This window comes from Galleria mellonella, unplaced genomic scaffold (assembly GCF_026898425.1).
Source record: "Galleria mellonella isolate WM207_F2 unplaced genomic scaffold, CSIRO_AGI_GalMel_v1 utg40, whole genome shotgun sequence".
NCBI classification, from domain to species: Eukaryota; Metazoa; Arthropoda; class Insecta; order Lepidoptera; family Pyralidae; genus Galleria; species Galleria mellonella.
In genome coordinates, this window is record NW_026442094.1 from 7,555,438 (window position 1) to 7,843,795 (window position 288,358).

At 34.4% G+C, this 288,358-nt stretch overlaps 2 protein-coding genes across 2 annotated transcripts; one reads left to right on the forward strand and one right to left on the reverse strand.

Annotated features, from left to right (window-relative positions):
- Positions 1–291: 291 nt before the first annotated feature.
- Positions 292–167,345, reverse strand: LOC113515123 (uncharacterized). The gene is made up of 3 exons (XM_052898030.1): positions 166,220–167,345; positions 42,898–43,226; positions 292–3,251 (listed from the first exon to the last, which is right to left on the reverse strand). The coding sequence occupies exons 1-3, from the start codon at positions 166,368–166,370 to the stop codon at positions 3,111–3,113; spliced, it is 621 nt and encodes a 206-aa protein (XP_052753990.1). The 5' UTR covers positions 166,371–167,345; the 3' UTR covers positions 292–3,110.
- Positions 167,346–224,920: 57,575 nt separating this feature from the next.
- On the forward strand, positions 224,921–227,461 carry LOC113517684 (uncharacterized). The gene is made up of 2 exons (XM_031914682.2): positions 224,921–225,120; positions 226,079–227,461. The coding sequence occupies exon 2, from the start codon at positions 226,089–226,091 to the stop codon at positions 227,382–227,384; it is 1,296 nt and encodes a 431-aa protein (XP_031770542.2). The 5' UTR covers positions 224,921–225,120; positions 226,079–226,088; the 3' UTR covers positions 227,385–227,461.
- Positions 227,462–288,358: the final 60,897 nt, after the last annotated feature.

Below are 288,358 nucleotides of genomic sequence, written 5' to 3' on the forward strand. Positions count from 1 at the left end.
ATAATTATACGTTAATAATATTACTGTGTTACAAGCAGTAAGCTTTATTTATATTTGTATAGAAGACACAACTTTTTTAATAAAAAATATTTAGCGGTTTCGATATATTTAATATTCTAAGTAATCGTCTTTCTTTAGAAGAATATTATCACGAGGATCTTTATTTGGCAAAACAGAAAAATGTTATAAATAAAAATATATTTATTAACTAGTACGTGTAAGGTAGTGTTAAAGACAAGTTCGAGAGAATCTTTTTCGTTTAGTATCAATGGAATGTTGATGTTAATATTGTTTTTTTTTTTTTTAATTTCATTTATTGACTATATATAAATATTTTATTAAATATTTTAAATAACTTTAATATACAAAATAATAAACATATTTGTGTTTAAGGTGAATTAAATAACCAGGAAGTATATAAAATTGTGTCTTATATAACAAATACATGTCATTTCATGTAAAGCGTTAATTATGGAAATTTAGAAAATTTTCTCTACATGTTTACATTCTTAAGTGCGTTAAGCATACCAATTTTAATTTTATGTACAAAACTCTTAAATGCATTATTTTATGTTTATTTTGCATTTTACTTTGTTCTACCAAATATTTTGCTATCAGGCGACAGTTTATTCTCGTAGTTTAAGATTATATTTTTTTTTTCTATTCGAGGTGCTAGATTTTTGTGTATCTAATAATGGGCAAGTCAATATTATATTTGTAATATATCTATTGGATACAAACAAAATATATAATATAATAAGCATAAAATTAAGTAATCAGAGAGACCAAAGATTTTAGTTACGAATAAGTTTCAAATTGGAAAAAAATTACACCAACATAAAACTAACTAATTAAGCCGAATAATAATAACCTTTTAAACATATATATCTTTTAACTTGGTAGCACAAAGTAGCAAAATTCATCCGGCAAATAAGAGTTTCCAAGAGATCATTAGGAAAACTTCTTTTTTTTTTTATTTAATCATCTTCTTAAATAAATACAATATCACATTTGAACACATGCTTCTATATAGTTCGTAATTCTAAAACAAAATACTAAAAATACTAAACACAAAAATGGTATCTAAAAAGCAACACAGTTTTGTTCCCAAAATACTTGTTCCCGTCGAAATAACTTTTATGTGTACAAAACCCATTATAGTTTTGTTATCATCACAATTATCTATCAAAACTTTTTGACTAATTTGTGTAACAAATTTCGCTAAAAATTAAATTTCATGAATTTTATATAAAAAGAAAAAAAATAATACAAGAATTAAACAGTTCTCTAGAATTGATGATAATAACCAATAACGGGACTTTTGATAACATTATCAGTAATTAATGAGACAAGAGTAAATCGAAGCCTCAAAACTTAAATTTACGAGTAATCAACTAGCATCGAACTAATGGAGTATTATATTAAACAATATTATATTTTATATTTAATATGTTTTTGAGTCCAAACAACTAGTCGAAATATATCGGACTGTTTACGTTTGGTAGTAATGTAGATACACATCACCAAAAGCCTTGTTATATCTGTCCTCACTCACCGACAAAATACTTTATAAGAAAGTCACAAAGTCCCGACTGTTTTTGTATAGTAAATTTTTATTATTAATTCTTTTTGTTTAAGTTTATGGCACTATACTTATTATACTGTCGTCCATCATTCTTACATAGCACCCCCTCAATAAAATTAGGGAGACCCTCATTAATTATCGAGTCAGTTAGTTTACACATAGTACATACACTTGAAAAAATACTACTCTCCATCCCATGGCAGTCAGGTAAAATCTTTCTTACTCTCTAAAATACTTCTTTCATGATTCTTTGAGAATACAGAATAAAATATTAATATAAATATTTTTTTAAAAATTGGACATTAAAAAACAGATATAACGAGGCATTTGATTTTTTTCTTATATATACTTATTTACACAGTTAAAGTTATTTATAATATTAAAATAGTCCATCTCTGATAAAATCTCCACCATAAACAACTTGGCACGAACCCTACCCAACTGGCTTATGCTTAAACATTAAGGTATTCTAAATTAACATTTCCATTATTACAAAAAAAATAATAAAATGAGATCAATGATATATTTTAGGTTTGCTCTCTTTGGAACAATTTGTGAAAAAAAAAAACGGACATTTTATTACATTTTTCTTTAAATAAAATCTATCTATCTTTATGACACTCATACATTATACAATCTCAAATAGCTGGTCCATTTTACAAAATAGTTTAATTTTATAATTATTATATAACTACGTAATAATATTTCTTGTATTTATGTACGCGTTTTATATAACTATGGATATATTTCAACACCAAAAGCGGAATGTTAAATTGACGTTTTAATTATTTTATAATTATTTTAATAACAATAGAATCGCAAATATCAAATTGGACTGCGTTTATGGAATTTTCCATAGTTTATCAGTTAATGGCCATAATGTTACAGTATAGAGAGATAATTAATTTCATTTACATAATAATAATAACAATACAAATATTTCATTATAAAAACTACTCGGCGCTTTCTTTTGATTCGTTCGCAAAATGTATAAAACTTTATACAATACCAAAATGACACTTCAGATTTCAATTTGATATTTATACACAATATTTATTATTAATTTATAATTTCAAATTAATAATTTCTTTAACTTAAATATTATAATTTCAGAGATAATTATATAATCGCTGTCATTAAAATAATAATTGTTTCAATTCGTTCGTAATAAATTAACAAAATATACGTAAAAAGTCGTAATTTTTTATACCTTCACAATTATATTTTGATCTGAATACATCATCATATAATTATATTTATATATTAAAAAGTGTTATACATTTCAAAAATAGTAATTTACAACATTATGTGCGTTCGATTAGACGCATTTACAATCACACAACTTTAGCCAAAGTCGTGCGTTATTACGTCACATAATATAAAATGGTTAAATATGTATAAAAAATGTACTTACAATAATATTATATATATATAAAAAAGCGTGTTGTATAGAATAACACGATATTATTCGTAACACGCTATACATTGCTGCGTAATGCCATGAATGTAGGTTGGCGATTTTAATTCATCGTTTGTTGGAGAACAACTTCCAACCTAGCATTAACAATACCGCAGTACATATAGACCCAGACAGCTTGCTGGGTAAAATGGATGACAGGAGAGACCCTTTAGACCCTTCGTCGTCTTGAGTTGATGCTGCGTCGATCTGGAAAAGAGAGAAAGATACTAATTGAGTTTTTGTTACTTTATTAGAGAATACTTGATCGTTCTAATTCGATCAAGCAACCGCGGGTTACGGTTAGTTTATCTTAATATATAAAAATCTACATGTCACGATGTTTGTGTACTCTAATCTCTGTAACAGCTAAACCTATTTTAATGAAATTTCGTAAACGTATTTACTCCAATCTGAAAGATAAGGTAGTTTTTATTCGATATGTAATATGATGGTGATACAGCCGTTAACTGTTCCCGGCTAAACATAAGCCTTCCCCTTGGGGTATTTTGCTTTTAATTGCTACGTTTGGCAGGTGGTTTGGCAACTACAGGCTTTGGTGATGTTTTAAGAGGGACGCTGCTGTCTATCCCTCAACCATTATGGTCCCTTAGTCGTCTCTTACGACACCCAAAAGGAAGGAGTAGCCTATTTTATGCCGAAGCTACAAAGCCAAATGATCAGTGATATATAACTAAAAAATACCAACTAATAAGCTTCAAATACTAGTTTATTTAATAGTCTAATAGATATCTAAGTTTTTTTAAATGTATTATATATTAAATGCATCACTTTAAAAGTCCGCCGTCGTAATGCGCACATAAATAGGGCGATCGTAAATTCTATTATCCGACAAAATTAAATTGCCGAATATAAACGTGTATTAAGTATTCACATGTTATTGCACATGCTATATAAACCGACTAAATTGTATTGACCGGGCATCGAAGTGCGCCTATAACACGAACTTGCACCCCAATAATAAAAATACCATTTAAATTATCCTTACAATAAAACAGTGGAGTGTATCACTCACTTGAATTGCTGAATAGAATATCTTTACAACTCACGACTAGATTGCAACTTGTACAAAATATGTGACACAGAAAGACTTCTCTGATATACATTTTAGTGGGATTGTAACTTTTTAATAAAATTAATTAAATCCACGTGGCGACAGAGTAGGGTTACTGTCCGTACTATATTATATAGTACAGTACTATATTTTGACTCGCCGCACTATAATTTTTTTTACACCACTGAGGTGGCATATAAGCATACGGCCCACCTTAAGGTAAGCGGTTACCGTAGCCTATGAACGTCTGCAATATCAGGAGCATTACGCGCGCATTGTTGACCTTGAAACTTGTTTATCCCTTTTTTGAAGAACCCCCTACTGTAGTTTCTTGGAAAAATCTCGACAGGAAGCTCATTCCAAAACCATACCATACATATGTATAAGTTTATCATAATATAGGCTGTAAACTTGTTTACCACTTACTCGTATGTGGTATAATAAATACACAAATTTGAAGTGGTGACAAGAAAAAATACATAGAATCTCTAATAAAAAAAAAAACAAAAACAATAAAAATGATCTAAATAATATATAAATTTCAAATTTGAATGTAACAAAACATTTGATACATTTTTTTAATTAAAAATTGTAAATGATGCTCCTGCATCCTCTAAGTTTTTTGGTGTATCTATCTCACAATTTAGAGTTAAGACGATTCGAAGAATCAACGTTAACTTGTACGGCGATAGGTCTGCCAACCCTCCTATAGAGAGTAGTATGTGGGGGTCTCGGGGCGGGACACCTTTACCCCGTCTTCAACTGCGGGGGCGAGTACCCCCGGATCACTGGATAAAAGCCGAGTTATTTCGGCGTGTCTTTTTCTTATCTGTTATTTCTTGTTACGATAACTGGGTTCTGGGGCCTATTCTCTCTTCTTCTTGATATATATATTGACTGACCTATTGAAATCGTGTCGTGGTCGTATCGCACCCACTAAAGGCCTGCGCACACGAGTCCCGTACTAAACTTTACGAGTGCATTGTTTTATTAATATCTATAAAAAGTGATTCCGAGTACGCGAGTGTTTGCTAGAAATGTTCTTACAGCGCTCACTGTTTACAGTCTTTATGGATTCGCTAACTTTATTGTTCTTGTGACTTGGTACGGAATGGTTACATTTTAAAGTTTGCTCATAATGAAATAAATATGTTTATTATAATTGAATCTCTCTTTAAACATCACTAAAATCTAATCGAGGTTGCCAATTCACCTGCCAAATATGGCAACTACTGGCAAAATTTGTCTTTATGGAAGAGCCCTTCAGTTGTGGGCAGGTAACGACTGATACGATACGATATGATTGTGATTATTTCATTATCATCATCATTTCAGCCATTATCCGTCCACTGCTGGACATAAGCCTCCCCCATTTTTTAATTTTATTTGATATTTCTATCATTTTATTATTTATAATAGCTTTATTGACTGTTTGTAATGCATGACCACAGTGTGCACTTGGTACTAGTAGTGATTTATTGTATAATGTAGTAAATTAAATATATAATGTACCTGTATTAGATGGCCTATCTGTAAATAAATAGAATAATGAATATTTGCATGCCATTTGATGTGGCGAAACATAATGGACATCTTATGCAACACTAATCACAAATGCAACACCTTTTCTACAATGTTTCTAGCAAATAAATTTCATTTCATTTCATTTCATTTCCCATTGACAGCCATAAGAAACGGTCCTGAGCCACCTGCATCCACTGATGATGAATGATTTAATATTTTACCCAAAATAGTTACTATCTGTACCCACGATTTATTCCCTGATCCCTTCTCTATCGCAGGCAGTAAGAGTTGCTGTGAAACCAAGCGCCATATTCTCTCTGAAGATTTTCGGTTGAAGTCGAAACAATTTTCGGGAACGACACACTCATCATCAGATAATACGATTATCAGCTGTTAACTCTTTACTGTTGAACATAATTCCCCCCCCCCCCTATTGGGGGGGTTTATTTCACTCACTAATATAATAAATTTATTTTAATTTTAATTAACATAATAGCGGCATGTGTGCCGTACTTAATTCAACAAGATTAGCGACCACAGGTACATAATCTCCCCTTGGCAAATTAAAATCCTCCCATTGTATCTTTGTACTCGGTTTGTACGAAATCTGTATAATTTTATTATACCCTAATTTTGGCTACAAATTGAATTCCCGGTCGCCAAATCGCTTTCATTATTAACAATGCGGAAAGAGATAGCGGTATACGAAGTTTAATACGACAGACAAAGATGGATAGGTACATCCACCTGGTAATCTCGAAATAGCATCAATCGTAACATTTACATACACTTTAAGAAGTAAATAAAAAAAAAAATTGTGTAATACGAAATTGGAAGTTTATTGTACGCCATAGAAAATAATGAATGAATGAATGAGTTTTTTTATACAACTTAGAATGGCAAACAAGCTGACGGCCTACCTGATGGAAAGTGGTAACCGTTGCTTATAGACATAAGCAGTATGAGCAGTACCATGGACATAACAGAGATTTTTTTTTTGATGGGTGAAAATGTTATAGTAACCCCGCCTGCGCTAACGGGATACACTGGCGGAGCACCAGTGAAGCGTGATAGATGAGAATGAAAACAGGCCAGTTAGCCCATCATGATGAGTTGATCAGGAATTAACCATGATAGTTTCCAGGGGGAACCGCGAGGAGGTCGACCTGGTTGGGTATATTGCTAGCAATGGTATTCTCAGTCTCCATTATTAACAATCCCTTTCCCCCGACAATAGAGTATACTGTTTTACCCATGATACCCCTCGGCTATAAACTGGATATTTTAGGCATATTAAATTATTTTACACAAAAAAAATATATGGAACAAATGCATTAGAATAAAAGCCTCTTTTTTTGCAAACGGTTAAATAAAATAAGTTCCAAAAACTATTTGCGATTTGTTTACAACACAAATATTATGATTAGCGAAATGTATGAAGACGTAAAGGGTTCCGCAGGGATCCGCATGTCAATATTGGAGAACTCTATCGATATGCCCTTTGATGTCCCTTTAAAAGATAAGAGAATGTTAGTTTTCAATCAAATATGTATTATTTTGCTTGAATGTCAAACATAGATAAATAAACAATTTGTTTACAATGCAAAGAGAATTATAAATTACTATTTTCCATAAGGTGGACTTTTTTTTCAATGGGTGATAAGGGAATGGTAATCTGCGTATGCTAACGGTATACGCCGGCGGGGCACCAGTGAGAGATGATAGGTGAGAATGAAAAGGCAGGTCAGTTAGCCCATCGTGATAAATACACCTGTAATTCAACAGAATGGAGTCCAGGAGGAACAACGTGGAGATCGAGCTGACTGTAAGAGATCCCTTTATGAGATAAGTCCGCCATTAGGGGGAAAGGGATTGTTAGCAATGGAGTTTGACAGCCCCATTGTTAGCAATATTAGGTTGACCTCCACGTGGTTCCCCCTGGAAACCATCATGAACAATTCTTGTTGAATTCGTTACGATGGGCTAACTGACCTACTTCATTCTCACCTATCATCCTTCACTGGCGCCCCGCCGGTGTATACCGATAGCGCGGGGATACAATTCCATTTTCATTCATGAAAAAAAAAAATGTCCGCCATTGTATATTAAATTAGTTAGTGTTCAGTATGAATTATGTTCAATAAAGATTTTACAATACAATACAATACAGGGTATATTGCTAGCATTGGGACTGGTAGTCTACATTACTAATAATCCCTTCCCCCCGCCAGGAGAGTTGGCAACTTATCGAGCAGTAGTTAACACCAGCGTGAATGTACTGGGTACAGAGGAATAACACCTGAATCCTCAGGAATGGCAACGCATGGGGGGTATCATGGGCGAAACAGTATACTCTGTTATGTCCACAGTACTGTTTTTGTCTATAGGCGACGGTTACCACTTTCCATCAGGTGGGCCGTCAGCTTGTTTGCCATTCTAAGTTGTATAAAAAAAAATAAAAAAAACTATTAAACTTTATTCATGCCATCTGCAACAGTGTTGTATCGAATTGTCACAACAATAACCTTTTATCGATATATTGTGATGAAAATAAAAATTCATATGAACGTAATGAAGCGTCGATAAACTATCGATACGGCCTCGATGTGAAATGTTTATTACATCGAATGGTATACTGGAATGACTCGTAATAGAATATTATAAATAAATTCTCAATGTTGACTGGAAGAAATACCTTTAAGGGATATGTCTTGCCTGTTTACATTTTTGTTATAACCTAATATCTATATTTATATTTTAAAATATGATACGTGTGTTACGGGTGCAAACCCCTTCCAAACCATACTACAACATACCAATACATATTGCACAATAGCTGTTCCCACACACAAATTCCCAGAAAGAATGAAGACACACTTTACAAAGGAAATTGATAAAAGGGAATACCACACTGCGGTGAGAGGCCAGTATGTTTTAAGTCGCGGACGTACGGTGTACATTTTAGGAATCAATCACGATTCATAGATATAACTAATATTATATAATTACTAATTTAAAATAAAGACTCTGTGTTAAATTATATTAAACGACATTGTGAACTTAAATAGTATTAAGTTTTTTTAAAAAACCTATCACCGACCGTCAGAACGTAATTCGTGCTTTCTAAATGCTAATATAATATATTTTCTGTAATTCTGTATTTTTGTAATAATAAATAAATAAAAAATAAATAAATAAAAATACATTTCTAATCTGTAGTATAAATATATTATCGTCATCGTCATCATATCAGCCATTAACCGACCACTTTTGAATATAAGCCTTCCCTATAGATTGAGCTATTGTAGTAGTTGCCATGCGTGTTAGGCGGATTGGCAATCGTTGTTAGACTTTGGAGATGTTTTAAGAGGGACGCTGCTGCCCATCCCTCTTTATTCCTTAGTCGGCTCCTACGACACCCACGGGAAAGGAAGAGGTGGCCCGTTCTATGACGGGACCACACGTTTATACTTTGTTTTATACTATGTAGTGAAGTGATTACGTATAAAAATGTCACATACCAATTGGATGAATGTGCCAATGGGCAATATGGCAATATGTGTGTGCAATTGTGTTTGTAAAAGTGGTAACCGTCGCCTATAGACATGAGCAGTACCATGGACATAACAGAGTATACTGTTTCGCCTATAATACCCCCCATGCGTTGCCATTCCTGAGGACTCAGGTGTTATTCCTCTGTACCCAGTAAATTCACGCCATATCCCACCCTTCAAACCGAACACAGCCATGCAAACACAACTGCTTCACGGTTGAAACACGAATGGGACAGAGGTACACAAGCAATCGACTTTTGTACAAAGTCTCCCTCTGTCTATTATATAGTATTTGGTTATTTTGATTACACGCAAACTTATAACACCCAACATTTTTACGGCCCTGACTCCGTTCGCGTTCTAGAACTTTTATTCTAAGCTTAAATGTGTGTAATAAACCAACATGCCGACAATGTCTGATGGCCATAAGTCGCTTTACTTTGACGTTTTAAATCTTCAATAAAATGAACTGCCAACGTCTTACGTCTAGATTTTATCTAGATCATTGGAATGTTTTATTGCGCAACTATGAATGCAATTTTCTTTACTTATGTATAAAATATAGTTTTGCCATTAAGTTACTATGTGCTATCGATAAAACATATTTGTCTTTTTTTTTATATAACTTAGAATGATAAACGAGCAGACGGCCCACCTGATGGAAAGTGGTAACCGTCGCCTATAGATATGAGCAGTACCATGGATATAACAGAGTATACTGTTTCGCCCATGATACTCCCCATGCGTTGCCATTCCTGAGGACTCGGGTGTTATTCCTCTGTACCCAGTAAATTCACGTCATATCCCTTCAAACCGAAAAACGGCCATACAAACACAACTCCTGCACGGTTGAAACACGAATGGGACAGAGGTACCCAAGCAATCGACTTTTGTACAAAGTTTTTGTAAAAATTTGATGTAAGTATTGTTCAGAGCATTATGCATGCTCCTATTGCCAAAATTGCTTTAAGTGAATTAGTAAGTAGTATTGTTTAGTTATAATTATAATAGTAGATAACCTGTTTAGATGTTATGGGATTGACATGTTAAAAAATAAAAATCCCAAATTAAACGTAGATTACAAAAAAAAAAAGTAAGGAATAATATATAAATTAATATTTTTTACAAAGGTAAAATAAAACTCTTTAATAACAAAGGGTTATCTTTTTACAGCATAATCTAAAAAGAATTGTGTTTTATACATTCTTAAATAGTAAATGAGCAGACGGACTTTCAATGAAATTAGTAACTCATATAAATTACTATTAAGTAATTTATATCGGTTTTAATTACTACTAGCGGCCCGTTCCGGCGTCGCACGGGTGGACATTTTTACATTTTAAAAAGCGGCCATTAAGTCTGCACACGCGACGGAAGCTTAAAAATAGGGTAACTTCTCCCGTTTTCCCAACATTTCCCTTCACTGCTCTGCTCCTATTGATGCGTAGCGTGATGAAAATTATACTATAACCTGCCTAGACATATGAAGAATAATTATACTAAGTTTCGTTAAAATCCGTCGAGTAGTTTTTGTTTCTATAACGAAAATACAGACAGACAGAGAGACAAAAATGTTACTGATTGCATTTTTGGCATCAGTATCGCTCACTAATCATCCCCTGATAGTTATTTTGGAAATATATTTCATGTACAGAATTGACTTCTCTACAGATTTATTATAAGTATAGATCAAGTCTTGGTATAGAACAGGCCACCCCTTCCTTTCCCGTGGGTGTCGTAAGAGTCGTCTAAAGGAGGGCGAGGGATGGGCAGCAGCGTCCCTCTTAAAACATATCCAAAACCTAACTGCTGTTGCCAATCTGTCTGCCAAGCGTGACAACTACTGGCAAACCTTCGCAATTGGGAAGGCGTATATTTAGCAGTGGACAGATTCAGCAATGGCTGTTATCATGATGATGGTGATGAAATTTTTTTCCAAAAAAGGAAGTTTAATAAATAAATACATTTTCTGTATATTAATCTTATGAATTAATTTATACGTCTATCGTTTGTTTTTATGGTTTTTAGAGCAAAGGAAATCGTCACAATTTTTTTTTTATGGGTGAAAATGGTATGGTAACCCGCCTGCGCTAACGGGATGCACTGCCGGAGGACCAGTGAAGGGTGATAGATGAGAATGAAAACAGACCAGTTAGCCCATCATGATGAATTCATCAGGAATTAACCATGATAGTTTCCAGGGGGAACCGCGAGGAGGTCAACCTGGTACCCAACCAGGTTGACCTCCACGCGGTATATTGCTAGCAATGGGATTTTCAGTCTCCATTACTAACAATCCCTTTTCCCCCTAATCGTCACAATTGCAACGTAGCAATCTTGTAAGCGCACCGTTACCAGCCACATTGGCAACAAATAATAATTTCGAAATACACCGATACGACGCATTGACATTTATGACGAAACAAATAAATTAAACACGAACATAAAGGACGCACTACATCGAAGCGTATCGACGACTGTGTCGCATCACTATAAAATTTAAAAAGTGTACCGCGCGCGAGTCGAGCACTTTCATTTGTAGTGTTCCGTATGATTGGAAAGTTAATCTTGTTAATATAATAAATAACACCTGAGTACTCAGGAATGGTAACGCATGGGGAGTATCATGATAAGAGATATCACAATAGTAAACTAATTGTTAAACAATTATAAGAAAATATTACACTGAGAAAACAATGACAAAACAGAAAATAATAAACGATATTAATCATGGTCATATTTAATTAAATTAGTCATAAATTTATGTGAATTAGATTGCAGAGAAAACAAAGCGTAGACTGCCTATAATCTTTTAACCGAAGTGTAAACATTATTTCCCCTGCTTTTATAAATTGTTCAGTAAATAACATTTCAAAATGATAAACTTTCATATATTAATATGAATTTAAAAAGTTTATTTATAAAAAAAAAAACCATAAAAACATATTTTTTTCTGCAGTTTATCTTGCGGTGGTAATATGTATCTGTGATTTATAACAATTACCTTAGTTTTAATTAGAAATATAATTCGGCTATAATTTTGAAAAAAAAAAAAGCTTTTATCTTTAGAAAACAGATGAGAATTAATAAAACAGCGCGAATTTACTCAATAATTTCAAAAAAATATATATTCAAAATACGAAGTATTATTTTTCCACTATGTTGGCTGAGTTACAATGTTGTGTGTATATATATATATATATTATACTATTAGTAATATCGTAATAATATCGTGCGTATAAGTATCGTATTTATTTACAAATTCTAATAAAAGCGGCCTGATCATCAAATATGATTATTTTTTTACTTATTGGGAACCCTACTTAAAGAACCCTAAATATCTGGCCGCATAAATGCGTCACAATAAAAAAGTTGAGTTATTCTCTTTTTTTTTACCGAGTATATTTTTATATGTAATATTTACGGTCAAGTCGTAAGGATTTTGGCTAATCGCTATCTCGTAATAAACTTGGATCTCTTTCATCGTAAACTATGTAATGTTTGAAAGCAATATTGAACCTTATGCGCTTAACAATAAGGATTTGCGGCTAGTGTCAGACACGTGAATGGTCTTAGGGCTGTCATAAATTATTTATAGATTGAAATATATGATTTTTTTGTTAAGTACATTTATTTTTGTTACTGTTTTGATATTGCCACAGATAATATAATACTATAAATTGTGTAGGCGTAACTGTTTGAAAGAGTAGTCGGTTTTTTAAAAAAATAGTTTGTATTTCTTATTATAATATCAAAGTACAGAAATAAATATTTATTTAAAAACACAAATAATTTTATTGCATTAAAAATATTAGATTTTTATGAGGACTATCAAGGTTTATTAAAATGGTCTTCAGGAAAAGCAACGCATTAGGGTATCATAGCTATCAGATATGGCAAAACACATAGGCGTCACAGTGTTGTATGCCCATGTAAAATATTAAGGTCGTAAGGACATTTTAAACAAAAGATAATATTTTTTATTTTTATTTTTATTTTTTATACAACTTAGAATGGCAAACAAGCTGACGGCCCACTTGATGGAGAGTGGTAACCGTCGCCTATAGACATGAGCAGTACCATGGACATAACAGAGTATACTGTTTCGCTCATGATACTCCCCATGCGTTGCCATTCCTGAGGACTCAGGTGTTATTCCTCTATACTCTGTAAATTCACGCCATATCCCACCATTCAAACCAAAACACATGCAAACACAACTGCTTTACGGTCGAAACACGAATGGAACAGAGGTACCCAAGTAAACGACTTTTGTACAAAGTCTCCCTCTGGTAATAATGCGTATAATTAGGTTTATTGGAAGGAAGAAGTACAAAAAATATTGTTTCTTAGCTGTACTTGCTGTTTTTTATGACGAAAATGGATGGTAACCCCGCCTACGCGAATGGTATACGCTGGCGGAGCACCAGTGAAGGGTGATAGATGAGAATGAAAAGAGGCCAGTTAGCCCATCATGATGAATTCATCAGGAATTATGATAGTTACCAAGGGGAACCGCATGAAGGTCGACCTAGTTGGGTATATTGATAGCAATGGGATTCTAAGTCTCCATTACTAGCAATCCCTTTCCCCCTGTATTTGCTGTTGGCCGCAGATGGCTTTTAGAGCTTCACCAGCCGCCTTTGCAGGGACGAATGCGAATGGCACTCCAAGCCGGGGGGAAGGGATTGTTAATAATAGTCTAACAGCCTCATTTCTAGCTATCAGGTCGACCTCCACGCGGTTCTTTCTGGAAATCATTGTGTTTAAAAATTAAAACATTTGCATTTAGCGCCAACTGGTGGCGAAACCGAATTTAAATTCTAACGGCCATGATGCTGTTTATATCTTCAATCGACAATTACTACATTCCATCAGGTGGGCTGTTAGCTTATTTGCCATTTTGAGTAACATAAAAACTAAAATACTAGCAATTGGGCCTCGAATACTGACTGTATTTAAAAGAATAGATATTTTATTGTTTGCTATTCTAAATTGGCAACCGCAGTTAGGCTTTTAGAGATGTTTTAAGAAGAACACTGCTACCCATCCCTCGCCCTCCCTTAGTCGCCTCTTACGACACCCACGGGAAAGGTAGTGGTGGCACATTCTATGCCGGGACACCCGCTTGCTAAGCGTGGTAACCACTAGCGAAACTTCCCTTATGGGGAAGGCTTATGTCCAGCAGTGGACAGTCAGGCTAAAATAATAATAATATTCTAATATAATTAATTAATTAAGTTATTTTAAAAAGTCCTATACTTCTAAATGTTGATATTACATAAATGTTAAAACTTACGGCTACAGATTTAGGTACTTACCTTAATAAGTATGTACTATCTATTATTTGCATGTTCGTATATAATATAGTATGTCTTATATGTGTAAGTATATATATATATATATATATAAATATATAAATATATAAATATATATATATAAATTTTAGTATGTATGTATATCAATTATTACTTTCTTTCATTTTTTACAACACAGCGGGCGAACGAGCACGCGGCTCACCTGATGATCACCCACAACACCAACGGCATTGCAGGTGTGCTACCGGCCTTTTAAAAAGAAATATGCTCTTTTCTTGGAAATTATGATATATTAAAAATGTGTCCGAATGTAATTCAGTCATCATTCCCTTTCACCTTAAAGTTTTTATAAGAGCCAAACATATTTACGATATATTATATTTAACATATTTAATAAAATAAAAAAAAAATAAAAAAATAACAAATTAAAAGATTTTGTACAACTACTGTTTAAAATGTGTATTTTTTTGCGGGTACAGCAAATTTTATAATATAATATCGATGTTTTGTCGATATAAAACTCTCATTAACAGCAACGCACAATTTGGTCCAGTAATGACAATAAAAGACGGCAATTAACACTAAACATCCGATAATGGACGGAACCCTTTATCGCAGTTCAGTCGTAAAATTACATGCAGCACAATAAACCACATTACATACCTTATTTTTACCAGTGCATCTCAAAGTTCAACGGTTGTGTCCGCTTTTTAAGATATTTAAACGAGGAGATTCGAAATTCGAACTTAAATTTTTTTTTGTGTATTTTCATTCCCCCCAAGTTCCTCAACGGTTGTGTCCGCTTTTTAAGAGGTTTAAACGAGGAGATTCGAAATTCGAACAAATTTTTTTTTACGAATTAAATTTATTTTTCTTAATCGATAAGGTTTAGGTATGTGTAAAATTATCTCTTTGTCTTATATAACTTATATAGATCGTAACGCCATCTCTGAAATGACGTAAAGAACAAAAAGACAAAAAATATTCTCACGCAACAAATTTAAATGTCAACTTTATAATTTTTATTTTTATAATCATTTCGAGAAATTTAAATGTAAAACATGAATATCTCTAGTAATTTATAGTATTACATGCATAAACACTTAGTTTCTAAATATCTATTTTTATTAGTCTTATATCATACCATTTCAAATTAAAAAGTATAAGACAAAGCGATCCAAAATATAAAACGTGAGCTTTCTGGGTTGTTTCTTCACATATCTGTTGTCCGGTTCCTCATAACAAAGGACATCCTAGCTTGAAAATCAGGTGATTAAAAGATCAAACTGCTTATGTGGCATTTATTATTTTTCCTCATCTCCAGAAGTGATCACGTGTGAATATTTATTTAAATGAACATAATATTTATTGTTTACACGTATAAACGTAAACGAATAATGGCTGAGATTACGATGATGATGATATATGTGAATTATTACTATCTATCCAATGAATGACTCAAATCAATTTAAGAGGGAAACTTTGTACAAAAGTCGATTGCTTGGGTACCTCTATCCCATTCGTGTTTCTACCGTAAAGCAGTTTTGTTTGCATGGCTGTGTTTCGGTTTTAAGGGTGGGATATGGCGTGAATTTACTGGGTACAGAGGAATAACACCTGAGTCCTCAGGAATGGCAACGCATGGGAGGTATCATGGGCGAAACAGTATACTCTGTTATGTCCATGGTACTGCTCATGTCTATACCTATACGCGACAGTTACCACTTTCCATCAGGAGGGCCGTCAGTTTGTTTGCCATTCTAAGTTGTATAAAAAAAAATTAGTATATATAAAATAACATAAATTGCTTAATTATCAAATTTATTAGACTACAGTTTGGAAACCACAGCCATGCATAAAACCGCGCCGTTTCGATCGCCGCCATGCGCACGCGTCTCTCACATAAAAATCTCAAATAAAACCCTCCACGTATATATTCTCCGACAATGTCTGTCAAGTTGACGGCGTGATTTTTTTTTTTTTTAATTTCGTCTCGTCTCGTTAAAGTTTATAGACAGTTAATACCATAATAACTTATAAATTTTTGACGAGATATGCCTATGTGGGAGTTAATTTTTACGAGTCGTTTTTAAGCGACGACGAATGGATTTGTGACGGTGTTATTAGTGTTTGTTGGAATTCTTTGTTGTTGTTGTTTTTTTTTTTTTATTCGTAGTTACATCAACAGACGCGTACGTTTACACATACACTGTAATAATACATAGTATTTTACTAATATAATGAAATTGTAACTTGACGATTACTGTACATAGAAGATATTTAAAAGAGATTTATATGAGGGGTCTTAATAAGGAGAATAAAAGCTAAAACAATAATTTTTAAAAATTTTATATATCACGTAAATAGTGCTATATTAAATTTTTAAATATTAATTTTTAATATATCACGTAAAATATGCATGAAATTGGGTGCAGTTTTACAATTATATTCCTGAAGAGCTAATTAAAAAAAACTGATGTATGTTTTATATTTATACGTTATCTAGTAATGGTTAATTAATTTATTTAAGTCATTAAATTGTAAACTCTCATCCATCACAGAAATTTTAACATAATAATTATAAGCAAATTAATGAATATTAAAATTACAATTTTAATATTGTAATATGTATGTATGATTAATTCATTGATGTAATACAATATAACATCAATGAATTATAATTGTATTTCTTAATTTTTTTTTTATATTATTTCTCTCTTTTCATTTAAGAGTTTCCCCTTGTCGGTGCAACTAATTCATGCATCTATTTATATATTTAATTAAAATAAAATAAAGATCGCGATATACTTCCCTATAATGGATATATATAACAAATTATATTTATTTAAAATAATAAATTACTGACATAAAAAATGCTAAATTTTAATATTCAATTAATTTGTTTATAATTATTATATTAAAATTTCTGTGATAAATGAGAGTTTACAGTTTAATGACGTAAGTAAATTATATTACATATTATACTAATATTATTATATTAATATTGTAAACATAAAATTTATAACAATTGCAAGATAGTAATTTTTTCAATATTTAATATAATACATATAAGCATAATTGTAATCATTCATTGCCTATATTTTATTACTTACGAGTGCATGAAAAAGTTAGTTTAATATTTGTATTTATTTAAATAAAAATAATATACATCAAATATAAAACAAAAATACTCTTATTTAATATAAAATTTATACGCCTTTTTCTAATTTCATATTATTTCCCATCCCTTCGTTTTAGCAATAAAAAAAGTAACAAAGAATATTTTATTCCGCACGTTTTAAAATTCGAACGCCAAAAAATGGCGGCAGGGAGATAAGGCCATTTTTAGAACAATAATAAAAATTACGTTAAAGGGGATTTTTCTTAAGAGTTTAATTTTTACAACAAATCTTTTATTCCGCCCCCGGTTTATACCGCCATAGTAAAGGAGATACGGCAAATAAAAAGGGAAACATAAAAATTGTTAACATCAGGATGGTATAATAGGAATTGCCTGTTAGGGGAATGATATTTGCGAATGTGGCAAGTCTTTGATTGTATTATTTTAAGTATTCATTTCTAAAATTCTTGTTATTTTACTTAGTAGTAGTCCAATAACGTAGAAGTAATGGTAGACAAATTCTCTGACTACCCCATTAAGGATATTTACTATTTAAATTATAAAACATATAGGATACTAGTAAGAATATAATTTTATATATTGAAACTTCTTTGCGGCCATAATGTCAATTTAAGTCTGGCCACATATATCAACATATTATGTTTCTATACGGAGAGGAGGGAGACTTTGTACAAAAGTCGATTGCTTGGGCACCTCTGTCCCATTCGTGTTTCAACCGTGAAGCAGTTGTGTTTGCATGGCAGTGTTTCGGTTTGAAGGGTGGGATATGGCGTGAATTTACATGGTACAGAGGAATAACACCTGAGTCCTCAGGAATTGCAACGCATGGGGGTATCATGGGCGAAACAGTATACTCTGTTATGTCCATGGTACTGCTCATGTCTATAGGCGATGGTTACCACTTTCCATCAGGTGGGCCGTCAGCTTGTTTGCTATTTTAAATTGTATAAAAAAATACAATTATTAATATATTATCTCTCAGTCCCCTTTAAGGTTAGTTTAAGTCCCCTTCAGGGTTAACGGACTGCTTCACAGTCAGCAATATGGTTTCACCGCCGGCAAGTCTACCACTGACGCAGGTGTTGCGCTAATGACACATATTTTCGAATCTTGGGAGAGGTCACAGGATGCACTCGGAGTTTTTTGTGACCTATCAAAGGCATTTGATTGTGTGGATCATAAAACGCTTTTGTACAAGCTCGAACATTATGGTATAAGAGATAATGATCTAAAATTAATGAGAACTTATTTAGAGGATAGGGTTCAAACTGTAGATATTGACGGTGTAAAATCTAAGGGAGCTAATATTAAGATGGGCGTTCCACAAGGGTCAATCTTAGGCCCCTTTCTCTTTTTAATCTACATAAATGACCTTCCCTTTATGGTAGAGAAAATTGCAGATATAGTGCTGTTTGCGGATGATACTTCGTTAGTGTTTAAAATTGGACGTCAAAGTAATCAATTAGACGATGTAAATTGTGCTATGTCTGCAATATTAAATTGGTTTACATGTAATAACCTATTATTAAATTCCAGCAAAACAAAGTGTATAAAATTTACACTTCCTAATGTAAGACTAATAAATACACAGTTATTGCTTAATGACGAAATAGTAAATTTTGTTAATGATACAGTTTTTTTAGGTATAACAGTGGACTCGAAATTACAATGGGGGCCCCATATTTCAAAATTGGCCAGTAGACTCAGTTCTGCTGCATATGCAATTAGAAGAATTAGGCAATTAACAGACGTGGCGACGGCTAAACTTGTATATTTTAGTTATTTCCATAGCATAATGTCTTATGGCATACTGCTGTGGGGTAAAGCAGCCGATATAAATACTATATTTGTTTTACAAAAGAGAGCCATACGTTCTATTTATGGTATGGGTTCAAGAGAGTCATTACGTCAGTGCTTTAAAGACTCAAATATCCTCACAGTTACTTCACAATACATTTATGAAAATATTATGTATACACGGAAGAACTTAGCGAGTTTTAAAAAACTCAAAGACTGTACAAGTAGAAACTTACGCAATATAAATAAGCTTATTTTACCTAAATGCCGTCTGCACAAAATCAGTAATTCATTCTATGGTAATTGCATAAGATTTTATAATAAACTGCCGGAATCTGCATTAAATCTGACAGAGAGGCAATTAAAATCTTATATTAAACAATTTTTATGTAAGAAAGCCTATTACGGGATAGACGAATTCATAGATGACAACATATCAAGTAAATAATTAGTTTATTAGCATACAACGTTATAATTTTATTTTCTCATTGCTTTCTTGATTTAATTGATTAATTTTAGAAATATGAAAGCGTAGCGGTTTTTTGTATTAATTGCCGCATGCATTCTTATGTAAAATGTGAATACTATAACTATCAGATGGCAATTGTGAGTAGCTTTGACGTGGTCTAGTGTTTTGAGTAGTCATGCTCACTAAAATGTCCAGACTTGTGGCGGCGTGGTGGGCCGGGTCATTGGGCTCCCTAAAATATGGTCGAGCGCAGTGATGGCTGGCTCATCCGTCATACTCGTGAACGGGTGCTGCTTGTAGGGACTGGTCTGCTCTAATCACTATGACTGATTTCCTCTTATTAATTGTTTAACCAGTTGGTTATGTATTCAATTTTTTTTTTCTTTTTGAGTATTTAATTGAATTAGTGCTAATTGGTGGTTTGTATTCACACAATTAAACTTAAAAATGTAAAATAATAATAAAATTATTTAAAAGAGCATCACGCAAGTTTCTTGCTCGTTCTTCTTGTGATGAGACAGCTTTCCGAACGAGCGGTAAATTAAAAAAAATGTAATGACTTTTCAAAAGTGCTTCAATGTAAGTTTATTTGAATAAATGATTTCTATTCTATTCTATTCTTTAATATCACTGTTTGTACCCTACATTTAAAGCAGGGAATCAGTGGATGCATGTGACTCAGGACCGACCGTTTCATGGCAATCTATGGGAGAGGCCTATGTCCAGCTGTGGACAAATAATGGCTGAGATAATGGTGAAGATTGCCAGTTGAGAGTCAGTTGAGAGTCAGTTGAAATTTATGTCCTTAGAGACGTTGTCGTCTGAATTCAACCTGCAACAACTAACAACCTCCTCTCCCCTATTGGGGGGAAAGGTTTTGTTAGTAATGAAGACTAAAAATCCCATTGCTAGCAATATACCCAACCAGGTCGACCTCCTCGCGGTTTCCCCTGGAAACTATCATGGTTAATTCCTGATGAATTCATCATGATAGGCTAACTGGCCTGTTTTCGTTCTCATCTATCACCCTTCACTGGTGCTCCGCCAGCGTATGCCGTTAGCGCAGGCGGGGTTACCATACCATTTTCACCCATCAAAAAAAAACCTCCTCTCCCCCTCCCCCTGGTAAGAGATATGGTCCCAACCCCATTTTACCGACCAAGTTATAACTATTAAATTCGAAATCTTTTATTCTTCGATACACACGTGTCGGCCATCGCCTAAATCCATCGTTTACTTTACAGCCGATATGAAATTCACATTTTCCATGTAACGTTATAAAAAAGTAAAAGATCTTAAATTTAATATCGTTTTTATTGTCGAGATTACAATAATGTGGGGCCGCACCGTTGCATTTTAAGGTGTTTGCGATAGGGATAGGTTTTTAGGGTACCGTACCTCCAAAAGAAAAAACGGAACCCTTATAGGTCTTTTTTTTATAGGTGAAAATAGAATGGTAACCCCGCCTGCGCTAACAGTATACGCTGACGGAGCATCAGTGAAGGGTGATAGATGAAAATGAAAACAGATCAGTTAGCCCATCATAATGAATTCATCAGGAATTAACCATGATAGTTTCCAGGGGGAACCGCGTGGTTACTTCGTTGTCCGTCCGTCCGTCTGCCAAGGCCCTTTTTCTTAGCGTGGAGGTATCAAGTTGATTAATATCATATACTCAGATCTGCAATCTCTCAAAACAGCGAAAAAATCCAACTTCTAAATCGACGCAGTAAAAAAATACGGCCGTTTAGTTCAATTTATATCGCATATTTTGACATTCGCAAAGGGAATCAAAACCTATTACTTCCCGTTGACCTAGAATCATGAAATTTGTCATGAAGCAATATCATGTAGCACAAGTAAAGGAAGAAATCCGAAAATCGTAAATTTGTAGTTATTTCACAAAAAAAAAATTGTTAATTCTGTACGGAACCCTCGTTGTGCGAATTCGACACGCACTTGACCGGCGTTTTTTCTTTATTCATTTAACTTTATTCGTTTATAGTTTTAGTATAACAAACAGGCTAAAAGACAGATTTTTATAAGTATTCTAATTGACATAATGTTTTCAGAGAGAGCAAGACTTTCGGACTTATTTTTACAGTTTATATCAGTACCTATCAGTAGTCAAATGGGCATGTCTAAGAAAAAGCAACGTGTCCCAAATTGCCATATAATAGTTCGGGACACAACAAAGGTGATCCATACATTATCGTACCAGATCATAGCATAATTCTAGTTTTTTTATACAACTTAGAATGGCAAACAAGCTGACGGCCCACCTGATGGAAAGTGGTAACCGTCGCCTATACACATGAGCAGTACCATGGACAGGGGGGAAAGGGATTGTTACTAATGGAGACTGAGAATGCCATTGCTAGCAATATACCCAACCAGGTCGACCTCGTCGCGGTTCCCCCTGGAAACTATCATGGTTAATTCCTGATGAATTCATCATGATGGGCTAACTGGCTTGTTTTCATTCTCATCTATCACCCTTCACTGGTACTCCGCCAGCGTATCCCGTTAGCGCAGGCGGGGTTACCATACCATTTTCACCCATCAAAAAAAAAGTACCATGGACATAACATTACTATTTGCTCTTCTATTGCAGTTGTTTTATTTAATTGTTTTATATAGTAATATTTTATGTATTAATGTATGTATGTATGTATTTATTGTATGTATATATTTATTTATTTAATATATTATGTGTATGTTTATATTATATGAATTTATCAAATATTGGTTTATTTTTCCTCTATTTAAAAATGCACCGCCTACGTATTTCTCGGTTTGCTCAACGGTTGACTGGTAGAGAACACCGTCCGGTGTTAAGTCCGCCAAATGTACATAGAATTTTACTGTGCATTAAAGTTTAATAAATAAATAAAATAAATATCTCTATAGAATCTTAAAAATGGAAAAAACACACTACAGTTATATATATATATATATATATATATATATATATATATATATATATATATATATATATATATATATATATATATATATATATATATATATATATATATATAAGGTTAACATGTTTCATTATTATAGAATCAACTTTGTACAAAAGTCGTTTGCTTGGGTACCTCTGTCCCATTCGTGTTTCAACCGTAAAGCAGTTGTGTTTGCATGGCTGTGTTTCGGTTTGAAGGATGGGATATGGCGTGAATTTACAGGGTAAAGAGGAATAACACCTGAGTCCTCAGGAATGGCAACGCATGGGGTGTATCATGGGCGAAACAGTATACTCTGTTATGTCCATGGTACTGCTCCTGTCTATAGGCGACGGTTACCACTTTCCATCGGGTGGGCCGTCAGATTGTTTGTCATTCTAAGTTGTATAAAATAAAAACAATCACCTTCCTTTCTTCGAAGTTTCTTAAAAGTCTGAATTCTTATTTTTATAGAAAATCAAAAGATTTTAATGAAAATATATATATCTATTCCTCAGCATATTTTCTTTAATACGATCGACAGTAAACGCAGGCGACGCGTTGATTCGCATATGACGCGATTTTACGATTTATTGTTAATAATATCCACGTTTTTACGCGTTGCGCATTTGTTATGAAAATATTTTACGCAGTCGGTAGGTAGCTTTAAACATTTTATAAGGGAATAAATGCTCGAGCAATAATTTACGCAATAAACGTACAGTGTTGCGACGGCGTAATGTGGAGATAGGATACGTGTATGTGTGACTTTATAATGCGGGTAGTGAAATTGATTATTTTTTCGAGATTCCGAGTAGACGGCATTAATACACGAAAGGTACAATGGACATAATGCACAAATACCTTTTTGATTTCTTTTTTAATTATATTAAAAAAAAATTTGTGCCATGCAGTAATCGTCATATTTTGTATATTCACTTCTTTTTCTCTTTTTTTGCTTTGTATGTGTATTTTTATAATTATATTACCTTCGTAAAGACGCAGTTTTTTTATACCAGCTTACAGACCTTTCGCCTGCAGGTATGACAGTGTATACTGTGCTGCCTGTTCATGTCTACAGGCTACGGTTACTTACATCACCACTTTCCATCAGACGGGATGTTTGTCTGTTTGTTTGTCATTCTATGTTTCATATATATATAAGAAATACCGAGCAAAGCCTACCTGCTTATTTGTTTTGCTTAACTGAGTTAAATAACTTTTAAATTTAAGATGATTATATTTATTTCGTAAAAATGAGGGTACATTTCTATCTATGATTTTTATAAATATATTAATACCTATCTGTATATATTAATATCATTAGAACATTTAAAATAAAAAAAAAATCGTCTAAAAATAATCATAAAAAATAATAAAAATAAATATTAACTTATTAAATGAAAATACTTCGAGTGATTGTGTTCATATTTATCTCGAAACACTCGTAACCTGTTAGAACACTTGTAGTCATGGGAATAGATGGGCACAAAAGACTTCGTTTTAATCCTGAGAAAAGTTTAGAAACAAAAGCAACTTTAAACTAAATAGATTAAGGTCTATTTTATATTTTTAAATTTGTGTGTAATATATAGTGGTTTCTGCCCTAACCGCACGTTCCGTTTCCATGCATCTTTTGAATAAGTGTTAGAAATTTTACATGCGTGTGAAAATTAAGACTAGGCAGGTAAGGACTAGGTGAACTGTACATAATCCGAATAAGTAATACGGCTTGGAGGAGGCAATGAGGCTTAGACTATAGCCTCATTGCCTCCTCCAAGACTAGAGACCCGTCCCTGCTTCGCACGGGTAGATAGAAAGATAATTAGTATTTTGTAATGGTTTTAATGGGTATTTTTTTTTATATTTTGTATTATATTATTGTAATTTTGATAGAGATCACCATTTTGTATGAAATATAATATATAGCCTACGTTACTTGGTGATAATGTAATTTTGTACAGGTGAAAGAATTTTTAGAATCAGTCGAGTAGTTTTTGAGTTTATCCATTACAAACAAACAAACATACAAAAAATTAAACCTTATAATATTAACATACATTAATATACATATATCAACCGCTTCCCTCACCATCAAGTGTGATTCCCTTAAATATATTCCATGGAATATGAATACAATAATTGCAAATACAATTTCTGCCCCATAAAGAGAAAATCCTATCTTTACCATAATAAAAATCCGGTAAATTAACAGAAGTGAATTCGACGCACCGTTTTATCCCTTATTCTTAGAAACCAAATTAAAAAACATCAAAGTATTAAAAAAAATATATATGTATTTATAAATCGAACCCCTTATTTCAAAGGAGATCATATTTTTATTAAAAATCGTTCCAATATCAAACAAAAAAAAAAAAGAAAAATAAATAGGCACAGGACGCAACGATACTGATATAATCTAATATTACAATGAGGTATACGTACGCGAGATACACGACAAACAACTCAAAGGGAATAACATAATAAGCTTGCAAATATAAATCACGCCATTCTTTGTTGATATCGTAATGAAATCGGCCGAATGAATACGACTAGTTAAGGGGAAGACTCTCTCGAGTTGTGTAATTCATTTACAATTTACAATTACTGAAGTAATGTAATAACTAAGTCGGATATAATGAATTATAACCGACTTAGTTATAAGAGAGAAGGGATTGTTACCAATGGAAATTAGCTTTCCCATTGCTGGCAATATATCCTGTCTGATCGAGTCCCATGCGGTTGTCCCTAGAAACCATCGTGATTAATTCTATTTGAATTTATCACGATGGGATAACTGACCTGCTTCATCATCACCTATCATCACTGGTGTCCTGTCAGTGTATACCGATAGCGCAGGTTAGACGCTACCATTCCATTTTTTTTAACCCCGCCTGCGCTAACAGGATACGCTGGCGGAGCACCAGTGAAGGGTGATTAGATGAGAATGAAAACAGGCCAGTTAGCCCATCATGATGAATTCATGAGGAATTAACCATGATAATTTCCAGGGGGAACCGCGAGGAGGTCGACCTGGTTGGGTATATTGCTAGCAATAGGATTCTTAGTCTCCATTATTAATAATCCCTTCCCCCCCCTACCATTCCATTATCATCTATTAAAAAAAAGACAAGGAATTTTATACGAAAACAAACTTCGCTGTATTATTACTTGATAGTAAGCGATTGGTCAATATAGACAGAGGCATAATGAACGGATTCTACTATTACCACACTAGTAATGTGCCTCGTCGTCGCACGGTTTCGTTTGAACATTGTGCCTCACAAAAAATGCGACTTATTGTAGCTACTGAATAGATTTTGATAAAATTTCTACAATATATATATATTAGATAAAAAAAAAGTTTTCCAAATCAAAAATTCCAAACGGACGAAATTATGAGGTAAATCTGTTTAGTAGTTTTTTCATGAAAGAGTAACAAACATATATCTATCCATCCATCAAACTGTCACATTTATAAGTATTTATTTAACATTAGTTTTTTTTAACAACAATATTTTGATACTATTTAAAATTATTAATACGTATGTTAAAATATTATCTTTCAAATAATATAATATAAAACTAGAAACACGTCGCCTTAACACAGTGCACCTCAACGAAACCTCCTCCGAGTATCCGAACGCACAATATAGGTAAGTCTGAAATGTCATAATTTGGAATCCAAAAGTATAAAGATAAAAAAAGGCATCAGTATAAAGATTTCCCCTGCGTTTTCCGTTTTTATTACTTAGACCACTTTTGTGATAAGTGAGAGATTGGGGATTTTTGTATGAATTTTAAATATCGTGAACATTAATTTTTGACGTTCTTTATAGAGAAAAAGAAGTATTTATTCAATGCAACATGAAATTGCGGTCGCCAGTTTGATTCTGACCAGGTCAATTTTTTATCCTTACTAATATTATAAATGTGAAAGTGTGTTTGTTTGTTACCTTATAGAGACAGAACGGCTTAATCAATTACTATGAAATTTGGTATATAAACATTTAATGGGATAAATAAGGATATAGTTAACTTTTATCTCAGTAAACATATCCCTGTCACGCTGACGGCTCACCTGATGGAAAGTGGTAACTGTCGATTATGGGCATGAACAGCATCACGGGCATCAGCAACTAAATACTCTATGCTGTAGGAAGGAAGGGATTGTTAGTAATGGGGAGGTTAGTCGCCATTGCTAACAATATGCCATAACACCAGAGGGAGACTTTGTACAAAAGTCGATTGCTTAGGTACCTCTGTCCCATTCGTGTTTCAACCGTGAAGCAGTTGTATTTGCATGGCTGTGTTTCGGTTTGAAGGATGGGATATGGCATGAATTTATTGGATACAGAGGAATAACACCCGAGTCCTCAGGAATGGCAACGCATGGGGGGTATCAAGTGGCGAAACAGTATACTCTGTTATGTCCATGGTACTGCTCATGTCTATAGGCGACGGTTACCACTTTCCATCAGGTGGGCCGTCAGCTTGTTTGCCATTCTAAGTTGTATAAAAAAAAATAACAGGTCGACCTCCACGCGGTTCCCTCTGGAAATTATCGTGACTAATTTATCGTTAAATTCATCACGACAGGCTAACAGACCTGTCTTTTCATTGGCACCAATAATTCCTTACTGGTGCCCAGTCAGCGTATACCAATAGTGCAGGCGGAATTATCCATTATGGTATCTTTCATATTATCCCATTCCAGAAGATTATGGTGTTCTTTTATGAGTGGAAATGGAACGGTAGCTCTGCTTACGTTATCGGTATATATTGGCGGAGCACCAGTAATAGATGATGGTGGGAGACTTTGTACAAAAGTCGATTGCTTGGGTACCTCTGTCCCATTCGTATTTCTACCGTGAAGCAGTTGTGTTTGCATGGCTGTGTTTCAGTTTGAAGGGTGGGATATGACAGTGACTTTACAGGGTACAGAGGAATAACATCTGAGTCCTGAGGAATGCCAACGCATGGTGGAGTATCATGGACGAAACAGTATACTCTGTTATGTCCATGGTACTGCTCATGTCTATAGGCGACGGTTACCACTTTCCATCAGGTGGGTGTTAGTGTTATCTAAGTGTTAAATAAAACAAATTTTCTTTCAAATAATAAGGATTAACACATTGCAAGAGGCAAATATTAGAATTGAGAGGTTAATCTCTCTCTAGTTTCTCTCGAGTTTCAGTAATGAATCTCGTCAAATCAGCGACTGTTGAGTGCTCCGACGCTCTTAAATCTCTTAGATCAGTGACACCACTAGAAATTTCATAAATAAAAAAAAAGTATTAAAGTTAAAAAGTGCAAAAAGTCAGCCACCTACCACTCCGAGTTAATGATACGGCACGCCGAGTGCTGGAAAACAAAGGATCGGCCCACCGTCACACCGTCATGTAAGAGAGATTGTGTTTGAGAGAATTTTTAACATATTTAGAACTAACAGAATTTTTAATCATGCCTCCCACAGAAATTGTCTATAATTACTCCTTTCCATCCAAAGGTTGCTGGCAAGAGATCGCTCTTAGCGATAAGGTCGCCCATTGTTTTCTCATTGTGATTATTTCTTGTAATTGTTTATATTTATAATAAGTTTACTATTGTAATCTTTTGGAGGAAACAATAAAGAGTATCTATCTATGAATTATATATTTTTTTTATTGTTAGGTAAGCAAACAAGCAGATGGTCCACCTGATGGTGAGCGGCTACTGTCGCCCAAGAACATCTGCAACACGAGAGGAGTCGCTTGCGCGTTGCCAGCCTTTTAAATGTTTGTAGGAAAGTTTTTTGTTGTTGTGTTTCTAGTTTTTTGTGCAACTTTTTTTATTTATATATAGAATAATTGTATAGAATAATGTATAGTTTAGAAGATATTTGGCACTGCTCATGTCTATAGGCGACGGTTACCACTTTCCTTCAGGTGGGCCGTCTGCTTGTTTGCCATTCTAAGTTGTATGAAAAAAAAAAATTATGAAGAGGTAAGATCTTATTGATTGTATGTAATGAATAAATGGAATAACTACTCAACCGAATTTGAAAATTCTTTCACCTATATAAAGCTACATTATCATTGATATGATATTGAGTAAAATACGTTAAATAATATTTCCAAATTCAAATTTTATATACCCGTGTAAAGTCGGGCCGGATTACTAGTTATTTAATAAAATTCTACTTTGTTTTAGTACAAGTTAATGAAAATCTAAACAATAATTGTTCCATATCATACCGTAATTAGCAATTTTATTGTTAAAGGTTTACTAAACACATATTATATTTTAGTCACAGCCGCTTAAGATATGATATGGATAAGATATGATTAAGGATCACGAATTGATCCCCAGCATCTATAATTATTCTAGTCCTATGTAACAGTATGCCTCCAAAACTCAAGGTTGAAGGCTTGAGACCCGTCGCTTCTGGAGATGTCTCGATTTTTTTCTACTATTTTCGATCCGTTTCCCGCATATTCTCTACAAAACGTCTGGCGCAGCTTCCTGGCACTTCATAGCTTAGCATCAGCTCTGCAATGTTCGTTTTTTACCTCCACCGAAAGGTACTCGAAGGTTTGTAAAGAATATTCTTTACAATAAAAACGAGGGAGCAAAGAGGTTTGGGGTGAGAATGTTATTTTGATTGTAAAATTTGTAAAATGTAAACTTTAGTGTTTTCTTTGAGTTGCTCGTGTCGGATCATTTTGTGGTGTAAAAGTGTATCGAAATTGAATAATAATCATGTAGACACAGTAAAAGTAAAAATGCTCTTCAGCAACATGTTTTTTTTTATACTACTTAGAATGGCAAACAATCTGACGGCCCACCTGATGGAAAGTGGTAACCGTCGCCTATAAACATGAGCAGTACCATGGACATAACAGAGTATACTGTATCGCCCACGATACCCCCCATGCGTTGCCATTGCTGAGGACTCAGGTGTTATTTCTCTGTACCCAGTAAATTCACGCCATATACCACCCTTCAAACCGAAACACAGCCATGCAAACAACTGCTTCACGGTAGAAACACGTACGGAACAGAGGTACCCAAGCAATCGACTTTTGTACAAAGTGTCCCTCTGGTAGATAGATAGTAGATAGATATCAACTTTTCTTGTGATCTCGATTTAGAATAAGAGTAGATCAACTCTTCCTTTTCGTGGGTGCCATAAGAGGCGATTAAGAGAACTTAATGGTCGAAGGATGGGCAGCAGCGTCCCTCTTAAAATATCGTCAGATACTAACTGCGTTTGTCAATACGCTGCCCAATGTGGCAACTACTAACAAAACGCTTTTTTTTAGCTTATGTTCAACAGTGGGCAGTTAACGGCTGCAATGACGATGACGATGATCAACTATGACTCCATGCCTTTTTTATCTTCTTAATATTTCTTTAGAACAAGCTCAACATAATCTTTTTTTGTTTTTTTTATTTTTGCTTTTGCATTTTTTAATTATACAGCACTATCATACCTACTTGTACAACAATTAGTCCATTACCTTAAGGTTGTCTTGTAAAGATTGCTCTCAGCAATAAGACCGCCTTACTGTACTTATACAATTGTATCGTTGTGTTTGTAAATTGTCTTGCTTATTTCCTATATTGTGTTAGCATCTTTACATTTAGTATACCAATATTTTATTATATTTGTATCATAACTGTTGTCAAGTGCCACTGTTGCTGATTTGATTTAACTACAAAATGGTGATTTGTCATTTCCGGAATAATTATTTACCCGCCAAAACAGTCGACATAAAAACTAGAAGTAACGACGAACAGTTGACAGTTGTTGATTGAACATTGACCAGTAAAGACGTATAATTTGGTAAGTCGCTTTAATACAAATGTATTTTAATTGCAAAGAGTTGGATTCCCCTATAATGACCCGAGTTTTATTTCATAACCACCGACCTCTTAAAATTGTATTGCATTATACAATAAAGTATACTCATTCATTCATTCATTCATTCATTCATAAACTTAACAATGTTACATGTTTATAGCCTTACTTCTTATAACATCATCATTTTTATCACCAACAACTCATCAACATCACAAATAACGCTTAAAGACTACCATAATAAATTAGTTAGCAATTTTCTTTTTTCTAAATTTATTTATTATGATTAATATTAACATTTTCTGTCATTAAATGTTAAGTATCAACAAGAATACATAAAAATTCACAAACCCTTGACCAAAATTCAACGTTTTATCCACACAAGTATCTATCCTCAAACATAATCACATACACAATTATAATGATCCACGTTCTTACAGCGTCATTTTCCACGTCTCCGAACCTTTCAAGATGTCCCCTTAGCTGTAACTTGTTTTACTTTTTCCGTAATACCTTCCTTTTCGTTTCCTTTTTACATCGCGAATGTCTCGGATGATTGCTTCACGAGTACGAGTCTACAATACCGTGGCATTTTCTTTTTAATCCCTTATCTGCTTTGTATGAGGGTTGCGGAGGAATATTTAAATGAGTCAGGTGTTTTGGGCGCGCTCGCTGCTTCAACTGTGTTTTGGTTCACTAAATATTTATGAGATCGTGATGTTTTTGGTTTTTTTTTTCTTTTTTTTCTTCTCTGTTTCATCGTATTTTATGGACCATTTTGTTAAATTGCTTTATGTTAATGTTAATAAAAATCTTTGATAGGACGACAGGACAGTTGTATTTGTGCTATTGTTTTTTTAATGAGGAAACGTATTTCCAAAACGAGCTTTCCAGTATTTTTTTTTAACTAATTATAAGCTTTAATCATTTTTGTTTATTAATTGTCTTAACGTTTGTGATAATTTTGTTTATTTCGACTACAATTATTATATTAGATCTAGATTATACTGATACAATGATTATATTTTAGCAAGCTATGTAGTTATGTATTAATTTATGTACATTAACGCAAAATTAAAAACCGAGTATGATATTTCAGCTTACAACAATTTCGTTTTTATTTTAAATATTAGTGTAATGTTTGTTCGAATCATTTTCTGTGCAAACTAAACAGTCTAAGCTACATTCTATATTTTTCCTAAATTTATAAATATTAAGGGCATTAAAGGCTTTTTTTTTTTTAATTTTGTTATTATTTATTATCGTAACATATGGAAACATAACTTGCCCAGATTGGTTAGATGGAAGATTGTTTATTACCTTCTTTACTAAATATTCACAGTTATAAAATATATATTTTTTTATACAACTTAGAATGGCAAACAAGGTGACGGCCCACCTGATAGAAAGTGGTAACCGTCGCCTATAGACATGAGCAGTACTATGGACATAACAGAGTATACTGTTTCGCCCATGATACGCCCTATACGTTGCCATTCCTGAGGACTCAGGTGTTATTCCTCTGTACCCTGTAAATTCACGCCATATCCCACCCTTCAAACCGAAACACAGCCATGCAAACACAGCTGCTTCACGATTGAAACACGAATGGGACAGAGGTACTCAAGCAATCGACTTGTACAAAGTCTCCCTTTGGTAAAATATATTATTTAGACAAGTCAACTGCTTGCAAAATTGCATAATAACAATCGGCAATCAACAGTTAATGGCTGATATGATAATGATGATGTAAATCATACCCGAATTATGAAATCGGTTAAGTATGAAGAAATACAACCGCTACCTTTGTAATATTTTTTTTTTTTTACATACATATAAAAAAATATTTTACACAATTGTGCACCGCATGACATTTTCAATCGAACTAAACGCATATCCAACGGCGTCCCTTCACCGGATACTTGAGAAAACCTCTCCGAATCCCCAACAAAAAGCCTATCCATTTCGGATCAGAGCAATTTACTTATGAATATTAATGGCGACGAAGCGTATAAGATGCAGAAAAGAAATGAACTGAGGAGACACTCCCACCCTCCGGTCGTGCGGACAAATGCTAAAATACATTTTGACGGATGACAAAACATGAAAGATTATAAAGAGGAATCCCTTATTTCGCGCACATTTAATATTTGAGAGTGTTTACTATGTGATGATATAGCATTGTATTGACTTTACCTCGCATTAAGCTGTATTATCCTTTATTGTATTTCCTTTCATGAAGCAGATATTTATTTATCAACCGACTTTAAAAAGAATGAGGTTCGAAGTACGGTTTTTTTTTGGTTTGTAACCTTATAACTCGGTTGGTTCTAAACCGATTTGGAATATTCTTTTTTTTTCTGAAAGGATATACATACAGATTGATTCCGTAGAAATTTTATCAAAATCGTGACAGTAATTTAGTTTTTAGATTAAAATAACTCGTTTTGCTACAATTGAAGTTCAGTTTTGTTGTCGGATACAATGTTTAATTGTTTTTCATTAGTTTTTGCCTGAAACTTCATACACATACATCTAGCATTGATAAGGACTTTTAGATTACATTTCAAGATAAAAAAAATGCATTAGAATTAACGCTAGCCTTTCAGAAACATAACTGTGAAAGCTGCATTCAATATGGTATAATAGTTTTCGGGTGATGTGGAATATACATGCAGACAGACAGACAAAAATAAATTTTTCTGAGTACCTTACCGCCCCCCTTTAGGCCTGCAGCGCCCACAAGGGGGTGTTATAGCCCACTTTGGAAAAGGTCCGCTTTAATGAGATACCTAATATATTTTTTTTCAAATTCATAAAGTAATAACCACGATGCTTAAACAGTATTAAGAGGACATTGACTTGTCAGGGTATATAGTAAGCTATGGGGCTGCTTGTCCCCGTTACTAGTAACCTCTTCCTCAAATGAAAATAAAGTCAGCATAATTAGTCCGTCCTGGTCGTAGAAGTGAATAATTAGTATATTTGTACGTATCTATTTATTTATATTAAATCTGTAATAAGAAACTTAAATATCAGATGAAGCTCGACTGTAAACAGAAAAGAAAATGTAATACTTCCTTTTGAGATACATCAAATAAACTTATGAACAGTCTGACATATAAAAATAAACTTAATTACAAACGTACCAAGTATAAATTTACATCAGCTCGATCCGAGCGAACGATTCTAAGAGATATCGTATTTCATACTGTAATTGTGTCGCTGCAATTTCGAAATGGCTAATAAAAGACATGGGACCATGTCGCAGTTAATATTATACAATCGCACCTACGCTTAGTACGCGACAACGGTAGCCGTTTAATTAGACAAGGGTTCTATGTGATATTGCGCGTTACACCACCATATTATACGAGGTCTCCCGCTGTGAATCAGTTGCCGAGAATAGTGCATGATACAACATGTGTATTTGTTTACGCTTTATAATAGATACGTGCATATTTTGCATGTGTGCAGTGTCCGGTTGTGTTGCAATTTTAGTCTTTATGTATATTAAAATTAGGTATAAACGATAGTTTGAGAAATTAATCAATCCATGTGAAGCATGCGCTTAGGTTAGCAGAAAACATGCCGTACCAAAGGAATCAATTTTTACAAAATATTTATCCACTTTTTTTGACTCGTCTCCAGTTCACAAGTCGATTCGGAAAACTAATTTTTTTTTTAATTATTATTAGTTTTTTTTTTTTTAAATAGACGATAATGGAATGGTAACCCCGGCTGCGCTATCGGTATACGCCGGCAGAGCACTGAGAATGAAAGCATGAGAGAGTAAAGGCGGGTCAGTAGGCTCATCGTGAAGAATTCAACAAGAATTAAGCACGATGACTTCCAGAGGGAACCGCGTGGAGGTCGACCTGATACATGGGCATATTGCTAGTACATGGGAGATGTTTAAGAAAACATTGATATAAGAAGGCAAACAATTTTTTTTAGAAATGTTGTCTGTCTATATGTTTGTTCTGTTACCATAGGGAGACTTTGTACAAAAGTCGATTGCTTGGGTACGTCTGTCCCATTCATGTTTTAACCGTGAAGCAGTTGTGTTTGCATGGCTGTGTTTCGGTTGGAAGGGTGGAATATAGCGTGAATTTACTGGGTCCAGAGGGATAACACCTGAGTCCTCAGGAATGGCAACGCATGGGGGGTATCATGGGCGAAACAGTATACTCTGTTATGTCCATGGTACTGCTCACGTCTATAGGCGACGGTTACCACTTTCCATCAGGTGGGCCCTCAGCTTGTTTGCCATTCTATGTTGTATAAAAAAAACTACGTATTCAATTATTTTACAAATGAATAATTGGAACGTCATAGACAGTGTTGTAAACAGATGGTACTGGTAGGCATTAAAGTTCACTCACAATCAGTTACGATGTTGTTCCAGTTGTGGACAACTTGGTTTATTGCTGTCTAAACAGTGGCGGTGCAAGGTCAGGTTATAAATGTCATATATAGACATACGGTATTTAATAGCAGCCGTATGTTTTTGAAAAACTTTATTTATAAACGACGCATCTTTAAAATTTGTTTTGTAAAATAATATTCATATATTTTTTTTTCTATAACACAGGGGTCAAACGAGCATGCGACTTACCTGATGGTAAGTGACTACCGCCGCCCATGATCACCCACAACACCAACAGCATTGCAGGTGTGCTGCCGGCCTTTTAAAAAGGAAAGTGGAGGACCGCCACTCGTCCAGGTGGTTGGGATGAAACTTTAGTTTATAGCGGGTTGTGCTCTTTTCTTGAAGGTTATGTTGTCGTATCGGTTCGCTAATACTGCTGCTAGAAGTTGATACCAAAGAGTGGTTGTGCGTGGAAGAAAGTGCCTTGAAAAACGCACGGTGGAAGACCGCCACTCGTCCAGATGGTTGGGTTGAAACTTTAGTTTATGGCGGGTTGTACGGTGGTGAAAATTAGCAGCGGGTATCGATTCGAATAATTCCTCAGAACACTCTCCATGATAAATTCGGTAGAAGATGCACAGAGATGCAACATCTCTACGCAGTTTTAGCGGGTCAAGTCGGACAGTAAGGCGCTGATCATTAATAATTCGAGCTGCCCGACTTTGAATGGTATAATAATATATAATAAATATAATATCTATCTAGAAATAAATTAAAGCTTTTTCTATAAAAAAAAAAAAAAAAAGTTTTATAATTATACATCACTACCATACCATACTATTTTTTTTTGATGGGTGAAAATGGTATGGTAACCCCGCCTGCGCTAACGGGATACGCTGGCGGAGCACCAGTGAAGGATGATAGATGAGAATGAAAACAGGCCAGTTAGCCCATCATGATGAATTCATCAGGAATTAATCATGATAGTTTCCAGGGGGAACTGCGACGAGGTCGACCTGGTTGGGTATATTGCTAGCAATGGAATTCTCAGTCTCTATTACTAACAATCCCTTTCCCCCCATACCATACTATTTGTATCAGCAGTTAACTGTCCACTGCTGAATATAAGCCTATTGGGACATTTTGTCAATAGTTGCTACGTTTGGCAGGCGGGTTAGCAACTGCAGTTAGGTTTTGGCGACTTTTTCTATGCAACTTAGAATGGCAAACAAGTTGACGGCCCACCTTACTGAAAGTGGTAACCGTCGCCTATACACATGAGCAGTATCATAGACATAACGGAGTATACTGTTTCAACCATGATGTTTTAAGAGGGACGCTGCTACCCATTCCTCTGCCAACTTTCCACCAGATATACCGTCAGCATGTTTACCATTTAAAGTTATATCTACAATAAAACAAAAGTAATTTATTCTCTTATTGGAATTCCTCGAATGATTACCAATTTCCCCGTTGTGATCACACAAACTTAGATGGCGTCTTCCATCGCATTTCATTGTACTTATAAAATGTTCAACTAACAATTGGTCGAGAGTGTTAACTCTAACTGTAATGAGTCATTTCAAACGCCAAGAGCCGACTACATCGTAACGTAAATCTGGAAATCGTCAGCACCAAAGATCACTATGCAGTGGAAGAGATAATCAGTTTATGGCCATCTTTACTTCTGGCTATAAAAAACGAATAGCTATAAGTGCACGAACGCACTGTCAAGTGATACTTAAATTCTTACTTAATCCCCGTCTTTACTGATATTAAAAAGGTGAAAGTGAGTTTGTTACATTTTAACGGCTCAACAAATCGACGTATGTACACATCGAGGCAGGCTGGCAACCGCAGTTAGGCTTTGGTGATGTTTTAAGAGGGACGCTGCTGTCTATCCCTCGACCGTCAAGTTCTCTTAGTCGCCTCTTACGACAACCATGGGAAAGGATGGGGGGCTCCATTCTATGACGTGTCCACACGGCAAGATTCCCTTCTAGAATATACCATAGTTGAATGCTTCGCTGGTCGATCTGGCATTATTAACAGTGCGGTCGCTAGTCCCTATTACTAATAATCCCCTCCTCTACCGTATTTTGTACAATGGAGAAGAACAAAGTAATGCCATATGTTAAGCTAGAATTTTATCCAGATCGACAATGCGCGCGTAATGTCCCTGGTATTGCAGGCGTTTATAGGCTACAGTAACTGCTTACCATCAAATGTACCATATGATTGTTTGCTACCTTAGTGGTATAAAAAAAATCTTACATTGCGTTGTTTCAATTTGAAGGGAGGGATATAGCAGTGAATTAACAGGATACAAAGGAATAACACCTGAGTCCTCAGGAATGGCAACGCATGGGGGTATCATGGGCGAAACAGTATACTCAGTTATGTCCATGGTACTGCTCATGTCTATAGGCGACGGTTACCACTTTCTATCAGATGGGCCGTTAGCTTGTTTGCCATTCTAAGTTGCATAAAAACATCCGGTAAATTAATATATTATGGGTAACAAAACATAATGCGCCGACCTCATAAAATAGAACAAAGTAATGGTAAGATACATTTACAATTTCTTTACAACACGTTTCAGTTCTTGAAATCCATCCAACTAGAAACCGCGTTAGTGATTCACTGTTCACCCCAAAGGTTGACTGGTAGAGAATGCTCCTAGCATTAAGTCCGCCTTTTGTACTTTATTTTATTTCAATCATTAAAAGTTATTTAAATAAATAAATAATTAACATCTGCATTCACAAAAAATAAAAGATTAAGAAAAAAATTACAGCTGAGTTGCTATTCTAGATTTTTTAATTCATTGGCCAATAGATGTCGGACCCCAATGTTGTGGGGCTATTAATTTAACACTAAATACTAAAATAAGGTTTTATTTTACGCGCAACGTGAAGAGCGAAATCGGATGTCATGAAAAAGGTCAATAGAATATAGAAATAGCATTAGTAACAAAAATAAATTTAATTTGTAATATGCTAAATTTTGTTCCACAAAATAAAAAATACAGCACAAAATAAAAAATAAAAAATACAGCGACTTCAATTATAGCAAATGCAGTTATTTTAATATAAAAAATCAAACTATTGAACCGATTTAGACGGTTTTATTATGGAATTAATCTGAAAGTTTTTAGATAAAAAAAAAATATTTTGTCAAATCGGTTATAAATAAAGTTATGAGCCTGTTTATAAATCTCTCTCGTTTTTTTATTGATAGGTTGAAAATTAATAATGACGAGTAATTAGGCTATTATTATTTAAAAAAAATTAATTATTATTATTTCAAAATAGTCACAGATTGACAATTTGTAGACGTATCTGATTCAAAATTTAAATTTAGAATGTGGATTCGGAAGCCACAAAGAAAAATGGTATCTATCGCCACAAAATTAAAACTAAAACGTGTGTGAACGTTATCGACTTTGAAAAGAATCATCGAAATCGGTTTACAATTTACAAAAATGTAGTATAACATACAAAAACTTTCTACATAATTTGACTAAGTATATATTTAACAATAAAATAAATAATAACCGTTGGGATACAAAATAACTTCGAAGTAATAAATTATCTCGCCGAGACATATGAAGTCACAACTCAAGTGGGTACCTAATTCATTATAAATTATGGAAGTTTGACAACTGACCTATTTACATCGACGCTACAAAAATAAACAATCGGTGTAGGTAATTCTGAAAATAGCGTTTGTAATAGATTGAATTGCGCAATATTTTTTTGAATGGTTGACCTCCATGCGGGTTCCCCTGGAAACCATGGTGCTGAATTCCAGATGTATTCATCACAATGGGCTAACTGACCTGCTTTCATCCTCACCTTTTACCCCTCACTGGTGCCCCGCCAGTGTATACGGATAGCGCGGGCGGGTTTACCATACCATTATCATCCATTAAAATTTTTTTATTTATTTTTAAAAATAAGCCTATTCCACATTTCGTGATCTTCAATACTAACAAATATAGAATTGGTACAATTTTATTTAGCACGTAAACTTGTGTCTTTCGGTATAATAGGTATGTTTAATTTCCCTTCCGTCAGCACTTTTTATTTTATTGTACAGCATTAACTTTTACTTTATACTTTAGGGCGGATTCAGAATTTGGGGGGAAATCAATAAATCGTCGATGACGATGACGCGTCTAATTTTATTATTTACTAGATGATGACATACTATAAGAAAAAAAAAATTAATTCGATCCGAAAACGAACAAAATCCGATTATAAAATCGTTTGTGTTATGAAAATAAAAAAAAATAATTGTATATAAATTATAATATGATTAAACACAATTAAATACAAAAGTTTTGTAATTTTATCCTATTTTAATATAATATTATTATTTCCATTGATACTTAAGGCTTAGTAGCTAAAAATAGGTAAAATGTTATATGGATACGCAATTGAAAACGCCTGATGGAATACAATAGCAATATGTTGAGGGAGTGAAGCATTTGACGCGAGCTATAAGATGCAGGCGTTTTTATGTTTAGTACAATAAATTTTGTTATTAAGATAATAATAATAACATTTATTTGCGTGAATTATTTACTGAATAAATATTTTCCTTGGAAATATATTCAAGTTTTTATTTGACATATACATTGAAAATCTCTTTTATAAGAATAAAATTGTGTACAAATACCGTAATATAGGGGGAAAGAGATTGTAAGTAATAGGGTTAAATAGCCCCATTACTAGCAATATACCCTGTCAGGTCGACCTATACGTGGTTCCCCCTGGAAATCATAGTGGCTAATTCTAGTTGAATTCGTCACGATGGGCTAACTGACATACTGTCATCCTCATCAGTCATCTATCACTGGTGCCTCGCCAGTATACTGATAGCGCAGACGGGGTTACCATACCATTATCACCTATTAAAAAAAATACCGTCATATATACCATAAAACTATCAAGTTCTATAAACCCATTTTTTATTTATTTATTTATCTTACTTATTAATAAGTAATCTGCTTTTCATATTACATCATATTATAAGGTGAGTTTGTCTGTCTGTTTATCATTCCGAAACAATTAGCATTAACCAAACCCACAATATTTGCTATCAATCAAACAAACAAATCACTACGTATGACAGTAGGTATTTAATTTCCGTTCCATAGATAACCTAACCGCATTATTACATAAAACGTAGTAAAACACATTGTTTTTCTAAAATGCACGTGTTTCGAAGCCTTTGTTAGACAGTGAGTCACACAGTGTCGGATGTCGACGAACTATGGATAAGCGTGTTAATGAATATGCGTATTTAATCTGTCCATATATATATATATATATATATATATATATATATATATATATATATATATATATATATATATATATATAGGTATTTAATATTTACTAATAATTATATATATACATTGGCTAGGGTGGGATTATCTCTAAAAGAGATCTCTTTCAGCTACCTCTCACATTCTTATTTGACAAAAAAACCAATTTAATATAAATAAATAATAAAAATATAATAAATAACCGGAGGGAGATTTTGTACAAAAGTCGTCTGCTTGGGTACCTCTGTCTGATTCGTGTTTCTACCGTGAAGCAGTTGTGTTTCGGTTTGAAGGGTGGGATATGGCGTGAATTTACAGGGTACTGAAGAATAATACCAGATGTATATACCAATAACATTCTATCAGGTGAGCCGTCCGCGCCTTATATATATATATATATATATATATATATATATATATATATATATATATATATATATATATATATATATATATATATATATATATATATATATATATTCTATATATATTATTATTTTGAATTTCAATCAAAAAGGTACTTACCTACACTGTAACCGCAAAATAAACCGCATTCAATTAATTATTTTGCGTATTACTTACTAGTTTAATTAATTAACCAAGTTACTTTGTTGCAAATTATTTACTATTCACTTAAAATATGATACAGTATTAGTTTATTTTGTATTGTTTATTTATATACCTACTTCTCTGAAGGGAATTCAAGGAACTTAGAATTTCGGATGACATATTTAAATTAATTAGAATTTGGTTTAATTTAGTTTTATATAGTTCAGTTATTATTTTGAATTATGTATTTGTTATAGCATTTATTTATTCATTAGTACAAATATGTGTACATGGTGGACTTAATGCTAAAAGCATTCTCTCCGTCAACCATAGGAAAAAGTCAGAATACTCGAATGCGGTACTACTAATTATTGATATACATATATAATAAAATTTACATATATAAACAAATAAATATATAAAAACAACAAATTATTACCACAGGGAGACTTTGTACAAAAGTCGATTGCTTGGGTACCTCTGTCCCATTCGTGTTTCTACCGTGAAGCAGTTGTGTTTGCATGGCTGTGTTTCAGTTTGAAGGGTGGGATATGGCGTGAATTTATTGTGTACAGAGGAATAACACCTGAGTCCTCAGGAATGGTAACGCATGGGGGGTATCATGGGCGAAACAGTATACTCTGTATGTCTATAGGTGACGGTTACCACTTTCCATCAGCCGTGGTGGCAGGTGGGCCGTCAGCTTGTTTGTCATTCTAAGTCGTATAAAAAAAAATACTAACACGTATATAGGATATACTACGAGTATATTATACAAAAAGATGAGAATAGTATATAATGTTATTTTTCTATATTTCTTTTTTTGATGGGTGAAAATGGTACGATAACCCCGCCTGCGCTAACGGGACACGCTGACGGAGCACCAGTGATGGGTGATAGATGAGAATGAAAACAGGCCAGTTAGCCCATCATGATGAATTCATCAGGAATTAACCATGATAGTTTCCAGGGAGAACAGCGAGGAGGTCGACCCGGTTGGGTGTATTGCTAGCAGTGGGGTTCTCAGTCTCCATTACTAACAGTCCCTTTCCCCTATTTTTCTATATTACAGTTTTGTTGCATTTGTAGATATTGAATTTGATTTGATTTGGTTCTTATTTTCATATTTGCTTTTGTTTTGTATGTTTATGTCTATATTGGCAGTGCCAACTTAATAATAATCACAATTATTCCTTTCGATATTTGAGCCGGGTCGCTGGCTGGTCTTCACCTCGCCTTTCGTAATTTGAAAAATAGGATAGGTACTCACCTGCGAACAATTCCAGCAGCTCTCTACAGTGATCCGGTGTTCTGATGGTCAGAAATATGACACGAAACACGGCAGAAATATGTTTTTTTGTAAATTAATTTGTAGGAGAGCGGCCAGTCGCGGTTACTCATACGATGTTCGAAACAGAAGGGCGATCGGCGCGAGAGGGCAGCACCGACAAAGATCGGACACAATCAGCCCACAGATTAGTACTAAAATTGCGAGCATGCAAAGTACCTATCCCTTATATATAACGAAAAGCGAGAAGGCACAAATATTAATGTAAATTGTGTCCTTAATTTTAAACTGGCGTCACCAAGCAGATAAACTTAATTATTTTTTTTTTTTCGGTTTAAATATCTTAAACTGTTGAAATGATATATCTATATTCATAAAGGGATGTACGTAAGAAGTTGGGGGAAAGGGATTGTTAGTAATGTGGACTACTAGTTCGATTGCTAGCAATATACCCCGTCAGGTCGACCTCCACGTGGTCCCCCCTGGAAACCATCGTGCTGAATTCCAGGTGTATTCATCACGATGGGCTAACCGACCTGCCTTTTCATTCTCACCTATCATCCCTCACTGGTGCCCCGCCCCTGTTAGCATTCATTAAAAAAAATTAAGAGGTTTATTTAGTCATTAAAAAAAAATGCTTACCTCATCCGTATCGTTTGTGATGCCATCAGCCACATCCGTTCCCCCCTTGTCTCTCCAGTGTTTTTCGCTCGACACGGAGAATGTAAATTTTCTATCACGTCTTGGACTGAGTAAAACTCCCGCTGGAGTTCTGGGACTTCCGTAGCTGAAGATCTCCAGGTTTGTGGTCGAGAAGGGATCGTTGCCGTTGTCAGTTCTGGGACAAACGAATACGTCATCGTCGAAGTCCGTGTCGAAGGTCAGCGTGAGTGGAGGGGACGACGCTGAGCGTCTTGTTTGTGGTAGTGAGGTGGTGGGCCGCTCGATATCCGACTCGGAGTATGGACGGTCTGGGAAAAAGAAATGAAAAATGATGATTATCAAACTATTTCAGAATACCATGCAAAATAGTGTATTTCTTTTTATACAGCTTAGAATGGCGAACAAGCTAACGGCCCACCTGATGGAAAGTGGTAACCGTCGCCTATAGACATGAGCAGTACCATGGACATAACAGAGTATACTGTTTCGCCCATGATACCCCCCATGCATTGCCATTCCTGAGGACACAGGTGTTATTCCTCTGTACCCAGTAAATTCACGCCATATCCCACCCTTCAAACCGAAACACAGCCATGCAAACACAACTGCTTCACGGTTGAAACACGAATGGGACAGAAGTACCCAAGCAATCGACTTTTGTACAAAGTCTCTCTCTGGTTAAAACTATTTGTATATAAAAAATGAAACTTGCTAAAACCATGTGATCTTTTCCACCCACTGCCCATATACAACTTGTTGGACGTAGGCGAAATGGTTAATAAACCATGATTTATTACACAAGGTTTAACTTTATCTGCTGTACGACATCTTTAATTGCCTCGTTCAAAAGTTGTAATTTCGTCTTATTCTGTTCAACTTTGACATTTCTTTTAACCGACCCCAAAAAGTAGACTCTCAATTTGCAATATTTTACCAGAGGGAGACTTTATACAAAAGTCGTTTGCTTGGTCATCTCTGTTCCATTCGTGTTTCTATAGTGAAGCAGTTGTGTTTGTATGGCTGTGTTTCGCTTTGAAGGGTCGGATATGACAGTGAATTTACAGGGTACAAAGGAATAACATCTGAGTCCTCAGGAATGGCAACGCATGGGGGTGTATCATGAGCGGAACAGTATACATTGTTATGCTCATGTCTGTAGGCGACGGTTACCACTTTCCATCAGGTGGGCCGTCAGCTTATTTGCCATTCTAAGTTGTATAAAAAAAAATATTTTCGCAAATTCTGAATCCATTTTCAAATATTATCCAACTGTATTAATACTAATACAAGTCTATACTTCTTTTGCGTGTTACAATATTTTGAATTACGAAATTTATAAATTATAAATATACTAGCTTTTACCCGTGACTTCGTCCGTGTGACCGCAATATGTTTACTGACTGAGATAAATGTTACCCTATATACTTCTCCGTCCCATATTGCACGTGTATACTAAATTTCATAGCGATTGGTTAAGCATTAAGACGCTATAGGGTAACAAACAAATTCATTCCAAATTTAAGAAATTACATACATACATACATATCTGTCACGCCTGTCTCCCATTAGGGTAGGCAGAAACAATGGAACGCCAAATGCTTCGATTCAAACAAACCTCTTTCGCTTCTTCCACATTCATCAATCTTGTCATACACGCTCGTCGGTTACGGGTACTTTTAATTTGGCCCTTCTTCAGCACGTCGCCTATTTGGTCGACATACGTCCGTCTAGGGCGGCCCCTACCGACATCTCCATTCATTCTTGCTCGATAAATCTCTTTCGTAATTCTTCTTTCATCCATCCTCTCCAAATGACCAAACCAACGCAACATTCCTTTTTCGATTTTTTAAGAAATTATTTTAACTTAATATAAAAAGCATTATTATATTTCTGTTGAGTACAATTTTTTTATTGAAATAGCCGCATTGCTAACAATGGAAGTCGACCTGATAGGGTATATCAGGTCGACCTCCACGCGGTTCTCCTAGAAACCATCTTGGTTAATTATTATGGAATTCGTTACGATTTGTTAACTGTCGCTCATATTATATGACTGAGGTAGCAAATAAGCATACAGCCTACCTGATGGTAAGCGGTTACAGTATCTATATTGTCTACATACCTATCTATATTATCTGTAATACTAGGAGTACAACGAACTGAAGAGATTTCTTTGTATCATTTTAAAACGAGTTCAGAATAAATTAGATTCTCAGTTCGTTTGTATTTTTTATTTATGCTTGTTACCTCACAACTCTGTCAATTGTAAACCGATTCGGATTTTTTTTTGTTTGAAAGGGTATACTTACAGTTTAGTTCTGTAAAAATTTAATCAAAATCGATTCAATAGTTTTAGTTTTTAGTTCAAAATGAATGGTTTTGACAAATTTAAAGTCGGTATTTCTTTTGTGAAACGAAATCTTTAATTATTCAAGAACTACACGAATATATATGTCTTAAGTAAAAAAAAATTCTGAAGATTAAAAATAAAAAAGTACAAAAAAAAATTATCGTTATTAAGTGTGAAATTAAGCACTGAATAAATATTTCTTTCTTTCTTTCATATGTGTGTATCAAAATAACTGTAATAGGGATTGCCAAGCTTATTGCTAGCAATATATAGCTCATAATATATGTATATATATATATATCCATTTTTTATTTCTAAAAATTATGTAGATTATAACATCTTCCCAGAAATCAGTCAACCCATTTATCTGACTGATTTAATAATATTAATTTTTTCATTTTAATACTTTATTGTACACACCAATTGTACATAAAAATATGACAGAGGTAATCAAATGTACAAAGGCGAGCTTAACTTTAAAAGAGTGGGGGGAAAGGGATTGTTAGCAATGGAGTTTGACAGCCCCATTACAAACAATATGCCCTATTAGGTCGATATCCACGTGGTTCCCCCTGGAAATCATCGTGAACAATTCTTGTTGAATTCGTCACGATGGGCCAACTGACCTGCTTCATACTCACCTATCATTCTTCACTGGTCCCCCGCCAGCGTATCCCGATAGCGCAGGTGGGGTTACCATTCCATTATCACCCATTAAAAAAAAAAAAAAAAAAACTCTAAAAGAGTTCTCTTCCAGCAACACCCAAAGTGAAAAGGAGCGTTAATGTCGGCGGGTGGAGCGGTGAACAATATTGTGCATACTCGTATTTTCAAACAAAGGAACAAGACAAACTTAAATTTATAAATAATTACACTATATTTAATCGTATAAATACACATGTACATATACATAAATATGTACTTACACCTATGCATATACTTACACATACATATACATATCCTTTTCAATACAAGTATCAATAATCCTTTGTTTATTAACCGACTTCAAAAAAAGGGCATTTGATTGTATATTTTTTTGTGGGACACCATCTTAATTATGGCAAGTCGAATTTAGAATTCTATTTAATATCGAGACAAAATTTTGCTAAAAACAATTTGATATACACTTCAAGAAAAGCAGAGATTCTTAACGGGACTGTATTATTGAATCTATAATTTCCCAATAGCGCAATAAAATGTCAAATTTGCAAAGACAAAATGTTCAGAGAGGAAAAAAATAAGGGGCCTGACAGAACAAAGAAAAAGCAATTTGTTATCAAGCGAATCGATGGAACGAGTACCAGGCTAGTAGCAGCCATGAAGAGTTGGAAATACAAAATGTATAAGAAACACAAATTAATAAAATCTTGGACCGTCCGAGGAGCGAAACCCGTTCCATGACACACGTGCACCGACCGGCCGCCAGCCGAGTGGGATGCACTCTGATGTTGTCTCTTTCTAAATGCAACGTGTAGTAAAGTATGGATATTACATCAGGAATCTATTATTTTATTTCTCTTTTTTAATATAACAATAATATTAAATGGGTGCCATACAATCAGAAAAATTTTAATTAATCGCTGTATAAATATTCATTTTTTTTCATGCAACTTAGAATGGCAAACAAGCTAACGGCCCACCTGATGGAAAGTGGAAATTTTATTATTTGCCACATAAGAAAAAGTAACTGATAAATATTTGCGTATGAACTTGATTATAAACTAAATTAAATAATAAAAATTTGTGAAATGTATTTTGTTATTATTATATTTTTATATTATTTGATCTAATTTTTATATATATAGAGTTTGCGCTAAATATCAGAGGACAATAAATAATAGGAATCGAATAATAAAAAAAAGGGCTGGAACAACTACATTCTTAAAAAAAAATTGTTGAATCTAGACATAATTAGCCAACAAAAGGTCACATTTTACAGCTGTCGCTTAAATTTTACTTATACAACAAATATTTTCAATGAAAACTTTTGTTCATTTTAAGACATAATTGTTTACTATCCTATTTCAAAAATGCTTTGTAACAATATAAAAATTATAAAAAAAAAAAAAATATAATAACAAAATTTCAATAGATGCATCACAAGGATGTTCTCTGTTGTACGAGTATGCAAAAGTAATAAAATACGTTCTGATTTGGCAAAGGTACCACGTAAAAAAATAATTTTCTTATTTTTTAAGTTGCTTGAAAAAAAATATCAATTGATAAAAAAGTTTTTTGGTAGATAAAAATGGAATGGTAACTCCGTCTGGGCTATCAGCAAACGCTAAAGGGATACCAATGAGAGATGATGGGTGAGGATGAAAACAGGGCAACTAGTCCATCGTGACGAGTTTAGTAAGAATTAACCACGATGGCTTCCAAAGGGAACCGCGTGGTTGTCGACCTGATGAGATATATTGTTAACAATGGAACCGCTAAACCTCATTACTAACATTCCCTTTCCCCCATCGATACTTAAATTTAACTTCGCAAAAGTGACCTATTATTTCGTCTCAAATGCATTTTACTAGGTCTTGTGTCGTATCCATACAATTCTTGCCCACTGCACGTTGATACGCGAGCTTGATGTTTTTTTTCTTTTTTTTTTTTATCGACACTGGATGCGTAACACAGGTGTTCCGAGCTTACGCCTATTTACAATAACTCTAGGTTTTATTATTGTTTATTTAAACGTATTGTGTCGGCCACAATGTAGTTCTATTACTAGGTTTATACAAAATTCGAATTGAAAGTACATAATTTTGGAAAAAACAATCTGATAAATAAGCGTATCAAAGTTTTTGTAGCAGTTTAAATAGATTTTGCTTTACGAAAAAGAATCATCGACTTAAATTGTGTCAAAACCACTTATTTTGATTTTAAATATCAAACAACTAAATCAGGTTTGATGACTTTTTTATGGGACCAGTCGGAAAGTATATCCTTTCAAATCCTAGTGTTATAATTTTCCAAATCGGTTTATAAATAACAGAGTTCAAAGGAAACAAACAAAAAAATACCACCGTATTTTCATCGTCATCATCATATCAGACTTTAACTGTCCACTTCTGAACAAAAGCCTCCACCTTGGGGAGTTTTGCCAGTAGTTGCCACGCTTGGCAGGCGAATTGGTAACTGCAGTTAGGCTTTGGAGATGTTTTAAGAGGGACACTGGGTTCCACTTAGAGATAGACCTGATAGGGTACATTACAATGGAACTGTTAGATCTTATTATTAGTAATCCTTCCCCCCCCCCTCCTCCATTTAATGGTTTTTTAATGGGTGACAATGGAATGGTAACCCCGCCCACGCTATCGGTATATACCGGCGGGGTACCAGTGAGAGATGATAGGTGAGTATGAAGCAGGTCAGTTAGCCCATCGTGACGAATTCAACAAGAATTGTTCACGATGATTTCCAGGGGGAACCACGTGGAGGTCGACCTAATTGAGTATGTTGCTAGCAATGGGGCTGTCAAACTCCATTACTAACAATCCTTCCCCCCCCCCCCCCCTAGGTTAGTCGGAGATAGGACGAATAAGTGGTAATCAAACGGGTTCCATACAAAGTTCGCGAGCGAACGTGTGGCGCGACTTTAAATATTGTATTTACTAAAATCACTGTTTACTAGAGAACCGATTTCATCAGTCTCGTCTTGCGGTACATTAATTTGCTAATTCGTATGTAATTCTAACGCTAATGACCGTCAACCGTTCACTGGAAACGCATAATGTTAGGTTTGCGTAAGCACAAGTGGATAGCGAAATTATTTTGTGGCAGTTTCCATTGTTGCGACTGTGACGACAAACGGAGGATCGACTTATAATTATTATTAAAATTGGGTAAAAAAGTTCAATACAATTCTGAATCATTTACAGAAATCGTTAGTGGTATGTAAATCTATGCCGAGTCGTCCCGGCATAAAACAGGTCACCCCTTCCTTTCCTGTGGATGTTATAAGAGAAGATTAAGGGAGTTTAATGGTTAAACAATGGGCAGCAGTGGTTCTTTTAAAACATTATCAAAGTCTAACTGCGGTTGCCGACTAATTTGCCAAGCGTGGCAATTACTGGGAAAACCCCCCAATAGGTCTATGTACAACTGTGGACAGTGGACAGCTAATATGTAAATCTAAAAATCTGTCCATGTTATAGAACATAGGTTTTAGAACTGAAATCGTGTGAATTAAAAATTTTTAAATGGCTAAAAAATATTGCGTTCCCCATAACATATCAATTGAACAGCTGAACGTACTATATTAGTACGGTAAATTCAAAATTTTTAACATTTTTCAAACGATATTTGCTTGGTTACAAAAAAAAAAGAACTACAATATCAGCTTCATTAAATATCAGAGAAATTAATGGCATCCCACGAATCGACCGATAAAAATTGTGTCCAAAAAACCCACTTCAATTGGGGCAAAACCGGTTTTTTTTTATTAAAAATTAAACCACTGAACAGATTTTGATAAAATTTGTATGGGACTAATCTGTAAGTATGTCATTTCAGATTAAAAAAAAAATTCTAAATCGATTTACAACTGACGGAGTTACGAGGTAACAAACATAAAAAAACACAACCGAATTGAGAACCTCCTTTTTGAAGTCGGTTGAAAATGCTTAGTTAAAATGGTAGAATACTCCCTTAATAGGATGCTAATTTGATACTAAAATAGTAACACTAACCTATTGTAACTTCATAATGAATAAAATTACAAATTTTTTTTTTCTGTAACAAAATTATTTGCAATATATTATTATTATATTTCTAAATATGAATGTATATCTAAAGTGTAACTTTTTACACTTGCATTCTGTAGATTTGCGTGACTATACGATCAAATTTTAATTGTTATAACTCCCTGCACTTCACATTGTCATCTGGCCTTTCAGCTTGTCTCCTTACTTAAAATTAAAAGTTAAAAGCAAATAAAAACTTTCATTATATATTATATTACATATCGTTCTATTATTTCATAATATTTAAACACACTTAATGACTACCAAATAGGGAGTGAAACTAACACAATGGCCGATAAAACAAAACTTTTATAACAATATAAACACTTTTGTACTTTGTTTTAAAGTAAACATTGAGGTATATATAAGTAGCACATCAAACTCTTGGATGCAATAAAACGGTCAGTTTTATGACAGACGTAAATCAAGCATCGACTGGATCTCGATCGTGAAACGACAAAGTCGGCGCAGTGAAAACGCTGCTTAAGTATTTAAACAGTGAAATAGGTAATTGAAATATATATTTCTCTCATTCTTTCACTTTGAAAGCAACTTAGTTTCAAAGTGTATTCGCCTTTATGGGTAGTCAAGATGGTCCTTTAAATATACTTTATTAATACTTTAAATAAAATATATTCAAAATTAGATTTTGTTTATAAAACAAAATCAGTTTATTTATTTATTTATAAATTACTCACCATACTTACAGTATCCCAAAAATATAGTGAGCCATAGGTTTATTTTACAAAATTAAAAATTTTAAATAACATTTTAAAAATATAAATATTTTGTCATTAAATATATCAATATCTGGCTGCTGAGCAATCAGAGAATTGAGCAGAGAAATAGCCTGATAAGTGGGAGCAAACTGAGCAGTACAGTTCTTTTGTTTTAATAACAAAAGTAATGGAACGATTTTAATAAAATTTTTATATAAGTCTATTCTGTAAGTATAGCCCTTGAAACAAGAATATTCACTAAAACCTAACAGCGGTTGCCAGCCTGTCTGCCAAGCATGGCAGTTACTGGCAAGACCCCCCCCCCCCTTGGGAGAGCCCCATGTTCAGTAGTAAATAGTTAATGGCTGATATCATCATATCAGAATATTTTAGTATTTAAAATTTAAATTTAATAACCCTCTCAATAAATCGTAACATTATTTTTTTTTATAAAATTAAAACAAAAAAACAAAAACAATATAATGGATTTCAAAAACAAGGAATTTCACATAATTTTTTTCTATTTGCAAACTAATTTTGATTATGTTTTTTGTATTTATAACTGTTGGTCTCTTTTTAATTTTGTCATGATTAATATAGATATTTGTAATGGATAAAAATCTTATTTTATTGAAATAATATTAACAGTAAATTGCGTTTATTTGAAGAAAATCAAGAAATATTAAATTTTATCGATAGATAGATATATACTCTTTATTGTTTCCTCCAAAAGATTATAGTAGTAAACTTATTATAAATATAAAAAAATTACAAGAAATAATCACAATGAGAAAACAATGGGTGACCTTATCGCTAAGAGCGATCTCTTGATATTTATTTATTTAATAAAATATTTAACGATTCTATTATTAATTAGAGATAGTTTTGTAGAAAATAGACAAAAAACTAATATTATTGGAGCTTTGCTCCAATATATATAATATATATATATATATATATATATATATATATATATATATATATATATATATATATATATATATATATATATATATATATATATATATATATATATATAAAGATAGTTTAAAGACCAACAAGCAGATAAACACTTTTAACATATCCCAAATGATTCCAAAGCAATTCGGAACGCAGTGATCTATCTAAACATATTCTTTGGATGACCGGCAATCAAGCTGTATAGACTTGGTTATTATCATCTATTACTTATTCCGAATCTTCGTTAACTAAAGAATTATTCGAACAGTGTTAACTCAGAAGAACTAATCTAACGGTCATTAATTATATTCCCATAATAAAACTTGTTTTGGTCAACATTCACACATCGCTGACCAGCGCGGGCACAAACTAAATGATTTGTCACAACTATCAATGTTTAAAGTGATTATACCAGTATACAATTCGATGACTGCGCACGATCCATTGTCATCATTACTGCGTGATTAATCGATTGACTGTGATCGTTGGAGATTCTCAGGATTATGTTGGCCAGTTGTGCATCTTGTGGTCCTGGTTCGATGCAGGTTTTTTTTCCCCCAAACGATGACAAGACGATGACATTCCAACTGAATCGCCGCCGTGAGTTGGCTCACTAAATCGTGGGTAGTTTACTAAATAAAGGAATGATGGTTGATAACTTAATTTTACGCTTGAGTAAGTTTATTCTGTTATACAGAGGTTATATTGTATTTCCTAAAAAATAATAAGAGAATATTAGCCAATGCGTTTGTAGTTGTGGTCTCTAAACTTTATTTATTTTGTTTATTTATTTATTTTTTACTGCACCATGTAAAGAGTGACAAGCAATGTAAAGAGACACAAAGCAATATATTGTATTATATACGATATAGTAGATTACTACTTCTTATGTATACTTGATTGATTGACTGGAAGAAATCTTTTTGCTTACTTTGTGTTACTAATTTGTAATGATACGTACTGTATGCTTCAGTGTAATAATATATATCTAACTAACTAAAAGGAAAGAAAAAAGCGGTAGCTATTTGGCGAAAGTAGTGTATTTAATAAAACGATATAGCCATATATATATATATATATATATATATATATATATATATATATATATATATATATATATATAAACATATATATGATAATTTCACTACAACATCGAGACAATAAAAGGCTAAAGGTGGGTAAAATGTAAAAATGTCGCGGGCAAAAAATAGTATAAAATAAAGTAATTTAATTTTAGTGATGTAGCATTAGTAGAATTATAAAGTAATAGTAGAATTTAACATTTAATACTTATTTTTAAAAAAAGTTTTGAATTTTGTTCTTCTTTAAAAAAAAAACAATTTATTTGATTGATACAAAATAAAGGTATAACAACTTAGTCCTCAGGAATGGTAACGTAAGAGGGATATCATGGGCTACATAGTATACTCTGTTATGCCCATGGTACTGTTCATATCTGTAGTCGACGGTTACCACTTACCATCAGGAGGGCCGTCAGTTTGTTGCATAAAAAAATTATTACAAATCAATTAAATAAATCATTCCTATATTAAAAGTTAGAGCTTTGATTGAAACCAGAGGCGTACGGGCGTTTTAACACAATTGTCTATTATTATACTTAATTGCTGTAACTATTACTATGATATACGAAATCATAGACAACGGATCATTAAATGCGATCAAACCATCACTCTGACCATAGACCAACATTGATGCTTTATTTAATGACTTTTTGTGAACAATAATACGTTTGTGTGGAACATATTTATTTTTATACCTCACTAGTTTACGTCTGCCATTAAATACGGTAAAATTATTGGTTTCCTTATGATTTCTGATGGTAGTCGTACGGTTTCGGTGGATGTTAATACTTGTTTTGGGCTGAGAGAATAAAATATTTATCATACATTGTCAGTCTTTTTTACATTTTTGATCGTTTTTGATAAAAGGGTGTTATGATGTTTGGACATGTTTATTGGTCTCTCGAATGTTATATAAAAAAATTAAATTTATAAACGTCAATTTATAATATAATTATACATTGTTTTATATTTTATAAATTATATTTAATTGGTGGCGTGGTATTAAGTTTAGGAGATAGATAGGTACGTTTTAATGGATGAAAATGGAATAGTAATCCTGCCTATTGCGCCGTGAGGGATGATAGATGTAGATTAAGTCAGCGATCAATTTTCAACATAAATTAATTATTAGAAATTAATTATTATTATTTAACTGTTTCCCGCGACTTTATCCGCGTTTCCGTCGTTTTTCGTAAAATAAGTAGCCTATGTCCTTCCTCTCGGTTCAGTGGTTTTGATGCAACAGACACATTTCCCTTCACTGCTCTGCTCCTATTGATCATAGCGTGATGAAAAGTATACTATAACCTGCCCAGGAGTATGAAGAATAATTGTACCGAGTTTCGTTAAAATCCGTCGAGTAGTTTTTGTTTCTATAACGAACATACAGAGAGACAGACAAAAATTTTACTGATTGCATTTGTGGCACCAGTATCGATCACTAAACTGATAGTTATTTTGGAAATATATTTCATGTACAGAATTGACCTCTCTACAGATTTATTATAAGTATAGATTAGATGCAGTAGTTTTTTTAAATAATGCCAGAATGCCTTATTGTTCTTATTAAGACGTCTCATATTAATTTATTCTACAATATCTCCCATGTACAGACACCGTCTAGTTACAATTTTATTATATAAATAAGTGGTAAGATAGGATATCTAACAGGCGTACATCACAGTCACAACTGAATAATGACGAGTGTATTCCAAGAGCGCGAGCGAGTCCAGACGACGGCGCATTGTATGCAAATACATTTCAAACCTCAAACTTATTAATTATTGCGCTTGCACACAGTATGAATAATAAAAACGGTCGCCAGCGACAGTTCGTTGTAGACGAGAAATTAATTTGTTTATAAACTTAACTGCTTAGGGTTAAGGAAAAGAGACAAATTTATTAGAACCATTGAGGACAGAAGGGGGAAAATGTTGGGACACTTGATACGACACGACGAACTTATGAACATTATAATAGATGGTAAGATAGAAGGAAGGAGGGGGAGAGGGAGACCGAGACATAGTTACATCAGGCAGATCAAGGAAGGAGTTGGTGTCGTGTCGTATCAAGAGGTGAAGAGACTCGCTGAAAATCGTAGTGAATGGCAAGAGCTCCACCGACAAGAGCGCAGCTCCTAAATAGGAAAGATAGATAGAAAAACTTAACGGTCGAAGGATGAGCAACAGAGTTCCTTTTGAAACATTACCAAAAATAAAAATGCGGTTACCAATTTCCCTACCAAACATTGCAACTAATTGATGGAAAGCGGCTACCGTCGCCCAAGAACACTTGAAACACGAAAGGAGTTGCTTGTGCGTTGCTAGCCTTTTAAATGTTTGTACACACGTTTTTTAAATGTCGCATATTATAAATGTCCCATATTATAAAGGGGAAACTGAAAACGGGAGCTCATTCTACAACCTAGATGTTTTTTTTTGATGGGTGAAAATGAAATGGCAACCCCGCCTGCGCCACCGATATACACCGGCGGGGCACCAGTGAGAGATGAAGAGGTGAGGATGAAAGCAGGTCAGTTAGCCCATTGTGACGAAATCAGCAAGACTTAATCACAATGGTTTCCAGGGGGAACTGCGTGGAGGTCGACCTGATAGGGTATATTGCTAGCAATGAGGACATTGCTAACAGTCCCTTTCCCCCCACCTAGATGTATTAGGTAATAATGAACAGGTTGTACGGATAATAGTAGTATGCCGTGCACCAAGGAAATAAGGTTGAACTCCAGAGAGAACTATCCTCTCGATAGTTCTCTCTGGAGTACGATGGTAAAAGGATGACGTTGACATCAGGTGATACAACACCCTGGGACATTTGGAACATTCTCCGTTATATAGACGTCAGAAAATGGATAAAGAGGTAACATCCCACCTTAAACTCAAAAAATTTAAATTTCGTCTGTTAGCATACAGTAGTTTAAGTTACGGATAATTTAACATTTTTAGGTGAGAGAATTTTTAAAATCAATTGAGTAGTTTTTGAGTTTATTGATCACAAACATACGTGAAAATCAAACCTTTCCTCTTTGTAATATTAGTATAGATATAGATAACAGGATGATATCATGTCATTATAAACATCATCTCGTCGTGTAGGTCTCGGCATAGAATGGATCACTCCTTACTTTCTCATTGGTGTCGTAAGAGACGACTAAGAGAGCTTATGGTGGAGGGATGGGCAGCAGCGTCCCTCTTAAAACATATGTAAAAGCCAAACAGTGGTTACCAACCAGCCTGCCAAGCATCAGGAACTACTGGCAAAACTCTCTTTATGGGAAAGGCTTATGTTCAGCAGTGGACAGTTAACGGCTCTTTTATACAACTTAGAATGGCAAACAAGCTGACGGCCCATCTGATGGAAAGTGGTAACTATAGACATGAGCAGTACCATGGACATAACAGAGTATACTGTTTTGCCCATCATACCCCCATGCGTTGTTTTCCTGAGGACTTAGCTGTTATTTCTCTGTACCCTGTAAATTCACGCCATATCCGACCCTTCAAACCGAAACACAGTCATGGAAACACAAATGCTTCACGGTAGAAACACGAATGGGACAGAGGTACCCAAGCAATCGACTTTTGTACAAAGTCTTATAATAATCATCATCATCATCACCATCAATCTGAAATACAACATAATGTTTATTTGCAACAAATTGTACATCGTAGTGTCTTTGTAAGAAGTCAATAAAACTAAACAAATTTCGATGCAGAAAATCTAATTCCATTGCTGGAACACTGCCAAAATAAATAGAGAAGCATGCAGCGTACTGTATGACCCGGTTGGACGAGTTAGGAATTGTTACTCATGCAAATATAATTTCGAATTGTGTAATCAGATTGTATGATTGTTTTGTTGTTATACAACAAAGATGCAGGTACTTGTATGTAGGTACTATTTTTATATATATTTTTTTTCTATTAATTTTGTTAAAATTGGTTATTTTGTAAGTTGTCGATTTTTTTAAAACCTTATCTTATCTTATCAAATTTTCACATATGGGGTCAGCTAAACCGTTGCACGTTGACCCGTAGGGATCTTTTGTGCTTCCCCCTGTCTTATACCATCAATTCGTAGATCCTATGTGTTACCTCAACGATATCCCGTTTAAGATATCTGTAGTCCCTTGGCTCTGGATAAGCCGTTCCCAGTAGACTGCCAACGAATCGCAGTTGCACATCAAGTGTTCCTTAACCCTTAAACGCTTGAAGTTTCAAATTTCATACCGGGGTTTGTATTGTTTCATTGTTAAATAAATTTAAATATTTTGATTACCGTAATGCCTAAAGTATCAAAAATGATACCAAATGTTTTTTTTTTTCAAAATAAATATATAAAAATATCGTTTTGTTTTTTTTACTATTTTTCCCCATTAGTAAACGCAGTTGTTATGGACGTAAGTAATTTTTTTGTCCCCATATATCTATATGTTATATCATGTCAGAAGTCACGAGCTTAACAGGGGGTCTACCATGAAATGAAATTCCGAATTTGCGGACTCAATTTCGTATTTTGTTCATATCGAAATCGACCCAGTAAATGAAGCTTAACATTTCGTTTGTCATAAATCCTACTATAAAAATCCAAATGAACGATACTTTAGCATTTTTAATATTTTTAAACGGTATGTATCATGTAATTTTAACATCACATTTGTGTTTCGTTCGGACCCGAAATTTCGGAAAACATTTCATGACAGGCCATCAGAGGATCATTGTCTAACAATTTCGTATCAATATGTAATTAGTAAGTCATTTGTTGTTAATAAAAGTAACTCTTTCGACAGGAATAAAGTTTGTATTACTGTATCTTTTATGTATTTTCCTTTTTTGTATATGTATTTCTTCTTTTTATTTTATTCTTTTTTTATTTCTTTTTTCGAATATGTACCAATATCTAATGTTATTTGTGTGTTGTGTGTGTGTATGTGATTCAAACAAATTATATACCTATTTGTCTATCAAAATTTTTCTATCTTTCTTTCTTTCTTGCGAAGAAATATACATGACTGTACCATAAAATAAACAAGCAAAATTAAACATTGTATTTTTATGTTAATTTAAAAATGCTTCATTTAAATTAATTCCAAAATGAGTAACATTTGAAAAAGCTATTTTGTTAATTACTACTTAAGTGTCACTCGGCAACAATCGCCCGTCTGCATACAAGGGAAACAGTTAAGAGTCCCCTGCTACCGTACTACGCATCAGTCAAATGTTAATATTGACCATTGTTGCTTGTATTCGAGACTTTTAAACGACTTTAGGGTTCCACACACATACGATGTAACCTGCTTCAATAGAACCTCATCTAATATATAAAATTCTCGTGTAGCGGTGTTTGTTACCAAACTCCTCTGAAACGACTTTACCGATTTTTATCAAATTTTGTGTGCATATTTGGTAGGTCTGAGAATCGGCCAACATCTATTTTTCATACCCTTCAATGATAAAGGTGACCTACCCCTAAAATTTTTTTTTTTATTTTTGACAGAATTATTTTATTTTTATTTTATTATGATGTAGCATTGAAAAATACATATATCTTTAAATTTTCACCTTTTTACGATCAACCCCTGTTTTTAATCGCGTTATTTTTTTATATTCTGCGATAGGTTTGCAAGTTATATATATATATATATTTAAAATATTGTAAATTTATATAGTTTAGTTGCAATATTAAAAATCATATCTTAAACAACAACAAATTCGTTATTACTGCAAATGCAGTAAAATAAACTTGGAACTACCTAATTAGCAAGAGCAAACCGACGCACACATGCCCAAATAATAATCGAGAGATGAGTAGTAGCGTTTCTCTTAAAACATCACCAAAAGCCTAACTGGAGTTGCCGATCTGCCTGCCAAGCGTGACAACTACTGGTTTAAACCCAACAGTGGACAGTTAACGGCTGATGAAAGATAAAATGATGATTAAATGCTATTAATTACATTTAAAGAGTCTCTAGTAGGAAATTCAATAAACTTGTTCACATTATATTTAAATTCATCTTCGGGACCCTGAAAGTGTTATAACGACTCGCGCTTAACCACTTGCTTCTATACAAAAATTTAATGATAAATTACTTTTTGTGTCGCAGTGTCTTTCTTATGTTTCAACTTTGTCACTGTTTGTAGTGATTTTGTATGTTCAAGTGTTACGATGTTGAATGATTTTGAAAATTAGCGTAGCGCAAGTAGTTGTAGTGAGTAGTACGTAAATATGTTTATATTATTATTGTATATTTAATTAGTGAGTCGCCCCAGCTTCGCATGGGTTTAGATAGAATAATAAATTAGTATTATACATTAGTTTTAATTGGCAAATTGTTGATAATTTTCAATAGTATTATTATAAATTTTGTAGGAATCTCAAATTTTTTTAAAAACAATACATAGGTTACTTTACTTGCTGATAATATAGCTTTCTATAGTTGAAAGAACTTTTAAAATTGGTTATATAGTTTTTGAGTTTATCCATTACAAACAAGCAATCAAATCTTTTCTCTTCGTATTAGTATAGACAAATAAAACTCACTGATTAATGATAAGAGCTTAGATTATATAGACACGAGGCATCTCCATACAGATACGTCGAGAAAAGTGGGACAAATTTTTCAAAAAATATTGCGTGATAAATAGTCATGAGTGTTTCCTTTATTTATGTTTATTTTGTTTTATAATTTTTGCATCTTTTTAATACGTAAAAACTCATTTTGTTTATTAAGTAATTAAATATAGATACGTCAAGATACATTATGTGCGTTAGTATATAGAACGCTGATAAAAAAATGAGTCCGCTAATTCGACAATTAGCTGACAAAAAGTTGACCTGTTTTTGAGACTAGATGCTCTATCTATTGTAATTAATAGATTATTTTTAAGACAGAATAAATTTAAAATGTTTGAATTTAGAACGCAGTGAGGCGTCTTTTTTCTAAACAAAATTTATCACTAAAATTAAAATTGCTATTTGATATCACTGCAAAATCTTTAGAGTACACCGATATGAAAATAGTTCGCAATAGATTTAAATAGAAAAATATTATATTAATAAATTATATTAATGAAATGAATATAAATAAATAAACTATGGGCATATATCTGAAATAGATAGACAGACTTGTACTGACAGAAATACCAAGATCAGACAAATATAAAAGAAACTGCCTTACTATGTGCGTTCATATATATAATAAAATTCCAAATGAATTTAAAGATTTGAATGTCACTTTATTTGGGAAAAGATTACATAACTGGCTAAAGGAACAGAGGTTTTTGACATTTGGTATTAACAAAAATTTTTGTATATCTAACAATGATTGATAATAGGAAACTTAATTTGCACGCTATATGACTTTAGCAAGACATGTGCACTCTTAAATATAATTCTAACATCACTGTATACCATGTTTAAAGCAAATAAATATTTATTATTATAAATATTTTATTTGTTATAAGATTATTATGGTTTATAAAATAAATCATTCTATTTCGGTTGGTCGTATTCATGGACCATATTGTCTCTGTATTCGCTCTTTTTTTTTTTTAATAGAATAGAATCGAATAGAAACATTTATTGCCATACAATTGCCATACAATTTACCAGAGGGAGACTTTGTACAAAAGTCGATTGCTTGGGTACCTCTGTCCCATTCGTGTTTCAACCGTGAAGCAGTTGTGTTTGCATAGCTGTGTTTCGGTTTGAAGGGTGGGATATGGCGTGAATTTACTGGGTACAGAGGAATAACACCTGAGTCCTCAGGAATGGCAACGCATGGGGGGTATCATGGGCGAAACAGTATACTTTGTTATGTCCATGGTACTGCTCATGTCTATAGGCGACGGATACCACTTTCCATCAGGTGGGCCGTCAGCTTGTTTGCCATTCTAAGTTCTATAAAAAAAAAAAAAAAAAAAAAAAAAAAAAAAAAAAAAAAAAAAAAAAAAAAAAAAAAATATAAAATATAAATAACATATGCAAAAAGTGTCCCATATTCGGCAAAAGGAACCGACTCAGCTGATGCTGCGAGTGTCCAAGCGCAATGTGAACAGCTGCACAGCGCTGGTTTTCAGCCAGTCTCTCTCTTAACAAAACAACCGAAGTGCAGGGTACCGCTGTAAATTACTTCTTACAAGAATTTTGTTATGCTATGGTGGTGTTTTAAGAGAGATGCTGCTGTCCATTCCTCGACCATTAAATGTCCTTAGTCACCTAGGGTGGCCCATTCTATGCTGGGACAATATGGCGAATTTTTATTCTCTTGCAAATATAAAAAAAAATCCCTATAGACGGCTATACTTTTTGACTGCGTTGATTTAGAAGTTTGATTTCTTTGTACCTTCAAAGGTTTTAAGACTAGAATATTTGATAATAACTTTCACGCATTCCTGTGAAAGAAGATCTCGACAGACAGACAGACAGACAGATGGGCGACAAAGTGATCCTGTAAGGGTTCTATTTTTCCTTTTAGAGTGCGGAACCCTAAAAAGGGACAACTGTGAACTGTTAACTCGTATATGCTTAATTTATTTGCGGGCATCCATACTATTTCATTCGAATACTTTATTGCTTCAACATTTTTGGCCCGTATAGGAATGCGCATTTCGGTAGCTGCGGACACTGTGGTCTGACAGAGTCGGTACCGAAAAAAATTCGCATTCGATTATTCGAAACCGATTTTTATCGTTAACGTTTCGCGGACTCGCTCGCGGTTTCGTTTTACGACCGCTGTAAAAATCTGAATCGAGAGTCTATCTTGTGATTTGTGACGCGCCATAACGCGTGGGCGGTTGCTACCGTCTCGTAGTGTTGTGCTTCTAAGAGAAATGTCGATTTTTTTTTTAAATAGAAGCAACTATCGTTACAATATTACAATCATATTGATGTCATATAAAATAGTTTATTTGTATCTGTACTAATATTGTAAATAGGAAAGATTTGATTATTTGTAGTAAAATAAACTCAAAAATATATAATAATGTTTATTAATATCTCCTCACTAAAATCTAATAATTAATTTGTGAATGTATGATTACGTACACCTGCCTACCTCATTTGTTCAGTATCAAATTTCATACAAATTCATTCAGCTTTACAAAATTACTTTAAAATAATTACATATTGTGCCCCACACAAGAAAAAACAGACTTCAGTTGTGGCAAAACTTATTGTTTTCTAAATTTCTACAGCGCCAATCTATAAGTATATTCATTCAAATGAAAAAAGAATTTTCTAAATCGGTCTGAACTGATGGAGTCATGAGGTAACAAACATAAAAAAAATATAACAGAATTCAGGACTTCCGTCTTTTTAAAGTTGGTCGAAAAAGGTAGTTATTGTAAACAAATACTGCTATATTATCTATGAAATAATCAATATCATTATCATCATCATCATCATGTCAGTTAACTGTCTACCGCTGAACATAGGCCTCTCCTATAAATACTTCGGCTCTATCATCCGGAATGAAGATTGTATGGAACGTCTAATTGTCCAAGGAGCGGTACAAGGCAAATGTTCTCGGGGTAGATCACCAACGCGATGGACTGACCTCATCAAAACCACACAGCAGTCTATTGTGGAATGCTCTAGTTCGGCTGTGAGCAGAAGTAGATGGAGACGCATTGCGAAGACTTTAATTGGAAAGGAGGGCCTCATTGACGATCAACTATCATTATAAAAACCACAACCACTCTGTGAAGAGTGTACGACTGAAGAGAGAGATAAGTATATATTAATGGTCTAGAGATGGACAGTAGCGTTCCTTATAAAACATTACCAAAATTCAAATGTGTTTACCAACCCGCCTGTCTAACGTGGCAACTACTGGCAAAGGCGGGAAAGGGATTGTTAGTAACGAAGACTGAGAATCCCATTGCTAGCAATATACCCAACCAGGTCGACCTCCTCGCGGTCCCCCCTGGAAACTATCATGGTTAATTCCTAACGAATTTATCATGATGGGCTAACTGGCCTGTTTTCATTCTCATCTATCACCCTTCACTGGTGCTCCGCCAGCGTATCCCGTTAGCGCAGGCGGGGTTACCATACCATTTTCACCCATCAAAAAAAAATACTGGCAATACCCTTCAGTATGGGGAGGCTTTAAATTCAGCAGTGGATAGATCATTGGTATGATGATAAATAGATTAACGAATCAAAATAATTATATTCTATACATATCCCGTGAACACTCAGGCTGTGGAATGAGCTTCGTGCCGGGATTTTCCCTAGAGACTACAGTATGGGGTTCTTCAAAAAGACCGTATTAAGGTTTCTTCAAGCTCAGCAAAATGCAGATAATACCCCTAGTGTTACAGGCGACCATTAGCATCAGTGAGCGTTTATCATCAGACGAGCTGTATGCTCGTTTGCTACCTTCGTGGTATAAAAAAACAAAAATTATAATAATTTAAACAAAAACTATAATAATTTAAACAAAAATTATAATAATTTAAATAAAAATTATAGTAATTTAAACAAAAATATAATTATCGATATATTAAAGCGAGTAAAGCATCTTACTAGTTGTTCTTTAGAAAATAAAGGTAACAAACAAACCATCGACATATCGTAAGGGCCATCTCTTAAGGGCACTGACCTAAAAAAGGCTTCGGAAACGAAAAAAAAAAGATATATTTTATTTTCGAGATACAAGTACTATCGTGGCATAAATTAAAGGGTTTATTATTTTCTCTTTTTCTCGTGCCACGTGTTTTGGATGTGAGCACTCGCGGAGGCTCGGCGAGAGGTACGGTCGGCAGGAACATTTATAGTGGAAAAAAAAAGTATGTTTAATATACCTGACAATAACAGTGTCTGAAGTAAAAAATAGCTTTTTTTATTGTTACTACGGGAATTTACTGGTATATTTACACGTGTTTCAGATATGAAGTATTAAAAACCCTTATTGTTTTATAATCATCATGAACTTAAGGAAGGAACGATTCTGAGCCACCTGCATCCATTGACTCTCTACAGTACATTTGAGATCGTCACTTTGTACATAGATAAAATCTTGATCAAACATTTCGAAATAAATAGTCCAAATGTAAAATATATTACAATATTCAACTTAATATCGACCTGATATTCGATTATCCGATAAATTATAAATAATCGAATATGTTAAAGTAAACAATACTCATCGTTTTATAAATAATTCATACAATCTCCAGAGCGATTTATCAGCGACATTATTAAGATGGCAACGATTATTTTTATTTATTATAAATATAAAATAAATAATAAACAAGCAAGAGATCCTAACACAGGTGCTGAATGTATAAATAATTTTAACATAACTATAAGATGTCAAAGGAAAAAAATGTTTAAATTATACATCAGCACTCCTGTTACGTCAGTCGATGCGCTCACTATTTTATACGACAAAAAAATCCACTTTGCTGTCGCTACCTAACAATATCACGATTATTACCGTTCAGTTACGTATAAACTGGCCCACTACTGGCTTTACGCGCTGCGACTGTGTGCGTACCGTATATACAAACTGACACCTGGTCTGCGTTTGTGTGAGTATTGAAAACTTGATGTACGGCCGTTGTGTGTGTTGGATTCAAGCGCTGCACCGCGCTGTGTCGATATTGTGCTTACAGATTTTAAATTGAACTTTTTCTTACCTTTTTTTTTATTCAACTGTATCGCCAATATTTTTTCCCTGTCTGTACATTAATAAGTGGGTCGGATGATTTTATCAATTTTATAATTGGACGGCCAGGTCTATTTTTTATGATAAACCTTTTTTTTTTTATTGTAATTTGATATCTTGATGAGTATTGAATTTCACGTTTTGATATTGGCAAATATAAAAAAGTTATAACTTTTTTTTTATATGCTATTTATTTTATTTTATTACAATAACACTGATTAAAGTATAGAAGCGCATTCTTTTCTTTTTTTTTTTTTGTATGTTTGTTAGTACTTTATGTACTTACATCGTTGTATATATTTTTTTTTTGATGGGTGAAAATGGTATGGTAACCCTGCCTGCGCTAACGGGACACGCTGGCGGAGCACCAGTGAAGGGTGATAGATGAGAATGAAAACAAGCCAGTTAGCCCATCATGATGAATTCATCAGGAATTAACCATGATAGTTTCCAGGGAGAACCACGAGGAGGTCGACCTGGTTGGGCATATTGCTAGCAGTGGGATTTTTAGTCTCCAATATTAACAATCCCTTTGCCCCCAAATATGTATATATTATTAAATGGATGATAATAGAATGGTAATCCCGTCTGCGCAATCGGTATACACTGACGAGCATGATAGGTGATGATGAGAGTAGGTCAGCTAGCCCATACTCATGAATTCAACAACAATTAACCACGGATTCCAGGAGGGATCACGTGGAGGTCGACCTGAAAGATTATATAACTAACAGTGGAGCAGTTAGATCCAATTATTAATAATCCCTTTTCTCCCAAATTTACAGGGTTAGAATGCACTACACCTTCCTTTTCAAGAATGAAAACAATAGTTCATGTCTATAGGGGGAAAGGGATTGTTACCAATCGGGAGGTTAGTCCCCATTGCTATCAATATATCCTATCAGGTCGACCTCCACGCGGTTCCTCCTAGAAACCATCGTGACTTATTTATGGTTGAATTCGTCACGATGGGCTAACTGACCTATCTTTTCATCCTCACCTATCACCTCTCACTGGTGCCCCGCCAGCGTATACCGTTAGCACAGGCGGGATTACCATTCCATTATCATCCATCAAAAAAAAAAAATGTTCATAGTTGATAATCATCGCTTTTCATAGATTCGTTACCAAGTGATATAAAAGTAATTAAATTGACATTCAGATCAAACTGAATTTGACACATTACCACAGGGACACTATACAAAAGTCGTCTGTTTGGGTACCTCTGTCCCATTCGTGTTTCTACCGTGAAGCAGTTGTGTTTGCATTTCTATGTTTCGGTTTGAAGGGTGAATTTTTTGAAATTACAAGGTATAGAGGCACACCACTTTCAGGAATGGCAACGTGTAATGGGTATCATAAGCGACACAGTATACTTTGTTATGTCCATGGTACTGTTCAAGTCTATAGGTTACTAGTTTCCATCAATATTTTTATGGCATCAACCAGATTCGAACTCACAACTATTGGTATCTTTACTAATATTATAAATAAGAAAATGAGCTTGATTGTTTGTTTGTCACCTTTTAACTTCTTAACAACTTTAAAATTTGGTAAATATACGGATACAGCCACTTTACGGAATGAAGAAGGACATAGACTACTTTTAATCCAAACAGTGAAAATATCCCGACTACGCGGGCGAAGTCACGTGAAGAAACCAGTTTTACATGAATCGAGATAATAAACCACTAGGCCACGATGCCTTCACTAATCAAATAGTAAAATAAAAAAAAAATCTAAAATAAATATATAGGTAGTGTTAACAAAAAAAAAAAAAATACTGAACAAGATCAAAACAAATGCGATCGTATCTATCACGACCAGTAATTTCCATGTGGCAACTGGTACCGTTAGCAAAAACAAAAGCGCACTGTTAACAAACTTTCAAATACATTTGCTGCATCTGTGTCACAAAGGATTTTGTGCCTTACCACATTGTGATAAGGTGTTTGTGACCGTTTTCCAAACGGTACGAAGTATACACCAGTAACGTAAGGCGTAGACTCGGGTATGGTGATACAAAAATAATATAATGACAGTGATATCGTTGTGATTATCTCGCAGTTATTACTGTTCCTCCATTTTGTTGCGTGAGTTGGACTTATGATTGTTTTGAATTGACATTAATGTTCAATTCTCGTTCGCGCTAAGTTGGGAGCATTTTTTTTTATTTTTATACAGTAATACTATATATTACATGTAAGAACAGTATATATTTTTCGACCGACTTCTGAAAGAAGAAGGTTCGCAATTCGATTTAATTTTTTTGTTTAATATCTTTTTTTTATACAACTTAGAATGGCAAACAAGCTGACGGCCCACCTGATGGAAAATGGTATCCGTCGCCTATAGACATGAGCAGTACCATGGACATAACAGAGTATACTGTTTCGCCCATGATACCCCCCATGCGTTGCCATTCCTTAGAACTCTGGTGTTGTTCCTCTGTACCCTGAAAATTCACGCCATATCCCATCCTTCAAATTGAAACACAGCCATGCAAACACAACTGCTTCACGGTAGAAACACGAATAGGACAGAGGTACCCAAGCAATCGACTTTTGTACAAAGTCTCCCTCTGGTCTGGTCTTATCTCATTATCGTCAGTTATGTATCATATTATACTTTATAATAAAGACTCGAAACATTTAGTTTGACATTGACATACAAAATAGCTTATTTCTGAATGTGTGATGTGAAACATCTAGATTTCTATTATATTTCAAAAATCTTATCTATATATATATATCTTTATATATATATATATATATATATATATATATATATATATATATATATATATATATATATTATATCAGTATTACATTATAAACTTTAATAATAAATTGTTATCATCTCATATTTTAACACAAAGAATTAATGTCATTAAAATATATATATTTATTTATTTTCAAGTTGTTTGCTACCACTACATATTACTGGTACAGAATTAACAAACGCAACACAAAATAATCTCCAATAATACGATTTTCCACAAAAGCATCGCTGCTGGGGTGATGTAATTCTTTTTTATCCACAAATAATAGGAGATAATACTGCGTTGATTATTTTTACATTAGACTGAATATAAGACCCCAGTTAGGGGTATCGATAGACCTGCATAACAGGTGTACTGTTTGTATTGAATACATTTCAAATTCCTCTATAAAATATATTCATGGTTAATAGAGCTTAAATTACAAAATTTACGGTACCTATTAAATTATTATTTATTTATTTTATTTATTTACAAGAAACATGGTAAGTGTATAGATGTTACAATAAGTATAAGTCTTCATATTTCGCCATAATTAGGCGCCATTAATTATCGAAAATAATTTAAGGTTTTGTGTCACAAAACCCATTTTCAAATTTAGGAAAACCTGTATAGGATGATGATGGAGGTGGTAATTTAATTTATTAATAAATAAATAAATAAATTTATTTAAATAAACATTTAATGCTGTTTTATGTAATATTTATTTTTATTAATGTATTAATTTGTAATCTGTTGCTTTGCTATAAATAAATAAATAAATAATTTTATTAGTTAAAACAATGATTTAAAGCGGTTTTCAGTCGAAATAAATACCACATAACATAAATATAACATAAAATAATAATAATAAAAAAAGTTGATTAATAATATTAAATTCAAATCATCTTTCAAATAGACTTGTTTACAAGCACTTTTAAATTGTCATTTTTTTTTAATTTACTGCGGGGTTTTTTTTAATGGGTGATAATGGCATGGTAACCCCACCCGCACTATCGGTATACACCGGCGGGGCACCAGTGAAGGACGATAGGTGAGGATGAAGCAGGTCAGTTAGCCCATCGTGACGAATTCAATAAGAATTGTTCACGATGGTTTCCAGGGGGAACCCCGTGGAGATCAACCTAATAGGGCAAATTGCTAACAATGGGGCTGTCAAACTCCATTGCTAACAATCCCTTTCCCCCCATCTACTGCAGGGTTCGGAAACTTGTTATCTGTTGAGAAGAGCCCGCAAGAAAACTAACATTAACTATCATATTGATAATAAAAAAAAAAAACTATAAAGCAGAAACCACAGACATCTAGAAGCTCAATTAATGTAAGTGAGATTATAATTCCAAAATTTAAATATATTATTTGCTAAATTAACCCTGCCGGGAATCGAACCGGTCACTAAGTTATGTAATATGAAGCACATATAAAACACAACTACAATTATATATACATATTTACATTATTATTTTTTATTTTAATCTATAAACCAATTAATGTTCGCAAAGCAGCTGTGTTTGCATGGCTGTGTATCGGTTTGAAGGATGGGATATGGCGTGAATTTACAGGGTACAGAGGAATAACACCTGAGTTCTCAGGAATGGTAACGCATGGAGGGTATCATGGGCGAAACAGTATACTCTATAATGTCCATGGTACTGCTCATGTCTATAGGCGACAGTTACCACTTTCCATCAGGTGGGCCGTCAGCTTTGCCATTCTAAATTGTATTGTAAATAAAAAAAAGTCCATACGAAACTAACTTAATGACATACAGGCCAAAAATATCACTAAAAAATAAGAATGACAAGTCAAATTGTCTCAAGGATACGCGAACTCGTCGATTTAGATTACCCAAACCGAAAAAGAAACTAATAACTTTAATTGGTAAAGTCTAAAATATATCTAAAAGCAACAAAACAAGTTAAAAAGACCTCAGCGTGAGCAACAAAACAGAATAAAAAAAAAAAAAGAAAAAAGATCCGTCACGAACATAGGCGAGGGAGAGCTAAAAGAAAAAAAAAACACTACACAAGTTCAACGTTTATTTTGGTTGCGTCCTTTTCCCTCGTGCGCTATTTTTATACAGCCGTCTCTGTCATCGGGCCGAACGCTGGACACCTGTGCCTTAGTTTCCCCTGAGTACCAACGACCTCTCCGCCCGTCCATAACAGAACAGCATAAGTTTTACAGATAGAATATTTAATTTCATATCTAAATCTATAGCGTGACGGTACATATTTGAATAACTCGAACGTAATTATAGATGTGTTATTTTTTGAAGTAAAGCAATCATTGTCGTATACCGATTTGATTCGTAGCTGGTTCGAAAGCTTAGTTTTTTTTTGTTTTTTTTTTTCCTTTTTTTTTTAGTTTAATGCGTAAACTAATGTATTGTAATAATAATATGAACACCTGTTCCGTACTAAGCCTATTGTTAAAATCCTACAAAATAAGGTAAATTGGGGACCCAATTTTTGTAAGCAATTTTTTTTTTTAAGTTTTAGTACAATCACTGCATTAGGGAAAGAGATGAATAGGGTTTTGTAGATTTTTTTTTCTATATCGTTACTGTCCCTTACAGGTAATATTTCATACTGTTAAAACAAAATTTTATGGTTTAATGTTTTTGAGCAGGTGACTCGGAGTCGTTCTTTATGGTAGTCTATGGGGGAGGCCTGTGTTCAGCAGTGGACAGATAAAGGCTGAAATGATTGTGTTGATGATATTTTAGGGTCAGTAATGGATCTACCTTTGGTAGCAATGTACCTTATTAGGTCGACCTCCATGCGGTATCCTCTTGGAAACCATCGTGTTTAATTCTTGTTGAATTCATCACAATGTGCCAACTGACATGCTTTCATCCTCATCTATCATATTTCACTCTGATGATGATGAAGAAAGTAGTAGAATTATTATCATCAGCCATTATCTATCCATTGTTGAATATAGGTCTTCTCCTATTGGGGGGTTTTGTCAGTAGTTGCCACGTTTGGCAAGCGGGTTGGCGACCACAGTAATCCTTTGGTGATATTGTAAAAGGGACGTGGTTTTCCACCCCTCTACTATTACGATCCCTTTACTTCTTGTGACAGCCACGGGAAAGGAATGGGTGGTCCATCCTATGGCGGGACCACACGGCGGAAATTATTATAATAACCGTATAATAGTAATCATTTCAGTAATATTACTATAATTATGGCACATATTTTTCACCACATTTGCCCTTCATACGCTTTTTGTTTTTACCGAATGGTTAGCTGGTAAAAAATGCCATATGGCATTAAGCTCGCCACTTGTACAAAGTTTTATTGTGCAATAAAGAATAAATAAATATATAGGAGGGAAAGGGATTGTTAGTAATGGAGACTAAGAATCCCATTGCTAGCAATATAACCAACCAGGTCGAGCTCCTCGCGGTTCCCCCTGGAAACTATCATGATTAATTCCAGATAAATTCATCATGATGGGTTAACTGGCCTGTTTTCATTCTCATTGATCACCTTTCACTGGTGCCCCGCCAGCGTATCCCGTTAGCGCAGGCGTAGTTACCATTCCAATTTCATCCAATAAAAAAAACAAAAAATATATAAATAATGCACTTCTGCTAACGTTACTTTCTCAGTACTTAGTAATTACTAATTAAAAATATTCATCTATATAACATGAATATTTTTAATTATTAATTACTAAGTAATATACATGACATATAGCTAATTACAAATGACTCTTACAAACGTTTAACACGTGATCGCATGTCGCCACTAATATCGGATTGTTAGTTTATTGTTTGCCTGAGACCGGAATAGAACCGAGATACCGGCAGTGGCGGGGTTTGTTTTGTATTACTGAACAAGTTCGTTACGATCACTGTTAATGCTAAAAAGCTTTTTTAGAACAGAATAGAAAATATTTATTGACAAAAAAAAAAACATTAACAACAAAAAATACACATACAAGTAGCGTCTCATATCAGGCAAAAGGAACTGGCTTGGCTGATGCTGTGAGTCAAGCCAGTGCAATGTGTAGGTACAGCTGCACAGCGCTGGTTTTCAGTCTGTCCCTCTCTTAACAAAATATATCAAAAATGCAGGGTACACTACTGCATTTGCCTATTTTGCATTTTTCTCCTCAATTGCAATTTTTAAATACCTTTATTATTAAAAAAATCTTTCCAATCGACTTTCGAATGAAAAAGATTCATAATTTTTTTATATAAAACTTAGAATGGCAAACAAGCTGATGGAAAGTGGTAACCGTCGCCTATAGACATGAACAGTACCATGGACATAACAGAATATACTGTTGCCATTCCTGAGGACTCAGGTGTTATTCCTCTGTACCCTGTAAATTCACGCCATATTCCACCCTTCAAACCGAAACACACCCATGCAAACAGAACTGCTTTACAGGACAAACTATCGACTGTTTTGTCCTCACATATGTTCAGTTGGTATTCAAAATCGACAAGAAATGAACCAAAAATGAACTTTTTCTTCGTTTAATACTCTTAAATTCACAATGCAAATGGTAAAACTAAACGGTCAAAAAGGTCCGTTTTGTTTTGCTGCCTTTAGTGTGATAGTACTAAATCGTAAAACTATATGGCTATAATCATTTAATATTTTTTTTTCAAAGATATTAAACTAATTTAACAGGGAAGGAAAGGGATTGTAGGCAATGGAATTTGACAGCTCCATTGCTAGTAATATGCCGTATTAGGTCGACCTCCACATGGTTCCCCCTGGAAACCATCGTGAACAATTCTTGTTGAATTCATCACGATGGGCTAACTGACCTGCTTCATCCTCGCCTATCATCCTTCCCTGCCGGTGTATACCGATAGTATATTATCTATTTAAAAGAAATAAAACTAATTTAACATACCTGCAAGGTTTTCTGTATGAAAATGATAATTTTGTAAATTATATAAGAATAAATTCAACCAAATATATAGCAATCCATCATTTACGTGCAATAAACACATGTACTTACAAAACAAACATATAAATGATACAAAATCACCTTGAACTCGAGCGATGTATTTCAACGAGTAAACCTATACAAAATAAACAGTCAAAGGGTAACAAAGTAAACCGCTGCCAGCGGCTGAGTGTGGCGGTTCGCTAATGCGTTCTGGTTTTGACACAGCGCTGAAATTGATTTATTATCATTCACGCCTTTGGCTGCTTGAGATTTGTTTCATTTAGGTGATATTTAGAAATATGCATTTAGACATTTATAGTTTACATATTTGTTTGTTTATTTATTGAATGTATTAGATTATCTTTGGTACTACATTTTAAGGAATTAAAAAGAAAATTAATTTTTAATTCTTATTACTTTTTTCTAATATTATACATGTGAAAGTGAGTTTTTTTTTAATGGGTAAAAATGGATTGGTAACCCCCCACCCCCGCGCTATCGGTATACACCGACGAGGCACCAGTGGAAGATGATAGGTGAGAATGAATGCAGGTCAGTTGGCCCACCATGATGAATTCAACAAGAATTAAACATGACGGCTTCCAGGGGGAACCGCGTCGAGGTCAACCTGAAAGGGTGTATTGCTAGTAATGGGGCTATCAGATCCTATTACTAACAATCCCTTTACCCCCTGTGAAAGTGAGTTTGCTTGTTTGTTACATTATATCTCATTAACAGCTAAACTAATAAATATAAAATTTGGTATACACCTGCTGTATGGGAGGGAGAAGTTTCATCGTCATCATACCAGCCGTTAGCTGCCTAGCAGTAGGCAGCTAACATAGGCCTTCCCTACAACGGGGGGGTTTTATCACTAGTTGCCACGCTTGGCAGGCAGATTGGTAACTGCAGGTAAACTTTAGTGATATTTTAAGAGGGACGCTGCTGCTCATCCCTCGATCATTAAGTTCCCTTAGTCGCCTCTTAAAAAATCAACGGATAAGGAAAGCTTAATTTTGTCGGGACAACATAGCTAAGGAACAACATTTTTTTTAATATATGATAATGAAATAGTAACCGCGCCTGCGCTATCGGTATACACTGGCGGGGCACCAGTGAGGGATGATTGGTGAGGATGAAAAGGCAGGTCAGTTAGCCCATCATGACGAATTCAACGATAAATTCAACGGTTCTTCAAGAGGGGGTAAAGAGGTTTCTTCAGGGTCGGCAACGCGCGCGTAATACCTCTGGTATTGCAGGTGTTCATAGGCTACGGTAATAACTTACTATCAGGTGGGCCGTATGCTTGTTTGCCACCTCAGTGGTATAAAAAAAAATAGTCACGATAGTTTCCAGGGGGAACCGCGTGGAGATCAGCCTGATAAGGTATACTGATAGCCGATGGGGACTAACCTCCCCATTACTAACAATCCCTTCCCCCCAAGGAGAGACTTATCCTTAATAAAAATTGGCCTATAAGCTTAGTTATAGGTCACTTTTTGTTTCGATCAATAAACATATCCCAGACGGGCGAAGTCGCGGGTAAAAGCTAGTACTAACTAAACTATTAAATATCCCATATTAGTATGGAGGCTCCAATTTTTTTTGTCGTTTTCGGACCCATGTTTCTTTGGGGAATTATATTCGAGTTAATTGATAGAATGCTATAAAACAGTCTTAAAATCTCCCATAATAATGCACAGTCTCTATGTATGGAGTTACTATAATTTAATTTAAGTTTTATTTCTTTTTATGACACGAGTTTTTGTGAGAAAAATGTTTAGTTACACTATGAAATTGGAATAGTAACACCGCCTGCGCTATCGGTATACGCTGGCGGGGCACCAGGGAGAGATGACAGGTGGGGTTGAAAGCAGTTCTTCTTGATGAATTCACTGTGAAATAATCACAATGATCTTCTGGGACAATCGCCTCTGGCGCTTCCCTCTCGCTTGGAGTGCCATCCACACTCTTTTATGTTTATACAACTTAGAATGGCAAACAAGCTGACGACCCACCTGATGGAAAGTGGTAACCGTCGCCTATAGACACGAGCAGTACCATGGACATAACAGAGTATACTGTTTCACCCATGATACCCCCCATGCGTTGGCATTCCTGAGGACTCAAATGTTATTTATTCCTCTGTACCCAGTAAATTCACGCCATATCCCACCCTTCAAACCGAAACACAGCCATGCAAACACAACTGCTTTACGGTTGAAACACGAATGGGACTGAGGTACCCAAGCAAACGACTTTTGTACAAAGTCTCCCTGCATAATTCTTCTAAACCCCCAGTCTCCTAACTACTTAAGGAGTAAATTCCATTATCTTTTTGAAACTCACGAACGTAACCTTCGTTCCAATAATACTCTCCAATTATCCTTCCCCTCTCACCGTACTGGTTACGCTTCAAACTCTTTTCTCCTACATTCTTCACGACTCTGGAACGCGCTTCCTGATGCCATTAAGAGACTACCGACTAAACCGTCTTTCAAAAAAAGCGTTAACGCACACTTTTTATTTTTATCCGAGCAGTAAGTACTTTATATTATTCTCAATTTCGTGTATAATATAGTATATGTCATATATGTGTAAGTATATTTGTTATTTATATATATTTATTCGTTTATATATGTAATTTTAGTACGTATGTATATCAATAATTAGTAGTACCGCATTCGAGTATTCTGACACTTCCCTATGGTTGACTGGGAGAGAATGCTTTTAGCATTAAGTCCGCCATGTACACATATTTGTACTAATGAATAAATAAATAAATAAGCGTTCGGTGAAGTTAGGAAAAAAAAGACCTTCACGTGGCTCCCCTAGAAACCATCGTGCTGAATTCCAGGACTCAATACGATGGGCTAACTGACCTGCCTTTTCATCCTCACCTATCACCCCTCACTGGTGCCCCACCAGCTTATACCGATAGCACAAGTGGGGTTACCATTCCATTATCACCCATTAAAAAAAAAAAAACTGTATATATTACAGGGACCACTTTACTAATATAAACGGATAAACGTTTAAGGACCCATAAAAAAAAAAACAAAAAAAATTAACCTGTCCTTAACCTGCTACTTATTTTATGGGAATATTTTTTGTAACGACATGACAGTACCCAAGTAACTCACGATGGTGTTTTTTTTTTTTATCTCTGAATACATTATTATGTTGATTCGTGTGAATGATAAATGATATTCCGACAATACACTGACGTACAAGTGTTAAGTCTAATTGATTATGTTTTAAAATCATTAAAGGTTTAGGGTTCCGTTGGAATTCAAATCAAATCAAATCAAATCAAATCATTTATTGCAATAATATGGGTACATACATTAGTTGAAAAAAATAATTACATGTCCATTATTCCATATTCTACCATATCGGCGTGTACAATATAAAATTATAGTAATAATAACTTATAACAATAAAAATAATAAAATGTAAAAAATGTCAATAAAAAAAATTAAATTGTATGTCTAATATTTATCATTGTAATAGTCATGTAACGTATAGTAACACTTGGCTTCATTACGCTGTACTGGATTTGCTCTCTACACTTAATAATTTGGCTAGTATTTTTTTTTTTCAAGATTCAAGTTTTATTTATTTGTAAAACATGCGTATAAATATAAATACATGCACATGTTGACAATATAATAACGTTCGACATGTTCAGCCTGTACGCCATACAAACATATGTAGTTACACAGACAGTTCACGTTATACATCAAGTCCATTTTATACCATTAATCGTCATCACATTCCAATTTTAATGTCACAATGATGTCAATAAATATAAATAAATATTCGTTTTGTCAAATTGTATCATTAAAGAATTCACATACATTGTAATAATTTTTAATGGATGATAATGCAATGGTAACCCCGCCTGCGCTAACGGTATACGCTGGTACACCAGTGAAGGACGATAGGTGAGAATAAAAAGGGAGGTCAGTTAGCCCATCGTGATGAATACACCAGATGGTTTCCAGAAGGGACCACGTGGAGGTCGACCTGACAGGGTATATTGCTAATAATGGGACTGGTAGTCCATATTGCTAATAAACCCTTCCCCCCATTTAGCCAGCATTTATTATTAGTCGTATGGTTTCGGCATAGAATAGGCCAACCCCTCCTTTGCCGTGGGTATTGTAAGAGGAGACTAAGGGAGAGCGAGGAATGGGCAGCAGCTGTTAGTGATGGAGACTGAGAATCCTATTGCTATTAATATACTCAACCAGGACGACCTCCTCGCGGTTCCCCCTGGAAACTATCATGAGTAATTCCTAATGAATTCATCATGATGGGCTAACTGCCCTGTTGTCATTCTCATCTATCACCCTTCACTGGTGCTCCGCCAGCGTATCCCGTTAGCGCAGGCGGGGTTACCATACCATTTTCATCCATCAAAAAAAAAACATTAGCGTTTATTATATTAATAGTAGTATAAAAAAATGTACGGAATCCTTTCAATTTAGACGTCACCTTAACTTGGTTAATTCTTGTGTCACTTTCAATTTTTATTTAATTTAAATATGAATGTAGGGATCAATATCATCGGGTACTTTGACGAAAAATGGAAACTTATTATACTAAGGTAAGGTTAATAAAGGGAGAAATAAGATACGTGATGATACGTGATAGGGGAGTAAATTATAGGGGAATAGGTATAAAAATAATTCAATTGAAATTACAGATGGAATAATTTACATCACCAGAGGGAGACTTTGTACAAAAGTCGTTTGCTTGGGCACCTCTGTCCTATTTGTGTTTCAACCGTGAAGCAGTTGTGTTTGCATGGCTGTGTTTCAGTTTGAAGGGTGGGGTATGGCGTGAATTTACACAGGAATAACATCTGAATTTTCAAGAATGGCAACGCATGGGGGGTATCATGGACATGGGGGACCTGGTTGGGTATATTGCTAGCAATGGGATTCTCAGTCTCCATTACTAACAATCCTTTTCCCCCCTACCATTCCATTATCATCCATTAAAAAAGAAAAATAGAAGACAGAATAATTTATATATTAATTCAAGTAGACGAATCCACGGGATATAGCTAGTTTAACATATTACTAAACACGTATTTTGTAAATAGTACAATATATTTTTCAATAATTTTTTATATCTAATAAATCAATGTAAATGACTTGGGGGAAAAGGATTGTTAGTAATGGGGAGACTAGTGCCCATTGCCATAAATATAACCTATCAGGTCGACCTCCACGCGGTTACCCCTGGAAACCATCGTGACAAATTTATCGTTGAACTCGTCACGATGGGTTAACTGACCTGTTTTCATCCTCACCTATCATCTCTCACTGGTGCCCCGCCGGTGTATACTGATATCGCAGGCGGGGTTACCATTCCATTATCATCCATTAATGTAAATGTAAATTACTCCTTTAAAAAAACTCACACGCGCAAAGCAGCGAGACACGTCTAGTTAATCAATACATTAAATTAACAGGGTTTTGTATGGTAGTGTAACGATCGAATGAATCTATAAGTACATCAATTTCTCCAACAAATTAAAGATGAAAACAGCAGATAGCTGTAGTATTATCTTGTATTATATATTGTATTAATGTGGCTACCGTACAAAGTTGATCGACCTCGGCGCTGCGCGCGCGCATCCCGACCGCTTTTTCTTGTATGGCTATATTGTTCGTTGCCTAATGATTTGGTGCGGTGTCATTCCCCAACTAGTCGTATCCCGTGGCTTTGTCTGTCATGAATTAGGATATATTGAGCTGTACCGACTGTAAATAACTGTAATTGTTATTTTTATTTATAATTTTTGAAATGTTATTATGTGTTTTGGATAATAATAAATAAATAAATAAATATAATGCATCCTACGTATCAAGCAATGATATTTTCTATTTACGTACAAAATTTTACTAAAATCTGTCAAGCCGTTTATGTCCGATTAACTAACAAACTACTTTACAAACTTTCTTATTTATAATTAAACGAATTTAAAAGATAGATGTTTTTATTTTATCTGTTTTTTTTTTTGTGGTTATGTATCGTAGTGATTTTGATGATTTTTTTTTGCATTCTTTTGTTTGGGTTCCATACTAATTTTGTGACGAATAAAGAACCTTTTTTCCTTCGAATGTTACCTAAAACGTTATACTTTGGTAAAGTCCTGTTTTAATGAAGTTTTATTGAGCAATAAACGAGCTTATAAAAGTAATCATGTAACAAATATACACAATAATTGATGTCAGAACCGTTATATGACCTGGGGGGCTAAAATGGCCACTTTATGATTCCTAAAACGATTCATATTTATAATTCATGTGGGCATTGAATGATAGAAAGATGCGTGAAATAAAACTACACGTAAAGATATTGAGAGGTATGGTGTGAAAGGGATAGAGAGAGATGACCAAAGAAGTGAGAGTAACGAAGACGAAGTGTGCATTGTAAAAGAACTTTGTAAAAGTCTTTCTAAAATTAAATTAAAATTAATAATTATTAGGTAATAACTACCGGTTTAATTTACATGTAATTTGGTCAAAAAAGTCGACTAGTTTCGGGACCATTCGGGACCCTTAATCTTCAGCGGCTAGTCAAGCTATCTCGAGCAAATTACACGTAAGTTAAACCGGCAGTTATTACATTAAAAATCAATCAGAAATATTGAAGTTCAATTGTTTTTTAAATTTTTTCAAGCTAACGTTATGTAAGCTTTAAAGGAACTTTCGAAAAAAAAGGAGATTTCTGAATTAGTCAATATTTTTTTTTTTGTACAATTTAAATTGGCAAACAAGCTGACAGCCCACCTGATGGAAAGTGGTAACCGTCGCTTATAGACATGAGCAGTACCATGGACATAACAGAGTATACTGTTTCGCCCATGATACCTCCCATGCGTTGCCATTCCTGAGGACTCTGATCTTGTTTCTCTGTACCCAGTAATTTCACGCCATATCCCGCCCTTCAAACCGAAACACAGCCATGCAAACACAACTGCTTCACGGTTGAAAATAAATGGGACAGAGGTACCCAAGCAATCGACTTTTGTACAAAGTCTCCCTCTGGTTAGTAACCGTTAGTAAGTAAAACACGTGTCGCAAAACGTGTGTAAACGAAATACCAGTTGGAGTTTTTGGTATATAATATTATATATATATATATATATATATATATATATATTTTTAGTGAGCTTTACATATTATTTAGTTCTTAATGATTTCTTAATGAATAATGATAGAATAGTAACCCCGCCTGCACTATTGATATACGTTGATATGGGGCATCAGTGAGTGACAGTAAAACCCACTAATCCCACAAAAAAACAGCCAGACAGATCAACAGACATCAATTGCAACAGAATCAGTCATTTTGATTTAGAAACTAAACTACTTGATAGATTTTGATAAGATTGATAGATAGGAAGAGAATTTATTTACATTACTTACAGCACACAAATTACAATAAACAAAAAAAACATACACATAATACACAGCAAAAGAGATAAAAGAATAAAAATAAAAAAAGCACAAATAAAAAAAAATACAAAAACAAAATATATAATCTAACAATCTCCTTTGTTACCATTCCTTCATGCGTGTGCCATAGTAACACAAAATGGTCACAGCTCAGTTTATTGCTTTGCCCTTAAAAGAGCAAAACACTGATATTCTGCTTATGATAAATTTCTATAAGGACCAACCTGTCCCATCAGATCAAAAAATAATTTTCCAAATCTGTCCAGATCTGACGAAGTTCCGAACTCATATTATTTTTTATGTTTGTTAATTAAAAAAAAATTGAGTTGGTGTCGTGTCGTATCAAGAGGTGAAGAGACTCGAAAATCGTAGTGAGTGGCAAGAGCTCCACCGACAAGAGCGCAGCTCTTAAACAGGATAGATAGATAGATAGTTAAAAACAATACAAGCGAATCGAGAACCTGCTTCTTTTTGAAGTCGGTCGCAAAAAGGTTAAGGGATCCCTTGAAGATGCAAAACAAACCGTAAATTAAACGCCTGATAAATCGACGGCCATAAGTGCAATGCAGTATTTTGTGCTGGGTGTGGTGCAAGTGAAAAGATTTTGCAATTTTATATATTTATTTATTTACACTTTATTGCACCATTTATAGAATAGTAAATACATTTAACTGTAACGAGAAATGATACAAAAGGCGGCCTTATCGCTAAGCAATCTCTTCCACACAACCTTTGGTTAGAGGACATTGAGAAAAGAAAAAAAAACAATATATATATATATGATAATGCATTGGTAACCCTGCCTGCGCTATCGGTATACGCTGGTGGGGCACCAGCGTGGGATGACTGGTGGGGATGAAAAGGCAGGCCAATTAGCCCATCGTGACGAATTCAACGAAAAATTAGTTACGATGATATCCAGGGTGAACCACGAGGATGTCGACCTAACAGGGTATATTGTTAGCAATGGGATTACTAATCTCCATGACTAACAATCCCTTCTCCCCCCTTTTATATATAGTATAGGGTATGTTAAAGTTTTTTCAGGGTCGGCAACGCGTAAGTGACACCCCTAGTGTTGCAGGCGTCCATAGGTTACAGGGACCGTTTACAATTAGACAGGCGGTATGCTTGTTTGCCACCTTTGTGGTATAAAAACCGAAGAATAACACCTGAGTCCTAAATGGTAACGCATGGGAGGTATCATTGGTGAAATAGTATACTCTGTTATGTCCATGGCACTGTTCATCTCTATATTCGACGGCTACCACTTCCCATCAGGTGGGCCGTCAGCTTGTTTACCATTCTAAGTTGTATAAAAAAAAATGATGACTATTATTCATAATTACATACAGTTACGAATCACTTCACTTTTAACGACAGAAATAAAACAAACACTTGCAGTTGTATATTGTTAAGAGAGAGACTGGCTGAAAACCAGCACTGTGCAGCTGTACACACTGGGATACTCGCAGCATCAGCTGAGCCAATTCCTTTTGCCTAATATGACACACTTCTTTTATATGTCATATTTATGTATTTTCTTTTTAAATTGTGTTTTTCTAACAATACATATTTTCTATTCTATTCTATTCTGAGTGTTAAGCGAATTATTCTGACTTCCTTTGTCTTTTACTAAATTGGTTTATTTATTTCCGCCAGTCGCTTATAAATTACAATGACGTGTACATTTTTCAAGAAATACCGGTAGCCCGCCAATTTGTAATCGATTCTTTTGAAATCACCAGTTTTAATAAGAAACGAAAGCCAATTAACATTGTCTGAATGCAACTTGTAAATTATACCTACTTACCGACACCTCAATGAGTAACCATGCAGTTAGGGTGAAAAGGGATTGTTAACAATGGAGTTTGACAGCCCCATTGTAGCAATATGCCCTATTAGGTCGATCTCCACGTGGTTCCCCCTGGAAACCATCGTGAACAATTCTTATTGAATTCGTTACGATGGGCTAACTGACCTGCTTAATCCTCACCTATCATTCTTCACTGGTGCCCCACCGGTGTATACCGATAGCGCGGATGGGGTTACCATTCCATTATCAACCATTAAAAAAAACCTTGCAGTTAAAAATTTCCCATACGTGAACACAGTGGTTGGTCACAGTATTGTATTTTTTTTAACCGACTGTATCAAATTGTAAAAATTTTATCAAAATCGGTACAGTAGTTTAATTTTTAGACAAAAATAACTAGTCTTGTCACAATTAAAGAAGTCTCTTTTTGTAGGACACAATGTTTGATTATTCAAATTTCTGTTGAAAATTTAAGATTAATTTTTGAATTTTTTTTTGTGAAAAACAGCTGATCTGATTTTGATGAAAATTTTAATGGGGCTATCCTGTAAGTAAATCCCTGCAGATAAAAAAATAAAAGAATTTTTCAAATCGGTTCACAACCGACGGAGTTATGATGCTTACATCATAAAAAAACACAACCGAATTTAGGACCCCTTCTTTTTGAAGTCAGCTAAAAAAATGATTGTCCCGTACGAAGCCGTAACGGGTTGCAACTCGTAGTCAATAATAAAAAAAAAACGCATTTTCTGTACCACGCAGATATGTTACTAATTCTAAACCAAGCGGGGGGAAAGGGATTGTAAGTAATGGAGACTGAGAATCCCATTGCTAGCAATATACCCAACCAGGTCGACCTCGTCGCGGTTCTCCCTGGAAACTATCATGGTTAATTCCTGACATCATGATGGGCTAACTGGCCTGTTATCGTTCTCATCTATCACCCTTCACTGGTGCTCTGCCAGCGTATCCCGTTAGCGCAGGCGGGGTTACCATACCATTTTCACCCATCAAAAAAAAAAAACAGCTCTATTGCTAGTAATATCACTAATCTCAATGTAGCCTCGTTTAAAGGTAAAACGTGTCACAAAATGTGCGTGATCAAATTGAAGTCGGAGATTGAAAGCTAATATAAACTTCTGGTAGTCAATCTTCGAGTGTTGGCAGTCACACACATACTAATGGTAGCGGAATTAAACAAAATAATTCTAATTAAATAACTAGTAATATGGACTTCAGTGAAATAACACCTAGTTCAGTGAAATATTTATGATAGTAATAAGTATAATATTATCGATTGATTTAGTCAAGTTTCTAAACCAAGCTCAACACCTAACCCTTACTCCGAACCATCTGTTTCCAGGCCAGACACATCACAGATGAGTATTCGGCGCGTCAAAAGGCACGAACGCAGCAAACACCAGATGTCCGACCTACCTCAACGTACCACGCTCGTTTTGTGTTAAGCAGACGAGGCCATGCATTTGTTTTTTTTATATATATATACATATATGTGTGTGTGTGTGTGTCTGTGTGTGTATAGTATCATGTGCAAAACAGTATACTCTGTTATGTCCACGGTACTGTTCATGTCTATAGGCGACGGTTATCACTTTCCATCAGGTGGGCCGTCAGCTTGTTTGTTATTCTAAGTTATATAAAAAAAAATATTTTCTATTTCTATTATATATATTTCTATTTTAATAATATATAATTTTACTAATATAATAAAATGACGACTATACATGGGAAATATTTGAAAAAAAAAATTTCAGCTGTCTAAATAAAAACAATAGAAGCCAAAAACAATATTTTTTATTTAGAATTTTTTTATCTATCGGTATGTTTGTTTTAGAGTATTATACAAAAAATACTGTACCAAATTGGATGCAGTGTTCTTGAAGGTGTAAGTTAAAATCTGATGTATGTTCCATTTTAGGGTTGGTAACGCACACGTGATATTTCTAGTGTTGCAGGCGTTCATAGGTTACAGTAACCGTTTACCATCAGACGGGCTGTATGCTTGGTGGCCACCTTTGTTGTTTTAGCGTATTAAAAATTGTTAATATGCTATCTTAAAGCGGTTCATTTCATTTGTTTTTTTACTTCTGTAATCCATGAACTGAAAAACAAATGTAGCCATATTAATAGAGAATATTTTTTAAGATATTTTTGAAAAAAAAAGATTCACAATTTGGTTTTTAACTTGACAATGTCGCTATTTGTAAACTCCGAGTCGTGCCATTTTAGTTTCGGAACGTTTAAAGCGAAGCAAAAAATTTGTTTGTTTAGAAGCAAAATTTATTTATTTATTACATTTACTGGATGAGCTTTACAGTCTTCTAATACGCTCACCCAGGAAATCATCAGTACAATAACATATATAAAAAAGAAATAATACACATAAATATTTTTTTTCTAAACTGCACACAAACACTTTGTGCTCATTCGACGAAACTCCAGCAAGTTGGATGCAAATACATCCAATTGTGGATACCGGCTGAAAATATCATTGAGTAGTCGCAATGCAAGAGAGAGAGGAGCTTGTTTAGCCAACTCTGTTCGTCTTAATGGAACATCAAATAAAATCTATATGTAAATAAAACTTCCTACAAATATAACAAACGATATGCTCAATGATGTCAGAATGATCAGATGAAGTTATGAAAAAATGTATTTTTTTTTATACGTTATAATGTTTTATTACACTACGCGAGTACTTCATAACCTATAAAGTAAAACGAAAGACAATTAAAAAATATAAGCAAAGAGTTTATATAATTTTTAAGGAATTAAAAAAAAGTAGAACCGCTTGACTCGATATAAAATATCCATAAGCGTTCGATTCGAAATTCAAAATTAAAATGTAAAACGGTTCGTTTGTTTTCTCTTTCTGCTCGCGTAGACGTACCACCTTAACAAACTTTTCAGCCATTCCTCATAAACGAATAACAAATGAAGTATAAACAGCCAAACGCCGCCGAGAGTCGCTGACTATTTATTAAACTGAATATAACCGGAATTGTAAACAAAACTTTCAGCTTTCAGGTAATTGTTTACTACGGTTCGCGTTGCGCTGAAAATGTTTATTTCTTATTGGTGAATGTTTGGTTTCAATATTAGAAATGTCTTCGACGTGACGCCAGTTGCAAAATGAAATTTGTTATTTTTGATTTTTTTCCTATCCATAAGCTACGGTAACTCCGTTTGCCATCAGACGGGCCGTATGCTTGTTAGCCACTGATAAGATGAGACTTTGTACAAAAGTCGATTGCTTGGGTACCTCTGTCCCATTCGTGTTTCTACCGTAAAGCAGTTGTGTTTGCATGGCTGTGTTTCGATTTGAAGGGTGGGATATGGCATGAATTTATAGGGTACAGAGGAATAACACCTGAGTCCTCAGGTATGGCAACGCATGGGGGGTATCATGGGCGAAACAGTATACTCTGTTATGTCCATGGTACTGCTCATGTCTATAGGCGACGGTTACCACTTTCCATCAGGTGGGCCGTCAGCTTGTTTGCCATTCTAAGTTGTATAAAAAAAAAAAAAAACATAATAAGTCATGATGTACCTCTTAAGTTCTGAACGCGCCGTGTTAATTTCCAAAAGCGCCGACTTCTTTCACTTCGACTTTTTGAGTGTTACCTCAGGTATTCATTACAAAGATAATGGGTTTGAAAAATATACAATTTTGTAGTACAAAATATTTGTACTATATATTATATTAACAAAGGAATAAGGAATGCTTTGTGTTTAGTAATGTTAAACTAGCTGTATCCCGCAGATTCGTTCACGTGAATTAGTGTATAAAGTATCCTGTTAGTTATATATATTTTTTAAAGGATGATAATGGAATGTAAACTTGACATCAATAACGGTATACACTGGTGGGGCACCAGTGAGAGATGATAGGTGAGGATGAAGCAGCTCAGTCAGTCCATCGTGATGAATTCAACAAGAATTGTTCACGATGGTTTCCAGGGGGAACCACGTGGAGGTCGACGACCTAATAGGGCATATTGCTAGCAATGGGGCTTTCAAACTCCATTGCTAACAATCCCTTCCCCCCCCCCCCTATAATACTATTTTTTTACATTAATTATTACTATAGTAACGGTGATACTAACTAAATAAGGCAATCAAACAATTGTCTCTCGCTTCTCACAGGGGACTTTAAAATTATCACCACGTACAGTCCCAATCGGTCAGTCGCCCGGCCTCATACGTGACCATGCATTCGTATGCCGACACTAGCGACGGTGTTTGTTTTGATCAAAACATTATAATTAACACCCTGTACATTCTCTTTACAGTTGGACGAGTTGCAAGACAATGTGCCTTGTAGCAGCCAGTCAAATTATTAATAACCCGCTGATATGAAAATCACTGACAATTTTAACACTTTCAAAACTAAGTTTAGAGCTGTTTTGTTCAAAGAATGTTTTTATACTTTGGACGAATTTAATAATTACATGTTTGACATGTAATTTAATTTCGTTATTATTATCTACTATCTGTTATTATCTTATCTTATCTTATTTTTCGCATATGGGGTCAGCTAAGCCGATGCACGTCGACCCACTGAGATCTTTTGTGCTTCCCCCTGCCTTATACCGTCATTTCGTAGATCCTATGTGTTACCTTAACGATATCGCGCGGTTTAAGATATCTAGTCCCTTGGCTCCGGATAAGCCGTTTCCAGTAGACTCATACGCATACTTGCCAACGAATCGCAGTTGCACATCAAGTGTTCCAAATACTATCCATTATTAAAAGATAGCTTAATCTTTTTGTGCACGATGCACTTTTTTTAGTTTCTTTTTTTATTTTTTTTTAAATGTTTCGTTTGTGATTTAAAATTAGCGCCAGATTAGTCGTGTTTCGTTCGCTTTTTTGCTCCCTTGGTTTGGTTTATATATTTTTTATAATTATAAAAAAGGGCGAGCACGAAAGATCATGGAAAGGTCGCAGTGTTACAGGATTTTCTGTCTAAAGAAAGTGCCTCTTTCAATAATAATAGCAGTAGAAATGTCTATGTACTTAACATTGTCCTTCTTTTTGCAACTTAGAATGACAAACAAGCTGACGGCCCACCTGGTGGAAAGTGGTAACCGTCACCTATAGACATGAGCAGTACCATGGACGTAACAGAGTATACTGTTTCGCCCATGATACCCCCCACGAGTTGCCATTCCTGAGGACACAGGTGTTATTCCTCTGTTCTCACCTCACCCTTCAAACCGAAGCACAGCCATGCAAACACAACTGCTCGATACACGAATGGAACAGAGGTACTCAAGCAAACGACTTTTGTACAAAGTCTCCCTTCTATACAAAGTCCTCGAACAATCTTTTCCAGTGAAGGTAATAAAAATAAAATATTTCGCACCATAATAAATGGCCATAAACATACAGTAAAGGACAAATATTAATTAAGTAAAAACAATAACCAATAACAATAACCTTTCACAACTAACAAAAGTCATACAAATGTACAATTAAATGTAACGGCGGCGGCAATTCAGGAAGATATCGCTAAAAATCAACTGTAAACAAATTCAAAGTTTGCAAACACCGCGAGACCGGTTAGTTGGAACGGGTTATTAAGTTGTGGGCGCGGAGCGGACTGGAAACCGGTATATGGGGAGCGTGTCATTACTCCGCAAGTTAGAGCAGCTGTTGACCACATGTAGATCTAGATCTGTGGACGTTTTACAAATTTGTATGTTACTAGATATATCGCTGTGTGTTTGTTCGTGTTAGTCAAGATAAAGTGGTATCGGACATGTTAATCATCATCATATCAGCCGTTATCTATTCGCTGTTGAACATAGACCTCTCCCATAGAGTGACATAAAGAACGGCTGTTTCTTATGGCAATTTGCCGTTGAGGGGATCTTGCCAGTAGTTGCCACGTTTAGGAAGCAGATTGGGAACTTTTTTTTTAATGGATGATAATGGAATGGTAACCCCACCCGCGCTATCGGTATACACCGGCGGGGCACCAGTGAGGGATGATAGGTGAAGATGAAGCAGCTCAGTCAGTCCATCGTGATGAATTCAACAAGAATTGTTTACGATGGTTTCCAGGGGAAACCGCGTGTAGGTCAACCTAATACAGCCCCATTGCTGGCAATACGCCCTGTATTGCCAGCAATGGGGCTGTCAAACACCATTGCTAACAATCCCATTCCCCCCAACAGATTGGAAACTGTAGTTTGACTTTTAGTGATGTTTTAAAAGGAATGGTTCTGTCCATCCCTAGACAATTAAGTTCCCTTAGCGCCTCTTAGGACACCCACGGAAAGGGAAGTGGTGGCTCATGGTGCATTATTTATTTATTTATTTTACTATCATATTTATAATATATAAAGTAACATTTGTTTGTTGCATCCGCGTATTTATTATAATAATATTTAAATTGTAACGTATTTTAAAATATATCTAAACATATTTTATTGGGGCAGGTGTTATTTTGCGAAAGGCCATTACACTTAGTGGATTAGAATTATTTTGTTTAATCAAGTAACCGATTTATCCAAACACACCGAAAGTAAAGATATTTTGTATAAAAGTTGTCTGTAACTGTCAAGGTTTCACCGTCACGATAATGTTTTTACCACCAATTTACTGATTTCGATTCAAGGGTGATTGGCAGTTATTCCAAGATACGGAGACATAACTCGTTAAATTCAATAACGTCCTGTATATACCATGAGTACCACGGGTGTTTGAGAGCATTCACTAATGTTCATGGTACCGTTCATGTCTACATATAGCTATCAGCTTGTTTGCTATAGAAAATTGCACAAATATGAATTAATTTATTTAAATATTATTAAACACCGCTTGTCAGTTATAAATTGGGCCAGACCCCGTTGTCCATCGAATGCGTCCCGTTAATTTTATTGTCCCAACACAAATAATGCATTACGATGCGACCCGTCGCGTCTCACAATATGATAATAATATTTTGATGCACCTTACATGGCGCCAATGGGTTACATCGTTCATTGTACTCTTCATTAAATTCTAAAAAGAAGGAAGCTATCAATTCGATTGGATTTTGTGTCTGTATGTTATCTGATATCTTTCTTAATTGATTTATTTTTTTTATTATTTTTTAATTTTTTATATTATGTTTTGGATTTTGATTTTTTTTTTTGGTTTCACTGCCATTTTCGTTCTATACTATTGAAGTAAGTTATTTCTGTAATAAAAAATAAATAAAACAATTTTATACTATACGCTTTTAGCGATATGGCCGCCCATTGTTTTCTCACTGTAATATTTTCTTGTAATTGTTTGTATCTATAATAAGTTTACTATTGTAATCTTATGAAGGAAACAATAAAGAGTATCTATCTATCTATCACTGTGAGTTTTTATATTCTCTCATTTTTGTGTAAATAAATAACAGCCTATAATTTATTTATCATCATTTTTTATGCAACTTAGATAAAAAAATAAGCTAACGGCTCGCCTGATGAAAAAGGAGTAATCGTTGCCTATAGATATCATAAAAAAATTTCATCAAAATCCTTCCAGCAGTTCTCGTGTAAAGTAAGTACTGAGAGACAGATTTCTATCATTCATATTTTTAAATCAATAAGTATTTGCACTATTTAAGTTTACTTAAGAATATGTGAAAACATCCTAAGAAACACTACACTGTTACTATTATAACACAGTCTTTGTTGGCCAAAAGCCATGTTACAGTATATGGCTTATGGCCACAACAGAATATCAGGGTTTTACTCTTTTGAGGGTAAAGCACCAAACTGAGTTGTATTACTGTGGCATACTCACGAAATAAAAAAAATATGTTATTTCTTATGTACTTTTCTATTGTATTTTTTTTTATACAACTTAGAATGGCAAACAAGCTGACGGCCCACCTGATGGAAAGTGGTAACCGTCGCCTATAGACATGAGCAGTACTATGGACATAACAGACATGATACCACCCATGCGTTGCAATTTTTGTATTTTTTTTGTAGTATTTTTTTGGTATATGTATTTATTTAATATTTTTTTTAGGGTATGTATCTACAGATATCTATTGTTATTTGTGTGCTGTAAGTAATGCAAATAAATTATATTTCTGTCTATCTATCTAACATTGTCATCAAAAATACTCCTTGAAATATTTTAAAAATAAACTAATTAATAAATCACTCTCTAAAAGAAGCTTCATCATCATCATCGTATCAGCCTTTAACTGTCCACTGCTGAACATAAGCCTCCCCCTTGGAGGGTTTTGGCAGTAGCTGCCACGCTTGGCAGGTGGATTGGCAACCGCAGTCAGGCTTTAGAGATGTTTTAAGAGGGACGCTGCTGCCCATCATTTGCCTTCCCTTAGTCGGCTCTTACGACAGCCACGGGATAGGAAGAGATGGCCTATTCTATGCCGGAACCGCACGGCCAACAGAAATTTAGTAGATATATTTTTATAAACAATAACAATGTAATTTTTTTATAATAATATGTAAACAAAATGCTGCCATACAACTTGTAAACTTGAAGTCCTTGATGAGAACAGCCCTGCGATATTCACACAATACAAAAGGTCGTAAATTCGCCATTCGTTCCTTTAATATTCACCTTAAACCTTTATTAATAAAACTCAGTATTAATTGCATTAATACTGCATATAAGGTAAAAGATGTTGTTGTAAACAATTGCATATATGCAACGTTCATTTGTCGGCCATATTTATTCTGAAAATGGAAGTTGGAAAATCATTTATAATATAATGAATATGCCCTTGACATTACATGCGGGTTTTACACGTTTATGGTATGTTTTATATAGCTATTCATATATATTCACGACAGACAGTTACAGTGTATGCAGAGGTAATTAAATAACTTACCAATATTATCCATATCGATTTTTATTGACCGGAGATTTCGCGTAACATATTCATAAAAATACTTGTTTGGGCGCCTTGAAATTACTTCATTATTTAAGTCACAAACTAAGTTATAACTTAGATTGGATAATTTTGGGTACATTTACTCATGTTCTATTGTGTCTGCCTACCCTAATAATGGGAGACAGGTGTGACAGATATGTATGTATATATGTTATGTATTATTCATTGGATTTGTGGCTTTGCTCGTTTGTATCAATGTATGTAGTATTATATATGTTAAGTAAACCAAAACATTTTTGTATGGTACCAATTTTATTTAAAGTAGGATATTAAAATGTAAAATAGATTCACAATTTTAATGTATATTTTTGAAGTCAATTTCATTTAACAATAAATTGAGTCAAAATAAACTGGGATAGTAAATTCAGTGATGTAAACTATTCAGCCATTTTTTTTTGGCCAGCATAAAATATCAGTACGCACGCGTAATACCTCTGGTATTGCAGGCGTTCATAGGCTACAGTAACCGCTTACCACCAGGTGGGCCGTATGCTTGTTTGCCACCTCAGTAGTGTATAAAAAAAACCAATGGATTGAAAAGTACAGAATACATTAGCTAATCATTCAAGGCAAGATTGCTGGTAAAAAACGTAGCGGGAGAAGGCGTCACTCCTGGCTGAAGCACATGCGGGAGAGATTTGGCAGTAGCACTATCTCGCTCTTAAGGGCGGCAGCTTCAATATTTAATATTGGCACTCAAAAAAGAAGAAAAAATATCAGCAGAATACGTGCTGACGTTTTTCCCATACTGTAATCTTCTATCTATAAAAAACCAGTAGCTGTGCATTAGCTACACTAAAACTAAAGTACGGCTTAATGGATTTAGTTGAAAAAAAAAAATCTGAATAAGTCTAAAAAAGTTCAGTTGAAAAATCGAAAAATTAAAAAATACGCAAATTTGTACGTGAATCGCTACTTCGGATTACTTTTAATAGATGGCGTTGTAAATGATACGAAATTCACCAATAATAATAATAATAATAAACTCTTTATTGCGCACGGTAGAGATGTATACAAGGAGTATTTATACTGAATGTGCATATACGAAAGGCGGCCTTATCGCTAGAAGCAATCTCTTACTGTTTAAGGTAGTGGAAGCGTTTTATAAGGGAAAGATTCTGTCTGTCGAGGAGGACTAACCTGGCATTGGCTTCGTGAATATTTTTACTGTAGGTGATCGGCAGTTCTTCCTCAACTCCTATATGCACGCACACACCAGTTCTTACAGGTTCTTCAGTGCACATACAGTTTAAAACACACAAATTACATTTATTTTACTGGAGCAAGCGTCCGCGCACACGCCTCCATTCGGTCAGTACTTTTTTTTATTCGTTAAACTAAGGTGGGAGAAAATAATAACGTCGGATTCCAATATTGTAAACAATCTGTGTTTTATTACAAAGGTATAAGGCCTTATTTTAAACACTTACAGATAATCAGACACCAAGTCATATAGTCAATTAGAAATAAGTATGACATATCTATTATCACCTACGTGTATATATAAACATATCTATGTATATGTATATTTTTTTTTTGATAAGTGAAAATGGAATGGTAACCCCGCCTGCGCTAACGGTATGCGCTGGCGGAGCACCAGTGAAGGGTGATCGATGAAAATGAAAACAGGCCAATTAGCCTATCATGACGAATTCATCAGGAATTAACCATGATAGTTTCCAGGAGGAACCGCGTGGAGGTCGACCTGGTTGGGTATATTGCTAGCAATGGGACTCTCAGTCTCCATTATTAACAATCCCTTTCCCCCCTGTATATGTATATTATAATACTATTACGTCTACAGACATATAGCCTGACCAGCATTTGTGACGTCACGTGCCCTACCCTTTGTTTGAGCCACGTCTTTGTTGAGGACTGTTTGCTAATATTGTTATATCTTCCAATGTTTATGTTAAGTATTATGTTGGTGAGACACTTGTGTTAACAGTACGTTTTGTTTAACTCATTTTAATTTATGTTTTTATACTACGCGTATAATAGTATCAGCTCACGACTGTCAGACTAATCTCGGAGATGTCAGAGGCATTTGTCGACTGTTACTGTTACAGTTAACTTGATCACATTTTTTTTTAACAATAATTTTTTTATGCAACTTAAAATAGCAAACAAGCTGACGGCTTACCTGATGGAAAGTGGTAACCGTCGTTTATAGATTTATAGAACTAAGAACATAACAGAGTATACTGTTTCACCCATGATACCCCCCATGCGTTGCCATTCCTGAGAACTAAGGTGTTATTGCTCTGTACCCTGTAAATTCACAATTATAAACAAAAATAATTTAACATTATCCTGGAAAGTTGAATGGTTTTATGAGCACTAATATATTTATTTATATATTTATTATTTTTGACGGAAGTTCACAGCTATAATAACTTAATAATTAAATATATATGACTACAATAAGCTAATTAAAAGCTACCGGGGAAGAAGAGATTGTTAATAATGGGGATTTGTAGCCCCATTACTAGCAATATAACCTGACAAGTCGACCTCCTCATGGTTCCCCCTGGAAATCGTGATTGATTTATTGTTAAATTCGTCACGGTGAGCTAACTGACCTGCCTTTTCATTCTCATCTATCAATCCTCACTGGTGCCTCGCCAACGTATACTGTTAGAGCAGGTCACTCTATTATGATCAATTAAATAACGTTAAATATTTAAAAACATAATTTTTCTTTGTGAAAAATAACGATTTCAATTGTATGAAAAGTCAGGAGTAAATTTAGAATTATTCAATATTGACGGGTGTAAGATGTAACATACAGACAGAAATATACAAACGAATTGATCTCTTCTCTTTCGATATCTTATATGTTCTTACAAAGTCTAGAATAACATAACATAGTACGATTTATCGTATAACTACATTAATTTTCAAACGAGTACTTCCAAGAATAATAATCATAATACAGAATTTAATTTCACATCCTGCCTCCGGCTACCCAAGTGTTGACCTTGGAGCATCCTAATAAGGTCCTAATTCCAATGCAGAAAGACATCGCCTCTCAAGGATGCAGTTCTAGAAATGGTAACAGCATTAGTGGCAAATGCCATTGCAACAGATCACGACCACCAGCTGCGTTCGTGTGTCACCATTCAGAAATAACTGGACCAAACTGGGCAGACTTACTGGCGGCACAGTATATGTAATGGCTGTATAGATACGCCTAAAGATATGCAATTCTATACCAAAAACAGCCACCGGTATGAACGTTTAAATATCAATATCGACGGCATTTTATACTCAAATGTATATTATTGTGAGTATATTTATTTCATTAACATGGCATTTTATCGTTACATTGTAATAGAATTTTAATAAACATTTTGTTATATTTAACTATTTACCTATGAGCGTTATAGCTCAGTGGTAATCTACTCCGACTCAACCGCGAAAGTCGTAAGTTCGAATTTAGTTGACACCAAGAACTTTGTATCATATTAAATTTCCGACTAAGACACTGGCTCCTGACATACAGTTAAATTGTCATTCTGGTAAACGACAAGAGCTTTTAGTAAAAAGAATTATTAAAATTGGTATCCAGTAAAACAATAAAATCATTTTAATAGGGTGTCTTACCTATAACAAAATATCGAGTACATATTACACTTAATTGCAATATATAATATAAAAATGCACTACACAACACTACCTTTTACAAGTCGGTTAAAAAAAAACAAACAATGAAGCTTACAATTTATGGCGATAATTATAAAAAAAACAATGATGATAAATTATCGGAACATGACGTACGTATATGTAAACACTTGGAGATAATTCTTATATAGTATTGCATAATAATTATATCAACAAGACATAAACAAGTATCGCGAGAGACGTTTAGACGTAGTAACATTGATATAAACGTAAATGATTAGCATTATAGAATAAATTAATTATGATGTAAAGCAACACTAAGAAATAAGCTAAGTGAACTAGGTCTAACAAAGTGAACTAGGCCTAACAAAGTGAGATAAGCCTAACAATAACTTTGTTAGGCCTAGCTCACTTAGCTTTTTTTAATTAACAAGTCGCCATAAAACCGTTACTTTTGTTATTGTTATATATCAGTTGTTAAATGTCCACTGCTGAACATAGGCCTCCCCCATTTTCTTAGTCCCAAATTTTCTTAGTCGTTTCGTGCGACACCTACGGAATAGGAAGGGGTGGCCCATTTTATACTAGAACCACACAATTAAATTTTTATTAATATTATATGAATAATATTAAAGTAAGGTTGTCTCCTTTTAGCACCTGAATGACTGAATTTGTCATCATGAAATTTGGTATAAATGAAGTATTTGGAAAGAAAAAAAAAACTAGGATTATTTTTTAATTATGGTCAATCAACATATCTTTAGATAAAGTCACTGGAATTTCTACTTTTTTTTTATGAAAATTATATCTTCATAATCAGTCTACTGCAGTCCAATGCAGAACAAAAACTTCTCACAATGCACGTTACGATCTTCTTTTCTTCTTTTCCGATTTTAAAAGAACGTGGCAATTTATTTTCTAATACTCAAGAAACCAAAATGCCATTCAGTTGTCCATAGAGCAGATAACTCAATTAAACTCGCATTCCTCTAAAGGCATCTGTCATGTACCGACAAATTCTCTACGTTTGAAACCAACAAGGGCCGGGAATGTTACTTAAAATGAAAATACCACGTCTAGGGGACTACTGTCATTTAACCTGAAATTAAAATGTCGAAAATCAATGTTGCCGTCAACTTGTCAAGGACCTAGCGACATTTGTCATGTTGCCGATACAATTTTTTAAGTTTCCCCTAAATTTTGTGGAGATCGCGTTTCCTTAAATAGCACGTTTTAAAAACCGACAAGTTAATGGACTTCTAATTTTGTTTTCTTTAAAATTATTATGTGAAATAATTGTAAGAATGTAGGTATCTTCACTACTGGCATCTAAACTATTCCTAATAATAAAAGTGGAAAAATAACTCCGTTTGCGCTATCGGTATACGCTGGCGAGACCCCAGTGAAGGCGATTGGAGATGATGAAGACAATTTAGTTGGTCGGTTACCATATATTCTCTGAGAATTAAGCACTATGGTATTTACCAAGGTTTATATAGAAGTTGACTCGACAAAGTAGAAAACTAGCAATAGTCTTTAGCAGTCCCATTGATAGCAGAGAGAAGAGGGGGAGGATTATTAATAAGGATAAGCAAAGAAGTTGTTATTTGGTTAAAATTATTTTGTTTAATTCCGCTACCATTAATATGTGTGACTGCCAATATATATATATATATATATATATATATATATATATATATATATATATATATATATATATATATATATATATATATATATATATATATATATATATATATATATATATATTCTATACCAAAAACTTCAACTGGTATTTCGTTTACACACGTTTTGCGACACGTGTTTTACTTTTAAACTATGTATCTTTAGGTAAATTACTAGATCTTTAAATCTAGCATTAACCGTTCGGAATTCGCAGCAAGTGCAAAAACAAAATAATTTCAATCAAATAACCAGTGATATGAGCTTTCATAAAATAACACCGGGTTTAGTAAAATATTCAAAGCAACCGCGTTCTCTATCTCTGGTAGTAGTTAAGAGTTACCAAGATTTGGATTATATGCATGAAGGAAGTTTGGCAGATAGATCTTTTCACCTACTTTTAAAATATATTAAAGAAAATTCTTTATAAGATCTTACTTAGCTCTATTTAACTGTAAATATGGTAATTCAATATTAATATAAATATGTATCTAGAGTGATATCATAAATAGTATTGCTTTGTTCGCTTTGGCCAGTTTTGATTTTTTATTGTATTCCAGGAAAAAGTATCATCTTACCAGCCTATAATAATTTTTATTCATTTTAATTACAAGAAGAGATTACCTTGTAACTTAAAATACCTGGAATTTGTATGAAGTCATTCACGCACAATCTTAAATATTTTGTGATGTTTCATGAATCACTAATTCAGAAAACATCTTGCTATAGGTGCCTAACACAAATCATGATTCATCTATATTTGTTAAAACACTATTTAAAGAATGATATTAAATCAAACAAGTCCCACATTAAGAATAGTGAAACAGATTCTATTGTTACTGTCAGAAAACATATTTTAATTGGTCACTGAATTGTTCATCTGAATAACAAATTGGAAACAATATTTCAAACACACTCGAGGAAACAAAACAGTTCAACTTATGATAAATGCGTTTCCATAATTTAAAGTCCCCAAAATAGTACAATAGATGAACGAGAGCAACTTAATCTCAACTAAAAATCTTCTGAACTTAAATGAATATTAATAAAGTGGGGACAAAGAGCCACCCTAATTTGGGGTAGTGCAACTAAATTCGAATAAGTCAGAAGACAAAACGCTGCTTAAAACTCGACGCCTGAACGTTTAGATTAATGTTTCTCTTTTTTACAATACTTTTTTTTTTTTTTGGGAGCTGACAAAAGATGCCCCTTCACATTGAGACAGTCAATAAATTTCGTTGTAATTATAGTTACGAACATTTTGTTGAAAGGCAATTTGAGTTAATACGGGATCAGGTTGTTAAATTTATCAGTAAAACAATAAGTAGCGTAGATAATAAATTATTGGATGGTTCTAATAAAAGATCTAAAGGGAATGGCTTTAAAGCCTTCAACGTTACGCTTACGGATTACGAAGTAGCTTTGGAAACAAGTTATGGGAATGGGGACTGGACAGATTTAAGACTTTAATGTGTACAAATTAAAAAGGTAATTAATTTTTTACATTATGTTACCTGTAGTTTATATTTAAATAATAAACAAAGCAGTATTTCAATACGAATTTAAAAGGATAAACTGCGCTTGTTAAAAATAGTTTGAGATTTCGACTAATGTTTTTAGGGAGAGTTGTTCAGTTTCATAAATACTATCGCTAGGTTTCGGTTTAGTATTTTTTTTATATCACGAAGGTGTCAAAAAAGCATACAGCTCATCAAATGGTAAACGGTTACTGTAGCCTATGGATGCCTACGACACTAGGAGTAAGTGCTTGTTGCCAACCCTAAAAAATATCTCAATATTCCTGTTTTGGAGTATATCTATCCTTCACGAGTAACATTGTACAATAAAGAGAGCAGATAAGATAGATATTTCATTTATTCTATTTAGTAGTTATCCTAACTAGAAAATATTTAGAAATTGTTAACCAATGACCCATTTTTGCTCCCATCTTCACTCTAAATCCTTCTCAAGACAATAAACTGATTAGTCACATTGTAATCTCCTTGGATATTTTTAATATATTTTTTTCGGTCCAATTTTTAATGAACTATTGATATCATGGACAAGTTACAGATTTCAATAAATTTCTATTAAAATGAAATGAATGAGCAATCAAATAAAAATAAATTCCATTAATTATATGCAGCTTGGACAGAAATCAAGTTTAATAAACTACGCAGTATGCAAAATCAGTAGCTTATATCGTGTTACCTTTCAGAAATGTATCATTAAAATGCAATCACCGCCGTCGGTAAAGACCGAATGATTCGCAAACTCATTTTCCATTCATAAATCGGCGGTTAGTAACAATTTCAAAAATTAACGACTTATAAAATGAACTAACTCCTCAATAGAGTTGAGCTGAAAGGAGCCACTTCAAGAACTTCCACCGTATAGATGTCAATTTGGCCCAATCACTGCTGTAACATAAAATGTAACGAGCACACTTAAGCTTGGTGCAGACGGTACTGAAGTTAGATACAGTTAAGTTTCGGATTTTCAGAGGTAAATGGGAGTTGCATAAGAATTTGAATAAACCTTAAAACGTGACGTAAATAGATGATGATATTTTACCAGTATCAGCATCCCTTTTCTTGATTATTTCATTAGTGGTTATTTTTTTTTATTACAATTATTTTGTTTAATTCCGCTACCATTAGTATGTGTGTGACTGCCAACACTCGAAGATTGACCACCACTATTACTGCCAGAAGTTTCACAATCTTCCATATTAGCCATCAATCTCCGACTGCCATTTTGTTTACGCGCGTAACACGCGTTTCATCTCTTAATGAGGCATTTTAACAAAGGTACATTTTGTTCCTCAAATTAAATAGGATAATATAATATATATAATATAATATATATATATATATATATATATATATATATATATATATATATATATATATATATATCAATTAAATATCTTAAAGAGCTCGATACAATTTTATTAATAGATACTGTTACGTTAATTGTTAACGTATTTACTATGTATGTAAACTTTGCACGATTGATCGCTCTTGATAACTTTAGTCATAATATGCCTTTACATCCTGAGAGTGCAGTTAGATGCAATGGACCGGGGAGAAGCTGTGTTTATATGTTTATGACTCGTTCATTTATATAAGATTAGATGAGGCACGAGCTATAATTTGTTTTTAAATTTAATAATATATTTTCAATTTCTATTTTTTAATCTCTTCTTATCAAATGAAGTAACAACTTTTTAAATTTCATACACCGTCATGAAATATTGTTATTTTTTTTTTGTAGAACGACAACGATACGTCGAACCTAATGGCAAGCGGTTACCTTAGCCTATGAACAGCTGCAATACCAGGGGTGTTATGCGCGCATTGCCGATCCTGAAGTAACTTCTTTATCTCTTTTTTAAAGAACGCCATGCTGAGTCTCTTGGAAAACCTTGACAGGGAGCTCATTTTATAATCTGAGTGTTCGGGGAAGAAATATCTCTGAAACTGCGCTATACACGGTTATCTAGGTATAAGGGTGAACTCCTCGTCATTGACGAGCTGTATGATGGTAGAAAGTATATTTTCTTATGCAACTTAGAATGGCAAACAAGCTGACGGCCCACCTGATGGAAAGTGGTAACTTTTTTTATACAACTTAGAATGACAAACAAGCTGACGGCCCACTTGATAAAAAGTGGTAACTGTCGCCTATTGACATGAGCAGTACCATAGACATAACAGAGTATTATACTGTTTCGCCCATGATACCCCCCATGTGTTGCCATTCCTGAGGACTCAGGTGGTATTCCTCTGTACCCAGTAAATTCACTGCCATATCCCACCCTTCAAACCGAAACACAACCATGCAAAATGCTTCACGGTTGAAACACGAATGTGACAGAGGTACCCAAGCAAACGACTTTCGTACAAAATCTCCCTCTGGTATGTATAAGTGAGATTACTTGGACGGATATTTTTTTTTTACTAGTCGTAACAAAGAAACGTGTCACCATTCCTCTTTTGGTAAATCAGTGGTAATCACAAAAACCCATTATTATGTTTTACAGCTCACTTTTTTTATATACGAAGTCTTATTTTAGCTTTGAACTGTCACGGTAATAAACGGTTAGAAAAATCAAGGGGAAAATATTGATTTGGAGTCGAGATACAGTTATACATTTTTTCACATGTGTTATAAATTATATTATTGTTATTTATGCCGTTAACTGTCCACTTGAGTAGTTAAAGGCTTCCCCATGAAGGGAGTTTTGCCAGTAGTTGCCACGCTTGGCAGGCGAGTTGGCAAGCACACTTGAACTTTTTTTTTTAAATAATATAATTATGTTACTCATTACTAATGTAGCTTTTTATACGTAAAATAAATTTTTAAATCTATTTAGTTAGCTTTTAAGTTTATCCATTATAAACAAACAATCAAATCTTTCATCTTTTTAATATTAGTAAAGACAAGGTTACAAGATTGGTTTGCTCTTTAATTAAATATAGAAATAGAATAAAATAAACTCACTTATCAATACAATGGTTAATTTTATAACCCTTACTCTATTTTCGGAAACATGGGAACCACTTGCCACTCGAAATTGAAGCAGTTCTAATAGTTAACTAACGTCTTGGCTACTCGAAGCACTCGAAGGGTTTTATTATTTATTGGTAAGTAAATGTTTATAATAATTGTTCAATGGATTTATTTTTGTATGGGAATGTTTGGTGTCTGAATTTGTAATTGAAATGTAATTTAACAGGGTTTTAATTACCCTATGCTGTATAGTATCTAGTTTTACTGTATTGCGAGTAATATCTAGTAACCTAAGTGTGGATAGCGGAGAAGCAGTGGATGAGGTTAGCACAGGACCGTTACAAGAGAGGCGACAAAGAGAAGGTCTATGTCCAACAGTTTTTGTTTAAATGTATGATAATGGAATGGTAGCCTGGCCTGCGTTATCGGTATACGCTGGCGGGGCACCAGTGAAGGATGGTAGGTGAAGATGAAGCAGATCAATTTATCAAACATTAACCACGATGGTTTCCAGGGAGAGTCATGTGGAGATCGACCTGTTAGGGTATATTGCTAGCAATAGGGTAGTTAGATATCATTATTAATAATCCCTTTCCCCCTCTATCACTGTATTATAAAAACAAAAAAGTACATCAGGGAATAAGTGTCGTATTGTATCGTATCAACTGTCCAGTGTCCACTGCGGGGGGAAAGGAATTGTTAGCAATGGAGTTTGACAGCCCCATTGCTAGCAATATGCCCTATTAAGTCGACCTCCACGTGATTCCCCCTGGAAACCATCGTGAACAATTCTTGTTGAATTCGTCACGATGGGCTAACTGACCTACTTCATCCTCACCTATCATCCTTCACTGGTGCCCCGCCGGTGTATACCGATAGCGCGGGTGGGGTTAACATTCTATTATTACCCATTAAAGAAAAAGTGTACATTGCTGAACATAGTCCTTCTCCAAGGAAGTGAGGGGATTTTTGCAATTAATGGACAAAATTAGTATGAAGTAATAAAAGTATCATATCATATTAGTCATTAACTGGCCCCTATTGAACAAAAGCCTCCCTCGTAGTTCGCTTTGCCATCGGAAAGGGGACTTGCCAATAGTTCTTACGCAGGCGGGTTGGCAACCGCACTTGGACATCGGGAATGTTTTAAGAAGAACACTGCTGTCTGTCCTTCAACAATTAAGTTCCCTAATTATAAGTACTATTATAAGTACTAAGTATAATTACTGCTTTCCATCCAAAGGTTTTTTTTACAACACAGGGAGCAAACGAGCATGCGGCTCACCTGCTGGTAAGTGACTACTGCCGCCCATGATCACCCACAACACCAGCGGCATTGCAGGTGTGCTGCCGGCCTTTTTTTAAAAAAGGAATATACTCCTTTCTAGAAGGTTATGTTGTCGCATCGGTTCGGAAATACTGCTGCTGAAAGTTGATTCCAAAGAATGGTTGTGCGCGGAAGAAAGTGCATTGAAAAACGTACGGTGGAAGACCGCCACTCGTCCAGATGATTGGGATGAAACTTTAGTTTGTGGCGGGTTTTAGGTTGCCTGGAAGAGATAGCTTTTAGCGATAAGGTCGCCCATTGTTTTCTCGTTGTGATTATTTCTTGTAATTTTTTGTGTCTATAATAAATTTACTATTGTAATTTTTTCGAGGAAACAATAAAGAGTATCATCTATCTATCTGTCTATTCCTGAGTTGCCTCTTACAACACTTACGAGAAAGGAAGGTATAGCCCATTCTATGCCAGAACCATACGGTAATATGTATTTATTGATTATAAATTTCCATAATGTTAAAAGAATACGAAATAATGAGAGTAATACAAGAATTAAACCCAATTACTGATGTACTTGTCGTATTATACGAAGTATATCTACTTGTGGAGCTATGTATGCGTGTGAGAGAGACAGCACGAGGTAGTGCGTCGAAGGCAATAATTTTCTTACACTCATCTGGTTAATTGATGTGGTTTTGTTGTACTATATATTTATCGATAACTTTTCTATTTACAACACTATCGCGTGTATGCAAACTGGATTTTTGTCTGGGATGAAAATCAAATGGTGGTTCTGTCTGCATTATTAATTAATTAATTTATTTATTCATAAAAATGCTAAACCACTCATTAATCTATTTTAGCTATTGAAGCATCTTGTCCTTTTCTTTTGCACTAATTTCTCAATTTGAAAGACTGTGACAAAACACTGTAATATTGGGGGAAAGGAATTGTTAGTAATGGAGACTGAGAATCCCATTGCTAGCAATATACCCAACCAGGTCGAACTCCTCGCGGTTCCCCCTGGAAACTATCATGGTTAATTCCTGATGAATTCATCATGATGGGCTAACTGGCCTGTTTTCATTCTCATCTATCACCCTTCACTGGTGCTCCGCCAGCGTGTCCCATTAGCGCGGGCGGGTTTACCATTCCATTTTCACCCATAAAAAAAAAACACAAAAATATGTAAAGAAAAACGGAACGATATTCCAATTTCAAATTAAATAAAAAATAAATCTGTAAACACTCGGCTACTTATTTAATATTAATATTTAATCAAATATATCCAGTCCAACACCATCACGGTTGCCGCTAGCGATTTTCCATTAGCATTCGCGTCACTAGTTCATACCGAGTGGCGTGTCTTGTAACTCTAGAGCGGAATAATAAAACAGGCGCACACATAATGAATCTCGGATGTAGAATCGACGATTTATTCATACGAATGTCCCATCACTAGTGATTAGTGATGTGACCTTTTCTATAAATCGTACGTTTTATTGTGTTTATTTGTATTTTGTTTGTTTATTTATTCATGCAATTTGGAGTGGCAAATAAACTGACTGCCTACTTGATGGAATATAGTTGCCGTTGTCCATAGATATGTATGTACAGGATATATGTACTCGTAGCTTACGCGTTGCCGTTCTTGAGGACTAAAGACGTGGAAATGACAGCTCCCATATTTAGAACTAACAAAATTTTTCATCGTGCCTCCCACCAAATTGTTTATAATTACTCCTCTCCATGCAAAGGTTGCCTGGAAGAGATCGCTCTTAGCGATAAGGTCGCCCATTGTTTTCTCACTGTGATTATTTCTTGTAATTGTTTGTATCTATAATAAGTTTACTATTGTAATCTTTTGGAGGAAAATAAAGAGTATCTTTCTATCTATCTATTATCTTATAATTCCATCATCATCATATCAGGCTTTAACTGTCCACTTCTAAACATAAGCCTCCCCCTTGGGGGGTATTGTCAGTAGTTGCCATGTATAGCAGGTGGATTGACAACTGCAGTTAGGCTTTTGAGTTGTTTTAAGAGGGACGCTGCTGTCCATCACTCGATCTCCCTTAGTCGGCTCTTACGACACCCACGGGAAAGGAAGGGGTGGCCTATTCTATGCCGGGACCACACGGCCATTTTATATTATATTAAACACACTGAAATACAGCTACTCGAGTATCACTTCTGAACGGTAGAAATAATGCCATGCATGAGGAGTACCATGCGACTGTTACCACTTTCCATGAGGTGGGTCGTCAGCTTGTTTAGCATTCTAAGTTGCGTAAAAAACACGAATGGGACAGTGATACCCATGCAGACAATTTTTGTACAAGTTTTTGCTTTTAGATTCTTGTTGTACCATTAATTCCGCGACATTACGGATCAAGAATGTCGTCTTTTTTTTTATACAACTTAGAATGGCAAACAAGCTGACGGCCCATCTGATGGAAAGTGGTAACCGTCGCCTATAGACATGAGCAGTACCATGGACATAACAGAGTATACTGTTTCGCCCATGATACCCCCCATGCGTTGCCATTCCTGAGGACTCAGGTGTTATTCCTCTGTACCATGTAAATTCACGCCATATCCCACCCTTCAGACCGAAACACAGCCACGCAAACACAACTGCTTCACGGTTGAAACACGAATGGGACAGAGGTATTCAAGCAATCGACTTTTGTACAAAGTCTCCCTCTGGTAAATCTATCCTTCCCGTTGGCATTTACAATATATCTTTACTTATTTTGTTTTTTCCAAATATGAAATCTCATTTGACAAATATTGAAATTTACTACAAATTAATACAAACTTTTTGTTTCGATCGGAATCGAACCCACAACCTTTAGAGTGTGTACGAGTCAAGGTAGCAACCTCTAAGCAACGACGCCCTCTACAACTAGTAGGTTTAAAAAAAAAATATTCGCCCTCATAAAATACGGAATCCTGAGTAATAATCTAAGGAATTACCGTTCATAACTGCATTTAACTCCTGCTATTATATTGTTAGGTTTACTAACTGTTTATTATTTGAAATTGAACTTTATAATGTACTAATTAAGTATGATTTTTGGATAATTCACTAGCATTACAGTGTCCATTATTTTGCAAATTGCAAGATAATGCGAATGTAATGTGTACATAATGTGATATAATGAAACTACAGATTGTCCTGTGTTCTTACTTAAATTTGAGGACACAATATTTTTTAATAAAAAGTATGCCAAAAGTCGTAATACTTTTAACCGACTTATCTATATCACTGGTTATTTGTTTAGAATTATTTTGTTTAATTCCGCCACCATTATGTGTGTGACTGACAACAGTCGAAGATTGACCACCACTATTACTAGCAGAAGTTCCACAACCTTCCATATTAGTCATCAATCACCTACTGCCATTTTGTTCACGCATGTTTTGCGGCAAATTATTAGATCGTTGCTCGGAGTCTAGTGTTAATCGTAAATATTAGGCTGCCGATGAATATTGCGTATTATCTTTTTGGAATAAAAAAAAAAACATATAATATGTAATTCCATAGCTAAATGGTTAAGATAAAATATTGATAGTATATATCCGTATTACCAGAGGGAGACTTTGTACAAAAGTCGATTGCTTGGGCACCTCTGTCCCATTCGTGTTTCAACCGTGAAGTAGTTGTGTTTGCATGGCTGTGTTTCGGTTTGAAGGGTGGAATATGACCTGAATTTACTGGGTACAGAGGAATAACACCCGCGTCCTCAGGAATGGCAACGCATGGGGGGTATCATGGGCGAAACAGTATACTCTGTTATGTCCATGGTACTGCTCGTGTCTATAGGCGACAGTTACCACTTTATATCAGGTGGGCCGTCAGCTTGTTTGCCATTCTAAGTTGTATAAAAAAAATGTTAATACGTTATAGCTTAAAACATAGCATGTAGCGATTTTTATAATATTTCACAGGTGATGGTTGCGCTCAGAAAGTCGAAATTGAGTTTTATAAAAGAGTCATAAAAGAATAATTATTGTTTAATGGATAAACTGTATTTCTAAAAAAAAATAACGAACTATGAATTACACCAAAAAGTTATTATATTAATTCTTAGTCAATAAAAAAAAAATCCATTTGAATGATTAATTTTAAATGGATAAGTATTTAATTAAATTTACTAAGTGATATTATATATATATGTATATAAAAATATGAATCGAAAAAAAATTGTCACCTCCTTTTTCCGAAGTCGGTTAAGCACGATGAACCATTAAACATTTTACAGCATAATTAATACACGCTCTAAAAACATAATTGTCACAGACATCTATAAAAAATGTCAAGCCATGTAAATATATATATGTTTTATGACTATATCACTTTTACGCGCATCTTATTTAAAGCTTAGTGTACACTAACCGCACCAGATGTGTACAAATTCCGAAAAAATTTTTACGACACCAAATTATCTATGAACACGTGCCTGCGTGCGTGTGCGCATTATTTTGAATGTAAATAAATATGGCATTAAAATTGGCTCGCGACGCGTACAGTGTAAACACACCCTTAGCTCGGGGCTTTTTGGGGTACCGTGATGAAATGTGAAGAACGAATCTCTACTAAAAATTAATAACACACGCATGTCTGTGTGTCTTGTATGAATTAATAAAGAAATGATAAATAAATATCACTGGGCATATTGCTTTTTACTGGACAAATTGTCAAACGTACTTTTCATCACCAGGCTGTCATAACTAATAAATGTCAGAAGTTGGGTAACGAAACCAAGCATTATATATATATATATATATATATATATTATTTCTTTAGTTGTATATTTATTTGGGGCAATCAAACAAAGAAACTAGGAGGAGAGATTTTTAGTAATACATACAGATTACAGCCTCATTCCTATGAGTATCAGATCGAACTCCTCATGGTCCCTCCCGGAAACCATCGTGGTTTTTTTTTGGTGGATCAAAATGGAATGGTAATCCCGCCTGCACTAACGGGATACGCAGGCGGAACACCAGTGAAGGGTGATTGATGAGAATGAAAACAGGCCAGTTAGCCCATCATTATGAATTCATCAAGAATTAACCATGATAGTTTCCAGGGGGAACCGCGAGGAGATCGACCTGGTTGGGTATATTGCTAGCAATGGGATTCTCAGTCTCCATTACTAACAATCCCTTTCCCCCCAACCAATGTGGTTAATTCCTTGTGAATTCATCACGATAGGGCTAACTGGCCTGAATTTATTTAGACCAATTGTCACTTACTGGTACACTGCCAGTGTATACTGATAGCGTAGACAGGGTTACCATTCCAACATCACCCTTTAAAAAAGCCACTAATAGCCCCAAGATGAAGTAGCCATGATCCTGATGATGAAGATCTTAATTCTCAGGTGTGATAACGTATGAGAAATATATTTTTTTGATGTATTTAGAATAGTAAACAAGCTAAGGGCCAACCTGATGGAAAACAGTAACCGTCGCCTATAGACATTAAGAGCACCATGGATACCACAGAATACAATGTGATATTCCTCATGGATTGCCTTCCCTTAAGACTATGGTGTCATGCCTCTGTACCCTGTAATTTCACCAACATGTCTCATCCTACAAATAGGAATACAGCTATGCAAGCCTACCTGCTTCACGACAAAAACATGAGAGACTTTGTACAAAATCTTCCTGTGATGTAATGGGCGGACTAGTATATTTCATAATGTTTAAGTTTTTGTGTATAGTAACCATATATATATATATATATATATATATAAAAGAAATATATATATATATATATATATATATATATATATATATATATATATATATATATATATATATATATATATATATATATATATAAAAGAAAACTTTCTTCTTTTGGAAGTCATTTAAAAATATTTTAAATATACGGAACCCTTACAATGTGTAGAAATATTTCTACATTTGTAGTGCAACACGGTGTGTGGTGTAGTGCTTTGATGTTCGTTTGTTTGTGTTTTTTGAACACAATAACTGGGCACGGAAGGTTTTTGTGATCATAAGGAAACAAATGTGCTGTAAACTGAACTAGTTACCCCTTTAAAACTTCTTTTCTTATATAGTTGAAAATATCGACCTTGAGTTACAAAATAAAAATATTTTTTATTCAAGTAAACTTAATTATAATTATTTTTAAATAGTCAGAATAGTCAGTTTATATATATATAATATATATAAAAATAGTTCTAAAATGAACATTCATGAAAATATTCAGTAGATTTATGAAAATCTGTTACCACTCAGTTCAGATTGCAATTTCAGCTTAGAAGAATGGACAAGAAACACAGCTGTTACTTTTTTTCGAATAAAAGTTAAGTTTATAACAAATAATTAAAGTTAGTGTCAAAAACAAACCAATTTCAATTGTGACAAACTCAGTTTTTTTTTTTATTTAAAAACTAAACTACTGTACCGATTTCGATAAAAAAATTACGAGACCAATCTGAAAGTATATCCTTTTAGATAAATAGAAAAATAAAGAGTTTTCCATATCGATTCACAACTGACAGAGTTATGAGGTAGCAAACATAAAAAAAATACAACCGAATCGACATACCCCTTTTTTGAAGTCGGTTGAAAATAGAGTATTTTTTAATGGGTGATAATGGAATGGTTACCCTACCCGCGCTATCGGTATACACCGCCGGGCACCAATGAAGGATGATAGGTGAGGATGAAGCAGGTCAGTTAGCCCGTCGTGACGAATTCAACAAGAATTGTTCACGATGGTTTCCAGGGGGAACCACGTGGAGGTCGACCTAACAGGGCATATTGCTAGCAATGGGGCTGTCAAACTCCAGTGCTAATAATCCTTTTCCCCCCGAAAATAGAGTATTATAGTATGAGAATTGAACCTTTGTTGTGATTGTGTAGCATTTATTATTAGTAAGGCCAGACTGTCTGTGTGTTTGTGTACAAGTATTAAGACCGATTTACATTGCGAAACCAGTAGTATGAAATTGTTTTAGAACTTATTATTCATCATATCAGCCGTTATCTGTCCACTGCTGGACATAGGGCTATCTCTATTGGGTGGTTTTGCTTTTAGTAGCCACGCTTTAAAGGCGGGTTGCTAACCGTCTTGGTGATGTTTAAAGAGGACCGCTGCTGCCTATCCCTCGACTGTTAAGTCCCCTTAGTTGCAACTTACAACACCCACGTGAGAGGAAGGGGTGGTTTATTCTATGCTGGGACCACACTCCATTACTAACAATCCCTTTCCCCCCTGCGCAAGCGGGGTTACCATTCCATTATCACCCATTAAAAAACCCCCAAATAATAATTATTATTTATTTATTATCACGATTATAATTGTGATAAGTATAGGATGCTAAATATTGCTTCCTAATGTAAACGAGCCTTTAAAATAAATGGACAAACATATTCATGGCCGTGTCTTCGACAAGTCTAGATATAGTGAACAAAGTTTAGGTATCTAAGTACATGGAACTCGGGCGCAGGTGTTCCGCGCAATTACTGCCAACTCAAACTAAACATGTCAAGGTTCCGATGATAATAATGTTGTGCCTACAGTCTGTTGTAGCGCTGAGTTAACACATATTAGTACTTTGACTGAATACAATTAATTATTCTATATGTATGTCATATTACTGATATAATAGTGCTGTAATGAGACGATGTCTATATATATATATATATATATATATATATATATATATATATATATATATATATATATATATATATATATATATATATATATATATATATATATATATATTATTTATTTATTTATTACATCTACTGGGTGAGTCTTACCGTCTTCCAATACGTCCACCCAAGAAAGCATGAGTACAATAACATATAAAAAAGGAATATTACACAAAAATAACAAAAATATTATAAAAAGATTTAACTGAAACATAAAACGTGTGAACACAAATACTCTGTGGTCACTCGACGAAACTCCAGCAAGTTGGGGGCGAATACATCCAATTGCGGATACCGGTTCAAAATATCATTGAGTAGTTTCAATGCAAGAGATAGGGGAGCCTGCTTAGCGAACTCTGTTCTTCGTAATGGAACATCGAATAAGTGCCGTCGACGTGCTCGCACGTAGTTACTGGGCGCTCCTATTGATATTGATTCCAGTACAGTTTGGTTACAATTTCCCCCCCGCACTAATTTTAACACATACTCAATTAAATTTAGTTTTCGTCTCACTTCAAGTGTATTATAGCCCGCCATACCCAACAAAAACATACTCGGGTATATATGGGGATAAGACACCTTGAAACCATACTGTTTTTGGTACAGCCACCTCACAAATTTCTTTTGGATTTTTTCCACCATAAGTATATATTTAGACTCATGTGGGTTCCAAATAATTGCATTATTTTCTAATTTACTACGAACAAAAGCATTATATAGCAATTTAATAGCTAGTATATTATATATATGCAACTTAGAATGTCAAACGTATAGTATAATGTTGTATAGAGAGGTCAAGGATATGGCCTGGGATAGAGCTGGCTGGAAGAAGATGCATTAATTAGTTGCACCGATAAGAGGAAACTCTTTCGCGCATGATACCCCTCATGCGTTGTCATTCCTGAGGATTCAGGTTAAGACTCAGAGTTCCTCTGTTTCCTGTAAATTCACAACCATATCCCACCCTTCAAACCGAAACACAGCCATGCAAACATAACTGTTTCACGGTAGAAACACGAATGGGACAGAGGTGGCCAAGCAAACGACTTTTGTACAAAGTCTCTTTTTGGTTGAAAGGGATTGTTAGTAATGGAGACTGAGAATCCTATTGCTAGCAGTATACCCAACCAGGTTGACCTTCTCGCGGTTCTCCCTGGTAACTGTCATGGTTAATTCCTGATGAATTCATCATGATGGGCTAACTGGTCTGTTTTCATTCTCATCTATCACCCTTCACTGGTGCTCCGCCAGCGTATCCCTTTAACGCAGGCGGGGTTACCGTACCATTTTTAGCCGTTAAAAAAATCATAGTACAAGTTTTACTTATTTTGGATCTAGATGGCTCTGTACAATATACTCGTATTCAATAGTATTTATTGTTATTATTATTTAATAGTATATCATATTAAAACTTCAAACACGTTACATCTTCGTAAGAGAGTAATCTCTCGAACTGGTGTCGGGTTACAACGGTTCAAAAGAACCGTCTGTTTTGCCAGCAACACTGCGATTTCCAAATCATAAGCTTTCGGAGATTTGATATTTTTTAAAGACGCATGAAGTGATGAATATATTTTTTTAATTTAATTTAATAATTTTCTACTCATACACAGATACAATATATAAAATTATAAAACACGAAAAGGTACATAATATTTATTTATCTAATCATTAGTACAAATATGTGTACATGGCGGACTTAATGCTAAAAGCATTCTCTCCCAGTCAACCATAGGGAAGTGTCAGAATACTCGAGTATCAGTTTAATAAGATTACATCAATATTTTTATACTTTTTTATTTAGCTATAGATAGAAGCCAAATAAAATATACCAACACAAAAAACAAAGATGTAATCGTAAACTTCATTTGAAATCAGATAACGAAATATTTTTTTATTACATCTTTTTAAAAATATTACATTATAATATTTTTATCATTATAATCATACGATCAATTATTTTAAATCGGATTCATTCTATGCCGTGTGGACCTGGTATAGAATGGGTCGCCCCTTCCTTTTCCGTGGATGTCGTAAAGGAACTTAATGGTCGAGAAATTGGCAGAAGCGTCCAATTTAAAACATCACCAAAGACTGACTGCGGTTGCCAACCCGCCAATTACTTTACGCCAAGCGCTACAATTAAAAAACTCCCCTAGGGAAGGCAGTCCAGCAGTGGACAGTTAACGGCTGATGTGATAATAATGTTGTAAGATAAGTTGATAACAATAAAAACATTGGGTTAATAATTTTTTCCATAAGAGAATAAATACGTTCAGCTTATGACTTGCGCCTGAGTTTAACTGAAGCATTGACTGTAAGCGTTCAATTTGTCGGTAATTAGCCATTAAAGAAACGTCAGGTTTGTGTTCGCTGCTGATATCATCTGGAACTCGACACCGGCCGACACAAGGGAAAGTATTTTATATAGGTACTATTAATAGAAATTAATTTAGTCTAGCACACACACACACACACACACACACACACACACACACACACACACACACACAGTGTTAAGATAATTAAGATAATGTGAGAAAAAAAGCACTTTTTTATACCACTAAGGTGGCAATCAAGCATACGGCCCACCTGATGGAAAGTGGTTACCGTAGCCTATGAACGCTTTCAATACCAGAGATATTACGCGCACGTTGCCGACCCTGAAGAAAGTTCTTTACCCCCCTTTTGAAGAACCCCATGCCGTAGTCTGAGTCACCATAACCTGAGTGTTCGTGCGAGAAAACATCTCTGAATCCGCGTTGGCGACCATTTAGGCTGTAGGGTATGAGGGTGAACAACTGCCACTCACCCTGAGGGTGAACTCAACTGTCGATGGCGATGAAAAGAATCGAAATATTTTGATTTAAAAACTAAAATACTGAACCGATTTACAGAGCCGCGACCTACTGAGGTTGAGAAACGACGCCTTAAATAAAAAAAAAAAGTAAATTATTCAAAAGTTTTTAAAAAAAAAAAAAATTCTGTAAGGAAATATTAACTGCATTCATTCATTCGGCGCCAGTTTAACAAAGAACGTTATCGTTTAAGAAAATAATATTCTGTTAATACATTTTATTTGCACAAGTGCATATTGTGCATAAGTTTAACGACTCACCGCACCCTCTATACGTCCACCCACGGCTCGAGCATTCGAATTCATTAGGTTAGGTAATTACAAATGAAAAAAAAAACCTCTAGAGAAGTGTAGTGTTTTTATATTAATTAATGACTAATACAATCCAAAACCCAACTTTATCTAGTCTCTAATGACAATTTTTTTTTTATACTTATTTTTTATACAACTTAGAATGGCAAACAAGCTGACGGTCCACCTGATGTAAAGTGGTAACCGTCGCCTATAGACATGAGCAGTACCGTGGACATAACAGAGTATACTGTTTCGCCCATGATACCCCCCATGCGTTGCCATTCCTGAGGACTCAGGTGTTATTCCTCTGTACCCTGTAAATTCATGCCATATCCCACCCTTCAAACCGAAACACAACCATGCAAACACAACTGCTTCACGGTAGAAACACGAATGGGACAGAGGTACCCAAGCAATCGACTTTTCTCTCTCTCCCTCTGGTCTTGCACTTGAGGTGGTCATTTCATATTAACTATCAATCTCCGACCGCCATTCCGTCCACGCACGTTTTGCGACACATGTCTCACTTCTAAACGAGGAAACTTCAAATATGTGTTACAAGACGTATTATATCATATATAAATGGGTACAGTAAACCTTATTTATGATTATTTGTCTATAAACAGTGAACGGGTATAAATATAATTGACTGTACTCGCGTGCTCCCTGTAATTCTATACAAATTGCAAACAAGACCTAAATTACGACTTATTATTTAAATGCGTAGCTTATGTCTAATTATATCGATTATTTTATATAGAAAATGTTTATTGGTAGTAGCTATTTCCCGCGGTTTTGTTTGAGTAAATCACTATTTAGAATAATATATATCCTATGTTTTACCATATCATCATATATATATTTTGGGGAGTTTAATGGATTATAATGGAATGGTAACTGCGCTATCGGGATACCCTGGCGGGGCACCAGTGAGGGAGGACAGGTGAGGATGAAAAGGCAGGTCAGTTAGTCCATCGTAACGAATTCCACTAGAATTAACCACGACGGTTTCCAGGCGGATCCGCGTAGAGATCGACCTGATAGGGTGTATTGCTAGCAATGGGTCATTTAGACCCCATTACTAACAATCCCTTTCCCCTCAATGGGAGGGGGGTATATTAGTAATTGTTACGCTTGACAGGCTGATGTTTATGTTTTTGATAATGTCTTAAAAGGGACGCAGCTGCCCATCCCTCGACCATCAAGTTTCCTTAGACGCCCCTTACGACACGTACAGGAAAGGGAGGGGTGGCCCATTCTATGTTGGGACCACACGGCGACGTTATAGTAAGGAATAACTTTATCAAGAAACGTACCCATAATTCTAATCGTATGCTCACATTTATCTTCACCTGAGGCACTATAAAATAGTGGTACATAATGATTCTATGTGTACACGTTCTCTATCTTAGATCGTTCGTCTCGTGACTGGCTTTTGAACCCGCCGGTAGCTCCCGTGCTACTGACGCGTAGGGTTGTCAACTGAATGTTATTCGCATTATTTAAATAAAAAAAGAAATTAGACTAACATGAGAATAGTTTTTTTTTTTTAGATTATATTGATATGAATGATGAGTGGTCGACGTAGATGCCGAAATTGACTGAGAATGTTAAAAACATCGTGTAGTAATTATATATTATATTTATATTTATAATAAGTTTACTATTGTAATCTTTTGGAGGAAACAATAAAGAGTATCTATCTATCTATCTATCTATCTATTTATTATATAATAAACGAAACAATAAAAAGTAGTATAATTCTCGAAATACATTTTGAATTTTGATTACATTATAAGTTATTATATATATGTGTGTGTGTGTGTGTAAGTGTGTGTAAGTCAATTGTTCTTTAGTTTTGTTCAGAAACAGTTTGACCGCTTTTATTAATTTTTTTTTTTGTTACAATAGATACAGGGGTAGTTTAGTAAAAATAGAAGTTAGAAAAACTTCAAAGTTGATCTGAATAATTGATATTAAAATTAGTTTTTTTTTTTTTATGGGAATCACTACTTCAGATTTCCGTAGTGAATCTATCAGACGATATACAAATTGTAACTTCTTTGGATTTCTTTTAATAGATGGCGTTCGTGGTGAGACTAACTTCATTGCGTTATCTAGTGTATAAATAAAAATGATCAGGCACGTGTAGGAATAGTTTAAGCAATTTTTATAAAAAAAAATCTATTTACATGACACAGATAAGCTAGTTGTTAGCTTTATAGCGCGTTAGATAGTGCTTTTGACCTCAGTAATGGCAACAAACACACGACGTTGCCATTTCCGAGGAATAAGACATTATGCCGTCATACTCAATAGTTTCTAGGATTTATTTCATAGCTCATACAAACAAAAAAAAGAGGTACCTCTCTGACTACTTCCAAATGGTCTACTTAATATAAAACGGTAGGTAAATGCTACCATTTTTCATCAGGTGGGCTGTCTTTTTACTTGTTTTTACATCATCATATCGTTATATCAGTCTCTCCACTCTGGGACTCGAACCTTCCCGTTCAAGGGTTTTGCTAGTAGTTGCCATGCTTGGTAGATAGATTGGCAACCGCAGTAAGGCTTTACAGTTGTTTTAAGAGGGATGTTGCTGCCCATATCTCGCCCTTCTTTAGTCGTCTCTTACGATACCTATGTGAAAGGAAACAGTGGCCTATTTGAAGCAAATTGGTCGGGACCAATTTGCTTTTTCAATGTTAATGGTAAAAAAAATCCGAATTATGATTGCGCCAACCCTATTCGGCTACTGTTGAGCGCCGAGACTTTTTGCTTCCGATGTCTAATGACAAAGGTATCATTATCTAATCAAGAGACGTCAGTTTTTTTACAAAATCAACCGCTACCAAACCAGATATAGGCTCATAACTGGTCGACGGAGGATTCGGGTCGGACAAAATGGCCTACAGCGAAAAACATTCGATCGATATTAAGTATCTAATATTGGTAGGGTTGTAACCTCGAAGAATCCTATTAATATTATAAATGCAAAAGTTTGTCAGGATGGATAAATGGATGTTTGTTATTCAAAAACTACTAAACATGTTTGAATAAAATTTGGTACACGGGTAGTGCCGTGTAAGTCCCGATATATCGGGATTCTACAGAATAAGTCACCGCTTCCTTTCCCGTGGGTGTAGTTAGAGCCGACTAAGGGAAGGCGAGGGATGGGCAGCAGCGTCCCTTTTAAACATCTCTTAAGCTTGACTGTAGTTGCCAATCCACCTGTCAAGCTTGGCAACAACTGGCAGAACCCCCCAAGGGGAGGATTATGTTTGGCAGTGGACAAACAAAAGTTGATATGATGATGATGAATGGGTAAGTAAGATCCTAACTTATACATATAGAATATTTTATGTAATCAATCACATGGGTGAAGCCATGGGTAACAGTAATTCAATATAGGTAAATACTGGTTCAGAAAGTAGATTAATGCATGTTCCAAAAAAGAATCACTTACATATCTGTCAATGTGGATGAGGTGTTAAAATTTTTGCTGTTACTTACCTGAAACAAGAAAAAAACATTGAATAATATCCTTAAATAAAAATTAGAGAGATTGAAGCGAGACAGTACGATGTAAACATCGTAATTTCCCTAAAGGAAACTTTCGAATTAAGTTGGAATAATTCTTGGAAGTACTGTGTGGTCCGGGCATAGGATAGGCCACCCCTGTCTTTCCCACGGGTTTCGTAATCGGCGACTAAGGGAGGGCGAGAGATGAACACTTATTAGATAGTATTTTTTTTATAATTCAATCACCCATTAGAAGAACGTTAAAAATACTGAACTGTTACATTTTTCAACAAAAGTTGTTTCCATAATTATAAATTTACGTGAATACAGGCTAATAAACCTCAGTTCCCCTGTGGTCCTGGCATGGAATGGGCCACAAATGGCAAGTGTCCTAAGAAGCGACTAAAGGAACTTAATAGTCCAGGGATGGGCAGCGGTGTTCCTCTTAAAACATCAATATCGCTAATGCATATAATGTTTTTATAGTAGACTATATTCTTGTCTTCCATTAAACACCGATATTAGGAAGAAAACCAAAATAACAGATGCTCTTCAGTATAGTATGAAACAGAAGTGGAGATGGGCAGGTCATATAGTGAGGTACAAAGATAAAAGGTGGACTCTCCAAACAACAAAATGGCGAGGTCCAGCAGGAAAAAGAAATGTTGGAAGGCAAAGAAAGAGATGGGCAGATGACATAATAAAGACAGCAGGAAAAAACAAATATTGCTATAGATAAGGAGAAGTGGCAAAAGGTGGAGGAGGCTTTTACCCTTGGGGACCACTGAAGTGGATAAAAAGCTATAATAGTAATATAATAATATTCTTGTCCATAAAATCATTCCATAAGACATAATCATGCTTTGATATTAATTGTAAAAATATTGTTTTTTTTTTAGTGTTACTTTATTATATTACATACTGCTATTTTTACATACTGTATCACAATTACCAATTCCATATATGTATGCAATATCTGATAGAATTCAATCGTTCTTTGACTGTTGTAATGACTTCAATTAGTCGATCATGGGCCAGACTTTATCCTCGGGTTATTACGTGTGACGTCTAAATTGATATGTGCACACAGATACAGAGATCCACACGATTATGAAATGTATTAGAATATAATAAGCGTTCTTTATTATACCTAAGCCTTTATTTTTGTCTTAGATAGATAAACAGATAAATTACTTATTGGCATTAAGAGACATATATTACATAAAAACTTTAACAATAATAATAGAAAAACAAGCAGCTCACCTGCATTGCCTCTAGTGTTGTGGGTGATCATGGGCGGTGGTAGTCACTTACCATCAGGCGAGCCGCGAGCTCGTTTGCCCCGTGTTATAAAAAAAGAAATAAAAAAAAAATAACAGACAGTAATATTCAGAGGTCTCAGAGGTAACCGATGTCTGTTTATTAAGCAGAAAATTATCGTTGTTTTTGATTTCTCCTTTTATTTTCACTTTATAACTCCGTTAGTTCAAAACGAATTTGGAAAATTCCTTTTTTATCCGAAAAGATATATTTACAGATTGGTTCCACAGAAATTTATTATGTGCCGCGCGTATTGCCGACCTATAAGAAACTTTTATATAAAAATACCTACATTTTTTGAAAAACACATTTCAAAAAGGTAGTTCTCAAATTATGTATTTTATTTATTTATTAAACTTTAATGCACAGTAAAATTCTATGTACATTTAGCGGACTTAACACCGGACGGTGTTCTCTACCAGTCAACCATTGGGCAAACCGAGAAATACGTAGGCGGTGCATTTTTTAATAGAGAAAAAAATAAAGCAATATTTAATAAATTCATATAATATAAACATACACATAATATATTAAATAAATCAATATATACATACAATAAATACATAAAATATTGCTATATAAAACAGTAAAATAAAACAACTGCAATAGAAGAGCAAATAGTAATCTATGACTCAAACAGAGTAACCAGCAGGAGAAGCTTAAAGGGAAAGTGATTTTTCTAAGAAATAGGTGCGCAATTTGTGTTTAAAAGCTAGCTTGCTTAGGGTAGATCATATGTCAAGCGGGAGTGTGTTCCAGTGTTTAACAGCTTGAACATTGAAGGAATAAGAAATAAAGCCAATACAATGAGCAGGCATTTGAAGATATCAATTTAAATTAAAGATTCAAGAATATATCAATTTGGTTGTGTTTTTTTTTTATGTTCGTTACACAGATATAAGAAACAACTGTGATTTCTTATATCTGCCTATACCTTGAGTACGAACCCGTTAAGTTATGCTCGTCACCAGCATTCACATTATACCTGTGTCACGATACATAACGGTTCTCATCACTTAATCATACAATCGAGTCTAGTTCTGAACCTAGAACACGGTGTACGTGCGTGGTTTCTATGCGATTGTATGAATAACTGATTGGGTGAAGGTAAACGCATTGATGGCATATTCAGATAATTTCTTATATAATGATTGGAGATTATATTTCGCAAAATAATGAAAGAATAAAAAAAAAAACAATTGCGGTAAAACCAGTCATTTTGATTCTTTTTATACAACTTAGAATGGCAAACAAGCTGACGGCCCACCTGATGGAAAGTGGTAACCGTTGTCTATAGACATAAGCAGTGCCATGGACATAACAGAGTATACCGTTTCGCTCATGATACCCCCTATGCGATGCCATTCCTGAGGACTCAGGTGTTATTCCTCTGTATCCTGTAAATTCACTCCATATCCCACCCTTCAAACCGAAACACAGTAATGCAAACACAACTGCTTCACGGTTGAATCACGAATGGGACATAGGTATCCAAGCAAACGACTTTTGTACAAAGTCTCTCTCTGGTAAATTAAATCTGGTAAAGTAAATTTCAAAACTAAACTATTATAACCGATTTTGGTAAAGTTTCTACGGGACTAAACTATCCTTTTAGATTAAAAAAATCTAAGTCGGTTTAAAACTGATGGAACTATAACGTAACAAACATAAAAAAATACAATCAAATAGAGAAATTACTTCTTTGATTGACATTCACAAAAAAAATATGCGATTTTATACTCAAATTTTATATTTAGATATACCCCGGTCATATGAATAAAAATAATATCTATTTTGCATTAAACAATATTTATATTTTTTAAATAAAACCAATTCACCAGAGGGAGACTTTGTACAAAACCGTGGCATGAATTTACAGGGTACAGAGGAATAACACCTGAGTCCTCAGGAATGGCAACGCATGGGGGGTATCATGGGCGAAACAGTCTCTGTTATGTCTATGGTACTGCTCATGTTTATAGGCGACGGTTACCACTTTCCATCATGTGGACCGTCAGCTTGTTTGTCATTCTAAGTTGTATAAAAAATTAAAAAAAAAAAAAACGTTCAGATTTCGTCACTTATTGAACATAAAATATCATACATAAGTACTTAATAGTTATCTAATAGAGAAGGTCATACGGAATTAAACTAGCCATTTGTACAATCGTTTTATTGTGCAATAAATAATAATACAATATTATACATATTAAGGTTATAAAGATACCTATATTGGGCATGAAAACCAATGAAATCTAATACCTAATAGAACAAGGAAGATATGCAACGTTGCACTGTAATTTCCTAATGCTGCGCGTGCGCATACAATAACTAGGTCAAGAGCGATCCATCTATGAATCACTTGCGATTGTATCTATTGCACAATTAGAGCTCAGTCAGGGGGAATTATTAAGAATTCAATAAAATAATGTTAGACATAATTGTATTATTTAGCTGCCTAGCTTTTTTAATTACAAAACCAGTTTGCGCTTGATCTTATCACCACTCACCATTAAGTGATAACACTTGATGGTAAATGGTGATAAGATCTAGGATGCAGCGCGTTTACTTAGATTTTTTTATGTAATTTAGTATGGCAAACAAGCTGATGACCCATCTGATGGAAAGTGGTGACTATCGCCTATAGACATCGCCATAGATACAACAGAATATACTGTGTCTCCCATGTAACCTTTCATGCGTCGCCATTTCTAAGTACTAAAGTGTTATGCCTCTGTACCCTGTAATTACATTGCTATAGCCCACTCTTAATATAAAAATACAGTCATACAAACATAATTACTTTACGGTAGAGACACGAATGGAACAGACCAAACAGATGGCTTTTTTATGCTTTTGTATAAAGCCTAAAAAAGCCTGGTACTTATTTACCATCGACTCATCATATTAATCCTTATTTATAAATATAAAAGTGAGTATGTATAATTGGTATTTTTTGGTTCCTTATCGGTCCAATCAATCGTCATAAAGTTTGGTATAGTTTTTTTAATGATAAAATAAAGATGAAAACATGCACGTCGAAATGTCGGCAATATGGAGGTACTGTAAAGACTTTAACATAGCGTTAAGTCTCGCTTGTGTATTTAAAATAAATCTATCCCTGTCTTCGCTGATGTTCTGATGGACAAATCGACCTATTTCCATCCATGCCTATCATTTCTAGCGTATACTGATAGCGCAGGCGGAGCACCTATTCCATTTACATCCATTAAAAAAATGTCCATTTATATCAACTCCGATGTTGCTAAAAAAAATTGACGATGTTACTCATGTTATCCGGGGGGAAAGGGATTGTTAGCAATGGAGTTTGACAGCCCCATTGCTAGCAATATGCCCTATTAGGTCGACCTTCACGTGGTTCCCCCTGGAAACCATCGTGAACAATTCTTGTTGAATTCGTCACGATGGGCTAACTGGCCTGCTTCATCCTCACCTATCATCCTTCACTGGTGCCCCGCCAGCGTATACCGATAGCGCAGGCGGGGTTACCATTCTCTTATCACCCATTAAAAAAAATCTCATGTTATCCAAATTTGATTAGTCATGTAAGTGTGTTAAACGGCTAGTCAAATTTGAATGACATTTGATACATAGATAAACAATGTCATTAGATTAACATAAGATTTAGAATTAGTTACGCACAAAAGTAAGTGGATATTTCATTCTATCCTCATTCACAGTAGCATTGCCCGTTTTGCCGTTAGTTGCCACACTTGGCAAGCAGATTGGCAACCGCAGTTAGGCTTTGGAGATGTTTTAAGAGGAACACTGCTGTCAGTGTTAGTAGCAGCGTGCCCTCGCCCTCTCTTAGTCACACCCATGGGAAAGGAAGAGGTGACCTATTCTATGCCAGGACCACACGATGCCTAAAATAAAGTTAGTAAATAATATGTAAATTTGGAAGATTGTTAAAACCATAAGCTGGCATCGAATTGGCAACCTGTACGCCATTCATCATTCGCCCCACATTGGTGTGGGAGGACAGTAGACACCTTGACTAAATCAGTCGATAATATTATACTTATTACTATCATAAATATTTCACTGAACTAGGTGTTATTTTGCGGAAGTCCATATTACTAGTTATTTAATTAGAACTATTTTGTTTAATTCCGCTACCATTAGTATGTGTGTGACTGCCAACACTCGAAGATTGACTACCAGAAGTTTATATTAGCTTTCAATCTCCGACTTCAATTTGTTCACGCACATTTTGTGACACGTTTTACCTTTAAACGAGGGTATATTGAGATTAGTGATATCGCTAGCAATAGAGCTGTTTTTTTTTTGATGGGTGAAAATGGTACGGTAACCCCGCCTGCGCTAACGAGATACGCTGGCGGAGCACCAGTGAAGGGTGATAGATGAGAATGAAAACAGGCCAGTTAGCCCATCATGATGAATTCATCAGGAATTAACCATGATAGTTTCCAGAGAGAGCCGCGAGAAGGTCGACCTGTTTGGGTATATTGCTAGCAATAGGATTCTCAGTCTCCATTACTAACAATCCCTTTCCCCCCGCAATAGAGCTGTTAGAATTATTAACAATCCTTCCCCCCCACCCCACCAACCGTATAGTTACAATTTTATTATTTGCATATAGATTATCCGAAGAATTACAAATAATATCTCGATTTGCACGCGTAAAAGATAAACTCTGCGACGATAGTGTGGATTCCATTTTACTTATGCAATACTCCTATATAACAGTTAATAATCTAGGCAGGTGTTGAATGTTTCGTAAAACCTAATCTGTGTCAGAATATGCGTAGGAAAGTGTCGAGCTGGTACCCATATAATGACAGTGTATTGTAATTGCTAGGTGCATTGCCTGCAGTGTTTGTGGTGTAACATATTTTTTTTATACAACTTGCAACAAGTGGTGATTATCGCCTATAGATAAACACTACCATGGACTACAAATAATGGACTGTAAACTCAATTGTACCCCTCATTATCTGTCTATATATATGAATCCTATTGCTAGCTATATACACGACTAGGTCGATCTCCCCGTGGTCCCCCCTGGAAACCATCGTGCTGAATTCCAAGTGTATTCATCACGATGGGCTAACTGTCCTGATTTTTTTTCATTCTCATTTACCATCCGTCACTGGTACTCCGCCAGAGTATACCGTTAGCACAGGCGGGGTTACCATTCCATTATCATCCATAAAAAAAAAAAACTAGGCGATTTACATAGAAGATATTTTAGAAAAATTAATAAAGAGCAATAGGTGTCAAAATGAAAAATTTTAAGAATTATTGTTTGTCTCTCTTTTCTGGTATTACTGCTATAAAAAATTGGTTGCATTTATAGTCGTAGTGGTATACTTGTTGTATTCCTGAAAATCGAATTTTAATTTTGGCATATGTCTTAAAATTTACACGTGCGAAGTCGCGGCCAAAAGTTAGTTCTTTATATAGGGTCCTGTTATAAATTATTAAGGTTCCAATTTTAGTTCTCTCTGCTTACCCTACAATTGACGTAGCGTGAATATTGTGCTTCAAACACTTTTGAAATATGATTTCAATAAGTTTAATAATTTCATATATTTAATTTTCTGTTCTTTTCAATACTAAGAGCATAGACGTTGCTAACTCTAAAAAAACTACTTTTTAAACAACCTCATTTGTAGTTACTTAAAAAAATATCATCAGACAGCTCTAGTAGGGCTCTCCCTTATGGGCTCTCCCAATGTTAATTAGTAGTTTTACCAATAGTTGCCGCGCTTAGCAGGCGGGTTGGCAACTGCATTTTATTCGTTGCTCCCCCTTGTGGAGAATCCGTGGGCCCGGATATTAATTTCCAGGTTGTTTATTTAGGAGTATTGGCAAGGCTGTTTATTCTTATTTAAGCTCACATTCATCTCTTCTCGCATCGATCATCTTTCTCAGCAACTGCCTTTAGGCTTTGGTTATGTTTTAAGAGGAACGCTGTTATTCTCAACCATTAAATACATTTAAACATCTCTTACGACAGTCACGGGAAAGGAAGGAGTGACCAATTCTATGTCTATGTGGATCATATTGCAGTTTAAAAAAAAATAAGAGGGTTTAACCTTATAAATAAATCATTAGGATCGATATTCTCGATCAAATTGGATCTCGTTGCGTTTAATAGCTCGGTCAGTTGGTCTCGCTGAAACTGTGTCACAACAAGTGGGTTGCAATTGATAGATGGCCAGTTTCCAGTTTAATTATACTGTAATAACTTAAGCAGACCTTCTAAATTGAGGTTTTGGACTTAAATGTCCATTATTAACGATTAGTAAGTATTATGGACCAATACTTACAAGTTATGAGGTAGTTGCAGATTATGTACTATATAAATTTTTTTTTATACAACTTAGAATGGCAGAGAAGCTGACGGCCCACCTGATGGAAAGTGGTAACCGTCACCTATAGACATGAGTAGTACCATGGACATAACATAGTATACTGTTTCGCCCATGATACTCCCCATGCATTGACATTTCTGAGGATTCAGGTGTTATTCCTTTAAATTCCCCACCCAGTAAATTCACGCCATATCCCACCCTTCAAACCGAAACACAGCCATGCAAACACAACTGCTTCACGGTTGAAACACGAATGGGATTTACATAGAAGATATTTTAGAAAAATTAATAACAGACAAAATTAATAACGGACAGAGGTGGCAGCGATAGTCACTTACCATCAGGTGAGCCGCATGCTCGTTTGCCGCCTGCGTTGTAAAAAAAAAGAGGTACCCAAGCAATCGACTTTCGTACAAAGTCTCCCTCTGGTACAAAAAAAAAAAAAGAAATGAATCGTTATAGCTTCGTTCCTCATTTAGCATAAAAGTTGTTTATTAAAATTACAGAGTGACAAACACCAGATCTGGTAGCAAGCAATCACTATAGTCGAGAGATGTACAGCAATATTTGAAGTATCACTAATTGTGTCAACTCATTTTACAGAAGATTTTGCTTTTTAAGAAGCAAAGTCATTTAGAGGGAGACTTTGTACAAAAGTCGATGGCTTGAATACCTCTGTCCTATTCGTGTTTCAACCGTGAAGCAGTTGTGTTTGCATGACTGTGTTTCAATTTGAAGGGTGGGATATGGCGTGAATTCACTGGGCACAGAGGAATAACAACTGAGTCTTCAGGAATGTCAACGCATGGGAGGTATCATGAGCGAAACGGTATATTCTGTTATGTCCATGGTACTGTTCATGTCTATAGGCGACGTTTAACACTTTCCATCATGTTATTCAGGCCTATGTTACTCAGGGTGGACGTAGCTTTATAATGGTGAAAGAATTTTTGAAATCGGCAAAGTAGTTTTTGAGTCTATTCATTACAAACATACATACACACAAAAATACAAATCTTTCCTTTATTATAATATTAGTGTAGATGTAGATATTTTTTTTATCATTTAAGAATTTATTTACTGAGTAATAACATTTATCCAGAAATAGCTTGAAGAACATTTTTTTTACAACATAGGGGGCAAACGAGCATGCGGCTCACCTGATAGTAAGTGACTACCGCCGCCCATGGTCACCCACAACACCTACGCCATTGCAGGTGTTCTACCGGCCTTTTAAAAAGGAATATGCTCTTTCCTTGAAGGTTATGATGTCGTATCGGTTCGGAAATACTGCTGCTGGAAGTTGATTATAAAGAGTGGTTGTGCGTGGGAGAAAGTGCCTTGAAAAACGCACGGTGGAGGACCGCCACTCGTCCAGATGGTTGGGACGTTTTTAAATAGGATATATTATTACAATTCGTAAACGTTAGTAATCAATGCATTTAGTAGTTGAAAAGAAATCAAAATCAATAATATTTCGTCACAGAGCATTAATATTATAATTATAATCTTCTACCAATACGTAAATTACAGTGGAGTCGTTAAATATCAGTTCTGTGCAAATGAAATAGCAAAGCTGCTTTGCATCAACAAAGTTGTTGCCGACGTCGATTCCGTCGACAATAGTCTTTACGTCCTGGTAATAGATAACAATTTGCAAGTAAACATTTCCAATTCTGCTCGCCCTGTAGGTCTTAGGCTTACGCAATGTCAGCACGAGCTAGTCTGATGTACTGTTTTGTATTATGTCCTCCGGTTTTGCTGTCATTGAAATGTTTGTAGATATAAATAATAATAACAAATGACAACAAGAACAAGAGTCAACTCTTGCAGATAGATCCATTTTATGAAAACCAGCAAAACATATATAATTATTTATATACTTGTGGCATCTACATCGACGTTTCTTCTTATATACATTTTACCTGTCCTTGTTTCTATCTTGATCAGTTTTGATCGCTCGCCTTTCACGCTCTTTATTACTTAATTTATATGTTTCTATCTATTTATTATATATTCCTTTTCCATTATGAATACTTATATATATATATATATATATATATATATATATATATATATATATATATATATATATATATATAAAGATAATAAAGAAATTGTAATAGCTAAGCATGAGTCTACAAAATAGCTAACTAAAGAAGACTGTGCAAGGTGAGTAATTGATTTATTTACTTTTAAAATTATCCAATACAATATAATAAGCAACACAATACAATAACACCTGAAGAATTAGGTCTTAAACAATTCAAACAAACCTTGTCGAAGTGGCTCTTACAAAAGTGTTTCTACACGGTAAGAGAATTTATTGATTATAAATGTGACAATTATAAATGTGACCTGAGTCCTCAGGAATGGCAACGCATGGGGGGTATCATAGGTGAAACAATATACTCTGTTATGTCCATGGTACTGCTCATGTCTATAGGCGACGGTTACTACTTTCCATCAGGTGGGCCGTCAGCTTGTTTGCCATTCTAAGTTAAATAATAAAATGCAATATAATAAGTAATAATAATAATAAGCACTAAATAATAATAAAAAAAAAAATAAAGAGGTTTCTCTAGGGTCGGCAAAGCGCACGTAAAGCCCCTGGTATTGTAAGCGTTCATTGACTACGGTAACCGCTTATCATCAGGTGGGCCGTATGCTTGTTTCTTACATACCAGCGCAAGAGATATAAAACTCGAAATAACAAACGCAAGCCGTTTTTCCACCGCAGTAACACGAATCTTTCGTTTATCTATTTTCACCTTTACCTCCTTTTGTATAATTATTATAATTGTTTACTATTGTATTCTTTTGGAGGAAAATCTTTAAGAAAATAGTTGAAAAATCTTTAAGAAAATTAAAAACAAATCATTAAAAAAAATAGTTGAAAACCAATGTTTTACTGGTTACTCTCATTCACATCAATTCAGAATGCTTGTAGTAATAAAATGTGATATTAAATTAAAAATCTCATATTTTTATAAGTACAAATCATCAAAAAACCTATTGATGATTTCAGATTGAACCTTAAACTAGACTTATACGGTCAAATACATACATTATTGTAGGCAACCATGCACAATATAAACAGACACATGAGCATTTGCAGGCAAGGAACAGCAGAAGCGGTTTTGAGACCGGTTTTTAGAATACTGCACGTTGACTCTAAGAACAGTGCTGTGGAGTTGACTTGTTTATAAATTATTTTTTGTCCCTGATCGAACCATTTATAGTTCTCCTGATTTTTTTTTTATACAACTTAGAATGATAAACAAGCTGACGGCCCACCTGATGTAAAGTGGTAACCGTCACCTATAGACATGAGCAGTACCATGGACACAATTGAGTACACCGTTTCGCTCATGATACCCACCGTACGTTGCCATTCCTGAGGACTCAGGTGTTATTCCTCTGTACCCTGTAAATTCACGTCATATCTCACCCTTCAAACCGAAACACAAGCATGCATACACAACTGCTTAACGGTTGAAACACGAATAGGACAGAGGTACCCAAGCAATCGACTTTTGTACAAAGTCTCCCTCTGGTAAACTATAACAATTGTAACAAAAATGCTAAAACATTTTGTTTGAAAATTGAAGAAAAATAATTATAAGCTTACACGAGAATTTACAAAAAAAAAACAATACTTACTAAAAATAAAATACTTATAAAAAATATTTATTATTTAAGAAGTTTAATTGATTAATAAAATAAAAAAAAGAACAAATTATGTTTATTTATTTAGAAGAATGTCTTATAAATGTAAAATTTAGTTTTATAAGACTCACAAAATAGGTTATAGACCGTTGGTTGTCGACCGCTAATCTAAATTAGAAATATAAAAAAAAAATATTTGTTTTTCATAATTGACTATCTGTTAATAATAAAAAATAAATATTTTTTTTATATTTCTGACGTTGCAAGTTTTTCATATAAATAAGACCCCACATTGAAACTAAACTAATTGTTGAACTATCTCGACTCCGTTCAACCTTTGGCCCGACGCTAGATTTTGCCACGAGCGTCTTTATTACCCCTAGTCCGCAGATAGTATCGGTCTCTACGTACAATCACTTACTATAAGTACTAGTATATTGTCGTTTCCTACTTCAAAATAAGCCTTACTTTGTTTGAAGTAACGATTGGTGAACGCACTTCTATGTTTATTGCCGCTATTGCTTGTTTGTTCAACTTTAAAGATACGCTTCGAAGCAGATACGATATGTTTGCTACTCAAATTTTGTATTTTCAATCGACTTTAAAAATAAGGAGGTTGTCAATTCGATTGTCTATTTTTATGTTTTTCTACATCATCATAGTAATAATTATTTATTCTCTGCTGAACAGATGTCTCTCCCATAGACTGCCTATTCTTATATCCTTTCAGATAAAAAAAAATAATTTTTCGAATCAGTTACGAACTGACGGAGTTGTTAGGTAACAAACATAAAAAATCTTTCTTTTTAAAGTCGGCTGACAAAAAAAATTCATTTAATTTAATTTATTTATTTTGTGATACATAGGTAGATAACCATGGATGGTAAAAGACGATAAGTCCTCTATGGTCAATCTCATATATCAAGGTATACCAAAATATCGAGGCAAAAAACCAATTTTTGCTGCAATTATCAAAGAGACACTCTTTAAATGATGGTTTGGTCATGGTTGTTTGGTAGAAAATGAAGTCTATCATTAATAATAATGTTTATTTATTTATCTCACAACTTTTTTGAGTACAATTAAACATTTAAAATAATACCACAGATACATCAAAGTTGTAGAGGACTGGTGCCTGAATTGGGTATCCAAAGAACCCTTATCACAAGACACCAGGACCTCTGCCTGGCATGAAACATTTTATGGTAATACATACAAACGGAGAACACAAAAAAGTTGTAAGGCGTAGCAGATACAATACGAATACATGAAAATACATATACACACATAGTTATATAATATTTTAATTTTTAATTTTAATTAACAATTAGTCAAACTGGATATAAATTAGCAAACAAAGGCAAGGTAATCATTAATCAATCACTAAGACAGGAAAAAAAAAACAATTAGAGAATAAAGATTTTAGGAGGTAGGATACACCACCACCATCACCAGAGGGAGACTTTGTACAAAAGTCGATTGCTTGAGTACCTCTGTCCCATTCGTGTTTCAACTGTAAAGCAGTTGTGTTTGCATAGCTGTGTTTCGGTTTGAAGGGTGGGATATGGCGTGAATTTACTGGGTACAGAGGAATAACACATGAGTCCTCAGGAATGGCAACGCATGGGGGGTATCATGGGCGAAACAGTATACTCTGTTATGTCCATGGTACTGCTCATGTCTATAGGCGACGGTTACCACTTTCCATCAGGTGGGCTGTCAGCTTGTTTGCCATTCTAAGTTGTATAAAAAAACAACATTAATTTTTCAATTTCTTCGTAATTAAGCTGCTAAAGCCACTCTGTAACAGTTTTTTTAACATATATTTATTGAGGGCGAAGATTGTTATTTCCGAGCCAATCGTTTTATAAAGGTAAGGTCCAAGACAAATCGTAGTATCTGTGAGCAAACGTCGTACTCATTATTTTATTCTGTCATCGGTATTTTATTATAATATATAACTTTACCATCGTAAAATAGGAGTAAGATCATTCATATTATTTTTTCTTAAATATCTCCCACGTACAGATGTTTACTAACAATTTTATTATAACAGTAAGATTTTGTTAGTCTCGCGAGTTATCTACATTCACGTAGTGTTTTTTTTATTTTATTTTTTTATGCAACTTAGAATGACAAACAAGCTGACGGCCCACCTGATGGAAAGTTGTAACCGTCGCCTATAGACATGAGCAGTACCATGGACATAGCAGAGTATACTGTTTCGCCCATGATACCCCCCATGCGTTGCCATTCCTGAGGACTCGGGTGTTATTCCTCTGTACCCAGTAAATGTGTGCGCTGACCTAGATACGAGACTATGTTATTGATAATGTTTGCAAATTATTAATATTCAATAAAATAGATCATACATTCACGCTATCATCTATTCGCATTACAAAGAGCGGATTATTAAATTTTATTTATTTACTGATTATCTATCTACTCACTTGTTGACCATAATATTTCTTTATCGTTTCATATTGGTAATTCTAAAGTGGATTATAAACATACTTGACCACAGATGATATAACTGTTATACATACTTAAATATTTTTTTTTTTAATTTAATGTGCAGTGTAATTTTTTTTTAATGGATGATAATGGAATGGTATCTCCACCCGCGCGATTGGTATACATTGGCGAGGCAACCGTAATGATAGGTGAGGATGAAGCAGGTCAGTTTGCCCATCGTAACAAATTCAACAATAAACCAGTCACGATGGTTTCCAGTGGGAACCATAAGGAGGTTGACCTGAAATTGTATATATATTTATCGAACTTAACACCGGTCAGTGTTCACTACCAGTCCATATACTATAATTAAAACAATATACACAAAATATGCAACATTAATAAATATATATACAATTTTTTTTTTATATACAACTTAGAATGGCAAACAAGCTGACGGTTTGAGCTCTCTACAGATTTATTATAAGTATAGATAAATGTTATAAATACAAAATAATGTAAACAAACAATATAGTGTATAGTGAATATTTACACGATAGTTAATTCTACAACTGTACTACGCAAGTGAAGGCGATAAGAAGCGTAGTATTGCGTTATATTGAACTGTTTAGTTAAAGAGTAGCGTGCTGATAATAAAAATATAATAACAAAGAATAATTGTGAAGTATGAAGTAGTAAGTATTTAATACCTCTTAATGTCTTAATGACTCAACCTAAGCTACATTTTTAGCAACGGACCACTAGTTCCATTGCTAGCAATGTACCCCATCGGGTTGACCTCTATCGTGCTGAATTCCATTCATTTTAAAAGTACTTTTGACCGCTAAAAGTAAATAAAATAGTTAATTAGTCAATAATACTTTTAACTACAGTAACAGTTAAAAGTACTTTTGTCTAAGTAATTCCGTCAAAAGCGGTTTTGACTGGTTGTAGCAGTCAAAACTCTTAAACTTACTATGTTAAATTTAACTATGTTTTCTTTGTATTAATTGTAATGTCAAATTAAACTAAGAGCATCAGTCAAAAGTAATATTAACCAATAATTTTCAGTTAAATCCATTTTGGACTGGTTAAGAGTTTGGACTGCAACATATATATATATATATATATATAAACACACAAACACAGCTGCTTCACGGTTGAAACACGAATGGGACAGTGGTACCCAAGTAATCGACTTTTGTACAAAGTCTCCCCCTGGTATATATATATATATATATATATATATATATATATATATATATATATATATACATATCTCATCCTCACCTATCATCTCTCACTGGTGCTCCGCCAGCATTAAAAAAATCAACTAATTACTATGAATAAAACGAACTACTGGATTTATAATGAGTATACAGACAGACAATGTTTAAAAGTAAATAGATATGTGCAATAATTGAGTTCATTAGTAAATTGCTAATTAAACATAATGAATCATTGTTCAATGTATATATATATATATATATATATATATATATATATATATATGCACATACAATACATACATAAATAAAATTAAGTGATTTATAATTAAAAGCTATTAAAATATGACAAATTGCAATTAATAATTGATTATATTAAGTGGTCATTTTGAATTGATAAATAATTTCACAATTTGCTCAAGTTGTGAAATAACATTCCTACCGAGGTTTTGTCTAGGGACTAAAGCATGGGGTTTTTCAAAAAGGGCGCAATAAGTTTTCTTAGGGGGGGTTGAAGCGTGCGTGACATCTCTGTTGTTACATGTACCCATAAGCAAAGGTAACGCCATTAATCGGGGGGAAGGGATTGTTAGTAATGCGGACTGCCAGTCCCATTGCCAGTAATATACCTTGTCAGGTCGACCTCCACGTGGTCGCTCCTGGAAATCATCGTGCTGAATGCATTCTTCACGATGGGTTAACCGACCTATCTTTTCATATCACCTATCATCCGCGCAGGAAGGGATACCATGTCATTGACATCAATTAAAAAAAGAACAATTATCATCAGACAAAATGCTATATAGCTATCCATTATCCCGGCCATTTAGTATCCTAATCATACGGGTGAAGTCATGCTTGAAAACTAGTCATTTGTAGTAAATGTGATAACACCTGAGTCCTCAGGAATGGCAACGCATGGGGGGTATCATGGGCGAAACAGTATACTCTGTTATGTCCATGGTACTGCTCATGTCTATAGGCGACGGTTACCACTTTCCATCAGGTGGGCCGTCAGCTTGTTTGCCATTCTAAGTTGTATAAAAAAATGTGTAAACAAAATATGCATTAAATATAAATTAAATAAAAACAAATATAAATTAGAACTCGCGTTATCAGAGGAAACCGAACGGAGGCGCTCGATAATTTAGTAGAAAATAATATTAAAATTGGCGAACTCTGATAAAATGCTTTGATTAATTCACTGTTATTTAACGTTGACTTGTTTGAATCGAAGCATTTGGCGTTTTATTATTTCTGCCTATCCTAATGGGATATGTATGTTAACTTTAAAATTTTGCCTCGTGACGTTTATAATCTGTAGCTTATAATTGCTGGACACTCAATACAGCGCCATCTAGATCAAAACTAAACAACTAAAACTACCAGAGGGAAACTTTGTACAAAAGTCGATTGCTTGGGTACCTCTGTCCCATCCGTGTTTCAACCGTGAAGCAGTTGTGTTTCGGTTTGAAGGGTGGGATATGGCGTGAATTTACTGGGTACAGAGGAATAACACCTAAGTCCTCAGGAATGGCAACGCATGGGGGGTATCATGGGCGAAACAGTATACTCTGTTATGTCCATGGTACTGCTCATGTCTATAGGCGACGGTTACCACTTTCCATCAGATGGGCCGTCAGTTTGTTTGCCTTTTTAAGTTGTATAAAAAAAAACTAAGCATATTTGTTTATTCCATAGTCTAATTAAATGAATTTTGCATGCCACATTCTGGTGTAGCGTGTGGACAGTATTTAAATATTATGTATGCCCTTCATTCCTCCATCCTTTTTACTAGTTTTCAAATAAAATAATTTGTATTTATTTGTATTTGTTACTATAACTAATTCACATGTTTTATTTTATTTTTTTCTTATATACAAGTATACACATCTGTAGTATATATGTATAGAAAAATGCCTGTAATGTTCATTCACGAAGTTTGGTCTGTCTGTGTATTAAATTCTGCACATAAAGGAAGAATAAAAAATTACAATTTGAAAATGATTTATCAAATCAAATATTCAAAGAAAAATATTATTTATTTTATTTATAGTAAACCAATATTCAATATCATGAAGATTGGTCGAACCTTTGTATGGGTAATGTGGATACCGATCTGATATCTATATATTGGGTTCCTCTGAACATTGATGGCGGAATAAAGGTCATCACCCATTTCGATATCGCCTATATCGGTCGAATATCTGTTTTAGAAAAGTCTGTTCTTCAATATATTTTTTTTAATAACATATTTTTAACATATTCGTTATTGGACCAGTATTGAATTCTTAAGATGCCAAGATGTAACAAACAAACTTATTTTCACAATTATATTATTAGTAAGGAAATCATCATATGAGCTTTTAGCTGTCCACTGGTAAACATAAGCCTCCCCTTAGGAGGGTTTTGCCAGTAGTTGCCACACTTGGCAAGCGGATTGTCAACCGCAGTTAGGCTTTGGAGATGTTTTTAGAGGGACGTCGCTGCCCATTCTTCGCTCTACTTTGGTCGAATTTCACAACACCCAAAGGAAAAAAGGGGTGGCCTATTCTATGCTGGGACACGAGAATTACTAAGGATATATTTATGTATAAAGTAAGCTAATGAGTTTCTATTGAAAACATTATTATTTTGTGCAAAGATCTAACAAAATACACATATACACACACACACAAACATTCGTAAATTGTAATCCTAAGTTGATAAATCATAAACAGACTTATTATCCTGCTTTGTTCTTTTGTTATTTAGGTCGTGAATATAGAACGCACTTATGTTTTATGATGTTATAAAATGATGTTACGCGAGTAAATCATCGAATTAAATTACACCTTAACACCGTTTATTGTAGGTTCAAAAATATTTGTATGAAGCAATACCTAATTTCACACCTCCATTGCTGACCGATGTTTATGTAATTGAAGTCAAGTCATTGCTGAAATATGTACTCGTATGTGTATATAAATAACATTATTTTGTGAATAATATATCCTATCATATAAACTTCGTCCTAAGAACTGTAAAAAAAATTATATTGCATTTAGTACATACATACATACATATCTGTCACGCCTGTCTCCCATTAGGGTAGGCAGAAACAATGGAACGCCAAATGCTTCGATTCAAACAAACCTCTTTCGCTTCTTCCATATTCATCAATCTTTTCATACACGCTCGCCGGTTACGGGTGCTTTTAATTTGGCCCTTCTTCAGCACGTCGCCTATTTGGTCGACATACGTCCGTCTAGGGCGGCCGTTTAATTTAGTTTTTAGAGTAATTTATTTCTAATGAATCATGAGATAAAATATACAAGTTCGATTGTCGAACTTGTATTATCTTGAATCTATCAGAATCTTGTATATTTTATGTTATATATCATACTATATGAAAAGTTATAATAAACTTTTTATAATACATTTCATGACGATGATGACATCAGCCGTTAACTGTCCACTGCTAAACATAGGCCTTCTTTTTTGGCGGGTTTTGCCACGCTTGGCAGGAGGTTTGGCAACCGTAGGCTTTGGTGAAGTTTTAAGAGGGACGCTACTATCTCTCGATCATTACGGGGACCCACGGGAAAGGAAGAGATAATTAACAAAAAAAAAACAATATAAATATTTATATGTTTATTAAATAAATAAAAAAACTGACTTCGTTCTGATTTATCACTCACTGGTACACCGCTTGCTTAAATCGATAGCGTATGCGGGAATATCACTCCATCTTCAAACATTTAAAAAAATAAATAAAAAAAGAAACATCGAAAATAAGCACCTCATTTACACTTACTCTCACACATTTCTTTTTAAATTTTTCATACCGCAAATGAAAAAAAAAAAGAGAAGAATAGAAAATGTATACTTAATTTCAAATCAACATTCAATCTTCTATTAGACGGTGATCGTTCAAAAATAAAAAAAAAGTGTGTACCAAACAATCGATAGAACAATGCTACCGTTTTATCGATACAATTTTCTAAAATTACACGTCACAAAACAAAGAAAAAAAGCTAATCCTATTCCAATATTAGATTAACTTACAACACCACGGTCCGGTTACGGAATCTACCATTTTAGACCGCATAATATTATATTTTCCGACACCGCAAAACCGTTTGCTCGATACGACAAACTGGAAACATGTAGTGATGGGATGTAACTCGATTTTAAATATCGATATACGATTATTTGTTAGATGTGATTCATTTTTATATTATTTTATTTTAAATTTGCAAGTTTTTAGTATAATAATAAATAAATAATAAAAAGATTTATTTTTTCTTCACAATTCATTACAGTGAAATACAATGAGACATGCTTATATTAAAGTAATCAAATTATAAATATAATTGTGAGAGACTGGTGCCTGAAATAGGTATAAGAGTACCTGTATAACCCTTCGGCGTAAGACCCTGGTGCAAGTCACCAATAAAAAAATATAATAAGTGAAGTCAATGTAATAAATATGATTTATAGAAAGAGATATTTTATTAAAATTTGTTCTGGGAGTTATGTGTGTGTACGCGTGTGTGTGTGTACGTGTGTGTGCGTGTGTGTATGTATATGTGTATGCATGTGTCTGTAGATATTATATGCATGCGTGTCTCTCGCTGTGTGTCCTTGTCTATGCACGCATTCATATAATAATAATAATTTAATTGATATTGATAACTAATCAATATCATAATTTTATTTTTTTATCATTATAATAACAAATAAAAATATTATAAATTAATAAATGTAACAGATTCGAAATATCGATACATTTAAAATAATAGATAGTCGCGGTATGTTATGTACCGAATAGATATGTATACTTAATGCCTTTATTTCCTCAAGTAAGTGATTATAAGTTAAGATACACATATTAAATAATTTTTTTTTATATGACTTAATGGTATTGAAAGTGGTATAATTTGGTCACAAGATTTGGTCTAGTTTGACTTTGATACACGTCACTTGTCTTTTTCCATTATTGTGGGTAAGAGTTAACAAAAATACAAATTTTCCTGAACTTATTTTGTTTCAAAACTAGCTATTTATATTAACATTCCTTACTCATATAAACATAAATTGGTTTTATAATAAGACGTTTACATAAAAATATCACGATCAGAGCACTTGAATAAAAAACAAAAAATCGATATCGATAAAGAATATCTTCCCTAATAGAAAGAGAGAGAGGATGCATTAAAGTCGATAGTAGATTTGATCGGCGCACGCGCCACAGTCGTAATACTGGTTGTAACATAATATTATTGTACTTATTGCTATCTTGTATATGACAGTACAGAACTAAGGAGCATCAGTTGGATTTTTTTTTTTTAAATAAAAGAAGAATAAATATTACAGAAACACAACCAAAAAGTAAACGTCTAAAGAAACATAAATTTTTAAGTAACGAATATAAATAAGGGAACCTCTCATCCTCACCTCCTTCTTCTCTTCCTCCTATCAACGGAAAAAAAGGTGACAACCATTACTTTATTGCTATTTTTCTCTTCTTCTTCATTCAGGGATCACCCATTATTGGTTATAAGCCTCTTTAAGGATCTTCCATTTATTGTGACCTGTCATTATGCACTTTCAAGTTTTTTCACTCTTTTGGTAAAATATTAGGCCTAGCTCACCGTCTCCTGACTACATATCTCGTAAACCATCAGCAATAATAGGAAAATATACAATATTTGCTATCAATTTCCTTTTTTGACATGTTACATTTTACTTAAAAATGATTAGCGAGCGAACGTTAGTGCTGCCTCTACAGAGCGATTTGGGTACTAAAATTGCTGTAATAAATTTTTAATTCACCTAGCTTTTGTCACTCATAAGTGCATTTATCCTTTTTTGAAATTATTAAGAAATGCGTTCTTCGAAATACCATTTTTTTGACAATTAGAAACTATTCGCAAAATGTTAGCGTAGCGTTTGCCGAATCACTTCCCTCTCATCTTACATTATTTTTTTCTACAATTTTCTTTGTAGCGGTCGTTTAAATTATAATTTCTTAATCGTTTATCATCACAAACTGGAGAGCATCAGACCACACGTTCACCGTTGTTGCACCACGATACGGTGGTGTCATAAATCAAATGTTAAATGCGCATATTCGTGGCTGGATGAAGTATATTATGTGACCACTTAGTGCGGATGACTGTTAGATGGTAGTGTTTTATGAGTGATAAAAACTATTTTGATTTATAAGTGGCCGATGCTTCTTATTTTTCACTCTCCATTAGCTTTTAGTTAATATATCTGTGCATGATTGTTAAATACTATAATAAAATACATCGTGTCTGTTGATTGTAATTATTTATTTTAAACAATGCATTAGGTAACAGTTTTATTACTGGCAATTTACTGGGTACAGAGGAATTACATGCGATTTCCTGAGTCCTCAGGAATGGCAACGCATGGGGGGTATCATGGGTGAAACAGTATACTCTGTTATGTCCATGGTACTGCTCATGTCTATAGGCGACGGTTACCACTTTCCATCAGGTGGGCCGTCAGCTTGTTTGCCATTCTAAGTGTATAAAAAAAAATATTTGTTTTAACTTTGACTTTGACTACAAAAAAGAAAGAGGTTCTTAATTCGTTTTTTTAAATATTTATTACCTCATAACTTCGCCTTTTATAAATCGATTTGGAAAGTTCTTTTTGTATCTGAAAGGATGTACTTTCAGATTGGTCTCATAGAAAAATTTATTAAAACGAGTTCAGTAGTTTACTTTTTAAATAAAAGTAACTGATTTTGCTACGATTGGCATTGGTGTTTTTTTTTTTTTGTAGAACATAATCTTTAATATTTATTTATTTAATTTTAAACTTAATTATCATTCATTCCAATCATTCCATCATATGTTTATTTGTATAATATGTAATTTTATATATTTTCAGTGTGTAAAGTATATCTTTATATAAGGCTGTTTTTATCAAAGTTTTTTTTTTTAATTTACAAAATATACAATTAACAGAATTCCAGACAAATTATCATATTGAAGACTAGGCAGCATGGTCTCCGACCTTAGCCTGTTCCACAACGGAACAAACGTACTAAAAAAAAAAACAATTAACAGAAAAAATTACGACATTGATTAACCTAATGATTTGATATAGTAATTAAGTAATATAATTAGAACTCATTATCATTTTTACAGTGATATATTACGGATTAAAGTCTGACTCACAATTTATTTCAAAGAAAAAAAAAATTAAACATAGACTATTTTCTTGAATAGTAAAATACACACACAATGCACCTCCTATAATATTGCTCAACAAAATTATCCTGCGAAGACAAAATGCCACCTTCCATTGAGTGCTCGCAAGTTTTATAGGCAAGAATTTTATTAATATCTCAAAATTACAGTACAGTGTGAGGTGCAGTCCAACTTCTCTTTGTTAACTCCGCTACTGGCCTTTATGGGAGGGTTAAACTAGAGTTACTTTGTGTTGAGTAATTCGCAGCTTTACTTTAGTTTTCTAACTTTAACTTTATGATTTATTCGCCTTCTTGCTCACCACTGATTCCTATGCGGACTGCGTTAGGATATATGTTTATGGCCATCGTAAACTTTATGCTAGTATTAAAAACAAGGTGGTATTATCAATTATTGTGTTATAGGTGACTGTTTATGTTTTTGTATCGAGTGCCTTATTCGTTTTTTATTACTTTATCAGATTTTATAATGTATTATATAAAAACATTAATTAATAATGCCCTTGTAGTTATACTATGTTGTATATTTATTTATTTATTTATTTATTTAACTCTTTATATATAAAATTTGTTAATAATATTTATGTTCTATTTAGCGTTTTTTTTTAATACTTAATAAAAAAAGAATCCAAAAAATGTTATATTATATTGTAATTATTATACATACACATATATATATATATATATATATATATATATATATATATATATATATATATATATATATATATATATATATATATATATGTACCTACATGCAATTTATCCATTTTTAAGTAGTTACAAAATAGGAATAATGTAAATCAACTAATCAATTTTGGTTGAACGTCATTATATTGCGTTTTAACTATTAGAACAGTCATTATTACAAATTTGAAACTTAATTGCTAGTATCAAACATGTCACACTGCCCATTAGAACAGCGAACAAATTTAGTAAAAATACCTATTACCTAATAGCATGGATAAAATAAATAAAATAATAATTTTCTATACTGACACTTCTATTAATATTTATTAATGTTTTTTTATGCAACATAGAATGGCCATGATACCCCCCATGCATTGCCATTCCCGAGGACTAAGGTCTTATTTCTTTGTACCCTGTAAATTCACTGCCATATCTCACCCTTTAACAACGTAACATAACCTCTAACGTTAATGGAACATTTTATCCAAATGAGTCTAGTTAAGAATCAAAACGTAACTTTAACTGCGAACTAACCTTGTAGGAAGGGATTGTTAGTAATGCAGACTACCAGTATACCTTGTCAGGTCGACCTCCACATGATCTCTCTAGAAACCATCGTGCTGAATGCCAGATGTATTCATCACGATGGGCTAACTGACCTGCCTTTTCATCCTCACCTATCATCCTTCACTGGTGCCCCGCCAGTGTAAACCGTCACCACAGACGAAACAACCATTCCATTATTATCCATTAAGATTTTCTAAAATATCATTACATCTAATTAACTTATCTTCACTCTAAGTTCTCAGTGGGGTAGGCAGAGAAATATTCAACTGAACGTGCTAAGTTCTTTTATATATACTTGTACATATCTCGCCCAAGCATAACTGAAAAGTCAGTGTTTTGCTCCCTGAGTAAAATTCCACACTGAGTTATGAGTCTTTTTGCATTGCTGGGGCGCACGGCTGCAGATATATTTATAAGCTATGTTTTAAAGATTAAATTATTGGTAATAAACTTGTAAGTGTACTTTTATGTATGTGTTTAAGACGTAAATATTGTTTTATATCCATTTATATATCTATCTGTCTATTTATCTATTCATATATCTATCTATCTATTTTACGTCATCCATTATCATAATGCGTTTCATGAATAATTTGTTTACGGAAGCTATTGTCTCATTTCTTTTATATTAAATGTAAGTAAATGTCGATTGCTTGGGTACCTCTGTCCCATTCGTGTTTCAACCGTGAAGTAGTTGTGTTTGCATGGCTGTGTTTCGGTTTGAAGGGTGGGATATGGCGTGAATTTACTGGGTACAGAGGAATAGTACCTGAGTCCTCAGAAATGGCAACGCATGGGGGATATCATAGGCGAAACAGTATACTCTGTTATGTTCATGGTACTGCTCATGACTATAGGCGACGGTTACTACTTCCCATCAGGTGGGCCGTCAGCTTGTTTGCCATTCTAAGTTGTATAAAAAAAAATATTAAAATCTAATTTAGACCTAATGGGTCTAATTACTAATTATATTTATTGTATATAATTAAAAAGTTTTATAAACGTTTTCTAATAAAGTTCCGAGGAATTAACTCAACGCGTTTTTTTTTCAACACAGGGGGCAAACGAACATGCGGCTCCCCTGATAGTAAGTGACTACCGCCGCCCATGATCACCCACAACACCAACGGCATTGCAGGTGTGCTGCCGGTCTTTTAAAAAGGAATATGCTCTTTTCATGAAGGTTATGATGTCGTATCGATTCGGAAATACTGCTGCTGGAAGTTGATTCCAAAGAGTGCGACTTTAAAAGTAATCAGTAATACGTTCATTTCTTTAACTGTCTCTTTTTATCGTAAGGTAATTTTTGTACTTTAGATATGGAACATATTATTATTAATAGATATTATTATTGATCTGCTGTCAAAAAAAAAAACTTAAAATGCAAAAATTTAAAAAAAATATAATTTCTACAAACAAGTTTACGAAACACTTGACGAACAAAACGCCCGTGTGTCCAATGCTCTTATAGACTCCATTAACTGGATATAAAAATTATTTTTTCTTTTTCATTTTACAACCAACTGCCATCGGGTCCATTATTGCCCACTGTCACGATGACGATGCGCAGGCGCACGCGTCGCGTGTGGCTGTCGAGTGTCGAAATCTGTTTCCTACTGCAATTAGTGTTTGTAATATACATTTATTACGGATAGTTTATCAGCAGTTAGTCGCTCCACTTATGTTGATCCATTGAAATTTATGATAATCGATTTAAAAAAATGATGCTACTTATTTTTTTTTGTGTGTAATTCACATTTTTGCGTGTATATAACTATTTATGAATATTTATTATTTGAGAAAGGTTCTAGAGTGGCGACCTCGTACGGGCAAATGCAGTGTGGGACGACCCCCCGCTATATGGAGTGACGACCTCAAATGCATTGCAGGGAATAAGTGGATGCAGGTGGCTCAGGACCGTTCTTTATGGCAGTCTATGGGGGAGGCCTATGTGTGGATGTAGTGGACAGATAATGGCTGATGTGAGTGATGTGAATGATGATGATGAATTGTCTATTATTAAAATTTATCCCTACGTTCTTTCTATTTATTTGTAGAGAGTATTTTAAAAATGTTTTATTTTATTAATCATTTTATTATTGCAAATGCGAAAAATTGTGATGAAGTAAGCGTGGCATGTTCATGACGTTATATGGTTACTATTTTACGCAAAAATATACAGATTTGAATGAAAATTGGTACACGAATATCTTAAAATATAGAGTACTCTGTATAGTGATTTACACGGACGAAGCTGTGGAATACAACTAGTATTATAAATATAAATATTGCAAAGATGTTTAAGTGTTTGTTACTCGATGTGTTTAAACGGCCGCACGGATTTACATAAATGAAATAGACGAATTTAATAATGTCTATAATAGTTTAAAGCATATTATAACAATAGTATCATATCATCACATCGTACCATATCATGTCATATCACATCACATCATACCTCATCATATCATATAACATCACATCATACCACATTATATCATATCATATCATACCACATTGTATCATATTACATCACATCATACCTCATCATATCATATTATATCACACCATACCACATTACATCATATTATATTTTCATTTCATATTTTACTAAATAGTTTACTAATTTTATTTTGAAAAATTTCCACAAAATAAGTAATTTCTTTGAATACACTTCAATAAATAGTTATGAAAGCATCGACTTGTGCGAAATGGTGCTTACGTGCGTGGCCGGCGTTATGAGCTTTTTAACTGGCTCGACTAACACGTGCACAAGTTCTCGCTTGTCTAATGGTCGACATAATGTACAACGTAATACACTGATGATTTGATATGACCCTATAAGTGGAGTGAATAAACCTTTGTCCAGAGTTGCTTCAGGTTTGTTATCGTTGTTTTTATTGTCGTGTTGAATATACGCTGATTTGTTTCATTTCAATACATTTATTTTTCTCTGTGTGGTGACAGATTGAGAATGAAATGTTAGTTTTTTTTTTATACTACTTAGAATGGCAAACAAGCTGACGGTCCACCTGATAGAAAATGGTAACCGTCGCCTATAGACATGAGCAGTACCATGGACATAACAGAGTATACTGTTTCACCCATGATACTCCCCATGTGTTGCCATTCCTGAGGACTCAGGTGTTATTCCTCTGTACCCTGTAAATTCACGCCATATCCCACTCTTCAAACCGAAACACAGCCATGCAAACACAACTGCTTCACGGTTGAAACACGAATAGGACACAGGTACCCAAGCAATCGACTTTTCTACAAAGTCTCCGTCTGGTAGTCATATTTGTTTTTATCCTCAACATTTCGGAGGTGACTCGGTGAAGGTAGAAATATATTAGTTGCTTTGAAATCAAATTTTATGTCTAGACTTATTTATTTACTAGCTTTTATACACGGCTTCCATTGCGTAGTTGGAATATGTTTTTTGGATTTGCATAGGATTATATAAGGTCTGTCGTCGTTCTTGGATACGGGCGAAATGTCTACCAACTGATAGGGATAGAAAGCGGTCTATGTTCTTCTCCATCTTATATAGTACGTAGGGACGGGTACTATATAGCAAGATCTATATATTTTAGTTACATTAACTATATACTGGTACATTGACGAGTATGTTTAAAGTCATGCAAAAAAATATTATTGGATAACAGACTTCTAACATATTCGAAAATAGATATCTGATCGGTACGGGCGATATCAAAATCGGAACAAAATATATACATTAAATATATTCTTTGGAATCAACTTCCAGCAGCAGTATTTCCGAACCGATACGACAACGTAACCTTCAAGAAAATAGTATATTCCTTTTTAAAAGGCCGGCAGCACACCTGCAATGCCGCTGGTGTTGTGGGTGATCATGGGCGGCGGTAATCACTTACCATCAGGTGAGCCGCATGCTCGTTTGCCCCCTTAGTTGTAAAAAAACATATCGTATCGGTATCCATATTACCAATGCCTAATAGTACGTATATTTATACAAATTTAATAAGTCATTACGGCATTGTAATACAAATAAACTCATTTTCATAATTAGGCTTTACGCTAAAAATATTATCAGATAATATAAAGAAATTTTAACGAGACATCAAACTTTTATCTCTGTTCTTTCTGAATATAAAACAAACAAAAAAAATCTTATTACAAAGATCTTAGTAATATAAACTAAAATCTTATACCACTTATACAGATACACCAATCACATCTTAAAAGCTATCAGTTTGTAAAAAGGTAAAAGAACGCAGCTCGTGAGTACGGTGTTATTAAACTCCAATCTATTGCTTTGTCTCACCATTTATCTACCAGCACACTTAAAACTGAAGTAATGGATGCCACATTTGCAAATAGTCACGACATCTGTGACATTCGAATTATCGACGATGATAATTATGAGTCTGATGCGTCCCCGTTCAACTTGCACTGTTTAGGTGCGACTCTGTTTGTTCTCGTAATCGTACCGGCTCTTCATAATGTGTTTTATGCAGCGAGATTGCTATAAAATATTATAATGCCCACAGTTGCTATTAAAAGGTCGAATGTGTTGAAATGATAATACTGAACGAGCCTATTTCCATTTCCATATTGGATAAGAACTTATAAGTAGCTTTAGAGTTAAAAGCGTAAGATGTGGATAATGTACTTAGAGAGCTTGGCTACTTACATGATCTATCTATCTATCCTATTTAAGAGCTGGGCCTCTAGACAAGTGGCAAGCGAATTCGACGATGGAATCGATATCGCTAGCGAGCCATTGAGTTGGAATGAGTCATCCGGCGTTGCTATCTCATTCTGTCTCACAGACTCACTAGCGAAGTCGATTCCATCGACGAATTCGCTTGCCACTTGTCTAGAAGCTCTGCGCTCTTGTCGGTGGAGCTCTTGCTACTCACTACGATTTTCAGCGAGTCTCTTCACCCCTTGATACGATACGACACCAACTTCTTCTTTGATCTGCCTGATGTAACTATGCCTTGGTCTTCCTCTTCCCCTCCTTCCTTCTATCTTACCTTCTATTATAATGTTCATAAGTTCATCGTGTCGTATCAAGTGTCCCAACATTTTCCCCCCTCTGTCCTCAATAGTTCTAATAATTTGTCTTTTTCCCTTAACCCTAAGCAGAACCTCCTCATTGCTAATTCGATCCCTCCAGCTAATTTTTTCCATCCTTAACTCCAGAACTTACATGATAAGAATAGAAAATTTGTAGTTCAAAAATTTTCTGTTAGTCATTTCACCAATGACTCAGCTACGATACATAATATATATAATCACAATATCTCTCTTTGATACTTGTTAAGGAAATGAAATATTTATTTGCTTTTAACATATATTTATATGGTAAGGTATTATTTAAATATGGAGGTAGCATTAATATTGCTGATTCTTATGTATAAATTAATTCAATTTAAACAAATTAAGCTAATACAACTTAAATATGTACTACGAAAAGTATATACGTTGACAAAGCGAGTGTATTAATCTGATGTGAAAGTGAAAAATTCACCGTGCGGTCCCGGCATAGAATGAGCCATCCCTTCCTTTCCCGTGGGTGTTGTAAGAGGCGATTATGGGAACATAATGGTCGATGGATTAGCAGTAGCGTCTCTCTTTAAACATCACCAAAACTTAACTGCGGTTGCCAATCCTTCTGACAAGTATGGTAACTACTGGAAAAACTCCCATTACAGGGGGAGGCTTAAGTTCAGCAGTGGACAGTTAACAGCTGGTATGGTATAATATAATATGGTATATAAAGTAAAAAGTATAAAAATATTGTTCCTAAAAAACGTTATAAAGACAAAGAACTTACAAAGAAAAGAAATTGACATAATAATAACATTAATCTTACCAAAGGGAGACTTTGTACAAAAATCGATTGCTTGGGTACCTCTGTCCCATTCGTGTTTCAACCGTGAAGCAGTTGTATTTGCATGGCTGTGTTTCGGTTTGAAGGGTGGGATATGGCGTGAATTTACTGGGTACAGAGGAATAATACCTGAGTCCTCAGAAATGGCAACGCATGGGGGATATCATAGGCGAAACAGTATACTCTGTTATGTTCATGGTACTGCTCATGTCTATAGGCGACGGTTACCACTTTCCATCAGGTGGGCCGTCGGCTTGTTTGCCATTCTAAGTTGTATAAAAAAAAAAACTGGAAACAAAAACTGTAGTGTCAATTTATCAACAACAATTGTTAACAAACATCAAAGAGTAGTGTTATCAACAACAAAGTGCTATGTTAGAGCACAGCTATTACGTCGCAGGACAATTTTTAATAAAAACACACGCCGTACAGACGTTACAGAAGATGAATTCGACATACTTTTGCTAAATGAAGCGGAACGCCCATAAGCCATTGTGTATACTTTCTGGAGTCTTCTTATTTTGTTGGTGCATCACCAAGATTGTTTTCTGCATTTGAAACGACGCTGTGTTATTATAAACCTTATAACTTTGACTTAAAAGTACTAGTTTTATGTATTAAAAGGGGTTTAAGGTAAAATCTACGTTGGCGTAACTCTGTAAAATCAGATACGTATTGTCTATCGAAGCTTGCTAGTCGATGTTACTTGCAAATGATTTATGATTTTATTCCGGTACAGACTTTTCATTATTGAGTTAGTAATCTTGCTTGTAGCAAAAAGTTGTATAAAACTCTTCTAGAAATAAATCAGATAATTGTAGAAGTTTTTAACCGTAACTTTATTCGCGTGATCGTATCATGTTCACAAGCCAGGATAAAAAATAGCCCATGTCCTAGTCCATCCCATACAGCGATTACCTGTGTACTAAATTTTTTATTTATTTATTTATTCATTAGTACAAATATGTGTACATGGCGGACTTAATGCTAAAAGCATTCTCTCCCAGTCAATCATAGGGAAGTGTCAGAATACTCGAATGCGGTACTACTAATTATTGATATACATACATACTAAAATTACATATATAAACGAATAAATATATATAAATAACAAATATACTTACACATGTATGAATATTTCATAGCAATTAATGCATCAAGAGACAACAAACAAACTTACTTTCACATTTACAATATTACCAGCAATGTAATCGTCTAAATCTAATTATCTAGTTAAACAAAGGTTTAAATAGGATCATTAAAATATTTAAATAATAGATTTAATAAATAGAATAAAAATAGAATTAAAAATTAAATAGAATAAAAATCCCAACGAGGGTGATTTAGAGGAAATAAGAGACGAAAGTGAATGAAAGGGCGACTAGCTTTTTTAATGTAAAATATTCATTAATTATATATATAAGTTTTGTGTTTATATTTCGTCATCTAGGATATAATTATTATATCCTAGATGACAATGACCAGTAATGCAATGACACAATAATAATTTAAGTACGTAAAATCAATGATCTTAAAGTGTACATTAAAATTATCAATTAATAAAAATACTTAGTATAATATTTTATAAGCAAAAAGCTATAAATTCGAGGGAGCAGTAAATTAAATTGTATTTTATCCTTTTATCGGATGAGGTCGTGTCAAATTACTCCTTAACTCCTAATCGAAAGTTAATCTGACGTATAATAAACTTTGTATGATCGATTGATATTACTTCTACAAAGTTTATTTTTTCATTATCTAAACAGATTTTACGGGATTCTCGTTCAAATTTACCATGAATATAAAGTTCAATTTACATTTACAAAGTATCGTTAGTGATAGTTTTAAGTTTCTCAAACTATTGGTCAGCGTAACAGTTTTTTGTTCGGGGTTACAACGAGAGATTAGAGACAGAAAAGTGATTGAACTCTATGGTCGACTGGGTCGTACGGTTACTGTTTAATATGGTTTAATGCATATAACACATTATGTAATATCTAACGACATCGTACACATTGGTTCGTATTACATTTTTGTTTACAGGTGAGTGTATATGTTCAACTTGTTTATCTAAAAAATTAATTCTTAAAATTTATTAAATTTAGTTTTTTAGTATGTTTTAGAAAATATATTGAATTGTGTTTTTGATATCTTTTTTTATTTTACTATCAGGAAGGGTAATATTTTTCTTGTATAATATATTTGAGCATATGGAATTTCTAGGGCAAGTTGCAGTTTCAATGGCTTGATTTGAATAAAATTATATGGCAAAAAAGAAGCTAAATTATATACTACAAATAATGACAATGCTTAATAATTCTTTTTTTTTTATCCTATACATATGTATAGGACACATGTATAGGACACATATGTAAAAACAACATTGATACTTTTAAAATGTATTTTTTTTAATACTGTGTTAAATCTCTCATATTAGAAGCTTCTTTGAACAAGCATTAGAGGAATAGCTTTAAAAATATATATTCAGGCGATTAAAACATTAGAACAGATATTTTTATCGTATTAAAATTTATTAATTTATTTTATCTATTGTGTGGTAAATACATAGGCATTCAACTTAGCTTCTATCCTTACTCACAACTATTGCTTCATGTCCTTTCATAACTTGTTTCATATGTGCATGACGGTTCAAGTGACTCTTATTACCTCCCTATCATACACTTCATAGTTCATCATCATAATTCATCATCATCATCATAATTATATCATCAAAGGCCATGGATCATTATACATTAACTTATCTACATTAAAACTTACCTGTATCTGTTTTATCATCCCTTCATTCAACGCATCCCACATGTCCGTTCTCATTATTACACCAACACTCTATAAATTCTAATTGTTTTCATTTTATAAATATTGTATCTAGATTTGCTTTCATTGTAAGTTTAAATAATTATTTATGTTATTGTTTTTGATATAAAACATACGATTTTGTGGTTAACAATGATTCAGGTTGACATTGTAAACAATGCGTAGTACTTACTGAAATATGACACGATGTTTTGCTACACATGAATTGGTTATATTTACCTGCAACAATAGAAATGCATAATTGTATTAATTATAAACCTGTATTTGAAAAATTGAGATAACAAAGATTAAGGAAGAAGTTCATAAAACAAGTTTAAGAATGTAAGGATATAGATTTTCGAAACAACTTTCTCACAATCTATTGTTGTGGATTTTTGTCTACTAAATCTCCTAGTTGATTTAGACAACATTTTTACATTTTATATGTAGCATAAATTATGAAATACTTTCATAAATAAGGGATACTGACGTTGAAGATACTTCGAAGGTTAATCACAAAGTAAATTTGTATTTTTACTTTTAACGGATTAAGGTTACAATACAAATATCTTGAAAATGGCTACATTTTTTAACTATATAATTAATTAATAAACTAAATTAACTATTATATATATATATATAATAAATTAACTATATAACTATTAAGATCTATATTTAGTAGAGAACAGTGAGAATGGAAATAACGATGATAATATTTTAGTTAAAGGTAGTAAAACAGGCAGTGCCAGAATCTAGATCAAAAGTTTTTAAAATCAATCTAAATAATAATGATGATAAAGTTGAAAGTCAATCATGTAAAAATTAACCAAAATGTAATTAGTTTTAATTTAGTTGATTAATACGAACAAAAATGCAACAATGACATTACGCGACAACGAAGCGCCTCAGGTAAATATCTACGAAAGGTTTTCTATGAGTAAAAACTCTTATTCAGGTAAAAATGACCTATTCAAGTTTAATACAAGATACAACATAAAATGGACAAGTTAGAACATGTCGGTCAGTGTAACAATGTAGTTATCAGTTGTAAATAACTATGACCAATTTACACATCTAACCATGTATCCCATTGTAAACGCTTAACTTTAATGAGATTTCGTTTTGTATTGCAAAAAGGGATTTTAACATAATAAAAGATTTATCTATGTTACTTAATGAAGAAAGTTTTTTTTAAATTGATATCTGCTAATGATAAATAGAAAAATGAATGGTCTCACCGCATTATTTTAAATTGGATAAGTTCAGTGCAAAATCATTTTAGACTTTTAAAACAAAGTTTTTTTAATATAGTATATTAAAGTATTTTGCATGAAATAATTCGGTACATTTATGGTTCTAACTACGATTGTAGAAAGTTACTATTTACCATCAAGCGTTGTGATTAGTTTATAATTTTTATTATTTTTAAAAATTTTCAATACCTTTACAAATTGTACAGATCGAATTTCATTGAACTCATTTTAATAGGTATTCTGTTTTAAGAATTGACCATTACACTTTTTCATAGACTAATATTGATTTTAAAAAATGTTGGGACACTTGATACGATACGACGAAATTATGAACATTATAATAGGAAGAAGATAGAAGGAAGGAGGAGAAGAGGGGGACCAAGGCATAGTTAAATCAGGCAGATCAAGGAAGGAGTTGGTGTCGTGTCGTATCAAGAGGTGAAGAGACTCGCTGAAAATCGTAGTGAGTGGCAAGAGCTCCACCGACAAGAGCGCAGCTCTTAAATAGATGGATGAAATATAGATTTTAATTTTTAATGTCAAACAGGTAATGGAACGCTTTATTGTTATCATATTATGTCCTTGAGACAGAAAATTGAAACGAAATCACCGGACAGCTCGATATCATCATAGAATGCAAATTACAAGTTCATAAAACTAACCGCAAAATACTAGGATTTCCGAGAAAATGCCTCATTGTTCAAAAGGTCCAACAGGAAAACGTTTGCATTGTGTTTTTCTCCGAAGAGATGTTTTTATATTGTCACCATCCTGTGTCCCTGATTCACATGAACTGACCTGTCCCAATTCATGAATTGCAATTTTCATTAACATTTTCGAATTCTTGAAAAAAGTGCGATTCTGCTCTTTTTAAGGTATTTTTAAAAGGAGGAAAACCTTAATAATAATTATATATATGTATATATCGGTTCCGACATAGAATGGACCACCCCTTTCTTTCCCGTGGGTATCGTAAGAGGCTAAAGGAGCTAATGGGTGGAGGGATGGACAACAGCGTCCCTCTTAAAACATCTGTAAAAGCCTAACTGCAGTTGCCAATGGCTATATTATATACATATATACGATGTGCACTATCTTCGTCAATTCTGAATCGATTTTGATAATTTTATTTATAATTGATTGCGACTAAAACTTTGGTTTTTGTCAAGATTAAATACGTTTTTTTTTTCTTTTAACGGAGGAAAATCCAATAAGGGTATATGTACGATTCCACGTTTTAAAATCAAAATAGTAACATTTCAAATTTAATGTGTCTATAAAACATGTCTGCTGCAATTAAAGGCATTATTTTTTATTTAAATTAAAATCTCGTAATAAATAATATCTTACTTCCTTGTTAATTCAATCTTAACTATATCTATGTATATTAATAAAAAAGGCAAATTAATTTAGTTTTTATTTAAAATAACTGGACTGCTTTACAAGAAAGTGTGTTTTTCAGTCGACTTAAAAGAGAAGATTTGCTATACTTCATTATGCTTATTGAAAAGCCTTTAACAATTCCTGTAATATTGATGCAATAAAGTGTTAAATAAAAAAATAAATAATCTTAATTCGATTGTATTTATTATCTTATAACTACGTCGGTTATAAATTGATTTGGAAAATTATTTCTTTATCTAAAAGAATACAGTTACAAGTTGAGCTTGTAGAAATATTATTAAAATCTGTTCAGTATTAGAAATCAAAATAATTGTTTTTGGCATAATTGAAGTTCGTTTTTTGTGGCACGCAATCTTAATTATCATTACAATAGTTAAGTTAGGAATCGACTAAATTTTGAACAATCCTTAAACATTGATTATGAGTGCATTTAATACGAATGCAGTTCTAATTTTTATTTCAGCATGCTGAAAACAAAAAACCAAAATGTAACAAAAATACACATAAGGGGATCCGGTTGTTTTTACAAATAAACAAAAAAAAAAGAAATACACTCACGAGACTGTTAATAATAAAGAAGTATACAAATACTGTAACCAACCATTAAAACATGTCTCAACTTTCTTATCAAAACGTTATTACAAGATTTTATCGTGTTTATAACTAAAAAATCATATTAGTTAAATACCGACGTATATTCCCAACTTGCTTCTGGGTATTGTTGAGAATCGTGACATGACTTCGTGTAAATTACAATGGGAACAGATAAACCCAGCTTGAAACCGTTCATTAAGGGTCTAAATAATTTTTGGAGCAATCAAAAACTGGTTCTGGGATGGGTAGAGCAATAAATGTGTGTTATATTGCACTCGTATACCATGCTGTTATGTTTATTTTGTTTCCTTTTATTTTTAATAGGTACCTATTAAATGAATTAACTGTTAATTTCCTTCACGTGTAGTAGTATGAGCGTAAGTTTTAAAAGTTCGTAGATTTAAGGATGAGAGATAAGTCTTACAGAATTGAGATAAAAATGTAACCCACAGGATTGTTTTTAAATTTAAATTACAAAGAATTTATTCAGAAAAATATAGTACTTCTACAAGAAAAACAATAACTGATTAAATTACTCAAAGTACAGCTTAGGTAAAGTAAGTCATACTTTGACAAATTTAATTAGTTTTGCAGGTTTTTCTGACAAAGCTTTACTTGTTGTTATTAGAACTCTAATAATTGAACTAACGGCCAATCTGATGGAAAGTAGGAATCGTCACCTCTAGACATGAATATCATCATGGATATTACAGAATACACTATTATGTCCATGATACCCCTCATGTGTTGCCATTCCTGAGGACTAAGATATTATGTCTTCATACCTGTAATTTTTATTGCCATATCTCATCCTTCAAATCAAATTCAGCTATGTACGCTTAGCTACTACATGGCAAAAGTACGAGTGGAATGCATGCAGATGACTTTTATAATGTACAAAGTTTCGCTATGGTAAATTATGCCTTTTAATTAACTAATTAAAATAACCAAAAATTTGAGAATTACTACACACTAATTAAAAAATATTAATATTATAGTTACAACAATTAGTATTAATACAATACTAATTAAAGTAACTAATGATTTGTAATTTAAATTTAATTATGTTAGTATAGTTAAATGAGTATAATGAGCACTATATTACTAATTTATTATGGTTATCTACGAAACAAAGTTATTATATTATAATAAAGGTATTATTGCACTAATTTTCTCATGCAATAGAGTGTGTCGTGTTCCCACGTGTTTTAAATAGTAAGTTTACTTGTGTATTGTTAATATAATAGTAAAAGAGCAATAACAAAGTTGGACGTTAGTCATAAACTGTATAAATTTACATAATGACAATTAAAGTTATGCACAGCGGTCACAGATTATGGACAGTGACAGAGTTAACGTTTCTTAGGTTTTGTAAAATTATATCTTCTCCTTTATACTCGTTATCAAAAGTAGAATAACCCTTAATTTGTTACTTTTTTTTTTATCTTTCATATAACGTTATCTAGTTTTAAACTAAACAGAGTTTATACGAGTATGGGTTTTAAACAACAGATAAACATATTTATGGACTATTTTTGTAAATATGAATTCTAAAAAGTTAGACCTCATTCTAAATTAGTACTGGAATTAAACTAAATTAGTAGTTTGTCTATACATCAGGGAGGTCATCACTTCATTTAGTGGGGGGTCGTTCTACACTGCGTTTGCCCGCACGGGGTCACCGCTCAAGAACCTTCTTTCTTCATTGGTCATATTTTATTCTAATTTACCTAGAAAATGCTGCAATTTAAATTCGTCCAGTTATAAATAGAAAAATAAACATAATTGTTTACAAAACCACTTTAATTTACAGAACATTATGGTATGTCACCTGGTACTTGGATCATGTAATTGTATAAACACATTTAGTTTTCTTTGTTTAGATATACATATGTATGTATGAGCCTTACTACTGCTCTGTATGATCTATGATGCTAAACAATGGAATTAGAGAACCCTTTGTCTTACGATAATTGGTCACACGTGCTCGCTACAGCTTTAATATTTTACAACAAGTTTAAAAAACAATTCATAACATAAGTAATAAAATTAAAATTATAAAATATCCAATGACATAACCATGTACAAAACATGGCAGTACCATGGACATAACAGAGTATACTGTTATTTCCATGGTACTGCTCATGTCTATAGGCGACGGTTACCACTTTCCATCAAGTGGGCCGTCAGCTTGTTTGCCATTCTAAGCTGTATAAAAAAAAATCCAATCTGAAATTTCAGAAGTACTGGACTGTAATACGACTGGGTGCAAATGTCTGAGATTTCAGAAGTATAAGATTGCTATACGACTGGATATAGGTTTTAGCTATGCAGCTTTTTTACGGAACCCTGTATATTGCAGAAGAATCCGTGCAAAAATTATATTTTTAGATGCATGGAATAAAATCATGAAAACAAAACTGCACTGTGAAAAATCGTAGTACTTTTTTTTTTGATGGGTGTAAATGGTATTTTTTCATTCTCATCTATCATCCTTCACTGGTGCTCCGCCAGCGTATCCCGTTAGCGCAGGCGGGGTTACCATACCATTTTCACCCATCAAAAAAAATCATAAATTATTCATAAAATTAATGGGACATTATTTTAATTACATACATGATAAAAGTAACTCAGCATATATGAAAGTATTCTTGTCCTTTTTAATATTGAACCTAAGTTTTTTTTTTAAAACATAATATTAAACCTTTTAGCCTAATGGAGCCTTTTAGCCTAATTTTTGGAATTCCCAAAAACATTTTTTACTTATCCCTCTGAACACTGTGACCCCAATTCATTGACCGTAAAATTAAGACTCCATTTTATTGTGTACAAACCAATTTTATAGTTTTTTTTTTTAATAATTAATTTTGGATAATTTCGTATAATGCTATCTTATAAGGCTTTTAAGATAGTAATGTTAATGTGCTTTATGATAAATATTTATGGTTAAAAAACCGATAACTCGGTACTTTGATAATGCATATTGGTTTTATTACACGTGATTATTTTAATCATCAGGAGAGGATATTTAAGTACTAATCCTTTATTGATTTCGATAATTATTTTTATTCACTCCTATTTTGGTCTCACATTTTTTAATTTTTCTCTTCAAAAGAAAGGTTTTCTATATTTTTCGTGCTCTGTGAAGCTATTAATATCGTCTTTCTTTTATTCTGCACAGTATTGATTTTGATAAATCTTTTGTAATAATTAAAATTTATAAAATATATTTATTTATTTATTACATTACATCTACTGGGTGAGCTTTACAGTCTTCCAATACGCTCACCCAGGAAATCATCAGTACAATAACATATATAAAGAATGAATAATACTTAATAATAAGTAGGAATATATAATTACATTATTACATGTGTTACATCTCCATATTTAGAAATAATAGAATTTTCATCGTGCCTCCCATCAAACTGTTTATAATTACTCCTCTCCATGCAAAGGTTTCCTGGAAGAGATCGCTTACAGCGATAAGATCGGCCATTGTTTTGACATTGTGATTATTTCTTGTAACTGTTTGTATCTATATTAAGTTTGCTATCTTTTGGAAGAAAGAATAAAGAGTATCTATCTGTCTATTTATCTATAATACCTACAATCATGAAATATCTTTGAAATACAAAGTATTACTGTAACTATTTATTGTATACCTAGTACTGTAGTTTGGGGGGAAGGGATTATTAGTAATGGGAAGGTTAGTCCTTACTTTTTATATTGTATAAAAATACAGTAAAATCAATGATAAGTTAACTTTATACATTATTTATACATTAGTGACCTATCATGGCTTCGCACGGTTTTTTTTTTCAAATAAAATATAGTTGATGTCATTACTATTAATGTTGCTTACAGAAATTTTAAAACTGATTAAGTATTTTTTGAGTTTATCAAATAAAAATCAAGTCTTTCCTCTTCATAACATTAGTTCAGTTATTTTGTACATTTTAGATCAGATTCGTAGAAGGCTAAGTTGCGGAGAAGGGCAGATTCGCGGAACATCAGATTCTAATGACAATACTTTCAAACTAAGATTGGTTCTCAGTATCCACTTCAGATTTAGATCGTTTACGTTAGCATTTTAAAAGTATTCTGCAAGCGTGTTCTACGCTCTTCATGTCTATGGACGATGGTCACCGCTTTCCATCAGGTGGGCCGTCAGCTTGTTTGCTTATCATTCTAAGACATTTTACTGATATATGTATAATAAAATTGTAATTAGGTAATGTCTGTATATAGGAGATATTAAAAAAAAATCTTATTAAGAGTAATAAATGTAAAAAAAAAATATTTTTTTGTCTGTCTATGTTTTTGTTCCGATATCACTCAAAAACTATTGTACCAAATTGAATGAGGTTTCTACTTTTGTATTTACGAAGGTTTAACTTAAAACATGGTGTAAGTTTTATATCATTTAATATTAATATTGATCTAAAAATTTATATATACATACTTATTTCCAAATTTAATGCATAAAAATGTGCGGTTAAAAGATAATACAAAATATATTACAATGTAATATGTTCTAGTTGGGAGGAGAAGGGTTGTTAGTAGTGGGGACGTTAATCCCCATTGCTAACAATATAGGGTCGACCTACACGTAGTTCTTCCCGGAAACTGATTAATTATCGTCAAATTCGTCGTGATGGACCAACTAACCTGACTTCATCCTCATCTATCAACCCTCACTGGTGCCCCGTCAGTGTATACCGACAACGCAGACGGGGTTACGATTTCATTGTCATTCATTAAAAAAAATGTTCTAGTTAAACAAGTCTCATTATAAATGCATTTAGTACACCATGGTTAACTCTAGGGTCATTTTGTGAACCCAATTGTTCCCTTTAAATGCGTAAAAGTTTTATGGTCCGTGTAATATCTTTATAAAGGTCTAAAGAGATTTACATTTCTTCTTTATTACAGTTCTCTACATGATATTGTTACGTTTGTACACTATAATTGTTCTTTATTGAGTGTAAAATTTATGAGTACTTTATGGTGTTAAAACATTTCGGTGGTTGCCGTATCGTTTTTTAACTGCTACAACAAAATTACGATGTGTTGATGAACATAATGCCATTGTGATGGTAGTTAAAAAATTAAACTGGCCACTTACATTGAAATTTTTAAAAATGGAATACGTTTTAATTATTTCGTACTTTAATTTAAATTTCGCGCCATTTCTATATTGCATATAGCATTCAAAGATAAAGGATCTATGTGTCTGTAAATTAAAAGGACAGATTATGGTACAATGTTCTTCTATATGTTCTCCTTTAACCAAAGATTGTCTGTAAGAGATTGCCCTAGCGATAAGACCAGAGGGAGACTTTGTACAAAAGTCGATTGCTTGGGTACCTCTGTCCCATTTGTGTTTCTACCGTGAAGCAGTTGTGTTTGCATGGCTGTTTCGGTTTGAAGGGTGGGATATGGCGTGAATTTACAGGGTGCAGAGGAATAACACCTGAGTCCTCAGGAATGGCAACGCATGGGGGGTATCATGGGCGAAACAGTATACTCTGTTATGTCCATGGTACTGCTCATGTCTATAGGCGACGGTTATTACTTTCCATCAGGTGGGCCGTTAGCTTGTTTGCCATTCTTAGTTGTATAAAAAGAAAAGACCGCCTTTTGTTACTTTATATATATATATATATATATATTTTAATCTGTACTTCATGCTACTGTATTTCGATTGAATTGTTTATATGTCATTGTTTATTTTTTTTTTGTTTTTAGTGCAATAAAGAGTTAAATAAATAAATAAATGTATTTTTTCAATTTTTTTTTACAATTTTATATAATTGTCTAGATTACAATAAACACAAAAGCACTTCCAAGATATAATTGTACATTCAATAACAGTAAAGTGGTGTTATTTATATTCAAAGCCCGTTGCAATAAATTATCATTCGTTCCACGGAGTCGAACGTTGGTCCTTCGGTAAAAAAAAAAGGTCAAAATACACCAAATCGGGAATAGAAGTGAACCCAGACAATGCTCTATTGAACTTGTTCAGACCTGTAGAGATAGAAGAAAAAACGAATGGGCAAAGTGTGCCCCAATATGTTACAGAGGGTTCCGTATTGTAAAAAAAAATATTTTTTATAAATGTGTTTATAAATTTATTTTTAATTAAATAAAAAAAAAAACTTCTCAATTAGAATGTACTTCTTATATTTTAAACTTTCGTCAATTGTGCCAAGACTTTTTTGTTATACTTTTTAAAATAATGGTCTTTTCCCTTACTAGATATGTTCTACAATAATTTAATTAAAATTTACCATTTATAATATGTACGTAAAATATAAAATATATTTTAAACTTATTATATTATAAAAAAAAGTCCATAGACTACATTGACCGTTTACCATCGGTCGAGCCATATGGTTGTTTGACACATATATGGTATTAAAAAAATTACTTTGTCCAATTATCTAAATATGTTGTTTTATTTTTTAAATGGCGCCCATACGGAACCCTAAAGCACGGGCACCTGTTCAGGACAACACCTGTGGAATATATTAAACCCTTCTACCATATTTAGTAGCATACGGTGGGTTGAAAAAAAAATGAGAAAAGGAGATAGGATGAGGTCGATCGCGTCGTAGATTCTTACTTATTTTTAATACGTATCGATCCTGTGTAGATGGAGCCTTTAATTCATATTTTGCGTTTAGATGTAGCAAACTTAAAATAACATTTAAGGCGGTAAAAAGGTTTTTTTTTTACAACACAGGGGGCAAATGAGCATGCGGCTTACCTGGTGGTAAGTGACTACCGCCGCCCATGATCACCCTAGTATTGAAGACGTTCATAAACTATGATGATTGTTTGCCATCAGGTGGGCCGTATGCTTATCTGCTATCTCAGTGGTGTAAAATAAACTTTCTGCCACCAATTAGCTGTGTTTGTATTACTGTATTTTGCTTTGACGGGTGAGTTATGATAATCGAATCAAAGGGTACAGATTCATAATTTCCTAACATCTTACTCACTTATTCATAAATAACGTCAAACTTTAACATTAACCTATTTCGACTATTGAACCGTTTTGTCTCTATATTTCGTACTAAATTCCTAATTTAGGGAAAAGGGACAAAACAGTGTAATAGATAAAGAAGGCTTGTAGAAGGTTTCAGAATTTATAAATAAGGGGGTAAATATTTATAATTGGTTGTAATTGATAGTGTCCGATCGAAACAGGTTTTACAGCCGAAACCGAACTTTCGGCCTTGGTCTCGGTTTCGGCCGAAACCGAAACCGAAACTTACTGAACAATATTTCAAATTTCTCTTCTATTTTGAAATCTAGTGTATTATTTACACAAACACACAGATAGTTAAAGGGTAATAATGAATACTAACTAAAGTATGTAACAAAAATGTCATATATATTTATATGTAAAAACATGTTAAAATTATGACTTACTCTTGGAAGTAAATAAAAAAAAACATCTTTCAGTTAGACACACACACAGCACAAACACACACACAAAGTTTCGACGCGGCCGAAAGTTTCAGCTAATTTTTGGCCGAAACCGAAATTGAGGTCGAAAGTAGATATTCTAGCCGAAACTAGCCGAAACCGAAACCGAAAGTTCGGTCGGCCACTAGTAATTGATTTGTATTGATAACAGTACGTATACGAACTACTTTGAGTAGATTTTTGTATGAGTCTTCTAAATGGGTAGTTTTATCTTATTGGTATTTCTGCCACCAACCACCTGTGTTTGTATGACTATATACATATACATATAAATATTTTACTTCCTCATAAAAACGTTAATCCTTTCATAAACCTATTAAAATAAAAAATAAATATAAAAATAAAAATGCTATTAAAATATATTTGTCTTTTTCTTTTTAGTTAAATTTCTAATTTAAAAGAAAGTGATGGAGTGAGGGATTTTTAATATATATATATATATATATATAAACTTGACAATTTACTACTTTCAATCAAATAGCCCGTTAACTTGCTTGCCATGTTTAACTGCATAATATAAGTAAACGTATGTAAATCAAAAACCCACAATTCACCACAGATTATGCAAACAACAGGTGCAATGTGAACCAAAAGTTAACTCGAATAAAGTTAACCATCACGTGTACATTAACTGTTACAAGGACTATAACAATATTTTCCGAGTAATAAATTTAACTGAACAAGTGGGAACGGGCAGTATGTTAATTTTGCGTTATTTATCTTTAGCTTTAACGGTTGTATGTCTTGTTATGTTTGAAGTTTGTATGGCAGAAAGCCATACCAAAATATAGGTGTATGTCTTAGATAATGAAAAATGAAAATACTTAGTATTAGAGAAATATAAATAAACTGTATATTGCTTCGTAAATTACATATATATATATATATATATATATATATATATATATATATATATGTACATTATAATTTCTGTATGTTTGTAAAGAATGGCAATAAATTTATTATTATTTAAAAATATATGTCAAAATAAAACCGAATTCTTCGTGACAGTTATTTTGATCTAAAAACTAAATTACTGGACCGATTTCAGTGAAATTTTTATGGAGACCATCTATTGTTATAGATATTGTTTCAGATAAAAGAAAGAATTTTCCAAATCGGTTAGAAACTGATAGAGTTATGAGATAACAAACATAAAAAAATACAATCGAGTTGTGAACGTCCTTTTTTAAGTTGGTTAGGGAGGGAGACTTTGTACAAAAGTCGATTGCTTGGGTACCTCTGTCCCATTCGTGTTTCAACCGTGAAGCAGTTGTGTTTGCATAGCTGTGTTTCGGTTTGAAGGGTGGGATATGGCATGAATTTACTGGGTACAGAGGAATTCCACCTGAGTCCTCAGGAATGGCAACACATGGGAGGTATCATGGGCGAAACAGTATACTCTGTTATGTACATGGTACTGCTCGTGTCTATAGGCGACGGTTACCACTTTCCATCAGGTGGGCCGTCAGCTTGTTTGCCATTCCAAGTTGTATAAAAAAAAAATTAATATGGCCATCTCATGTCCCGCCGATTTGTAGTTGGTTAAAAGTTAATCATGACTACACACACACAAACACACGCGCGTGCGCTCTCTCGCTTTATTCTTTTGAAAATTGCTTAAGACAAACTTTTATTGTAACTTTCATTTAAAAAGTATACAACAAAGAAACTATATAGTGTTTTTAATGGATGAAAATGGAATTCTAACCAACAATTATCTATTAGTATATAACAAAAAAACATTATGCTCTTTCCTATCCATTGAAGCGTCACTTTACACTTGAAATCGTAAATCCAAATTGTTACAAGTGAACTGTTTTTGAAACCGTGACTTACTATGTTTTTTTTTTTACTTCGATTTACCAAAAATATCTCTTATTTCCAAGAGGTAGAGTATAAATTTATGTTAAATAAGTCACAATTGGACCACACAATGTCGAAAAAACATTGTCCTTTGAACATTTATAGAAAGTAAAGATTGAGTATTGGAAACTTTTTTTTATTGGTCAGAATGATAAAAAATATACCTACTCATATTAATTTATCATCACGCCATGTTTCTAGTGGGGTAGATAGAGAGAATGGCCGTGTGGCCCCGGCATAGAATGGGCCACTCCTTCCTATCTCATGGGTGTCGTAAGAGGCGACTAAGCTTATAGTGGGGAGATGGACAGCAGCGTCCCTCTTAAAACATCTCTTAAGCCTGACTGCGGATGTTAATCTGCCTGCCAAGCATGGCAACTACTGGGAAAATTCCCCAAGGGGGAGGCTTATGTTCAGCAGTGGACAGTTAAAGGCTGATATGATGATGATGATGAAGAAGATAGAGAGAATGAAGTGTCAAAGACCTTAATCTTTTTATCATCTGGCCCTCCGTGTAGTTTCATTACTTACGCATGCCTGTTTGCATGCACGCTTAGAACCCTTTCAAAGACAGTTCTTTGTGGAAGCCTATATTCAACAGTGGACAGATAACGGCTGAGATGATGATGATGATGACGCCTGTTTGGTAATTTTCGTTTTTTTTTTCTAATTATTGTTTCATATTTTATTATTTAATGAAATTTATAAATTTTGAATTTCACCAAAATGTTGAAGTTTTTAATTTTCATGTTAACAAATAAAATACAAGTTAACCTTTTTTTTTTTTGTTTTTATCCTCTAATATTGTATAGTTTTCTTTCAGTTTCTCAAAGGTTGTCTATAAGAGATCTCTTTATGGCAAAAGTCTGTCATTGTATATTAATTGTTTTAATGTGACCAATGTAAATTATGTACAATAAAGGTTTCACAACAAAACACAATACAATATAAATATGTTGGTACATATTCTTAAATATTCTTTAAAAACAAATAAAAAAAAATAAAACTTATTAGAAAGGATAAACTATATATCTTATAAGAACATGATACGAGTATTTCAATTAAAAAAAATATTATGGAATATTGCTGGCTGATTAAGTCATATATTTTTTTTAATAATGGGAAAAAGAAGCTGTTAGTTGATTCGATAAAAATTGGTCTATTCGTGGGCTATAGATATGAAATATGGTATGTATTGGCCATCACAATAATACTGTGCTGTCCATTTGACATATACTGCAGATAGTAGAGTCGATTTTGTGGCATCATTCTCTAAAGTTTAGACTCTAAACCTAACTAAAATTAAAATTTAAAACAAGTATTACAGTATAATCTTTATTGGAAGGACCAATATAAACTAAATTCCTAATAGATTTAAGTCGAAATTGTTAGAAATTTAAATCAGTTTAATTTTTAAAATTGGAATTTTTAGTCATAAGTTTAGAGTTTAGAGAATACCACTACAGATGCATTAACTACATAAAACAGACTTTTTAAAATTATAACGATTCTAGTACTTTTATATTATTATTACTTACCATTAGAGTTATAATTTTGCACTTGAAGTTGCACTTGATGCTTACTGCTCTGTATTATATATTATGTTAAAAAAAAATAGTTATCGATCATTGAGTGAAGTTTGATTGTTGTTAAAGAAATAATTTGTGTTTTCCCGAGAATATTTATATTATTATATGTATCACATCTCCCATATTTAAAACTAACAAAATTTTTCATCGTGCCTCCCACTAAATTGTTTATAATTACTCCTCTTCATCCAAAGGTTGCCTGGAAGAGATCGCTCTTAGCGAAAAGGTAGCCCATTGTTTTCTCATTGTGATTATTTCTTGTAATTGTTTATATCTATAATAAGTTTACTGTTGTAACCTTTTGGAGGAAACAATAAAGAGTATCTATCTATCTATACAATTTAATTTAAGATTTATGAATCAGTTATTATTTATGTAAAGTTTGAATGGGAATCCATTATAAAATCTAATAAGAATAATTTATAAGAAAAATTCTAATTTTATTCTGTTTTTTTTTAAGTTTACTTTTGTCATAACTTTGATTTTTAGAATTTTATTTTTAATTTTAGTTGTTTTTGTATTATTCAATTAAATGTGTGATTGATTTTTGATATTTTACTATATTTATATAAAATATATGAAAGATCTACTTATCTTTATTGCTTTTACAATCATTTTATTAAACTGGATTATTTATTGAATTTCTTATTCCTTTTTCTATGCCATATTATCTATATATAATTGTAAAAAATATAAATAAGAAAATATTTATACATTATGATTTCAATTAATTATGATATTATATTTAAAATAATTTACTAATATTTATTGAGACTTATAATATAAAATTTAAATCATTTTATAATTAAATTACTGTAAATAATATTTATATATTTTATTTGCAATATATTTTATGATAAATAAATATAATATCTAATTATATTTGGGTTTACACAAATTTTCTAGCAGCGTAGTAGTTCAGAGTGTATTCTATAGAACCTGTTATTTCACGAACACTGCGCCACTTAATACAGGTTATTAGACGAGGACTTAAGTTCTTTAGATGGAATTACTTAATAATTTTCAATACTCCCTGGGATATATATATATATATATATATATATATATATATATATATATATATATATATAGTAACTGCCTGGAATAAATCTACTGTTATATTGTTCATTCTCTCTATTTTTTCTTTACCTTTTTTTTTCTGTAAACCTAAACAGTCTAAATTTTTACTTTTTCCAAGTTCCAAATATTTTTATACAATTTAATATTGAATCAGAGATATTTTTAATAAACCTAAAAGATTTAAAAACTCCCTGTCTTTTTTTATTTATCTACAAAAGTACATGTATTCTCATAAAATAATTACTATTTTTTTTTTCTATATTATTAAGCAATTAATTATCATCTATTTCCTTGTCACAATTTTTAATAGACTTAAAAAAGAAGATTTGCAATTTGGTTGTATTTTATTTGTTTGTTACTTTATAACTCTGTCAGTTATAAACCGATTTGGAAAACTTTTTTTTCTTATCTGAATGAATATATTTACAAATTGGTCTCATGGATCAAAATTATATATCAAAATCAGTTCAGTAATTTTAATTCATTAAAAATTTTAGATCAATATAAATATAATATTTGAGTTTTTTAAGAAAAAATTCTTAATTCCAATTGGAAATATATTTGTAATTTTATATCTATCAAACAATAAATTGGCTCTTTTTTTTCATACAACTTAGAATGGCAAACAAGCTGACGGCCCACCTGATGGAAAGTGGTAACCGTCGCCTATAGACATGAGCAGTACCATGGACATAACAGAGTATACTATTTCGCCCATGATACCCCCCATGCGTTGCCATTCCTGAGGACTCAGGTGTTATTCCTCTGTACCCTGTAAATTCACTGCCTTATCCCACCCTTCAAACCGAAACACAGCCATGCAAACACAACTGCTTCACGGTAGAAACACGAATGTGAAAGAGGTGCCCAAGCAAAGTGTACAATAATATATCGAATCGTAACCGGTTAAAACCAGTCCCACAGGAGTAGAACCACGTTTCTTGACATCGTCAAATGTAAACATTGGCTATTTTCGTCCTGATTGATGATCAGGCGGTCTGACACTGTTTATGAGTTTTAGCAGTGCATACACACGCATACGTGGTTGTTCATTGTTTGCTCGGCAAATGTAATTTGCTAGGTCATTAAAAAAGCATACACGCTCCTTTTGTTTTCACAAAATAGTTTAACTATACGTAAGAAAGAACAAAATCACCAAACTCTATTTTTTTTTTTAAGACTAAAGCATAATTTGAAGAAAGTTCGTCGTATGTCTCTAAAATTTTCTAAGTTTTTGGAAATTCTTGCAGGATATATTTTTTTTAAGTTAATGTTATATAAATGTATGAAAATATTTTAATGGTACTTTGTTGTTTTTTTTTTTATGTTCTACAGGAAAATCGCGGGAAATGGTGAACGGAATTGAAAACTCGCTTGTTATATTTTTACAAAATAATATTTATTTCACAATTCGTCCCATTAAAAATATTTGGGGATACAAAAAATTAATAAACACAATCCTGTTATGTATAATCGATTACATGCAGCTCTTAGAGTACAGTACCGTAAGTACCTATATATGTAAATAATATACTTAGAAACGGGATTATTCGTATGAAAAATCACATGCTTATAATAAAAATGCAATATTTACACCTCGTCGATTAAAAAAAAATCGTAAAATTACATCGGTCGCATATTAATCTTTATACAGATCAGAGAAAAACAAATTTTTTAATTGATTTTTTTTTTCATTTTACATATAATTTTTTTTTTAAACAGAACATAGTAAAACAAAATCTCCTAAAGCAATATAACAAAATTAAAATTATACGCTGACATTTATATACAATAATAGTAAAATTTTGTTACAAATATAATTATGGAAAAGGACAATTTGTGAATCGTCGTTGAATCAATTAATAAATTTAATAATATTACCATTATGATTTCGCATAATTAACTAATATTTGGTGTCTAAACAAATTGAAATGAAATTATAGCAATTATAGTACTTAAAAATAATATGTTATTATGACTATCGAGATTATTTGGAACTAAAATAAATTTGAGATCCTCATTACAATAACTAAACAATAATAATAATATATATAAATGATTTATTAAATGCTAAACCCGCAGAGGGAGTACTTACACAAAATAATTGTTATAAATTAAACTAGTAGAAATCATTTTCTCAAAAATTATCATATAGAAAAAAAAAAAAAAACAAGGAGATCAAATGAAACTAACATTAAAACTTAACAGTACTAATTGAACTACGCTATTGAATTACATCGTAACTTCGATTATAAACACTGATAAAATTAATCATAAATCATCAGATATACTTAATAATATAGACGAATTGAAATTTTAAAAACAAATATATCCAAAAGCATCATTAGAATTTATTTCTGGCAAAAAAAAAAAATAATTTAAAAAAACTTATTTTGTTTGGAGGCGTTTTGTCAAACTTCACTCAAATTTCTCGATCGTAAAACTTAATTTATATTTTATAAGAAGCAGATAAATGTTAGATTTGCAAGGGCCAAACAAAAATGACAGGACCATAGTGGGGGCGTGTCCTGTCATTTTATTTTGGATAATACCACCTTTTGTAATTTAAGTGCAGTTGGACACAACATCTCGGAACTTTAGATATACAAAAAGACGGAAAGTCTTAAAAATACATAACAACAGTCCAGATCTGCTTTGCAGTATCACCGTTAACAAACACTTAAACGACAGATTCTTCATTTTATCTGATGGTATTGAAGAGGGATGAAGTTAGTGACACTTTGATTATGGCCACAACCATCACTAGGTTCACGATGTAGGTCGAATTGCATCTTAAGTGGTACGGTGGTGGATTAATCTCACGAGGGCACTCACCTCGTCTGTTCTCCTGGGCCTCTTGGCCAGGTTGCCTTGATACCAAGATGTGGCAGAGCACCTCGTACAACTCGGCTAGGAGTCGGTTCAACCTAGAGAAGTTCTCCTCGGTTGCCTCTCTCTCACTTGGCAGATTGAATGCTATAGCCATTGTTGTTTCTCGCAGCGTCTTTTCCTACGGAAGAATCGTGGACAGTACGCCGTTTGTTTCTTATGCATAAATGCTGCGTGAGCGATTGAACTGAGCGGCTCTCGCTTTTTTATTGTGTCTCGTCAGCGTAATATCTTTTTTTTTTCTCCCTTAATATTTTTACAATTCGCCACTTCACCGAGAATTGTTACGGATTGTCGAAAATTTCGTAAGTTCTGCCTTCCGATATTTGTTCGCAAACGGAATTCTTGACTTGAAAAAAGTTCAATAATATTACGATACCGACGTAAACAATCACACTCACAGTTCTTATGGCACAAAAAGTTCTAGATACGTATAAAATTCACAGTTCGAAATTTGACTTCGCCGAGATCACGTTATCGGTACGACCTCAGCAAGTTCACAAGTTCACTAAAAAAGTTTCTACGCAAAACTTCGTACGAGCATTGTCCATTTCACTCGTAACTGGATAACCGACCGATAGACAGCACGACCGCGCCAACTAACGCGCTATGCATCGCTTCGGTTATTTGATGTAAACAAATCTGCACTTCGCACGGCGATCGACAAAAGAGGTCGGCTGACGACTGTTGTACGTGCGGCCGCTGCGGAAGCAAATCGTGTAATAAGGGATAATACTTCGTGCACATCATTGCCTCGCTCAACGCGCGCCCCGTGTGTTGGTGCGGTGCATAACGTAAGTACACACACGCACACAGCCGCGAACCATTTGATTATAAATAGTAGAACGCACGGTAGCACGTTCCCTTCGCACTCTACCACTGTGATCAACCTCGACACGTTTTCTTGTCTCGTTCACACTTTCTCATCGTTGCATCTTTCTTTCTCATTTCAACATGGTTACATCATGTAACAACGGTGCTCGACAGAACGTCTCCCTCTCGTTTCGTTGTCGCGTCGAGATCCCTTTGCGAGCGGGATGGAGAGTCTTGTTTCGCTTTTGAATTTGGAACAGAAAAAGCGCGCCAAAGTGAATTAGCCAATCCGGGCGATTATTTAGTATGGGGTGAGGTGACGTAAGAATAGAGGACTCGGTCTGTGGGGTTGTTAAACGGAGAGCGTTCACTCGGCTACAGGCTTGCCGCCGCAGTCCTACTAAAATACGTATCGTGGCACTGACGAGGTTTAACGGCTCTTTGTTCGGATAGACGTCCGCGAAGCTGGTTTTAACGCGAGCTTAGGATCGGGTTATACGATACTGTGACAGGAGTTGGCGCGTGTGTTTTATTTGAAGCGATTCAGTAATAGTATGTTTGTACGTTCGCGTATAAACTCGTTTTACTGCCGTGGTTTTGCCATACGCGTTTAGTTTGTGCAACCGAAGGTGTTTTTGGGTTTATTGGCTTTTGGGTACGAGTGGAAACCTTTGTTTGGTATTGGCTTAATATGGGTAATAAAATTGATATCGCGGCTTTCAAACGTAAAAAACACTTAATGTACCACTTAGATATGTCGAAAAATTGTGTTAATAGTAGTTTACGTTTACATAGCATGTTCACCATTTAAATGGCAAGTGTAGAGAATTCTAAATCAACTCAAACAAGAGTTTATCTTTTTCTCGTCGAAAATAGAAAACGAAGCAAATAGAAGCAATTTATCGGAAAGTGTCACAATAGAAAATATAATTTATATATTGTTTTTTAAAGTGACATAATATTTTTTTTTTACATTTATATATAAACTAAATAATAATATATATTTTCAATACAAATACCATTTTTCATTTTCAAGTAACAAAAAATCTTGTGACACGTCTATTTATTTTAAACGATAGATTATGAATTTATTGCTACATGTACATAAAAAATACTTTTTAAAAATAAGTATTTAGTAAATAAAACTATTGGGACCAGAATTTAAGCTCGCGGATCCACTGTGCAAGCGAAACTCGTAACAAGAAAAATAAATAATAATCTGATGGTATAATTTTTCATGTTTTTCAGCTACGTCTATGATGAACAATAAAAAGGTTAAGTATAGTTAGAATTTTCGTCAAAAATAAGTTTTTCAACTTGTAATTTTTTTATATATATAAAATACTTATATATATAAAGTTATACAATGGCAGCTAATTATCGCAAACTAATATTTTAAGATTTAATTTAAAGAATTTAACTGTACTATTTAACAGTTTTATAAATTGAAGTTTATTTTCTTTTTTAAATATATATTTCTTTTATACATCAATTACAATTTTTAAAATATAACTTTATTGAAACTTTGATTTCAAAATTATTTGCAAAAAAAAAACAATTTTACAGTTTTATTTACTGTATATCATAAATTAGTGAAAACATGAAAGTGGATACGTAATATATTAGATTAAATTTTTTTTTATATAAGCTAGCATACAGCCCGTCTGATGGTGAACGGTAACTGTAACCTATGTTCTTTATATGTTCAGTTACTTAATTAATTTAAAAATTAATGTACTACTAGAAAACGTATATTAATAAAACAATTCCTGTTTCCTGCAGGACATGCTCAGCCTAGTGCAGGAATCCATGTTGAACTTTATACTTATATTTTATTAATAAATGCATTTTTTTTAAATATTTACTTTTTTTTTTTAATTATACATAAATAACTTCAATGTTTTTTTTTTTAATTTTCCTTTTTTTGTCTACAAATGTGTTTATTAATTTTATATCGCTTACCTGACAGGTGATAATTTTTAAAAGGCACTTCTGATTCCAATAAATAACTAGAGAACACTAAGCTGGCAATCAAATTTGGTATAGATATGTAGTCAATAACACGAGCCGTTATTGAATTAGTCATAGACAAACATAATTCTATTTTAGATCAAGGATTCCCCTGCCGTATGAAATGAATAAATATTATTTGAAATGGGTTACTCCAAGAAGAAAGTTAATTCTTCTAAAGTATTTAGGTATTTTTTTTTTCTTTTAATTTACAATAAAAAGAAAAACATAAAATACAAAATGAATGTAGCAGTGTTTGTGCAAAGGGCCTAAGTCAGCATATGTCGCAGTTTCAAATCTGAAGCTACGACACTGATTTTCAGTAGGCCCCAAATACGTAACTCACGGACACATGTGTGCAAGAGATGTAATGTATAAATATATAAGAATAATACATAAAACAGTGATAAATATATAAGATAAACAAGGGAATAAAGATAAGAGATATACATTAGATCCAACGATGAGTCACATGGGAAAGATACAAGTTGTGGCTTATAGTGCACAGCACCTATCCCTGCAAGCTGTAAGTCATATGGCGTTAAGAAGAAAAGGAATGTGTAGCCCGCAAAAGGTATTAGTTATGATGACATTTGTTTCTTCAATAATATAATTTTATAATAATGGTATTTTTTTTCTTTTATACAACTGAGGTGGCAAACGAGCATACGGCCAACCTGATGGTAAGCGGTTACCGTAGCCTATGAGCGTCTGTAATACTTGCAATACCAATACGCCTGTTATTTTGGATTTTTTTTTTTTATAAAATGAAACAACGTACGATCCTATTTCTTCCTTTTTTTATATACGACTTAGAATGGCAAACAAGCTGACGGCCCACCTGGTGGAAAGTGGTAACCGTCGCCTATAGACATGAGCAGTACCGTGGACGTAACAGAGTATACTGTTTCGCCCATGATACCCCCCATGCGTTGCCATTCCTGAGGACTCAGGTGTTATTCCTCTGTACCCTGTAAATTTAAGCCATATCCCACCCTTCAAATCGAAACAAAGCCATTTTTATTTTTATTTTTTTATTGTAATGTTTTTTTTTTTTTTATAAAAATAATGCAAAGGAATCACATCTATGTTTTGAATAGAAACAAAAATTAAATTATTATGGAATATATTATATATCATATATTCCGTATCAAAATTTATTCTATTTAGAAATGGATTATCAGGGTATAACAGGACGTTTCCACGCTGTTCCTCTTGGTAACCATTGTGGTTAATTAATTGTCCAATCAATCTACATGGGGGGCAAGGGATTGTTAGCAACGGAGTTTGACAGCCCCATTGCTAGCAATATGCCCTATTAGGTCGACCTCCACGTGGTTCTCCCTGGATACCATCGTGAACAATTCTTGTTGAATTACACATCACAATGAGCTAACTGACCTATCATCCTTCACTGGTGCCCCGCCGGTGTATACCAATAGCACGGGTGGGGTTACCATTCCATTATCACCCATTAAAAAAAACCCTTCCTTTCCCGTGGGTGTCGTAAGAGGCGACTAAGGGAGGACGAGGGATGGGCGGCAGTGTCTCTCTTAAAACACCTCTGAAGCCTGACTGCGGTTGCCAATCCGCCTGCCAAGCGTGGCAACTACTGACAACACCCCCCAAAGGCTTATGTTCAGCATGCTTCAGCATGCTCTTAAAAGCTGATGATGAATATAAATTTAAGTGAGTTTCCATTTCATTATTGAAATTAAAATATATATAAAACTAAAATTTTTTTTTTTGTTTTTACAACACAGGGGGCATACGAGCATGCGGCTCACCTGATGGTAAGTGACTACCGCCGCCCATGATCACCCACAACACTAACGACATTGCAGGTGTGCTGCCGGCCTTTTAAAAAGGAATATACTCTTTTCTTGAAGGTTATGTTGTCGCATCGGTTCGGAAATACTGCCGCTGGAAGTTGATTCCAAAGAGTGGTTGTGCGTGGAAGAAAGTGCCGTGAAAAACGCACGGTGGAAGACCGCCACTCGTCCAGATAGCTGGAATGAAACTTTAGTTTGTGGCGGTGAAAATCAGCAGCAGGTATCAATCCGAACAATTCCTCAGAACACTCCCTGCCTTTCATTAAAAACTGTACATATATGCAAATTAAGTCAAAGCATGTCCAAACGAGTCTGAAGTCAATGAGAAAGTAGGTCATTGTACGATGACTAAGATGTATTAAAAAAAAAATTATTGCAAACAACTACGCACTAGTAATTTTAACCGATATAATTCAGTGGAGCAGTTAGATACATTGCCTTCTGTTAAAGAGGTTCTGGGTTCGATCCTCTGTCAAGTTACCTGTTAGTTCGAATTTGGCTGCTTTAAATTTTCTTTCATTTTTCAAATGACTTCAAAAAGAAGTTTAATGATACGGTTATATTTTTGTTATGTTCTGTTACCTCATAACTCCGTCAGTTGTGAACCGATTTGGAAAATAATTGTTAATTTTGGAAGGATATATTTTTAACTAACGGTCCGTCCCGGCGTGGCACGGGTGGACATTGTTACATTTTAAAAAGTGGCCATTAAGCCCGCACACGCGACTGAAGCTTAAAAATGGAGTAACTTCTCCCGTTTTCCCAACCATTTTCCTTCACTGCTCTGCTCCTATTGATCGTAGCGTGATGAAAAGTATACTATAACCTGCCCAGGAGTATGAAGAATAATTGTACCAAGTTTCGTTAAAATCCGTCGAGTAGTTTTTGTTTCTATAACGAACATACAGACAGACAGACAAAAATTTTACTGATTGCATTTTTGGCATCAGTATCGATCACTAATCACACCCTGATAGTTATTTTGGAAATATATTTCATGTACAGAATCGGCCTCTCTACAGATTTATTATAAGTGTAGATTATAGAACGGTTTCATAGAAATTTTATCAAAATAGGTTTAGTAGTTTAGTTTTTAACTAAAAATAATTAGTCTTGCCACAATTTACCAGAGGGAGACTTTGTAGAAAAGTCGATTGCTTGGGTACCTCTGTCCCATTCGTGTTTCTACCGTGAAGCAGTTGTGTTTGCATGGCTGTGTTTCGGTTTGAAATGTGGGATATGGCGTGAATTTACTGGGTACAGAGGAATTACACCTGAGTCCTCAGGAATGGCAACGCATGGGGGGTATCATAGGCGAAACAGTATACTCTGTTATGTCCATGGTACTACTCATGTCTATAGGCGACGGTAACCACTTTCCATCAGGTGGGCCGTCAGCTTGTTTGCCATTCTAAGTTGTATAAAAAAAAAAGTTTTTTTTTTGTTGAATATAGTTTTAAATGTAAATAAATGTATATTAATAATTGTTACATACAACTATGTCTACATGAGTTGGATAAAAGTAATCTAAAGTCTTTCTCCATTCTAAATAAGTAACTACTTCATGTGTATCAAATTTCATGACAATTGATCGAGTTGTTAATTAGCAAAATACTAATAAATAAGCAAAAAACAGAAGCAGTTTATAATATTGTTAAGAATATTTAGTGACATGAATGACACTTTCATTCAAATTTTACAGGAAAAAAAAATAATAAACATACTAACTAAAATGACTGTTTACCACCAGATTATATGCTTGTTTACCACCTTTGTGGTATAAAAAAGAAATAAAAATCCTATTATATATAAAATACATTTAAAAATTTAGAAACGTATATGTATTTTGTTACTATAATACTTTATATGACGTTTATTTGTAAAGCTACACATTACTTACGCAGTTTCATCAATAGATGGCGCTACTGGTACAAACAGTTTAGTTAGACCCTTTTAAGCAAAGGGACAACGTTATTTGTGTTTTAGGGATAAAGATCACAAGCCGGAGAGAGACTTTGTATGAAATTCACTTTACTTGGGTAGTTCTGTCCCATTCGTGTGTCTGCTGTGAAGCAGTTTTGTTTGTATGGTTATGTTTGGGTTTGATGGGTAGGATATGGCAATAAAATTACAGGGTACAGAGACAAAGCACATTAGGCCTCAAGAATGGCAATGCATGAAGGATACGATGGGCGTATATTTTATTGTGTCCATGGTACTGCTCATGTCTATAGGCGACGATTACCACTTTCCATCAAATTTACCGTCGGCTTGTTTACCATTTTAAGTTGCATAAAAAATTAAGGTATTTTTTAATTCGATAATTTAACATTTCTCTGCCACGTGAATAAATGGATAGAACCGACATCTTAATAAGACAAAAGCCCTTTAAAATAATAAATGAAAATGATAATGTTGCAGCTGATTGTTAAGTTTGCCACAATGAGCTTTGAGAATGGTCGGCAAAATGCTTCTGTACGCCACATTTGGGGTCGTAGTAATTTTTTTTTATCTGTAACAAAACTAATAATAAAAATAAGCTATTTGCGGCTTTGCTCTCTTTTTGAGTGAGTGTGAGATAAGTAATAAGCTGTAAGCGTTTTGTCATAAATTGGCTATTTATTTTTCCATTAAATGAAAGGGAAATATTAAGTCCATCTGTACTATTGGTACGTTGGCAGAATACCAGTGAATGGGGGGAAAGGGATTGTTAGTAATGGAGATTAAGAATCCCATTGCTAGCAATATACCCAACCAGGTCGACCTCCTCGCGGTTCCCCCTGGAAACTATCATGGTTAATTCCTGATGAATTCATCATGATGGGCTAACTGGCCTGTTTTCATTCTCATCTATCACCCTTCACTGGTGCTCTGCCAGCGTATCCCATTACCATTCCATTTTCAACCATCAGAAAAAAAAACCAGTGAATGATGATAGATGAGGATGACACCGGGTCTGTATACCTGTAGTAGCGAATTCACTGGGAATTAACCATAATGATTTCCAGGAGGGAATATGGAGGTCAGTCTGATTTGGTATATTGCTAATACCAAAGTTGTTACTTTATATATTTTGATTTTTTTTTTGTTATTTTTTTTTTATTTGTGCTTTTTTATTTTCATTCTTTTATCTCTTTTGCTGTGTATTATGTGTATGTTTTTTTTTGTTTATTGTAATTTGTGTGCTGTAAGTAATGTAAATAAATTACCTATCTATCTATCTATCTAATAGTCGAGTTGTTAGACCAGTTACTAACAATTTCTTCTTCTTACAGATTTTATAGACTTATATAGATAACACAACTCTATGGATTTGGATATTAGTTTTTGGTTTCAATTCAGTATTTTTAGATAAAATTTTGAGAATTGAAATCAAAATGTTGATTTTGATGGAATGGTATTTTCAAAAGTATTAGGAGGGAGGGAGACTTTGTACAAAAGTCGTGTGCTTGGGCATCTCTGTCCCTTTCGTGTTTCTACCGTGAAGCAACTATGTTTGTGTGGCTGTGTTTCGGTTTGAAGGATATGGCAGTGAATTTACAGGGTACAGAGGAATAACACCTTAGTCCTCAGGAATAGCAACACATGGGATAGGGGTTTATCATGGGCGAAACAGTATACTCTGTTATGTCCATGGTACTGCTCATGTCTATAGGTGAACGGTACCACTTTCCATCAGGTGGGCCGTCAGCTTATTTGCCATTCAAAGTTGTATAAAAAAAATACATTATTTTACCGTAGATAGAACACAACGTTGTAAAATTATATAGTAAAACATATGCCTATTAATTTTAATAACACCTAACCGCTTCCTCTTTCAATTTACACCACAAATCAATACAAAGGGCAATCAGCCAGTCCGAACCGTAAAATCGACCAGTAGCCACCACGGTGCATTAAGGTTTAGTGCCAAGACGGACCCTTTGAAGTCCATCCACCAGAACGTATCAGATCAGGGAATTATCGGATTGTCAAATAAATATATACAATAAATTATCCATACTGATATTAGTCGTTTAAAATTTAAACCGATGTGCGTGCTTTGAATTAAAGGTTTTTGAATTGTAACATTTTTATGGCAAACAAGCTGACGGCCCGCCTGATGGAAAGCGGTAACAGTAATCCTCCTTATAAATGTTGAAGTTTATAAAGATATTTGTATTTTTGTATGTTTGTTATTCAATCGACTTTGTACAAAAGTCGATTGCTTGGGTACCTCTGTCCTATTCGTGTTTCAATCGTGAAAAAGTTGTGTTTGCGTGGCTGTGTTTCGGTTTGAAGGGTGGGATATGGTGTGAATTTACTGGGTACGGAGGAATAACACCTGAGTCCTCAGGAATGGCAACGCATGGGGGGTATCATGGGCGAAACAGTATACTCTGTTATGTCCATGGTACTGCTCAACTCTATAGGCAACGGTTACCACTTTCCATCAGGTGGGCCGTCAGCTTGTTTGCCATTCTAAGTTGTATAAAAAAAAAATTGAGCGGATTTGAATGAAATTTAGTACGTGGCTGAGTTATGTTGTAACTTAACACAAATACATATGTTAAGTTAGTTTACTGATCCATGCGGGTAAAACCGTGGAATATTATTAGTAAATATTATTCTTAAATATAAATGAATATTTTTACTCTGTTCATTTCTTCGTATAACTGTACTAGTACTTATAAACCAAGAAACGAAGTCGAGGAAAATATTTAGTTTTCTACAATTTTTGTTTCAGTAATAAAATCAAAATCGCTTTTGATTCCGGCATGAAATGGACCACAGCTTTCTATATATTGTCAGCAATGTCCCCGTTTAATCCCCATTAGTAAGAATCTCATTCCCTTTTTTTGATGAGGTAGTTGTTTTAATAAAGGGTGATATTGAAATGGTGAACTCCGCCTGTCTTTAATTGTATTACATTAATTGGTTAAGGGTGTTTTCATCACGGGAGAGATAGTCGGAAATCTAAATGACACAGTTCAATTATCGATATCCAGATTCGAACTCCTGACCTTTGAGGTCAACATGAAGTCACGACACTCATTAAATATATCTAATATATAAAATTCTCGTGTCACGGTGTTTGTTACCAAACTCCTCCGAAACGGCTCTACCGATTTTCATGAAATTTTGTGTGCATATTCGGTAGGTCTGAGAATCGGCCAACATCTATTTTTATACCCCTCAATGATAAGGGTAACCCATCCCTAAAAAAAATTTTTTTTTTTGACTATTTTTTTTATTTTAATTTAAATATGATTTAGCATTGAAAAATACATACAACTTCAAATTTTCACCCTTTCACGATCAACCCCTGTTTTTTAAGCGCGATTTTTATATGCTGCAATAAGGTTACAAGATGGCAATCCAATATAATAATTATAATACGATATATTTTTACGTATAGTTCTAGAAATAATGTATATGGTAAAACAACGTTTGCCGAGTCAGCTAGTTTCGATATAAAAATTGCATTTTCCACCATAGTTTGCATATTTTAAATGACAATTCAATATTACGCACTGAAAGCTTTTGCATTAATAAATTTTAATATCTGTAAACTGACATTCGCGTAATGGTGTGGTTATGGGGTAGTCTATGGGCATATTACTTGATTTACGATTTCCAATAATACATTACTAACGTTATAAATGTGACTGTGAATTTGTTTGTTCCTGCGTCACTCCTGACATCTCAACGGTTTAACTAATCATTAAGAATTTTGATATGTGTATCTACACTGCGTTTTAATAAATCAACCTGTATTTTTTAGTAAAACCACTAATAACAATCGATAATTCTATGATTAACGTTTTCGTTCGATCAGAAACATTGAAAAATTGTTAAATTATTTTTGTAAATCGACAAACATCAGCGATGTTGCCATATTTAGTTATGAACACTCCTTATTATTAGATTTTCTTTATACTACTGAGGTGGCGAACAAGCATACGGCTCACCTGATAGTAAATAGTTACTGAAACTGAAGAAACCTCTTTACCCCCCTTTTGAACAACCCCACGCTGTAGTCTCTTGGAAAAACCTCGGCAGGAAGCTCATTCCATAACCTGAGTGTTCGTGGGAGGAAATATCTCTGAAACCGCGTTGTACGCGACCATTTAGGCTGTAGGGTATAAGGGTGAACTCCCCGTCGATGGCGAGCCGTACGATGATAGAAAATGGTTGTGGGCATCATATTAAACAATTCCTCTGAGCACAATTCGTTGTACGAGCGGCAGAATAGCTTAGATACACTTACTGTAGACTTTGTTGTAAAATATAGTCAGATATATTGTACTTATTAATTTGAGCCTGATGCCTCCGATATGAATGGTACATCAGGTGTCCCGTTGCACTAAAATACGCCAGCCATTAATATTAATTGCGCCTCTACACATTTGAAAGCCTCCACATGTTAATCAGTGTTGCTATCCTTACTGATATTATTTGTTTATTTTACACTTTATTGTACTATTCAAAAACATACATACATACATATACATATCTGTCACGCCTGTCTCCCATTAGGGTAGGCAGAAACAATGGAACGCCAAATGCTTCGATTCAAACAAACCTCTTTCGCTTCTTCCACATTCATCAATCTTGTCATATACGCTCGTCGGTTACGGGTACTTTTAATTTGGCCCTTCTTCAGCACGTCGCCACTATTCAAAAAATAATAATTAATACAGTAAATATTAATAAGAATTTATACAGAAGACGACTTTTTTTTTATACAACTTAGAATGGCAAACAAGTTGACGGCCCATCTGAAGGAAAGTGGTAACCGTCGCCTATAGACATGAGCAGTACCAATGACATAACAGAGTATACTGTTTCGCCCATGATACTCCTCTTGCGTCGCCATTCATGAGGACTGAGGTGTTATTCCTCTGTACCCAGTAAATTTACGCCATATCCCACCCTTCAAATCGAAACACAGCCATGCAAACACAACTGCTTCACGGTTGAAACACGAATGGGACAGAGGTACCCAAGCAATCGACTTCTGTACAAAGTCTCCCTCTGGTAAAACTTTTTCAGACTGTAATAAAAAATAATTTGCGATGCAACTATGCAAAAATAAATGAAGGCAAACAGATGCAAAATATTCCGCGTGGGGTGGCCAGGCTTAAAAACTATTAAAACAGCGGTGGATTAAAGTGTTTAATTGAAAAGGGGAGGCAATCATAGGAAGAGCTTTCCAATATGGGGGCGCTGAAATAGTTTTTCATTGCGTTGCCTGTAAACAAAATTGTGTGGGACTATGAACATACAAATTTTATGGATGAAATACCGTTTAAGGAGAGAATGCACTTCAAGGTTCTTCGTGGCGTCCTATGCAAAAAGGTGTAAAATACTGTACAATTTTATTTTAATGTCAATAAAGCTTTTTTTTTATGCAACTTAGAATGGCAAACAAGCTGACGGCCCACCTGATGGAAAATGGCTTATAGACATGGGCAGTACCATGGGCATAACAGAGTATACTGTTTCAACCATGATACCCCCCATGCGTTGCCATTCCTGAGGACTCAGGTTTTATTCCTCTGTACCCTGTAAATTCACTGCCATATCCCACCCTTCAAACCGAAACACAGCCATGCAAATACAACTGCTTCACGGTAGAAACACGAATGGGACAGAGGTGGGCAAGCAAACGACTTTTGTACAGTCTCCCTCTGGTCTCTTTCTTCCTTTACAATACAAACGTAGATATAGTTAATTTGTAATATTAGTTAGAATTTCATAATACCAGTCTATTCATCATGGATCAGTGGATAGCATCTAATATCTTTAGTAATATAAAATTGTGTCCGATAAAAAAGCCGACTTCACTCTTGCCTTAATCAAATATTTTATTTAAAAAATCTAGTTATTTTTATTTAAAAACTAAACTGTTAAAGCGCTTTTGATAAAGTTTTTATGGGACAAAAAATTATATATATCCAAATCGGTTATATATATATATATATCTTTGGGAAATTGGGAAATGTATTATTTATTTTGTATTGTATAAATGAAGTGCCGCATTCGTGATTCACTCTTCATCTCAAAGGTTGACTCATGGGCGAAACAGTATACTCTGTTATGTCCATACTGCTCATGTCTATAGGCGACGGTTATCACTTTCCATCAGGTGGGCCGTCTGCTTGTTTGCCATTCTAAGTTGTATAAAAAAACAAAATTAGAGAATGCTACTAGCATTAAGTCCATCTTTTGTGCCTTTTTTTATTTTGATCAATAAAGTTATTTAAATAAATAAATAAGGATTTTCAATTGAGAACCTCCTGTTTTTGAAGTCGGTTCAAAAGTATACAATGCGACATATGATATGAAACGAACGCAGATAATAATTGCAATATGATTAGTACACGCCAGTGCTCCGTAGAGGTCGTTGGACGCGTGGCCAAGAACTCTATAGAGCTGCTGATTCATCAATATTGATTTGTTGGAATAACAAGTTTTTTCGCAGGCTCCCAGCAAACAAATACTAATACATTCTTATGAAATCAATTCTTGGCGTTAAAAATTAATACGCAACATTGACAATAGTCATTTTCAAATAAATTTTGCATCTTTTTTAGGGTTATGTACATTCAAACGGAACCCTTATAGAATCACTTCGTTGTCTATCCATCTGTCTGTCAAGAATCTTTTTCTAAGGAACACGTGGAGGTATCAACTTGAAATTAGTATCAAGTCTGCTATCTCTTAGAATAGTGAAAAAATCAAGCTTCTAAATCGGTGCAATCACAAGATACGGCCCTTTACGTTCCATTTATATCGCATATTTTGACATTCGAAAAGGGAATCAAAACTTATAGGGTACTTCCGGTAAAAACTCCGAAAAGCGTAAATATGTGGTTATTTCACAAAAAAAAAAAAAAAATTAAACTTGGTTATTTTTTACGGAATTTGGTACGTTGCGCAAGTCCGACTCGCACTTGTTCGGCTTTTTTTATATTTGAATTTAGTCTTACAATGTATTTTTTCCTATATACTGAGCAGTAAATATGCAATTATGGTAAACCTTTTCAAGTAACGTTTGCCAAAAAATAAGCCAGTTTTTTATAACAACACAGGGGACAAACGAGCATGTGGCTCACCTGATGGTAAGTGACTACCACCGCCCATGATCACCCGCAATACCAACGGCATGGGGGGAAAGGGATTGTTAGTAATGGAGTCTGAGAATCCTATTGTTAGCAATATACCCAATCAGGTCGACGTCCTCGCGGTTCTCCCTAGTAACTATCATGGTTAATTCCTGATAAATTTATCATGATAGGCTAACTGGCCTGTTTTCATTTTCATCTATCACCCTTCCCTTCACTGGTGCTCCACCCGCGTATCCCGTTAGCGCAGGCGGAGTTACAATACTATTTTCACCCATCAAAAAAAATACCAACGGCATTGCAGGTGTGCTGCCGGCCTTTTAAAAAGGAGTAATAAGCAAGTACACTTTTAAGAGAATTAATTTGTCAACAGATAGGCAGCAACGTCCGTCTTAAAACATCACCAAAGCCTTACTGCGGCTGCCAATCCGCCTGCCAAACATGGCAACTACTGACAAAACCTTCTAAGGGGAGACTTTTTTTGACTCGCAGCCACCTGATGAAAAGTTTCGCCCATGATAACCAAGACATATCACTCTCAAACAATCATAAATTACATACATACATACATATCTGTCACGCCTGTCTCCCATTAGGGTAGGCAGAAACAATGGAACGCCAAATGCTTCGATTCAAACAAACCTTTTTCGCTTCTTCCACATTCATCAATCATTAATTACTTTCAAAATATTTATTTAGCGGTATTAACCACTCTGTAAATTTAATATGACTTCTACTATTTAAACATTAAAGTGAGACACTGAGCTACCTGGTATTATACAAATGTATATCATTTACAATTGATTGCTGGCTTGCATTTGCAACTCTCGCTTTGTTTCACAGTGTGATGATCGCGATGGGGAAAGCATGGGAATTCACGGAGCAAATCCTTAGTGAAAGTAATTAAAGGCAGCTTCGAATCTCATATAATTTTGAATTTTTTACGGCACTTAGAATGGCAAACAAGCTGCCGGCCCACCTGATGGACAGAAGCAACCGTCACCTATAGACATAAACAGCACTATTGACACAACAGAATATACGAGTATATTTTTTTTATACCACTAAGGTAGCAAACAATCATACGGCCCACCTGATGGTAAGCGGTTACCGTAGCCTATGAACGCCTACAGTACCAGGGGTATTACGCGCGCGTTGGCGACCCTGAAGAAACCTTTTTACCTCTCTTTTGAAGAACCCCATGCTGCATTCTGAGTACCATAACGAATATCCGCAGTATCCTTCTTAAAACACCACCAAAAACCAAACTGCAAATGCCAACCCGTCTGCCAAGCGTGGCAACTACTGGCAAAACCCCCTTATGGGGGACGCTATGTTCAGTAGTGGACAATTAATGGCTAATACAACATAAGGAATAAGTTGGGGGAAAGGGTTTGTTAGTAATGGAGACTGAGAATCCCATTGCTAGCAATATACCCAACCAGGTCGACCTCCTCGCTGTTCTCCCTGGAAACTATCATGGTTAATTCCTGATGAATTCATCATGATGGGCTAACTGGTCTGTTTTCAATCTCATCTATCACCCTTTACTGGTGCTTCGCCAGCGTATCCCGTTAGCGTAGGCGGGGTTACCATACCATTTTCACCCATCAAAAAAAAAACATAAGGAATATCATGAGTGTCACAGTATTGTTAAGACCATGGTACAATTTATGAATTCACATACATAAAAAAATAAGCAAGTTCCCGATATGGTTGTATTTTTTTTTATATTTGTTACTTGATAACTCCATCACTTGTAAACCGATTTGAATTTTTTTTATCTATAAAAATATATTTACAGATACGCCTATAGCGATATCGCTAAGTAATACGATAAACTGTTTTTTTTTTTTAACTTGTACCTTTCCTGCACTAGATTACCAGCTAATCATTTTCTCTCTCACTGCATTGGGTTGACTGGGAGAGATCCTTCAGAGATAAGCCTACCCTTGCTAACAAGTTGTTAAACTAATCGCTGTATATTTTTTTTACAAGTGCAATAAAGAATATATATTTATATCTAAATTCGCTTACATTGATGCTCCGTTCCGCTTTGGGTGTTGCTGGAAGAGAACTCTATTAGAGTTAAGCTCGCCTTTATACATTTGATTACCTCTGCCATATTATTATAACTGGTGTGTACAATAAAGAATTAAATAAAATAAAGTAATAAATCGTTCGACGTCGAATAAAAATAACTAGTTTTCCTACGTTTGAAATTGGTTTTTTCCGGAACACTATTTTAAATTGTTAAGAATCACCAGAGGGAGACTTTGTACAAAAGTCGATTGCTTGGGTACCTCTGTCCTATTCGTGTTTCAACCGTGAAACAGTTGTGTTTGCATGGCTGTGTTTCGGTTTGAAGGGTGGGATATGGCGTAAATTTACAGGGTACAGAGGAATAACACCCGAGTCCTCAGGAATGGCAACGCATGGGGGGTATCATGGGCGAAACAGTACACTCTGTTATGTCCATGGTACTGCTCATGTCTATAGGCGACGGTTACCACTTTCCATTAGGTGGGCCTTCAGCTTGATTGCCATTTTAAGTAGTATAAAAAAAAAAAACTAAGTTGTTATATTCTATGCCATGTCGTCCTAGCATAGAATGGGCCACCCCTTCCTGTCCTGTGGGTGCTGTAAGAGGCGAGTAAGGGAACTTAATGTTCGAGGGATGAATAGCAGTGTTCTTATTAAAACATTATCAAAGCCTAACTGCGGTTGCCAATCTATTTGCCAAGCGTGGCGACTACTGGCAAAACTCCCCTTATGAGGAAGGCCTATGTTCAGCAGTTAACAGCTGATATAATAATAAACGTTGTTACATATCCATATCCTAGAATTTCACTATTATATTCCAGTTTTCATACCGAAACGCTCTATGGCGGAAATAGGAAATTAAATTGGAATCGAATTGAAATCAAATGAACTATCTATTTGACTATTCTATTGATTTTTTTTTACTACAAAAATGGCAAATAAGCATTTTTTTATGCAACTTAGAGTGGCAAACAAGCTGACGGCCCACCTTATGGAAAGTAGTAACCGTCGCCTATGGACATGAGTAGTACCATGTACATAACAGAGTATACTATTTCTCCCCTTATACCCCCCATGCGTTGCCATTCCTGTGGACTCAGGTGTTATTCCTCTGTACCCTGTAAATTCACATACCTTCAAACCAAACAGAACCATGCAAACACAACTGATTCACGGTTGAAACACGAATGGGACAGAGGTTTCCAAGCAAACGACTTTTGTACAAAGTCTCCCTCTGGAGACATACATCAAGTAAACATATAGTCCATCTAATGATAAAGTCACTGTAGCCTATAGATGCCTGAAACACCAAGGCTGTCACGTGCGCGTTACAGACCCTGAAGAAACTTCAATACCCACGCACTTTTTAACGAACCCAATACTGTTTTTAGGGAAAACCTCAACACGAAGCTCATTCTATAGCCTTAGCGTTGGCGGAAGGGAACCTCTCTGAAACCGCATTGTACGCGATCATTTAGGTTCCAGCGTATGAGGATGAATTCCCTGTCGATGGCAAGCGCTACGATGACAAAAGGTAGCTGGTGACTTGTAATGATTTAGTGATTCATTATTGATCTTAATTTGATTGGGTCAGAAGTCACTCATCCTGGGGAAAAGGAAACCTCGTGGACTTTAAACAGGAGGATGAAGAACGGAGGAACTACTAATAAAGAGGACTGGCGTACTTGTTGCTAGCGATCCATTTCTTATGCCTATATTTAAGCAGTACGTAAATTCATGTCTTCAAAGTGGATGAAGGCGGATGTAATGGTTCGAACGTAGTAATTAGGAAGGAACTTTGTCGTGTATAAATAGATACAGGCTGGATGGGAGAAAGGGATTGTTAGTATTGGGGTCAAATAGCCCAATTACTAGCAATATACCCTGTTAAATCGACCTCCACGTGGTTCCCCCTGAAGATCATCATGGTTAATTTTAGTTAAATTCGTCAAGATGGGCTAACTGACCTGCTTTTATCCTCATCTATCATCCTTCACTGGTACCCCGCCGGTGTATACCGATAGCGCTGGCAGGGTTACCATAAAAAAATTTCACCTAAAAAAATATATAGGTTGGAATTATGGCCTAAATAAAAAAAAACTTATCTAATAGCTTTAAAAGGGAAAGAGGATTTACATATACCAATTACAAACTGAACTCGGCGATTACTTTTTTTTTTTTAAATATATAAAAGATTTACACCCGCATTGTTACCAAAGTAATTTCTTTAGAGAATATTACATTAAAAAAAAAATGACAACTGTCTAAAAGCTAATTCTTCAAGGTTTCCCATTACAATAACAACAAAACATTCAATTTTACTACCCGCACTAAAATAATAAAGTGGCACACCATACCCCTCGGGCATCGTCTACCTACGGTCGATAGCAAAAAATACTATACACAGCTGAAGTTAACAAAAAATGTAAACAAAGTTTTTTTTTTCTTTCTCAGCCAGTTCGGACGTATTGTGGACGGGAGATAACGTACAGGGTGAACGGGGCAGTTATCGGTACCCTGGGTTAGGTCGAAATTAAAAAAAAACAAACTGCTACTGTACATCGTTACAAAAAAAATTCTTATGTATTTTTATTTCCTACATTATATGATCATTAATTCATTTTTTTTTCTAATAAAATGATTCTTCTTCTTCTCAGTTGATATTTTAAGGCCAAAGAGTGTGACTACCAGGAGTAATACATAACAACGCCTGCTTTAAACCACGCGGATAGCTTATTGAGATTTTATAAAATTAAAAATAAATTTTAAACCACTGTAAGGTGATAACGTACTTTACCCTGCACAAACTAAAATAATGCGCAAAAGATTTGTATGGAAAAAATGACTCCTGCCTGTCGGGTTGGTAATGAAAAAAAGATAAAAAAAAAATATCTTAAAACCATTAACAGATAAGGGTCCCATTAGAAAATAGATAATAAATGTTACAAAGTGAAATACGGATATTGTATTGCAAGACACAATGATAACAAGTGCGCAGATCTATTGTACCAGTATATAGTTATTGGGTATTGAAGGGCATTAGGAGATGTCGTAAATGAGGCGGTGGAAGGATGGGGAGGGGGGGGGGGGAAGCATGAAACTTGTACATCTATTGTGCGTAACAATATAGATTATTTTTTATGCAACTTAGAATGACAAACAATTAGACACCACCACCAGAGGGAGACTTTGTACAAAAGTCGATTGCTTGGGTACCTCTGTCCCACTTTCGGTTTGAAGGGTGGGATATTGCGTGAATTTACTGGGTACAGAGAAATAAAACATGAGTCCTCAGGAATGGCAACGCTTGGGGGGTATCATGGGCGAAACAGTATACTCTGTTATGTCCATGGTACTGCTCATGTCTATAGGCGACGGTTACCACTTTCTATCAGGTGGGCCGTCAGCTTGTTAGGCACCGCAGTTAGGCTTTGGTGATGCTTTAAGAGTGACGTTGCTGCCCATCCCTCGACTTCTCTTAGTCGCATCTTATGACACCCACGGGAAAAGAAGGGGTGGCCCATTCTATGCCAGGGCACATACGGCGAATATCTCTTTACCCCATAGTAATTGTTTAAACGGCTAAGATGTAACAAACAAATCTACTTTCACATTCATAATATTAGTAAGGAGAACAACTTACATTTAGTTAAAGCAAAAGATTTATTAAGCGATATTAGATTCTATCAATGCCTCAATTTAACAAATTCAGCTTAATAACCGGTTTAAACCGAATCGAAACAAAGGAATCTGCGAGAAGCAGTTAGCCTGTATCTAGGTTGATTGAACAGCACTAAGGCAGTTGTTTTATGGTATCAGTTTCTCATGAGAAAGAAATCAATTTTATTTATTTATATAATTGAAATCAATATTTTTTTATTAAAAAAATTAAACTAATTATATATGTATATGTATATTTATTTATATATTTATCATAGTTCAATTATGACGACGACATCCAGAGGACAAAAAAACGAAATTTTATCAAACCTAAGTTAATTATAGGGTCGACAACGCGCGCGTAATCCCTCTGGTATTGCAGGTGTTTATAGGCTACGGTAACCGCTTACCATCAGGTGGGCCGTATGCTTGTTTGCCACCACAGTGGTATAAAAAAAATTACAATATAAAATTCCTGTATTTAATTATAATCAAAATTATTGCCCAGTTCGGAGCGCGAACCAGGAGTGAGTTAGGGGGAAAGGGATTGTTAGTAATGGAGACTGAGAATCCCATTGCTAGCAATATACCCAACCAGGTCGACCTCCTCGCGGTCCCTGGAAACTATCATGGTTAATTCCTGATGAATTCATCATGATGGGCTAACTGGCCTGTTTTCATTCTCATCTATCACCCTTCACTGGTGCTCCGCCAGCGTATCCCGTTAGCGCAGGCGGGGTTACCATTCCATTTTCATCCATCAAAAAAAAACCAGGAGTGAGTTTTCAAATACAAATTAAAATAGTAAATACTCATTTTATTTATTAAATAATACGTCAAGATACATTGTACGCGTAAGTATATAGAACACTGATAAAAAAAATCGAGTCAGCTAATTTGACAATTAGCTGACAAAAAGTTGACCCGTTTTTTAAACTCGATGCTCTATCTATGTAAACTAAGGTTACTTCATACAATTCATACCATTTTACCAGAGGGAGACTTTGTACAAAAGTCGATTGCTTGGGTACCTCTGTCCCATTCGTGTTTCAACCGTGAAGCAGTTGTGTTTGCATAACTGTGTTTCGGTTTGAAGGATGGGATATGGCGTGAATTTACTGGGTACAGAGGAATAACACCTGAGTCCTCAGGAATGGCAACGCATGGGGGGTATCATGGGCGAAACAGTATACTCTATTATGTCCATGGTACTGCTCATGTCTATAGGCGACGGTTACTACTTTCCATCAGGTGGGCCGTCAGCTTGTTTGCCATTCTAAGTAGTAAAAAAAAAAAAATCCGCTTGCAGTCCCCACACAGACAGCGGCCCTAAGACCCAGCCTACGATCTAGGTTTTACATTACATTTGTTTACATCAGCAGCTGCACTAGATCTATAAAATTGATTTTATTGACGTTTTATGTCTAGCTTTTAGATTTACTTACAGTAGCCATTGTAATGTATTTTATTATGGAGACTACAGCATGGAGTTCTTCAAAAAAGAGGTAAAAACTAGAGGGTAGATAATAAATAGCAGTATTTATATATTTTAGGTCACGGTCGTAGCTAGATCCAAATTTAAGCTTAGCCAAAAGAACTTTTTGGTAGGGCAGAAGCCATAATTTTCTTAAAGACTTCATTTTAAGGTAAGGCATTGGGTCTTTTAAGGGAGAGCATTTCCCTTTGAGAGAACTATTGAGGACAGAAGGGGAAAAATGTTGGGACACTTGATACGACACGACGAACTTATGAACATTATAATAGAAGGTAAGATAGAAGGAAGGAGGGGAAGAGGGAGATCGAGACATAGTTACATAAGGCAGATCGAGGAAGGAGTTGGTGTCGTGTCGTATCAAGAGGTGAAGAGGCTCGCTGAAAATCGTAGTGAGTGGCAAGAGCTCCACCGACAAGAGAGCAGCTCTTAAATAGGATAGATAGATAGATAGAATTCCCTTTAATGTACCCGCTTCTAGCTACACCATGTATTAGTTACAATATCTCCATACTGGTCTAATAACGAATATGTTAATAGTCTGTCCAAAAAATAATATTGGATAACAGACTTTTAGCATATTCTAAAATAGATATCCGACCGATATGAGCAATATCGAAATGGATGATGACCTTTTTCGCCTATCAATATTCAGACGAATCAAAAATATATACATATCGAATCAGTATCTATATTATTCATGCCTAGTGTAAAGTTTTCAGTAAATTTATATTTTTTTTTATACCACGAAGGTGACAAACAAAGTCCTTCTCATAGCAAACGGTCACTGTAGCCTATGGATGTATGCAACAATTAGATTTACATGCAATTTAGTAATTGAATTTGATTTATATATAACGTATTAATAAGGTTCGCTAGCTGAGCACTTTTTAAGTAGCCAGAAATATTTATGATAAATATCATCATGGTCAAAAACCTATGTTTCTATACACAAATGAAAATTTATATGTTCACAGGTTTTTTAAAATAAATAGAAAATCTCGAAGTTGACTATCTTCGGTATTCTAAAATTACAAACATTCTTAAAGAGACTGTGTTCCTAACATTTAATGTTAAGTGTACAAATAAACAGTATTTCGTTCTCTAAGCAAGTGACCTAGTATAGTCAAGCCCTTAAGCAGTACGTAATGGACAGGCAGCGATATTGTAAATTATCGGTTGTGGTGTACTGTCAACCATTATAAACCGATCTTGTTAACCTTGAATGTAATCATTCGTCTCTTTGAGATTCGAGACCACTGTTTTACTGTTCCAACCCGAAAACAAATCTCAGCGCTTATGAGTTTAGTTCTGCTCAAAAATTTAAAGTAATTTGTCTTAAATTTTTCTTTTGTTATAATTGCTTTTTTTTTTTGTGCAAAAACATTCGAATATTTAGGAATTAAAATCTATTTTTGTTATGCAACTTACAATGGCAAAAGAGTTAACGGCTCAGGTGTTGGAAAGTGGTAACCGTCGCCTATAAACATGAGCAGTACCATGGACGTAACAGAGTATAATGTGTCACCCGTGATACCCCTTATGCGTTGCCATTCCTGAGGACTCAGGTGTTATTCTTCTGTACCCTGTAAATTCACGCCACATCCCACCCTTCAAACCGAAACACAGCCATGCAAACACAACTGCTTTACGGTTGAAACACGAATGAGACAGAGGTACCAAAGCAAACGACTCTTGTACAAAGTCTCCCTCTGGTAATAAATATATTAAACTAGCTTTTACCCGCGAGTTTGTCCGCGTAACTACAATATAGTGGTTGATCGAGATAAACAGTAACCTGTATCCTTCTGCATCCCAAATAGCGCCTGTATATAAAAAATTACGATTGGTCGAGCTGTTCAGGTGGCAAAAGGTAATAAACAAATTCACTTTCACATTTATAATATCTAATGTATGTATCTAAAGGTAGTCTTATTTTAGTAATATTGCTAATTTCGGCAGAGTAGCCAAGAGAAGCCTTTCTGTTCTTTTTTTTTTTAATATTTATTAAACTAGGTAGATAGAATTTTTGAAAACAATATAAAACCTATAGTAAGTAACTCACTGATAATATAGCTTCCTATAGGTGAAAATTCACTTCGGTAATTATAAAACAGAAGTATAGATAACATAATATGAAGTTTGAGTATTTTTTTTTTGATGGGTGAAAATGGTATGGTAACCCCGCCTGCGCTAATGGGAAACGCTGGCGGAGCACCAGTGAAGGGTGATAGATGAGAATGAAAACAGGCCAGTTAGCCCATCATGATGAATTCATCAGGAATAATCATGATAGTTTCCAGGGGGAACCGCGAGGAGGTCGACCTGGTTGGGTATATTGCTAGCAATAGGATTCTCAGTCTCCAATACTAACAATCCCTTTCCCCACGAAGTTTGAGTATTAGGTACTACATAATTTTAAGAAAGTAGTTCTAAATTCTATCACGACCAGAGACAAGAACTTGTTGTTAACGAAACTTTTTTTTTTTAATTTATTAGTGTATTGTATAGATATCCATAGGTTGTCATGTTTACACAGCTGAGAGATTCGGATTAGCAGTTTTTATGTGATGCCTTACGCGTGGGAGTGGGTTCAGTGTCGGGTCTGAGCGATTTAACAATGACACGATGACTGCCTTTATTTGCATGTTAAGTTCAATTTATTATCTGTATTTTTAGATTCTCGTTCAATAATTTGACGTTTGGATCTTTTTATTTTATTTCACCAAGATATTTATTTTTATGTCATTGTTAATGGAAGCATTTAAGACTTGGGATGAAAATGTTTGTTTTTTTTTTGTTTATACAGCTTAGAATGGCAAACAAGCTAACGACCTACCTGATGGAAAGTGATACACATGAGCAGTACCATGGACATAACAGAGTATACTGTTTCGCCCATGATACCCCCCATGCGTTGCCATTCCTGAGGACTCAGGTGTTATTCCTCTGTACCCAGTAAATTCACGCCATATCCCACCCTTCAAACCGAAACACAGCCATGTCAACTGCTTTACGGTTGTAACACGAATGGGACAGAGATACCCAAGCAATCGACTTTTGTACAATGTCTACCTCTGGTAAATATAAAATATGTATAATAATAAAACTCAAGTCCTTTTATATAATGTTGTGAACGGAGTTTGTCACTTGTCCAATGGACTCGGGAGGGTTATTTACAACTTGTTTTGGCTGTAAAAAAGGGATAAAAGAGTGGGTAGGAAGGCAGGTTTTTTGCTCTAATTTTGTATAGGATTTAAAAGTTCCGTACGTGTTATGAATAAAAATAAGGGCATATAGGGTTAACTTGTGTAATGTAGTTAAATCTAAAGTAATAGTTCTTGCAAAAAAGTGGGCCATATTATAATAGTATCATAGTATCATAGTATATATATATATATATATATATATATATATATATATATATATATATATATATATATATATATAGTGTACATATGACTATCGATATCATCCTACTTTACCATCACCATCATTAGTAGATTGCAGAGTATATTGCTAGCAATGGGGCTGATAGTCCCCATTACTAACAATCCCTTTTACCCAAACAGTAGTAGGGTAAGGTCATCATTTCAGCCATCATTTGCCCACTATTGTACATAGGCCTTTCCCACAGTCTGCCATAAGGAATGCTCCCGTTGCTTATGATTGTTCCTAATTTAACGTTTGAGAGATGGGTAGCAGTGTCCCTATTTAAAAGTCATCTAACTGTTGTCAAGTTTGGCAGGCGGTTGCCAACTCGCCTGCCAAACTTGGCAACTACTGGAGAAGCTCCTCTTATGGGGAGGTCCTATGTTCAGCACTGGACAGTTGATGGCTGATATTATATTGATAATAAAATTAGGTTTTTTTTTAATGGATGATGATGAAATGGTAACCCCACCCGCGCTATCGGTATATGCTGGCGGGGCACCAGTGAGAGATGATAGATGAAGATGAAAGTAGGTCAGTTGGCCCATCGAGACCAATTCATCAATAATTAAGCACAATGTTTTTTAGAGTGAACTGCGTGGATGTCGACCTGTTAGGGTATATTGCTAATAATGGGGCTGTTACATCCCATTACTAACAATCCCTCTCCCCCTGATGATGAATAGTCCAAAAAAGATATTCAAGAAAAAAAACACATGATTGCGTTCAATCAATATATATCGGTCACAGGGGCAAAGTCGGGGAGGGAGGAGGGATGAAGATATTGTTAGAAACAGGGATTAGTAATCCTATTACTAGCTATGTCCTATCAGGTCGACCTCCTCGCGGTTCCCACTGGGAACCATCGTGATTCATTCATTAATTAATTTGTCACGATGACCTGCTTTCATCGTCACCTATCATCACTCACTGGTGCCTCGTCAGTGTATACCGATAACACAGGCGGGGTCACTCACACACACACACACACACACACACACACACACACACACACACACACACACACACACACACACACACACACACACACACACACACACACACACACACACACACACACACACACACACACACACACACACACACACACACACACACACACACACACACACACACACACACACACACACACACACACACACACACACACACACACACACACACACACACACACACACACACACACACACACACACACACACACACACACACACACACACACACACACACACACACACACACACACACACACACACACACACACACACACACACACACACACACACACACACACACACACACACACACACACACACACACACACACACACACACACACACACACACACACACACACACACACACACACACACACACACACACACACACACACACACACACACACACACACACACACACACACACACACACACACACACACACACACACACACACACACACACACACACACACACACACACACACACACACACACACACACACACACACACACACACACACACACACACACACACACACACACACACACACACACACACACACACACACACACACACACACACACACACACACACACACACACACACACACACACACACACACACACACACACACACACACACACACACACACACACACACACACACACACACACACACACACACACACACACACACACACACACACACACACACACACACACACACACACACACACACACACACACACACACACACACACACACACACACACACACACACACACACACACACACACACACACACACACACACACACACACACACACACACACACACACACACACACACACACACACACACACACACACACACACACACACACACACACACACACACACACACACACACACACACACACACACACACACACACACACACACACACACACACACACACACACACACACACACACACACACACACACACACACACACACACACACACACACACACACACACACACACACACACACACACACACACACACACACACACACACACACACACACACACACACACACACACACACACACACACACACACACACACACACACACACACACACACACACACACACACACACACACACACACACACACACACACACACACACACACACACACACACACACACACACACACACACACACACACACACACACACACACACACACACACACACACACACACACACACACACACACACACACACACACACACACACACACACACACACACACACACACACACACACACACACACACACACACACACACACACACACACACACACACACACACACACACACACACACACACACACACACACACACACACACACACACACACACACACACACACACACACACACACACACACACACACACACACACACACACACACACACACACACACACACACACACACACACACACACACACACACACACACACACACACACACACACACACACACACACACACACACACACACACACACACACACACACACACACACACACACACACACACACACACACACACACACACACACACACACACACACACACACACACACACACACACACACACACACACACACACACACACACACACACACACACACACACACACACACACACACACACACACACACACACACACACACACACACACACACACACACACACACACACACACACACACACACACACACACACACACACACACACACACACACACACACACACACACACACACACACACACACACACACACACACACACACACACACACACACACACACACACACACACACACACACACACACACACACACACACACACACACACACACACACACACACACACACACACACACACACACACACACACACACACACACACACACACACACACACACACACACACACACACACACACACACACACACACACACACACACACACACACACACACACACACACACACACACACACACACACACACACACACACACACACACACACACACACACACACACACACACACACACACACACACACACACACACACACACACACACACACACACACACACACACACACACACACACACACACACACACACACACACACACACACACACACACACACACACACACACACACACACACACACACACACACACACACACACACACACACACACACACACACACACACACACACACACACACACACACACACACACACACACACACACACACACACACACACACACACACACACACACACACACACACACACACACACACACACACACACACACACACACACACACACACACACACACACACACACACACACACACACACACACACACACACACACACACACACACACACACACACACACACACACACACACACACACACACACACACACACACACACACACACACACACACACACACACACACACACACACACACACACACACACACACACACACACACACACACACACACACACACACACACACACACACACACACACACACACACACACACACACACACACACACACACACACACACACACACACACACACACACACACACACACACACACACACACACATATTATCATCAATTAGAAAAAAAGGGCAAAGTCGGGGGGTAAAAACTAGTAAATAATAATAATACAAGCAAACATTGTCTTGTCTAAGCTTCAACACGTGTATTGAACACAAAGGATTTTTTACCCAAAAACCTGCCCGATAGTGGGTCAGTATTGTGAAAAAATTGGCAACATTGATCGATCGACTTAAATGATCCTTAACACTACGCACTACGGTTCGTTTTCGTGTAATTTTCTAAAATGGTAGTTTTGTAGTAAAAATCTACCTGTTAGTTTAAATTGGGCGGTTCCCTATACAAAAGTGAGTAGGTTTAGAAAAAAAAAAATGGTTATGTGTTATATATTGTAGATGCATTGTTTGCAACATTGGGTTACATATTGTTCGGAAATTGGCAATATTGTGATTTATTAGCATGAAAAAAAATATGAATAGTAAGGTACATATGGAAGTGACTTTTTATGTAACTTTCAAATTGGAACCTCTAACTTACAGTCCACAGATAGGAAGTGGTAACTGCCTGTAAACATAAACAGCATCAAGGACATCTGACACCCACAGTAAATACATAAAAGGACTTTAGATTACCTGCATTGAAATTTACAACGAAATTTACATAATTTTACGAAATTATTATTATGGTTTTTTTTTCTATAAATTTGCTTTTTTTACTACTTTTTATCTTAACTTTCGCACGCTTTCATACAAACTTTCATCCCCTTTTGTTATAAATTCATAAAAAACATTAATTTTTATTTTAAACCAAGAATCAGTTAGGGGAGAAAGGAATTGTTAGTAATAGAGTCTAACTGACCTATTGCCAGCAATACACACTAACAGGTTGACCTCCACGCGGTTTCCCCTGGAAACTATCATGGTTAATTCTAAGGGAATTCGTCAAAATGGGCTAACTAACCTGTATTTATCGTCACCTATCATTCTTCACTGGTGCCCCGCCAGCGTATACCGATAGCGCAGGCGGGATTACCTTTACATTATCACTCATTAAAAAATCCAAGAGCCAGTATCTGAAAATTTCACGTAACGTAAAAAAAATCTATATGCAGATTTCCAGGATTCTAGTACAGCCAGTCAGTCAAACAATCAGACTCTTTTATATAGATTGACAGATACTCTTTATTGTTTCCTCCAAAAGATTACAATAGTAAACTTATTATAAATACAAACAATTACAAGAAATTATCACACTAAGAAAACAACAAAACTGTTTCAAGTGCGAAGCAGTTGTGTTTGCATGGCTGTGTTTCGGTTTGAAAGGTGGGATATGGCGTGAATTTACTGGGTACAGAGGAATAATACCCGAGTCCTCGGGAATGGCAACGCATAGGGGATATCATGGGCGAAACAATATACTCTGTTATGCCCATGGTACTGCTCATGTCTATAGGCGACGGTTACCGCTTTCCATCAGGTAGACAGTTTCCGTCAGCTTGTTTACCATTCTAAGTTGTATAAAAAAAATGGGCGACCTTAAACCCTTCTCCTTTCCAAAATCTTTACTGATTACATAGGTAGAACTCGTAGAGTCTTTAGTGAACTGCGTACTAAACCAGTAATCTACAATTTTAACAATAAACCAAATTTCACGTTCACCACAATAACCGACAGTTATGAATCATTCCCTGAACAATAACAAAACAGGATATCGCCCACCATTTAACTAATGACTCTTAACTGTGACCATTTCGTCAAATAAAGAGAATATCTAATGAACGGACACATTTCCTGTAATAAAATAAGCGTTGAAAAAATCGTCTTTAACCAAAGTTAAGTATTAGTTGAGTCATTGATTATTTGTTAATATTATTTAAAGTAATAGTTACAAGTTTTTTTTTTTTATGGGTGAAAATGGTATGGTAACCCCGCCTGCGCTAACGGGATACGCTGGCGGAGCACCAGTGAAGGGTGATAGATGAGAATGAAAACATGCCAGTTAGCCCATCATGATGAATTCATCAGGAATTATTTATGTACACTTTATTGCACCATTTATAGAATAGTAAACACATTTAACTGTAATAAGAAATGATACAAAAGGCGGTCTTATCGCTAAGCAATCTCTTCTAGACAACCTTTGGGTAGAGAACATTGAGAAAACAAAGAAAAATAAAGGGTAGGTGGCACAGTATTATATTAGTACTATTATATATAAACAAATATATACAAAGATATATACATATATATGTATATACATATATATACATAAACAAATACATACATAAACATACACAAACTTAAAAGTACACATACAACAGGAGAGAGTGACACTGCAAGATGAAGATAGAACATGGGAAAAAATAGTTACTAAAGGGAGAGATAATGGGCTTTAACAGAGGTTTTGAAACTAGCGAGAGATTGAGCGCACCGTATAGAGGTAGGTAGTGAGTTCCACAGGCGAACTGCCTGTACAGTAAAGGAATTGGAATAAAAAGAAGTGAAGTGAGTTGGAAATTTGAGACGGAGATTATTGACACTGCGTGAAGTTTGGCCATTGGCCTCACTAAGAAACACAAATCGGTCTTTAAGATAATCAGGATTAATGGGGTTAAAAATAGGCCTCCTCCTTTTGGAGGGGTTTACCAATAGTTGCCACGCTTGGCGGGCCGGTTGGCAATCGCAGTTAGACTTGGATGGTGTTTTAAAAGAGGCGCTGCTGGCCATTCCTGTATTATTAAGTTCCTTTAGTCGCCAATTACGACATCCGCAAAACATATGTATTTGTCTTTTTCCAAAACAATAAGCACGATCACTCAGACGACGTCGCAGGTAAAAACTAGTATTTTCTATAACTCACCGTCTACGGTATTGAATCCCGTATAACTTATTGTACTTAATAATTGGATCGCATGGGACAATCAATTACTGTGACATCGTTAATCTAATGATCCGTACTTTGACCATGGATTCGTTACTGGATTTTCCCATGCAGGTATCATTTGATAAGGGTGTTTTTTTATAGAAAATCGATGGTTATAATTTATATTCATTTTGGCTTTCAATCCAAGACAATTACTTGCATGCCAGTACCTACCTCAGTGGTATAGCAGTTAAGTAAGTATAGTACCCCATTTTTGACAGTCGCAGGTTCGATCAACGAACATTGGTATTATATTTGATAGATAGATAGATACTCTTTACTGTTTCCTCCAAAAGATTATAATAGTATAGTTATTATAGATACAAACAATTACAAGAAATTATCACAGTGAGAAAACAATGGGCGACCTTATCCCTACGAGCGATCTCTTGCAGGCAACCTTTGGATAGAGAGGAGTAATTAAAAAGTTTGATCGGAGGTACGATGGAAATTCTATCAAATTTTTAGTTTTTGTGTAAAAAAGTAACAAATATCTATCTTTCCCAACAGTATAAAAATACTCATATAATTTATTATCATGTATTTTCACAATTTTTTTTAAGCTGTACTGTAATTGTCAAACTCAGTTAAAACTGCATACAATCTTAATTCCGCCGCGTGTTTTCTTTACTCTTTCTAATCCAGTTTAGAAGACTAAGACAAAACACAGACGGACAGACACCGTAACAGTTTATTGTTACTAATAAAACACAGCACAATAACTCACGTTTGAACACCCATTATGAGGTTTAAAACTGACAATTATACATGGTGCTTCTTTAGCATTTGTTTATAGCTTTATATATGGTGTTCTAATTCCGGCTTTATTTGTTTTCGAGTCGCCTCGTACGGTAACAGTTTGAATTATTCAGATGTTTATATATTAGTATATGTATTGGATATTTGATTTGTTGTTCAAATAATATTTTTTATGCAATTCCTTTTTAAAAGGCCGGCAGCACACCTGCAATGCCGTTGGTGTTTGTGGGTGATAATGGGCGGCGGTAGTCACTTACCATCAGGTGAGTCGCATGCTCGTTTATATATAGCAGATAATTACCACTTGCTATCGAATATGCACAGAATTGGTGGCTGAAAGGAAACAATGGATATTAAAATACGCTTAAATTCCTTATTGAATACTGAGTGGAAAGTTAGCATAGATAAGTTTACATTTACATTAGTTTACAACACCAGAGGGAGACTTTGTACAAAAGTCGTTTGCTTGGGCACCTCTGTCCCATTCGTGTTTCTACCGTGAAGCAGTTGTGTTTGCATGGCTGTGTTTCGGTTTGAAGGGTGGGATATGGCGTGAACTTACAGGGTACAGAGGAATAACATCCGAGGCCTCAGGAATGGTAACGCATGGGGGGTATCATGGGCGAAACAGTATACTCTGTTATGTCCATGGTACGGCTCATGTCTATAGGCGATGGTAACCACTTTCCATCAGGTGGGCCGTCAGCTTGTTTGCCATTCTAAGTCGTATAAAAAAAAGTCCTTGCTCATGAACAGTACCGTGGACATAATAAAATACATTGTGAAGCTCATGATTATTACTTCATGTATTGCCGTTCCTTAGGACTATGGTGCTGCTTCGATACCTAGCAAATTTTAATGCATATCTCACTCTTGTTATAATAATATTATTTTTCTGGGGGAAATATTGGGGTCTAACAGTTTCCTTACTGGCAATAGAGTATATTGCCATATTAGGTCCATCTCCACGGGGTTCCCCCTGGAAACCTTCGTAGTTAATTCTTGACAGATTCGTTACGATGGGCTAACGGACCTGCTTTCATCCTCACCTTATCATCCCTCACTGGTGCCCCACCAGTGTATATTGATAGCGCATACGGGGCTACCATTCCATTATCATCCATAAAGAAAAATATTTTTCACGATATTAATCCAAAATAAACCATAGATACGTAATGTTTTTTTTTTATCTTCCTTATACGAGTATATATTTTTTATGTTAATAAAACAGCAAAGACACTTATTATGCCGCGGCTTTTACATTTACGCCGTTTAAATACGAAAATACCTAATAACGCCGACGAACCAAGTACGGGATGGTCGTAAACATTTTATAGGAAACGCAGTTATCACCAAACATAATTAAAACCATTGTCTTGGGCTGACAAAAATTACGAGTACCATAAATTGTAAGGCGGAGGCATCGTTTAAGACGCCATATTTAAAATAGCACCATAAAAATATCCTATTCGAAAAAAAACCATTTACACAGACCTGTCAACTGTTTGGGCGTATATGAAATATGTATAGTGTTTTGGACGGTCGCAGGTCAATTTGTGATGGTTGATTCTGAACCAAAAAACAAGAGGTAACATCGATCTACTTACTGGGGGGGGATTGTCGCGACGTTAAATATTTTATTGGTACTTAAAAATGGTTTATTATACAACTCCGAGATTACTGTAATAGGTAAAATCATTAGAGTAAGACAGATCATTGACATTTCACGTTGGGTGACTTCGTTTCGGAATGAAAGCATAGATAAATAGTTTGTGATTCATTTTTTTAAAAGACAAACGAATAAGCGTTTGATATTTAAATATCATCGTACTCCGTGTATTATATAACGCTCCTCTGCGTGTTATTGGAGGGAAAAAAGGTCATACAATTTTGATACTGCACATACCGGACGTATATTTTTTTTATGGGTGCAAATGGTATGGTAATCCCGCCTGCGCTAATGAGATACGCTGGCGGAGCACCAGTGAAGGGTGATAGATGAGAATGAAAACAGGCCAGTTAGCCCATCATGATGAATTCATCAGGAATTAACCATGATAGTTTCCAGGGGGAACCGCGTGGAGGTCGAGCTGGTTGGGTATATTGCTAGCAATGGGATTCTCAGTCTCCATTACTAACAATCCCTTTCCCCCCACTAAGCAGAGTTTGTACTATAGATATTAGAATAAATGATAAAACTTTTTTTTTTTTATATTCTTAAGATCATCGTGAAAAAAATACATAGGTAATTAAAAAAACAGTTGAATTTTGAAAATTTTGATTCTAATTATTTAAACTATTCTGATGGCTGAGTTAACAAATGCACCACAAACGGCCCAGTTAACATTTACGATGCAATAACCAATACGCGTGTTTACTTTAACTCATTGTGATTGATTTTAAACCCTGTCAAATTTACTATACGCAATACATTTTAACTACTTAACCTCAGGGGTATCGGCGAGCGACTGACTAATGATTACGAGGTAATTAATTTAAATTAGAAATACTACGACCTAGTATTTAATGTTAACCCTTCAATGAGAGTATTTGGCAGATTTTCAATCGACTGCCTAAAAGGTTTTATTTCTCAAATCGATTATATTTCTTTTTATGTTTGTTACCTCGTAACTGCGTCAGTTCTAAACCGATTTCGTAAATTCTTTTTTTATCTGAAACCGTATACTTTCATACTCTTTTCTTTTTTATACAACTCAGAATGGCAAACAAGCTGACGACCCACCTCATGGAAAGTGGTAACCGTCGCCTATAAACATGAGCAGTACCATGAACATAACAGAGTATACTGTTTCGCCCATGATATCCCCTATGCGTTGCCATTCCTGAGGACTCAGGTGTTATTCCTGTGTACCCTGTAAATTCACGCCATATCCCACCCTTCAAACCGAAACACAGCCATGTAAACACAACTGCTTCACGATTGAAACACGAGTGGGACAGAGGAAAGGAGGGACAGAGGACTGTCCCTTTTAAGGAAGGCTTATGTTCAGCAGCGGACAGTTGATAACTGAAATAAATAAAAATAAAACATATAGATATATATACAGATTAGTCTCTTTGAAATTTTATCAGAATCGGTTACGTACCTAGTAAAGGTAATCACAGCATTTACTTTAACATCCCTCTTAAAGAGGCAAAATGGCAAACTACTAGGGTTTTTTTTTATAATGGATGATAATGCAATGGTAACAGTATACGCTGACGGGGCACCAGTGAGAGATGATAGGTGAGATGAAAGGGCAGGTCAGTTAGCCAATCGTGATGAATACACCTGGAATTCAGCATATTGGTTTCCAGGGGCGACCACGTGGAGGTCAACCTAGTACCCAACTAGGTTGACTATTTGACTATTGCTAGCAATGGGGCCCTTAGTTTCCAATATTAACAATCCCCACCCCAAGGTAGGTCAGTTAACCCATCATGATGAATACATCTGGAATTTAGCACGATAGTTTTCAGGGAAGTGGAGGATGTCCTGACTGAATATACTCTATATTGCAGGCAATGAGTCTGGTATTCCTAGTCTAGTAGGAATTACACCTGAGTCCTCAGGAATGGCAACACATGGGGGGTTTCATGAGCGAAATAGTATACTCTGTTATGTCCATGGTACTGCTCATGTCTATAGACGACGGTTACCACTTTCCATCAGGTGGGCCGTCAGCTTGTTTGCCATTCTAAGTTGCATAAAAACATAATGAAAGAAATAGCCAGTCTCCGTTAAACCTAAGACATAAAATCGTTCCCTTCGCTTCGTGATCTCAAGTAACGACTTCTTATAATTACATTGTCAGGGTCAAATCTGTTTACAGTCTATTGTCTTTGTTTGGAGATAAATTTGAAATTTATACAGATTTAAAAGGGAATTACTTGAACTCTTTGAAATGACGGTTTAGTGACGTCATTCTGAATCATACGGCAAAAGTCAGTATATAGATTATTTAAATAGGGGTTACTTTGTGGAAAACCATATCATTGGTTAGTTTTTTTTTAATGGGTGATAATGGTATGGTAACCCCGCCTGCGCTATCGGTATATACTGGCTGGGCACCAGTGGGAGATGACAGGTGAGGATGAAAGCAGGTCAGTTAACCCATCCTGACGAATTCATTTAGAATTAAACATGTTGGTTCCCAGGGGAATCACGTGGAGGTCGAGCTGATAGGGTATATTGTTAGTAATGGGGCTATTTAACCCCATTACTAACAATCTTTTCTTCTCTACTGGTTAGGCAATTAGGATTACTTTGTTTGATCCCACTACCATTAGTATACGTGCGATTACCAACATTCGAAGATCGACCAGCAGTTGGGCACCGAATGGATTTTTATTGGATAATAGTGGAATGGTAACCCCGCCTGCGTTAACGCTATACGCTGGCAGGGCATCAGTAAAGGATGACAGGTAAAAATGAAAAGGCAGGTCAATTAGCCTATTGTGAAGAATACAGCTGGAATTTAGCACGATAGTTTCCAGGGGCGCCATGTGGATGTCGACTTGACTGGGTATATTGCTAGCAACAGAATTGGTAATCCGCTTTACTAACAATTCCTTTCTGCGCGGTGCCAGACGATTTAGACTAGGCTCCGAGCAGCGATCTATTAATTTGCCTAAAGATACCTCGTTTAGAGATGAAACACGTGACACAAAACGTGCTAACTAAATTGGACTAAATCGCGGTCGGAATTTGATGACTTATATAAACAATTGTAGAACTTTTTGCTATAAGTCGATTTTTTCCTTATCTAATAATAACTGAAAATCCATAATATCTTAAAACAGGTTGGCGTACGAAAATAGTTTTATTTGCCACAATTTAATCCGTAATAATTGTTAATAACCGAGATTTGTTCACGGTCAAATTAACTGCAAGTCTGGACTTGACCTGGCAACTGTAAAATTGTAAAAAAAAAACCAAGCATTGTGTACAACGCCCATTGTGTTTAGTCACGCAACGTTTACTGGTTTTTAATTTGTTGAACGCTTATCTTTATTGCAATAAGAACTATTTTTCATTGAAACAATAGAATATGGAAGGTTATTAATTAAAGAGTTATGTTAAATACGATATAACCGTGCGCACGTGACTGTACCTCTGATGCACAATGTACTAAACTAAGATATTGTGCATTTTAAATCGACTTCAAAAAGAAGAGGGTTCTCGATTCGGTCATAATTTTTTTTGTGTGTTACCTCATAACTTCGTCAGATTTAAAAAGATTTGATTTTTTTTTTTTATATTTTCAGATTTGTTTTATTTTGACGAATATACTTATAGATTAGTATCATAAAAATGTTATCAAAATCGGTTCAGTAATTTTTAACATAATTGAAGTCGTTTTTTTTGACACACAACAATTACATAATTATTGTTGTTAATTAAAACTGAAAATAAATGTTTCGGTATTTATATCTAATAATACATTAAGATTTTTTTGTAATTTGTAATATAGTATCATTGTTAGAAATAACAGAAATATCGTTGCTTATAAATATCAAAAATTGTGCTAATTGATAAAAAAAAATATTTTTTTCAGTTTATTTATTTCTTCATTATATTAGCTGTTAATTATCCATCGCTGAACATAGACCCATCCCTTAAGGGTGGTTTTATCAGTAGTTGCCACGTTTGGCAAGGGTTGGCAACCGCAGTTAGGATTATGGTGATGTTTTACTCGTAACAAGAGTGACGCTACTGCTCATCCCTCGACCAATAAATTCCCTTAGTCACCTATGATACCCCCGGGAAAGAATGTGGTGGCCAATTTTTCTTCCAATTGTTAATGTAATAAAAATAATTCCTACATTTTTTATTTTTATATTTACATTAACACAACATATGAATTTATATTTTGTGTTAAAGCACAAAAAAAAAATTCATCATAATATAAAACTTTAAAATACAGAGTTACGTCTCTTTGCTATGTAAACACTCATCTTACAATATACCATTTCTTTTAAAGTACAGTTAACGCAATTTTCCCACGACTATTGTTTTTCATATATATATTTTTTTTTATTTGCTCTCTTATCAAACTGGCACACTGTTTGATGATTTGCAAACTGTGTTGTATTTCTATAACAATAGAGGTCACATTTCTATTATGTAAATTAATTCGTCTTTATTTTAGCGTGACCTTTAAGAATAATTTATTCTAATTATGAATTGTGCATGTATTTCATTAAACCTATAGTGTCGATGAACTCTTTAAAGTGAATTAAATCCAAGTTTCAAGTCTTGGCTGAGTTGATTTACAGAAAAAGATAGTCTATCAAATTACAAAGTTACATTTTAGGCGTTTACAAATATTTTACATGTACAAAATTAATTTATTTGTTTATTACCTTTTAATGCCTCAACAGTTTAACCAATTATTATAAAATTTGGTACTAAAATACTATATGGAATGGAAAAGGATATAGGATACTTTTTGTCTCGCTCACGCGGATGAGGATGTGAGTAAAAGCTAGTAGAAATAATGGATGATAATGGAATGGTAACCCCACCCACGCTATCGGTATCTATACACTGGCGGGCCACCAGTAAGAGATGATAGGTGAGGATGAAAGCAGGTAAGTTAGCCCATCGTGACGAATTCAACAAGAATTGTTCACGATGGCTTCCAGGGGGAACCACGTGGAAGTCGACCTAATAGAGCATATTGCTAGCGCTGGGGCTGTCAAACTCCATTGCTAACAATCCCTTTCCCCCCCTACTAATGCACGTTGTAAAAATTACAATTGTAACATTATTGTTTAGATCAAAATTTTTGATAGTCTCGTCATTATGGTAGCTACATTTCACGACTTAATGGGAAATTTCTCGTGTGTATGAATGGGCTTTTACTCCCCTTTTTAAGCGTCGGCGGAATGTCGGTTTGTCGTTAAAATTAATGTGTCGGTGCGGCAATTGTGATTTTTCTTTTTTAATATCATTCGGATATTTTTATTTATTTGTACAATTACACATATAAAACGTGATGTTATAACCTCAGACATGCCTTGAAGAAAGAATGTTATTATACACTTATTTATGTACAGAAGTGTACTTGTAAAGGAAAAATGCTCGGTAGGTATAAGAGGAAATGAATTTTCAATCTTTTTTTTTAATGGTTGAAAATGGAATGGTAACCCCCCCCCGGCCGCGCAATCGGTATACACCGACGAGGCACCAGTGGAAGATGATAGGTGAGAATGAATGCAGGTCAGTTGGCCCACCATGATGAATTCGACAAGAATTAAACACAGTGGCGTAACTATACCATTTGGGCCCTGTGGCAAATTCTTTTGATGGGGTCCTATCAGTAAAAAAAAAATACTTTTCAAGTAAAATAAAATACTCAATGTAAAAAAAAAATTCTGAGCTCGTGGCCTCTTGACGCGGAGCCCTTTTGGGTCGGGGGCCCGTGGCATTTTGCCAGCCCTGCCACCCTATTGTTACGCCACTGATTAAACATGATGGTTTCCAGGGGAACCGCGTGGAGGTCGACCTGAGAGGGTATATTGCTAGCAATGGGGCTGTTAGACCCCATTACTAACCATCCCTTTCCCCCCTGAAATTTCATTCATCCCTACCAGTGGAGATAGATGGAATAAAATTCCACTCTTACTCCCTAGTGGGGAAACGTTGGTAGGGACAAGTGGAACTGGCCAATTCGTCCCCTTTATTCATAAAAACTAACACTCCTTACAAATCTGCTTTGTACATTACAATGTTTTGTCACTTTCATTCCTATTGAGAACTTAGCACGAAAGAAAGGGACAAAACAGTTCAATAACTGAAATAGGTTTATGAGAGGTTCGACGTATTTATGAATAAGGGGTAAATGTGTTGATTTACGTTTAGGTACAGGTTAGGTGACGGTCTACCTGACAGAAAAAAATAACTACCGCCTATTTTTTTTTAACTACGAATATGGCGTACAAATATACATCTCGATGGTAAATAGGCACTGTACTGGGTTCTAGCCTATACATATATAGAACATTGTGGTCGTCACAGAATATACTGTGATACCTATGAGACATCTTATCATTTCTTATCATTCTGTTCACTGCTGAATATAAAGCTCACCCTCGAGGGGTTTCGCCAGTAGTTGCCACTTTTGGCAGGCGGATTGGCAATCGCAGTTAAGCTTCAGATATGTTTAAAGAGGGACGCTGCTGCCCGTCCATCGCCCCCCCTTAGTCGCCTTTTACGACGTCCACGAAAAAGGGGTGGCTTTTTCTATGCTGAGACCTTATAGACAGTTTTTTTTTTAGTTTGTTTTGTAATTATTTTTAGGTTAGACCTTCAGAACAACTGTAAGAACTGCATTTATTTTACTTCAGTAGTTTTTGCGTGTGGTTGAAATAAACATATAGACAGAGGGGTGATAGCGTTACAAACATATGTACAAACAGATAAAGTTTTTAACAATTGTATGCCAATACAATTTTTAAGCCATTGGTCTTATCAAATATCCTCATAGACATTTTTCTTAAATATATCCCATGTATTTAGACATGTCGTTTTATTAAAATTTTACCATATTTCTATGGCTATTAAGTATTTAAGTATCTATTTATAAGAAAATAAAAATATAACTCTGTAAATCCGGAAAGGGTCACATATAACAAAGCAAAAAAAAAAAATGGCCGAGTCACATTTAAATTTGGAACGTCACGAGACATCAATTCCGCCCATCACCGCGAATGTCCACGATTTTTACTTTTTTTTTTTGTTAAAAACCCATAGAGATATAAAAATAAATGAGGCTTCGCGAGTACTGGGGCGAGGACAATAGTTAGGTCATTATATTCGGTCATTTGGACCGGCTATGGTTTCGACGGGTAAGAGTTAGGGGGAATAAATAACCTGTAAGCGTTTGAGGGTTGAAATATAAAATTGTTAAGGTTTTAACAATTGTGACAGCGATCTGTTTGATGTTACATAATATGCGATATGTATTATACATATACAGATTTTACACATATGTATTTATATATAACAGAGGGAGACTTTGTACAAAAGTCGTTTACTTGGGTACCTCTGTCCCATTCGTGTTTCAACCGTGAAGCAGTTGTGTTTGCATGGCTGTGTTTCGGTTTAAAAAGTGGGATGTGGCGTGAATTTACTGGGTACAGACGAATAACACCTGAGTTCTCAGGAATAGCAACCCATGGGGGGTATCATGGACGAAACAGTATACTTTGTTATTTTCATGGTACTGCTCATGCCTATAGGTGACGGTTACCACTTTCCATCAGGTGGGCCGTCAGCTTGTTTACCGTTCTAACTAGCATAAAAAAATCACTGTTGCGGTTCCTGAGGACTCAGGTGTTATTCCTCTGTACCCTGTAAATTTACGCCATATCCCACCCTTGAAATCGAAACACAACTGCTTCACGGTAAAAACACGAATGGGACAGAGGTGCCCAAGCAAATGACTTTTGTACAAAACCTTCCCAAGTGAAATAAAATCCAAACCAGAAATCACTGACCCGAATTAGAACTGTTAAAAAAAATCTGTGGAACCAATCTGAAAGTACATATGTCCTTTGAAATAAAAAACTTTACAAAATCGCTTTATAAATGACGGAGTTACGAGCTAACAAACACAGTGAAAAAAAAACAACTAAAATTAGAACCTTCTCCTTTTTCGAAGTCGGGTAAAAACAGACATAAGATAATATTGTATTTACGCAAGGATTTAGGTATTTCACAAGAACAAAGTACACTCGGGGAGAAAAGTGGTGGCGTCCTAATTAAGTTAGGTAGTGCGCGCGTGTTTGCTCCCTCCAGCTGATCTGCGGCCGACTTGGATGGCCTCTCGAATTTTGCATAACCAATTAGTGTTGAGCAAACGAAAACAGACGGCTTTTCCGTTTGAGGGTACTTGTGAATTTAATCTCTATATTATTTACAGACAGACAGACAGACAGATAGATACCCTTTATTGTTACCTCCATAAGATTACAGTAGTAAGTTTATTGTTTTTTTTTTTATACCACTGAGGTGGCAAACAAGCATACGGCCTACCTGATGGTAAGTGGTTACCGTAGCCTATGAACACCTGCAATACCAGAGGTATTACGCGTGCGTTGCCGACACTGAAGAAACCTCTTTACCCCCCTTTTGAAGAGCCCCATGCTGTAGTCTCTTGGGAAAACCTTGGCAGGGAGCTCATTCCACAACCTGAGTGTTCGTGCGAGGAAAACATCTCTGAAACCGCGCAGTACGCAACCATTGAGGCTGTAGGACATGAGGATGAATACCCTGTCGATGGCGAGCCGTACGATGGTAGAAAGTGGCTGTGGGCCACTGTTACTGTTTGTAAATACAAACAATTACAAGAAAAAATTACACTGAGAAACTACTTACTAGTTTTTGCCCCGCAACATTGTACACGTATATTTTGGAAGTTTAACCACCTTAGGGGTTAAATTTTCGAAATTATTTTTATATATTTTATTTAATCAAATATGTGGGTATACATTTTAGTAATCACTGATTACTACGTTTTTTTTTTTTCTATACAACTTAGAATGGCAGACAAGCTGACGGCCCACTTGATGGAAAGTGGTAACCGTCGCTTATAGACATGAGCAGTACCATGGACATAACAGAGTATACTGTTTCGCCCATGATACCCCCCATGTGTTGCCATTCCTGAGGACTCAGGTGTTATTCCTCTGTACCCAAAAAATGTATTCCCAAAGAGGGTTGACGTCAGGTAGGCGGCCGGTCATATTTATTTATTTATTTATAAAAGACACACCAACAATATGCTCACAACAATTAGGCAGACAATGTACGATGATATAAGTAAGTAAAAAGTGAAAAACTACTATTCAAAAATGCTTAAATCTAAGTTTACTAGAACAAAAACATCTCACTCCTCACTACCAAGCTTAAGGCCATATGAACACATCAATTAAAGGTGTATACAGCTCTCACAGATAAGCTTCAATGTATACTAAGTAACAATTATACAATTAGAGAAGACCTAACTACCAATCCATATTATTAATAAGCCTAGTAAACTGCACTAAAGAATTACCAAAGATGTCGATACCATGGTCAACGTTTACGGCTTTATTATAGGATGATAACATTCTGTCGAGGGGAGAATTGGATCCTAAGTTAGTACGACAAGCCTATGTCGAAAATGTGTTAACCATTTTAGCAGTTCCAATATTGAAATTACGTGGTACTATCAAGCGTATATCCCTAACAACGTCAGGTATCAAAATAAGGCCATTTAAAATCTTGAACAACATTATAAGATATAACCTTTCTACGCTGACTCAGTGACTTCGTCCCGAAGAATTCCAGACGATCAGTATAAGATGCAGTTATTGGACATAATTTATCTTTGTAAGCCAAGTAACGTGTGAAACCTCTTTGCACTCTCTCAATATGAAAACAATATAACTATTATATAAGCCAAATCCTTTAGTAATATGGATAAAACCATATTACTCCGACCCCAAATAATAATTGAGATAAGGGTAGGAAGGTGATGATAATTATTTGAGATTCACTACAAGTCTCAGTCAGTATATACAGGATAAATTTAATGTGGAAATTAACTGCCATTTATGTTTATGTATTAATTTAACTATTGCCAATTAACCATCTTCACCGTAGTGGGGTACTGTTGCGTCCTCTATACACAGACCACTGTTTACTCTGCTCGCTCTATCTTAGTTCTAAGGTGTTATTATTATAAACATGGATTGTTATTTAAGGAAAGGACAATTGCCACATTATGGAGTTAGATAAACTTAGTACGTTTTGATTAATTTATGTTTAACTAGCAATCCGACCCGGCAATATATATATATATATATATATATATATATATATATATATATATATATATATATATATATATATATTATTGTGAATAGTGCGGATTACCAGTCCCATTGCTAGCAATATACCCCATCAGGTCCACCTCGACATGGTCCCCTCTGGAAACCATCGTGCTGAATTCCAAGTGTATTTATCACGATGGACTAACTGAGCTGCTTTTTCATTTTCACTTATCATCTCTCACTGGTACCCCGTCGGTGTATATTGATAGCGCAGACCATTCCATTATTTTCCATTAAAAAAAAAACAAAGTTCCAGTATAGCAGCGATGAAGGGTACTCATATGTACAACATCTCCAGTGCTGTGCCTCCCATCTCGACACACAATCGCACACCAGCGGTTGGACAGCCCCATGATAGTATCTCCTCATCTGGCTACTGTCACACTTATACCTGAGTTACTAATTTATATTCTTATTACATTATATTCTTACTTCGTTACCATACGCAGAAATTAACAAGGATCTATTTTAAAATAATAAATACAGCTCTGAATTATATTAGATATAACTCACAGTAAAAACACTATAAATTACCTAATATATCAATATGATGTGTTTCACAGAGTAATGGGCTGTTAGGATACATTAAAATAATTTAGAAACAAACATAAAAGTGACTCAATAACAATATTTTCAATCATACCTAATAAATTTGTAATAATCCTGCCATGATTAGTCTACAAGTTATAAGATTGCAGCGGAAAAATCTAACTGTCTAATTATTATTTTGCTAATGTTATAAATATGAATGTCTGTTTGTTTATTGGGTCTTTCTATCTGATAGAAATTAACTTCTGACTACCCTTCTTCTAAATAGCGAATATAACGAACGCACACTATGTATTTGATCTGTATTTCTTTTTTTTTTTTATTATTTTTTTTTTAGTGGTAATTCGCGGCTCACTTTTGGCCACAACAGAATATCAGTGTTTTGCTCTTTTTAGGGCAAAGCAAAAAGCTGAGTTGTGGCCATTTTGCATTACTGTGGCACACGCACGAAGAAAAAAAAAATTTACTATTTTTATGCATTCTGATTTTGTTTTTGATTTCTTTTTTAATCTTTTGTATATGTATCTTTTTTATTTTTTTTTACTTTGTTGTTTGAGTGCTGTAAGTAATGCAAATAAATTATCTATCTATCAAACTAAGCAGTCGTCATAAAAATTTAACTATCTACTGCTGAACATAAGCATTTCCCTTGGGTGGTTTTGCTGATACCAGCCCAACCACACTTGGTTGGGCTGGTAGGCAATCGCAGTTCGGCTTTGGAGGTGTTTTAAGGAGGGACGCTGCTGCCCATCCCTCATCCTCTCTTAGTCGCCACTTACGACACCAGCGGGAAAGGAAGGGGTGGCCAATTCTATGCCGGGGTACACACGGAAAATTCAGCACTTACATAATTATAAAGAATAGTGTTTTTATATCCAATTTTTTTTTACTTTCTGACAAAGTAAATGGTATGAAAACCTATTGATTTTCTTCATGCATGATGATATTTTAGCATAAAAATATTTTCGATGCTGTTCATATAATTAAACCACCAAGGGACTCGAGAAGAGAAAAATATATTTCTGTACTAATACTTAGATCCTCATTATGGATTGAAGAGAATGGAGGTTCCAATTTTCAAATTACTTTGTCATGATAAATTTTCTGTGAATAAATTACTGTTTTAAAATGTCACAGTGATATACAACTTTACATATTTTATAATCGAAATATTTAGTTACCCAGATTATTTATTTGTGAGTTACTAATATTTCGACATTATTGCGGGCGTCCTGGTTATGAGTGATGGCGTTCTTCAACAGGGGGGTAAAGAGGTTTCTTTAGTGTCGGCAACGCACGTGTAATACTCCTGGTATTGCAGGTGTTCCTAGGCTACGGTAACCATCAGGTGGGCCGTATGCTTGTTTACCACCTCAGTGGTATAAAAAAAGTTAAATATAAAATCACAGTAAATTCGTGATTACAGTTATAAAATGTGTAAAGTCTATGACTTATACCAAACGTCGGTTAAGTTAAAACCAACTGTACTGAAGCTATGTAAATGAGCCCAGTGTTTATTGCTTCCAGTTTTAATTGAAGCGCAAACAGAGGTTTGATGTTGGACTTATGAAAACATCACCACCTGTGTTGAAGCCGTTCACTTTATGATTTGTATGGCCTCTGTAATATAACCAAGTTTGTATGGCCACTTTATTGTTAGGCGTTGATGTTTTAATTTGGAAATGAATACGTAGTTTTTTTTTTTATGTTACTGCGAATTGTAAACAAACTATTGACCTTTTTAACTGGAGGAAGAGTTTATACATAATCAAACCTTGCGTCTTACAAAAAAAAGCGACTTCAATTGTAACAAACCAGTTATTTTGGACAATAATTAAAGTACTAAACCGATTTTGATAGAATTTGTATGGGATATTTTTTATACCACTTATGTGGCAAACAAGCATACGGCCCACCTGATGGTAAGCGATTACCGTAGCCTATGAACGCCTGCAATATCAGAGGTATGACGCGCGCATTGCCGACCCTGATGAATACCCAAAATTGAGCACGATGGTTTCCAAGCGCAACCACGTGGAGGTCCACCTGACAGGGTTGTTAGCAATGGGACTGATAGCCTGCATTATTAACAACCCCTTCCACCATTATGTCGCCTTAGGCGTCACAGTGTATATATACTGTGTCGCCCATGGTGCTGTTTATTTCTGACAACAATGGTTACCATAATCATCCAATACGCCATTGGTAGCTATTGAAAGTTGTCTAAAATAAAACTTTTCTTATTATACTAAACGTAAATTTAAAAGAATTACTTTAATGGACAAATAATTATTTGGATAATTTCTATATTAATTTTTCCGTCGTATTTTTGAATTTATTTCAAAAATAAGTATCCCACGAGGGTCATTATACTTTGACAAGTTTAAAACTTGAAGTGCTTTGTCCGGGGCGTATTATTAATATCAATTTCAATTTAAAAACTTAGATGGGAAATTGATGGGTGTGAGTAATGGGATATTTTTAACATATTATCGAAATTTGAAGTTTTTAATACTGAATTGTTTATAAGTGGAGTGTTATATTAAATTAAGGAAAATAATTGTTGAAGGGAAAATTCTGAGTTCTAATATTCGTATATTTTTTTTTTTGTAAATACGTTACGTGATTACTCCACTTTTACCATTCTTCTATTTTTACTAGAGGGAGACTTTGTACAACAGTCGTTTGCTTGGGCGCCTTTGTCCCATTCGTATTTCTACCGTAAAGCACTTGTGTTTGCATGACTGTGTTTCGGTTTGAAAGGTGGGATACGGCGTGAATTTACAGGGTACAGAAGAATTACACCTGAGTCCTCAGGAATGGCAACGCATGGGGGGGTTTCATGGGCGAAACAGTATACTCTGATATGTCCATGGTACTGCTCATATCTATAGGCGACGGTGACCACTTTCCATCAGGTGGGCCGTCAGCTTGTTTGGCATTCTAAGTTGTATAAAAAAAAACTCAAATTTTGAACAATTTTTTCAATTTTTTTTTATAATAATTTAAATTAAAATTCCAAAGTGGAAATATTTGATTTTTTTTTTATTTTTAATGCATAACCTAAAAAATTATCAACCTTTTTAAAAATATATATATATCATGTTTATAAAGTTACATTATCAAGGAGCAAAGGACTGTATTTTATTAAAAAAATTCTGTCGTGGTCCTGTCCACTGCTGAACTTAAGCCTCCCCATATCGAGAGGTTTTGCCAGTAGTTACCACGTTTGGTAGGCGAGTTGGCGACCGCAGTTAGACTTTGATGAATTTTTTTATACAACTTAGAATGGCAAACAAGCTGACGGCCCACCTGATGGAAAGTGGTAACCGTCGCCTGTAGACATGAACAGTACTATGGACATAACAGAGTATACTGTTTCGCCCATGATACCACCCATGCGTTGCCATTCCTGAGTACTCAGGTGTTATTCCTCTGTACCCAGTAAATACACGCTATATCCCAACCTTCAAACCGAAACACAGTCATGCAAACACAACTGCTTCACGGTTGAAACACGAATGCGACAGAGGTACCCAAGCAATCGACTTTTGTAAAAAGTCTCCCTCTGGTAGTTAACTTAGATGTACATTTATATATTCACTTTACGTATTATATTTCTATATTTAAAATAATAAACATAGTTTCGTACCTTCCATCAAACTGTTTATAATTACTTCTCTCCATTCAAAGGTTGTCTGGAAGGAATCGCTTTAAGCGATAAGACCGCCCATTGTTTTTACAATGTAACCTTTTCTTGTAATTTTTTATATTTATAAAAAGTTTACTATTGTAATATTTTAGCGAAAACAATAAAGAGTATCTATCTATCAATCTATTTATCTAAGTCGCCTACAGGAAAGAAAGTGATGGCTGATTCTAAGCCGGAACCACACGTCTTATCACTGTGCGTATTGTCACTTTGTTATCAATAGAAAGGTAAAAATACTTGTATATTTTATCTTCTCTAAATTAAGACCAAAGGATGGAAAAAACCTTTTAAAGAAAAGGATTATGGTACCCCATTGAGTTCATATAACCTCATCACTGAGAGTGGGCATTAAGCTCTATAGTTAGGGTCAAACAAGTACTGCATCCTTGAAATGAAACTGGTTCCTTGCGTATACCCTGACATATACCTACTAAATAATTGTAGGTCAACAAACTTGCCTTAGGGCAGCCAAACGAAATGCAACTTTGTAATAAACTGTCCATTTACAACTATCCTATTAATATAATATTTGTAAATGCAAAAATTTGGAATTTGTTACTCTTTCATGTAAAAATTACTGTATGGATTTGAATAAAATTCAGTACATGAGTAGGTTATACTTTAACTTAATATGTAAAATACATTATGCACTGCTTCACGTGGATGGAGCTGCGGGATACAGCTAGTCCTGAATAAAACATGTACAATTTGTTCCTCAAAAAACTGTGGTTTCAAATTTGATACAATAAGCCATTAATTTTTTTTTTATTAATTAATTTACTTATTTAAGATAACTTCGGTTATAGGTTAGTTATATAATATTTATACTACTTCCAGAAGCTTTTACCAGGGACTTTGTCCAAGATATGCTTACTGACTGAGATAAAAAAGTCGGTTATATTCTTGTTAAAAAAAAGCATACAATTAAGCATGTATTAAGATCCTAATGGGGTAATCAGATATATTTATTAACCGTTGTTATGAATATAAATCTCGTATTTTACTAAGCAAATTGGAATACAAAATATAAGATCAAAGCGAGCTTTTGAAAATTTACATATCCCCTCTAAAGGAGAAGAGATGACTAGCTAACTCCCAGTAAAAGCACAGTTAGCCACAGTTCAGGGTCTCAGAGAGAGGAACCGGCTCACTGTGCAGGCAGTATACAATAGTACCGCTTTCTGCATCTTTCCAGGAAGAGAGCTGCATTGATATACCAACTGTCTGAGGTATTGTTCCAGACTCATTAGGACTAGACCATTCCCCGATGAAACGACTAGGATGATTTTGGTGACTTTCACCTCCCATATTTCGGTCAACTCGTGAGCCAAGTTGAGATGCTTCCTCGTCATTTCAATTTTGACTTTCACGAGATTCTTGCCATGCGATATGGTGATATTCATCAAAAACGTCCTCGAGAATATCTGATCCATCATCTATGTATCTGTGCAAGTACCCAGTATTGGCAAGAGTAGAGCAACTTGAAGGTACATGTCTGAGTGACTCTCCGAAATGGCGATATGCTTGACAGATGTCCTCAGTGTAATCTTTCAGAATGTGCTTTCGGTAATTGTTCGTCTTAACCACTTGATCCTGTATTGCACAGACAAAACCCTCGGTCTCCGCGAAGAGATCACCGAATTATAGTCAGATCTTCAAGTTCATGTACATTTTATTATCGTGTGCAGCCAACCTAAGCGCTAAATCTTTGCTACGTTAAATAAAAGGAAATGAGTTGCGAGTACCGCTAACTGCGCGTGGACACCGTGTTACGAGTGCCTACATACCTATCTACGGTTTTATATATTTCTGAAGATCGTTGAAAACTATTTTTAAACCACTTCTCAAGAAGAACGATTTTTTTTACTGCGATTTTTCACACCATAATCTATATTAATTTTATAACTTTTAAAAGTGTAGTAGATCTTATTACTCTGTATTAGTCTGTGTGTAGTGTTTTCTATATATAATATGTATGTACTTATAAAATAAAAATGTATTTAAGTTGTCTATTAGTATTATATAAGCTCAGCTTAGTGTGGTATTAACTAGATGGCGCTGTGTAATTGGTACGAATATTTATTTATTTTTAAGTGTAATTTCGCTTTATAAATTTTAATATTATCATTGTAAGTTATCTAATATGGAAATGAAATGAAATGAAATATTTATTTGCTTTAAACCGACATTTGACATTATAAGGACCATGTGACAAAACTTTTTGGCATCTGTTTAATTGCCTTAAAATTGTAGGCATGCAAATCTAATTTATTCCTTAAATAAGGATACAAATTTAATTTAGACATTATTATGATCATAGAATAATAAAAAAAATAAAAAAAAAACAATGCTCAAACAATTATCAAGTCAAATCAATAAATGTAAGTACATATTCAATATCGTCAAATAAAATTAACGGGCCCCCCTCTTTCTCGTTGATGTCGTTAGAGGCGATAAAGAAAACTTAATGGTCAAGGGATTGGCAGCAGTGTTCCTCTTAGAATATAACCAAAGCCTAACTGCAGTTGTCAACCCGCCTGCCAAGCGTGGCAACTACTGGTAAAACCCCCTCTTATGGGTGAGACCTATGTTCAGCAGTGGACAGTTAACGAATAATATGATGAGGTTTGAGAGAAAGAGATTATTAGTGATGAGGTCTAATAGCCCCATTGCTAGCAATACACCCTCTGAGGTCGACCTCCACACAGTTCCACCACCAGAGGGAATACAAAAGTCGATTGCTTGGGTACCTCTGTCCCATTCGTGTTACAACCGTGAAGCAGCTGTGTTTGTGTAGCTATGTTTCGGTTTGAAGGGTGGGATATGGTGTGCATTTACAGGGTACAGAGGAGTAACACCTGAGTCCTCAGGAATGGCAACGCATGAGGGATATCATGGGCGAAACAGTATACTCTGTTATGTCCATGGTACTGCTCATGTCTATAGACGACGGTAACCACTTTCCATCAGGTGGGCCATCAGCTTGTTTGCCATTCTAAGTAGTATAAAAAAAAGTTCCCCCAGGAGACCATCGTGGTTATTTTTAGTCGAATTCATCATGGTGGGCCAGCTGACCTGCCTTCATACTCACCTATCATCTTCCACTAGTACCTCCCAGTGTATACCGATAGCGCGGGTGGGGTCACTATACCATTTTCACCCATTACAAAAATTATGATGATGTTGTTTAGGAAATTCCAGTCCACATACACGATGTATCTAAAATCACTTCTTTTTTTAAGTGAAATGTATAATTAATCAAAAACAGTACAAGTAGTGTACTGTTTTTGATTAATTATTATCAGATTGCTGTTTATTGAATCGATAAAATAAAAATAATCCTATTTCTCTATTCTAGATTGTACATCATCCTACATTTCATAATGGTTTACAAATACAATCAAACGAGTTTTACATGATGTTAATAGTACTATGTGGATAGAGATAGTGCAAGTCGCGTGTGCACTATACACCACTATATCTATAAGTACTATTTAATACGTGGATGCAAGTGAGGTGATTGGTAAAGGTCTGTTCATATAGTTTCCATATTAAATAGTAAACGCGTAATTTGTTTTAAAAGAACCCTAAGGTTGTCTTGAAAAGATTGCTCTCAGCAATAAGACCGCCTTACTGTACTTATACAACTGTATCGTTATATTTATTAATTGTCTTGTTTATTTCCTATATTGTATAATGCAAATAAAGTATACTCATTCATTCAATTTTTGATGTCAAATAAAAAGTAACCAAATTTAGATGTTAAGTTGTTCAATAATATAATTTGATTATTTAATTTGTACTCCTACTGGATTGGTTTTAAGTAAGTTTTCTGTGGTCGGATCAGGTACTATTAGTTTATTTATGTTTACATTAAGTTTTTATTGAGAATATTTTGTCATAATAAAAACACTGTTAGAGTGTTGTATAAATTTGATGGAAAGAGAAGAGTTTATGCCCCATTTTTAGGTATAATTTATATATCTAAAAATAAATATTGGTCTTATTCGATATATAATAGCTGAACTCATATCAGAAAATTTTGTACATCACTTTAAATTTTTGATACCCATTAATACTTCTCCTTATACGAGTAGAGATAGTAGATAAAACCTTATCTGAGAAATTAGTTTAGGGTACGGTAAGGCTGATATACCTGAAGAAGTTAAAAGCTCTTATACAGTTTATGAATTAGTGTCGAATTTGTAAATTTATCATCAACATAAGTAATTCTTAAGTAATTTAATGAAAGACAGGACAACATCATAGATTCTAAATTTTAAATCAAATTGAGCATTCAAAAATTACAAAATAAAAATTGCTGTTTTAAATAGCAAATCATTGTAAATCAATTTACAATTTTCATTTCAACACAATTATTCGTACTCCCCTCTGACATGGCACGGTGACTTTAAAAGTACACGTCATACGAAGTATATACTTATGTAGTTAGCGAAAAGAAAACTGTATAATCATCAATTATTACTATATTTTATCCCTTGAAAATTAGTACAAATCACTAACTTAAGGCACCTATTACTGAAACGATTGTGTCATGCCATGTTTATAAAAATATCAACCCCCATTCGACAGCCCTCTTTTGCATTAAACGATTTGACATGCACATTTTTTCATTCTAATTGCACCTAACTAATGAGACTTAATTATAAAGTGCAATATATAACTACTGGTTCTATAACAAGTGAAAATATTACGTTAGCTAAATAGAAAATTACTATTTCCCTATCGAGTAAAAAGTAGGGATTTCCCACTACGTACAATCGATTGGTGAATAATAGAATTTCTAAGTTCTTATGGTGTAAAATATTTAATACTGTGAAATGTGTGACATTGTATACGTTTTGCAGAAATGAATCACGCCTGGACTATTCGAATTTAGTTCTTATTATACTAAAATACTTACTGTTATATTTTATTTCAATACTTTACCAGTTGAAGTAATTTAACTAGTTCATTTTTGAAATAAAGGTAGACAAGTAGAAAGATTCGTTTTTATTGGCAATGTTTTTATATATTTTTTTTAATTAGCATGCAAATACGTTCAAAAACTATGGATTTTTAGTACCACTTAAACCTCTTGGGCTTGTGTGTGATTATTTACATTTCATGTTAAATTTTATGTTATGTTACATTTGTATTATTATAATTGTCGTAGGGATTTCTATTCCTTTTTGAAACGGGAGACTTTGTACAAAAGTCGATTGCCTGGGTACCTCTGTCCCATTCGTGTTCCAACCGTGAAGCAATTGTGTTTGCGTGGCTGTGTTTCGGTTTGAAGGGTGGGATATGGCGTGAATTTACTGGGTACAGAGGAATAACACCTGAGTCCTCAGGAATGGCAACGCATGGGGGGTATCATGGGCGAAACAGTATACTCTGTTATGTCCATGGTACTGCCCAAGTCTACAGGCGACGGTTACCACTTTCCATCAGGTTGGCCGTCAGCTTGTTTGCCATTCTAAGTTGTACAAAGAAAAAGCAGTATATAGCCTATGTTGTTATTTTTTTTACTATATCAGTCTTTTACTGTCCACTGCTGAACGTAAGCCTTCTTCATGAGGGGAGTTTTGCCAATAGGTGTCACTCTTGGTAGCCGGGTTGACAACCGCAAGTAAACTTTTGTGATGTTTTAAGAGGAACGCAGTTGTCCATACTTTAAGCAATAAGTGTTCTTAGTTGCCTATTACGACACTCATGGAAAAAGAAATAGTGGCCTATTCTATGCTGGGACCACACGACAATATAGCCTATGCTATTCGCTGATAACTTTCTATAGGTGAAAGAATTTTTAAAATCTGTTAGCTGTAAGCAAATCTTTTATATTTATAATATTAGTATAGATATAGATAAAACCTTTTTTTTTTCTAAATTCTTATAAGGATGAGGGGATCTTTCAAATTCATCCTGTACATAGGCAGAACACTTGAATTTTCAGAAAAAGCATTGCCCATATTCACATTTACTTTACATCTACGCTTTCTTTATAAACCACTAGCGACCCGTCGCGGCTTCGCACTTTTTTACAACATTTTACATTTTTGTCTAATCCTAGCGAAACAAATTGACTAAGTTTTTTTTTATATATATATTTTTATTCATATTTATTCGGATAAGGATTTAAACAGAAGTATGAATCACATGGTGTAATTTTGGTCGGTATTTCTATCAACTTTTAAAATGTAAAAAGTGATTATTGTGACATAACGATAATAGTTGAACATATAGTACCGCGAAGTTTTTTGTGGTTATTGATATTTTTTTCAATATCGTAGAACATACTTTTGTTCTATCACCAATAGTTTCCGCAGCGCACGCGACGAAAGATATTTTATAGCATTTTTTTGACACCTTAAGTTACGTTACTAAAGTGTTAGTAAGGATCCTTAATCTTTTCTAGCAATAAATATAGCCTATGTTATTCAGGGTGAATGTAGTTTTCTAATGGTGAAAGAATTTTTGAAATCGGCAAAGTAGTTTTCGAGTTTATTCATTACAAATAAAAATACAAATCTTTTCTCTTTATAAGTGTAGATAGTGCTGGTTAAGGTCACTGTACATTTTTGCCATTTTCCTATTAGCTTATTCCAAAGTGAGAAGGTTTTTTAGTTTATCTTTATTTTTTGTGGGGATTCTATTAATTTTGTACCGATTTTAATGATTTTCCTTACAAACCATGGAACTTGCTACCTTGTTGGTTCCATTTTAATTTTGGGATAATTAAAACTGATGTATTACTTGTTGGAAAAAAAAAAAACCAGCTTGTTACTAACTAGTACTGCGTAAACTAAAACCTCTTGTTTACCGTTCCATTTTTACCTATTAAAACAAATGCTTGATACTGTGAACGCGTCCTTATTAATGCCCCGGCGCAGCTGCACGATGCGCACTCGCTACCGGTTTTGTTGGCTAACGACTCTCCCCCCCCCCCCTTCCCCTGCTTCCCCCACTCGTAGTACGGCTGTATCGATCGACGGTCAAACGGAAAATTTTATAGCCTTTTTTTCTAAGTTCGTCTACCAACCGGGAACAAATTTTGACTTGCCAGTGTTTCTTTTTTTTCTCTCTTAAAAAAGACGGGAATAAGGTTTCTTTTTCTTTTTGTTTCATTAAAAAGCTACAGCACATATTAAAATGTAAAAAACAAAAAGTAGAAATTTCACTTCTTCGACTGTATTTTATTTTCTTTTGTGTGTGTGTGTGTGTATGTATGCATGTGTGTGTTTGCAATGAGATAGGCATCTTTGTCAGCTTTAAACAGATTTTGAATTTTTTTTTTTATTTAATCAAAAAAGTTTACAGCCGTATTCAATAGGTTTTAATTTTTACTTGAAAAAGAGGACGTTTTCGTTTCGATTGTATTGTTTTGTGTATTTTTCACGATATTTCCTATATATATATCTATTCTCGATTGACATATTGAGAAAATTATTCCTCGTTCGGTACATTATTATATTTTATGGTGACCATGGGTAACAGTTACCACTGACCATAAAATAAGTGTCTATAAATTATATAAACAATACTATGATCATTACAATGAATATATAACGCCTAATGGTAAGAATAAATTTATTAACCGAGTCGACGTTGATTTCTAATTAGATAATAATAAAATGGTAACCCGGACTATAGATATACTGTATATAATTTTTTTTAATGGGTGATAATGGAATAGTAACCCCTATCGGTATACACCGGCGGGGCACCAGTGAGAGATGATAGGTGAAGATGAAGCAGGTCAGATAGCCCATCGTGACAAATTCGACAAGAATTGTTCACGATGGTTTCCAGGGGGAACTACGTGGAGGTCGACCTAATAAGGCATATTGCTAACAATCCCTTTCCCCCCGCGCAGGCGGGGTTACCATTCCATTATCATCCAGTAAACAAAAAATCTTACCGCGCCATATACAAAGTAGGTATTGAATGGTTTTAATTTAATATAAAACCATTTTTTTGCGGTTGAATAATGCATATAACATCAACTGGCAATATACTGCAAAACGTACGCTGTATAAAAGGCGATTCTAAATTTAGATATCGGTGCGAGTGGGACGGCATGATTGCTCGTGCGCAGGCACACAGATAATCCAATATCTAGATAGGCATATAATAATGTTTTGTATTTTTTACTTTTTTATTTCATCTACTATGGAGGCTGACAAGCATACGTCTGACTATAAATGGTTATTAAAGCCTATGGACGCCCGTAACCGCGAGGGTGTCAGGCGTATGTGGGTTAAACCTTGAGCAATGTTATTGAAGAACTTCATGCTACCTGGGCAAGGAGTTCACTTTACAACTTTCGAGGATGTAAAGGCAGGTCAGTTAGCCCATCGTGATGAATACACCTGGGATTTAGCACGATGGTTTCCAGGGAGGATCACGTGGAGGTTGACCTAACAGGATATATTGCTAACAATGGGACTGGTAGTCCGCTTTACTAACAACAACCCCCCCCCCCCCCATCCACTTCTCTATAGTAGGTAATATAGAATTTTTATCAAAATGCCAAACGTGGCAATTACTGACAAAGTCCCCCAATAGTAACTGCCATAGCGAAAGACCCCGTTCCTTATGGCAGCCGATGGGAGATAATGGTTGACATGATGACGATGATTTTAAAATATAGCAGATTTTTTTTATGATAGAATGACAAACTGATGGCTTACTACCAGGTTTAAACCAAGGAAGTGAAATATATCCCTTATAGATATTAACAGCACCATGAATATTAAAGATAACAGTGTTATACTATTTGTACCTGTCATACTTTGCTATTCCTGAGAACTACGGTGTTATATACACCCTGTACCCTGTGATTTCACTGTCATATCGCACCCTTCAAACTGAAACACGGTCATGCAAGCATAGTTGCTTCACAGCAGACACGCAGGTAGGACAATATTACCCATGTAGATGACTTTTGTACAAAGTCTCCATCGGGGATATGTAACTTAGAGTTCTGTAATATTGGTGTAAAAAAGTGGTAAATAAATAAATAGGTTCATATTTTTAGTATGAATGTGAATAAGACTCTATTTTCCGCGCTTTGCCTCTCATTTGGGCCATTGTGCGTATGACTCGTGGCTAGTGCAGCCAACCTAGCTCCGCCCAGAAGCGCAGAAGCTTCCTGGATTCTTCACAGGCCTCACGGAGCGACCTCACCGTTCCGAGGATTTCTAAACGTTGATGGGCCACAGCTTCACATTCCATATTTAGAGTATATCATACATATTTTTAGTATATCATATACTGTATTTTCTTTATCGGTTTAGGAAGCAGTTTTAATTACAATAAAGTGTTATTAAATTACTCGAGATGAACTAAAATATCTACCAATTTACTTATAGCATTTTGAAAAGCTGTTTATACAGACTATCTCCTTGATTTGAAGTCGCACTAAAATTATAATGCCTCTTCCATAAATCAATACGTCTGGTACCAAACAGACTTGTCTTGCGCGGGCGCACCCCACCCTCCCCCTCACCCCTCTACGCTGCCCGCGTGCGTAAACGTGACCCCGCCGATGAACTCTAACTACGTTGTTTTTTTTATTTGATCTGTTGAGGTGACGCTTTTAAGTATTATTACAACTGGTTTTCGGGTGTTTATTTTTTTTTTGAAACTAAAATCTTTTATTTATGATTATTATTGAGGTTGACGATGTTTATATTGGTTGTTAGTGGAACATTTTGGCATAGAGAACTCTACGTACTCTCCTAAGCAATTATTGAAAAACGGAGATTTGTCCATCCTAATATTTCTTGGAAGACATCGTTATTTAGCGATAAGTCTACCCATTGTTGCCTTTTTATCTTGCCTTAATGTAATTAAGTTTATGTAACTAAGTATGCATTTTGTTTGTGTAGGTACATATTGTTAACCTTTATAATCAGTATCATTCTTTGAAGAAAACAATAAAGGATTTGCATTCATTCATTCCCAATTCGTTTGTGTTTTTTGTATATTTTTTGTGGTGTAAATTCTAAATTCAATTTGATAATAATTATCAAAATTGTTTTTCAATTTTAATCGAATTTCTATCGATTGGCAAAATGAATAAAATGTAAATGACTGTTTAGTATTGTCGACGTATATATTTGATCTTATAAGTACTTGAAAATTATTTGTCATGCCTATTTTGGTTTACTAATCATCAAAATTGTTTTCAATGTATCTACGTAAACGTAAATAAGTAGTATGCAAGAAATTAGTGTTGAAATTTAAGTGAAATAAAATAGAGACACATTTCACTGTATTTTGAAACCAAAAATTTACACGCGAAGTATATTTAGTCGTGTATTCCGTCTATTAAAATTCATAAAAAAATCTGACTTCAATTATGCCCAAATCTTGGAAAATTTAGATTAAAAACCTAAACTACTGAAGCGATTTTAATAAAATTTATATAGGACCAATCTGTAAGTATATACTTTCAGTTAAAAAAGAATTTAAATAGGTATAAAACTAACGGAGTTATGAGGTAACAAACGTGAAAAAAAAGAACCTCCTTCTTTTTGAAGTCAGTTAAAATAAGTGAAAAATAATTGAACGTGCTTAAATCGTATGCCTTAGTATATATATAAAATATATGTAATATATTACATATATTAAATGAGACTAAGCTAACGTTGTGAAATATTCAAGTAATATTGCGCAACTAAAAATAAATATATCGAATACGAAACCTCATTGCAAGTAAACCTAAAAATGTCACCATAAAAAAAATTGTACGAACTGTCATCAAACAATTCAGTACGGCGTAAAAACATCAAATTGTTTAATGGTTTAATTCGAAACCACTCAGTTATATGTTTGAAATATAAAATGTTTATAAATTAACAGTGTCTTTGTATCTGCAAAAATAAATAATGCTTCGACTCAACACAGGTTTTTGGAAATTGATACTACCTTCTTGCAATGACAGATAATTTTGAGGTGAGTGGGTTCAGTGATTAAGTAATCACTAAGTTTTTAAGTGTGTTATTGATCTCAAACGTGCGGCGAATGTAGCCAATTCTCATCTCATCTTGAGCTTAAAGCGTCATCAGCAATTTATTAGTAGTTTTAGGTGAGGACATAAGAATAAATAAATATTTTTATTATTCATGCATTAATTTCTTCTACCACTAAGTACAGGCCTATTATCCATAGCTACATGCATCCGCTAACTCCGCTAAATGTGAAACAGAGGGAGACTTTGTACAAAAATCGATTGCTTGGGTACCTCTGTCCCATTCGTGTTTCAACCGTGAAGCAGTTGTGTTTGCATGGTTGTGTTTCGGTTTGAAGGGTGGGATTGGCGTGAATTTACTGGGTACAGAGGAATAACACCTGAGTCCTCAAGAATGGCAACGCATGGGGGTATCATGGGTGAAATAGTATACTCTATTTTATCCATTGTACTTTTCACGTCTATAGGCGATGGTTACCACTTTCCATCAGGTGGGTCGTCAGCTTGTTTGCCATTCTAAGTTGTATATAAAAAAAAATTATAAATATTTAATTTATTTTACGTTTTACTCATATTAAAAAACTACTTATCGAAATTAATAGTACTAAAAAAGGAAATAGTATTTTTATAGTAAAAAATTTAAAACAATAATAATATATTTTATCAGCCGTTATCTGTGCATCGCTAAAGCCTTCTCCATAATGAAAATTTTGCCAGTAGTTACCACTCTTAACAGGCGAGTTGACAACCTCAGTTAGGATTTGGTGATGTTTAAAAAGAGACAATGCTGCTCATCCTCCTACGATTAAGTTCCCTTAGTTGCCTCTTACGACACCCACGGAAAAGGAAGGGGTGGCGTGTAGTGACACGGCGATAATATAATATAATGAGAAATAAAAATAGTAATAAAAAATTTAAAACAATAGTTTTAATACATTTCAGACACAACATAATGGAGCAAATCTTCATGATTGAAGTTTTTGTCAAAAAGATCGTATTGAAAATAGAACCACCTCAAAAAGATGAGTATGAACTTCAATTGGAAGCAGAAGAAAGAAAAAGAGAAGCAAAAGCATTAGCTGCGGCGGAAGCTGCAAATAAGGGCAAAAAAGGTAAACCGCCTAAACAAAAGAAACCCAAGAAAGGGAAGAAAGGCAAAGAACCTCCAATGCCTTCGGAAGAAGAAATGAAATTTATGCAAACATGTACCATGCAAATGAACTGTTTACCACTATTTGATTTTTATGTCGCACATGACAATTTTATAGCACCACCGCCTCCACCGCCTCCTCCTAAAAAGGGTAAGGGAAGACCTCCAAAACCGAAAAAAGGTAAGAAAGGAAAAGCTCAACCAATGAAAATTATACTACCCTCTGAACCATTGCCACAACCTCCTTATTTTGGTGTTGGCAATTCTGTCATGTTCCTTTCAAGACCTTCAAAATTGGAAGAAATATTGCGGAAAACTCCAATTTACATAACGGTTTGGAATAGGGATCAAGATATGAATTGTATAGGCTTTTGCATTGTAGAGTGGCATGAGTCCTTCTTTGAGTGTCTCCAAAAAGCTGCTGATTTGAATCCTGTTAATATGCACCAAGCAGAATTCAGAGAAACGAAGAAGCCTGAAATGGTAACGAATACAGTAGAACTGACTCGACCATTACAATGCGAAGAAGATTTAAAAGGATCAGGTGAAATAGATTTTTTTATTAGATTGTCATGTTTGGGTAACAGGGTTATTAGTTATTTTGTTGCTTTACCTGAAATGGAACGTATACCTGGAAGAAAATATTTGACAGATGATTTGAAACTTAAAGATGTTGAAGTAGTGAGACACTGGGAAGGAACTACTATAGATGCCGTACCGCCTGTAGCGTACTTCTTCGGTGCTCCTGACATAACAAGAGAGCCCATAAAACCAAAAGAAGAACCCGTAGTGTATGAAGAATTCGTAGCACCATTTACTAACAGTGAACTTACCATACTCGCTATGGGCTTTCCAAAAGGTCCATGTGGAGGTACCAACTGTCCGAAACGAATGGATTATAGAGGTAGTCAACACCAATTTATTCACGGCGAAACTATTAAAGGAAAATACCAACATGGGCAATTTGTTAATAAAAGAGATGTACACGGTCCTTGTGGGAGACTTGACTGTCCATTAGCCAAAAAAGTCCGTAATTATCTTTGCTCTGAAGGTAGTTATAAACCTTGCAAAAAACCATGTTGTAAGGATTATTACTGATAAAATGTTAAAAAGAGGTCAGAAACTGAATTTATGGAATCTGTACACTTCCCTTCCGGTATTAATAAATTACAAAATCGCATGAAATACAAAATCCTTGCTTTCTTATACCACCTCGTTTCCTTTTTAATATTTAATTAAGAAATTATAAGGGTTACTGCGGACAAGCATCTTTTAGTGTAGTTAAAAGCATTATAAACTACAATTAAACGTTTAATTCTTTAATAGACTGATGTATATGACTCAGAGTGCACGATTTACATTCAACGATGCGAATTAGCACACATCAGAGCGTATTTCATAGCGCAATAAAGTAAACGAATTGTCTTCACTATAAAGTTAAATTTTGCATTTAAAATAAATAACTTTATAATTTTGACAACAAGTGACTACTCTTGCAAAACATAGGCAGCTATTAGTACATACTGAAGAACACAATTAGGCACGCATTCTGTACTGTCCACTTTCGAATTCTGTGGATATTCGTTTTCTTCTTCAAATAGATGGAGTTGATTGTGAACAAATTTATGCCTTTAATAATTAATTTGAAAATAAGTGTATTTTCTTTTTGTGATAAATGCAGTTGGTTCATATTTTATCAACAAACATCGGTATCAAATAGTGTAGTTCGCATCAGCTCTGATATGCGCTTGTTCGCACCATTTGATATAATTCGTCTATAAATAACGTGAACGTTATATCATGAATGTCTCTGCAGTGGACAATGTAGAATCTCCTCTATGCAATTATACGCAATAATAACTGGTAATTATCGCTTTTAAAAATTTGCCGTAATACTATTTGCGATATTTTCTATTACGATAATTTCTAGTAATTGCAAAATCTTTTCTGAAGTATTTAATAATTTAAAAAGAAATGTTTTTAAAGTAGAAAGTACTGTACTTTCTACTTTCGTTTCTGCTTATTATAATCTAATATGACAAGGTTCAAAATTAACTTACATCGAATTTCTGTGAATTCTTAATAATATTTGGGTTTATTATTCAGATTATTTGCAAAACATTATTATTTCTTAGGGGATAGTAGACTACGTCTTTACTATGTTTTGGGAGTTAATTCGATCATTTAGATAAACTATGATAATTTACCTGAATTATTTTGACGTTTCTACCTCTTACAGTGGCAGTCTGATTAGCATCCGCAGTTAGGCTTTAGAGATAGATAGATAGATACTCTTTATTGTTTCCTCCGAAAGATTATAATAGTGAACTTGGGTACTATAAATATAAATAATTACAAGATATAATAGCACTAAGAAAACAATGGGCGAACTTATCGCTAAAAGCGATCCCTTCCAGGCAATCTTTGGATGGATGATAGAAATGTTCCCTTTCCTATGGGTGTCGTAAGAGGCGACAAAGGGAGGACGAGGGATGGGCAGCAGCGTTCCTCTTAAAACATCACCAAAGCTTAACTGCGGTTACCAAGTCGTGTACTAAGCGTGGCAACTACTGGCAAGAACTAAAGGGAGCTCCCTTATGGGGGAGGCCTCAACAGTGGACAGGTAACGGCTAATTTAGTAGTTTTAGTATACTTTTATGGTAGTAGAATTTAAAATATGAAGCTGAAATTTGACTATATGACTATATAAAACACATGACATATATATATTTTTATTTGTTCACAACAATAAATTATTACCATTTATAAATTATGTCTGTATGTATTATGCCAAAATTTGATAACCGTCAATGCCTTATCTGTAAATGATATATTAAGGGTTCTTGTTATGAGTCAATCCACTTTCTCTTCTTTGTATCAATACATTAATACAATATGTGAGTGTCAAGTGTCAATGTAAATCTTTAAAATATTGTTCTCAGTAATGACTTTCGCTTTAGGTTCTTTGAAAACTTCTTTCTCATTAGTATTTGCTTTTTCTTCTTCTGCCCTTTTCAAATTTATTAATAAATAAGCATTATTTTAATTTACAAGTCTTATTTTTAAAATGCCATCAAAATTCATCATTTTATGTCGTTCTTCCTTTACATGAAGAACTTCTTCATCTTTGATAAATAAGTTTCCAGAATAATATCGATCTTATATTAGAATAGGTTTTTGCTTTCTATTTTTAAACATGTGGATTTTTAAAATTTTAAAAAGAGAATAAGTAGTAGTCTACTTCTAGACGACGTAGTTGGATAGATATATAGTTATATAATTTATTTGCATAACTTGCAGACAAAGAAAGAGATAAGAGAATGCATATGCAAAAAAAAATACATAAAAGAAGTAACATAATTTTTCATTTCATGCGTGTAGCACAGTGATACGAAACAGTCACAATTCAGTTTATTGCTTTACCCTCAAAAGAGCAAAACACTGATATTTTATTGTGGCCAAAAGCGAATCGTAGCGAAGCGAAAGATTTATAAATTAGCCCGATCGGGTAACGAACCCTGGACCTCATTTACTAAATGCAGACGTATCCATCACTGTATTACGAAGGCAATGTAATGTATATGTTTTTTTTTTATACCACTGATGTGGCAAACAAGCATATGGCCCACCTGATGGTAAGCGGTTACAGTAGCCTATGAACGCCTGCAATACCAGAGGTCAAATATAGTCAATATCAGGCGATTTTAGAGATGTTTTCTCCCACGAACAGTCAGGTTATGGAATGAGCTCCCTGCCGAGGTTTTCCCAAGACATTACAGCATGGGGCTCTTCGAAAGAGAGGTAAAGAGGTTTTTTCAGGGTCGGCAACGCACGCGTAATTCCTTTGGTATTATAGGCGTTCATAGGTTATGGTCTTACTTACAATCGGGTGGGCCGTATGCTTGTTTGCCACTTCGGTGGTATAAAAAAAAAAAAACAATAAAATCGCACTATTGTGATATCATATCATTGCGATATTGAAAAAATAAAAAAAGAACACCCAAAAAAATATTATCAGCATAATTAACAAAATTCGCCTTGACCCACTTGTTGATAAATGTTTATCAAATAAAGCAAAAAAATTCGGAGCTTTATTTTATGGGAATTAAGATTGTTAATCTTCACACAAATTAAAAACTAAACGTCCAACAATGTGGAGTCACCATTGTTTTTATTTGCCCAGGACATGTCCCGATTTTAGTATATTTTATAACATAAGACAAGTGTCTAACAAATTTACTTGTTTAAGAAAAAGTCTATGAATATCTTTTAAGTAAGCTGTGAAATATAGAAAAGATAAAGGAAACACTAGGCGTCATGTCGTATAGGGAGATAAAGGATATGGCCTGGGATAGAGCTGGCTGGAGGAAGATGCATGAATTAGTTGCACCGACAAGAGGAAACTCTTAAATGAAGAGAAAGAAGCTGTGAAAGCAGTTCATCGTCTTCATCATCATCACCTTTGATCTCTACCGTTGTTTATTAGATTTATAGTAAATTCTCGTGTATGTATGTATATTTATATTTGTATGTTTTTTTATACAACTTAGAATGGCAAACAAGCTGACGGCCCACCTGATGGAAAGTGGTAACCGTCGTCTATAGACATGAGCAGTACCATGGACATAACAGAGTATACTGTTTCGCCCATGATACCCCCATTCGTTGCCACTCCTGAGGATACAGATGTTATTTACCAGAGGGAGACTTTGTACAAAAGTCGATTGCTTGGGTACCTCTGTCCCATTCGTGTTTCAACCGTAAAGCAGTTGTGTTTGCATGGCTGTGTTTCGGTTTGAAGGGTGGAATATGGCGTGAATTTACTGGGTACGGAGGAATAACACCCGAGTCCTCAGGAATGGCAACGCATGGGGGGTATCATGGTCGAAACAGTATACTCTGTTATGTCCATGGTACTGCTCATGTCTATAGGCGACGGTTACCATTTTCCATCAGGTGGGCCGTCAGGTTGTTTGCCATTCTAAGTTGTATAAAAAAAAAAAGAAAAAAAAACCCTATAAATATGGTTTTTATTCGAAGATAGCAACCCTACATTAAGAAATATTTTAATATCTTTGTTCTTTTACAATGTATGTCCATGTAAAACATGGTAACCATTCAGTTTTGATATTTGCATCAGCGTCACGCTCTCTGATTATGGATAAAGCGATTCCATAATTACCTTTTGAATGGTTTTTATTGCTTTTTAAAGGCGGCCACGTTATCATTTGGATCTTTTTCGTTACCGACTTTTAACTTCGATCGTGTAATGATAATACTAAAATCAGGATCATTGTTCGTATGTTGATAAATAATATTGCTTTAGCTCGTGGATTTCCTTATAGATTTATGAGATAGAGAGAGAAATAAAATAAGCTATATATTGCAAAATTTATGTTTTTTTGTTCCTTATATTTTAGGAATCTATATTAATAGTATTAAGAGGAAAGATTTGATTGTTTGTTTGTTATAATGGATAAACTACTCAGTCTATATTAAAAATTCTTTTACCTATAACCACATGGAGGTCGACCTGATAGGGTATATTGCTAGCAATGGGACTGGTAGTCCGCATTACTAACAATCCCTTTCCCCGGTCCAGTTTGTTTTTTTTAACGCAACAGAAACAATTCACGAATGTTTCTGACTAACCCGTTAACAATTATAGTCGTGAGGATATTTATTTATTTTATTACAGTCTGCATAATATCTGTAACTGTTGGTAAATTACAACAATCTACGTACAAACTATTACGTTTCATAATGCAAAACTCATTTGCCTTTCAATTACACTAATATATTCAAATTGGCGTGCACAGTGCAGTATTATGCGTATGCAACTAGATATTTGCCACAAGGACGTTTTGATAATGTTACATTTATAATTATAGTTGCAAACACAATAGATGATGGTATTTCGTACATGTTTTGTATTTTTTGTTACTAGGTTTAGGTAGAATTTTCGAAAATAACATTATATCCTTTGTTATTCATTGATAATGAAGCTGTCTATAAATGAAAGGATTTTAAAAATCAATTGTGTATTTTTGGGTTTTAATATCATATCAGCCTTTAACTGTCCACTGCTGAATATAAGCCTCCCTCTTGGGGGTTTTCGCCAGTAGTTGCCACGCTTGGCAAGCGGATTGGCAACCGCAGTTAGGTTTTAGAGATATTTTAAAAGGGACGCTACTGCCCATCCCTCAGCCTCCCTTAGTGGACTCTTACGACATCCACGGGAAAAGAAGGAGTGGCCTATTCTACGCCAGGACCACACGACAACCGACCGACCGAAATATAGAGATTGGTCGAAATAGAAAGTAGTTTAAGTGTTGCATCCATCAGCTTAGTCTCCTTTATTTACTTATTTTATTTACTTATTTACATATTTATATTTTATTATATAATACATTAACAATATGACGGAGGTAATCAAATGTACAAAGGCGAGCCTAATTCTCTTTCAGCATTTCGCTTTCTTTCGACTTATGTTCAGCAGTGGACAGTTAATGGCTGAAATAATAATAATAATAATATATTTCGGTCACACGGACGTATTTAACGTGCAAAGAATTAGAATAGCCTTAACGCCTTCAAGAAAGAAATAGCAACAAATCCCGCAGCGTGAAAGCCTACTCGAGATTCGTTTGTGATTCACGCTAGAGGTTTATTTACATGTTTAAAGATTTCACATGTTAAATTTGTATTAAAAGCTTTAATAATTATGGCAATATCTATTTTTTAGCCGACTACAAAAAGGAGGTTTTTAATTCAGTCGTATTTTTTTTTAAGATTGTTACCTCATAACTTCGTCAGTTTGAAACCGATTTGAAACATTGTTTTTTTAGCTGAAAGGATATACTTACAGTTCGGTCTTATATGTAGATACTTTATCAAAATTGATGCTGTAGTAGTAATTTTTAAATCAAAACGACTGGTTTCGTGTATTGTCTTATGATTAAAATAGCTTCTTTATGTATAGCAAAATCTGCATCTTGCATGGCCAAGATGTTTTACGAAGTACCAAAAGATTGTGTCCCACAAAATAACAGATTTCAATTGTAGTAATTGGCCAGAGGGAGATTGTACAAAAGTCGATTGCTTGGGTACCTCTGTCCCATTCGTGTTTCAACCGTGAAGCAGTTGTGTTTGCATGGCTGTGTTTCGGTTTGAAGGGTGGGATATGGCGTGAATTTACAGGGTACGGAGGAATAACACCTGAGTCCTCAGGAATGGCAACCCATGGGGGGTATCATGGGCGAAGCAGTATACTCTGTTATATCCATGGTACTGCTCATGTCTATAGGCGACGTTTACCACTTTCCATCAGGTGGGCCGTCAGCTTGTTTGCCATTCTAAGTTGTATAAAAAAAAAACAATTACACAAGTATATCCTTCCAGATAAAAAAAATCGAAATCGGTTTAAAACTGATAGAGTTTTGAGCTAAGACACTGAAAAGATATACAACCAAATTGAAAAACTTCTTGTTTTTGAAGTCAGTGTTGACTTTAAATAATCGAAATAAAACTATACCACGCCATCTGGCCATTACAGTAATAATAATAACCTATTTACTACTAAGGTGACTCGTTAACGAATTTTTATTCTTAAAATTTTCGTAAACACACGTTATATTTTAATGATGATGATGATGATGATGATGATGATGATATTGAAATAATAAAAATCAATTCTATTTTAATGTAGTAACTACCGGTTTTACTTACGTGTAATTAACCTCACTGAAGGAGCAATTGTTAGTAATGCGAACTACGCAGTCTCATTGCTAGCAATATACCCTAACAGGTCGACCTCCACGTGGTTCCCCCTGGAAACCATCGTGGTTAATTCCAGGTGTATTTATCACAATGGGCTAATTGACCTGCTCTTTCATCTTCACTTATCATCCATCACTGGTGTCCCGCCAGAGTATACGGTTAGCGCAGAAGGGGTTGCCATTCCATTATCATCCATTAAAAAAAACCTCATTGAAGGCTCGTGTTCGCGTCTGTCGCTTATGACTAACGATCACGAAATGATTCTGTAACTAGTCGTGCTTTTTAGATCTAATTACACATAAGTTAAACCGGCAGTTTCTATATTAAAACAGAATTGATTTTTAATATTTCAATGTCACATTATAATGCTTTTTTTACAGCTATATGTGTCAGTGAGTCATCATGATGCCCAAATTAATGAAGTGACACTAAACCGCTAACTGTCGATGATTTGCGATGATTCATACGAGTAGCTGTGCCGGTTTACGAATATTAATTATTTTATCGAACTTTTACATTATATTACTAGCTGTTCCTCGCGGCTTTACACGCATTGCATCATGTTTCCCCTTTAAAATCCCTTCATAGGAGACACTTATGTTTTTTGTAATAAATTATATGACGTAATATACGATTATAACCTTATTTTATAAACCTTAGTCTTCAAGAACTACTTAGGAAGTGGGAGAAGGGGGAGGGGGGAGTCATAGGTGTCGAAATGTACTTTGTGATATCCATGGTATGGTATGTTTATGTTCGCAACGGTTATTGATTAAATTGACAATTTTGTTATACCTACACATAATAGGAGCTCTTTTTAGTTAGTGGCAAAGGAATAATTATTAATAATGAGGGGAAAGGGATTGTTAGTAATGGAGACTGAGAATCCCATTGCTAGCAATATACCCAACCAGGTCGACCTCCTCGCGGTTCCCCCTGGAAACTATCATGGTTAATTCCTGATTAATTCATCATGATGGGCTAACTGGCCTGTTTTCATTCTCATCTATCACCCTTCACTGGTGCTTCGGCAGTGTATCCCGTTAGCGCAGGCGGGGTTACCATACCATTTTCACCCATAAAAAAAATTATTAATAATTTCATTTAATAGCTCCATCGATAACAATATATCCTGTCAAGTCGACCTCTATGCGGTCCCCCTTGGTAGCTGTTGTTTTTTTTTAATTTTGTTATATGGTAATAGGTCAACTGACCTGATTTCACCCTCACATATAATCTCTCAGTGATAGAGCATGTAGGAGCCAGCGTATACCATAACACATTATCATTATTAAAAAGCTGGTATTATATTTTTCATCATCGTCTTTTCAGCCATTGTCCGTCCACTGCTGGACATAAGCCTCCCCCATAGACTGCCATAAGGAACGGTCCTGCGCCACCTGCATCTACTGACTCCCTACAACGCATTTCAGGTCGTCACTCAATCTAGTAGGGGGTCGTCCTACACTGCGATTACCCATACGTGGTCGCCACTCAAGAACGCATCGGTATATGTTTAATATTAATAAATTCTATATCTAATATGTCTATAAATATTAAATTAAAAATTAATTATTACTAAACTAAATGTTATTTTGTGGAGGTAGAAGTAATTCAAGAGAAAGGTTTATATGTATAATATAGTAGAAAAACATTGATAATTTTAAAGGTTTCTAATGTGATGTAATGTAATGTGCACCCGAGCGAAGCTGGGGCGGGTCGCTAGTAAATTATTAATCTATCTATCTATCCACCTCTGTGGATGATGTAATGTAACCAATCTATTACCACAATGACTAACTATATGTAAATAAAGCAGGTATCAACAAAACTACCTATGTATATTATGACTGATGACTTAGCGGTATACGCTCTGATAATGGAGTGATAAACTCGCCTTTGCTATTGGGTTACGCTGACGGGCCATTACAGGAATACTACTACCAACTAATAATATAAACTAGCTATAAACCACGGCTTTGCCCGCGTAAATTCTTACTAATAAGTATTATAAAAATTAAAGTGAGTTTGTTTGTTAACCTTATAGCACCTTAACAGCTTAACCGATTACTATGGAATTTGGTATACACGTGCTATGTGGGATAGAGAAGTATATAGGCTACTTCTTATCTAGGGGGAAAGAGATTGTTAGTAATGGAGACTGAGAATCCCATTGCTAGCAATATACCCAACCAGGTTGACCTCGCGGTTCCCCCTGGAAACTATCATGGTTAATTCCTGATGAATTCATCATGATGGGCTAACTGGCCTGTTTTCATTCTCATCTATCACCCTTCACTGGTGCTCCGCCAGCGTATCCCGTTAGCGCAGGCGGGGTTACCATACCACTTTCAACCATCAAAAAAAACTTCTTATCTAGGTCAGTAAACATATCCCCCTTACGAGGATGGAGTCGTTAAAAGCTAGTCTTTACATAAAGTCCTGTACTCATTCACGTATCAGAGGAAAGATTTTGTACAAAAGTCCTTTGCTTAGGTACATCTGTTCCATTCGTGTTTCTACCGTAAAGCAGTTGTGTTTGCATGGCTGTGTTTCGGTTTGAAGGGTGGGATATGGCAGTGAATTTACAGGGTACAGAGGAATAACACCTGAGTCCTCAAGAATGGCAACGCATGGGAGGTATCGTGGGTGAAACAGTATACTCTGTTATGTCCATGGTACTGCTCATGTCTATAGGCGACGGTTACCACTTTCCATCACGTGGACTGTCAACCTGTTCTAATTTTTATTTCTTTTACTAAAAATCTATTCGTTTTACATAACTTCTGTCCTTATGTATATGTATTACACTTACATTATATAGATAGAGCATCGAGCCTCAGAAATGAGTCAGCTTTTTGTCAGCTAATTGTCAAAATAGCTGACTCGTTATTTTATCGGTGTTCTATATACATACTTACGTATACAATGTAACTTGATGTATTATTTAATAAATAAAAAGAGTATTTACGCATTCAAAAGATGCAGAAATTATAAGACAAAATAAATATAAAAGTTATAGAAAAATAAACTCGTAACTATTTATCACGCAAAATTGTATGAAATAGTTGATCCGTTTTTCTCGAAGCATTTGTATGGAGACATTCTATCTATCTATCTATCTATCTATATATATATATATACACATATATAATTTGAAATTATTTTCCACAAAAAAAAAACTGACTTCATTCGTAGGAAAACCAAATATTTGAAAACCAAAGTACTGAATAGATTTTAATAAAATTTCTATGAGACCAATCTGAAAGTATATCCTTTCAGATAAAAAAATAATAATCCAAATCGGTTTCGTAAAAAAAGAAATACAGCCAAATTTAGAACCTCCTGTTTTCTAAATTGGGATGAAAATATACGCAGTTTAATACTAAATCCATATAATTTTATATTTTACCTTCATCTTGATAAAAGTCGAGCGAGCAACGAATCTGAAGTTACATCAGAAATTATTTTCCATGGCATAGAGTGGTCATGCAAATTTCTTTGTTGTGTGTATGCTATGTGGGTGACTCATAGTTAGAGTGGAATCCAATGAACTTTCTTGTAGTATTAGTCTAAAACGCTTATGTAAGGCTACGTAACTAAACGAAAAGAGAGATGACTCATTTATGAAATGTATGTACATAACTTTTGTATGACCTCGAAATTTTATTTTAGATCCTCTGAGCTTGTTTGTTTATCTATATTGTGACTCATTAAAATCTGCAAGGCTTTATTTATTAGATTTCCAAGAAGATTCAATAATAATTCTTTGATTAAAATTTTCAAGGGAATTAATGAATTGAAAACTCTTTATTATTCTCTTCAAAGAATGATTTATTTATTTATTTATTAAAAAAATACTCTTAAAAATTATACAGCTCTTGAAAAACTATAATATTGTAGCGGTGTTTAGTACCTATAGCCAATTACGGATTTACAATATATAATATATTCCTCATTAAGCAGTAAGTGTTCACAAAACTGAAATTCTCTCTCTCTCTTTGTGCGTCTGTGCGTCTGTGCGTGTGTGCGTGTGTGTGTGTATGTGAGTGCGCGTGTGTGCGTGCGTGCGTGCGTGCGTGCGTGCGTGCGTGTGTGTGTGTGTGTGTGTGTGTGTATGTGTGTGTGTGTGTGTGTGCGAGTGCGTGCGTGTGCGTGTGTGCGTGTGTATGTGAGAGAGAGTGTGTATGTGTGTAATTAGTGTTTTTTGGCACGGTATACTGCTATAACCACTTTCTCTTTTCGGGTTCTTAAGAGAGAAAAAATCCCTTTACGGGATATTTCTGCCTGTGTATATTTTTATTATAACTTATAATACAGTATAAGTGTATGTACAAAAGCATATAAATAAATAAATAAATCTTATATTCAATATAGGCAGGAATAAATACAACGTTATAACATTTAATCATATATCATTGCGCCTACACTTAACACATATTTGTAGATCAGTATTCGATAAATGAGACAGTTAAAATTAAGCATATGTCCCATGTATCATTTCACCAAATATTGACTTTGTGTCGTTGGGCACTTTGTGTGTTTGTACGACATGATATATTTAGTTTGAAATAAAGTATGGCGAGAATGAACCCACGTAATGGCACACGTACTGTACAGTCCCCTATGGTATTCAAATTCAAAGATTATTGATTGATAAAAAGTATTTTACTAGTTATTTGATTAGAATTATTTTGTTTAATCAATTGTTAAATATTAGAAGATAGTTCACTAATACGGAAGATTGTGGAACTTCTGGTAGTAATAGTGGTGGTCAACCTTCGACTGTTGGCAATCATGTACCAATTAATTCAAATTCAATTAAAGATTCTTTATACAAATTGACTTTTTAAACAAAATAATTCTAAACAAATAACCAGTGATACGGACTAACGCAAGATAACAACTAGTTCAGTAAGATAAAAACAGTATTTTATTTTTTCAAGCTACTCCCAAAAAAACAAAACATTTTTAATTCAACAATTTTTTTTTACAATTCTTTTCAACTCGTAAAAATTTACTAGTTACAAAATTAATTCTAGGTACACTTTGAGTTTGTTAGAAGAGATCTCTTTTAGAGTTAAGCTCGTCGTTTTACATTTGTTTACCTCTGTCATATTTTTTATATGTATATCTGTTATTAGTGTGTAAAATAAAGTTTTAAATAAATAAGAGCATGTCAACACAAGATCCTTCCATTCTGAATTCTGTAAATTTTCTCATCATCCATCCATATCATAACGCCCAATTTAAAATAATAACAGTGATATTACTAGTAAAGTAATTTAATTTTATAACGTTAAAATTCCTGTTCTTTTTTGGAAAGCAAAATCAATTTATAAGTTGCTTAAAATCTTACATTATCAATTTGTTAAATATAGATATAATTTTGTTGTTTCTAATTATCTTCAAAGTTTTATACCCCAATAATATAATTTTTCAATCGACTTCAAAAAGAGGGGTTCTTAATTTGTTTTCTTTTTGTTTTTTAAGTTTCTAACGTCATAATTCTGTCTATTATAAACCGATTCAGAAAATTATTCTTCACCCTGAAATATACTTACAGATTTGTCTCATTGAATTTTTATTAAAATAGATTTAGTAGTTAAAAAAAATAGTTAAAAAAAAACACGGGTTTCGTCATAATTTATGTCAGTTTTTTTGGAACAAATTCTTTCTGAAACCTTTATAGTTCCATTTACAGTGTTATTATATTTTAAATACATTATTTAATGAAATGAAACAAAATTAAAAACATGTTCCATTACAACAATAATGACCGTGATTAAATGAAAGTTAGTTAATTTTAATATAATGAAATATTTCTGAAATATAATATTCGTTTGCAACAAGCCCTAATTGACAAAAAGGTAGAACGAATATAAAGTTTAATTGTCACATAATAAGGCTTCAAATGGGAGTAATTGTTTGAAGTATTCACAAATTTGTTAATTACTTTTGGTTATGTTGACAAAGGTGGACTTTGTATGCATGTTTGGTCCAAAAATTGTTTTGATGTTGACTTTTCAATGCTTTTATGTTATTAGACGAGGTTTGTTGCAGCTTTTAATAGAACAGTATGTTCAAATATAATTATTGTTATTGAAATATGATTGTAAAAATAAACATAGATATGTATTTATTTCGGTTTCCTAACAAATTATAACATTCTACAAAAGTTAGATAAAATTATGTCGTTCTTTGTTATAACTATTAATTGAATGGGTTTGTTATAGTTTTTGTTATTATTGGATCATGCTGTATGCACGTTTTATGGAAAATTGACCTGAACAATGCATTCATGTAACTACTCGTACATACTTTTTAAACAGTTTTTATATATTATATATTTGTTTCCAATAAAAAAAAATGTGATAATTTCCAATAGTATGTTATAATCTGATATAGAAAACTACGGTTTTAATATAATAATAAAAGTAATAAATTTTGATAGATATTAAATAAATATCGCAGGAAATATTACAAGGGCTGGGTTGGGAGAATACAAAGAAAAAGAAGCAAAGCGAAAAACCATGAAAATTAAACAACTACCTAAATATTTGTATAATTATTGTAATACATAGATATAATAAATAAAATAATATTAAAATAGATTACAAGATATTAATACTAAAAAATGAAACAAGTTGTTTCTTAACCTAGTGAAAACAAAAGTTTCTATTTCTCATATTAGCTGTGAGAAATGAAAACCGTTAATAAAATTTCTTTTATTTTTATTTAAAATCATTAACAGGAGAATACTATATAGCATTAAGACTGCCTTTTTCACCATGCATTTTTGTAAACGTGATAAATAAATTAATAAATTTTAAGATATGAATAAATAGATAAATTATTAAAGTTTATTTTTTTTCTTAAACTATAGACATTTAAGTGCACAAACTTAATGAAAATGAACAGAAAGACAAAACTAAACACATTTGCAAACCAATAGATTGGACGATAACAGTACAGTCCAACTAACCAGAAGCAATCAACACTACCAACCGGTACAGTTCTGTGAAGTTTCAATGGCTGATTAAATTTACAGTTCTGAAGCACTAATGAAAGTAGCCAACGTGAATTTAGCTAAATGGGAAATTTTGAAACGGTACCGGTTGAGACTGTTTTGAATAAAGTTAGCAGGAGGACGTTTGGAGCTCAACTTGTACAAGTCAAAATCAGAATTACTAGCATCGTTTTGTGGGAGTGTGTTAGGAGCGACATTCTATATTTCCCTAAAGAAAATTTTAACCCTCCCATATCAATCTTTTAATTTAATTTTTAATCATAACACGACATATGACCACACCATCTTGAGTGAACACACATATTATATCCTGAATAGTTGGCCGCACTATGCCAGTTCCACTAAGTTCTTTTTAACATTACGTTTGAAGGATCCGAAGTTATGGAACGAAGAAAATACGTCACGGAAAAAGCGGTTACGAGTCACGGTAGAATAATCTGAGAGCTAGAAAAGCCTTATTAGTATGGGTGCTTCTAATTTTTTACATTTTTCAACGTGATTCTTTTAGGAACTTACTATTTTTTTTTTATTTCCGACATTTTTTAAATATATAAAATTCCCGTTGCACATAATATGTGCATGCACATAATTTTAAGTTCATTTCTTAACCATTGTTAAGAAATTAACATAAGTTTTAAAAATAATATTAACCTGTTACATCCATAAAACTAGATTCACTTCTCTCAGTCTCTTATCTTCCCTATTTGTACAGTGACGATATTTTTTCGGTGATATATGGCTTACAGACGAATTCTAAATTGTCAGTAAGATCCAAATATCTTGTAACTTTAGAAAAAGAAAACAAATCATCTATGTCACAATTTATTACATTATCAGACAATATTAAAGCTAATTCGTCACTGTCAAAGCCACACACATTATGAAAGTCATCCCGAACTATTTCAATAGTTATAGTTAATAAACATCGAAGAACGGAGCCAACTTCTCATGGTAATCATCTAGTTACAAAAGAAGACATTTAAAGATTAATAATGGTCATTGGACGAGTATTAACATTGTGGGGTCAACCAAGGAGCAATACTGGGACCCGAACTATTTCGTTCACATTCAAAATGCTTATTAGCTCTTTTCTCTATTTTAATAGAGAGTAAATTACCAAAAAGTTCGATTTACAGACGACAATAGTAATATGATCGATGTTCACGATTCAAAAGGTCCTAATTATAATTTGAATCGTTTAGGAGTTAAATATTTTCGGCGTCAAATAGATAAAAAAAAAGTGTTTGAAGACATCGTCTCGAGTTTGGTCAACAGAGCGGAAGAATAAGAAATGCGTAGAATCTACCCACTGCTGTGCGCTTCATAAAATATTGTACTTAATATTTTATAATTTCATAACATTTATTTATAATAATATTATAAAGAAGAAAGATTTGATTGTTTAAATTTAATTCATGGATAAACACAAAAATTACTCAAAAGATTTTGAAAAATTCATTCGACCTATTAAAACTTTTAATATTTGTAATTGTTAATAAAATACGAGTAATACTAATAATGCATAAAAAATACGAAGAGCTACATATAAGCAGACTATATATGTATATATATCGTAAATATATCGAAAATAATAATTATCGAACAACCCGTCAGGATTGCTAGTTAATTTTAAATTTAGTAGAATAAAAATTAGATTTGCATGCCTACAATTTTAAGGCAATTAAACAGATGCCAAAAAGTTTTGTTACATGGCCCTTATAATGTCAAATGTCTGTTTAAAGTAAATAAATATTTCATTTCATTTCAATAAAATGAAGTATGCTCATATTCAAATTATAATAAAAATATATAACAATGTACTTAAACTTTAATGTATTACAATTTATAATATACATACAAAATTTGTTAATTTCCCATATTGTCACAGCTTAATTATTTTCACATTTATTTCATTTAGATTTAGCACTAGAACGAAAATAGTTTTCTTTTTTATCAGTCTAAAATGTACTATACTTTAAAGATCAGAAATGTTTAATACTATACGAGTACTATTTACCGCAAAAAAGACGCCGTTTGTCGTATCTCCTCACTTTCAGGGCACTTCCCTTGATAAAAAGTCAAGTCTAGGAATTCTGGGCGTTGATATATCTTGCGACGTCCAGTTTTGCGGTCATCTGGAGGAGAAGGCTAAGATAGCTTCCAAAAAGTTAGGAGTGCTCAATAGGGTGAGACGATATTTCATGCCAGAACACCGCCTGAAATTATATAAAGCCCAAGTCAGGCCGCATATGGAATACTGTTCTCACCTGTGGGCAGGAGCGCCACAGTACCAACTCCTTCCGTTAGACCGCATTCAAAGTCGGGCGGCTCGAATTATCGATAGTCAACGCCTTACTGTCCGACTTGACCCATTGAAACTGCGCAGAGATGTTGCGTCTCTGTGCATCTTCTACCGAATTTATCATGGGGAGTGTTCTGAGGAATTGTTCGGATTGATACCTGCTGCTGATTTTCACCACCGTACAACCCGCCACAAACTAAAGTTTCATCCCAATCATCTGGACGAGTGGCGGTCTTCCACCGTGCGTTTTTCAAGGCACTTTCTTCCACGCACAACCATTCTTTGGAATCAACTTCCAGCAGCAGTATTTCCGAACCGATACGACAACATAACCTTCAAGAAAAGAGTATATTCCTTTTTAAAAGGCCGGCAGCACACCTGCAATGCCGCTGGTGTTGTGGGTGATCATGGGCGGCGGTAGTCACTTACCATCAGGTGAGCCGCATGCTCGTTTGCCTCCTGTGTTGTAAAAAAAAAAAAAAAAACTATCATGTTGGTACCACTACAGCTTCACCACATCTGACCACGTGATCATAATTGGTAATATAATTACACATATAATTAGGCATATATGTATTTTTTCTTTAATAGATGAAAGTGGAATGGTAAGTCTGTTTGCGGTACTGGTCGTAGTTGGAGTACCAGTTAGAGATGATTAGTGAGAATGAAGTCAAGCCAATTAGTTAGCCCATTATGATAAATTAACTATTAATTAATCGCAAGGTCTTCTAGCAAGAACTGTGGAGGTCGACCGATAAGATTGCTTGCAATAGGATACAAGTTTCTTTTGCTGACAATTCCTTCTCTTTATGCTATGTAATATTTAGGATTCATCGATACATTTCCATATAGTCTCGACTTAGAATCGACCACTACTTACTTTCCCGTGCCTGTTTTAAGAGGCGATTAAGGGAACTAATGGTCGAATGGTCGAGGGATGGGCAGAAGCGTCCCTCTTACAACATCACCAAAGCTAACTGCGGTTTCCTCATGAAAAAGGTTTATCAACAGTGGAGTCAACGGTTGGTATAATATTAATTGGGATGGTAGTACCAGGTACGGAGAAGTGTGTAGATTATTTTTATCCTGCTCAATAGATATATCTCAGCTATATGATACTGTACTAGCAATAAATTTTAACATACGACGTCTCCACATCCCGTCGCAGTCCGCCGGTTCTGCGGTGAGTCACTGCAGAAGTAGAACAGTGGTACGGCGAGGCACCGCTTGAAAAAAAAATGCCTGTGTACGAACGAGCGTTATCTGTTGCATCAGATATTATACGGCGTGATTGTTTTTTTCATTATTATTATTTTGATAAATGATAAAATCTAGTAATTGGTGCTGAAAGAGCAAGTTTTTCGTTTACTGAATCAATCTGTCGATTTTATCTGTATTAGTTGCATGATTTAGGTTTTTCAAATTGATTGAAATATTAATATAGTGTTTAGATTCATAACTTTACACAATTTAATTTTTATTTTTAATTTTATTTATTTATTTTAGACAACTTGGATACATTTTTTGTTAGTAAGTGTACTTAAAAACTATGTTAGTACTTAATCACTAATAAAGATCTAGTCTTCTCGGCAAGCATTCTCACGAGAGGAGTATCTTTTTTTTTTTAATACCACTGAGGTGGCAAACAAGCATACGGCCCACCTGATGGTAAGCGGTTAATTTATTTACAAACATGTTCAGGATATCGTACTTTCAAAATTAAAAAAGGATGGGTAAATAGTTAAAATGAAAATATATACAAAAGTTTGAAGGACTTATAAGCGGATTAACCGTTTGAAAAAACTAAAAACTATATTTAGTTCTTCAAAGAAAGTTTTTAAATATAATACATTTTTAGGTATTAACATATTACTCAGTATTTTATCCAGTTTGACATTGACAACTTTTTTACCATTTAATAGGGTTTACTACCATGTCGGTTTAATTAATTATATCATGATTGAAGAAGCTATTTTTTAATCTTCATCTACTAATTTCTTATTTTCCATTGTTTTAAATGCAGTCATGTTTTCGCCTAATATCATCATTATACCAATCGTTAACTAATTATCGTTAATAAATGATTTGAATTTAAATTAAAAAAAAACTGTCCACTACTGAATATTTACCTTTCCTATTGGAGAATTTAGCTAGTAGTTGCCACGCTTGACAGGCGGGTTGGCAATCGCAGTTAGGCTTTGGTGAAATTTTAAGAAGGACGACGTTGCTCATATCCCGATCATTACATTTTTTTTATACCACTGAGGTGGCAAACAAGCATACGGCCCACCTGGTGGTAAGTGGTTACCGTAGCCTATGAACACCTGCAATACCAGAGGTATTACGCGTGCGTTGCCCACCCTGAAGAAATCTCTTTACTCCCTCCCCCCACCTTTTAAAGAACCCCATGCCGTAGTCTCTTGGAAAAACCTCGGCAGGGAGCTCATTCCATAACCTGAGTGTTCGTGGGAGGAAACATCTCTGAAACCGCGCGGTATGCGATCATTGAGGCTGTAGGATATGAGGATGAACTCCCTGTCAATGGCGAGCCGTACGATGGTAGAAAGTGGCTGTGGGCATCATATTGAACAATTCCTCTGAGCACAATCCATTGTACAGGCGGTAGAACACGCAGAGGCAAAATCTCTCCTAAGACTTAAGGGTTCGATACCGCTTGTGAGCCTGGGATCATCGACAATTCTCATAGTTTCTCTTATGGCACCCATAGGAAAGAAAAGAATGGTACACTCTATGTCGGGACCACAGTGCGTTGTAACTATTATTAAAAATGATTATTTTCCATTTTTCCAATGTATTTCAATATAGAATGCGTGTGAGTTTAAATGGTCAAGTTTTCATACGTCTTTAAAACCTCTAACATTTCTGATGCATATTAAAGTTCTTTTTAGTTGAAACCAAGCCGAACCTACCTTTGGCTTAATACCAACATGCTTACATTGTCTAGACGTGACTATAACTCTGTGTCAACCGACGACGGTATTGTGTTTGGAGACACGTCGTAAAGAGACGTAGCTATGGCGGCACTAATGATGAAATTGAAAAATAGAATTGTTTGTAATTTTGTTCTCTATAATATACTTAATTAAAGTTTAAAACAAATAAAAGTTGATCTTTATTAGAAGAAACTTGATAATTTTGTGCAAATGGTCATTTCTATGTAGTTTTACTAAAGGAAGCGTGGGTATCTCGGTTCCACTCATATTTTGTATATCTGTACTTCGGTTGAAGTGTTGGAAATGTGGGATATGGCAGTGAAGACTTAAGATTTATTAGATATACTTACATATTTCAATTATTGTTATTTACCACATTTATATACTTTATTTATAACCGTGCTGTGTGTACACCTGTCTGGGTCTCAATCTAGTTCATACTATTATCTTTATATAAATGTTTATAATGTTATTGATTGTAACCGGTCGTGTATACCTTTTAAATAAAATAAATAAATAATTTATAAACAAAGTCTAATATATTTCTTTTTAATAAAAATTCATATTTATCAACCGACTTTTAAAAGAAAGAAGTTCTCAATTCGATTGTATATTTTGAATGTTTGTTACCTCATAACACCGTCAGATAAATTGGTTTTTTTTATTTGAAAAAATAGACTAACATGTAGTGGTATAAGAAAAAAAAAATAGTACCCATAAAAATTTTATTAAAATTAGTTTAGTAATTTGGTTTCTAAATTAAAATAACTGGATTCGCTATAATTGAAGTCGGTTTTTTTAGATCACAATTTTATTATTTATTTACTATGTGATTAATAATGTAAACCAAGAAATGCTTTATAATAAATAAATAATCAAATAATTCACCGCACAAAATACAGACTTCGGTTCTACAAAAAATACCGATTATTTGAAAGCTGAAGTACTGAGCCGTTTTAGATAAAATTTCAACGAGACCAATATATAAGTATATCTTTTCAGATAAGAAAGATTTTTCAAATCAATTTACAACTGACGGAGTTATAAGGTAACAAACATAGGTAAAGAATTGAGAACCGCCTTTCTGAAGTCGGTTAAAAAACTAAAACGCTACTAATATATAATATTATAAATATATAATAATGTTTGAATGTTTGTTGGTCAATCTTGTTGAAATGACTTAACATATTTTAATGAAATCTAGCATACAGATAGGTTATAAGAAAAATTTATACGAGTATATTGAATTACGTGGACAAATCTGGGGGAAACAGCTGCTCTATGATTACATTTGAAAATCATCGAGAAATAAATCCTATTAAATGAGAATCAATAGCGATAAAATTACATCAACCTGTGTTCAACCTGCGCCGGTGCAGATGACTCACACCCCGATCGTCAAACACTCTCTCACGACAAAGGAATAGAATTAAAAAATAAACACAGTTTAGGTTTGACCGTCAATTTGTGTTTTTATATTAACATTGTAATAGCATTATGTTGCATGCAACGTAAAATATTTTTATGGGATCCCATTCTAATATGATTTGAGCCGGTGTCCACAATTGGACGTTGCCTCCAACTTGCTGGAGTTTCGTCGGATGACCACAAAGTGTTTGTGTTCAGAGATTTAAGATTTAAAAGAGACTTAAATATAATTATTATTATTATATTTAATTATACGAATGTATTATAATAAATGTATTATAGTATTGACACTTTTCTTCTTTTCTTTCTTTCTTCTTTCTTTCTTTCTAAGTGTTGGGAACGTATGGGAAACTGTAAAGCTCATTCAGTTGATGAAATAAATAAATAAATGATATGGAGAGGGATGGGGGGGGGACTGTTAGTTATGCGTACTACCAGTCCCGGGGGGAAAGGGATTGATAGTAATGGAGATTGAGAATCCCATTGCTAGCAATATACCCAACCAGGTCGACCTCCTCGTGGTTCTTCCTGTTAACTATCATGGTTAATTCCTGATGAATTCATCATGATGGGCTAACTGGCCTGTTTTCATTCTCATCTATCACCCTTCACTGGTGCCCCGCCAGCGTATCCCGTTAGCGCAGGTGGGGTTACTATTCCATTTCCTACCAATAAAAAAAAAAACAGTCCTAACGCTAGAAATATATCCTGTCAGGTCGACCTACACGTAGTTTCTCTGGAAACCTACGTGATAAATCCCAGGTGTATTCATCACGATGATCGAGGGGGGAAAGGGATTGTTAGTAATGGAGTCTAACTGATCCATTGTCAGCAATACACCCTATCAGGTCGACCTCCACATGGTTTCCCCTGGAAACCAACGTGGTTAATTCTAGTGAAATTTGTCACGTCGGGCTAACTGACCTGCTTTCATCGTCACCCATCATATTACCACTGGTGCCCCGGCAGCGTATACCGATAGCGCAGGCGGGGTTTACCATACCATTATCACCTCATTTCGGATTCTATCACGCAAAGACATTCCGAACATAGCCCTCTTCATAGCTCGTTGAGTAACTTATTTTATTTTTACAACATAGGAGGCAAACGAGCATGCGTCTCACCTGATTGTAAGTGACTACCGCCGCCCATGATCACCTACAACGGCATTGCAGGTGTACTGCCGACCATTTAAAAAGGAATATGCTTTTTTATTGAAGGTTATGATGTTGTATCGGTTCGGAAATACTGCTGCTGAAAGTTGATTTCAAAGAGTGGTTGTGCGTGGAAGAAAGTGTCTTAAAAAACGCACGGTGGAAAACCACCACTCGTCTTGATGGTTGGGATGAAACTTTATTTTGTGACGGGTTGTACGATGGTGAAAATCAGCAGCAGGTATAAATCCGAACTTGGAGTTTCTGCTTCTATCAATCTACAATTATTGTCCAATTTTTTTTTTACTTAAAAATTAAACGACTGAAACAAAAATGAAATCGATTTTATAAAATTTCTACGCTATCAGTCTGAAAGTAAATGACATAAGAAAAAAAAAAATTCTAAATCGGTTTATAACTGACGGAGTTATGAAGATATAAACCTAAAAAATACCACCGAATTGAGAACCTTCACCTTTTTTGAAGTCGGTTGAATAAAAATGTAGTACCTAATCTAATTAATAGTTCTCTAATAAACGGTCCATTTTCCGGAATATAAGAAATTATTAACTACTAATATTTTTTTACTTTTGATGTTTATGTTAAAAAAAAAAATTCACAAAGAATAAATATACAAATAAAAGAATGACTGTTTATTACCAAAATTTTTCCTCCAAGTCTACGACGATACCCCTATGAAAATACTATGTAAAAAACCTATAAAAAAACATAGTAAAACTTATTTACAGATAACTATTTTACAGAATAATTGAACAACTTTTGTATTCTATTACAATGTATTTTATTCACATAGTAAAAATGTCCGAAAAAAATACGACACTAATAGATCAATACAATGTTTTATTTAAAATAACCGTTAGTTAAACGTGACGTTCAGATTATTGCCCTATTTAACGATTTGAAACGTCAACGGACAATAGTGTTGCCAGTTTATGGCAGTTTCGTAAATCAAAACTCACATAAATTAGATTTGACTCCTTTCTCATTGACGTTTTATGATGAGACAACGTTCGGATGTCATATTTTTTTTTAATGTTTCGTTAAAAAAGGCGCCAATTTGTAAGTTTATTTTGGTAAATAAAAATTTGCCAAAATTAAAATCCTCAGTAATATTATATGAATTTTGGTATAGAAAAAGCATAACAGAGTATACTGTTTCGCCCATGATACCCCATGCGTTGCCATTCCTTAGAACTAAGGTGTTATTCCTCTATACCCTGTAAATTAACTGCCATATCCCACCCTTCATACCGAAACACAGCCATGCAAACACAACTGCTTCACGGTTGAAACACGAATGGGACAGAGGTGCCCAAGCAAACGACTTGTGTAGAGTCTCCCTCTGGTCATCATTAAAAATATTGCTGTTAAAATCTCAGATACAAAAACATTTATAATTCAATATCCTCTTATCGAAACGCCAAAGGTCGTTGTAAGGAATGGACGAATAATTGTGTAATTTAAATAGCACATTATGAATAAAACAATAGATCTATGTGTTATCGCTGACGAGTGACGAAACCCAGTCACAAATGTTCTGACATATACCTACTGTGTTTCTGATAAGCGAGCTTTAGTGGTGTGTGGTTTAAGTCACAAACTCTAAGCGGTTATTGATAGTGTAGCGATTACGTGCACGTCAATTGACCTCTATACTTGTAGAGTTGGTACGTCTGCACTGTCAACACTGTAACTAAGACTGAAGATTCGCACATGGTACACAGAAACATATAACTCGTTTTGCATATTATAACATTACAAAATAACAGTACTCGTAACTTAAATGAAAGCAGAAAAACTTAAGCCAGTAAGTAAAATACAATAAATGAATTGTAAATTTATCATTTCACTTAGTATTTTATTAGAAAAGTGTAATTAGCTCCGAGAATTTAGAAAAACGGCATTCCCTAGAGCAAAAAATTAGTTACTTAAATTAAATATTTACGTGTATTTAAATACCTAGATTTATTTATAAGTACATTTGTTTTGTTATTATAATTGTAATTTATATATTTTATTTATAAAAGTTAGTTTATATGTATTAGATGCTTATTATCTACAAACAAAACAACTTAAGAATTGGTTTATATTATAGATATAATATAAACCAATTCTTTGTTGTAAATTACTGTTGTAACTGAATTGATTATTTTCTATGTATATTTTAATTATACCTATTTCTAAAAATAGATATGTTTTCAATATTTAAGAGACGTTAAGGAGATTTTCAGTCTCCATTACTAATAATCCCTTTCCCCCCAACGAAGCCAGAGTTTACTACAAGTAAACATACATCCATCAAATTAAAAAAATAAATGTAGCAAATCGTTGGTAATCAAACAAAAACGCCTGCTCGCTTTATACGCAGGTTTTCTTTAAAACGCTAGTCACTAACAACTTAACCCACGCGCCCATTAGATAAAAAGTGTAACTCAACAAATTTTAATAAAAACTTCTTTGTGTTCTATAGTAACATATTTATGGCGACGAGCCATCGTGTTGTAAAATTATTTGATAACGTACCCCATAAATAGTTCTTTGTTTTATGAAGTTTATTGACTTAGTAAGTAGGTGCCAAGTTGAATCATAGATGTAGTTATTTGGTAAGTATACATTATAATGCAACTATGTTTTGCTATTACAGTTTTAGAAGGCTTTTTTTAATGGGTGATAATGGAATGGTAACTCTGCCTGTGCTATCGGTATACGCTGGCGGGGCACCAGTGAGGGATGATAGGTGAGGATAAAAAGGCAGGTCAAGTAGTCCATCATGACGAGTTCCACTAGAATTAACCACGACGGTTTCCAGGAGGAACCGCGTGGAGGTCGACCTGATAGGGTGTATTACTAGCAATGGGTTAGACTCCATTACTAAAAATCTCTTTCCCCATGGTTTTAGTAGGTTGCTGTCGTCTGTGCCTGATGCCTTGATTTGGTTTAATCCCGCTGAAGAATGTAATATGACAGTAGAATGATTTGAAACAGGGGGATAAGGGATTATATATATATAAATAGATAGATAGATACTCATTATTGTTTCCTCCAAAAGATTACAATAGTAAACTTATTATACATATAAATAATTACAAGAAATAATCACACTGAGAAAACAATGGGCGACCTTATTGCTAAGAGCGATCTCTTCCAGGCAACCTTTGGATGGAGAAGAGTAACTATAAACAATATATATATATATATATATATATATATATATATATATATATATATATATATATATATATATATATATATAATCCTAAAACTTTAAATGCATAGAAACATTGGATGCAGGTGACTCAGGACCGTTATTATAGTAGTCTATGAGGGAGGCTTATGTTCAGCAACGTTGTAAAGAGGATGCTTAGTACCATCATATTGAAATCATTAGATATTGTTCTATCCACTTAAGTCAAACAATAAAGCAAATGTCCAGCTCCTGATATTTACTGTACACACCTTTGTTTATTATTTAACTATTCATCTAATTGCTTCACATAATGTATGCTAATTGTATGTTAATTGCCGGGAAATAGATAATACTGTGTTATGATTCATAAGCACCTAAACGTTAATGGATAATTAATTATCCGTTAACGTAACAAGTTACTTTTCATTTTTTTTATTATCGCCATCATGTCAGGGTTTTTTTTTTATATAACTTAGTATGACAAACAAGCCAATGAGCCATTTGATAGAAAATAGTAATATCTCAAAATACATTATGACGCTATGCAATATATGCACTTCGTATGTTGCCAATTACCAGAGGGAGACTTTGTACAAAAGTCGATTGCTTGGGTACCTCTGTTTCATTCGTGTTTCTACCGTGAAGCAGTTATGTTTGCATGACTGTGTTTCGGTTTGAAGGGTGGGATATGGCATGAATTTACTGGGTACAGAGGAATAACACCTGAGTCCTCAGGATGGCAACGCATAGGGGGAAAACATGGGCGAAACAGTATATTCTGTTATGTCCATGGTACTGCTCATGTCTATAGACGGTTACTACTTTCCATCAGGTGGGCCGTCAGCTTGTTTGCCATTCTAAGTTGTATAAAAAAAAAAGAAGTTCTACAACCTTCTATGTTAGCCGTCAATCCTCGACTCGCATTCCGTCTACACATGTTTTGTGACATGTATTTCATCTCTACACGAGGCATTTTTCGTCGTTCGGTTAATTCTTGAGGAATTCGTCACGATGGGCTAACTGATCTACTTTCATGTCATCGTAATGGAGTCTAACAGCTCTACTGTTATATATACATCGTGCCAGGTCGGCCTCCACGCGGATCCCCCTGGAAACCATCGTAGTCAATTCTTGTAGAATTCTTTTTTTTAATTAATGAAATTAGATCTACGTTATCGGTATAAGCTGGTACTAGTGAGGTGGTACCTGTCCATGGTAAGGACGAATACAGGACAATTAGTTCAACGTGACGAATTCTACAGGAATTAACTACGATAGTTCCCAGGAAGAACCACGTTGAGGTCGACCTGATAGAGTATATTGCTAGCAATAGGGCCGCTATACCTCAATACTAATAATTCTTTTCTCCCGCCATCACAAAATCGTGACGATGTTACTAAGATGTCATGCTTTCGTAATTCTGTTACCAGTAATTTTAATAGATGATAATGGAATGGTAACCCCGCCTGCACTAACAGTATATGCTGGTGGAGCGCCAGTGAGGGATGATAGATGAGAATGAAAAGGCACTTCAGTGAAGCCCATCGTGATGAATACACTAGGAATTCAGCATTGTGGTTTCTAGGGCGAACCACAAGGGGAACTCACCAACTGACAGTCTATATTGCTAGCAATGGGACTGGTAGGAATCCCTTCCCTCCGGTAACTGGTATTAGGGGATAAAATAACATTTACCATTTATGGACATCGTAAGGATTACAATGGGAATCCACTTCTATTGTAATATTTATTATATTGTAGACTCATGCTTTAATGTTAAACCAACTGAATTCACTCTGTTCAAATTTGTACAACCCTTTTTCGATTAAACTTCTGGTATAGATGTACAATAAAATTGTTATACAATTCTCAATCTTTCGATTACGTTATAAGGTTGAAAACAGCTCATCATGAAAATGGATAAATTCGGAACTAATCGATTGATAATATATGTATTGAAAATCGCAGGTGTTCGAGTGAATTTGCATTTTTTTCTTGTGCATTGTGTGTTTAATTGTGTGGTAATATATTTTTGTCATCATCTAATGATTAAATATTATTATTATACAAAAGTGATTTGACTGTATGGTCCCGGCATAGAACAGACCACCCCTTCCTTTTCCGTGGACGTCGTAAGAGGCGACTAAGGAAGTGCGAGGGATGTGCAGCAGCGTCCTACATAAAATATCTTTAAAGGCTAAATGCAGTTGCCAATCCGCTTGCCAAGCGTGGCAAGTACTAGCAAAACCCCTAAAGGGGAGGCTTATGTTCAGCAGTGGATAGTTAAAGGCTGATATGACGATGAAGATATTCAAAAGTTACTATATTTTTGTTTGTTCTGTAGATGAGAGAGGGAGACTTTGTACAAAAATCGATTGCTTGGGTACCTCTGTCCCATTCGTGTTTCAACCGTGAAGCAGTTGTGTTTGCATAGCTGTGTTTCGGTTTGAAGGGTGGGATATGGCGTGAATTTACTGGGTACAGAGGAATAACACCTGAGTCCTCAGGAATGGCAACACATGAGAGGTATCACGGGCGAAACAGTAGGTATACTCTGTTATGTCCATGGTACTGCTCATGTCTATAGGCGACGGTTACCACTTTCTATCAAGTGGGCCGTCAGCTTGTTTGCCATTCCAAGTTAAATAAAAAAACTAAATAAAAAAATAAATAAAAAAAGGTAATATTTAAGTTAATTTTCCTTCTTGTTTGTCCATTATAGTAATATTTATTGTATATAAAGTAAATAAGATCGTTAGTAATATATGAAAATAGAGAATAAAAATCGGCTGAATAAAAAATCTTCATGGCACAAGTCGAGAATTTTGCTTTATTTTTAGTACTGTACATGTCTACAGGGACGGTTACCACTTGCCATTAGACGAGTTTAAATACATACATACATACATATCTGTCACGCTTGTCTCCCATTAGGGTAGACAGAAACAATGGAACGCCAAATGCTTCGATTCAAACAAACCTCTTTCGCTTCTTCCACATTCATCAATCTTTTCATACACGCTCGCCGGTTACGGGTACTTTTAATTTGGCCCTTCTTCAGCACGTCGCCTATTTGGTCGACATACGTCCGTCTGGGGCAGCCCCTACCGACATATCCATTCATTCTTGCTCGATAAATCTCTTTCGTAATTCTTCTTTTATTCATCCCCTCCAAATAATCAAACCAACGCAGTTACGAGTTTACATCTTTGCCAATATTAGCTGCATAACAATGAGATCCTAAGTTTGCGTCTCAGTTAAATAAATTTTGAGAACTAAATTTTATTTTATATCTATTTCTGAGCTATAACGCGTAGTTTTCGTTACTTTAAAATAACTTAATATATCTTGAGTAATTAAAAGTTTAGTAAAATTAGATTTTTTTTTATTTTTTTTTTATATAACTTTGGCAAACCAGCTGACGGCCCACCTGATGGAAAGTGGTAACCGTCGCCTATAGACATGAGCACTACCATGGACATAACAGAATATACTGTTTCGCCCAGGATACCCCCCATGCGTTGCCATTCCTGAAGACTCTGATGTTATTCCTCTGTACCTGTAAAATTGTATGATTGGAAATAAACATTACCCTAATTTTATTAACAGTCGGATAAAAATAATATATGTATAAAGACATCAGGATAGTGGTAATGTATTATCATTGCATATAAATATCATTAGTTCGCTCCATCCTATCGTCCCGTCTCCAAATCTTCATGAATGCAGCAAAGCGGGAGCTTCCTAAGTGGTTCATAAGTGAGAATCATATTTCTACCTCCTGAGATGTTGATGCAAATAGCGCAATGGCAGGCAAGCTGCAGCGTGCTTCTACTACTATGTACAGGCTTGAAGAAAAGTTACTTCAAAGTATAAGGTAAAAGCATAATTATTTTTTTAAACATATCATTTACTAGAAAAAAATGTAAAATTACAGATAATAAATACATTTATCCCTTACAAGGTAAGGAAAGGGTGACCATGGTGGGATCACACTGCTATTTTAAATATAGTGTATTACCAATAATAAAATATAATGATTTTGTAAATACTTCAAAAAGTACATTATAAAAAAATATATAAATATATATTACGCTCTCAACTTTTATTATTATTATATATATATATATATATATATATATATATATTATTTATTTCATTCGTTACTTTTTATTTCTTTCGAAATATTGCGATTAATATACGACAAATAATATTTCCCAATACTTTTCCTACGATATTAGTATGACAAAATTCATGCACAATGCAACTGAATGCACATTTTAGAAACTATCACTATTATGCACAAGGAACAATATTATTCCAACAGCCAGTGCACTGACAGTCAATATAATTGAAACAACAAAGGCGTCAGTGCATCAGTCACATAGTGTTGCAATATTCATTAAACGAGGCTTACAGTGCACTATTAATTCGCGCCAACACTGATGCACGCCATTGTACTAAGGTTTCCAGCTTATATTACGGTGCGGTTTCCTTTAGGGTTGATACATTACGTTGCAACAAAAATGGCTAATATAAAAATATTATCTGTATTTTTTTTTATACAACTTAGAATGGCAAACAAGCTGACTGCCCACTTGATGGAAAGTGGTAACCGTCGCCTATAGACATGAGCAGTACCATGGACATGACAGAGTATACTGTTTCGCCCATGATACCCCCCATGCATTGCCATTCCTGAGGACTCAGGTGTTATTCCTTTGTACTCAGTAAATTCACGCCATATCCCACACTTCAAACCGAAACACAGCTATGCAAATATAATTGCTTCAGTGTTGAAACTATTATACTATATCCTTACTTATCTATACATATAATAAAACTGTAGGGATTGACTGTCTGTACATAGAAAAAAAAAACGCCTAATATCGAGTCAAGGGGATGTTAAAAGTGAAATAAACACATCCAGATTTTTTAATTTTTTTTTGTTTCTCTGTTTGTCTGTGATAATTTAAATTCTATATAGTTTTTAGATACTTAAGATAATCACGGAAAATAAATAAATAAATAGTTCCCGTGGGATAGTTAAAAAATTATACTAACTTATACAGCTTAGCACATAATCTACTTAAATAAAGTCGTTTTGAGCTAAGGCAGAGTGAGAACGACACGTCATTTGTTAATTTTGGTCCAATATTCTCAGAGATAATGAGTAGGTATATCGATACACACTAACCAGGAATAACAAATAACATGTAGACAAAGTCGCGGGCATCTATCATCAGCTAGTATATTATAAATGTGAAAATATGTTTGTTTGTTTGGTACAAACAGGAAACAACAAACAAACAAGAGGTAACAAATAAACAATAGTCCTCGGTTAGGCCATTTACCATCAGACAGGCTATGTGCGTGTTTGCATGGCTGTGTTTCGGTTTGAAGGGTGGGATATGGCAGTGAATTTACAGGGTACAGAAGCATAACACCTCAGTCCTCAGGAATGGAAACGCATGGGGAGCATCATGGGCGAAACAGTATACTCTGTTATGTTTGTAGTACTATTCCTAACTATAGGTGAGGGTTACCACAATCCATCAGATGGGCCGTCAGCTGTTTGCCAGATTAAGTCGCAAAAAAAAACAAACATATAACCAAATATACATATATATATATATATATATATATATATATATATATATATATATATATATATATATAAAGATGCTTTTTTAATTATACAGCACTATCATACCTACTTGTACAACAATGAGTCCATTACCCTAAGGTTGTCTTGTAAAGATCGCTCTCAGCAATAAGACCGCCTCACTGTACTTATACAATTGTATCGTTGTGTTTGTAAATTGTCTTGTTTATTTTCTATATTGTATAATGCAAATAAAGTATACTCATTCATTCATTCATTCAAAAACAAACAAATTCACTTTCACATTTAAATATTAGTAAGGATTATTTTTTACCTTGGCATTTACAGTAGCGGCCGTTTAAGAAAGACACAGCCGTGGAGAGATCATGAATCAATGAGTGATGTATAACATCAACGATGAATCACCTTGCACATGATCTTGACACGCTTGACTATTCTAACGTGACGCTCACACATGCTCGCAAACGTGTGACTAAGAAATTTTATGGAAAAATATATCATACATAATCATTTATGTATGTAATTCAGGATAAAAACTTTTTCATATGTTAATCAATTGCGTATGGTTTCGACTAAGAATAGGCCACCTTTTCCTTCCCCGTGGATGCCGTAAGAGGCAATTTAGCTAGGACGAGGAATGGGCAGCAGCGTCCCTCTTAAAATATCAACAAAGACTACTCTTACCTACTAAAGCCTCCCAATTTTTTTTTGATGGGTGAAAATGGTATGGTAACTCCGCCTGCGCTAACGGGATACGCTGGCGGAGCATCAGTGAAGGGCGATAGATGAGAATGAAAACAGGCCAGTTAGCCCATCATGATGAATTCATCAGGAATTAACCATGATAGTTTCCAGAGGGAACCGCAAGGAGGTCGATTTGGTTGGGTATATTGCTAGCAATGGGATTCTCAGTCTCCATTACTAACAATCCCTTTCCTCCCAACCTCCCAATTAGGAGAGGTCTATGTTCACAAGTAGACAATTTACAGCCAATATGGTATCAGCTAAAGAGTCGTTCATATATTTTAACTCTCCATCGTCAATTTATTATATATTTTTAAATTTAGATATCAAAAACAACATATTTCAGTTCCTTGACTATAGAAGGAACCAGTACTATATGTATCGTAAAAAAATTCAAAATTTGTGACGTAATTGTTTAACATACTTTTTTTTACAACACTAAGGGCAAACGAGCACGCGGCTCACCTGATGGTAAGTGACTACCGCCGCCCATGATCACTTACAACACCAGCGGCATTGCAGGTGTCTTGTCGGCCTTTTAAAAAGGAATATGCTCTTTTCTTGAAAGTTATGTTGTCGTATCGGTTCGAAAATATTGCTGCTGGAAGTTGATTCCAAAGAGTGGTTGTGCGTGGAAGAAAGTGCTTTGAAAAACATTATAATTTATTATCTTAATTATTATTAAATAAATAATATTGAAAACTTTTCTTTTTGGATGTCGCATTGAAATAATTGCTTTGTACCAACCCTAAGTAGCAAAATCAGTCGCTTTTGTTCAACCCTGCCAGCGTAACCAATGATTAATTGTATCTATGAAGCCACTGTTGCCGACCAACTACTGAAAAACGTGAAAACTGGCTGAAAGTTTAATTAATACGTCGAAACGACTCCGCCACGCCTTTTGGTTGTAACGGAAATAACAGATTATATTTTTGCTGTAATTAGTATATTTGTTAATTAAATTAACTTTATTTACTTACAATTCCATAAACCTCTCATAAATAAGCTTACTGAACTGAGAATGGGACGGAATTTATTTTTATACAACTTAGAATGGCAAACAAGCTGACGGCCCACCTGATGTAAAGTGGTAACCGCCGCCTATAGACATGAGCAGTACCGTGGATATAACAGAATATACTGTTTCGCCCATGATACCCCCCATATATTGCCATTCCTAAGGACTCAGGTGTTATTCCTCTGTACCCAGTAAATTCACTGCTATATCCCACTCCTCAAACCGAAATAACCATGCAAACACAACTGCTTCACGGTAGAAACACGAATAGGACAGAGGTGCCCAAGCAAACGACTTTGGTACAAAGTCTCTCTCTGCTAAATATTGTTAGTAATGATGGTTAGAACGTGGCCGCGTGGTACCGGCATAGAATAGGCCACTTCTTCCTTTGCTGTTGGTGTCGTAAGAGACGACTAAGGGAGCTTATGATGAAGGGATAGGCAACAGCATCCCTCCTAAAACAAAAGTTTAACTGCGGTTACTAACCTGCCAGCCAGTTGTAATAACTACTAGCAAAACTTGCTAATAGGGGTCTTAGTTTCAACAGTGGACAGGTTAATGACTGATACGATGATGATTAAAAAAAAAACTACACGATAAGCAGAAATACACACTAAAAATGACTGTAATGATGACAAAACCTAAAAATAGGATAGTAACTTAGCACTTTTAGATATGAACATATGAATTGATGGCAAAGTTTTTTCCGATTTCTGTCAGGTCAAGCTGCGGGGAGAATAATTTTTTTAATATAATTTTATGACTTCCAAAATGCAATGTTAGCTTATAAAAAATATTTTAAAACAATTTTTTTTTTATAACACACGGGGCAAACGAGCATGTGTCTCACCTGATGGTAAGTGACCACAGCCGCTCATGAATACCTTCACCACCAACAGCATTGCAGGTGTACTGCCGGCCTTTTAAAAAGGCATAGGCTCTTTTTATAAAGGTTATGATGTGTTTGTATGTACATATATCAGAATAGGTACGAATTTATATCTGGTAAGTTTTACATGAATCTGTAATACCTTCATAATAAAATTAATAAATTTATCCATTCATCAGTTACATGTAACTACAAAATTATACTACATGCTTAAACAGAAACCAGTTCGATAAAATTAAATCAAAATTTAATTTAAAAATAACGAACAGACGATCAGTGTTCACAATATCTTTTTTGATCATAAAATATGCTTGCACACACTGTTTGTAATAAAGGATTGCTGTTTAAAAAAACAATGTAACCGACAAAATTATTCAAACTATTCCCATTGCAATTCTAAATGCCAAAACAGACGTCCCGCGGAATGCTCGACACGAGAAATCCCCGCGCATTTTTGTATAAAACTCTCATTTAGCCCCCGATCAAGTCGGATTGCAACCACATCAGAATTTGCATCCCTTGAATACCTCCTGAGATCGAGAACAATTTGAATAATTCACTTGACAAATGTCACCACATTATTTTTTATACTTGGACAGGTATCTAATTGACCGTGAGAGTCCTTTTTTTGTTTGCATATTATTGCAATTGTGTGTAATCTATGGTTGGATTTGTTTAAACTGCACGGTGTTCAGTAAATTGTGTATGCAAATTTGAACATGGAATTATTGACATATTCAAATTAGTGGGATTAACATGAGGTATCGATTATGAATTTTGGCAACAAGTGTGTGAATTTTGTGAAAGCCGGTTTCCCAAACGTTTCTTACGGAAATAAAGAAACAGGTTCACGATTTTTATAAATTACGATATAACTATGATAAATATTTTTTTTAGGATAGACGTTATGCAAATCTTTGTAAAAAAAATTGTTCAGATACTGTTTTTTTTGCATAGACCGCTTCGTTTGATAAGTATATATACAGGCAGATGTTGGTATTATAAATATGGGTTTTGATAAGTTTTCTTCGACGTTTTTTTCTTATTTGTCTATTTTACAACTATTTCTTTTGTGTAACAATTATTATAAAAAGAATATACGTTGGATTCAAGTGAAGATTTTTTCATCAGATAATAAGCATGTACGCCATTGTAAGATTTAAAAAAAATTGTCTGTACATTTGTTTGATATTGTGTAAAATCTACTGCACCAATTTGAATACAGTTTCCCTCATTGTATTTCTGAAAGACTAATTACAAAATAGGTGTACGTTTTATTTTGATGTGCCATATAAAAGTGATATATATAATTGATTTTCCTACTTCTGAAATCCGCTCTTACAAAAAGGAAACTATTCTAACCTAATGTGAAATACTATTTAAACAAATCATCTTATCATCATCATCATCATCATCATCATTTCAACCATTATCTGTCCACTTATGAACATAGGTCTCCCCTATTTAATCAAAACATAATACATAATATTTTAAACATGTACTTAGTTTTTTTTATACAACTTAGAATGGCAAGCTGACGGTCTACCTGATGGAAAGTGGTAACTGTAGCCTATAGACGTGAGCAGTACCATGGACATAACAGAGTACACTGTTTCGCCCATGATACTCCCCATGCGTTGCCATTCCTGAGGACTCAGGTGTTATTCCTCTGTACCCAGTAAATTCACGCCATATACCACCCTTCAAACTGAAACAGCCATGCAAACACAACTGCTTCACGGTTGAAACACGAATGGGACAGAGGTACCCAAGCAATCGACTTTTGTACAAAGTCTCCCTCTGGTAAAAACTCTGTACTTACCTCTGTACTTAGTCAAATTATAATTATGTTAACATCAATTTTCACAAAATAACAACAAATATATGATTATATATGCAAATTATGTGAGAATTTACAAGCGATTCACACAGTGTCAGTATCGAATAATAATTCGATTATTATAATAATAATATCACTATCGAATAAAATTTGAATAATTTATACGGTCAATTTGACAGGTAATCGTGTTGAAGTGTAATGGAAACATGATTTATTTCTGGGTATCTTCGCTAGATTTGTATTATAACGCAAACGAAGTCGCGGGTAAAATCTCTTACCAGATTGGGGGTATTGTATTAACAATACTGTTATTTTTTTCTTTTAATTTAAAAGTTTCTTCTTGTCGGTGCAACTAATTCATGCATCTTCCTCCAGCCAGCTCTATCCCAGGCCATATCCTTGATCTCCCTATACGACATGACACCTAGTGTTTCTTTTATCTGTCCCATGTAGTTATTCCTCGGTCTTCTGCTTCCTCTTTGGCCTTCTATTTTTCCTTCTATTATACTCTGTTATATATATATATATATATATATATATATATATATATATATATATATATATATAATGATTTATAATTTATGTAAATATTTAATTTAATTTCTGTTTATATATATATATATATATATATATATATATATATATATATATATATATATATATATATATATATATATATATATATATATATATATATATATATATATATATATATATATATATATATATATATATATATATATATATATATATATATATATATAATAAATTAAATTTATAATTACATATTCTTTAATACGAAATTCAATTAAATATAAAACAAGACTAGGCAATACCATCAAATCTATATAGTCTTCAGTATCTAACCGCTTCTTTCTTCTCAGTTCAAACGTTTTCACTATAGGGCCAATCTTTTACATTAAAAAAATACCTACGTACCATAAGAGTCCATAATATGCTTATTTTTTTATTCTCACATTATTTGCAAATGTAACAGGAAAATATAGACGGAGAAACGTTTTATTTGAATAGTTTTTATTCATTCAAATCCCTGAACTTCTAGATCAAGGTGGGAATTGCTTTATCTTGACCTATTTACGTATAGATGTGCAGGCTATAGGCATGATATGATAGTTACCATTGTACTGTTATAATAAATGTATAACCTTCTATATATCTATCATATGACCATTATATCAGCCCTTAATCATCTACTGCTGAACTTAAGCTTCCCCCTCGGAGGGTTTTGCCAGTAGTTGCCATGTTTGGCAAGCGGATTGGCAACCGTAGTTAGGCTTTAAAGATGTTTTAAAAGGAACGCTACTGCCCATCCCTCGCCATATTCTAGGGGGATGGCCTATTCTATGCCGGGGCACTCACAACCGTGCCGGGACTACCCGTGCCTAAAATGCTGAATGTTTGAAAATAAACAAGATTTAATTAAGTATGAATTTTTTAATTTAAAAAATATAAAAGTAAAATTGTGATTCATATAAACCGACTTTAATCGTAGCGAAACTAGATATTTTAATTTAAAAACTAAACTATGGAATCGATTTCCAAAAAAACATTATGGGACCAATCTGTAAGTATATCCTTTCAGATAAAAAAGAAATATTTTATAAAAAAAGTAAGCCTGAAGTATAAGCAAGCTGAAGTCGCAATGAGCTGGATATATAGCTCGAAGAACCAACTATTGACGGGGAAGAAAGATTCTTGAGTGGCGATCCTGTACGAGCAAACGCAGTGTAATACGACCCTCCACTAGATGGATAAACTGAAATGCATTTTAAGGACTCAGTGGATGCAGGTGGCTCAGGACCGTTCTTTATGGCAGTCTATGGGGGAGGGTTATATCCAGCAGTGGACAGACAATGGCTGTAACGATGATGAAACATAAAAATTAATACAACCGAATCGAGAACCGTCATTTTTTTAAGTCAAAAATACAAGATAAAATACATTTAAATTTGAAAAAAAAAATATGCACGGATATTATAACCAAAAATTATTTTTTTTATAAAACAACATAGCAAGCGATCGGTGCGTGAACGGAAACAGCCGGCATTCCTGTAGCATGCGTTCCGTACGCCCATGCTCGTAAAATAACATTGACTAACATTTTATAATTAGACTATGCTTAGGCCTCTCATTCAAAACAACAAGCCTTATGTGTTTTTCTGGGGAAGAAATTGTCAGTAATGGGGTCTCATAGGCACAATGCTAGTATTGTATTTTGAGAGGGGAAATGTATTGTTAGTAATGCGGATTATCAGTCCCATTGTTAACAATATACCCTTACAGGTCGACCTCCCTGTGGTCCCCCCTGGAAACCATCGTGCTGAATTCTAAGTGTATTTATCACGATGGGCTAACTGGCCTGTCTTTTCATCCTCACCTATCATCCATCACTGGTGCCCCGCCAGCGTGTACCGTTAGCGCAGGCGGGGTTACCATTTCATTATTCATAAAAAAAATGCTAGTATTGTAGCCTTCTCCATGCGATTCCCCCTGGAAAATGTCATGGTCAAATCTTGTGGAATTCGCCTATTGATCTGTATTCATTCTTATCCATCATTTCTCACAAGTTCCCTGCCAGTGAGTATCAAAAACGCAAATGGAATTACTCTTATATTAGTTATTTGATTAGAATTATTTTGTTTAATTCCGCTAACATTAGTATGTGTATGACTGCCAACACTCGAAGATTGACCACCACTATTACTACCAGAAGTTCCACAAACTTCCATATTAGCTGTCTAGTAGTAATAGTGGTGGTCAGTCTACGAGTGTTGGCAGTCACACACATACTGACGGTAGCGGAATTAAACAAAATAATTCTGACCAAATAGCCAGTGATATGGACTTATGCAAGATAAAACCTAGTTCAGTAAAGACATTAACTATAATAGTAAATTTCATGCATTATAATTTTTTTTTCTCTATTACACACACTTTTGTTTTTCATTTAAGAGTTTCCTCTTGTCGATGCAACTAATTCATGCATCTTCTTCCAGCCAGCTCTATCCCAGGCCTTATCCTTGATCTCCCTATACGACATGATACCTAGTTATTTATTTACACACACTATTAGTTATTTATTTAATTAATTAGTAATTTATTTTAAAAATATCGTAATTAGTTCGTCGTGAATTCGTTACGATAGGCCAAATGGTCTGATTTCATCCTCACCTCATCCTGCATGAACATCTCGCCTGCATATACTAATAGCGCAAGCAGGATTACCATTCAAGTTTTATTTATTAGAAAAAAAAGTAGGACGACCTTTTTTTTATACAACTTAGAATCGCAAACAAGTTGACGGCCCACCTGATGGAAAGTAGTAACCGTCGCCTATATACATGAGCATTACCACGGACATAACAGAGTATACTGTTTCGCCCATGACACCCCACATGCATTGCCATTTCTGAGGACTCGGTAAATTCTTGTACACTGTAAATTTACTACCATATCGCACCCTTCAAACCGAAACACAGCCATGTAAACACAACTGCGTCACGGTTGAAACACGAAGGGTACAGAGGTACCCAAGCAATAGACTGCCGCATATCCTGATCTTTTATCATAATTAAAATAACAGTCTAAAATCTATCCCCATATTCATAAAAACTAAAATAAGAATTTAGTGTAAAAGAAAAAAAGACAAAACTCTTCAATAGCTAAAATAGGTTAAAAAATAATAATTTAAAAAAAATGCCGTTTTTATGAATATATCTTTAGTAGATAATAAAATAAATATACAGCCTGTTCCCCATAATTCGTTGGTCTACTTACGGGACATCCTATATATTTTTTTCTATATTGTAAACCAAGTTATATGTAAACACTTCACACCACAGAATGGACTATATATTGCGTGTGTATATCCAATATTTGGAACACTTGAATAAAACACCATAACAGATTTTCCTCAATCTGCTAAAACCGGTTTTAAATTGAAATAAAGAAGCACTAGGGTTCCGCGTAGCTAATTTTGTTATAGGAAATCCCTATTTTAATATATTTTCTTCATTATAGCAAGACGTGTGACCACACCGTCCTCAATGAACAAACAGACAATATGGTCCATGCATTACGACCAACTAACAAAAGAATAGTTTAATCTCAACAATTTTTTTAATAGATGAAAATAGAAAAGTCGTCCCACCTGCTCTATCTGGATACACCGGCGGGGCACCAGTGAGGGATGATAGGTGAGGACAAAGCAGGTCAGTTTGGCTCATTGTGATCAATTCATAAATTAATTATTTACGATGGTTTCCAAAGCGAACCGCGTGTAGGTTACCTGGTAGCGTATATTGATAGCAATGGAAACTAACCACCATATAACTAACAATCCCTCCCCCCACTCTTAACGGTTGTACTATGCTGGCTCACTAAATACTTTTTCATGCTACATTTAAAGGACCTGAGAGTATAGAACGAAGGAGCCACGTCACGGTAAAGGCCATTCCATATTGCGGTACGGTTCTCGTAGGAGTTGGCGAACTTAATTTTTTCTAAGCACGAGTGGTCTACCGTGTATGGATGTACGAGAAGTGGCTAGCCCATCTTCGTGGTGCGATATCGGAAAGGAGAAGGTGGAATAAATACATAATATATTTCTTAACCTGTACATATGCGGCTTAAATGTGTTTGCTACGCGATATATTCGACAATTGTGAACCGATTTTGATTATTCTTTTTTTACAGAACACAGCATCATAGAAGAGTTTTCTATGAGATTCTTATGTAAATACTATATTACGGCTGTGATAAAGTAAATTAGGAGTTATTGCGTTTCTCTCTAAAGGATAAGATAACCAAAGATGTGATCAATAAATTTAAAACTGACTTTGACTCAACACCGTCATCTTCATCAGCCGTCATCTGTCCACTGCTGATTATAGGCATCCCCATAGACTGCCATTAGCAACGGTTCTGAGCCACTTGCATCCACCGACTTACCTCGTCACTCAATTTAGTGGGGGGTTGTCCTACACTGTGTTTACCCGTACGAGATCTCCATCCAAGAATCTTTCTTCACCATCGGTTATCGGTTCTTTGAGCTTTTGATTATTAACTATTAAATGTCTTAAGGGTTCAACAAATCATCACGAAATTTGGTATACACGTAATATTCGAGACGGAGAAAGAGATAGGCACTTTTTGTCTCATTTTATGAATATTTATTTAATCAATATTTCGCGGTTGAAAACTAATTAATTAATTAATACGGAACCCGAATCATTATTCCGACTCACACTTGAGGCTTGTTATAATGTTTTTGCATCGTCAGGCAGGTAGTTCACGGCCAGTGATGTTTTGATTTTTTGCCGCTCGCCGCGGACGAGCCGAGACGCCTATACCTGAAGATTTCTACTTTTATCGTGACTCATCCGTGTGCAGTTTTTTTGTTTTTGTTTTTGAATAATAATTATTGGCGAATGTAACGGCTCGCCATCGACAGGGAGTTCACCCTCATACCCTACGGCCTAAATGGTCGCGTAAAACGCTGTTTCAGAGATGTTTTCTCCCACGAACACTCAGGTTATGGAATGAGCTCCCTGCCGAGGTTTTCCGAAGAGACTACAGCATGGGGTTCTTCAAAAGGGGGTAAAGAGGTTTCTTCAGGGTCGGCATCGCGCGCGTAATACCTCTGGTATTGCATGCGTTCATAGGCTACGGTAACCGCTTACCATCAGGTGGGCCGTATGCTTGCTTGCCACCTCAGTGGTACCTATAAAAATAATGTAATTAAATATCGATTATGATCTTTAGTATTAGTTCACCGTCATCATCATATACCTAAGCCTTTTAGAGTCCACCTGATGGAAAGTGGTAACCGTCGCCTATAGACATGAACATAAAGAAGTATACTGTGTTGCCCATGATACCCTTTAACTAGGATCTTTTGCCCCTGTACCCTGTAAATTCACGCCATATCGCACCCTTCAAACCGAAACACAGCCATGTAAACGCAACTGCTTCACGGTAGTATTACGAATGGGACAGAGGTGTCCTAGTAAACGACGTTTGCACAAAATCTCCCCCATTACCCTTCCGATTGGAATGTTCAATTATGCAGTCCATGCATGTCCTTTTAGGTATTTTCCTACCCTTGTTACCATCTACAATGAGATGAATTGATTATTATAATAGTAATGGGGAATACCAGCCTTATTTGCTAGCAATATACTCTGCCAGGTCGACTCCCTCGTCCCTGGAAACCACCGTTTTTTTGTACAACTTAGAATGGCAAACAAGCTGACGGCCCACCTGATGAAAAGCGGTAACTGTCGCCTATAGACATGAGCAGTACCATGGACATAACAGAGTATACTGTTTCGCCCATGATACCCCCCATGCGTTACCATTCCTGAGGACTCAGGTGTTATTCCTCTGTACCCTGTAAATTCACGCCATATCCCACCCTTCAAACCGAAACACAGCCATGCAAACACAACTGCTTCACGGTTGAAACACGAATGGGACAGAGGTACCCAAGCAATCGACTTTTGTACAAAGTCTCCCTCTGGTAATAATACTTTTTCTATATTTATGATAATATGTTCGTTTATATAATCTAAACTCAGCGGCAAGTGATCTTTCAAAACGTGAGTCACCGACAAGTGCTTCTTTGGAACACTCTTAATTTCGCTTCCCTATGTTTTGCATAACCTGATGAAGGTAATACAAAAAAAATATTATAAAATTTTATGAAATTTGAACCTTATGTTTGTATAATGAAGTTTATATTTGAACGGCAATATAGATGTTTCATAAGACATTTTAATGTCTGTGTATTTCTAAAGAGCACCCAAAGCTCAATGGCGCAGGTGTCCACACAACAAAAGGGTTTAGATTCGATCCCCGCTCCAACCTCAGTGTATAGCGATTTATAAAAAAAAAAAAACAAAAAATTACAACAGGGTATTGCTCGTGTTTATGATATGTCGCTCCAATATTGAATGGGAGGGTTCTGTATTTTTTTTATGGTCTTATTCTTGTTTCGGTTATTATTAATTGTTTTTGTAAAAATTATGTACAAATCCGATTTTATGGAAAGATAGAAAGAAATATATTGTTCATTTTATTCAAGTACGTACATTTAGATTTAAGCATTTTTAAATAGTCCTTTTATTTATTATTTCAATGTATTTAATCGCCCATTCGAAACGCAGTTTCTGCCAAGAAGAACCGGAAAAGTCAGATGTTGCTTTAAAACAAAATTATATTCAAAATTTTTTATTACATAAATTTATAAGAATTTGTATGAATATCAATTACTAAGCAGTATCAGGTCATAAAATACTGTATAGTTTATATCTTGTTGTGTTATTTATTTCAATACTTTTTGAATCATTGTCGACATAACTCATTACCATGCTGGTTATGTGGCTTGGTGCTGAGTTCTCCTTCAATAATCATTTTATAAGTAAATAATGCAAATAAATTATCTATCTATCTATCAAATGCTCCAATTCAAACAAACCTTTTTTGTTTCTTTCACATTCTAAAAGAAGCTTCATGTCTAAATAGTTTTTTTTTTGCATTAATATAACAGGGATCTCTAAAAAGCTGAAAAGGTAAAATTTCTCTGTTGCAAAATTGTAAAGTCATTGTAATCAATCATATTCTACAACGTTGCACTTTGGTGCAGTTTTCACGTACATTCACTTTTGTATGTAGGTGTAAATTGCATGCTTTTTTTATGCAACTTAAAATGGGAATCAAGCTGACGGCCCACCTGATGGAAAGTGGTAACCGTCGGCTATAGACATGAGCAGTATCATGGACATAACAGGGTATACTGTTTCGCCCATGATACTCCCCATGCGTTGCCATTCCTGAGGACTCAGGTGTTATTCTTCTATACCCTGTAAATTCATTACCTTATCCCACCCTTCAAACTGAAACACAGCCTTGTAAACATAACTGCTTCACGGTAGAAACACGTATGAGACAGAGATGCCCAAGCAAATGACTTTTGTACAAAGTCTCCCTCTGGTGAGAACGTGTATCTTGAACTAAGTATAGTAATAAAATATATTGTTCAGGATCTGTACTTTATGGTAGTCTATGGGGGAGACTTATGTCCAGCAGTGGACAGATAATAGCTAAAATGACGATAAAAATTTCTACTTTTTATTAAATAGCACTAACATTGAATTGACTTGAATTTATTTTTATTAAACGATTTTTTAACATACTACTATGATTTTATTATTGTTAACCGAATGAATATTTGATGTATAATGTTGAAATAGTTAAGTATTGTAACTTGTACCTACCCACCAATGAGTTTGCATGCTTTAGACTAAAAGGCGAACATTTGTACTTCACCATAAATCAAGATCTGTAAAAACAATGTACTGGCAAATAAATGTATATATCTATCTATGTACAGAACAATAGATTATATTTTTTAGAATTACTACCGTTTTATAGTGAAAATAAAATTAATTTGTAACAAATAGCAGTAATTTTCATTTAATGTGAATTCTTACAAACGAACAAAGGTAAATGCAAAATGATTTTAATTTTAAAACGATTTCAAATCACATTCAATTCTCGGTAGTCGACATCGTTTCTACTGATGTGCGTTACGTTAGAATTACCACATGTATTTTACGCTTTGTTTAATAAATATAAATAGAATCTGTATTATCTTACCTTATTTTCGCATATGGGGTCAGCTAAGCCGTTGGACGTCGACCCATACGGATCTTTATTGCTTCCCCCTGCCTTATACCATCATTTCATAGATCCCATGTGTTACCTCAACAATATCCCGCAGTTTAAGATATCTGTAGTCCCTTGGCTTCGGATAAGCCGTTCCCAGTAGACTCATACGCATACTTGCCAACGAATCGCAGTTGCACATCAAGTGTTCCATGGATTCTTATTTCTCACCGTACAGTCTGCACAGTGTGCCCGAAGATAGACTCATCTTATATAGTATATGCCTTACTGGCATATGTCCAGTTAAGGCACACATTGAGAGCCTTGCCTTTTTTTTATACAACTTAGAATGGAAAACAAGCTGACGGCCCACCTGATGAAAACCGTCGCCTATAGACATGAGCAGCACCATGGACATAACAGAGTATACTGTTTCACCCATGATACCCTCCATGCATTGCTATTCCTGAGGACTCAGGTGTTATTCCTCTGTACCCTGTAAATTCACGCCATATCCCACCCTTCAAACCGAAACACAGCCATGCAAACACAACTGCTTTACGGTTGAAACACGAATGGGACAGAGGTACCCAAGCAAACGACTTTTGTACTAGCTCTAGTTACAGGTTACTCAATAGTTACTATATCTCATAATGTTATATGTTATATTTCATGTTTAACCATATATATTATAAGTAGTGTTTATGTATTATATGTATATTTCTTATGTATTATTATGTATAATTATTTCAATATGTTACTATAATTATGTCTCATATTTTTCACCACCTCTGCTTTTCATACGCTTTCTGTTTTCCTAGGATACATTTTAAATAAGCATTTGAAAGTATTGAAAATTATCTGTTTTTACCTAATGGTTAGCTGGTTGAGAATGCCATATGGCATTAAGCTCGCCACTTGTACAAACTTATTGTGATATAAAGAATAAAAAAAATAAATGAAAAAAATATATATCAATGGCCTTTCTACCTTAATAAACATACTGGATTTCAAGGGATCGACATCGATACTGTGACGAATCCGTGTCCAGACATGATTATTTTCGAATTAGGGCCGACCTGTCTGTCTGTCCGCAATTTGGCGGACCATTAATTATCCTAATGTATTATAGATGTCTCTATATTGTAGATAATGTGGAAGGTTTATAAGTCTGTGTAGTTTAAAATAATATTATTTACCAGAGACCGGGAGACTTTGTACAAAAGTTGTTTGTTTGACTACCTCTGTCCCATTCGTGTTTCTACCGTGAACCAGTTGTGTTTGCATGGCTGTGTTTCGGTTTGAAGAGTGAAATATGATATTGAATTTACAGGATACAGAGGAATAACACTTGGGTCCTTAGAAATAGCAACGCATGGGGGTTATCATGGGCGAAATAGTATACCCTCTTATCTATCCATGGTACTGCTCATGTCTATAGGCGACGGTTACCACTTTCCAGAAGGTCTGCTTGTCACGTCAGCTTGTTTGCCATTCTAAGTTGTATGAAAAAAAATATACCTCAGGTAGAATACATTTTGACCATGTTGGACTATTTTGCTGGGGCGCTTGCTGGCAACTAAGGGAATTTATTTGTTTATTACTTTTTAGTACTCTGACGAATACGAGAAGGTGATGAGGCACCATCACCTCCCTATCCCAGACAAATAATTAAATTAAAAATCTCATTCTCTCTCATGGATTCGATAGCGATGATGATTCCATCATTTGACGCGCATAAATTAATAGAGCTCTGTTTTGCTCTTTAGACGCCTTTTTTTTTTAAACGCAGGGGGCAAACGAGCATGCGGCTCACCTGATAGTAAGTGACTACCGCCGCCCATGATCACGCACATCACTAACAGCACTGCAGGTATGTTGCCGGCCTTTTAAAAAGGAATATACTCTTTTTTTGGAGGTTATATTGTCATATCGGTTCGGAAATACTGCTGCTGGAAGTTAATTCTACAGAGTGGTTGTACGTGGAAGAAAATGCCTTGAAAACGCACGCTGGAAGACCGCCACTCGTCCAGATAGCTGGGATGAAACTTTAGTTTATGGCGGGTTGTACGGTGGTGAAAATCAGCAGCAGGTATCAATCCGAACACTTCCTCAAAGCACTCCCTATGGAAAATTCGGTAGAAGATACACAGAGATGCAACATCTCTGCGCAGTTTCGGTGGGTCGAGCAGGACAGTAAGGCGCTGATTATCATGTTTTAAAGCAGCTTTTTGATAGAAGACTCCGAAATATACCGTAAGAACCTCGTTTAATTTCCCTATACAACTTAATTATCATCGTAAATGAATGCAATAAAAGCACTCAAATAAAACGCAATAACTTGCAAGCAAGCAACACGACTGTTTATTGCAAATTACACTTTCAGAAAGTGAGGAAACGAACTTGTTTACCAGAAGCCAAACAATAAACACACAATAAACATAAACAGTAACAGTCTACGAGATGCTGCTAAGCGTTATAGTGGTATCTAATTGAAGTTTATTTGAGTTTGCCAGCTAAAATTAGGCTTTTCGTACTCTGGGCAACTTACAGAAAACAGTTTTTTTATTATATAAAATTGACATGGAGGAACTTTCATGTAAACTGAAGATATAATTCGATTTTTTTTATACAACTTAGAATGGCAAACAAGCTAACGGCCCACCTGATGGAAAGTGGTAATCGTCGCCTGTAGACATGAGCAGTACCATGGACATAACAGAGTATACTGTTTCGCCCATGATACCCCCCATGCGTTGACATTCCTTAGGACTTAGATTAGTTACATAATTGATTTATTATAATTAAATTGTATCTTAACGGTATCTGTAAATAGAGGATATTTCAAAAAAAAAAAAACTTATACGACGAGTCTTAATGAGAGCAATAGAAGCCAATACAATAATTTTTAGGAGTTTTGTCTGTTTATTATATATTTGTTTCATTATCGATCAAAAGCTATTACATAAAATTGGATGTAGTTTTTCTGAAAGTCTAAGTTAAAATCTAGTATACGTTTTATCTTGATCTAGATCTATTTCATTAATTCCTTTACTTCAGAAAATTAAATAATTCTCCTAATCCACGTGTACGAAGTAGCGGGCAAAAAATAATAAATATTAAAATATTATTTTTAAATAGCTTCACAAAGTGTTCTAAATTACGATTTAATGATCTGCATATATACTTAATCCTTTTTTGTTAAACTACGTTGTATTTTAAACATATTTTGTTTATACAATAAACTTTAATTATTTCACTAATATAATAAATATCTTATTAACAAAAATAAATATGTTTGCCTATAAGTTGCATAGCATGCGAATAGCCTTCCATGAAATTAACACCTTTGTGTCCTGTGAAATAAATAAATACTTCCATTACTTTGTTTGGTGTTTGTCAGTGTCTTATTTCAGGGCGACGACAAATGTTTTTCACTTATATTCGTATAACGATATTAAACTTAATTTGCCATTAATTTATTTATTTCTTATTTTTTTTTTGATGGGTGAAAATGGTATGGTAACCCCGCCTGCGCTAACGGTCATCTATCATCTATCATATATATATATATATATATATATATATATATATATATATATATATATATATATATATATATATATATATATATATATCATATATATATCACCTATCACCCTTCACTTTAGCGCAGGCGGGGTTACCATACCATTTTCACCCATCAAAAAAAAAAAAACTAATTTCATTGAATTCTGTATTGTAGTTTTTGCGTGAAAGATTAAAAAGTTTCCGTCGATCTATCTTTCATCAATAGGACTAGTTTCATTATCATAATAATTATATGTACTCATTTAGTAACGTAATTATATACACTATTTTTTTCTATTTGTAAAAATAAAGATGGCAGTCAAGTAGACGGTTTGCCGGATAATAAGCTATTACCGTATAATTTACGAACATTAGACGTTATAAAGAATTCTAAAGAAGTATTATAGATGAATAGTGAGCCCTTAACTTCCAATAATTCCAAAGTAGAATGTAAAATAATAATGCATTATACTTCTGAATAAATACCAAGCTCTTAAACTAATTAGAAACCTTTCGAAGAATAAGCCAGAGAAGGTAAGCACTCGAAGGAACAAATTAGTCGAATCCAGCTGAACATTCCAGGATGTTATTGCAAGAACAGGTGGGATGGTGTTTGAGCTAAAAATTTGCACTTCAATTTCAGTGTAATTTCAGAGGAGAGCGTTAGTTTAATCTAGTTATTTGAAAATTTGAATTTTTCTTATTACATTCTGTGAATATTCGAATCTTAGGTATCTAAGAGTATTACAGTGTACACTAGTTTCTGCCTGCTACTTCGTATGTAAAACGTAATTTTCCTAATTCCGAAATTGTAGATTTACGTTATTTATTTTTTGTTTAATTTGTTAATAAAAATTAAACAAAAAAAATAAATTTAAAATAAATGAAATAGACCAATTCACGACGAGACATTTAGCAGATTTGAAATTAGATCTCCTCCTGGAGGAAAGAACTGTGCAAATTGAATCCAAATTGATGCAGTCGTTTTTGCGTGATTCAAAAACAAACATATAGAGAAACGGAGTGAGAAAATTTCTTAAAAAAAATAAAATTTTGGCATCTATTAATCTTATTAAGATATTGCATTATTATTTTTTCTTAAATAACTTCCATGTACTGACCTGTCTACATCCTCACCTGTCATCCTACACTGGTGTACCGTAAGTGTATACCGATGGCGCGGGCGGGGTAAGCATTTCTTTATCATCCATTAAAAAAACAATCCCAGATAATATAACACATAGATAGATAAATAACACACTTTATTTCAATCAACTATGATACACTTACATTTATAGCTAAGTTTATAAAATCAAATAAGTTACCCACATAATTATAAGAATAGAATACAAAAGATAAAATACACAACTATATTTTCGCCATGTGTGTGCGCCAGTGGCCCAAATAGGCCATAGCTCAGTGATATTCGTACTATTGCTTAAAAACGAAGCACTGATTTGCAGCCTGATCTAATCACACCATTGTCCTCAGGACTAGCTATGTATAAGAGGTAATGACAGAACAGACTGTAACGCCCATGGTACACGTTAAACTTTGGTCACGTACCACTCTCTATCAGCTAGGCCGTCAGATCGTTTGCTATTCTAAATTGCATAAAAATGGAACGTCTAACGCTGCATAAGCTATCAAGTGATAATATCAAAACAATTGAATGTGAACCTAATTATACAAGACTTAAGAACGTTAATGTAACATTAATATTTGCGGTCATATACCTGTATTAAAATCTATAAAAGCTAAACAATAGTTACAATAAATCGTGAACCGTAATTCCCTATGCAAGCGTGAAAGAGCAAAAAATACGGAGTTTGTGAGTCATAATGTCTTTGACCGTTAGCTCGATGCGAATCGTGCTTTTATGAAAGTTGTTTGACTCGTTCACACTGAAAAAAAGATGCGATAAAAGGATTTTTTATCTATATTTTTTTTATACAACTTAGAACGGCAAACAAGCTGACCGCCCACCCGATGGAAAGTGGTAACCGTCGCCTATAGACATGAGCAGTACCATGGACATAACAGAGTATTATGTTTCGCCCATGATACCCTCCATGTGTTGCCATTCCTGAGAACTCAGGTGTTATTCCTTTGTACCCAGTAAATTCACACCATATCCAACCCTTCAAACTGAAACACAGCCATGCAAACACAGTTGCTTCACGATTGAAACACGAATGGGACAGAGGTACCCAAGAAATCGACTTTTGTACAAAGTCTCTCTCTGCTAAAATGAAGACGATTACATTCACGGCGGGTACATTCAATTGTAAACGTGAAAGTGAATTTGTTTGTAAATATTTCACTGAACTAGATGTTATCTTGCGGTAGTCCATATCACTGGTTATTTAATTAGATTTATTTTGTTTAATTCCGCTACCATTAGTATGTGTGTGACTGACAACACTCGAAGATTGACCACCACAAGTAGTTTCTCACAGCCTTCCATATTAGCCATCAATTAGACAATAGATTATAACTGTGGCAAAATTGGTTATTTTGATCTAAAAACTAAATTGCTATACCTATTTCAATAAAATTTCTACGTGACCGATTTGTATCTTATTTAAAAAAAAAATTCGAATTAATTTGAAACTGATGGATGATTATAATGTATCGAACAAAAAAAAACAATTGAATTAAGAAGCTCCTTAATTAATTTGGTTAAAAATAGCGTTTTAAAACAGAGTTAACATGAAATATTATATTTTATTAATCATGATCACAGCTAACTAAATTGAATATTGGGTATATATATATATATATATATATATATATATATATATATATATATATATATATTAGATATAGCAATAAACCCTCCACGCATCAGGTCGATCTCCACGCGATTCCCCTTGGAAACTATCCTGGTTAATTCTTGTCCAATTCTTCACGATACGCCAATTGACCTGCCTTCATTCTCACCTATCATCATTGGCGTAAGTATCATTGGAGCCCAACTAGCGTATACTGTTAGCGCTGGCGGGGTTACCATTCCATTACCACCCATAAAAAAATACTAGTAAAAGTACAAAATTCTTTCGCAAACTGTCAGTGTAAAATAGATTATTAGCTGGCGATTCTTAGTAATAAATTATGTATTGACTAGAAATTGGTTGATTTTTATATATTTTTATGTACTTTTGTTAGAATTAGGTGTATTCTGTGAATATATGTATCATTTCCTAGAATCTAAATACTTTATTGTTTATTCATATGGGTTGCTCAGTTTCTGGCTGCATTCTTTATTCTTTGTTCGAAATTATAACCTATATTGAAAATGTAAAAGTTTGTATATTAAAAAAAAATAAAAAAAATAAATAATTTTATTTCAGTAAAATTTAAGCATTATTGTATTAATAGTACTTCTTTTTTATATAATTTTACGTAAGTATTTGTCTTATTTGTAATTCTGTAAACGGTTGAACGGATTTTAAGTTAAACTTGGAACAGATAGGTAACTAAACTAATTAACTGTTTTCAATGAACTCAAAGCATACTTCATATGCTGTCCAAGAGATCGGTTTTTTTAATGGGTGGTAATGGAATGGTAACCCCGCCTGCGCTATCGGTATATGCTGACGGGGTACCAGTGAGGGGTGATAAGTGACGATAAAAGCAGAGGGCCTACCATTAAATGTTTTCTGAAATTTTGGATCCAAACGAAACAGAAATTTGATGTTAAAATTACATAATACATGCCGTTTGGAAATATTTAAAATGTTAAAATATTGTTCCTTTGGACTTTTATGATAGGATGTATGACGAACGAACGAAATGTTAAACTCCATTTATTGGTCCGATTTAAATATAAACAAAAACACGAAATTGAGTCAGAAATATCGGAATTTCATTTCATGGTAGACTCGCAGATCAGTTAGCCCATCGTGACGAGCTCCACTAGAATTAGCCACGATGGTTTCCAGGGGGAACCGTGTGGAGGTCGACCTGATAGGGTGTATTGCTAGCAATGGGTTCATTAGACCCCATTACTAACAATCTCTTTCAAAATTGAGAGATCAGGTCAACAGGGCTGATATACCTGAAGAAGGTGAAAGCTTTTGAATTAAAAAAAAATAGTTTATGGCAAAGCCGCGAGGTAAAGCTAGTGGATAATAAAAGTTATAAATTTTAATAAAACTAATTACTATAAAAAATAGATATCTCAAGTAATAAAACTCTAAGACAATCGGAAGTTATAAAAATCTCCAATTTTTACACCCTGCCGCCTAATTTTGTTACGTCTGATACCGTTTTACGAGTTTTAAATTAAACTGTAAACTGATATCGAAGTCAGTTAAAGGCAAACGTCCATTTTAAATAGAGATGCTAAATTATAATGAACCATATTCCTATTAGCAATATAGATCATAGTAATTTTTTTCTATAATTTTGTTGCAGTAAAAAAAATACACTTAAAACTCGAATTAAGTATGAAACTTGAAGGTGTTTGAAAAGGATATTTTCCTTTTATAAATGGATCATAAAAATTGTAACTTTACGTGTATTTTTATTGAACATTTCACAAGAGGGAGACTTTGTACAAAAGTCGTTTGCTTGGGCACCTCTGTCCCATTCGTGTTTCAACCGTGAAGCAGTTGTGTTTGCATGGCTGTGTTTCGGTTTGAAGGGTGGAATGTGGCGTGAATTTACTGGGTACAGAGGAATAACACCTGAGTCCTCAGGAATGGCAATGCATTGAGGAGTATCATAGGCGGAAACAGTATACTCTGTTATGTCCATGGTACTGCTCATGTCTATAGGCGACGGTGACCATTTTCCATCAGGTGGACCGTCAGCTTGTTTGCCATTCTAAGTTGTATAAAAAAAAAGTATAAAATAAATTATTATGTAAAATAAATGTTGTAGACAACGAATGAGAAATAAACGTCATTTTAGTTTTAAAACGTGACGATACAAAAAAAATCAGTTAAGTTTGTGTTGTATGTGTATTAGGGGTGGGCAATATATACCAATATCTATATATTTTAGTTACAATATGTATATACTGGTTCGATAACGAATATCTTAAAAGTCTGTTATATAAAAAAAAAAAAATATTGGATAATAGACTTTTAACATATTTCAAAATAGATATCCGACCGATGTAGGCGATATTGAAAGCGATGATGACCTTTTTTCTACCATCAATGTTTTATTGAAGTGGTATCCATAGTACCCATGCCTAATATACATGTATATGTAATCAAAAGGAATCTTCTCCGGTGAAAGCTTAAGCTGTAAAATGAGCTCCTTACCGAGGTTTCCCTTAGAGGCTACAATATGGAATTTTTAGATAAATAGATAGATAGATAATTTATTTGCATTACTTACTTACAGCACACAAATTACAACATAGATATAAAAAAATGCGAGATAACATAAATGATTAAAAAAAAAATACATAAAGCTAAATACAATTTTTCGTTTCTGCGTGTGCCATAGCAATACAAAATGGTCACAACTCAGTTTATTGCTTCGCCCTCAAAAGAGCAAAGCGCTGATATTCTGTAGCGGCCAAAGGGAATAGGGTAACAATAAAACAATTTTTCAAAAAGGTATATTAAGATTTCTTCAGGGTCAGCAGAGTCCACGTGACATTGCGACCGCAATGTAGATTTTTTTTCTGATAGGTCAAAATGGGATGGTAACCCCGCCTGCGCTAACGGGATACGCTGGCGGAGCACCAGGGAATAGATGAGAATAAGCTACAATTATTCCATTCAGATTAGCAAGCTTGAAGTTACAATTATTCCATTCAGGCCCTTATGGAATGTCAATAAAATTTACAATAAATTAAAATAGCTCTAAAAAAATATTTAATTACAAAAAGTTATTATACACTACAGGAATTTTTCAATGAGAAAATTTAATTGTATTTGTACCTATTTGTTTCAATGTAATAATGCTTTATTTATTTTATGTAAATCGACGATACGTATATATATAATGTAAAAATTTAGTTATGTACTTTATGAAATATTTATTAATGTGATTGCTGTGCCCTTCCAGGGTTCATGTTGATTCTATACCTTTAATAACTTAAGACCTATATTGTTACAACATGAAATATCAATAAATGATTGAATTGAATTGAATGGATTTAATGAATGTTTTGTATTGAACTTGACATTGATAGTTGGATGGTTATCCATGCAATTCGTCGTGTTTCCATAAATTATTGTATATATATATAAAACTCAATCACTTGGATCGCGGTAGCATGACCATGGATACGAGATTTTTGTAATATAAATATGTTATATATATATATATATATATATATATATATATATATATATATATATATATATATATATATATATATATATATATATATATATATATAACGTAATTATATATATAGCTATAGTGGTCGTCTGATAAAAGACGGGCTGTATAATTGTTTGCCATCTTCGTGGTATAAAAAAATATGAATATTCTGCTGAACATACGTCTCCCGTTAATAGGAGGCTTTGTCAGTAATTACCACGGTTGGTAGGCAGGTTGTCAACCGCTGTAAGGCTTTGGTGATATTTTAAGACGGCTCTGCTCCTCATCCATCGTCCATTACATATTGTACTTTTATCATATCAGCCTTTAACCGTCCACTGTTGAACATAAGCCTCCCCCTTGGGGGGTTTCACCAGTAGTTGCCATGCTTGGCAGGCGGATTGCCAACCGCAATTAGGCTTTGAAGATGTTTTAAGTGGGACACTGCTGCCCTCGCCGTCCCTTAGTCGTCTTTTACGACACCCACGAGAAAGGAAGGGGTGGCCTATTCTATGCCGAAACCACACGGCCACATATATGGCCGAATATTATACTACAAAGGGCATAAAAGAGCAAGCTACGTGTAAAACAATGTTTAAAGAAATTTCATAATCATAAATAATATTTATCCGTCTATCCGCCGCACACATTGTATTTTACACTGGACCATTTCGTTATACTGTAATGTCTGTAATATTTCGCTTCACATCATACAACTTTGTATGAAACAACTTTCTGTACTTCATTAATTTTCACACATTAAACGCGCCATTTTAATAATGCACAAGTATTTTTGTACGGCCATGAAATACGCGTAAGCACTAACGACGAAATATTACTACTTCTGTGAGCGTAGCGACATCTGGTGTTAAAATTTTTTGGGTCAACTTCGTTGTTAACAGCACTGACTGTCGGAAGATATAGTCATGTACCTTTTGAAGTACAAAGCTAGTGATTTTAATTTTTAAATATCATATTAATTTAAATATATCAGAGTTATGAACGGTTTTAATTTCAAAATAATAATGAAATATGAATCACCAAACTTCTTACTAATTACATAATTCTACTAACCCACAGGTTTATATATTTAATAAACTGTTAAATGACAAATAATCATCAGAGATAAGAACTATAGTCTGTGGTGATTCATGTATGTAGGTGATTACTTTCTGTCAGATGAGCTATTATTATCTCTGTATAGGTAATTCTTATATTTAATTAATCACTTAAGTAGCCCATATGTTGTTAGTATTATTATTAATATAGTATTAGTATTTATAGATGACATATACTATTTTTCGTCAAATTTCTCCTTTTTTATTACTATTTAAATATATATATATATATATATATATATATATATATATATATATATATATATATATATATATATATATATATATATATATATATATATATATATATAATAGTTGTAATGTTTTGCTCGTATAAATTCAGTTAAAGAATATAGATCCTATGTATTAAGATAAAAAATAAATAATAGACAATTTGTCCTGTCCAAGTATTACATTTTATTCAAATCTATAACTGTGATTGTAACTGTGTATGTAAAAATGACAATGAGTATACAAACATTTTTTACAATTTATAATATTAAACATAATCACTATTATCATCATATCATCCATTAATTATCCACTGCTGAAGATAAACCTCCCCCTCGGAAGGTTTTTTCAGTAATTGCCACGCTTGGCAGACGGATTGGCAACCGCAGTTAGGCTTTGAAGATTTTTTAAAAGAGGGGCTGCTGCCCGTCCCTCGCCCTCCCTTTGTCGCCTCTTACGACACCCATGGGAAAGGAAGAGGTGGTCTAGTTAGCCGGGACCACACGGCTAAATAATAATCACAGACCAGAATAACCAACAATTAATTGTGCATTTAAATGACTCGCTGGTCTTATGGCCACGAGCACTCGCGCGCCGGGATTAAGATAAGAGGATTCAAGGCTACTTTCATCAAATGTCCACATTTGAAGGAGAAGGAATAATAAATATGGCGGATTAAGTAATTAAGTTGAGAGTACGCTGTGAATATAAGTGTTTTATGTAGTTAATAAAGTTGTCACGATGGTTATTTTTATAAACCTTTATACATTTAATAAGTATTCATTATTTAACTACTTTTACTGTAGGTATATTTATATATGTATATTTATATTTGTATATGTATGTATTTTTATTACATATTTGTATATTTATGTAATATTTATTTAATGTATTCATGTATGTATATTAATATAATCATAATGTGCAGTAGTTCTCCATTATATGTGTTATAATTTTTTCACCGCATAATTACATTTCTGTTTCGCCAAAGGTTGAATGCTATATAGTATTGAGTCCGCTTTTTGTACCAGACATTTTTTTGTAATGTGGTCAATAAAGAATAAATAAAATAAATATAAACATAGGGAGCAAAATGGTCGAGGGATGGGCAGTAGCGTTTTTATTTAAATATCAAAGCTTAATTGAGATTGCCAACCCTCTTGCCAAACATGGCAACTGCTGGCAAAACTGCCCTAAAGGGGGAAGCCTATTATCAGCAGTGGATAGTTAACAGTTGACATCTTAATAAGATTGATTAACGAACTTAAAAAAAATGGAACCGTATTTTTAAAGAGAAGTATAAAATAAAAAAAATAAAAAAAATAAAAAATAAATAAAAAAAATAAAAAATAAATAAAAAAGTACTAAAGTGTTAAAAGCTAGCCAATAATTCAGTCAGCCAAAAATTTACTTTTTAAATGAGAATAAATTACATCATTTTCAACTAACTTCAAAAAGAAGGAAGCTATCAATTTTACCTCATAACTCCGTCAGTTGTAAACCGATATGGAAAATTCTATTTTACCTGAAAGAATATACTGGTTCCGTAGAAATTTTATCAAAATCGATTCAGTAGTTTAGTTTTTAAATCAAAATAACTGGTTTTGCCACAATACCAGCGTTGTAAGTTAAATAAAAAAAGTTAAGACAAAAAAATTTGTCGAAATTTTTTTTACACAATGCAAGATATCCACTACTGCAGCAAAGAGGTACAGAAATTTTAAAGATAAAGTAGTCTGAGTTTCTTTTTTTATACAACTTAAAATGGCAAACAAGCTGACGGCCCACCTGATGATACCACCCATGCGTTGCCATTCTTGAGGACTTAGATGTTATTCCTCTGTATCCTGTAATTTCACGTCATATCCCACCCTTCAAACTGAAACACAGCCATGCTTGCACAACTGCTTCACGGTAGAAACACGAATGGGACAGAGGTACCCAAGCAATCGACTTTTGTACAAAGTCTCCCTCTGGTTCTTACGGACTCTTCTCAATAGATAACAAATTTCCGAATCCTACATTCTTAAAAAAATTACAATTTAAGAGTAATTGCAAACAAGTACGATATGAATTTGAAATTTAATACGACTACCAAAATTCTAAAATCCATGACTCGTTACTAAAATATCGAGACAGTATTCGAACGACGCGCTAGTTTCCTCCATAAGCATAATTTAATCAAAACTTAACACGTCCGGGACACGTAGAGTAGTTAGTACGACACCATAAAAGCTAATATCACGTACCACGGTACTTGTGACAAATGAAATGTCCGCTTTCAGGAAATTAAACCGAGAAAATTGGATAGTAAAGTGCATAATGGCGTGATTGCATTTCCTTTGTATGGCGCTATGAAATAATCGTGTAACTATGTTATTTTATTTTCTATTATTATGTATTGATTATGATGACGTCATTTATATCATCATCAGCCTTTAGCTGTCCACTGCTGAACATAAGCCTTCCTCTTAGGGGGTTTTGACAATCGTTGCTGTAAGAGATTACTTCTAGCGATAAGGCCGCCTTTTGTATATGCACATTCTGTATTAATACTCCTTGTATACATCTCTATTGTGCGCAATAAAGGATTGCTACGTTTGGCAGGCGGACTGGCAACCGCAGTTAGGTTTTGGAGATGTTTTAAGAGGGACACTGGTCCATCCCTCGCCCTCTCTTAGTCGCCTCTTACGACACCCACGGAAAAGGAAGAGGTGGCCTTTTCTATGACGAGACTAGGCGATTATAATATCATAACTAGCTGTTGCCCGCGACATCGTCCGCGTTTCCGTCGTTTTTCGTAAAATAAGTAGCCTATGTCTCCTTCGCCTCACGGTTCAGTGGTTTTGACGTAACAGACACATTTCCCTTCACTGCTCTGCTCCTATTGATTGTATCGTGATGAAAAATACTATAACCAGCCCAGGAGTATGAAGAATAATTGTACCAAGTTTCGTTAAAATCCGTCGAGTAGTTTTTGTTTCTATAACGAACATACAGACAAATAGACAAAAATGTTACTGATTGCATTTTTGGCATCAGTATCGATCACTAATCACCCCCTGATAGTTATTTTGGAAATATATTTCATGTACAGAATTGACCTTTCTACAGATTTATTATATTATATAAGTAGGTATTTTGCCATTCCCATTAAAAGTCATATTTTATTCTAATTTCGAGAACATAGCGTTTCTATACGGGTATAATAATAATGTTTTTCTTTTTACATGCAACTTAGAATGGCAAACAAGCTGACGGCCCACCTGATGGAAAGTGGTATCCGTCGCCTATAGACATGAGCATAACAGAGTATACTGTTTCGCCCATGATACCCCCCATGCGTTTCCATTCCTGAGGACTCAGGTGTTATTCCTCTGTACCCAGTAAATTCACTGCTATATCCCACCCTTCAAACCGAAACACAGCAATGCAAGCACAAGCTTAACGGTTGAAACACGAATGGGACAGAGGTGCCCAAGCAAACGACTTTTGTACATAGTCTCCTACTGGTAATAACTGTTTAAAAGAAATATTAATTTATAACAATAATAATGACGTCATTGCAAATTGTTGTTACAGTTAAAAATACATATTTTATCGACTTTGTTTAAAGTACCTTCTAGTGTTAAAATTGTGACGCTGTCAGTCTGTATACTAAATTTTCACCACTTGTTTGTCGCTACGGATTTTTAATGAGTCAAAATGAAATGATAACCTCTGGCTGTGCTGCCAATATACACTGTTGGAACACCAGAAGGAATATTAGATTAGGATGAAGTTCCAGGTGGCACCGCATGGATGTCGACCTGATTGGGTATATTGCTACCAAAGAGGTTGTTATATCCCATTACTAACAATCCCTTTCGCCATATAACCGTGGGATTATACACATATGGCATAGTTTTTTTGCAATTCTTTCAAATTCTCTTCTCTCATATAGGTAATTATTTCCCGTACTTTAATACTGAGAGTACAAACGCGTTTCTACGAACGAGCCTGCAAAACCGTCAATTTATTAATTCACACAATAAAAGGTACGGTATTCTAAGAAACGGCAGACATCATTCCCCTTTATCCCGGAGGACTCTGATTGGAATAGTTCATCTCACAAAGGACGTTCCTCAAACAATTTACTGTCATTATACTTCAAAATACAAAAGCTTGCAATGGCGACTGTACATTGAAAAGAATATTTTCTGTTAAGGCGTATACGTGTTATTGTCTAATAAGCACAACATTTCATTCATTCATTCATTCATTCATTCATTCATTCATTAATTCATTCATTCATTCTACTAATTTAAAATTAACAATTGATAAAATATCTAAATTTGATTCTATAAATAAGAATGTTTTTTTTTATACTACTGAGGTGGCAAACAAGCATACGGCAATGAAAAAAGCCTCTTTACCCCCCTTTTGAAGAACTCCATGCTGTAGTCTCTTGGGAAAACCTCTGCAGGGAGCTCATTCTATAACCTGAGTGTTCATGGGAGAAAACATCTCTGAAACCGCGCTGTACGCAACCATTTATGCTGTAGGACATGAGGATGAAATCCCCGTCGATGGCGAGCCGTACGATGGTAGAAAGTGGCTGTGGGCATCATATTGAACAATTCCTCTGAGCACAATCCATTGTACAAGCGATAGAACACGCAGAGCGAGGCAAAATCTCTCCTAAGACAAGTTTTTCAAGTAAACTTAACTATAAGCATTTTTAATTAATTTACCGTCCATTTAGAAGTTCATTTCAATTGAAATGAGTGGACATGAAACTAAACTGTCACTTTTTTTAAACAAATTTTGTTTTTACAGTTATAAATTGGTATCAATACAGACTACCAGACAGTACGAGAATTATTTAAATTATTAGACAAATAACAGCCAAATACAATTAGCATAAGAATATCTTGAATACAAAACCAACTGTACAATTAATTTTGAAAATCTCGACAAATTAATGATGTACACCAAACGTATACAAACTTATCTTTTTCAGAAAGTCCGTATAAGAATTTGTTTTGCAACTTACAATGACAAACAAGCTGATAGCCCACCTGATGGAAAGTGGTGAGCGTCGAATATAGACATGAACAGTACCATGGACATACATGTAATAGAGTATACTTTGTCGCCTATGATACCTTTCTCCGTACAAGTCGATTCTAATTAATAGAGTAGCAGCAAATGTAGTATTATTTGTATCATTTATTTTATTTTTTTTTTATTTATTCTTTATTGACCACATTACAAAAAAAAATGTCTGGTACAAAGGCAGACTTAATACTATACAGCATTCTCTCCCAGTCAACCTTTGGCTAAACAGAAATTTTATTATGCGGTGAAAAAAATTACAACACATACAAAAGAGATTATATAAATATACATACATGAATATATTAAACAAATATTACATAAATATACAAATATGTAATAAAAATACATACATACAAATATAAATATAAATATACATATATAAATATACCTACTTATAGATTATATACGATATCACAAATCAACAACGATAGAGATCAAAAGTGATGACGATGAAGATGATGAACTGCTTTCACAGTATTTGTTCAGTTCATATGAATGAATGAACGACAATTATATTTGCTTAAATACAGATTAATACATTAGAAATATTTAATGTTAAAAACAGAATATATGTATTCAATCGTGTAGCGTGCATGAATCGTTTCTTTTTTTCTTAAATCGTTATTTTCGAATAAAAAAGAAAACTATACGAGTATAAAATTTTAAAAGGCTAAGAAGCATACTGCCACTTAACAGTTGGCAATTACGAACTAGTACGGGTAAAGGCTACAATTAGTCTGGTTGTTTAATTTTATGTAATTTCGCTGCAACGACATAAATAAAACTGCTCAAATCGTTGTAGAAAAATGTTTTTTTATTTTTTGTTTTTTTTTTTTTATTTTTTACTTACTGATTGCTACAACTTAGCAATAGTGGGTTCGTGATTCTGTACTGTAACTATAGTACTTATAAGTATTTAGGATAGATATATGTATCATGTAAGTAAAGCTGTGTTTACGTTATTCAATATGAAGTAATGTAACTAAGCTAGTATGAGTTCTATCCCCTTTACCCTCCTATAGGGTATCCCTTTACCAGAGGGAGCCTTTGTACAAAAGTCGATTGCTTGGATACCTCTGTCCCATTCGTGTTTCAACCGCGA

Coding starts and splice junctions, on each gene's coding strand:
- LOC113515123 (XM_052898030.1), bottom strand. CDS start 166,370: ATGGCTATAGCATTCAATCTGCCAAGTGAGAGAGAGGCAACCGAGGAG. Junction 43,227..166,219: donor GGCCCAGGAGAACAGACGAG/GTGAGTGCCCTC, acceptor TCTTTTTCCCAG/ACCGTCCATACTCCGAGTCG. Junction 3,252..42,897: donor TCACAAACGATACGGATGAG/GTAAGCATTTTT, acceptor TCTCTTTTCCAG/ATCGACGCAGCATCAACTCA.
- LOC113517684 (XM_031914682.2), top strand. CDS start 226,089: ATGGAGCAAATCTTCATGATTGAAGTTTTTGTCAAAAAGATCGTATTG.